The 268,324-nt window shown below is 62.4% G+C and overlaps 7 protein-coding genes across 8 annotated transcripts; 4 read left to right on the plus strand and 3 right to left on the minus strand.

Moving 5' to 3' along the window:
• The first annotated feature begins 79,563 nt into the window (after positions 1 to 79,563).
• On the plus strand, positions 79,564 to 150,357 carry CDH4 (cadherin 4). Its single transcript, XM_090285057.1, has 18 exons — positions 79,564 to 79,638; positions 79,782 to 79,925; positions 80,686 to 81,118; positions 87,374 to 87,520; positions 88,162 to 88,388; positions 101,067 to 101,249; positions 115,896 to 116,051; positions 117,410 to 117,554; positions 125,471 to 125,643; positions 133,287 to 133,424; positions 137,575 to 137,760; positions 141,351 to 141,604; positions 142,119 to 142,261; positions 143,159 to 143,392; positions 144,284 to 144,517; positions 144,972 to 145,111; positions 145,673 to 145,837; positions 146,814 to 150,357. The coding sequence occupies exons 1-18, from the start codon at positions 79,564 to 79,566 to the stop codon at positions 147,015 to 147,017; spliced, it is 3,381 nt and encodes a 1,126-aa protein (XP_090141183.1). The 3' UTR covers positions 147,018 to 150,357.
• Positions 150,358 to 155,579: 5,222 nt separating this feature from the next.
• On the minus strand, positions 155,580 to 198,208 carry TAF4 (TATA-box binding protein associated factor 4). The gene is made up of 16 exons (XM_090286623.1): positions 197,925 to 198,208; positions 196,905 to 197,846; positions 174,332 to 174,498; positions 173,026 to 173,145; positions 171,394 to 171,513; positions 170,649 to 170,771; positions 170,182 to 170,271; positions 169,462 to 169,707; positions 167,482 to 167,629; positions 167,071 to 167,185; positions 165,096 to 165,265; positions 164,728 to 164,858; positions 163,999 to 164,124; positions 163,566 to 163,622; positions 162,932 to 163,051; positions 155,580 to 155,989 (listed from the first exon to the last, which is right to left on the minus strand). Exons 1-16 carry the CDS (start codon positions 198,145 to 198,147, stop codon positions 155,822 to 155,824), a joined length of 3,066 nt encoding a protein of 1,021 aa, XP_090142749.1. The 5' UTR covers positions 198,148 to 198,208; the 3' UTR covers positions 155,580 to 155,821.
• Positions 198,209 to 213,989: 15,781 nt separating this feature from the next.
• Positions 213,990 to 222,410, plus strand: LSM14B (LSM family member 14B). The gene is given in 11 exon segments (XM_090286624.1): positions 213,990 to 214,291; positions 215,570 to 215,733; positions 216,491 to 216,620; positions 217,348 to 217,464; positions 219,168 to 219,229; positions 219,231 to 219,339; positions 219,514 to 219,591; positions 219,743 to 219,904; positions 220,200 to 220,350; positions 221,677 to 221,862; positions 222,184 to 222,410. Coding segments are annotated over 10 exon segments (1,272 nt in total). The 5' UTR covers positions 213,990 to 214,164; the 3' UTR covers positions 221,849 to 221,862; positions 222,184 to 222,410.
• Positions 222,411 to 224,486: 2,076 nt separating this feature from the next.
• PSMA7 (proteasome 20S subunit alpha 7) lies at positions 224,487 to 229,883 on the minus strand. The gene is made up of 7 exons (XM_090286625.1): positions 229,697 to 229,883; positions 227,505 to 227,631; positions 226,887 to 227,011; positions 226,176 to 226,298; positions 225,599 to 225,718; positions 225,051 to 225,113; positions 224,487 to 224,711 (listed from the first exon to the last, which is right to left on the minus strand). Exons 1-7 carry the CDS (start codon positions 229,790 to 229,792, stop codon positions 224,619 to 224,621), a joined length of 747 nt encoding a protein of 248 aa, XP_090142751.1. The 5' UTR covers positions 229,793 to 229,883; the 3' UTR covers positions 224,487 to 224,618.
• Positions 229,884 to 230,103: 220 nt separating this feature from the next.
• SS18L1 (SS18L1 subunit of BAF chromatin remodeling complex) lies at positions 230,104 to 243,086 on the plus strand. The gene is made up of 11 exons (XM_090286626.1): positions 230,104 to 230,330; positions 236,146 to 236,222; positions 236,877 to 236,961; positions 237,223 to 237,367; positions 237,828 to 238,025; positions 238,838 to 239,002; positions 239,301 to 239,405; positions 240,178 to 240,270; positions 240,735 to 240,854; positions 241,567 to 241,694; positions 242,321 to 243,086. The coding sequence occupies exons 1-11, from the start codon at positions 230,262 to 230,264 to the stop codon at positions 242,345 to 242,347; spliced, it is 1,212 nt and encodes a 403-aa protein (XP_090142752.1). The 5' UTR covers positions 230,104 to 230,261; the 3' UTR covers positions 242,348 to 243,086.
• A 3,394-nt stretch (positions 243,087 to 246,480) lies between these two features.
• Positions 246,481 to 253,365, plus strand: MTG2 (mitochondrial ribosome associated GTPase 2). 2 transcript variants are annotated; one of them, XM_090286627.1, is made up of 7 exons: positions 246,481 to 246,506; positions 248,719 to 248,916; positions 249,807 to 249,954; positions 250,533 to 250,648; positions 251,156 to 251,374; positions 251,593 to 251,731; positions 252,339 to 253,365. In XM_090286627.1, exons 2-7 carry the CDS (start codon positions 248,725 to 248,727, stop codon positions 252,731 to 252,733), a joined length of 1,209 nt encoding a protein of 402 aa, XP_090142753.1. In that variant the 5' UTR covers positions 246,481 to 246,506; positions 248,719 to 248,724; the 3' UTR covers positions 252,734 to 253,365. The 2 variants fall into 2 exon arrangements, with proteins under 2 accessions (XP_090142753.1, XP_090142754.1); XM_090286628.1 differs by lacking the exon at positions 251,156 to 251,374.
• Positions 253,366 to 258,766: 5,401 nt separating this feature from the next.
• Positions 258,767 to 262,167, minus strand: HRH3 (histamine receptor H3). Its single transcript, XM_090285343.1, has 3 exons — positions 261,915 to 262,167; positions 260,764 to 260,930; positions 258,767 to 259,717 (listed from the first exon to the last, which is right to left on the minus strand). The coding sequence occupies exons 1-3, from the start codon at positions 262,165 to 262,167 to the stop codon at positions 258,824 to 258,826; spliced, it is 1,314 nt and encodes a 437-aa protein (XP_090141469.1). The 3' UTR covers positions 258,767 to 258,823.
• Positions 262,168 to 268,324: the final 6,157 nt, after the last annotated feature.

Genomic DNA, 268,324 nt, shown 5'->3' on the forward strand with positions numbered 1-268,324 from the left:
TCTGTCCCTGCAGAGAGGCCCAGAGCCCACAGGGGCAGGGCTTGGGGACACGGCTCTGTTTCCTGACAGCTGGCTTTCCGTGGACCTAAGTCCTTTTCCCTGGAACTGCCGAATGTCCGGGGACTCCCAGGATTGGGGGGCGGGGTGGTATTTTGTTCTTCGTAGGAAGAGTGTGTTGCGGACACCATGCACCACTTTTGCTGATCCTGCTGATACGTATCTAAACGCCTTTTCCAGACTCGTTTGCTGGGGCGGGGGTGGGGTGGTGGCATCCTTGAGATAGCATTTAAAGCCTGTCCTTGTCCTGCCTTCCCGCCCCTCAGAAGCCAGGGCCGCCCCTCCCCTCCACCGCCCCCCCTGGCCCAGCGAGGCCCCGCTCACTGTGTCCTTCGAAGCGCCCTGCCACCTCCACGCTGGCCACGCGGGAGACACCCACCTCTCTCGGGCGTTCTAGCAATGACCCACCACACGGCGTCAGGTTAGATGCAGACCCAGGTGCCATCCGTCACCTGAGGGGCCGGAACTCAGCCCCTCTCGTGAACTAAGGAACGAGGAACAGGAGAAGCGCGTGCAGAGTCAGCGGGGCGGGACGCCCTGTGGTCGTGTTACCGACGGGTTAACCCTCCGTCTGCGACCGAAGGGGGACAAAGTCTGAGGCTGGAACACAGGTGTCATCCAGGGCTCTCAACACCCCTGCGGGGTCTCCCCGTGATGAACACCCACACTAAGTCTGGCGACAATAGCGCGGTCACTGTGGAGGAGCTGAACCCCACGCCTCTCTCTGTGGATCATTAGTGTCACTTGTCACCCAAATCCTGGGTTTGCAGCCAATCTTCCAGGTTTTCCTTTGGAGAAAAGACCTTGGACTCTGCTTCCAGGGCTTCACGTCGGGATTCCGGCTCTTCCGATGCCGGGAACACAGAAACTGCGCGTTTTCTGCAGCCGACACCCCGTGCTTGGCGAGGCGAGCAAGGAGCTCCCAGCCCGGCGGCACGCAAGGCCCGATGGAGCCCAGGGTCCGGGGGCAGGAGGCTGGCACCTGCTCTGCGGCCTCTCTTCGCTGTTCCGTTCTGCGTGCCAAGCCTTTGGAGAAGAGTCACTTCTTTGTTGACGGCACCTCTGGCGGTGTGGAGAGCCCGCCCTCGGCACACGTCTGCAGCGTGGAGGCTGTCGGGGATCGGGGGTGCCCAGCCCCTCCCTCGTCCTCAAGGAGCCCCACCCAGAGGCTGCCACGGCAGTGGCCTGCCAGCACCTGGGCTCTTTCAGACGCCTGACTCTTCGGGCTTCTTGACTCCACAGTTGGCAGTTCCAGCAACTGAGCAGCTGGGGAACTGCCGGCGGCTTTGTCAGAAGGAAAGCCCCGTGGACACGTCCAGAACGCGCTCCTTCCGAGGCCCAGTGTGGCGGGCACGGAGGCCGAGGGCGGCTCAGTTCCACCGCTCAGCGTGGAGCCAAGCGGGCGGGGATGCGCCACCAGTGAGCCGTGCCCCTGACCTTGAGCTTGTCCCCCACCCGGTGCCTGCATCACACCCGTCAGGTCAGCACGGAGCCCGCCCAGACTCAGAGGCGCACTGTGACCCTCTCCAAATGCCGTCCACACGGATCAGGCTCCCCTCCTCCTCAAGGGACTAAAATGTGCTCTTCGCAGGTAAGGATGTCAGACCAACCTACTCATCTGGATCAGATGTTGACTTTGTAAAGACACCGATTGCAAATCCAGCATCGAAACGGGCAGGTTGCCTGGGGCCACCGGGAAGGGTCTGGAGACCGTCAGAGCCGGCCGGCGCCATCGGAAGCCAGCCCAGGGCCCGGCCGGCCCGCCCCCGGCCACACGTCGCAGTCCCGGTTCGCTCCGCGGCTTCAGAAGTGCTTCAAAGAGGGAACACGACGTGAACCTCTGTGCATGCCTTCAGCAGGTGAACACCGCTGTGTGGGGCCAGGTATGTCCCAGAAATCCTTCTAGAAAGATCTCGGCAGCGACTGTAGTCCTCAGCGCTGTTCCTTCGCTGGGGCTTGGAAACGTTCTGCGTGTTTTCTAATGTTCCCAGCTGGGAAACTTGGAAAGAGAAACGCTCTGTTGGTGGTTTCCTTCGCTGTGCAGAAGCGGCTCAGTCTGACGTGGTCCCACTTACACGCGTTTGCTTTTGATGCCAAATCTAAAAAATCACGGCCAAGACCAAGGTCAAGGCGTTTACGCCTGGGTTTTCTTACAGGCATCTTCTGATTTCAGGGCTCCCATCTTCAATCCATTCCAAGTGGGCTCTTGTTGATGGTGCCGGACACGGGCTGGATTTCCCGCTCCTGCCCACAGCCGTCCGGCTTCCCAGCACCGGTCATGGAAGAGACGGGCCTCTCCCGCTGGGTGGGCTTGGCTCCTCCGTCATAAATTCATTGGTCGTGTGTGGGGGGTTTATTTCTCAGCTCTCTTTCAATCCATGTGTCTGTTTTTCTGCTGGCCCCATACTGTTTGATCCCTGTTTCCAGTGCAGGTTGAAATCAGGAAGCGATACCTCGGCTTGGTCCCTCTTTTCAGGATCGCTCTGACTCTTCGCGGTCTTTCGTGGTCCCATGCAAATGGGAGGATTGTTTTTTCTATTTCTGTCAAAGATGCCATTGGAGCAGTGATATTGGTCACATTGCGTCTGCCAGTCGCTTTGGGCAGTGTGGATATTTTAACAATAGGATCCTCCTGATCCACGTGCGCGGAGCCTCTCCCCATCTGTCTTCTGCCATCTCTCTCTTCAGTGGCGTGGTTTTCCAGGACAGGTCTTCCGCCTCCTCGGCTGCATTTATCCCCAGGTGATCTGTCCTTTTAGGTGTCGTGGTAAGTGGGATTGTCTTCTTAGTCTCTCTGTCTGCTGACATGCGGTCAGTGTGCAGACACCCACAGACTCCTGTGTGTTGGTTGTGTGTGTCCCACAGCTTCACGGGTTCATTTATTCACTCTGCCAGCTTTTGGAGAGGCGTCTCCAGCGTCCCTACGTATGAGGTCGGTCATCTACAGACAGCGATGATTTTACTTCTTTTCTAGTGTGGGTGGCTTTTGTCCCTCTTCTCGCCTGGGGGCTCTGGCTGGCACCTGCAGTGCCCTGTGCAACAGAGGAGATGACAGCAGGCGGCCCTGTCTTGTCCCTGATCTTAGAGAAAGAGCTTCTAGCTCTTCGCCACTGAGCATGACGTTGGCTGTGGGCTTGTCAGCTGTGGCCTCGATTATGTCCCCAGCTTGTTGAGAGTTTTTATCATTAATGGATGTCAGGTGCCAAGCTTCCCAAGCGTGGTTTCAAGAACCATGGGTTCATCCACTTCAGTAATAGGCTGGCGTTTCTGAGGGGATGAACTCTGAACAATTCTTTCCCTGACGTGTACAGAGACACGGGGGAGGGGGTGCGTCCTGGGGTGGGCCCCGCTGACGCTAGTTCGTGATGCAGCAGGGCTGGCCCAGCCGCCGTCCGTGCTCGGCGGCACCAGATGCGGCCCGCAGAGCCACCTGCGTGGGCCTGGGCGAGCCCTGCTTCTGTGGCCTATTTCCGTCTCCTGGAGAAAAGGCTCCCACGGGAAGCGGGTGATGAGTGTCGTCTGTCAGTCACACACAGGACAGTCACGCGGCTTAGTCCGGCGGCTGCCCCCTCGCTGTGTGAGAGGCTCCTGGGGGAGCTTCGAGGTCTCGGGTTGTCCTCTGCTCTGCGTGTCGGGCCCGGCCCAGAGCTCGGCCCGTCTGCGGACCCTCCCCTTCTGCTTCTCTGCTCTGCATGTGACTCCCGGGGGCGGACCGCAGTGCTGACTGCCACGGAAAGCGCCGGCAACGTTACGCGCACGGGCCCACCTAGACATTCCGCGATCATGGCGCTGCCCCGCTGTCAGAGGTGACCAGGTGGCTGACCACAGCGCAGGAGGCAGAGCGCGTGAGCTGGGCCTTTTCCAGGGGAGCCCGGTGCCCCCTCCGCGTCTTCCGGCCCATTGTCTCGGCAGCTCTGCACCCACGCAGGGGGTCTGGGCTTCAGGCTTTCGGAATGAAGATGTTCTTCTAAATGAAGAGCTAGGTTGTGACCTTTTGTGTAAAACCAGCGTGGAGTCCTGGCTGATTGCTAGTCGTTTTTCTGGTATTGGCCACCGTGTTCCCAGTGGGTGGTGTCTTCCTCTAACAACGCCTGTGTCGTTCACACGCCCCGTGTGGCCGGTAGTGCCTCCGGGTCTAATCAGGGAGAAGAGCTGGCAGCTTCGGGGCAGCAGTTAAGAACAAGCCTGACGCTGACCGCGAAGCTTCCCGCTGCATTCCCAAATTCGGAGATGGAAGCACCATGTCTGTCCGTCCTTCCGGCTCCAAGCTCCCAGCGTGGCCGGGAAGACCTTCCGCTCTGTGTCGTAAGGAACGCTGGTTCTGCGCAGCGGCAGCTGGCCGTCCTGCCCGGCACGGTCTGTCCGCCCGGCTCCACGGGAGCTCCGTGGCCTGCTTCTCTGAGGCCGGGACGGAGCGTGTGTCCCGCACAGACAGATCTGAAGGCCAGAAGTATGGACGGTTCTCCTGCAGGCCTTGGGATCAGAGCCTCGTTTCCCCGAGTCTCCCTCTCCATGGCGGCCAGCCTGCGTTCACGGCCACCGTTCCCCAGCCACGCTGCTTCCGGACCCTTTGCATCTGCAGAGCGGCCCAGCCCCACCCCTCAGCCCTCGCCTCGGCCCCTCCGCGGGCTTTCGCCTCCACGTGACCCGCCTGCTGCTTCCGTGCCTGAGCAGGACCTGCACGGGGAGTCTTGGGTGCGGGTGGGGGCAGCCCCTGCTCAATCTTTTGCCCAGAGACCCAAATCCAGACCAGTTTCCATGGCAGGCAAATGCTCCCCACCCCCCATCCCCCACACCAGGCTGCCACCCATGCGTAGTGACAGGGACTCCAGTTCCCAGACAGCGGAGCAGCCGGTACCAGACTGACCCCAATCCAGGCTGTGTCAGGAGTAAGTGATGATCTTCGTCTGTACCTGTTGGTTCCGCTTTCACAGGGTGACCCTGAGAAGGTGACAATAAAGACAGCTTGTGTTTAACTGCTCAGCTCTCCAGCCAGTGTTCTCCATTTGTTAACTCCTTTCATCTTCGCCCACAGCCCTGGAGGGAGAGGTTGTTATCACCTGCATCTCCCAAACCCGACAAAGCCTCATATCCCACCGGCCCGAAGTCACACAGCGGGTCGGGGGCAGAGGCCCCACCCGAGCCTCATGAGCAGCCTCCCACGCCCACAGGTGCACGCTCTGGCCCTCGGGCTCTCTCGCCTCTCCTGGCAGTGAGGGTGTCCGCTTACTTAATGTCAGCTGTGTGCTGGGTACACAGAGAGCACAGTGGCCAGAGACACCCCTCATTTCTGTGTCTCCAGTGCCAAGCAGGACGTCAGTGCCCAGTGTCGTTTCAGTGGGTAGAGGGATGGGTGATGGATGGATGGGGGGATGGGGGGGGTGGATGGTGGATGGGTGAATGGATGGATGGGGGGATGGGTGATGGATGGATGGGGGGATGGGGGGGTGGATGGTGGATGGGTGAATGGATGGATGGGGGGATGGGTGGGTAAGTGGATGGGTGGATGGATGGATGGATGGATGAATGGGTGGATGGGTGAGTGGATGGATGGGTGAGTGGATGGGTGGGTGGGTGGATGGGTGGATGGATGGGTGGGTGGTGTGGGTGAGATTTTCCCAGTGCTCCCCCTGAAGCCTCCCTCAGAGCTGTCTGGCTTCTGCCTGCTGGTTGGTGACCCCTGAGGAAGCAGCAGAGGCCCAGGCGTGCCGAGAGCTGAGAGTGTGGCTTAGAGCCGTGTTTCCCACCTGAGGTGCCCGTTAAAGCAGGGCCCTGGGCCCACCTGCAGAGAGTCTCCGTCAGCCGGTCCCTGGTGGGGCCCACACGGGAGAGGCCAGGGCGGGGAGCACTCTCCAGGGCCTCTGGCACATTAACGTTCCCCTAAACCCTCTGTTAGCTGGACAAGCGGAGGAAACGAGAGAATGATTGCAGGGCTCGTCTTAGGGGCTGTGCAGAGTGGGTGTGTGCGTGCGGGGAGGGCGGCCCAGGCGCCAGCCGCCTCCCTGGACAGGAGCCTGCCCCCTACTCTGCAGCCGCTCATCAGCGTGCCAGCCGTCTGCCGTGCCAGAGCCCGTGAGGCTGGGGCCGCTTGACGTGTAATTGCGGGAGGAAGTGGGAAGCCTGCTGAGCATGGCAGGGTCTGGCGCCTTATCGCCCTTCCTGCGTGGAGGCTGCTGCTGGAGCTGCCGGCAGGCCCGCGCCCTCGACAGAACGGTGACGTTTTACATGGGCCGCCGTGCCCTGAATCCACACTGCCATGGCAAGATTAGAGCAGGTAGGGAAGGGGACCATCACAGCTTCGCCGGTGACAGGCTGGGCGCAAGCCCTGCCTCCCTCCCAGCACCTGCTGTCTGCTGTGACAGACAGAGCAGCGTCTCCGAAAGACGGAGCTGCATTTGGTGGCCGCACACCATTTACATTAAGCACTCCGCCAGCACACTGCCGCTCGCGTTTAGCTAGACTTGTATTCTGTATGTTCTGCCGGCCGAGAGACAGAGGAAGAAGCCTGAGTGTTCGCATGTGCTCACAGCCCCCAAGGCTCCCCGCAGAACTGGGTCCTAAGCTGCCTGGGTGACAGTCGCCCACGCTCCAAAGGGCCCACGATGCCTCCTTGTAGAGAGGGGCTGCCTTCAGCATCACCGAGTGCTCCGCAGCTGTCATTTCTGCTCAGCAGTAGCATGTGACTTCCATGTACGTAGTGACACTAGACACCCGCTAGGGTGATCCGGGAAGGGAGGGGTGGGCTTTCACTGTAGAGGTCCATTGACATAGTTTGCTTTTCAACAGCCCAACGAAACTGTCCTCCCCACTATGTCACGTCATGAAATATCATACTAACCACTATGCAGGGAACATCTGTTTGACAAATCTTGGCTTTGGAAGTTCCAACGTCAGAGAAAACCTTGCTCGGTTGAAATGACTCCTTCTTTTCTCAATCAAGTTTATCGAGGTAAAATTCACCCATAGGAAACTGTACACCTTCAAAGCGTACAAACCCATGACTTTTGACAGATACATACGCTCGTGCATCACCGCCATGGCCAAGATTTAGAGCATCCCAGCATCCCGGAAGGCTCCCTCTGCCCCTTCACACTCAGCCCTCCTCTCCGCTGGCCCCGGCTGCCCCTCAGCGGCTTCCTGTCCCTATCCGTGCATGGGTGTCTCCAAAGCTCTTACAGAAATGGAATCTTGGGTATATAATGCTCTTCTGTGCCCAGCTTCCCCCACCCCCCTTTAGTGATTCAGAGGTCGTCCCCGTTCTGAATTTATCTGCGTGTATCTATTGTCACTGCCTGTTGTCACTTTGTGGCTGGGTCCGTTGTCTGGAGATACGTTTTGTCATTCCCCTGCTGAGGGACACTTCGGCTACTCTGGAGGCTTTGCTGTTGTGAACTGCGATGCTGAAAACATTTGCACGCACGTCCTTAGTGTGCCTGGCAGTGGCGCGGCTGTCTGGGAGGGGCGTGGGTAACTGTTTAAGAAACTGCCCAGCAGTTTCCGAAGTGGCGGGCGGCTTTCCTTCCCTCCCGGCGTGAGCGCTGCTCATCCTGCCCAGCAGTCCTTCCGCTCACGGCCAGTCGGGACAGTGTCTGGCGGGCTCTCTGGGTTTTACTTTCATTTCCCTGAACGCTGACAACATGGGCCCCTTTTCACGTCCTTGTGGCCCTGTTACGTTTCCACCGAAGGGCCTATTTAAACCCTTTACCCGTTTTTAGATTATGTTGTTTGCATTATTATTTCTGAGTGAGAAATGATCCTGATATATCCTAGAAAGACTTTTTGTCTCTCTCTCTATATATTTTTAAATCTTCTGCCGTTCAGTGGCTTGCCTTGTTTCCCTGAGAGTATGTTTCAAAGAGTAAAAGTTCCACTCTATTTTTAAAGATTTTATTTATTTATTTTTAGAGAGAGGGGAAAGGTAGGGGGGAGAGAGAGGGAGAGAAACATAATTGGTTGCCTCACACGCGCCCCCAGCCGGGGACCGGACCCGCGCCCCAGGAGTGTGCTCCGACCAGCAATCAGTATGACCTGTTCTGGGTTAAACGTCATGTGTGCAGTGAGTGAAGGGCCAGTGTGTCTCTCCCGTGGGCATACCCCGCCGTCCAGCCCCGTCTGTTGACAAGACTTTCTTTGCCCTGCTCAGCTACCTGGGCAGTCTTGTAAACACCCGTCAGCCCCGGTGCGCGGCTCCACCTCTCCGTGTTCTGCTCCCAGCGCGGTTCCAGCTGCTGTCCTTCCGCCAAAGCCCCTGCTGGGCCTGGGCCTAGAGCGAGCCCGGCGGTCCGGCCGTGCAGGCCACGCCTCTGCTGGCCTTGGGCTGGAACTGTCAGAAGTGCTCTTGAAGCCACTCAAGTTGATTCTGACGTGGGACATGCAAGGCTGAGGCCCTGGGATTATTCTCGTGCGTGCGGAGGTAGGAGAACCAGGGGCCTGCACCGGGGGAGATAAGGAGAGATGCTGAAAGCCGGGGCATGTGCGTGCAGGCCCCTGTCCGTCTTCCATCCAGGGTGCAAGCTACTGGGGGGCCCCACCCCAGCGCTGCAGGCGTGAGAGCCTGGGCAGCTCTTACACGCATTGTTCATTGAGGGGCTCCCCTAGAAGAGGGCACCCTGTAGTTAAGTTGCAAATGCTGTGGATTTCAACTCAATCCAGCTCCGCAGACCCGCCCACCTGCCTACCCGTCTAAGAGGGTGTTTCTTGCAGAAGGTTGGCTTTCCTTTGCCCAGGCCATTGGGACCCCGGGGGGTCGTACCTTCTAGGACATACCACCCTTCAGAGACATCTGCATAGGGGCTGGAGCTGCACAGCCAGCTCTGGTGAATCCCGGGGGTCACATCAGCCAGTCGGTGATAGAACTAGCCCGCCGGGGCCCCTGGACAGCCGCCCAGGTGAGTGGCGGCTTGCCGCTGACGCCTCCAGGGCTGCAGAGGCTTTCTGAATAATCCTCGTTAGGTTTTGCATGATTGCGTGTCTCCCGGCCTGTGAAAGCGCCGGGCAAGCCGGTGCCGCTGTCTCTGCCATTGGAGAGAATAATAGACCCGCAGGAGAATTCATCTGTAACTCTGAGCCCCGCGTTCACGGTGTCCCGCGGCGTCAGCGTGGGTGATTTGTGGAATGTGGGAGCGCATTTATGAGAGAGAGTGCGCGCTCGCCGCGTGATGAGACTGGATCCCACCGCATTAGAGGCACCAGACTCTTCCCTGCTAATCCAGCTCCTTCAAGGACAAGGAGCAGCCGCACGGAGGGCTAAGTGTGACGTCGCTGCTGCAGATCCGGTCCTGGGAGAAAGTACCTGCTTCTCGAGCCTTTAAACACATTAGAGGACTGGCAGACACGTACGGGTCTCAGGGGACACGTGCTTCCCAGGCTCCGCCCCCTCCTTCACTGGTCCACAGGGGCCACCAGTGATCTTAAGAGATCACAGGGTTTGTGGGACCACGGGACGGGCTGGTAGAGCCACGTGACAGGGTGTGATAGTGGAGGGGGGCACGCCAGGGACTCTCCCTGGGGGTTGGGAGTTTCAGGGCCCATGGTGCCGCTATGGGGGCTCCCAGGGCTGGGGACTGTCTGTCCTCCAGGACCGTGGGGCCTGCCCTCACTCCCTCCCCTCCGGACACGCTCGCCTTTCCTCAGTCCACCCCACGGCCTGTGCACGTGCCGTTCCTGCTGCCTGGAGTGCCCTTTGTTGGCCTGGTGGGCCCTGCTCAGCCCTCAGGTCCTCAGGGAGGCTGCCCTTGGCCTCTTGGGAGAGCTCAGGCCCTCCTAGCCTCAGCGTGGACTCGGCTGCCCCCTCCTCAGACACCATCACAGCCAAGGTTGCCGTCCACACCGGTCAGAAAGGATGCCATTTCCACTCTGCTGGTCTGACCCCACCGGTGTTTTACCCAGAGGTAGCTCAGGCCCCAGGGGGGCGGGGGGGGCAAATTCCTCCAAAAGGCTGTCACCACATCAGATGCCACTCACCGGTCCTGGAGGCCCCTGGCCACCTGCACGTCTGACCACCTGGTTGCCAAGCTCAGCGTTCCCAGGAGCCCATGGGGAGCTCAGGGAGCAGCACGTGCAGAGGCAGTTTGATGACAAAGGACGCGGGTGCATGAGACGGGGGGACGCACAGAGCTTCCCACCTCCCTGTGGAGTCACCAGGCCCCCTGGCCAGCACACCCGTGTGACCACAGCCAGGGAACCGCATTGCTGCACGGGCAGACGGGGTTTTCAGTGCGGCTTTATGAGGAACCCGGGTTGGTGACATCGCAGACCATGTGACTGTCTGTCCCTCCTCAGGGGCAGGCTGGGCCGGAGAAGCGCCCCACTCTCTGGGCCTGTGGTCATCTTTCTGGTGACCAGCAGTCACGTCCTCATTAACATAACAAAGGCACCCTACCCCTCAGGAAGGCCTGGGATGGGGGGGTTAGAAGCTCTGTGCCAGGGACCAGGGACAAAGACCCCATTCTTGTCCCACAGCAGTGTGGCTGTCTCACTCTCCTCTGCACTCCCTGCAGGAAGCCCGGAGAGCAGGCCCTGGCCCGGCTCATGCCCGCTGTAGCTCAGCACTGAGCACAGGGCACCGGTCACAGTCACGGGGCTGCTCCAGAATGTCACTCTGGGAAGCAGGGGCCCGTCCGCGCGGTGGGACGGGGCCAGCAGCAGACGCGGGAGGACACAGCAGAAACCCCAGTCGCCAAAATGCCTCTGCGCCCTTGAAGAGGCCCTCCCGAGCCCGCGTCCGTCCCTGGCTCTTTCTAACTGCTTTTCCTCCAGAGAAACGGCCCCTCCGGCCAGACCGAGGCAACAGGAGGAATCTGCTTATTTCCTTGGTGTCCGCTTTTCCCCCTTCGGGGGCGTTCTTTTCCTCCGGCAAGCTCCCTGTGTTCTTCGGAACGCTGCGGAAAATGACAGCGTTCAGCTGATGAAATGGCAGCCTTCTCCCGTCTCCCTGCGACACAGGAGCATCTCCGCGACTTGGAAACACGCCTGCCTTCTCCTCGCGGGCACAGCAAGGCCCTGGCCCCGACGCCAAGCGCGGCTTCTGGTCGTAATCAGAGCTTCCAGCCCACGGACCTCGTTGTCCGGGCCGACTCACAGAAATGCGTTTGCGGTGCCTTCCGGTGCCAAGGACGAGAGGAAGGTTCTCTTTTGCTCCCAAGTGTCCCTGCTGGTGGTGTCTGTTGTGTAATTCGGGTCCCTTGTGCTCCATTTAAAAGGAACCAAGTCTCTAGTCCCATCATGGCTGCTGTGATGGAGGGCGTCCCGTCTTGTCAGCACACCCAAGACTGAGGGGACAGTCCCTCAGGCCCACCCATGTCCCCTTGGAACACAGAAGTCACGTGGGTCATTCCAAAGGGATGGGCCGTTTGCACTAGGCCAGGAGTCAGCGGGTGGCTAGACAGAAATGTCTTCAGCATGGCGTCCACCACCCGTCACGGCGTGGAAGCGGACGCACGCACGCGGTCTGGACGTCAGCAGCATGTCCCTCCCACGACCGCGCCGTGTTTATGGGCCGTGTTTTCCCAGTCATGCCGGGAAGGGAAGGCCCCGCCCCTGAGCCGTCTTCTCGTTGTGTTTTAATTTTACGCTCTCATAGAAGTAAACACGCCCCACAGTAGACACGCAGCTTCCACAGGGAATCCGCAGCCCGAGCGCCCCGTGCGTCTCTCCGGGGGGCATCACGAAACCTCGCTGTGGGCTGCAGCTTCACCACGCGTGTCCTGTCTCCTGGGGACCACCTGAATCGACCGCACACATTTTGCCATGAAAGAAATACTTTATGTGTGAAGCACTCTCTCCCCGGTTTTCTCTTTTATCAGGGATTTGTCTGTCTTTGCTAAACGGAGCGCGTTCCCGCGGGTTTAGGTGAGACGCCCCTGAAGGCCTGGGTGCCGGCACGGCGGGCGCCGGTGCAGCCCGGGTGCGCGCGGCTCAGGAGCGGGGCCGCCCTGCCCGGGACAGGCGCACACCTGCCTGAACACGGTTTGCCTCCAGACCGTGGTTGGAAACAAACCTCGTCACGCGTGAGAGTGACAAACCTCTCTGTCTGCTTCCTGCTTCCTGTGCCGCAGGGAAAACGTTTACGGTAAAAAGGAAACTAACAGGCTGAGTGAACTCCGATAAGCTTACTGCAGAACGAAGCCCGTTCGCGGGGACAGTGGCCCTCCGGGTGGCCCACGCAGGCATCTGGGGCTTCGCTTGCAGTCCCACGCGGAACGCCACGCAGGCTCCCAGCAGCTGGGGGCTAAGCGTGTGTCCTGGGCACGAGTACAGAACGCCAGGCGGGAACCCGGCGTCCCTCAGCCCAGGCACCTGTCGATGACCCGACACGGCAGCGAGGGTGCCAGGGAGCTCCTTCCATAAAATCAGGAGCAAAGAAGGTTTTTAACCCTCATTTAGCTGATTTTAAAAACCAGGTACTTGTGGAAACAATTTTTTTATTCCTGGAGTCACAGAGCTGGGTCGCGCCCTGGGCACTGTTGACGTCGGGGCCCAGTGACCCTCTGTCGGGGCGTCCCGGGCCCTGTAGGGTGTTCTGTGCATCCCGGGCGCCACCCAGTCCGTGCTGGGAGCACGCCTCTGCCCCGCCCCTGCCCCCAGCTATGGCAATCAGAAATGTCTCCTGACATCCCCCGATGGCTCCTAGAGACCAAACAGCCCCTGACTGAGACGCGCCGCCTTAAGAAGGTGCTTGTTTTTGACTTCTGGCCACAGCTCCATGGGCAGCACCTCAGTTTCCCTGGAGGGCTCTGAGCACCAACCCCCACTCCGCACGCAGGTGCCTGTGTCCCGCGGGGGGCGCGTGCCCTTTACCTGGACAGGAACTGTTCCGGAGGCTCCCCTCGCTGCCTGTCATTAGAAGTCAGCTCGGAGACGCGGCTGCTGCACTGGGATCGTCTGCCGTCGCCGGTGTTTGGTGTCAAACCCGGCGCGGCTGTTACGAACGCTGATTAGTAAATGGCAGGTTGCCGGTAGCAGCGGCAAAGACACGTCAAGGCACCATTGTTCTTGTCAATTAAAACACTTAAACATTTAAATCGAGGGCTGGTTCTGGTGACTCATTTTAATTATTCCTTTTGTCTCAGAATACCTGTCTTCTCCCGAACACACAGCTGTCACGCCGGCGGGACCCGGGGTCGCGTGCACGGCAGCCGTTATTCTTGTGAGGGGAGCTGGGAGGCGCTGGAGCAGATCTGAGTCCGGGAGAAGACTGCCGGCCGGGTTATTGCGAACGCACGTATCTGACGGCCACAGCGCGTTTCATCCACATGACGGGCTGGGCTTGCGGGATGGGGCTCTGTGTGTGTGTGTGTGTGTTGGGGTGTGTCTGTGTGTATCTGTGTGTGTCTGTGTGTATCTGTGTGTGTCCATGTATGTCAGTGTGTGTCCATGTGTCTGTGTGTATCTGTGTGTGTCTGTGTGTATCTGTCTGTGTGTCCATGTATGTCAGTGTGTATCTGTGTGTATCTGTGTGTGTCTGTGTATCTGTGTGTTTCCATGTGTCTCTGTGTGTCCGTGTGTGTCTCTGTGTCTGTGTGTGGATGTACGTGTGTCTGTGTGTGTCTGTGTGTGCATATGTGTGTCCATGTGTGTCTGTGTGTGTGTGTTTCTGGGTCTTCTGTGTCTGTGTGTATCTGTGTGTCTGTGTGTATCTGTGTGTGTCCATGTATGTCAGTGTGTGTCCACGTGTGTCTGTGTGTGTCTGTGTGTATCTGTGTGTGTCCATGTATGTCAGTGCATGTCCATGTGTGTCTGTGTGTATCTGTGTGTGTCTCTGTGTCTGTGTGTATCTGTATCTGTGTGTGTCCGTGTGTATCTGTGTGTGTCCATGTATGTCAGTGTGTGTCCATGTGTGTCCGTGTGTATCTGTGTGTGTGTCTCTGTGTCTGTGTGTGTCTGTGTATCTGTGTGTGTCTGTGTGTTTCTGTGTGTCCATGTGTGTCTCTGTGTCTGTGTGTGGATGTACGGGTGTCCGTGTGTGTCTGTGTGTGCATGTGTGTCCGTGTGTGCATATGTGTGTCCATGTGTGTCTGTGTGTGTGTGTGTGTTTCTGGGTCTTCTGGGTCTGTGTGTCTGTGTGTGTCTGGTGTGAGGACCCCTGAGAGGTGGGCTGGCATTCCAAGGGGCCAAGCTGATGGACACCCTCACCCCCACCCCCCCAGCTCCTACAAGTCCCAGGGCTGAGGGCCTGACAGGGCTGCTCTGGCTCCAAAGGGTAGGCTCCCGAGCACCTGCCAGCCCACCTGGGGCCTGCGCACCCGGCTGCGCTCCAGTGCTGGCCAGGGGACGCCGCGCCGGGTTAGAAAGCTGTGGGGCACAGGGCAGGTCCCGTGGGCAGCGTGTGCTCCCTGGGTCACAGGTTAAAGCAAGCGACCCCGGGCCCCCGATGCTGTCCCTCATGATGTGGGGGGCCAGCCGCCCTCAGCCCTGATGGGACGTCTGGGCAGCTGCTTCCAGACGCCTCCTACCTGCTGTCCCCCGGCTCCTGGTCATTGGTCCCCATGTAGCAGACAGACCGTGAGGCTGAAGCCAGAGGAAACCTCAGGTGGCTGGTTCAGAAACGGGGAGTCCTAGGCCCACTTTAAAGAAGACTGTTAACACTTTAAACGTGACCAGCTATAGTCCTTTGTTACCCAGTTGTTCCTCAGTTTAAAGATTTTAAATAAAACATAACAAATAATAAAAAGTGAGATCCACAAGTCAAAAATACAATTAAAAAGAGAATAAACAGAAATTTAATAAATCTTTGGCCTGCCACGCTCAGCCGTTGAAAAGAAAAAAGACTGTCACAAAGGAAAGATGACAGACACTCAGATGTTCGTAGGGAAATGGCGGGGTTCATCTCCCCCACTGAACTGATCACAGTGGAAAGGCGTTTCCGCCAGGAAAGTAATTTTCATAGGCAAACAATTAATCAGACATTTTCTTACAGAGCGTAGAAGCTCGTGATACGCAGGCCTCGGAGATCGGGAAGTGTGGGGGGGGGGCGGTTGTACTCGGACTGTCTGAAACGCAGGCGTCTGTCCCCCAGCTGGGGAGAAAGGAGGAAGGTCGCCACCGCTCCGGCGCCCCTCGCCCACGAGGGTCAGTTAAAGTGCATTTCATCCACCAACGGCCAACAGCTGTTTCCCTGCCTTCCTAGGCAGGGACATTCTTTAACTGCGCGGGCAGCCACCTTGCTTAAGTGACCGTTGTGCGTGGTCCCCTGATCTGAGTGGAAGGAACGCTGTCGACAATTTTCATTGCTTTCTACACGTTATTTGTAACAGTCAGGTGTGCGGATGGTCGAAGATGGTGCTAAAAATGGGTGAGAAATTAGGACGTCAGATCGCCGCTCTGGGTAGTCTGAGCTGCGAAGGGCCTTTCCAGCCGCCTTCATCGCTGCTGCCACCGTGGGCCCGTGCCAGGCAAGCGCGGTTGCCCCAGCGGATTCGCATGCGAGGGGGAGTGGAGGGGGGTCCACGGATGTTTGTGTCAGAAATGATGCACTAATGAATCGTGTGAGAGAGTCCGTTTCACGGGCTCACAGCTGGAAACCTACTCCTGCCCACCCTGTGCCGTGGCTGTTTTTCATGGTACGTGTGGTTTTTCACCCCATTTGTAAGAGTCGCCCGGATTCCATGGACATCGTAGCAGCCGACACAGGGGTTTCTGTGACCGCGGCAGAACGAGCCTTGTCTCAGTTTTGCTGTCGTTGACGGGGCTGGGGGGGCGTTCTGCACACACCAACTGCACACAGCAGCCCCTCTCTATGTCGCGGGGCACTTAGCGCAGCCTCGCTGTATCGCAGGATTTTTAAAAATATTATATTTAATTATTCAGCGCGGAGTTTTCGCTCTATTGCGTGATTTTGCAGTGCTGTACACGTATGTTGTTAAAGTGGCGTAGGTTTAAGAGTGTAGAATACATGTAAGGTTCCTACTGCACGGGGGGTCTGGAACGTAACACCCGCGGTAAATGAGGGAACACTGACACCAGCAGTTTGTGACGGCTGATTCCACACCGAGGACCCTTGTTCAGATTGGAAATCGGGGCGTGTTTATTTCTCCAGTGTAGACGATGCTGCTGTTCTGACCAAGACCCTCTGAGTGGGTTCTTGGAAGTCTTCTCGAGTGATCCTGGGTGGGCCATGGCCGGGGATGTCTAACCTCCGTCAGGATCTATCTGTGTGACCTGCGTTTCTGGGGTCACGCCCAGGACGGGGCCTTTTGGGGCCTCAAGCTCGGGCTCCTGGATCATTCAGGGATGGGGCTACGCAAAACCTCAAGACAGGAGGCGCCCACACACGCATGAGCCCTTAAAATCCCCCCTCCTCCCTGGTCACTGGACGAAGGACCAAGGCTGGGTGCCCTGTGCTCACACCGACCTCTGACCTCCAGAAACAGGACACCCCTGCACCCCCACCCCAGCGTTTACTGAGCAGGACAGGCCCAGAGGCTGCTGTGTATTGAAATGGGCTTCAGCCTGACGCCACGCGGCACCGTGAGCGTCCCGGCGAGCGGAGCCGGGCTGCAGGGTCGGGCCGTGAGCCCGGACGCCCACTGCACCCCCACCCCCGCAGACTCTCCGCTGCTCCTTCCACAGGGGCTGTCCCCGGGGTTCAGGGCCTGAGCCCCCCGCCAGCAGCTGGCCAGGGTGCCTGGTGAGGCGGCCACTGCTGTCCCTGTGGCTGTCGGTCACGCTGGCCCCCGGCAGCACCGAGACAGTGGCGTTGCCACCGCAGACAGTGACGGACGCCGGCGGGAGCTGCCCGGGCCCTCCCCCGGAGCCTGCGGTGCCGGCCAGCGAACGGCAGGGACAGAGGGACAGCGAGTGGCCGGGACAGCAAACGACCAGGACCGCGAGCGCCCCGCCGGGCTCGCCGGTGCGCGGTGCCAGCGCTGGTCCCACCGGCGAGACGCCGGGACTCGGAATGCGCCCAGGCCACGCACGTCTGAGGGCGGGCTCGCCCGTCACGCGCTCCTGCCCCTGCCCTCGCGTGCAGAGACACGCGTGCAGCTCCCGTCCCGGGCAGCCAGACGCCCTCACTGATGGGCTCTCCGAGGGCCCGGGCAGAAACTGTCCGAGAATTAATTATCCGGATAAGTACCTAATAACGCCTAACTTCAGTTTATAAGATGCCAACGGGAGTGTCAGGCCGACGCGCACCCACCCTGGGTCCTTGGAAAGGCAGGTGGGCCCAGCCCGCAGGCCGGGCGTGTGTGCGCGTCTCTGCGCTGGTCCCGAGGGTCGGCCGCAGGCCCGGGCCCCCGCGGTGGTGGCTGTGGCGGTTGGTGCTCAGGTGGTGATCAAGTGACGGCTTTTCAGCTTCCCCGCGTGGGCCCGAAAACGGGGCGGCGGGCTCACAGACACGTTCCGGCGTCTCCGGAATTACTCTCGCCTCCGGAGATCGCACAGGATGGTGCCTGGCTGTGGGCCGTGGGAGACCCGCGCCCCTCATTTAAAGATTCCTGCAGGTTCCCTGGGGCAGGAGCAGAGCCGACCGTAAGGAGCCTTCTGGGGGCCCTTTGATTGGGGAAAGGATCGCTAATCCCAGCGGGAGTTTACTAACAGCACTCAGACCCCCACCACGGTCAGGTTTCCCAGGAGTCACGTCATGTGTCCCCTCCTGCGGCTCCGGCGCTCGGCCGGCTTGTGAATCACCTGAGCTGATGAATTTCTGAGGAAAGAGGGCTCCTGAGGCGTCCCATCGGGTGGGCTCGCTGGCGGGGTTTGTTCTTTGCTCGGTTTTTAGACGTCTGTGTTGGTGGCAGAGTTTCCCAGCGTTTTGCACGGTGGTAAGGCGGAGACCTGCAAGAACTAGGTGTGCTTTTCTTCCCTGCAATTAATCCTCGGGACGCACCCTCGGAGGCAGCGGAGACCTCTCCTCCCGCACACGCGTGCCAGCGGGTGCCGGCCTGAGGAAGCCGTCACCGGGGGCAGGGCAGAACGGGAGGACTGATGACACCGGCCTCTCCTCCCCCCCGCACCCTGGGCGCGCGCTGACGCCCCTGCTCTGATGACGCACTTCGGAGAAAGTGCGGCGAGCGTGTCCTTTCATCTTGCACCTTCTTAGAAGTTAGACGCAGGGTGTGTCTCCTCCCAGGCTAGCCGCATAGAGAAGGGTTTTATTAAGAAGAAAATGGAGGAAGGAAAACCAGACTTCCCGGGAAGTAATTACACCAGTTCATAACAAGACATCTGAAAGGAAGAAAAAACAGCCCATGAACAAGCATGCGGAGGTTAGTAGATTAAGTCATTCCAATGTCACCATTTGGTACCTGGGAACAGGAACACCGTGCGGTTCTCGGCCTGTCTGGCTGAAGCCTCCGGGCCTCAGCCGTGGGACATGGGGTTGAGGGGCCGTCCCCGAGTCCCACGCAGAAGCTCTCAGGCCCCCCGCGGCTCTCCTTTATTCGTCACGAGCTAACTGCCCCTGGGAACAAAGCCTTCTCCACGTCGTGCCTAACGAGTCACCGACGGGCCCCCAGGTGGCCTGCATGTGGTCCCATGACATTCGCCGGAACGCAGATGGCCAGGTGCCATCCCTGCGCGGGCCGGTCACCTGTGCAGCAATGTGTTCACCCAGGGCCGGAGACCCCTCCGCAGGCCTGGCCTGGGGCCCGGTGTCCACCCCCAGCTTCCTCTTCTCTTCCTCCGTTCTGCCCCCTGGGGACTCCTGCCTTCCCCAGGGGGTCAGACCCCAGATGGAACTCGGTGGGGACTTCCCTCCCGGGGGCACTTGAATTTAAGCTCCGTCTCTGAGCCCAGCGCCTGCGCTTGTGAGACACAGAGAGAGCCCGCAGCCCCTGGCCACCGCGCCGCCCTCGCTGTAAATGGTCCGTGGCCCAGCGGATGTCCCTGCCTGGCAGTAAGGGCAGTCGCGCTTGTATTTGGGGACATTTATTGTGCAGACGGCGCAGATGCGGGGTGAAGGTTGGCCCGGGGGCATGGGGACCCTGCCATCCCCCTTGTCTCATGCTCTTGGTTCCCTTCCTGCTGCCTCTGTGAAGAATCACAAGTCTTCCCACGTTCCGTCTCTCTCTGAGGCAGGAATGAGGCCCCTGCCTCAGGCACGTGTGTGCATCCAGAGACGGTGGTGCGTGTCGTCAGATGTGACCACCGTGCACCTGACGCGACTGAGTTAAGAAAGGGACACGGAGAACCTCAGCCACCTGCCGGAGGTCCCACCGCCGGGCCAACCTCGCTGGCCCTGGGGCTTGCAGGGACCGCCATCTTGGGCGCACCCCCAGGAAGCGCCTGCAGGGAGCGGAATGCTGGGTGACAATCTCCGTGAGTGGGAGCTCAATGAATGTGCCCAGGTGTGACCCTTGAGGAGCGGTGGGGGGAACTCTTCCCGGGCACGGAGCAGACATGGAATCCCCACGGGCCCTGCCGTGGGGCTGTCATTGGCTACTGGCGCCTCGGCTCTGTTGCCGAAGGAGTGAAACAGGGCAAAGACCCGCCCCCCACCGGCCGGCACTTACTCGTCACCAAGGAAGGCTGTTCAGCCCCTTTAAGTTCGGAGGGCGCCCAGGTGGTAGCAGGTGATTGCAGGTGAGACCTGCTTCCCTCACCTGGGCCCAGGAGCCCGCTGTTCCCCTCACTCCAGGCGTGGTAGGAGAGGCTGGGAGACTCGGCGCCCAGCTTTGCCCTGAAGGGGTGCAGTTGGTGACCCCAGAGCCCTGGACTCACCTGTCCTTGGGAGCCACCTGGTCGCAGGTGGGGCTAGGACTGCCTGGACTGCAGCATCGCCAGGTACGGAACGGCTGGGTGGCCGCTGTCGGAGAGTGGCTGTCCCAGGGGCCCTGGGGGCTGGCGGAGCCGGCTGTGGGCAGGAGGGGCCGTGGGTGCAAGCTTGGCCGCGGGGAGACAGCCCGCTGCTGGGGCTGCAGAGACGGATGAGCAGGCAGTGCGGGTGCCCAGCCGAACGGGCAGCGGCCACTGGGCCCCTGTCCCTGGATACAGGTCACTCCTCAGTGGCCCCTGGAGAGGGACAGCATCCGGACGCAGAGCTGGGCTGAACTGGGAAGATGAACATGGTATTCCCCCCACCCCCCGTCGGCTTTATGCAAAATATTTCAGAAGGGACACTGGCAATCCCAAAGGCAAATTGGGTTAACAGCGCAAAATCCCCAAGTCTGAACTCTCAGGTCCAGCTGCCCCTGTCCTCCCTGCGACTGGAGAGGGTGTGGGGGACCCAGGCTTCCCAGGCCCTGCCCCCTCGCTGTCTGCGCGCCGGGGTAATGAGCCACGCTGGTTCCCCGGACAACAGCACATTGACTGTCAGACCCGACATGTCAGCAGGGCGAGGAGCAGGTGACTCTCCTGCCTCCAGGAGGCTGAGGCTGGAGGCCAGCCGCCAGGCGCTCTTCCCCAGGGGCGTCCGAGAAGCTGCGGACTCTGAAGGCAGGAGGCCGGGGGCGGAGCCGGGGACCGTCGGGGGAGGGCCGGCCAGGCAGGGTGGCAGGGTGAGGCAGGTCGGATTACTTTGTCCTGGAGCCCTGGCTCCCTGGAATTGGTGTCTTTCTTGTCCTCCTGCATCACTGCTGTGATTGGGAGGTTGCTCACTTAACCTGCGCGCTGACCTGGAACGTCCGGCCGGAAGCGCGTGCCGTCTGCCAAGCGACCTTGCTGACCAGGCGCAGGCTGTCCCCACCCGAGTAGCGGGCGACGAGAGGCGCGTTGTTCGGCACTTGGCCGCCCCGGGTCCCCCAAGGCTGGGCAGGGACCCAGGGCAGAGGCGTCAGCGGGAAACCATGAGAAGTTAAGACACCATTAAAAACTGGGTTGACAGAAGGGTCTCCGCTGCCGACGCTCGCAGCCCAGGGCCGGGCGCCGCGCCCGCCTGCACCGGAAACCACTCAGCAGCAGTCTGGCTTTCTGGCGTAAAGTGGTCAAGAGTAAGGCGCTCACTGGGTTAATGAGCAAACCCAGAATTAGTCCCAGGGCAGGGAGGTGCTGGGCTTGGCGGTGGGGGAGGGTATTTGAGCATCCCCACCTCCAGCTTTTCCGAAACCTGGTGACAGATCAGAGCTTGTGTCCTCTGGAAGTTCCACCTTCGTTTCCGCCGGTCCTTGAGAAGACAGTGACGCCCCGGGAGTTGGGTCACCCAGACAGCGCCGCGCCTGAGCGCCAGTGACGCAGCTCAGGATGGCTTTCGCCATGGCAGACAGGCCTGGAGCTTCCTCTGCATCATCCACGGGAGGGCTGGTCGGAGCGCCTCCCGGTCTTCCCAGCCGAGGAGAGTCGTTTCCATGCGAGCAATCCACGCCGCTTGCTGGGGACTCGACTGTGACCAAACTCATTGTCCCCGTGAACGAAGGAGCCGCCTCAGAGCCGGCAGCCCAGCAAGAGGAGCGGCTCTTACGTGCAGGCCATGCATTGTACATCGCCCCCATTTAATAAGCTACAGGTCTGCTTGCACATTTAAAAGACGCGTCTGCACGGCCCCGTGACCTCAGCGGGGGCTTGGAGCAGGCCAGGAGGGGTGGGCGGTGTGTATCCTTCGGTCCCTCTGGGCACGAGGAAGGGTTTGTGGGGAATCTGCCGGGAGTCTGCGTGTTGATTATATGAGCACAGCAAACCTGCCGCTTCCGGTTTTCATCAGAGCTCCAGGAAGAAGGGCTTTCTGTTGGAATTTTTTCATTAAAAAAAACCCTTTCCAAGGAGATATGATAATGGGGTGGGGAGGGGAACGTGGGTGCCCAGCCAGGGGTTTGTGTTGAACTTCCCAGATTCCCTCCCTGCACAAAATGCTAAATATCTCCAAACCAAAGGCCCTCGCCCCGGGGACGTGGTCAACCCTGGTATTTTGTTCAACATCAGGCCACTTGTGCCGTGGGTCTCTCCCCAGCAGAGGGCGCCTCTCCGCGTGTCCACCTGCGGGTCAGTTTTACGTGGAGAAGGCCAAGGGCGCTCAAGGGACCTGCGTCTCCGGAAGCTTTTGGGGAACTGTTTTCAGTCACGAGGGTCCGTGGCCAGGCTTTCGTTCTGAGCGTTTGTCTCCTGGTTTCGGTTCTCACCCATCCTCGCCACGTCTGAGCCCGGTTTTTGTTGTGGGCAAGTCTCATGCTTCTAGAGCGTCCTTCTAGCTGTGACCCGTGGGTAGTCAGCAGGTGCATTCCCCCAGAGGGTATAACATGGCCTCTTCCCTCCGGGGCCGGGGGACAGATTTTGACGTCCCTGTGTTTTTCACAGGCCGGCTTCCAAAGTCCTGTGCGGGCGTGGGCACACCGGTGAAGACAGCGTCTTGCTGGGGACAGGTTCCCGTCTTCCCGGGGGACGGTCTTGCGTGTTCAAAATGCATCACACTGAGCTCAGCATGTGGACCCCATGTAACGGGCTCCCACCCATGGAGGAGGAGCTGGGAATGTCCACTTCCCGCTCCCTGGGGTGCCCCCATGCCCCCACTACAGCCGATGGGAAATGGAGAGGTTTCCTCAATATTTTCTGGCAACCAAACAGAGTCCACATTCCTGGAGGCCCGGACATCAGACACTCTGATTCAAAGGGGCGTTTTAACCTTCTCTCCAGATGTGTGGCAATATGTCAGCACAGCTGGATTGCCTTTGCCAGAGTAGCGGGCTTTGCTGCGGCCCCGCAGATAATGTTTCCCCGGGCTTTTTTTTTTTTTTTCCTTCTAAAACATGGCTAAGAAGGAAAAGTACGAGGCAGAGAGGGTCATGGGACCTGTGACTCAAAGAAGCACCTGTCAGAGGACTGAGTCCCCCCCCCACCCCCCAGCACATTGACCCAGGACCAAAAAGCTCGTTTCGCAAATAAGAGATGGCAGCGTCCCGGTGAGCGAGGGGTCCCTGCTGCGCCCGTAGGTGTGGCCCGGACGGCTCGCTAGACAAACGGTCCTTTCTTCATGGCGGCTGAAAACACGCCTGTGTGTCTGAAAGTCCTATCTGTGCCTGCGTTTCCACCTGGACAGGGACACGCGGTGATGTGAACGCCGTTGGCCGTTCTGTGGCCGCTGGCTGCGCGCCAGCTTCCCCCATCAATACAGCGAACCTGAGTTCAGTCAGTCCCCCCACCTGTGCCGCCCCCAGAGGGTTAGGACGGCATCCGGGTCAGTGGCCAGGACACTGGCCCTCCGGGCGGCAAGGCGCCCGGCCCGAGGTCCCCTGCGTGGTCCGTGCCGCCGACTCCAAGCCACCACGTTTACCTGCATGGAGCCCAAGTCCCACCAGTAAAGCACCACCAGCAGGTCCCACACATTGGGACGCACTAAGCCAACGCTTGGTAAGTGCTAGCGCTGCACTGACGACCGCACCAGGTCCCCCCCACCCCCGAGAGTGGAACGCCTGGTCAGCGGTGCCCAGGGCCACCCTCAGCTGGGTATTTCACTAGGAGGACTCAGCTCACTGACACCTGTTCTGGGGATGGTGACAGTTTCTTATGGCCGAGGACTCAGAACCGTCAGTCAAGGGAGGCGGAGACTCGTGGGCGGGGCCAGGACAGGGCGACTGGGTGTTGTCTGTGGTCCCCGCCCACGCAGGCAGGGGAGCGCGTCCCAGCAGCAGGGCTGCCGGGAGCCGGGAGCCGCGCGTCTCCCTCTCTGATCTCGGCGGCACGTCATTTCTCCAACCTCACGTCTTCCTTCCCAGAAATAACCTATTTCAGGAGCTCACGTGTGAACCGGCAGGCGCCGTCATTTAACTCATGAGCAGGAAGTTGAGTTTCTGGTACATTTACTGTATCAGCGTGGCTTTGTTAAAGCAACTTTCACAAGGCAGTGAGTGCGGATCGGCTGCGCACACACGCGCGCGCGCACGCGCAGGGCCCTTGTTCTGTGTCCCGGCCGCGGGCGCGGGTTTGGGCCGTCGGCGCTGATGCATAACCAGGGTGACTGTTCCCCGCCTCTCGCACTGGGCGTCAGCTCATGTGCTTATGGATTCTGTCGTGGAAAGTGCCACAGACCACGGGCCCCTCTGGTTTTCTAGAAAGATCCAGGCTGCCTCAGGGAGGGGGCGGGGGGGGGGGGGGACAGAATACCGTTACCCTTCCTCCATTTTCTGGATAGTTGCAAAACGTGCACGCAGCGAGGTTTTCCTTGGTGCTTCTTGAAACGAAAGGAGCACAGTGCGTCCGGGCGGGAATATCATCGACCCACACGGGTTGGGAGAGAGGCTGCCGGATCTTTAGATTCTCAGGGAGGCTGTTGTCAAGGGTGGGACAAGAGCTGAGTGTCACAGTCCCTGTGTCCTGGGCGACTTGGGGGAGCAAGCAGACCCTCACTGGAAGGCAATTACGATTGCGTTCAACGTTCCTTTCCTGGAAATATGCTTTTCTTTTTTTTTATTTATGCATTTGGGCACCGCCGGGCATCTCATGTGTCCTATTAAGGCAACTCCTGCTGTGGCCACACTGTCTGTTCCCACCGCGGACGAGACTTCACAGCGTCGCTGAGCCTCCCGGATGCACAGCAGGTGTCCCCGTCACGGGCTCGGTTGTACACTCGGGGTTTGCTGTTGCCATTTTAGAAGCCTGCTTCCTGCTGTAATTTATTTCCAATGCTCTGAAAATAGGGAAGCACCCCGGGCCAGCCGAGCCCACGCGCATGCTGCTGTTGCTGTCGGCTCACACTGACCCTGGACGGACGCAGCTCCGCGGAAGGAACGAGGTCCCTACGGCAGGAGCCCGCGGCACACGCCCTCGCCGCGGACTGCTCAGGGCTGACTGCTCAAACGCTGTCCAGCCACGGCTTCCTCCCCGTCCCACTGAGCAGGAGCAGAAGGCGCCCGTGAGAATGTGCCATGTCTGCGGACTCTCGTCAGCAGAGGAGACGCGGCCGAAACGCAGGGAGGGCGGTTGGAAGGGCCTCTGCCCCCGCCTCAGCCTCTACAGTAGGTCGGTCTCCTTCGAACGCCCAGATCTGGAATTTGGTTTCAGAAAAATAAAAAAACTTGTCCCAGAAACGTGGACGTTCCAAACTGGTGTCCTGGAGCGTGCTGACCACAGCCTGGAGCTCCCGGGCTCTCCCTCCCCTGCTCCACTGCGGGCGCTCCGGCGGCTGGGATGGGAGCTTCTCTGTTCCCGTGGCTGCTGCTTCCCTGTGGATACGAGTGGACGCCCTCGTGAGATAAATGTGCAGTGCGTGGTTTACTCACTTTGCCAAGGATTCTGCCTCTGGCAGTTTGGTTTCGCATCTGCCTGTGGGTGTTGCAGCCAAAGACAGATTGCAGATGATGCCACAGAACAAACGTACGTGGTCTGGACGCGAACACACTTTCACGTGGGGGGAGGGGCCTGCGTCTGTCACCCTAGAACGACGACTCTACCCATCGTAGGGACATCACGGCACCTCAGCTGCGCACTTCGTTTGGGGGATGAGGAAGCAGCGGGGCCCTGAGCTGCAAAACCCTCAGCTGCACATCCCGGGAACGCGCTCTGACCACCGGGAAGGGCCACGCGGTGGAGGTCGGCTTTCTGGCTCTCTCTCGTCGCATCCAATGGAAACCACAGCTCTTTAAACGCCTTCTGCCGCCTGTCCCTTCTGTAGGCGAATTTAGGATCGTGGGCTCTCCAGCCTTCGTTCCAGAAACCCAGAGCAGGAATGGAGTAGACCGACCGTTACATCATCCCGCTGCCCCTCCTGCAGCGGCGTCTCAGGCATGCCGAGCGCACAGGCAGCGTGGAGCGCTAACCTGCTGTCGGCCGGACAGTTCCAAAGAAGTCATAGTTGGTCTCTCGCTCCAGCTCTTGTGCGTCTGTGTATAAAAGACAGCATCAAAGTATACGTTTTTATGTTCCCAGGAACCAAACTGCTGGAACAAATGGTTTTCAAATACAGTGAAAAGCTCATAACTTCTTACCTACGAATGTTCCCATGGAATCTTCTCTCTGGCTTTACACATATTCGTGACGTCCTCTTTCTCTTCTGTGGTGACTGTCCCTCTCCTCCTCCTCAGAGACTCAGCCGGCCGGCCCCGCGCCAAGGGCCTGCGCCTGCGTTCTTCAGGAGAACGTGCCCATGGCCTTGGAGAGTGTGGCCCACGCTCCTGCCTGTTCCAGCTCTGGAATCCTCAGCGCCTGTGCCTTCTCTGCAAAATGCAGATTAGCAGACGAGTGTTCTGCCGGGGCCGCCCACGCCAGGTGCTATCGGAGATCTGGCAGCGGAAGGACGCTGAAACGCACACATGCCAACATTTTCCAAAATATTTGTCTGAGTCTGTCCCCAGTTTGCATTTCTTTGATTCATCAGGAGGTGCTCTCGGGAAACCGTTTGCTCCATCTGAACGGCACAGATCACAGTCTGAGCGGCTTGCGTGCATTCTGGGGACCCACCTCCCAGGACCCTGAGTCCTGGCCATGGCAGGGTTAGTGCTCACCGCTTGATTTTGCTCTGCCCACAGTTCCCTCCCGTCCTGCCGCTAACAGGGCCTGCATGTCACTTGGCTGGCCGCGCCCCGCCACGTGGTTAAATCTGGGGGCGTCTGTGGCTCTGAGCCAGCTCTCTGTGTGGACAGGCCCTGCCGATGGGCGAGCGCCCATGTTGTTGATGTGAGGGGACCGGCAGCAACAGCAGCCACCAAGATGGCCCTACCACGTGCCATGCACCTCCCCGTGGCCGCGCCGGGGTAGGTCCCCATCATCGTCCCCACTTTACAGATGAGGAAGCTGAGGCAGGGCCTTAGGCAGCTGGGGGTGGTGAAGCAAGGACCAGAAACCAACGGTGTGGCCACCCGATCTGAGCTGGCCCGACACCCCTTCACGCTGCCGCCTTCCTTCCTCTGGAGCTCCTGGGCCCTGAGCTGCAGGGGCCAGTGGGTAGCGAGGCTGGGGGCCAAAACTGAGGCGAACTGGTGCCGTCGCTGAGACCCCGGATCCAGCAGGGCCAGCAGACACACGTCCATCCCCCATGTTGCAGCGGGAGCTGGTGTGAACTGCGTCTCTGAGCTCCCCACGGAGCAGTTCTGCCCCAACACGGTCGGGGCCTGAGCTCACACAGCGTGTGGCCTCCCCAGTGCCGTCCGTAACCTCTGCCTCTGGCTGGCCAAATGCTCACGCAGGTGGCTCCAAGAGTCCTCCTGCCCCGTGCGCAGCCAGAGGTGACATCGGCGCCTCTCCCTCCGAAGGATGGGCATGCCAGGTGACCTGCTTTGGCCAGTGGGACATGAGCAAACCTGCTGTGACTTGAGGCCTGGCCCCAGGCTGGCCGCTTTGACCATGGCTGGAGCCTGAGACCAGGATGTGAAGGGACCTGAACTGGGGATGGAGGACAGGCCAGCCTGATGGGCTCCCGTGGCCAAGGAGCCACACAGCTGATCCCAGGTGTCTGGGAGTCATCTGAGCGTCTGGCTGGGCAGCCAAAGCTGCCTGAAGCAAACACCCCTGTCCTGGTTTATCCTGCCACACTTCTTAATTCCTTTCTGGTTCCCTCTGCGTCACTGACCCCGGGCACCTGGTGGCTGGCCACTTTCAGTTCTTCCCTCCCGTGGCCGCCTCCCCATTCCAGATCTGCTCCCAGCTCTTCCTCTGCTGTAGACACGTCTCCCTGAAACCCAGCCTCGCCGCGCCCACCCTGTGGCCAGGTTTCAGCAGATCCTCCCGGCCTCTGGGACACAGGGTCAAACGTCCTCACCGTACCTGCAACCCGGTGTCCAGCTTCCTGCCCCTCCAGGCTTCTCATTCAACGCGACCCCCGAATAAAACAGCCGCCACCTGCCACATGCTTTCCATGTTTCCATCTTTTGCCCTCGTCCTGCCTTCCTGAAATTGCGCGCTTCCTGCTGGGGGAGGAGGAGAAGGCGGTGGGGATGCGCCCGTGGGTCAGGGGTGAAAGAAATGAACCCAGCGGCCCCATGCCCACGGAGAAACAGAGCTTCGTCCCTTTCCCACGGGGCCTCTGTTCCGTGACATGAGCTGGCACGCCGCTCTCCCGCAGATGACTGTGGCATCGGAGGCGGTTCTTCAGGAGGGAAGTCAGCTCCCCGGTTCGTTGTGGGGCGGAACTGGCCGCCACGTGCTTCTCAGGATCCCCCAGATACAGAATTGTGCCCGATCTACTTTTTAAATGTCATTATCGGGGGACAGGGAAACGTGCCCAAGGTTTTCTCCTTCACTCTTCAACGCGTCCCCTCGGGGGCTGGATTCCGGGCTCTGCCCGCCTGGTGCCAGGCCTCTGTATTCCTGGGAGGGAGGCCTGGGAAAGAGGGGACTCCCAGGAGGGGGCGGGGTGCGGGGCAGAGTCTCCGGCCACTTTTCACTGCGTGACTCTTCGCGAACCTGTCCGAGCACGGTTGGAGTGTGTGGGTGTGTTTCCTTGGCCTCCGTCACGGGGCCTCCGCTCCTTCTGCGGGTTCCTCTGGCTTCAGCGTCACATAAACAGGAACAAAGTCCCAGCCACCACGTGCGCATCCCCACACGCCCTCAGAAGAGCTCACGCTGGGCGCTGTCTGATTCTGCGACCCTCTCGGGGCGCGCCTCGGGCAGAGAAGCACGGCGGATGGGCCCTTGCAGCAGGTTCATCGGACCAGCCCCTCCATTTTCCAGCCGGAACTCTAACTGGAGACGCCGCTCTGCAGAGCCCAGCTTGGGGCCGCCCCGCACGGGCCCCCCTCTGCAAGGGCTCCTCATCCCGCTGGCCAGCTTGGTGATGGACCTCCGGCCCCAGGCGGCCGAGGCTGGCCTGCGGACATGATCTGCCTGGGCTTGGAAGTTACGCACTGGGCCCTGGATTTCCAGCAGGAGCATCGGAGCCTCCGCACGTCTCCTGGCCACGTGGCTATGTCTGCTCTTCACGGCCACGACCAAAGGGCAGCGACTCGGCCCGAGTGTCCAGGGGGCAGGGGCTGCTGCTCATTCGGTGGCTTTTCCCTCCAGATGGTGCGGCCGATGGCCGCCTGCCTCAGCCCAGGGTCAGCAAGAGCCTTTCTGAGAAGTGGGCCGACACTCCTTCCCCAAAGGGAGTCTGACCTTCCACGAGGGCGGGGCAGGAGGTGAGCGGCAGGGCAGCCGCCCCGAGATCCAGCTCCGTCAGAGCACAGGGCCGTCCTTCGGTCCTTACGAGCGCGTCCCCGTGGGCACGTCCGTCCGGCAGCCCTGTGCACAGACGTCTGGGGCTCTCAGCGCCCCCACGGAAAGCGCTTCGGCTAACACACAGACGTCCCGCCACGGGGCTGCTTTGTGACGGTTTCGCTCGGGGTGAATTAGGCTCGTGGTAGAATTTACTTTAACTTGTAGGGGAGCTTCTGAAGGACGAGACGCGCGGGCTCTGTAACGAGGGTTGTGGGGGTCAGACGGGCTGCTGGAGATTCAGGGCGGAGATGAGGGAGGTTGGGAGCAGGGTGGTCCCTGCGTGGGGACCCTGCTCCTCAGTGTCCCAAGTCGTGAGACTGAAAGAGGGTGTGATGGCGTGTTTAGGAATCAGGGCCTGTGTTGCTGCTGGCTGCCCTCCGCTCCTGGAGCGTCCTCTAGGGGACGGTGGGATTCATGCACAGAAAACGCTGGCCACAGCCTAACTTTTCACGGGTGTGCTCGGACCGCATGATCCGAGGTGCTGGTCATGTTTAAAGGTGCAAAGATAGGAAGTCGGTGTGTCTTGCTGTCTTATACCTGTCAGGTTTACTTTTTTTACTTCACGATTTCATGTGTTACCCTGAGGTTCATCCGTTGATATCTGTGAGGTGTCAGTGAATCTGAGGACTTCCCAGACCTCTGTTGGGGTTCTGGGCATCGATTTCTCGCCCTCCTCCTAGGCTCCCGCCATGGAGCTCCTCCCCTCCGGGGTCCTGGGAAAAGATTCTGCCCCTTTGTGGGTCTCCAGTGGCTGGTCGGCCATTAGTCCATGGAACCCCCAACACCTCCCGGGGGTGTAGACAGACCCAGCTAAGATCCAGGCTCCTCATTTAATGACGTTGTGACAGAGTAACATTGGATTTGACACCACACTGGACTGCCCCTCCCCATGCGGATGTCAACGAGCCTGCGCTCTGTGCTCCTGGGGTCAGACCCTGAGCGGTGCGTGTGTGAGGCTACTTCATCCTCCCACGGGTCCTTGGAAGTGGCCGCTGCCTGTGCTCTCAGCACGCAGGTGACTTGCTGTTTGAACCCACCCCGGTGGTCTCAGAGCCAGAGTCCAGCTCCAGCTCCAAGGCCCATCCGTGGCCCCCAAACGTGGTCCGTCAGCACCATCATTTAGGGAAACATGAAAATGCAGTCCCCCCCCCGCCCCCAGCACCAACCCCTCTTGGGGAGGTTCTGAGTCAGTGGGCCGAGGACTCGGGAGTCTGGTTTTCTTTTTTAAACCTCTTCACATTGTGATCGTGGACCCAGCTTGGGAACTGCTGTCTTAGCCCCTGAGTTCCTGGTGGGCACAAAAGGAAACCCTCCACCCGCCCCCTGGCTTGCGTTGCCTCTCCCAGGTGTTACCTAACAGGAGCGCAGGCTTGTACCCGCGTGTTCAAAGCGGCTGTATTCTCCACAGGCCAAACCTGACACCTCAAGGTGACCCACAGCACACAGAGTCCCCGGGCAGGGAGCGCCTCTGGGCACCAGCTGGGGCCCACGCAGCCACATGGACAGAACCTGAGGGTGGGGGAGGTGACGGGACTCACAACAGAAAACTTGGGGTGTGAGCCCACTCACGTGACGTTCTAGGACGACCCACACCAATCGGAGGCCTGTCGGCGGTTGCCCGTGGCCGCGGGGGCATCGGCAGGAAGAGGGCAGCCGGCAGCTCAGGACTCCAAGTCCTGTTAGGATCAGCAGTGGGCATAGCTCCCTGGCACCATGGGGACCGTCCCCATTTGCACAAGTCCTGGAGGTGGCGCTCCAGCTTCCGAGGTGTTTATAAAGGGTTGCCTCTGTGCCCCTTGAACTTCAGAGACATTTCGTTTACCTTCCTCGTTTTCTCTCACCTGGATCGTGACATCTCCGCCTCAGCTCTCACAGGCTGTGTGCAAATTGCGCGAATCTATAAACCTTGAATAGATTTAGAAAATCACAGGCTGCTAAGCAAGAACCCCACACACACAAGTGAATCTTTACCTTGGAAGCTTTGTCATTTAACAAACGGATTGTCATTCACTGCCCCATGGGTACTTAACAAACAACCGCTGGTGGAGCCAGAAGGGCCCCGTAGCCGGGCTTTCTCTCCCTGCCTTCCTTTCAAAAACAGCTATTTCCTTGCAGGTAGTAATTTTAAGAAAGGCGATGTTTAGCACCCAGCTTTTCAATAAACTGTGTGAGAGAATAATTCTTCTGAAACATTCTGTATCTGCAAAAATCTATATGTGGGAGAACTTGAATTGCTCTCTAATAGATTTTATTACACAGCGGTTAAGAATTTTTCTAAGAGACATCTAGTCAAAGCACCGCTTTTGGGGGACGCAGCCCGGCAAGGAAAGGCGCTCATTGAAGGTGGGCATAATTCCGCGCGTGGGTTTTATCGTTTCTCCTACAGGGTGCAGCGTGGTTGGCACACACAGCCTTCCGTGTGTGTGGAACGCGGTGAACCGCAAATAATGGGGTTCACACTTACCCTCCTAGCCTCTGTTCTTTGGGTGTGTTCTGTCTGCCAGGCGCAGGTTCGATGTTGGGGAGACTGAGGCACGAGGGGGCTGTCCTCAGGGAGCCCACGTTGAACAGTGGTTGTGGCAAACAGAGACATGAATTCATAAAGCCAGGTGTGGGGCCCACGGGGGGCAAGGGAATCCAGGGCAGGGGCGCACCTGCTGTTTCAACACATCAACATGGGATCCTCTACGGCCCAGCACCAGTGATTTGGGGGTGAGGGACAGGAAGGGAGCGGATTTATTTGTTCATCTCATCTGAGCCTCATGGCGGCCTGGCTTCTGCCCGTCCCGTGTGGTTCTGTCCCCAAGCTTTGACGGGAGGAATGTGGCCCAGGGCCCTGGAGTTCATGCTCCAAAGGGCACACAAAACATGTAAGATGTGAGGACGGGTGCGAGGGAGTCTGAAACCGTGGGCCAGGGAGACCCAGCCTCACCCAGGAGGGCTCCAGACACGGTGCTGGCGACATGGCATTTGACCCGGCAGAGGGTCAGGGATCAGCCGGTGAGACAGACCAAGGAAGGCCATGCCCAGGAGGCAAACACAGCTGGGCGCAGGTCTCAGGTGGGAACGGCCATTAAGAAACTGAGGGAGTCAGAGAGACCCGCAGGGACTCGGGGACAGAGAGCAGGGGACGGAGAGAAGAGGATGTCCCAGGAGTTCTGAGCTGACCGGTGAGCACCCGCCCACCGCAGGAATTCCACACGTGGCGGGCGGCAGTGTTTGCTCCACACCCTCTCCCACCTCTGCACGCCCGCCCGCCCCGCTTCTCCCGCATCGAAGCGTGAGCCCGCCTGGGTGGGGAGCCCGGCTCCCCGGCGCCGCGGCGACCATCTCCGTGGGGCTCAGAATAGAGTGCCAACTTTTGCAGAGAGAAAAACACAGTGTGGTTTGACGGACGCATAGATCTGAGTAACCAAAACTCCTCTTGGGGCACAGGACATCCTCATCATTCCAGAAACTTCTCCTGCCCCCTCCTCCCAGAGGCAGTCTTCTGGATTTCCCACCCCGATTCGCCGTGGTGCGCCCCTGTGAGCGCTCCCTGTCTGGGGTGCTCCCCGTTTGGGTCTGGGTGTGGGTGTTGCCTTTCACCAGCGGGTGCCCATCGGGGCTGTAATGAATAAAGTGGCCGGGAACACTCGTACAAATCCCGTTGTGGGCGGGTCCTTTGTGGTTTTTGGTGTTTTGTTTTGGGGTTCTTTTTGTCCTGGGGTGCATGCCCTTGGCCTCAAAGTCCCTTCTATCTTATGTGATGTTAGCGTAGCTGCCGAGACTCCATCCACGGGCCGTTTCCTGCGTGTAGATTCTTCCGTTTCTTTCCATCGACCTGCCTGCAGTTTGTGTGTCTTCCGAGGCGGCAGGAGCATGGATCCTGGGTTGTTTTCCGACAGATTGCGCCTCGTTATGGGGCTGCTGGCTCCTTGTCCACCCCAGTGTCGGCGGGGACAGAACTGGGTCTGTCGCTTGGTACTTGTCTATTTGTTTCTCTCCCTTTTGTGACTTTTCTTTTTCTCTTTTTCTTCTTTTTATGTTGATGATTTTTTTAGACTTCCAAGCTGTCTATTGGGTTCTGGCCCTGCGTTCTGTTTTGGGGTTGCCCGAGAGCCGACAGGTGCCCCGCAGTCAGCGCCAGGATTCGCGGGAGGAGGGGGCGGGGCGGGGCCTGGAGAGGGGGCGGGGCCACACGGATGGGGCGGGGCCTTGGAGAGTGGGCGGGGCCACTCGGGAGGGAGGAGTCAGCAGCCCGGTGAGGTCGGCCAGTTTGTCACAGTCACAGGCCAGAGGGTCCTCACGAGGCCCCGGCTCAGTGACCACAAACATGTACCCAGACTCCCCACCACATCTGTTTTGGGGGTTTAATAATGAGCGGCAAGCAAACGGGACAGTGTGGCTCCAGCGTGCAGCCACCTTCTGCACGTGGCTCAGCCTGACGCCGTGAAGTTTTGAACGCTCACACTTAACACCAAGAGCAGCGAGTGTTAAGATAAACTCCCCGGACGGCGAGCCTCTCACCTGTCCCACCTGGCAGTAAGTCAAGGACAGTCACGGGGGACCTCCCACTTACCCAATGTGGTTTAAGCGGGATCCACAGGAACCCCCAGTTGTGGGTGGCAGCTCTCTCTGCCCCAGGGTGGGGGGAAGGTTGAGGGGGTCATCCACGTGGAACACTCAGTGGAGCGCCAGGCCCTTCTCCAGCAGTCCCCTAGGCCATTAGAACTAGCATTATTTTATGATGACTCTCGTTGCCATGACGACAGCCGTGTGAGGACAGTCCCTTTCCTGTCTGGAACCACCAGGGTGTCCTCCTCAGCAGGGTGGGGGCGGCCCCCAGCTGAGCAGGGACTCGAGGGCAAGGGGGAGGGGATTGTCAGCAATTATTTTACATTCCTGCCGTTTGTCAGATAATGAACATACTCTAGGCTGCGCTCGGAAGTGGGATTAGATTTTTGGGGGGTCTAAGTGCGAAGGAAGGGGACGGCTCTGCAGATGATTACAGGTCGTGAGGGCATTACCCTCCCTTGCCTTTGGAGCCACAGAGCAATTAAAATGCCGGTTGGGGAGCAGAGCCCACACCCCGTACTTGCTCGTTAAAATTCCACACCGTCCAAGCAGACAGAAAGGGCGGGCCTGGTGCCTAACCTGCTTGCGTCTGCCTGGCCCAGGTTTTGGGGTGACCTCAGGCCACACAGAGCTCCCCTCCTGGGACTCACGTGACCACACATGTGCCTGAAGGCGGGAACAACACAAGACAGAAGTGACTGTGTTGTGCAGCTTCTGTTCCTCCCCTCGGAGGCAGGAGAGGAGGAGACCCGCGGGGACCCCGGTGCCGCGGAGCATGAAACGGCGGGATGGGGTGGCCTTTCCTACAAATGTGAACATCCGGTCATCATAGCCATGTTCTCTGAAGACCATGGGCTGTCATGCTTGCGCTCCGCAGCCTTGTGGCCCAGGATCCCGTGTGGGCCTGGGTTCTGAGCACGCGCTGGGACCACCAGGCCAAACCCTGCACCCCCACGGATCCTCGTGACCTCTCTCGGCCTGGAGACAAGAAATGCAAACTCGTTGTTTTTAAAGTTCTGGAACATTGAACTCTCTTTGAACGGAGCACTGAGCCCGTCTCCCCAGGAGACTGTGTCCTCCCCACGTCCACGGCGGCTGGACCGCACAGCGTGGCCCCGACCTGGCGTGGGAAGGGCTGGGGGCGCGGGGAGAGAGAACATTCTTCTCGGTGGGTGGTGCCTGACCTCCAGCGTCTGCTCTGGTTGCCTCCAGAATCGTACTTCCCTTGAGCCCTAATACCTGCTGATGCATCTCGATTCAGACCACCTCTCCGTATCTGATGCTTAAAACTTCAGTTTCAAGGCTGAAGGTTCCTCTGAGCCTGCAGCTTGAACTAATAGAGAAAATACCTATTATACGTGGCCTCTGTGTTACAAACAGATGCGAAAGCAGTGGCCTCCGTGGGAAATGCCAGTTCAGACCATGAGACTCCAGGTGGGAGCCCTTGTACCGGGGGCGTGGCGGTCCAGCTCAGGCCTCCCTGGGACCCTGGGCACCCAACGGGCTGTGGCGTGGCTGCAGGGACGTGCAGAGCGTGTCCTGGACGTGGGACCCGCCTGTGGTCCTTTGGGGCAAGGGAGACGCCGTCGCAGACCTGGGAGAAGGATGCTGTTCGCAGCTCTGGGCTCTGGCCAGTGGCGGTGGCCAGCGTCTGAATTGGGCGCCACAGGCTGCAGGCTTCGCTGCAGACGTGAAGGGCTTTCTCCCAGAAGGGCAAAGGGAGACGGGAGGGCAGGTCCCACACAAAGAACGGGCTGCTAACGTGCGCTTGGATTTGTGCGCTGGTTGGACCACGGGTGCGGGACGAGGCCAGCGTGTTCTGGCTGCTGCAGGTGGCAGCGGGGCCGCCCGTGCGTCCCGATCTCCCTGCGTGGCATAAGGACATAGGCCAGACCTTACCTCACACCCGAGCACAGCGTTTGGCTTCAGGGTCATTGAATCCAAGGTACAACGAGCCACACTCTGCATGAATCGTGTGCTAGACGACACCCAGCGTGTCACGAGCCTGTGGGTAAAGTGCGCACAACCAAAAATTCCGTTTGCCTCCCGGCATTTCTTTGCACTGTGCAGAGGCATCCTGCCATCTGACATCCGTGTGTCCACGGCTCACCCTGGAGGGAGACACGGGGCGGGGCAGGTTGGGGGCTAGTTTTCTGTGGAATCCACGCCTCTGCTCTGTGCTCGAGCTCTGGTGGGCAGAGCCTCCCCTCCCACGCGTGGGGGCTGCAGCGAGGGGCCTTCCTTGTGTCCTAACCTTGGGCCAGGGGGCTGCTGTCCTTGGAGGGGGACCTCACCATCCACAGACGTCTCCAAGGTCATTCGAGTCCCCGGTCTCAGCGTCCGGTGCCCAGGCCGTGTCCCGTTCCGGTGGGGGGGCTCCGCAGGGGGCAGAGTCTGGGATTCTATCTGGATACTGACATTGTCACTTGGGCCGGCACAGGCGTGGCGTGAACGTCAGTGGCAAACGCACTCGGTTAGATACCGATTTCGGAGGCTGTGGTTTCCCCACTGTCTCCGGAGACGCGTTTCCTGCTGAGGCTGCGAGCTGGTCTTAAACATCGTCTCGGGGGTCCTACACCTGGGGTGTTTGTGGTGACGTGGGCCTGCTCCCCCATTAACCCCGTGCTTCCCGGCCAGGGCAACGGTCCCCCGGGAGGTCCCGGCGGGGGCGGCGTCATGGGGTTGGTTGGGCTTCACATGTTTTCGGGGGAACCACGGGTTTGGCGTCAGGGTAGCTGGCTTCGCAGAACATGTTCGGAAGCATTCCTCCCTCTCGGAGTTTTTGTAATAGTCTGAGAAGGGTGTGGTCCGTCAACCTGCGAGGGATTGCGCGGCGGGGAACGGACAGTCTCCTCCATAAACGCTGCCGGGGAACCTGGGTGATGCGTCCGTGAAATGAGCCTGGACCACTTTCTTTCTTCCTTTTTTTAAAAAGATTTTATTTATTTATTTTTAAAGAGAGGGGAAGGGAGGGAGAACGAGAGGGAGAGAAACTTCCATGTGTGGGTGCCTTTCGTGCGCCCCCTGCTGGGTCCTGGCCCACTACCCACGCCTGTGCCCTGACTGGGAATCGAACCGGCGACCCTTTGGTCCTCAGGCTGACACTCAATCCACTGAGCCACACCAGCCAGGGCGGGACCACTTGCACCATTTACAAAAACAAACTAAAAATGGATTGAAGACATAAATGTAAGACCTGAAGCCATAAAACTCCAAGGAGAACACAGAAGACATCAGCCTGGCGATATTTTTTGGATCTGTCTCCCCGGTCACGGGCAGCAAAAGTAAAAACAAACAACGGGACCACATAGGACCAGAAAGGAACCACGTCTCCGCCGGCCAGGGGCGCAGAAACCCTCAGCGGGTCCGCGCTCAGGCCCGAGGCCGTGAACGCCCTGCGTCACCAGAGGAATGAAGACCATCTGACGTAGCGGCCCTTAACCAACCCGGTTTCCTCGCAACGTGGATTTAGTGAAAAATACCCCATTTTGAGAGTTCGGGGATTTTTGTTTGTTTTCCTAAGCTAGTTTGCAACATATTGCCAGAGTTTTTTTAGTAAAATGTAGTTTCTTGAGTCAGATGCAACAACCGCAAATAAACATCCACAGGCATATCCACAGACATTTAGAGACACACACATTTTCTCCAAAGGTACCGTTTCTAGCAGCCGGAGTAGCTTTTGGTGCCACATCTAATTAGCAGATTGTAGAACAAGACAGAACCATCTTGATTATAATAACTGTCTCCAGATAATGCCGCGCAAAATTAGCGCACTCCACGTCGATGTTGTCAGTGGAGCCGGTTTATTTTTAGCCCTCGTTGGAAGCCAGGAACCCGAGCGCACATGAAGAGCTGCCAGCGAGCACGTGAGGCCGCAGAGACGCAGCTCCTCGGGGACGTTTGCTGGGCTTTGGGGGAGGAAGTTTATGAAAAGGCGGGGTGCCAGCAGGGTTTCTAAGGAAAACAATCAGCCGTGCACGTAAAAATAAGGGTCCGTCCTATACAACACCTGCCCAGGGCCCTCCGCCGGTCAGGTCACCAAAATCCAGGGACACCTCAGGGACCGCCGCAGCCACGCGGAGCCGCAGGAGACGGGAGGACAGCGTCACGTGGGGTCTGGGGCGAGGTCCTGGGACGCAAAAGGGAGACACTAAGCGCATCTGAAAAGGGCATGAACGTCAGTCACTGTCCGCCCGTGAACTGTCACAGATGTGCCCCACGCAGGAGAGAGATCAGCGCAGGGGACGCGGGCGCAGGCCGGACGCGGTGCTCGCGGCCGTCTGCGCGGCTGTTCTGGGACCCTAAACACAACTTTATTTATTTTATCTTATTGTTGTTCAGTTCCAGCTGTCCCAATCCGCCCCCCTGTGGCTCTCCCCTGCGCCTCCCAGCCCCGTTCACTCCCACGGTCTGTCCCCACCCCGCTGCCCGTGTCCGAGGGTCCTTTATACCAGTTCCTTGACTGGACCCTCACCCTCCTTTTCCCCCTCCTCCCTCTCCCGCTGCCCCCGGGTTGCTGCCAATTTGTTCCTCGTTCCCATGCCTCTGGTTCTATTTGGCTGAAAGGCCTCTTCTAAAACGTGAGCGGGAAATTTAGAGCACCCATTATTCCAGCCCTGGGGACGTCCCTGCCGGCATCAGGCACATGGCACTGCCTCCGCCGAGAACGCCGCAGAGCGAGACCACAGTGGGCACGGGACCATGTGGCCCCTCTCCCGCCCCCTCGTGCTGCGGGGACAGAAGCCGCCCTGCCTTGCTGAAAACGATGTGGTCAAACCATCGCTCAATCAGCATATAAACAAACGCCTCTCCGAGAAGCAAGCGGGGGTCGTTTCACGAGCAATCACCTGAAACACGCAGGCTCCACCGGTGACCGAGCAGCCCGGACCACTTCCCCAGACCTGCCCTCGCCTTAATTAGGTCACCGGTGACCTGCAGCAGGCACCCCTGCAGAAGCAGGCGGCTGCAGACCACAGGGACGGGCTGGCCTGTCCCCCTCGTATAGCCACCCCGCTGTAGTTCCGGAAGTTTGAATTCCTGGACGAGACCCCAGTGTCCACGGGGCACGGAGGTTTTGACATCGAGGGTGGGTTTTTGTTTGTTGGTTAGTTTGTTCTGGCAAATTATAAATTCGGTCCATCAGAATCGGATTGCTTTATAATAGGATCAGAAGAGCGGCGTGTTTTCCTTTTCTTCCGTTATTAAAGCCAGCGTGCCCACCCCACCCCCGCCTGCAGCGAAGCCGGGGTGGAAGCTGTGACGTCAGCGTGCACAGCCGCCTTGGGCATCTCAAGGGCATGTGCCCACCTGCACCCGCCCCCAGCGGGAGGACTGTCTCTGCTGAGCCCCAGTTCTGTCCTCCTGGCCCCCATCTTGCCAAGAGCAGTCACTAAAAATAACCGGGCGCCCTGCCCAGGTGGGCGCGCGCAAGTCCAGTGCTCACGCTCAGCTCCTTTTTAGGAACCTGGAGCTACTGCCCACGTGGTGCCTGTCCCCTTGTCCCCGGCACCTCGCCCCAGCCAGGACGCTAGGCAGGGCCACCCACAGCAAGTCATATTTGTTTATAATTTATTGGGATATGGCGCACAGACTGAAGCAAACGTGCCAACAGTGAGCACACAGCTGCGTGAATGTCCCGCACCCAGCTCCCCCCACACACACACCCCCCCGCCTGGGAAGCACCCGCAGGCCCCTCCGCCCGCCGTCCCTCCCACGGGTGCCCAGGTTCCTGACTTCTGATGCTCTGGATTCGGTTGGCCTGACTCCGCACTGTGGGCATCGGAAGCTTTCCTGTGTGGCCTTATTAGCTGGGAGGCCATCCAGGGGCCGTGTGACCCACTGTGCGCTTCCTCGCCCCTGGGAGTGCAGGCCACAGTGGGCTCCTCTGTGACCCGACGCTGGCCCCAGCAAGACCCCCGATCCTGTCGCCTGGGGCCAGAGCTGCTGGCACCCAGCCCAGGTGAGTGCTCCGCTCTGCTGGAAATCTCCCAACAGTTTTGGAGAGCGTGGAGGGGTGGGGGGGGGGGACTTTCAAGTTTAGTCCATTCTTCTGTGGCTCCTGACCTTGGAGCTTGGCAAGCGGCTCAGCTGCTTGGGCTGCAAAATGGAGATAATAGACGTGCCGCCCTCCCGGACTGCGGGGAAAATTAAATGAGATAATGGCAGTCCTCTGCCCAGGACAGGAGATCACAGTCTCTGGTTTTCTCACCATGTCTGCAGCTCCCCGCCCCCTCCACTGGATAACTCGGCTTCGGTCCCCGGGAAGGAGGGAGTTCTTTCAGGACAACCCGTGACCGGGTCCCGTATGGGATCGTAGTGCCAAGCAAGGGCCCGCAGCCCCACGCAAAGAGAAGCCAGTGCTGTGGCCCCACCAGCTTTTGCGAAAAGAAACAGCTTGACGTCCAAGTCAGAGGGCACGGAGATGGGCGGGCTCCACTCTGTCTCCCGGACCCAGGGTTCCGTCGGGGTTTGCGGGCTTTCAGCACCGGGCCTTCCTGGACAGCGCACCTGCGCTTCGGAAAGGTGCGGCTTCGGCTTCTGGGCGCGCCCTGTCCTGCGGTTCTGGGGTTCTGGGGTTCTGGGCAGGGAGCGGCTAAGGCTCACAGGGTCGCTCGTGAGCTGTGGTTCCGGGTCTCGTCGGAAACAGGACGGGACCACGTTGAGCTGGTGCTGCGGTCACATGGCTGCAAAGGTGACACTGAAAATGGTGAATACTGGGGGGGAAATTACTGACGACAGGAGCCAAGAGCGACTGGAGGTCATGTGCCGGGACTGACCAACACCTGTGCCCGGGTTTCCTCACGTAAAGGGAGAAGCTCTCTGATGGTTGCAGCCGCTTCTGCCTGCAGGAGACGGAAGCGAGCTCTGGCCTGAATTTCGGGAGGGGCCGTCTCGGTGGGCCTGCCCGCTGCTGACTGCCCAGGGCGCCCCTCCCTCTAAGGCAGCCGTGTCTGCCTACGTGGCATGCACGTTCTGGGGCATCCACCCAGGCGGGGGCTGCTGTCACCCATGCAAACGTCACAGGATTGAAATGGGGACAGACTGAGCTCCACGGTCTCCACGGTGCAAGGCTTTAACCCCTTTCGGAGCTTTTTTAATACCCATTCTGTCATTGAATCCAACTAATTGAACTTGAACTGGAACGAAGAAGAACACTGATAAATTAATTAAATCCAGGCCTTTCACGGGAGGGGCAGAAGACCCCGCTGAGTCACAGCTGGGGTGTGGAGGCCCCTTAAAAATGGGATTTTACAGGGAAAACAAAAAGCCGTCTGCGCCCCTCCCTCCTGCAGATTATTCAAATGGGGAAAAAAAGGAACAGAAATAAACCATATTCATATTTTAATATGAAATACTTGCGGTGAGAGACTTGCTTCTCCATACTCTCAGCTCCAGAACCGGTCAGACCCCACACTCGTCGCATTTTGGCAAGAAAAAAAAAGCCTCGGCACTCGGCGCTTGCCCGGGAGCCGTCGGTGACGGCACTCATCGCGCGCTCCGGGATGAATTCACGACGCATACGGAGGTACCGCTGTGCGTCTTCCTAGGAGTTTCATAATGAGACGTTCTTGTGCGAACCTGAGATGGTAAGAAGCCTTTGTGTGAGAGGCAAAGAGGGGTTTCTCAGCGCGGTCCCTCTGGGCCCTGCGGCGGGGTCGCTCTGCCGTGGGGAGCCCCTGCATCGTGGGGTGTTCGGCAGCATCCCTGGCCTCCACCCGAGAGCGCCGCCCCAGCTGTGACCAGCAAAATGGCAGCAGACGCTGCGCAGGCCCTGGGGCCGGAGTGGACGGGCCGGCGGCCCTGGCTGAGAAGGGCTCCAGGGGGCCTGAGGGGCTGCGGCGCGTGGGCTCGGTCAGCACAGGGGGCCCCCAGGCCAGACGGGCTCTGCGTTGGGTCTGAGCGCCGGGCGCCGCGGTGCTGCAGGGCTCACTGGGCAGGCTTGTCCCCCGTAAGTGACAGGGCAGGAATCACGTGCTCTCCAGTCCTGGACCATGTGAAGCCCACAAAGGGCAGCAGCAGGGACTTCCGCTGCATCGCAGCCCTGACCCCGGGTGTTCTCGGGTGTGCCCGCTATTAAAGCTCAAAAAGAAAACTAAGCTGAGACTCAGTGGCGCGTTTGGTTTGTGGTTGCCTGTGCCCCTTGTAGTCGCGCTGGTGGAGTCAGAAGCGCATTGTTGCCGTGCCGTGTCCGATGCCTCCCTGGGAAGGAGACTTTCGGAACACGGTCACGTAAATGTGTCTGTTTAAAAAGCAGGAAAACGCAAACAAAGCCCTGGGATGGCCTGGTGTGTACCTGAGTGAATGGTATCGTGGGGACGTCCTCTTCCTGCCCTGATCAGGGACTCAGGTTTGGTGACCCGTCGTCACTGGGGACACCAGGGAGGCTTGGGAACCTCCTGTGCCCACGTGGCAAACTTGTTTGCATTATAAACTATGTTATGATTAAAACTTCTTAAAAGAACACATTCATAGCGTTCAGTTCTCGGCCATTAGGCTAAAGCATTGTAGACGGATTTCTTGGTTTGAACAATCTGTGCTTTAATGAAGAGAAACCAGAGTCACACACATGTGCCACCTGCTCGTGCCTCCCTGCACCCCACGCCCTCCAGGAAACAGCAGCCCCCTTGCTCGCGTGGGAGGTCCGCGCTGGAGCGCAAGCTGCGCTGGCCCCGGCGGCCGCCTTCCCGGACGAACCAGCGCGCGCTCTGCTGTCGCCACAGCCCTGAGCCCCCGCAGCCCGTTTGCTCAGGCGCCCCTGCGCCATGTAGCGCCGTTGGAAGTGTCCGGTGACGGGAGACCGGGCTGGGATAGCAGGGGCTGGGGCGGGAGTCCCGCTGCCGCAGGTGGGGTTTCGGAAGGGCCTTGGTGGGGTTTTCGGGAGTTTCTGGGAGTCAGAGGTGAGAGGACTTCTCCCCTCGCCCCACCTTGGTGTGCAAGGTGCATCCGGTTGGTTTCCGCGCTCCGGGGCCACGTGCTGGCCAGGGGGCGTGGCTCCGGTCCCCTCCGGTGCGCGCCTCTGGGGACGCGGAGAAGGCGTTGGAGGGTGTCTGCAGGCTGTGACCCCAGGAAGCATGTCCTTTGCACCCAGGCCACTCCAGCTAACCCTCCCGCGCCACAGCCAGGGACTTGCTTGGGGCTGAGGACGAGGGAGGGAAACGGTGCTTTGCGGAGACAGGTGCGTGCCCGGCCGTGCGCCGGCCGTGCGGGATCTCGCTTCCTCGGCGCAGTAGCCGCCGCGGCCGGGGTGACTGGCCGCTGTGACCCAGAAGCCGCGTTCCAGGGCTCTCCACGCCCCTCTCTTGCTCAAGTCACAGCCGCCGCAGGGGGCCCCTGCCTGTCCTCATTCGGAGAGAAAGACGCCTCCGCCTGGAGCCTGCAGTCCCCCTGAGTCCTTGGCGTCCTCTCCTCCCCCTGCGGGAGCCGAGAAAGGCGGGGGGACGACACCTCTGTCTGCGTGGCGTGTAGGCGAGGACCCCCTGGGCCTCAGCCCCCAGCCCCCAGCCCCCACCTGTCCTCCATAAGGACCCGGGTGTGGGGGGCCAGCTGCCTCCCACGGGGAACCGGAGGTCCGAGCCTCAGCTCGCTGGCCCCAGAGCACGCGGCTCATACACAGGAGGGGACTGGACGCAGGGCCCCCCCAGGGCCTTTGTGCCCGGGCGCCCCCTCATCTGATGGCTGCCCCCCTGCTGACTCTGTTCTGACTTCTCAGCAGCCCCCGCTGTCAGAGGCAGGGGGATTCTTTTCTCCCCGTTGCAGAAGGAGTGCAACCGCCGTAGCTCTGTATCTGAGAGCGGCCGCCGGGGCTTAGTCCCGGGAGGCTGGAGGCAAAGACCTTTCTAGAAGCCGCGTTAGGTGTGCGAATTCCCGGCCCTCCTGTGCGGCAACACGGGCTCTGGCCTCCTCCGCAGGACCCAATCCCCCGTGACAGACGCGTCTGGTGTTTATTTCTTTTTTTTTATTTCGTTACTTTTAGAGAGAGGGGGCAGGAGGGAGAAGGAGGGGGAGAGAGACACCAACCTGAGAGGGCGCGGACCGGCTGCCTGGCTGCCTCTCACACGTGCCCAACGGGGGCCCGAACGCTCCCCCAGGCCCGTGCCCCGACCAGGAATCAAACCCACGCCCTCCTGCCCTTCGGACGACGCCCACCCCGCGGAGCCACGACGGTCAGGGCCAGACTCAGCTTCTCAAAAGTTTCTGTGGAGACCGCAGCCCTGGCTGTGCTTCTCTCTAAATGTTACGGGAAGATGATTTATTTTGTGATTCTTAGAGAGGAGCGACGGAGCGTGTGGTTCCGATTTCATCAGCGCAGAAGTCCTGTTGCAGAACTCCCTAAATAGGGCGTTATGTTAAAAAAGGAAAAAAAGCCTCCCGCCTTACAGCAAGATAAAAAGGCTTCTGTCAAAATCAAACGACATGTCAGTTTTAATGAGCAACTGAAAAATTAACAAATGTAACGTTCTAATCTAATTACGTTCTTCCAGAACGTGCTTTGAAAATGAACTCGAAGTGCTCTGGCACCCATGCGGTGACGGCTCCGGAGGCGCGAGCGGGGCCTCTGGGGGCGGGGGTGGGGATGGGGGCGGGCGGGGGGCGGGGGGCCCTGCACTGCGCGGTCTCCCCGGAGCTTAGGGACCGCCTGCCGCAGCCTCACGCTCTCCACGGGCTCCGACCCGGGCTGCAACGTGGCCAATCGCACCGCGGCCCTCTGGGTTTTCACCCCAGAGTCCCAGCGCGCAGCCCGCACCCAGCTGCCCGGCGTCTCCCGCGTCCCCGTCTCCCTGGGCTGCGATAAACGCGAGCCACTGTTAAAAGCCCGGGGCCTGTGTGTGCCCCCCCGCTTTCCGGTGTGTTGGCATGTGTACCAAATACCACTCACGGTTACTGCACGCACTTTGCTCCGTTTTGACGTGTGTGTCCGTGTGTGCTACCGTCCCTACACTCCAGGTGATAAGCGCACCCCTCACCTCCAAAGGGCTCCCTGTGTTTCTTTGCTGGTGGTGAGAGCACTTGCCACGAGCTCCCCCTTAACAAGGACTCAGTAGCTGCTGATGACCGGCAGGCCCCAGACCTGCCCCTCCCGTGTCCATGGCAGCCCTGCCCCCCCCCCGGTGGTCTCCATTCATTTTCTCCTATCAGAGGACTCCGTGCTGGGTGGGCCAGGCAGTGCCGACGCCCTCAGAGGACAGGCGGTCATGCGCAGTGAGGGACCAGGGCCTGTGACACCGGAGAGTCACCTGTCCTGCCCGCTGTCCCCTGTGGTTGGGGGGGCGGGGTCGATATGTTGGTCTGTATATTCCTGTGGAAGAGGGGGTGACCCTGCCCCCGTGTCTCCAGCGAGCCAGCACCGTGGCGAGATCCCACTGTGGCTCCCGGATTCTTTCTGACAGAGGCGTCTCGCTCCTTGTCCTGGCCGCCCGCGGGCTGCAGGAGCAGGACAGGGAGCGTTACCAGGCCACCAAGCAGGCAGGAGGGCGTCTGTGAGCTGGAACTGGCTGGCCAAGCCCCTTCTCGCCTGGCCTCGCTCTTGTGTGGCGATCGTTGGCTCCAGACTCGCCGGACCATCGACAGAGCGTGTGTCTAGGGTCTAGGGCCGGCGGAGGCAGGAGCAGGCCCTCGCACTGTACTGGTTAGCCGGGGAACAGGGTGCACCTCCCCAAAAAGAGGAAGAGAGAGGGGCGATGCTCGGGGCCAGGGAGGGAGAGAAGGCCAAAGCTGCAGAACCGAGAGATGAGGCACGTTACTCAGACAATCCAGAAGTTACCTAAAAGCAGAGGTAGAAACACCATCAAGACCTCTGACGGCACAGAAGCCTCCCGCCCTGCCTCTCCTGGCTCTCAGGAAGGGGCCGGCGTCCACCCTGCTTTTGTTGTGGTTGACGGATGTGTGACCTCGACCCTTGATTGCAGATCACATGTGGCCCCCATGTCGTACTGGCGGACACAGGGAGCGGGACGTGTCAGAAAGGTTTCCAACAAAGAACAGAGTGAGAAGTCCCGTGGTGACTTGTTCAGGTTTCAGCTCCCTGGAGGATTCTCTTCCTAATGAAGGTCTAATCCCACAGACTTCAGATTTTATATCCGGGGAAGGAATGGCCGTTTTCACGGTGAGACCTCCACATTTCATTCCGGAGGCCCAAAGCCACGTTTTTAACCTCCTGTTGAGATCCTTTCTGCTGGTATAAACTTGGGCCATCTGGAGAGCTCAGGTATCAGGAAGGTAAATTTACATAGCATGCACTATAATTCTCGTTCCTCATATACTTTATATTGCATCATTTACATCTGCCTTAAATATTCAGTGAATTGTAATAAATGGGAACTCATAATAAAACTGGTAATAAAATGGATTACTCAGGTAATGCTATTTTATTACAGTCTCATTATGATTATATAATCCTTATTAAAATCTGGATCAGAGATGAATTTCTCACTGGAGGCGCCCCACAAGGACTTTAATAAATTCTATTTATTGCCCAATCCCGGGGTGAATATTGGATTTTATACTTCCATTCGGATGCGTTGTGATGCGGGGTGGGACCCATCCGCGGGAAGTCTGTGGCTTGGCGCCCTGAGAACTGGCAGCTACCCTTCAGATCTCCCTCCTCCCGCCCCCAGTCCTTCCAGGAGAAGAATTATTTGCGGGGCAGAATATGGCCACAAACGTCACTTTGCACCTTTAGCTACTGTGAGCGGCCCTTTTGCTCCCAAATGGCCTGTTCTTAGAACCTTTTGCTGACAACAGGAGGTCCTCCGGCATCGATTAAAGCCATGTGTGAGCAGACGTCTCGTGGGGCCAGAGGGGGCCTCCACGCTGCAAAGGGCCTACAGGCTGAGGACGCACCCATGGGGGATGACGCCGGGGCCAGGCCCCGTTACCCCCTGCGTGGGTGGGAAGGGCGGGGCCTCAGGAGGCACTTAGGCCTGCAGGGAGGGAGCCAGGATGCTTCTGGAAAGTTAGCCCCGTGTCTCCTTGAGTGGGGAAGACAAGCGCCACCAGACCCCTCGATTCCCAGGGAGGCACCCGGCTGTGCGATCCTTCCCACTAAAACGCTCTTTGGAGGCGTTTCCACCCGTGCCTTCTGCTTTCCAGACAGGAATGCCCACTCCTTCTGTTTAGGAAGATAAACGGACTGCATGCTAACAAGTTTGTTCTTGTAACATATTACGTGGCAGGCAGGCGTGAGATAACAGAACTCAGGTCCTACCTTAAATCATTGTTTTAATCTCGCCCTTGAATATCATCATTTAATGTGTACATCCAGCTGGAGATACTGATTCTCGGAGGCATTCATTCTGTGCATTAGGTAAATTCTGTTCGCACCTGCTCCAGAAATAGTCCCTTGTGGCTTAAAGTGTGGCTGAGATTGTTCCATTTCTGCTCGTCTCCCCCTGGCTCCGGCGCTGCGTACTGCCGGGGCCCCAGTGGCTTCGCGGGGGATCGGGAGGGGCCCAGGGCGCCGGCCTCCTGCCCTGACGCTGCCGAGGGGGAGACAAGTGGGAAGCCGCTGACCCATCCAGGCTGGGCCACAGCTTCGACTCCCACCTGGTCCTTTCTGCCAAGTGCAAGGATGCCCTTTCAGCCAAGTTTAAATGGATACGGAGGTGCCACCTGCTCTGCTCACGTGCCGGCAACCCAAGGACCTCAGGACGCACAGCTGGCCTCGGTGGAAATGGACCCCCGGGTGCGTGACCTCTTAGGGCCGCGTGAGTGGTCCTCCACCAGGGTGACTCTGCCGCTCCCCCCGGGGGCGGGGGCAGCCCCTGGAGGCATTTTGGGGTTGTCGCCTGCAAGGTGGGTGCTGCTGGCAGCTAGTGGGGAGGAGTCAGGGATGCGCCTCAGCATCCTCCAGCCCCGGAGGCCACGGGCCTGAGCGAGGCAGAGAAACCCTGCGTTGGACAGCGAGCCCAGTGAAGAGCGACTGTGGCTGCTGCGGGGACCTCAGTGCACCTCCCGGGATGTCCTGGGGACCAGAGGGCACCCCAGGGCCTGGGATGGACAGCGGGGGGGGGGGGGGGGCGTGTCCATTAACTGAGCACGTGTGAGGCTGTCACGGGTCGCTCTGGGTTGATGATGGTGGGACCCACGTCGGTGACAGCACACTGTGAGGCTGGACAAGATCCCCTGACCACAAACGGCTGTGCTCTGTCCACCCCCCGCCCCCCTCCCCGCCCCTGGCGGCACTTTGACGTCCTCCCTAGAGGGCCGGGTACCAGTTCAGGATCGTTGTGGAGGAGAAAGCAGAGACCAGCGGAATAAATTAGGTTTGGACCGTGGGCTGAAATCCCGTTCCACTGACAATTTGCTTGTGAGGATTGGCTTGTGCCTCTGCTCCCAGGAAGGAGCGTCTAATAAATTCTAAAACTTGAATTTTACCCTCTGGGAAGGGACATACGATACTACTGGGGTCCTGGAATTTGGCAAATACAGCTGCTGAGTAAGGTCCAATGTATGTCAGGAGGAATTAGGGCCTGGCTGGGTGGCTCAGTTGGTTGGAGCATCATCCCGAACACCAAAAGGCCGCAGGTTCGATCCCTGGTCGGGCGCATTCGGGAGGCAACCGATCAGCGTTTCTCTTGCTCTCCCTCCCTTCCTCTCCCTGAGAAGCATGGACGTGTCCTTGGGTTGAGGATTATTTTTAAAAAGAAGAGGAATTAAATACGCAGATGGATAAGGACGGTTCGTTAGCAGGTGGTCGCTGGGCAGGCTGTCCCCCGACCCTGGGCCGCCTGAGGAGCCAGGAGCACATGGACCCTGGAGGGTCGGACATGGAAGGCCACTCTCATCACCGTGGTGATGCAGCCACAGCAGATGCCACGCCAGGAACGCACTGTGCCGAGCGGCCTCAGGGACAGTGTGGTGGGGAGCACACACAGCTTTTTAAAGGCCGTGGAGTCCAGCACATTAACAGTCACCCTTAAAATGCTACCATCGCGGCCACATCCCAGAGCGTGCATCTGGGAACCGGCGGTAAGTTCCATGAAAGAGCAATTAACATTCCAGAACACGCTGCAGGGCACTCGAACGTGACGGCCCATCCCCGTCGGGCCCCCTTTTCCCTGAGGGTCGCGCCATCGGTCGGTCAAGGACAGGGGCCCCGGGAAGAAACGGGGGGTTTCTGTAAGATGTTAGGATTAAATCTGACTTCTGACAGCTCTAGAATATTTTTAAATTTTATTCTTTTAACTTTCGAGTCCACACGTAAACTTGAATGTGTCCTGACCCGAGCCGTGGCTGAGAACACACGGACCACAGGGCCCCTTACCCGTCCCACGGCTCTGCGGGGATCTGAAATTCACGCTTCCGGTAGCTCCCCTCAAACACGGGCGCCCGCCCTGCAGCCTGCTCGTCAGAGCACCACGGGGCCCAGGGCCCCCTCGCCCTCGGTTAAGGGACACGCTCCTTGGGGGTCTGCCCCTGAGACAGGCAGGTGGCAGCTCCGCTCCTCTCAGCTGATGTCACAGGCGGAGCGATGCTGGGCTGGGAGCCGGGACCACAGGGCAGCCTGTCCTCCGGGCAGTGGCACCGAGAAGACCCAGTAGCCACAGGCCTCGCGCAGCTCCGGCCTCTGCCCCGGTCTGGGACCTGGTCAGTAGAAATGGATTTCCCGTTTTCTCAGAAGGGAAACTCATCCCAGGGTCTGTCCCAGGGGAAGGTCACCCTTTGATGAGTTAGAGAAGATTTTATTTTTAACCTCCCGTGGCGTTTCTGGGTGTTGTGCTCCCCGGGCACCGCCTCCACCCCCAGACACAAGCTAATGCCTCTCAGGCCTGAACTGGCCCCGTGCAGGCCCAGGGCGAGGCGTTGGGCGGCGGAGGGTCCTGACATTGCCCGGCTCCTCTGTCACCAGGCAGCTCCGCCTGGCTTTGAGGGTCGTGTGGTCTGAGACAGGGACATGCTCGCTGTAAAGGGACCGACAGTAGATGCATTAGGTGTCGACCCCATGGAGTTCTGCTACAATGTCAGCTCCACACACAGCACAGAAGCAACTGTGGACAATCGGGGTACAATGGGGGCCCCCGGGGGTGGGCGAGGCCTCCTTCCTGCACAACCACTTACCACGTCGGGCGGCGGGACCCTTCTGCTCAGGGGCCACCGTTGGTTGGCCTTTGGTCTAAGTCGCCCTCTGTCCCGTGGGCCTCGGCCAGGGCAGCACTGGCCGACCTGGAAAAGCGAGGCTGGTGCCAAGGTTGCGCTGGCGTGGAAGGGAGCGGGACGCGCTCCGGGACCCGCGCCTGCTGGGCACAGGCTGAGCTGCCCGTTGCGTTTCTGTGCCCGACAGCTGTGCCCTGAGAGCTCCGAGGAAGGAGGGGAGTTAAGATTCTCGAGCGCAGTTCCCTGCGTCTGCAGAGCACCTCCAGACTCCAGTCTCTGCTGTAACGGAACGGCCACCCTTGGGTGCACTTGGGTTGGCAGGGGGGAGGGGCTACGGGGCTCCTCTGGGCTGGCTGTCAGCTAGCGTCCTGGGTGGGCGGCTCCACCCGCCCCCACCAGGTCTCGTTAACCACGTTCATGGGTAGCGCGCGGCGTTTGCATCACGCAAAGGCAGGCCCGGGCCGTGCCGTGCCGGCGGGGCGTTACTGATTCCAGTCACACGGTGACGGTGCCACGCCACGTCTAAGCAACGAGGCCTCCGAGGCCCATTAGCGGCGGGGTGTGCTGTCACGCGGTGAACGGCTGCGTCATTACCCAGGTAATTCAAAACAGACGCCAAGCTGTGGCGCCGGCGCGGTTCCCGTCGGCGGCGGGGGTTCACACGGAAACTGCCGGTTGGAGTGCGCTCTGTTACGCTCTTAAGCTGGCGTGCTGGCGGGCTCCTCCCACGGACTCGCCTTCATTAACCTCTGAGCAAACGTTTTAGCAACGGGGTGGTAGCGTACTACGGCCAACCACGATTGCTGGTCGATAACGAAGTGGCTCCCTTTCGCCTCGTTTAGCAGGGGGTGGCGTTCGGCACAGGCACATGCTGTTGCCTCTGTGGCCAGGGCTCCGAGGAACGCGCCGCAGTCCACACCAGCGCCCTGTCCCAGAGAAGCGCGTGTCCGAATCTGAGACGGTCCTTTGGGATCTCCCTGCTGTCCCTGGCCCAACCCCAAAGCCCTGCTTCTCTGTCTATGAACAATAGATGCAAACAGGGCCCCAAGACAGATTTGGGGGCAGAAGTGGTTAGATTGCCTCTTAAATTCTTTCCCTTCTTCTAATGCTGAAGGGCCAGGAGGAGAGCCTTTTACAACTCTGCGGTCACGTGACTGTCCCTGACCATGTCCTGGGCTGTGGCCTCTGCATCTGCCTCTGGCCACCTGCAGCGCCTGGCACGGAGCAGCTGGTGCCCACGTGGCTGAGGGCAAGGTCTGTGTAGCGGTCACGTCTGGGAAACCCCAAGGGGTGCGGAGGAGCCACACGAAACCCACTGCCCACCTCTGCCCGACACCAGCGCTCCCTGTCGTCATGGGCACCCCTGGGGACTCAGCTCAAGAGCTGCAGGGAGCGGCATCCCCATGGAGAGGGCTGTCCCCAAGGAGAGGGGCATCCCCTGCAGAGAAGGGCGTCCCCTGCAAATGAGTCCCTTAGCCACCGGCTGGCCCCGGTCTCATCTCCCTGTCACTGAGGAGCCCCCAGCTGTGCTTAGTGGCTTTCAAGACTGGACACTTCCCTTCCCGTTGGGCAGACCTGGGAGAAGCGCGGCAGGAAACCACGGTGTCGTCGCTCGCTAGGTTAGCGACCGTGTGTCCTGAGAGGCGGGGCAGCGTGCCGGGTAGAGGCCACGTGAGGGCAGGGACCTGAGAGTAAACAGGCACCCGGCCAGCAGCGGGACCTGCCCCCCTGCTCCCGAGGTCCTGGGCCGCGCGCCCCTGCAGCTGAGCCGGCCCGGAGAGCACAGCCTGCGGGAGGCGGCGCGGGGCTCAGCCCCTGCTCCGCTCTGCTCTGCTGGAAGCTGGTGTGTCCTGGGCCCCTGAACCCCTTGATTAGCCTTGAACCCCACTGTCGTCCAGGACTACGGTCTCCTGGTCTGCCTGGTCCCCCGCCCCCACCATGTTGCTCTGTGGTCTATTCAGGTAACTGCATCCCCAGCGCCCAGGGCAGGCCCGGCGCATAGTAGGCCCTCACCAGAGGCTCAGGGGGTGGGAGGGCAAACATGAAACCAATGACCAGCTAAGGGACCACTGGGTCCCAGGGACAGCAGGGCGGTCGTGCCTCTGGAGCCTGGAAGGCCCCAGCAGCATCCCGCCCGTGGCCGAGCCTCTGGACTCCCCGTGCCTTGACTTCCACGTGAGCGGCCTGGGCTTCGGGCCCCTTTTACCCCCCAACGGGCCGCAGCGGTTGAATAACAGACGGGAGACGAGCGCAGAGCCAGGGCTCCAGTAACTTCCGTTTGGAAATCATTTCAAACTTAGAAGTTGCAAAAATAGTACCAAAAACTCCTGTTTTCCTGTTCCCGTCGCCGGGTTTCACCGGGACCACTCCCCTCCTGTGGCACACGCTCCGTTATCTGTCACCGGTCTGCCTGTGTCCATCTCCTGTCACCTGTACAGCAGTCCCTGCGGTCCGCGGTTGCGCTTTGATGGTCCCAGTTACCCGCAGGCAAACAGGGCCCGGAAGGAGTAAGTGGCGAATTCCAGACATGAGTGTCCGTCAGCTCAGCGGCACGCCGTTCTGGGGTGTGTGAGGAAGGCCCTAGCGGGGATCGTCCCTTTGTCCCGCGACTCCGCGCCGGGGATGCTCGCTGCCCGTCAGCCCCACGGTGGCCGCCTCGGCTCGGAGGTGGACTGTCGGGGTGCCTCAGTGCTGCACTCACGTCACCCCAACTTTACTTCATAGTAGCCCCCAAGCACAAGAGCAGCGCTGCTGGCAATTCAGATGCACCCGAGAGAAGCCGGAACGTGCTTCCCTCCAGTGAAAAGGTGGGTCTGTCCAGCAGCAGACGGCACGCACGGGGTCGGTGCTATCCGCAGTTCAGGCGCCCGCTGGGGGGCTTGGAATGTATCCCGCTCGGACGAGGCGCAATACTATGTATCAGTCTCTTATCTACTGATCGATCTGTCACCTGTCCTCCAGGCTGCCAGCCACCTAGGTACACACAGTGTCTTTCCTGAGCTGTTTAAGAATGACTTCCAGACAGCCCCCCTGTGGACCCCGGAACCTCTCCGTGTGCGCTCTCTGGGGACAGGGCCACTGTCTCACCTGACCATGGCCCAAGCACGAATTCCAGGGCTCCCCAGGAGCCCCACACCCTAATCTGCAGCCCATGTTCCAACCTGGCCACCTGTCCCATTCAGGATGCCACCCAGACCGCTCCTGCGTTTGGGGCAGTTCCGGGGCTGGCCTTGCACCTTCGGGAGAGCACAGGTGGGTGTTTTATGGAACGACCCAGGTGGGTCTGGCTGGCGTGGCCTGATGAAGCTGGGCTCATTGTCCTTGGATGCGACGGTCTCGTCCCCAAAGGTCAAGGCCAACCTTTCGGGTAAACCAAGCACCCCTGGAGCTGGCACGTCCCCTCACTGCACAGAGCGCTTGGCGCCCAGTCACTTACTCACAGAGGGAGGGGGACACCAGGGTGCTGGCACGCACAGGGAGGTGCTGGGAAAAGCGGCCGTGGGGCTCAGCGCCGTGCGGCGGGGCGCAGAGGAATATCTGGGCCTGTCACGCAGGCACCGTGCCGAGGGCTCCGGAGGAAGCATTACGAGACCTAATTCCACTTTAATGAGCTGGGCTCCACTGATCTGCGGGCCAGCAGAGAGGACACATGTACACACACGTGTGGGGGCGCCTTCATTATAATTCCAGAGGGGCATCTGCAGGTGCAGAACCCCCGGGGTGAAGGGGCAGTGATGCCCGCAGAGCCGTGCCCCAGGCAGGCCTGGCTGTGATGTGGGTCTGAGGGCCCTGCAGCCCAGTGGCTCCTTCAGGCTTGGTCTGCGTTGCTTATTTCCAGAAGCCGGGCTCCTTGGGGGCCAAACTAAGGATAGGCGTGTAAAAGTAGGCGCCAGGCGGTCAGCCCGGGTCGGGGTGTGAGCTCTGTGCTCCCCGGGCCTGGCGCGCCGCCCTGGCTGGTGACAGCGCGCATACGCTGGGACGGGTGCCTGGCTGTTTAATAAGGATGCTCCACTCTTCAGGTGGAACTTGAGTTCTAGGGAAAACGAGGCCACAACCCGGGACGCTCACCTCTCCTGCGCGCTGGTTTACGTGACGCGCTAGCATGAACGCGGTGGCCGACTCCGGCTCCGCCCCCGCGGCGGCTGCGGTGTGCCTCCCTCCTGCTGGGAGACGGTGCCCCTCAGGGCTCCAGTGGGTCTGCATGTCCCTGGGGGTCGCGGGAGGTGCTGCATTTTACGGCTGATGTTTTACTGCATTTGCTCCTGAGGGTGCAAAGTGGGGCGGCCCCACCCCCGACCCCTCGGCCCTGAGCACGGTTGGCTCACACACACGCGTGTCACGGGAGCCACAGCAGCTTGAATAACCCGCCGCTCGTGAGTGCGCCTCTCACCCGGGAACAAGGGCCCGCAGGTGTGTCCGTTGCTTGGTTTCTGTTGCTTTCACGTCACACGGGGTCCGAACAGGAATTTGGGCCCCAGTCCTTCAACGCTCAGACACACAGGTGTGTGGCCTCTGCCTGCCCCTGCCAGGAAATACGTATGAGGCGCTGGAGGACCTGGGGCCAGCACCTGCCCGTGTGACCGTCCCTGAGACGCCCAGGAATCCGCCAGGCGCCCCCAGGGCCTGAGGGAGGGGCTGGGCCCCGCGTGCCGAGGGCCACACGACCAGGCGGCGTCCTCAGGCGTGCGGGCAGGCACCCCGCCAGGCAGGCTGGTCCCTCCCAGCCCACGTGGAGGGAGCTGTAGGGCGGGGTGCACGCAGGTCTCCTGGAGGGCGAGTCTCGGCTGACGCGGAGTCCCGGCCGGTTCCCAGAAGCCCAGGGAGTCCAGGTGCAGCTGAGAAATGTGCTTCAGGAGCAGAAAATAAGCCCCGACCGCCCACGGCCTGGCCCGCCCCCTACACTTCTCCTCCCTGGGCCCCATCCCCCCACCCCACCCCCAAGAAGCTTCCAGAACCACACCAGGTCCCTGGTGCCTGCAGGAGATGTGTCCCCGGTCACACGGCTTTGCTTGTCACCACAGCTCGGGAGGTGGGACCATGTGTCACCCATGCTGCAGAGGAGGAAACTGAGGCACAGGCTGCTGCCACTCCTCCTGGGCCTCACAACTGAGACAGCAAAGCAGGCATGTCGGCAGCCGGTGGGTTCTGAACCCCACGTGGCAGGGGACCCCTCACCCTGCAGGGCTGGTTGTGCCCGTAAACCGCGCACAGACCCTGCCGGCCTGACCCGCACGACCCCAGGACAGACGGGGCGCTGAGTGCAGAACGCAGCCACAGCTGCCAGGCACGCCCTCTGCCCGCCCCTGCGCCCCGCCCTCTGGGAAGCAGCAGGCAGGGGTTAATGGTTGTGGCTCCAGCCTGCGCCCCAGCCTGCGCGGATGGAGCAGGGCGCGCACGCCCACAAAGCCAGCCGGCCGTGGGTGGACAATCCAGCCAATTAGTCCCCGCGCGCCGGGCTGAGCCCCAGGAGCCCGTTTCTCGCCAGCGCGCACCACGGCCTGGTGCCCGCCCGGCCGCTCGGGGGCTGAGCTCTCCTGGCGCTCCCCAGCTGCCTCGCCTCGCCGCCCGGCCCACATGCTCCAGTCACAGGAGGGCGCCTCGCTGTCACCAGCCAAGGCTCAGATTGTCACTGCGGGTTCTGCACCATCCTCAACAAGCCAGCCAAGCGTGGGAGCTTCCCCACGCGGAGTGGACGGAGGAGTTTTCATGTGTGGGGGGGGGGGGGCCGTGGCCCAGTCGGGAATGGCGGCCACAGCCTTTCCACCCACGCTCAGGTCCCCACCAGCCCCCCTCCCTCCCCGCCTTTCTCCCCACAGTGGAGGCCATGGAAGAGTTGTGGATCTCACGAGTCATACATCAAAAATAACTTTCTTTTCTTAATTTATTTAATTTATTTTTAGAGGACGAGGAAGGGAGGGAGAAAGAGAGGGATAGAAACATCAATCAGTTGCTCTTCGCACGCCCCCAACTGGGGACCCGGCCTGCAACCCAGGCCTGTGCCCTGACCGGGAATTGAACCAGCGACCTTTCGGTTCGCAGGCTGGTGCTCCATCCACTGAGCCACACCAGCCAGGGCTAAATAATTATCAGGGGAAAAAATATTTCAGAGCTCCAGCAAGTGACCCCGGTCAGGGGAGCAGTGGGTGCCGTCCGGGGAATGTCCTGATCCCAGAGTTATCACAGAGCCACGTGCCGGCGGCTGAAGCTGGCTCTTCCGCGGAGGGAGCTCACGTCTCTGCTGTGGGGACCGGATCACGAGCCCTGCTCTGTGGGTCCAGCCTCACCCGTGAAGGCTGTGGACTAGGTCCAGGATTCTCCCAGACGTGCCCCCTGCCATGTGCCCGCACTGTAGGCAGCCAGGCACATGGGGCAGCAAGCCAGCGAGGGAAAACCTAAGACGGCCGGGCCCTTGCTGGGACCCGACGCTCCTGGGACCGAGCAGGGGTGCGCACAGGTCAGCTTGCACACTGAGGGTGAGCGTGAGGGGGTTCTGCCCCCGTACAGCGTGGGGCCCTGGGAAGCATCCGACAAGGTCGAAGCTCCGTGTTTTATTAGCCAAGTTCCGCATGTAGGACTCTCTCCATTGTAAGTGGCCACATCGAACCCCAAGGACTGACACACACACAAAAGTGAAGTTACAGAGAAACCCAGGCGGCAGCTTCAGGTGAGGCTTGACCCAGGGTCTGAAGCCATCACCAGGGCCTGGTCTCTCCTCCCCGCCACCTTCTCGCTGGCTCCTGCCAGCCAGGCCCTCCCCTCGTGGAGGCGAGCTGGCCGGGGCGTCCCGGCTGACAGTCCCACGTTGAAGCCGGGGGAGGAGAGAGAGGTTTTCCTGGGAGCGTTAACACAAATCCCAGGATGCACACTTCTGGGTTGCACGTATCCCAGCCCCAGGCTCAGTGCCACTTGTCACAAGCGTCTATCAGATGGGCATCACAGTGGCAGAAAGACAGAAATTTGTGCGAATGGAGTTTAAGTCTTGCGGGGGGAGACAGACATTAATAAAATCTGGGAATGAAGAAAGGGACGTGATTCCACGGAGCAGGGGCCTGCGAACCGTGGCCCTCAGCCTATTTTCCCAAGTAAAGTTTTATTGGACCACAGCCACGCCCTGGCTCACATCCCGTCTGCGGCTGCTTTCACACGACACCAGCAGAGCTGAGTCACTGCACCAGCGACTGTCCCACCCCCCAAGCCGAGGAGTCGCTCTCTGGCCCCTTACAGATGTCCGCTGGCTCCTGCAGAACGTGGGGTGCGGGGCCCGTCCATGGCAGGAGGTTGGGGCGGGCTCCCCTGCCGTCCCAGGGGCTCAGGAGTCAATAGGATTTAAGTCGGTGCAGAGCTGGCCCGGGCGGGGGTGATGGCGTGGGATGGGCCACCGCCCGCGGGGGACTCGCCCTTCTAGGTCAGGGACTTCGGCTGTAAGCCATGGCGCTCCTCTTAGGATCGACGCCTTATGGGTGGCAGGAGAGGGACGGGAAGATGGGGGGCAGGTCCAGAGGGCTTCTTTCCTGTTCGGAAGCGGTTGGGAGTGGCCTCGCAATCAGAGCTGCAGAAAGAACTGGAACACGGCTCCTGGGAGCGTGGCTGCACCGTGTGGGTGTTGTTTTGCCTCTTCATGTGTGTGTGTGTGTGTGTGTGCGTGTGTGTGCGTGTGAGAGAGAGAGAACACATAAGGCATGAATCGCTGCTCCCTGGGCCGCCTGCCAGGGGTGCCGTTAACCCTCTCGGCCCCAGCCTTCCAGCCCAGGGCGTTTGTGGCTGGAGGGCGAGGGTCAGGAGAGAGGAGAGTCCCTTTGGCTGACACTGTGGTGCCTGGAATGAGCTCACAGCCTGCCCTGACCAAGCTCCTAGCCTCCCTGGCTCCTGCGTGGCCCGCTGGGTGGACTGCGGCCTCGTCAGCACCCGGGCAGCTCCCGGGGGGGCTGCTGTGGCAGGAGGGTGGCAGCAGGGCCTGGCTCCCATCACAGCGCCCGAGGCAGGCATCACGCGCCGACCCCGGGCGCCCGGACGGGGCCTCGTGAAACTTCTCAGCTCGGTGCTCTGGCAGCCGCTGCCCCCGCTCAGCACCCTGCAGGACCCCGCCTGCTGCCTGGAGTGCACCCCTTGCCCGGGGGCAGTGAGCACACCCCTGAGCGGCGCGTCTGGAAGACTGAAACGCGAGTCCACAGTTAGCCCATTAAGCCGTGGGACTCGAGGGTCTTGGGAGATGGGGTTGTTTTTAATGCCAGACAAGACTGTCTGCGTCAGCCGGAACGTGCGGGAGGGAAGGAGATGGTGGCGTGGAGAGCTCAGCCGGCGGGCGGAACCCCTCACCTGGGTCAGCTGCACAGACTCCCCCCAACACCTGAGAATGGGGGTGAGGGCCCCCAAGGAGAGGAAAGGTCCCAAACTGTCAGCTGTGCACCACACTCCCTCCTGGGGGACCCTCACACCCATGTCTACAGGACCCCACCCTGCTCCCCTGAGCCAACGCGAGGACCACCCCGAGCCTGGTGGCCCTGGTGGGTGGCATCCAATGGGTGCTTAAAAAGTGGGCTGTGGCCCTCCTGCACCCCAGCTTTGTTCATGTGAACGGTTGATGAACCATAGCAGGTTATTTTAGAACTACTATGTCATTACTTCATGTATGTGTGTGTGCATGTGTGTGCACGCATGTGTGTGTGTGCACGTGTGTGTGCGTGCGCGTGTGTGTGTGTCTGTGTGTGGCCTCCCATAACTCAGTAAGTAAGTTCTCCGGAAAGGCAGGTGGGTGGGAGGCTGAGAGCGTGGCCTGTGGTCAGGGCAGCCTGGATTTGGGGTGCAGCCCTGCCGCTCCTCAGTGGGGAAGCTCTGGAAAACTTACTCCAACTTCTGTGCCTGAGGTTCCCGCTCGCAGAAGGGAATGCTTCCTGAGGCTGTGTGAGCGTCATGAGTTAGTGCACGTGGGGAGCTTAGAGCTGAACCAAGGAAGCCATGAGTGCTGAAGAGTGTAAGCACCGGTCTTCACCACCATCATCACCATCATCACCATCATCACCACCATCATCATCATCACCACCATCATCACCACCATCATCACCATCACCACCATCATCACCACCACCATCATCATCATCACCAGCATCATCACCATCACCATCATCATCATCATCACCAGCATCACCATCACCATCATCACCATCACCATCACCATCACCATCATCACCATCACCATCACCACCACCATCATCATCATCACCACCATCATCATCACCATCACCATCATCACCATCACCATCACCACCACCATCATCATCATCACCACCATCATCATCACCATGTGAGAAACGCTCACAAAAAAAACCGGGACACAGGACTTGAGCAGTAAAACGAGGCCTTTATTCACGAGTCTGCAGAGCCGGGCGCAGCCTCACAGCCAGGAGAACATGCGCCCCAAGTAGACAAAGAAGCCTGGTTTTATAGTCTTAGCTTCCCCCACCCTGAAATTGCCACCCTAAAGTGAGAGCGATTAGCTTCCCCGCCCTAACGCAACTAGCTCCCCGCCCCCTCTCTCCTCCTTCCCGGTTTCTCCATGACCGGATACTCCGGAGTTACAATCTAACGCGTTCATCTAAATGCCCCTGTTGTGATTTGTGAGTATGCTAATGCTGTCAACTTCCTTCTCAGAGATTCTTCATTTACATTTACCATTTGTTACCAATGACTTTTTACTGGTTTGGGAGTCACTATAACCTTGTTTCTAACAACCATCACCACCATCACCACCATCACCACCACCACCTGCCTTTTGGAGAACTCACAGGTTATAGGAGACAAAACACACATGCAGATGAAACAATTAGGTAAGAGTCCTGAACTCCTCTACGGTTCGCTGATTACTCACTGAGCAAACGCCTACTGTGCGCTCGCAGTCCTGGGCGAGCCTTCACGGAGCCTGCGTGCCGGTGAGAGCAGCTGCTCCCAGGCCCGGCCCCCCCACAGCGGAGGAGGGGTGTGGTGAGCAGCAGCGGCAGGATCGGGGGCCCTGGGGTGTCGTCCGCAGGGACTGGAACGGGTGGGCGGGGCTTCTCGGCACCACGGCTCTCCCTCCGGTGACTGACAAGGATGGGAGTCGGAGAGGGTGAGGTGGAGGCCTGGCACGGGGCTCCTGGGAGGCAGGGCTGTGAAGTCCCCGAGGGAGTGAGGCGCCCCTGGCGGCCTGAGGCAGAGGCAGCCCGGTCCCCGAGCACGGGAGCCCCTCGGTGGGGACGCGTCTTCCTTCTCCAACTCTGCGCCTTTATTTCCACGCACGACCCGGGACACTGCCCGCCTGCGCAAAGGGGCGGGCACAGGGCACGGTGGCCCCTCTGCTGGGCTTGACATTGATTTTGATATTGATTTCCAAATCAGCTCAACGGGATGGTGTCAGTGCCAGGACCTGGGAAGGGGACTTGCGTTGTTCTGGCGAGGCCTGGGCCTCGGCTCATCCGAGCAGAAGTGAGTCCTGGGCAGAGAGCGAGGGCGGTGAGGGCCCGAGGAAGAGGCGGCTCCGGATCTGTCCCCTCTGTCCTTCCCCACTGACCCTGGGAGCAGCAGGGCCACCAGCAGGGCCCACCCCCCGTGGGGTCAGCTCCAGGCAGGCAGCCTCTCAGCAGCCCACGCCGTCCTTGGCGCCATTCCTGAAGGAAAACCTGCACACTTGCTCGTGACCGCACGCGTGGCGCCTGAGCGGGCGCCCTCGTGGGAAGTCGCACAGCGCGATTCAAGCAGCCGCCCCCGCCCGGTGCGTCTCCCCCTGCAGTCGCTGTGTGCTTTCCGCTTCGTGTGTTTACTTTCCTGCGCAATTAAAGATCAATGTGCAAGGCTCAGGCTTCCGTCGGGGGCACGTCGATGACGGATTGGCGCTGTCAGGCAGAGCCCGCTGCGGGACGCGGCAGGGGTCCTCCCGGTGCCAGGCCCCGGGAGCCCTGCGCCGGGACGCAGCACGTGCCACCGCTCTGGAAGTGTGACCTCTTCTCAGTCCTTCCAGCAGAATCGGGGACGAGACTGAATGTGGACGTGTAAACGGGGAAGACCCGGGTTTTTCAGCTGGTTTCTGAAATGGGCTGACGCTGAATCTCAACTTGGGAGGAGGAGCTTCGTGTTCTTAAACTGCCTGGGTCTTGGGTCCCAGGTCAGAAGGTGGGGCCGGCTTCCTGCGGCGGCGTCTGGGCAGAGAGCAGGTGGTGAGGGCGGGGAGGAAGGCGGTTCTCTCCCTCCTCTGTCCCGGCCCCACGGAGGGCCAGCCCTGCGCTTGGCGGAGACCCCCTTCTAAGCAGAGGGGCCAGTTCCGGATCCGAGTGGCTCCTTCATAAACCTCTGTGACAGCGCGGCTCCTGGGGGACACGGAGTCATCTGCTTGAACCTGAGGCTCAGGCGGCCCTTTAGCTTTCACGCCTGGGCACCCCGCTTTGGCCCCCGCTCCCCGCTCAGACACCCACCCTTTCCTCCAGCTCTTCTGTGCAGCTTTCCTTCGAAAACTCACGCGTCCACGGCGCCTTCAGTAATTTGTCCCCCCTTCCCGTCCCACCGTCCCCAGACACGCCAGCCCGACCTGGCACCGCATAAATTTACCAGCCTTCCCAGCTGCTGTCACTCAGTCGGAGCGGCGTTGTCTGTCCCTCTTCGGTGGCGCTCCCGCGGGCCCGGGCCGTCCTGCCTCCTCTGCCGGGCAGCTCCCGGCACACGCCCGGCGCCCCGCTCGCAAACCCCAAACACGTGCGTGCAGACATCTGTAACTGTTTCATTCAGGGCCGTTTGACAATACAGCCGGGACGTGTGTGTGCTTAGACATCTGAGGCTTCGGCGTGACTCCTCTGCACGTCTTAATCTGTCCCTTGAGGATTCGTAATTTGCAAAACATGATTGATGGGCTTAGAATTTTTTTCCTCATAAACTTTAAATGTGCGCGTCGTATAAAGGAAAAATTCAATCTCCCGATTTCTGATTAACTTCTGACAAACGGGCTTCCTGGAGTCCTCTGCGCTCACGTGGAGATGCGTAAATAAGACTCAGCGTTTGTTCCTGAGAAACACGGTCTTCCGTCTGCCTGAGCGCTGAGTGGCGTTAAAAACAAAAACCAGTCGGCTTAGATTTAAGGCCGATTCAAATTAATGAAACGTGATTGCTTCCCCATCTGAGCGTTTAAAGGTTGGTGGGAGGGAGATAATTGAACTGGCTTTGGTTTATCCTATTTAGGGTCCTTTGTTTCTCGTGAATAAACCATCAGATTCTGTTTGCCGCCGGAAAACTTGGTGGGTGAATAAAACATTTCCGTAGCTCCTGTGATTCCACCAGGAAGGCACAGAGAGGTGAGCCCGCAAGAACAATCTAGAATGTCCTTCATTCTTTCAGAAGTCGTTTGAGGAGTTCCTGCTGTCCCCAGGAACGTGCTAGGTGACGAGAATTTGGAGTGAAATGCTACTCTGTGACATTAAGACCCAACGGCCTGTCTTACGGTGTGAATGCCTAACTCTGCGCCGCCGTGGACCGTCTTCTCCGTTGCTGTGTCCTGAGTGTGTGTGTCTTCCACTCCACGTGTGTTAAAAATCACAGCTGTTCGTCTGGCCACCGGTCCCACCAGGAAAGCCTGTGATCGTTGGGAAGCTGCCCAACTCCCAGCGCAGCCATGAGGTTTCCAAAACTCTGACTTTGGCTTCAAAGCTCTAATTCGATCACTGGCGCCGTAGACGGCCAGGTGTTTTCCTTGAAGTGACAGACTCAAGCACGTGTGTGCCCAACATTCAGACAGGACTCACCGTGGTCGTTGGTCGGGCGTTCTTTTAAGTGAAAATAACTCTGTGAGGAGGGCGACGACTCCTGCAGCCGCACCGGAGCCTCGCGCCGAGGGGCCCGCCCGGCCCCCGCCTCTCGCCGCACTGAGTGTTACAGGGAACGTGTTCAGGACTGAGACTTACTGACATCAGTTTTACTGCTTCTGTCCCATCGAGGACGCCCTTCGGAGAGCTGACTTGTCCCCACAGTAGAGGCTTGGTGACAAAGAGTACCGACCACCCGCAGCCCTGTAGGGACCATGCCCTGATTCTTGGCAACACGCCCACCGCTGTACATTCATAGAAAAGTCACCACAGTGAAAAAGGCAAATAACCCCTTTTCTATCAGCTTCGTTAATGTGAAATCCACCTGCCACACAATCTAGCCTTGCAAGGGAGAAATGCACCGTTTTTAGTACATCCTCAGGGTTGTGCAGCCTGGCCGTAATGATGTAACTGTAGAGCCTTTCATCACCCAAAATAATCCCTGCTTCTGTAAGCAGTCCCTCCACTTCCTTCTAGCCACCCCCTCACTTCACACGCATGTACACACATGCACACGTGCACCCAGATAGGCACATGTGTGTGCACGCAGACACACACATGCCCTAGACAACCACCAATGTATTTTCGGTCTCTAGATTTCCCTCTTGTGGATGTTTATTATAAATAGAATCGTGTATTCATGACCCTTTCTGATGGGCTTTCAGTGAGCATCCGTGGGCATCAGACCTCCTTGCTGGGGTTCAAGCCCACGGGGTTGCTGACTTACAGACAAATGTTAAGGGCCTGGCGCTTTGAGTGCAGTCCCTGGACCCGCGGCATCAGCCCCCGCCAGGGCCCGGGCGTGCGGAATCGGGCCCTGCACTTTAACGGGTCCCCCCTTGTACCTCAGAGCATAGCTGCTGTGCACCCTGACACGCACGCACACGTGTGGGGTTTACTATCATCGCTGCATGGGCAGGCACGTGACGCCCGCTGCCACCGATGCAGCAGCCGCCGCGATGACCTAGTCCTGACGTGCCGTGGCGTCGCTCAGGAGGGCAGAGAGAGCGAGGGTAGGCAGACGGGGCAGGGAGAGGTCCGGTCCTGCCGCCACCGTCCCCGCCTTTGCGGATGGAGCCGGGCTCGGGCAGGTGCCAGGAAGGACGGCGTGGACCGTGTGGGGGCAGGGCCTGGCGCCCGTCCTCACTTCTCTGTGAAATGCAGCCGCACAGGCTGGCGACGACGTCAGCCCGAGGGCCGGGGTGAGCGTGGGTTGCTGCTCCTGGGAGACATGGGTCCTGGGCACTGCACGGACCCCCAAGAGTCAGCTTTCGCTGAAGGGCCTGGGGCGCAGGGGCGATGGGGGCCCCCATGGAAAGGACACAGAGCTCTAGGGCCAGGTGGGTGGTGTGGGGTGCTGGTAGTTCTCTCTGCCTCTGTCCCCTCATCAGCTATATTACAACGCACACATACACAGTACACGGACACATGTGCGCAGTGGCATGTGTGTGCACACACAAGAACACGTGTGTGCATGTGCACAAGCATGCATGTGAGCTCTGTGTGCATGTACTGCTGAGCCTCGCCCGTCCTCCTTTTCCTCTCCCCTCCTCTGCACCCGAACACCACGCAGAAGCTGCTAGAACCCGTTACCCAGCAGGTGCTGCACACAGGACACAGGGGTTGCCCATGAACAAAGCGTTGATGCTCCATCTTGACGTGACCCTGGGACAGAAGTGAAATCAGCACCTTCCCGCGTGGAAACAAAGGTCCAGAAGCCATCATGAGAGACAAGAAGTAGGGCAGTGGGGGGAGGGGAGCTGGTGATGCCCAGGACTGGGGTGTGGTCGCCCACCAGGGGGACCTGACCGCCACCCGCGAGGGCAGGGCAGTCTGGCCACGGTGGTGCCCCTGGCACTGAGGACAGGCAGTCCACTGAGCATCGTGCCCACCTCTTGGGATACAGGGAGGTCAGAGGAAGTGCATGTGAGGTTGGAACTGCTGTGCCCCCCACCCAGAGCCCAAAAGCCAGACCTGGACAGACAGACCCAGAGAACAGCGGCGACCTGCTGTGCCCCTCTGTGGCTCTAGGTCCTGTCCGCTTGCTGGGTTCTTCAACCCCCGTGTCCAGGCGGGCTGTGTGGGAGGGCCTGCGCTTCCACTTGGCTGAGGAAGGCGACTGAGCAGAGACGAGAGTGCCTGCCACACCCGCCACGTGCCTGGCCTGCTGTCACCCTGTCTACTGCCCCATGAGGGCCAGGCGCTGTTATATCCGCACTTGCAGATGAGGAGACCAAGGCTCAGGGAGGCGGAGTGACTCCCGGAGTCACACGGCAGCCACCGTCGGGGAGGCAGGAATGGAGCTCAGAGCTCCCCAGCTCCAGAGCTCACCCCACAGCCCAGTCCAGCCGCTCTCTCAGTAGCTGAGGGACAGTGCGCCGTGCCTGCCCCGCCCCCCAGGCATGCCTCTGTCTTTGCATTTCTGTGTCTTCTTGACGATTGGGGTGTTTGGTTTTTTTGTATTTTATTTTTTTAAGTATATTTTATTCATTATGTTCTTACAGTAAGCAGTCCTAGTTTTTCTCCCCTTTGCTCCCCTCTGCCCAGCACCCCCCTTCCCTCCAGCAATCCCACCCCCCTTAGTTCATGTCTATGGGTCATGCATATAAGTTCTTTGGCTTCACCCTTTCCTGTATTATTCTTAACTTCCCCCTGTCTGTTTGTACCAACTGATCATGCTTCTTAGTCCCTGCACCATTTCCCCATTTCTCCCCCTCCCCCCTCCCAGCTGGTAACCCTCCAAGTGATCCCCATACCTAGGATCCTGTTCCTGTTCTGGTTGTTTGCTTAGTTTGTTTTTGTTTTTATTTTTTAGATTCAGTTGTTGATAGTTGTGAGTTTGTTGTCATTTTAATGTTCGTAGTCTTGATTTTTTTCTTAAGTAAATCCCTTTGACATTTCATATAATAATGGCTTGGTGATGATGAACTCCTTTAGCTTTACCTTGTCTGGGAAGCACTTCCTCTGCCCTTCCATCTAAATGACAGCTTTGCTGAATAGAGGAATCTTGGTTGTAGGTCCTTGCTTTTCATCACCTTGAATACTGCTTGCCAGTCCCTTCTTGCCTGCAGAGTTTCTTTTGAGAAATCAGCTGATAGTCTCATAGGCACCCCTTTGAAGGTAACTCTCTGCTCTTCTCTTGATGCTTTTAAGAGTCTCTCTTTATCTTTCATCTTTGGCCTTTTCATTATGATGTGTCTTGGTGTGGTCCTCTTTGGGTCTAGCTTGTTTGGGACTCCCTGTGCTTCCTGGACTTGTATGTCTATTTCCTTTGCCAAATTTGGGAAGTTTTTCCTTCATTATTTTTTCACATAAGCTTTCCATTTATTGCTCTTCCTCTTCTCCTTCTGGCACCCCTATGATTCAGATGTTGGCACATTTAAAGTTGTCCTAGAGGTTCCTAAGCCTGTCCTCCTTTGTTTTCAATTCTTGCTTCCTCATTCTGTATGAATTAACTGTTTTTTTCTTCCTTATGTTCCAAATCATTGATTTGAACTCTGGTTTCCTTCCGTTCGCCATTGGTTTTGTGTGGATTTTCCTTCATTTCACTTAGCATAGCCTTCACTTCTTCCCTTATGCGTTTGCCGTACTCAAGCATATCTGTCAAGCCTGTGAGCATCTTTATCACCAGTGTTTTGAACTCTGCATCTGTTAGGTTGGCTATCTCCTCATCACTTAGTTCTCCCACTGAAACCTTGATTTGTTCCCCCTTTTGGGCCATACTTCTCTGTCTCCTCATTCTCACGGGCTCCTGTGTTTGTTTGCCTCCATGTCCCAGGTAGAACTGTTGCATCTGTTATGTTGTAAGGGGTGGGGCCTTAGGGATTCGTCAGTACAGGGCGACCTGTTTCACCACGTTGTGGTGCTGTGTGGGAGGAGAGGGGTCTGAGAGGGAACAATGCTGCCTGCCCAGCACTCTCCCCTTTTCCAGGCATTTCTCCCACTTTCGTATGAGACCGGCGCCTCTCTAGCTGCTGCCCTGGCCGTCGTTCCCAGAGTGGATGGGTCTGCGGACGTTCTAGGACCCTGGGGGCCCTTTAAACAAGCGGACTCTGCTGAGAGACCAGCAGTTTCTGCCTCCGCCCCAACCCCCACTCGTCTGCACAGTCAGAAGCAATGAGGCTTGATTTTCCCCGGCGCTGGGACCGTGAGCTGTGTGGTCTGGTCTGGTGCTGGGATCACTCCACAGGTGTCCCTTCTTACTTTTTAAAACATGTGACTGCTTTCTCCACCGGCCTTTTGCTGCCACCACCACACCGCGGCCTCTCTGCCCCAGCTCCGCCCCTCCTACCTGTCTGGGTGAGTGTTTTCTCTTTATATCTTTGTTTGCTAGACTTCCATGCAGCTTGATTTTCCGGAACTTCTGGTTGTCTCCAGTTTTGAGGTAGTTGTGTTCATTCTTGGTTGTGGAGGGAGACGCAGCGTGTCTGTCTAGGCCTCCGTCTTGGCCGGAAGGCTTCATGACAATTGTTGGCAAGAGACCAGAATGTGTCGGGAAGTTGGGGATTCACTGTTTCCCGGTGTTGCTTCGGAGGTCACGTCATCAGCTCCACGGGCTCCGCCCACCGCTCACACATACACACACACACACACACACACACACACACACACAGTCACTGGTATGTGTTGTTATCTCTGCCCGGAGGGCTGCAGAGGGAGGGAAGATGAGGGCCTCCTTCACCTTGAGTGACCCCTCGTGACCTCACTGAAGAGGCTGTGAGGGGGAGGGGGCCGAGGGGGCCGAGGGGGGTGAAGGGCCAGGCCCTGGCCTGGCTGTGGTCGGTGCCGGTCATTTGTCCGTTTCCTGGTCCATCAGCCTTGACAGTCTTGTCCTCACTGTCGCTGCTTTAATCTGCCTTAGCCACACGGACCCGGCGCTCAGATCCTGAGCTCCACACGCGCATTGTGAGAAAACAGATGCCCCCCCCGCGATGGGGGGCCACATGGGCTCTTAACACACATGGAGGCGGGGGCCTCCTCCTGCCCCCAGGATGCACCCGGCGAGACGCGGTGCTCATCAGTAGCCACTTGCTGCCTTCCTCCCACAGACGTACTGAGTAATGCCACGGCCGTCTGCATGCAGAAGGGTCTTAAAAAGCCCAGGAAGCTTTTTGGTCCCATTTAGGGGGGGAAAGGACTATGTGAAAACACATGTAACGCCCCACACCCACTATTTATGATGGTCTCTTAAATGATTCTTCCTTACAGTCTTTTTTGAGAATGGACTGGAAACCTAACGTGGTAGCGAAACGGGGCGATAACGAACAAGAGGCCAGGGGCCAGGAGGTCGGTGCTGACGCGGTGACATTGGGGGAAAGCCCGTGTGGCTCTTTGAGAGCCCTCTGTTTGCACTTGGGCCAGGCAAGGTTGGCTGAGGGGGGGGTTTAGGAATAAGGAAGGGTTTTCTCTGACAGGAGGCTGGTGCGGTGATTTTGTCTCCTGGACGGTTTGGAGACCTGTCCCTGTCCCCCGTGACACTGTCGGTCCCCACGCCTCTCCCAACCCCCGCTTTCGTGGACACCTGCTTCCCAGCTCATTCATGTTCAGGAACCTCCCTGCACCCCCAGTCCAATCAGCACACAGGATTTGAGTGAGAGGAAGTGCATTCTGAAGCCACACAGGTTGGCAGGGTGGTCTCTTGGTCATGTCTAGAAGGTGCTAGCAATGAACTTACCCAATGGGCAGCTGCTACTGCCTCCCGAGGACACAGCCCACCTCGGGTCCCAGTGGGTCTGCCGTGAACCCCGCTGGGCCGGTGCCGGCGCCCAGCCACGGAGTCCGGAGCCATCAGCACCCTGGACAGAGCTCCTGGGGCTGTTGACCCCAGCCCCTTGGTGCCTTTTCTCTCTCTGCTTCACTCATTCGAGAATTAATTCTGCAGACCTTTCGAGCTGGACCCTCCTCTCTCCTGGTCGCTGGTCTATCCACCTGCACTTAACTGTCTGAACTCACAGCCACCCCACCGTTCAGATGAGAAGCCCAAGGCCGTGAGCCCGCAAAGCTGCCCGGAAAACTCAGGAAAGCTGGGTCAGCCCTCAGTGGCCAGACCCCGGCCTCGAGGCTGTCCCTGTGAGGAGGACAAGAAGAAAGACAAACACAGCGTCCACTTCAGGGGACAGGAGCACTGCCGAGGAAGCGACCAGGGGAAGCCGTGAGGGCTCCTCTCGCAAGAAAGCCAGCAAGCGGGGCAGACAGCCCACCCAGAGCCAGATGTGTTTGGGGGTGAGGGGAAGGCAGTGCCGCATGCTCCAAGGCTGGCCCCGGGAGACAGCAGCCAATCGCTGGGGCGAACACGCCACTCACCCTCCCGGCACGGGTCCAGGATGTCCTAGCGATGACACCTGCCGCCGTGAGGCTGAGAGAGGGTCGACCAGTTGGCCGGACTGCACCATTCACAGGCAGATGACGTGAGCCTGACTACTTGTTATTACAAACAATCTGTGAGGCTCAGAATCCAAGTCAGGGTGCTTTCATTTCTGGGCAACAGGCTGGGAATCTCCATGTGCCCCTTGGGTTGCCTTTTGGGGTAAATGCATCATCAATGGGATAGGAGAGAAGCCTGCCCCAACAAGACACACGAGGGCAGGGCCTGAGGGATGTGCCTCCCCGGAGCAGGGACGGGAGCCTCTGTCAGGATCCTTCTGACGGTGCCAGGTCCCCGGAGGCACCGAAGTCCGGGCCTGCTCGTGTCCTGTTTACTCGTCAGAGGGGAGGAAAGAGCTGCCTCGGACAAGTTTGTTTTTCTTGAGTATTTAATTAGTGTGTTCATTCAACATTCAAATATTTAGTGAGAGCTTTTCCCTCCTCCAGACCTCGGAAATCACTGACATTTGCGGAGCCCACTTGGCACGCTGACGAAGGGCCGTGGATGCGGCGTCCCCGGTTCCGAGCAGTCTGCGCGACCGTGTGTTCCAGAAAGCCGGCACGGGCGTCGGGAGCCAGGAAACACGGGCTGTGTCAGGGGCGCCGATAGCGCCATCCGCTTACCGTGAGCACTCGCCTCCCTGGCCAACAGCAGCAACGGCGCCGCAGGCAGTGAGAACAGCAGCCCTTGGATCAGGAAGGGAGGGCTTCTCGGGGTATTTTAAGGCGCGGCTGCGGAGCAGACACCTCAGGGCTCACCGCCTCGCGTCCTCAGGGCCTGCTGAGCCACGGGCCCAGTGAGCACCCCTCGTCCCTCCTCTAAACCTTGTGCTCAGAGCGGGACGGTTTGGGGATCATCCTCCCATTTTTCCATATGGACACAAAGGCTCAAGGAGACTGTGACCCATGGGGTCCCGGGGCTGAGCTGTGGCTTGACCACAAGTTTTCGGGTCACAGTTTGCAGGGCCTTCCTTGACTCTGTTCCACCTCTTCATCGCCACGAGGGTCACACAGGACAGTGTGCGTCAGAGCGCGCGGCCACCCAGCCTGGTCCTGACCCGGGTGCCCTTCGCGGCTCAGGGACACTCTGTCAAGGGCAGCGTGGCGTCTGGGGCCCGGCACCAGGAGGGACCTCCCTCACTCAGCTTGTGTTGTGAGCCCTTACACGGTGGCAGCAGGGTCCCGAGTACAGGGAGGTAGCTGGGGACAGAAGAGATGGCAGGCCTCGCCCTGGGGACAGTTCATCGCAGAGATGGCCGTGGGGGAGCTGGACCTAAAGCTGCAGGGCCCACCATGTGGTCACCGAGCCCGTGCCAGGGACAACACGTGGGTGGGCTCGGCAGGGCCCCAGTGGTAAACGGAGGGGTCGGGGCAGAGGAAGAGGCCCAGGGCAACTCCCACTCCCTCGAAGGCCACCTGGGGAGGCAGCCGCCGGTCTCTGTGGTGCATTTCCCGCTCACGTGCGCTGTTGTGCCTTCTCCCGTCTGAGAAACGCCGGGCGATTGCTCCGCCGCCCCTGGCTGCCCTGCTGGACTCCAGGGCCATTAGCACTTCCGTGAGTTCGCCCGTGTGCCCACTTAGCGCGGGCTGAGTAAATTCACATTTTATTCGTAGTCATTAAAGGCTTCTGCCGGAAGCCTGGTCACTCTCCCGGGCCCAGGAGGACGCATGTGTGGGCAGCGGGGCCTCCAGCTGCTGCGACCGCGGGTCTGGTGGGTGGGGCCGCACGCACTCTCCCACGGAGGCATGGTCAAGGGTGAGAGGCTCAGATGCAGCTGGGAGTGACCGGGTTGACGATAGGGCCTCACCTTTGCATCCCAGACCCGCCCAGGCTGACCACGTATGTGGCCCCCAGGGACACGTGTGGTGAGTCAGGACCGGACGATGAAGCCCGCGCCCCGGTCCTTAAGGCTGGGGGTGGCCTCGCATGATTTTTTCTACAACATTGTCTCGGGCAGAGCACTGCGTACAGGGGCGCCTGACGGGGATTCGTGTATATTCTGCACGTATTTCGGATATTTGGAAGCATCTTGGTAAATGCTGTTGTTAACCACTTCATCTTAATGTTACCCAGGAAGCTGTATTATTAAATATGTCACCTTTTAAAAAGTACCGATGGCATCTCCTAGCCGGCAGGCGCAGTGGTCAGCAGCGGGACGTAGCCTTGAGTCAGACAGACAAGTTCTCGGCTGCAGGAAGACTGTTTCAGCCTCAGCCTGTGCTCACCCTGTGCTGCGTTTATGCGGGATTTGAAAAGGTTTATTTCCGTCCCGAAAGGTAGCGATAATTGCAGGTCTTGAGCACCGTTAATCCAGAAATAAGTGCGATGTTGCTGGTGTTTCCAAGAGCCAACAATTAGCTCCGTCTCCCTCGCTGGGGTGAGGTTTCCTTCGTTTAGACATTAGCAAGGGCTCTAATCTGCACGCCCGCTCACGGGGAGGCTGTGTAACGGCACCGGTGGACGGCTCTCCCGGTCACGTCTGCCCGGGGCGGCGTCAGGCTCTTCTGAAGGGCGTTCGGCACACACTGGGTGCCACTGTCGGGAGCGGGTCAGCGTGGCGGTTGCTGTGGTAGCGACTTCTGACCGCAGGTCTCAGGCTCCCGGTGGGCATGTCCCCAGCTCACAGGGCCTGAGTCTTGCTTGATTCTCCCAAAGGGGAGGCTCCCAGACCTGGGTGGAGACCGCAGGGCCTCCCAGAACGCAGGGCTGTGTCTGTCCCACCAGGTCCCTGTGACCGGCAACTGATGGGAGGCAGCCCTCCCCTGGGGGCCGTGGGGTGCCCCGATCCATGTAGGGTTTGGATTCGCACCTGGGCAGGAATTCCGGCTTCCCCACTGCAGAGCCTGTGACCTTGGACAGGGTGCCCCACCTCTAGGGTAAATAGAGGGCCAGCTGGTCCACCCCACCAGCCTCCCCTACTCTAAAGGGAAGAAGCTTCCGTCATTCAGTCTACACTCACCCGTCTCCCAGTCACTCGGTGGCTTCTATGACCGTCACAGGCTTTCCTCTGCTTCCCAGCTCCCCAGCTGAAGGGTAAACAGTGGAGTCCCTCTTTTAATCGCCCCCACTTCAGGGTTGCCCAGGGAAGAGGCCTGGCCTCTGGGGCAAGGGGGCCCTGCAGTCGTCCTGCCACCGAGGCCGTCCTCACGGGAGAGGCGGGGCTTCCAGACGCAGGGTGGCGGGTGTGGGGGACGGAACCGGCGAGGGCTGCGCCCCGTGTCTGCGCAGTGGCTGTCCCGGGTGAGGGCTCTCGTCTGCGAGGACCGGAAAGAGCAAGAGCTGACTGCGGACAGGCTAGAGTCGATGTCAACCTGCTGTAACGTCCCCATTTCTTTGGCCTCGTCGAAGTCCCTCGTACACACTCATGGCAGGATGTGGGCAAGTTTCAGAAAAGAGAGGAAACATCATTCTAACCCCAGTATCTATGAAGGTTGCCTTGATGCTGACACGTGGTTCCTTCCACGCACACGCCTGTTACTGTGTGTGCATGCCAGCCAAGGGGAAGGGGGCAAACGCAGGCGTGCGGCTGTTCCTGTGGAAAATAGCGCAATGATTAATGAGCGATAAAACAAGAACAAACTCCATGCGTCACGTACTCACAGCCGTGACCTGCAGTCACCCCGCCCGGTGTGTGGGCTCGTTTATTCTGTGGGACGCTACTCGCCGTACGAACTGGCAGGGCGCTGGGTCGCGCCTAAGCTGTGCACGCCTGTCCACGTTCCAGATTTACATCCTCGTTCTGAAATGACTGGATTCTCTAGGACGGGAAACCGTCACCTAACGGGTCCCTTGTGACTGATGTTGGGGCTCCTTCTAGTTTTTTGATGTTATAAGTAACAGGATGATGAAGACTCTTAATGATTCTCTCGTTTGTCTGCTAGTCCTTAGAATAAATTCTTTTTTTATTGTTGTTCTATTACAGTTGTTCCATTTTCCCCCCATGGCTCTCCCCTGCCCCACCCACCCCCCTCCCGAGAAAAAATTCTTGAAAATAGAATTATCAGGTTATTGAGCATGGACGTTTATAATTCTTTTATTAACTACTACCTGGAGGATGATTGTCTGTGTTTCCACCATTAATGTTTCAGAAAAATCCATTCACATCCGCAGAACCTGAAATGTAATTTTACCCATGTGTCGCCCCTGGGGTGATGCTGGAGACACTAATGCACAGGGTGACTTTTCATTGAGAAAAAGCGTGCGTTTCCTTTTCCCGTAAGTATTCCCAGGAAAGTCCCAGGGCTGACGGAAACGTGGCTGATTGGCTGAGTGTTCACCTCGTCTGAGAAGCGGGGTCTTGGTTAAGAACCGTCGTGTGTAACATCGTTTGATCTTTCCCCCGTTCTCCTGTACTTCGTTACGCCGTCCTATCGCTGTGAGATGTCTGACTCCACTGCTGAGGTTCATCGGGCACCAAATAACACTTAATAAAAGTGTTTACAAAAGAGCGTTAAATGGCATAAAGCAGTTACGGAATTAGGTTAAACAATCCACGCAGCGCGTAAAATTTTGTAGGCGCTGTGGTCTCGCGGGAAAGCCTGGACTAGAAGCACCGAACGGAACCGCAGGCGTCCCAGGCCGGGGAGCAGCCACTCACCCTGGCACAGCCCGCCCGGCCGGGCACCACGCAGCCTCGCTCCCTCCGTGCCACCGCGGACATGGCGACAGGTGCGGGGAGGCGGGCACGGGCACCGGGAGGCGCTTACGGGTCTCTTCTTGTAACTCTCACCCACGAGGGGGTGAGCGCCAGCGGGAGGGAGACATTGATGCAAGAAACGTCACTCAGCAGCCTCCTGGTCGCCCCTTCGACCGGGATCAAACCCACAAACTGTGTGTGTGTGTGTGCACATGTGCGCATGTGTGTGCGTGTGTGTACGTGTGTGTGTGTGTGTGTGTGTGTGTGTGTGTATGGAACGACGCTCCAGCCAACGGAGCCACCCAGCCAGGATGACCCTTTCATTTTTATTCACCTGTCTCAGTTTGCCGGTTCTCTTAACAAGAACGTCACATTTGGAATTGCATGAAAACAGTCCGCCTACATGGATGTGTGTCCTTACGTGCGTGTTAGCATGTAGGGGAGGCCGGACGCACACACGGTTTGTCTGCTTAGAGCTGTGCGCGCCTCCAGCTTGTGAACGGATGTGTTACTTCTGTGAGAGAAGAAGCCTACGTGGGGCCGTTTGGGACGGTTCAGGCACTCACGTGTGCGCACATGTGACTTTCATCTGGGCCCATCAGGGAGGGAAATGGTGAGCAGGACCCCGTGCCAAGGAGTGGCGTGTGGCAGGCCCTGCCTGGCCCCCGGCCCCCGGTGCGCCCACTCTGGGCCCGGCATCCGCAGGAGGTAACGCCCTGGCTGGGCAGATCGCTGCAGTTTTACTGGTGGGTGGTTTCTGCAGCCCACCGGCCTGTCCGTTCAGAGAGGGGGTTGCATGTACTGCCATTCATTCAGGCACCAGGCCCTGTCCTAGGCACGGGCCACAGTGAACAGGCAGCTCCCGTCCCTGCGGCCACGGTGCCCAGCACAGCCCAGGCAAACGCGGCCGGCTGGTGCGGAACAACCAGGCACTGAGGATGGTTTGCCTGGACAAGACAGAGTTGCAATGGCCCTGCTGAGCCAGCGGATGGGAACACGGGCTCTGGGGGCGGGGGGTGGGTTACGCCAGGAGGGAGCCCGCAGGTCAGCCCTGCCTCGGGGCACGGCGGGGTCCGAGAGGCTGGGCTGGGGCACATGGTGAAGGAAGGACTTGCTGGAAACCCGCTCCTGGGGTGAGGTGCCCACAGCGGGTGTGGGGCTGTCAGGGTCCTGCCTGGGGAGGGTGGCAGGCCAGAGCGGCTTCCCTCTCCGACTGTGGCCGGCACCTGGGCGCTGCGGAGTGTCTCAGCCTCAATCACCAAGGGCTTCCGGGGCGCTGCAGCCCCTCTCCGGAGCAGACGGGTGTGGCCGTGGGCGAGTCCCCTGACCACCCTGTGGCTCACCGGGAAGGCCACGGTGCAAGGTGCCGTTGGATACGGCAGCACCGCTGACCTCCACGGAGGCTCGGGCTCCCCGTTGTCACTGTCCAAACACACCCGCAGGGACGTGCCAGGCAGAGATGGCAATGGTCCAGCCCTCCGAGGCGGTCGCAGAGACGTCCCCAGCATCCGGAATGTTCTTGGATCCGCGCGGGGCCTGACAGATGTTTGCGTGAATGGAATTACAGGGCCAGCATTGCCCAAGGGTCGTCCTGCAGGGACCTGCGGTGGCCGTCACGGCGCAAGGCCCGGGACAGGCGCTCCCGCTCTCTTGTCCTCGCGGCTCGGGTCTCCCTTTATCCCGTGCTGTGCGCGGCCGCTGCTGACCCCGGAACACACAGACTCAATCGCTGACAGCACCAGGCCGCCCGGCTCCCGCCCTGACCCTGAAAAAGGGAGTTCGGCTCCCAAAGCCCGTCGCTCGGCGGTAACTTGTGCGCGTGTTTGTGGGAATATTTTTGAGTGATTTCCAGGGTTTAAGGGTTTATAAAGATAAATCCACACGACTCTTCTCAAAGCAGCTTCTAAATGCCTGTCTTATGCGATTAGCTTCCTGCCCTTTTTTCTCGCTTATCAAAAAGCCACTGTGAAGCCCTTCTTCTGGTGAGACAGGTCGGTTGCTCTCCCGTTCCCCAGCCTGGGAAGACGTGGGGCAGAGGTCTCTGTGGCAGGGTCAAGGGCGCAGACGAGGGAACAGAGTAAACCATTCTTGTGGAAATGTTTTGCCGAAGGGACATTGATCGGGGGGGGCCCAAAATGAAGACACTTTGCAGAATGCTTAGTAACAGAAGCAGGGGACGCGCATTTTTCACAGCACACCAAGGGGGTTTTCTCCCTGGCCTGCGGGCTCCCAGCAGGGTGCGTTTGGGTCGCCGGCCTCCCTGGAGACTCAGGGAGACCAGCCGAGAGAAACACTGGGCGTCTGTCGGGGCCACGAGAGCTCCCGGCCGTTAGGCCATTTGCCTAATAAGCGTTTTTTGACTGAACCCAGAAACGTTCTCAGAATCGCGCTGGAGCCAGCGTGTCCCCAGCGCCGCAGAGCGACAGAGCGGCGGGCCCATTTATAACAGCGCTGCCGTGGCCGTCCGCGCGCCACGACTCAATTTGCAGCCACTTACACGTGTTTCCACAGCAATTGATCCGCACAATTGATTTAGATCCCGTTTAAGGCTGTTTTCCACCAGTGAGTGGGCGCCATTCGGCCCCCGCTAGATGGGGCCTCGGAAGGGCCGGGTGGATACTGTCCAACGGGAGCACGTTCTCCTGAAAGCCTTCACGCCGATAGAGGTGGAGCTTTGTGAGAGCAGGATTTTTTTTCCCGGTTATCCAATTAAAATGATTCATGAGGACGGCCGGCCTGGCGGGTCCAGGGAAAGGACTTGCAGCTGTGAAGGGCTGCTGCGGGGCCCCGGAGACCCTCTCACCCCATGTCCAGAGCTACCGGTCACTAGTTAGCCTCCTGTCGTTGCATCGGCCCACCCGGCGTCCAGCTTGCGTCTCTGGAAGTGCGTGCAGCCCAGGGTTTTCTGGGGATTCTCGGCTTTTCCAGCTGGAATGCATGGGCCAATGGCTTCCCCTTGTCACCTAGAGCAGACTGACGTGCCGACGGTGCCCCTAGGCATGCGGACTGAGTGACACTGTCACCCCCACGACCACACCCGAATGGCAGGTGCTGTTTGTAAGAAAACGTTGTCGCTGGCAGCTCGGGGTGAGCTCCGCCGGCCCTCAGCACGCAGCCTCTCCCAACCCTGCAGGACGTCTGGAAGGCGGAGAGGGGCCCGGGCAGAGTCGCTCTGTCGCTGGCTTTGCGTGTTCTAGCGGCCGTGTGCCGTGGTTTGCTCTCCTTTAGCGAGGGCGGCCCATCTCGGGCCAGCGTCCTGCCTCTGGGCGTGTTCACCTTCCCAGCTGACAAGGAGGAGAAGCGAGTCCTCGCCGAGGCCAAGGACAAAATGCAAAGATGACCCTCCCAGGGGCTGTGTGTGCTCTGACCGACTCCTTCATCCCACGTGTAACAGGACGGTCCCCCGTCCTTCTGGAAAGGCCGCCGTGGCTGTACATGCATGCAGGCGACAGAGCCGCGCTGGCACGCAGGCCGGATGAGCCCCTGAGGCCCTGGCACCACCACTGCAGGTGCCCCCGCTGGTGGCAGGGCCGCCCACATGCGCCCATTTGCTCATCGGCCCCTCGCAAGGGTAGCCGTGTGCTGCGTGCAGGCTCAGCAGTGAGCAGACAGGAAGGCCCCACACGCGGGGGGGCGGGGCGGGCGAGCAGACGCACACAGGGGAAGGCCCTGCCATGGAGGTGACAGCAGGGACATGCGGCAGGTGGGGACAGGGAGCAGGGGGCGAAGGTCAGGGGGCCTCCCCAGGCTCAGCGAAAGCAGATAAGGGGGGTGGCCGGCCAGGAGCAGCCCCAGGGAGCGCTCCCAGCAGGACAGGCACGGCAGGGGCATCCCTTCTGCAGGATTTGCGTGTGGCGGTACGAGGGCTCTGATTACCAGGGCCACCGGGTGCCCAGATGCCGCAGAGACCCAGCAAGCGGTCACGGGTGGGTGGAGCCTCTCGAAGAGGTTCGGCGCGGCAGCCTCGGCTCATTCCGGGCCCCCTCCATTCATGTACCTGAGTGCCAACCGCATGCCCAAGGCCGCGCTGTGGGCCACGCTGTGGGCCGGGCTCCCGCTGTCACACTGCGTCCTTCCCGTGAGGCTGTGGCTGATGCCTGAGCACAAGCAGAGGGGCTAGGACGGCGTGGCCAGGACGGAGAGGCGCGGGGTTGCATTCCAGGTGTCTGAGCTGATGGGGGAAGACGTCTCTTGTCCACAGCAGTGAAGTGGTGGGGGGAAGAGGAGTCGCGGCAGGGTGCAGGGCTCAAAGGCTGAGTCCTCTGCCGTGTGCGTCCCCACCCACCTCTTCCCCGCGTCCCGTGTGTGGCCCCAGACCCCGCACATGGCTGCTCTGCGCCCCGAGGGGGGACTCCGGTCTCTCTGCACTCGCCCCAACCCCCGCGTCCTGGCTGGCCTCCCGCCCCTAACCTCGTCCTTCTTGTTTTAATTGTGAGCACTCCGGGCTGGCTGTGGGCGTTAACCGGGCTTCCTCAGAGCGGCTTTGCCCTGTGCTTCCATTTGGAAATATTAACTGTGACCTTTCAGAACTCCCAATTAAACTTTCCAATGCAGCAGAAAGGCTGAGCAAGCAGGAGCCTGGCGGGGGCTCGGCAGCTTCCAAAGTAGCGACAGAGGCAGGTGAGCCGTGTCGGCAGGAGTGGCCGGGCAGCCACGCCCCGGTCTCTGTCTCCTGGAGAGAACACGCCCCCTGGGTGGGAGGCCTGGAGTGCAGGGGCCCCTCCTCCCAGCCCCCTCCAAGGCCAGGGCCCTCCTCGCTCAGCCGTCGGGAACAGACTAGGACTCAGGGGCTGAAGTTCATTTCCACGGGGTCGGAAACGTCCTTGGTGCCCCCAGCCCTTTGAAGTGTCTGGGCATCTGGTCTCCCTGTATGATCACCTTGGTGCCCAGATCTGCACGGTTGCCGGCGGGGCATGAACTCCGCAGAATCCAGTCTCCTTTCTGACTTTAATGCCCAGCGCAGGAGGGGCCAGGCCGCTGAGGTCTTGCCAGGAGGCGGGCACTGGGCACTGGGCGGGGTGGACGGCCGGGCTATTGCTGTCTGAGAAAACCTTCCCAGGCGGGCTGACCCCCGGCTGCTCAGCGTGGCCCAGGGCCCTGCTTCGGAGCTGCAGGCCCGTCCTGGGGGACAAGGATGTCGGGATCAAGGCACAGAAATTGGGACTGAGCCCCTGCCCACAAGCCTTTCCTGCTCATCCATGCCCACCGGGTTTTACAGAAGTGCCCACGAGGGACGGAGACTGGATTAAAGCCACAAAGCGCCGGTCTGTCAGTGGGATGGACTGGGTAGCATCGGGGTGCCTCCCAGGGTCTGACTTCTCCCCGGGAGCAGGCTCCGCTGGACCGTGGCCTGGGCGGCATCGCTCCCGGCTCCGGGCTTGGACTTAGACTGTAGCCGGCACACGTGGAGGAGACGCACAAGTTCACAGACGACTCCGGAGCCTCACTGCCACCTTCTGTCACCCCTGCGCCTGGACAGCTTGGCTGGACGCCCACAGCAGGAGCCCGAGCGCACCTGCTCCCTCCTTCCAGGGCATGGGGAGCCCTGGCCTGACGCTGGGGCGAAGCCGGTCCCTCCCAGGACAGCTGCTGTCTGAGCGTTTAATCAAGGCCACGGGGACCTCGGGCTGACTGCTGATTAATGACAACTTTCATGGCCGGCTAATGACAAGGTAAAACTAGGAAACCGGGAGCTAGTCCCACTGCTTCCCTGGTAAACAAGAGCAGAGGGCGCCGTGCAGAGGACCCTCACGGCCGCGCCCGGCCCACCCTCCCGGAGCCCAGAGTTTCGGGCGGCCGGTGCCACCGCGGGGCGGGCGGAGGGCCTCTGCCCGTTTCCTCCTCCTTTCACAGATGGCACCAGCTAATTATTCTCACTCGCGTGGCACCTTCCACCTCTGTAGGCTTTTCTCAGGATGTTAGAAAACAGATGATCGCGTCTGTTTTTGTAGCTGGGCGAGAGCTTTTTCGTTAACAAGCTCAGGCAGGACCATCTGTGTGTTTCGTGAAAAGTTTGCCACCAGCAGGGAGTTTAAAACTTTGACGCAATGGCGGACCGGGGCGTTGCTCACCTGTCCCTGGAGGGCCTGGGAGGCACAGCGTCTGGGGGCCGCATCGGGAAGGCCCCCCACGGCCCCAGGGCTGTCCCGCTCAGCTGACCGTGACTCGGCAGTTTCCCCACGTAATGATAACCAAGCCAGAGAACTTTCCAGAAAAAAACAGTGGCCAGAAGCCTCTCCACGCCCAGCCGGCTGTGTGTCCTCAGAGAAGGCGGCTCCCCTCTCTGGGCCTCAGCATCCTGGAGGAGTTGCTGCTGATGGTTCTCAAGATGCTGGTCCTCAGAAGTGATGATGAGGACGTGCAGCCTCCGAGGAAGACTCCGGAAGACAGACCGCAGCACAGAAAACCCGTAGCGTCTCCAGGGGCCCCCGAGTCGTCTGTCCCGGAGCAGCACACCCCTCCCCGGGAGCGGCAAGCGTGTCTTTACGCAGTTTATAATCAAAGCCATGCAAACGGGTGGGGGAGACATTGCCAAGTGGGTCCCCCGGCCCCTGACTCTGGGGCCCTCGGGAGGGGCTGCTGGGGCCAGTGTAGCCAGAGCCCCGTTCGCCGGCCTCCTCCACCCCCGGGTGTTTGCACCACACTGCGGACATTCACCAGCCCCGTGCGCAGCCCCGCTCTGGGGAGAAGGGGAGCCCAGGACAGCACCCCTGCCCTCAGGGAGCGTGAACAACAAGGTGTGACTACACTCAGCAGCTTAAAACAACATAAACTCACCGCCTCACCGTTCTGAGGTCAGACGTCCAAACTAAGGCTCACGCCGAGCTGCGGGGGGCTGGTGCCTGCTGGGAGCTCCGGGAGGACCCCCACCTCGCCTCCTCTGGCGTCTGGAGGCACCCGCGTTCCTTGGCCCGGAGCCAGCACATTGCATTGGCGCGTCCGTCGCCCTCCGACCTGTGCTCCCGCCATGACGGGTCCCTCTCCCGCTCTGACCTCCTGTCCTGTGACGGCATTGGGCCCACCCTGAACCCAGGGCCCCCTCGCAGCTCAAGGTCGTTAATGACTCTGTAAAGTCCCTTTTGTCACGTAGTCACATCTTGGCAGGTTCTGGGATCAGGACGAGGACGTCTCTGAGGGGCCGTTGGGCCGTCATTCTCTGACCCATGCAGGGAGACCACCCGCCCACAGGTCTGTGGGATGCAGGCGTGCGCTTGGCCGGGAAACGCAGCAAGCTGCTGCAGGGGTGGGGGGCGAGGACGGGGAGGAGGGAGCCGGCCACGGAGGCGCAGGGAGTGAGAGCCGTCAGCGCAAGTGCACGGAGACCGGGAAGCCCAGAGAGCCCCCCGGGCTGCGTGTCTGCAGGGCCTGGGTCCCGGCACAATGCGGCTGTCAGGGCGGTGAGCACGGAGGGACCTGAAGCTGAGACCCTGCCCAGCAGGACAGCCCAGCTGCGGGTCCACACGCCGCCCGCCGTCTGTCCGCACGCCACACGCCAGCAGAGGGGACACGCGCCGCGGGTGCCCTGCGCCCTGGCCGCAGCTGCCCCTCCCGGGCTTCATAACCTACGTGTCACTGTTCCCGGGTCCCCGGCTCTGATCAGAGGTGCTTTTTTTTTTTCTAATTTTTAGATATTTTTGTCCTCCCGCCCCGGGAGGAATGCCCCGAGGAAAGAGCTCCAGCGCCCTCAGCCTGGGGCGGCCCCCTCCAGGTCCCCGCCAGGCAGGCGGCCGATGAGCTTCCTCGTCCTCGTTCTTCTCTAAAAGCACAAGCTGTTTTCCCCCCCGGAAGAGCCGGCGACCTGCAAAAACACGAGGGATGTTACCAACAGTCGCCTGAAATAACTGGAAATATTTCACCAAAGCATTAACCTCTGTTGGCTTCTCTCCCCTCCCAACCCAGAGAGATAATTTCTCCTCGTCTTTATCTGGCTCCTCCACGTAATTGCTGCTTTAAATCACAAAAGCCCTCAGCGCTGGGGAGGCAGAACACAGGCCTGCGTTTAGACCGCGGTGCTCGCATACAAAGCACCAGCCCAGCCCCCCCGAGGAGGCACAACGGGACGGGAGAGTCCGCGGGTCCTCCCCAAAGCGTTTGTGAACACCCGTTCCCGCGGTAGGACAAGACAGGCCTGTGTCTTTCTCAAAAAGTCCTTTGTTCCTTCCTTTTGAAGAACAGTAATCCCTGGAGTTGGAGTTTCACTCCTCATTGTTCTTTAAATTAAGACACACTCTGCAGCCCTGGCCGTGCAGATAAAGGGGGTTGGGGGGGCATCTTGCTTTTGTTGAAGGAGGAGAGGCAGTAACAATACACTGTGGTTACTTGTAGCTCTTAGAAATCAAGGCTTTGTGTCTGGTTATTGTCAGCTAGTGACTTGGGTCACAGACGTGGAGGCTGGGAGTGGAGGGCGGACCCTGGGCAGGAGCTTGCCCTGAGAGGCCCCCACCGGCTCCCGGAGCCTTCAGGTGTGGGCAGTGTGCTGTGCCCGGGCAGCCTCGGGAGCCGGGCACTATCCAGCTCCTTCTCCGCCCCCCGCCCCCAGGAAGAGGCTGCTTCCACTTGACCATGAGCTCGGCCCTCCTTCCTGGAGAGCAGTGTGGCTTCAGGCACTTCTCGTGGCTGTAGGGTGATTGTGCAGATATGATATTCAGAGAGGTTTAGCAACCTCTCCAAGGCCACACAGCTTGTCCCGCTGGCTCCCGGGTCCTAGCTCTTAACAAGGCAGCACACGGGGTTCACTGTCACCTGTCGAAGGGGATGCACATAGTAGGTGCTGCTCACATAGTGGGACTGGGCAGGATGGATTGAAGCTTCATGCGCAAGTGTTGCTCTTTTCAGCCGCCAGAGTCTAGTCCAAAGGCTGCATTTCTCTGAGAGGTGCCTTTTCTTTCCAAGGGAAGTCAAAACCTTCTTGCACCATCTTCTGATGAGCCTTTGGCAGGAGCAAGGCCCACTGGAGACATGGAATTTGGGCGGGTGGGCCAGCTTGGTGGGCGGAAACCCTCGCGGGGACAGAAGCCCAGGCAGGTGGGGATGCGGCCAGGGCATCTGTCTGCCTCTGGCCCCCTGGTTCTTATGTCCTGAAGTGTCTGAAAAGATCGCTCCCCTGGTTCATTGACCTTTCTGGAAATTTTAATTTATACTGAGGAGTGAAATGTCATATAATTTTTATACATTTGGCTGAGCTTTTCCGCCATTAGATTAGAAAACAATTCTTTATCGTGACTTGATGTCAAACGTGCTCCGGGCGTAATCAGCTCGGGATCAGCGCTTCATCGGCACTGCGTTCCCCACGCAGGCCAGGACAACCCCCTGGGGCCGCGCTGCTCTGGAGGGGCCGTGGCTGAGGTCTGGGGGGTCACGTCGAGGACCACGTGAGCCCAGGACCCATCACCTCCAAAATGACTTGGTTAACTGGCTGTTTTCCCTGCCAGGGGTGAAGCCACCAAAGCACAGCTCGGATGGGCAGGCACCTGCAGACCCGTCCCTGTGAGACCCAGCCCGGCACACGGCTGTGCCCCGGCGCCGGATTTCACGGCCGACACTCGCAGTTGGCTGCCATCAGAGAAGCGGCCGTGGGCTGTCTCCTCTGCTCAGGGACAAAAGGAAGGAACATCACAGACCAGGAAGGCAGAGACCAGGAGCGTCAGCGGGACGCACAGACTTGCGCGCCCCAGGCCAGGGCGGGCCGCTGACAGAGGAGGCGCGCGTTCATGCTGTTCCTCCAGAGGCGGCGGCGCTTCGCACGTACCTTCCTAAGTGCCGTTTTATTTATGGCAGGAAAGCAACCACAGCTTGAATGTGTGTGACACCTCTAAATGCGGCCGGCCTGTGACAAGGTGCGACAGTCACAGGAGCCACCGTGGTATTGCCACCCACACATGTGCCATCTGACTTCCTCACACCTGCACTGCGGGCCGGATGCCCCATCATAGGAACAGAGGCAGGCACCTGCTCCCCGACCTGCCCCTGCCAGGAAGAGGGGTAGCAGAGAGTGATTTCTCTTCCTCAGAGTCACACGTCCCTTGCCCCGGCTGTTGTGGAAGCAGCCCGAGGATTGCACAGCACATAGCCACCCAGCTGGCCGGGGTGGCCCACCACATGATTCGGGGGGCTCTTTGTTACTCAGCGTAACCTGCCACGTGCTGACTGATACACCCTGGGTTCCCAGCATGCATTTCCTCCAGGCCCGCCCACCTGCACAAGACCTCCAGACCCTTTAATGCTCTAGCAGGCACTGGAAATTTTCAGGGAGAGCGATCATAGTTGTCACTTAAGTGATGCTGTTTCTGCCCCTCCCCCACACTAGCCCTCACATTCCCGACAGTGACGTTGTAAACTGCAGTGACTGTTTCCTGCCTGCTCTTTCGAGTCAGGGTTTGAAGTGGGAACAGCCAGCACACAGACAGGGACGTGGCTTCCAGGGGACAGCCCTTGGCTGAGGAAGGGATGCCATCAAAAGACACTTGGAAAGGGGGCCGTGCGTTTCTCTCCAGGGCGGAGCAGGGTGCCCTCCTCACCGCGGAGCACTGCTGGTCCTGGCCGAGTCGGTGCGTCCCCTCGTCCCAGGCCATCACAGAGCCCAGATGTGTATCACGGCGCATCCTGCGAAGGAGCTCAGAGGGCGTGGTGTTGGCCCGTCTCCTCTGAAGAATCCTCGTAACGTCCCCGTGGGGCCACATGGAGCCCCCGACAGGCCTGGGCCGAGGGGGGCCTGGCCACCGTCCTCTTCCTCCTGGGGCTCCCGACACCCTGTGTCCCAGACTCCCCAACAGGCTGGCTGCCTCTTTAATACTTTTGTGTCTGAGAGTCTTCGGTCCCCTCCCCTGTGCCGTGGGGTGACCGAGGGTGTCCACACTCTGCTCAAGGCCGCCTGTTCCCCATGGGCCCCGGGACATGCCTGGTCTACAGGGCCCCCCAGAGTCCGCTCGTTTCAGGAGGGTCCCCAGTATCTCCGAGTGTGCCGTGAGTGCCCCCAGGGGAGACCAGGGAGAGGCTCCGGGTGGTCGGAGTGGCCAGGAGAGCGGGGCCGTGTTTGCGTCTCCTGAATCCTTTCTCTTTGCTTTAGAGAGACGGTCGGCGACTGAGACGAATGTGTTTGCAGAAGGCCCAGCTGGTGAAGTTCAGGGTCGTGTCTGGATTCAGTCCCAGCAGAACTGAGGCTGAAGAGGCGCCAGGAAAGGGGGGCGGCCAGCTGCCAGGGCCCCTGGGCCGGCACCAGAGGGGGTTCCCAGGGCTCCCATCCAGGGCTCTGCGCCACACTGCCTTGGGGCGCCCTTTGTACCCACGGAGTGCGCCCCCACCCCAGAGTGGCAGGTGGCATCGGCTCACAGCCAGGGTGACGTGAGCAGTGGCTTCGGTGCCGCCACACGTGTGCCCACAGAGTGCAGACCCCACGTCCTGCCCGGACTCCGGGAAGGCTGTGTCGGTAACGGTGTCAGATCATGGCTCTGGCTCGGGGCATGGGAACCCACGGGGGACGCTGGTTTTAGGTTCCCCGCCGTACACGGAGCAGCATGAAAGGGCGTTCAGTGTTTCGCTTTAACTCGGGATTTTTAACGTCCCAAGACACCGTGTTTCCTCTGGAGACGGTACGTCTAACGGAGAGCGAATATCCATTTTGAACAGACTTTCGTTTCGGGAGGGGTTTCAGACGCACGGGAAAGTCGGGCAGGAAGTGCCGCGTGCCTGCGCCCCCGCCCCTGCGCGGCTGCCCGCTGTTGCCGTGCGGCCCATGCGGGTGGGCCGTCACCGTGGGCGAGCCAGAGCCGGCACGCTGTTAGCCGGGGGCCGCCATGGCCATGAGGGGGCGCTCCTGCCGCACGGTCTGCGGGTTCGAACACATGTGTAATGACGCGTGTCCACCGTCACAGCACCTTAGAGTCTGTCCCTACCCTGAAGCCCTCTGTGCCCGCCTCTGCCCCTCCTCCCCCAGCCCCGGGCACGCAGGTCTGTCCCTGTCCCCATAGCGTCGCCGTTCCCCGAAGGCCACCCAGGTAGAACCACACAGTGTGTAGCTTTCCAGACCGGCTTCTGTCACTCAGTCACACGCAGCAAAGGCTCCGCCACGTCTCACCATGGACATCGGTTCCCAAAGCGAAGGGAAATAGAGTTTGTGTGTGTATCCAGCTCGCGCTTCTCAGGCGCCTACTGGGTGCCGGATGGCCCCGGCGGCTGGTAGGTGCCGGCAAAGCTTACAGACTGGCCAGTGGCAGCCTTGGGGCCACAAAGGACAGGCCCCAACAATGTGGGGAGGGGTCGGGTGAGGGTGGCAGGGCTCCAGAGCTTGGCGGAGGGAGCGCCAGCGTGCGCAGAGCGGGTGTGAGCGAGGAGGGTGTGTCACGCGAGGCGGGGGGCCAGCGGGCAGCTCGGGCGGCCCTCCGTGGAGACACGTGTCCCACCCAGGACGCCTTGGAGGCTGCACGCCACGTCACCAGGACTTCCTAAGGCCCCCTTTCTCCCGGAAAGTGAGAGACCGCAGGCACCGCCGGGAGGCAGATGCGCGCACGTGTGTGCGTTGACTACAGATATGTGCCTACGGCATGAACCAGCGTAGGTGGTCAGCTCAGCTCCGGGTCCCCCTCACCGCAGCGGGGGTTCAGGAAGGGAGGGAGGGGGCCAGGGAGGACAGAGGAGCGTCTGTGTCACGGCTCCCGAGAGGCGCTGACTCTGGTTCTTGCCGGCACCTCCTGAATACAGCGGTGAGGGGCAGCGGGTGGAGGGGCCGCATGGGACCGGTGGGGACCTGGAACTCCGACCTCTTGGCTGAGCGGGGCCGAGGGCAGGACAAGTCAGACCGGCCAGGTCTCGGCCGCACTGAAGTGGACGTTGGGGCTTCCGGTTGCCACAGACCCCACGCTTTCTCATGACTGGACAGACGCTGACGGGAAAGGCGCTGCAGTTTCAAACCCCAGGCGGATCCCGTGAGCGCCCCGCGTGGGGAAGCCCTTGTTGGACGACGGACAAGAGCTCTGGGAGGTGGCTCGCGGCCACCGTCTCTGGCGGCGTCACCTCCAACCTCCCCGAGTCTCTTGTCCACCCAGGACGCCCATCCTCCGAGAGGCCCCGGTTCCTGTGGACGGCCCCCGAGGCTCCGCTGCGGCAGCTCACACAGCGCTGACATCTGCCTCAGACGCCGCCCCGCTCGGGCCTGTGTGTTCGCCACCACGGCGCCCCGCGTCCTGTCCTGCCTGATTCCAGCAGCGCTGTCAGACACCCACTTTCAGGGAACAAAGGGGCTTCGGGGGCATTTGGGGCCAATCTCTCAGCAACCACACAGCCGTCGATTTCACCTGTGCCGGTGACACCCGGGGTCAGTGCGCTGCTGACTTTCATTTGGTTACCGTGGGGACGAGCAGGACTCTCAGCGCAGTTTGGCATTTTCCTGTCACTTGAAAACACAATAACTGTCCCCTCACCGAGGGGCAGTTCCAGAGCCACCGCCCCTCTGACCCTCGTCAGCGCCATCCACCTGAGGACCCCGTTTGCGTGGCGCTGGAGTCCCCGCCCATGCGCTCTCCCCGGCGAGACGGGACGGAAACCCCTGCTTTCACCCACTGAAAAGCATCGTTATATTCGCTCCACAGTGGGAGGCGCCGGAAGCGGGGGCGCTGTCTGAGGTGGGAACACGCACATTATTTATCATTTCAGCGCCGGCGACAGCAAACGGGGAGCGCAGAGGGAAAACACAGCCCAGCCTAGCCGTGAGGAGCTTCTTTTTGTTGTTTCTAGAATAAATAGTAATTAAATCATGTAAGCGGTGACAGAGAAATTGCTTCAAACACCAGTACGCCCACCACCGTCGCTGAGGTGCCCGCGTTTTTATAAAGATGCGGTAACTTTATCCTTCGCTTTTATCAGCCGAACGGGACGCCGGCTGTCGGCGCCTCGTGGTTCACAGCGGCAGCACGTGGCGGTGGCTGGAGCTCGGGGGCGTGGAGACGCACCTGTGGGCCGAGGGCGCGCGCTCTCGGATGTCCATCCACGGCGGGGTGCCACCTGCCGGCCGTGGGGTCACGGGGGGGCTGGCAGCCGGGGCCTAATTAATGTTTGGGAAGCAAGCGTCGTGCCTACTGGCAGTGAGGGGACACTCGCTGCCTGCGCGCTGCCGTGTCCAGGTCCCCAAGAGAGCACTCAGCTGCCCCGGGGGCACGGGCGGCCGGGCTCTGGCCCCGACGCCCTGGGGGGCCCGTGGAGGCGTCAGGTTGGTGCTAAGGAGTGAAACAGACCCGAGAACACGGTGGACTCCAGCGCCGCTCAGAGCTACTGGTCCCCGCCCCGCGCCTGGCTGTGTCCTGGGTGGAAAACAGCCCGTTAGCGGCTGCACTGCCTGCGGGCGGCAGATGTGTGTGCGGCGGGTGAGGGGGTCTTTTTAGGGGGAGAACGCCCAGCACCCAGACTGCAGAGACGCCCTGGTGGGAGCACAGCACAGCCATGCCTTTGATTTCACACGAATGCATCGCTGGTCTTGGTCTCCTCTTTCTACGGCCTCTGTGCGTCCCCTGGGAGCAGAGGGGACTCCGGTACCTGACCTCAAAACAGGGTTTCCGCCCCCACATTCCTGCTGTTGTCAGAGGCCCCGCGCCTGCGGCCTGTGAGGGGCCCGGCCCTCTGTCTGCGCCCTGACCCTTCTCTCCCTCCTCTTGCAGTCAAGTTCAGCAGCTGTTTGGGGACCGAGGGGACACGCTATGAGACCAACAGTGTGGACTTCAGCGTCGGGGCGGACGGGACAGTCTTCGCCACCCGGGAGCTGTGGATCCCCTCCAGGGAGGTGGCCTTCACTGTGACCGCATGGGACCTCCAGGCGGCGGAGCGATGGCACGCCAGGGTGCTGCTGCTGGTGGCCCCGACCCCGTCTGCGCTCTCGGGGCACAAGGTAAGGCGACCGCACTCGGTGGGCCTGGCACCTGTTCTGCCTCCTCGGGTCTGCAAAGGCGCTGGAGACAGGCGGACGGCGCAGTGGGCTGCACCGGCGGGGGCTCCCCTGTGACTGTCCCCCTTCCTGCGGCAGGGCCGCCTCCCGGACAGTGGCTCAGGGGCCCGCGCTTGCTTTAACACCCTGCTGTCGCCGTCAGGACGGCCTTGGTAACGTTTTAGATGAGGGCCCCGCGTTTCCAGCCGGTGCCGGCACGGCCCCCGCTGCGGCCTCTCCTGCCTGCGGCTGGGCCCCCGAGGCCTGGAGGGGCAGGAGGTGCAGAGGCCACATGGCCAACCATGCAGGACAGCCAGAGCAGCTGGTGTCAAAGCGATTCCGGAGAGAGAGACAGAGACGCAGGAAGACGGGTCGGGTCGGGGGCGGGTGGGAGCGCGGCAGTAGATAAAGGGGTGGGGGTGATGGGCGGGGGCCGAGGGGCTGTGACTGGCTCCCCGTGCACACGCCAGCCCGAGTTCTCCAGCTCCCTGGGCCGACTCTGCCCCTAACTGGCCTGCGGGGCCTGCGTCTGTGGGGCGGCTGGGTGCATTCACCTGCCCCAGCAGCCCACGGGCAACGCCCCAAACCCTCAAATTCAGGTCCCATGTGTCCAAGGGGGACCAGGTCCTCGTCCCCTCCCGCCCGTCCCGTGTTTCAGCAGCGGCAGCAGCCTTAGGCGTGGAGGCTGAGGACCAGCGGACACGTCCCCGCCCAGTCGGGCCGATGCTCGCAGCCGCCTGCCTGCAGGGACAGCCAGTGGCAGGGGGGACGTGTGTGCAGCCCTTCACCACCCACGTGAGGCCCGGGGCTCATCATGTCATTGTGACGCATGCGTGGGACGCGCAGGCAGAGGAGAGCACATGGTCGTCACAGCGCAAGGCGACCTTGGCCTTCCCGGGTCCCGCGGAGAAGGGCCCGTGGGCAGCAGAGGGTTAAACCCAGTCGACCACAACCTTTGCTTTGGGTTTGCCCGGAACCTCACGTGAACATACCGTCTGGACCTCAGCAGGATGGTCCGCAAGCTTCCCCCACCCCCATTGGCAGAGGAACCCTCTTCCTGGGGCTTCTTGCGAGGGAGGTGTTCCGGGGCACCCACTTTGGGAAAGCGGGGATCTCGGTTCAGGTGGCAGAAGAGAAAGTGGGGACTCAGGAGATTACATTTTGGGGAGGAGCTGACCCTGCTGGGACATCATAGCATGCTTCTACCAGCTGTGGCCCCCAAAACGTGGGCCTCACCTTGTGGGTGACAAAACCTGGGACAGATGACTAGTCTTCTCGTCTTTCCTGAGTGATTGTCACAGCTGTGCCTTGAGGGGAAGACAGTGAGCAAGGCGGGCCGGGGACAGCCCTGGGCCCCTGTCCCAGGTGGTGGGCAGGCGCAGGGGCCGAAGGACAGGGGAGCGGCATCCAGGCTGCCATCCCTGCCTTGGGAGCAGGAAGTCCGCGGCCCCTTAAAGCCTCTGCAGGACCTCGGATGAAAGGCACTCACTGAAAATATAATGACACCTTCTGTCAGGCATGTTAATGAAGAGGTTTCTGATGCAATAAATCCCCCTCCCCCGACCAATCCTCCAAGGAAGGTGATTGCAATTAGCGGGTGCCAGCGGGAGGGTCCCAGCGAACTCGCCATGGGGGACCGTGGGCTGTGGAAGGAGACCGTAGCAGACACTGGCAGTCTCTGCCGCTGCCAGCCGGTCCTGCGTGAGTCCTGTCGCCTTCGTGGCTTCCTGCTTCCTAACCTCAAACCCAGAGTTCCCTGCCCTGACCTCCTGGGATGTCACTTAGACCCTGCTCTGAGTGGCACCAATTCCCCTCATCGTCGCGTCTCCGTGGGGTTACAGATGGGGACGCTGAGCCCTGTGGCTGCAGCCCCTTTGCTCCAGGGGAGAATCCACGTTCCAGAAAGGAGTAAAAAGTGGCCTTCGAGGTGCAGCTGAACCCAGCACCCTAAGGTGCCCGGCCCCCCGGGGTTGCCGGTCCGAGTCAGGGCTTCTCCGACAAGGCAGGATGTCGGCGGTCTGAGCGTTCATCTCAGAGACCACAGACAGAACAGGAAGGAAGCGCCGGGGAGAAAGAGGGGAATAGGAAAACCGGGAGGCGAAAATAATGGAGAGAATCAACATCAACAGACGAAAGCTGCCCCTACAAACAACCAAGCCCATCTGCTGGGGAAGGAAAAAAAGAAATTGCAAATAATCCCAATCAGAAATGAAAAGGGGACATCCGTCACGACCAGTGTCACGGATGTTGGAAGATCACCTGAGAGAGTTATGTACAACCTGTACCAATATGTTTGCAAACATACAAGAAACAGATAACATTCCAGAAACGCACAGCTCACCAAAACCAACACAAGAAGAAAATCTGAACTGTCTCATTGTTCCAAACAAAATTTAAGTTAAAGTCCTTCTCACAAAGAAATGCCCACACCATCTTGCCTACGTGGTAAATTCCACCCACGCCTTACGGAGCAGGGGAAGTTAATCTTGTGTAGACCTGTCCACGGTGCTGAACAGGGAGTCACTTCCCCGAGCAAACAGGTGCTACGTCAGCACCAGCCAGAGCTCTGCCCAAAGCTGGCACGAACTGTGTCCAGAACCAACCAAAACCTTGACAAGACAGCAGGAGAGAAGGTCATTGTAAGCCAGCCTCGCTCATAAGTAAATGGAAGAAAAAGAACCTAAGCAAAATGTGAACACACTGGAATCCAGCCACGTATATGCAGGGCAAATCGTGGCCATCCTGCACCGTTCCCGGAAGGCAAGGTTGGTGCCACACGTGGAAGTTAGTCCAGGTCATTGAACACAGCCCAAAAGGTGAAAACCGCAGGACCGGCTGCGCAGTGATTGTAAAATTTAACCTCCAATCAGGATGGACATATTCGGCCAATTAGGAAAAGGAGGGACCGTCCTTAATCCCGTAAAGGGAGCCTGTGGAAAGCTGACAGCAAAGCTCCAGCCTCCTGTGGGAATACCCAAGGCCTTCCTCGGCATCAGAAGCAAGAGATGGCCGTTCCTCCGTTGCAGGCTGGGGCCTCAAGGTTAGGCAGCAAGAGGAAGGCGGGATGAATGGAACTCACACGTTTGCAGCTCATAGGGTTGTGGATGTAGAAAATCTAGAAGAATCTGTGGATAACTTATTGGAATTCATGAGCGAGGATAACAAGGATGGAATACCGCCCAGAGCTCTGTAGGCCGGGAATGAATAATTAGAAAATGAAATTGGAACCAGATATGAATTGCGATAGTATTGAGCGTGATCGTATAACTAGGAAGAAGCCTAAAAAGAAGGTGTCCAGGTGATTCCTGGGAACAACTGGAGAAGCCCTCTGCAGAGGGCAGCTATGTCGTGTTGTGGGGGTGCCAGTTCCCCCCGAAGACTCCTGTAGACGCCACACAGTCCCTGCCTGATTTTGTCTCCTCGTTCGTACGAGGGCGAAGAGCTGACTTCACATTTTTAAATGGAAATGCAGAGGCCAAGAAGGGCTAGCGTGACACAGACCTGGGACTTGGTCTGTCAGATGTCAGGACACACTGCTAAACCGCAGCCTCCCGACTGCGGCGCTGAAGGCGTTCGGGGGTCGTCCTGCACGTAAGGAGTGGCCTCCGGCCCCAGAGGCCAGCAGCTGCCTGCGGCGCGGGCAGAAGCGCCCCCGCGGGAGAACCCCCCAACTAGAAGAGGGAAGATGCTGTGGTTTGGGAGCAGAGATGGTCAGGTGGACAAACAGACCAGAATAGCAAGCCCAGCAAGAAAAAAACCTTTAATGTTTTTTTTAAAATCATCTTCAGAAAGGTATCATTTTTTACAGCAAAATTCACCCACTTCACCTGTATGATGTGACGGGTTTTGTCAAATGCGCATGGCGGGGACCCTCGATTTTTTGGAAGAGTGGCATTCTGTGGCAGCCACGGCCCGCAGGCGAAGCGTGCTGATGGACATCCTCGATTTCGCTGCTTGGCCTGCAAAGCCTAAAATGCTTCACTCTCTGACCCTTTAATAAAACATTTGCCAAGCCCCAAGGAGAGACGGGGTGGGGGGAAGGACTGTCTTCTCAGTACGTGACGCTGGGCCCATGTGGGAGGCCGCGCCCCACGGTCGGGTCCCAGGCAGGTGGCTGGGAACCTCCATGGGCAGGACACGCGAGGCGCAGGCAGAGGCAGCGGGGCCCACCGTGCAGGGTGCCCTCCTTCCCCTCCCGTCTGAGCGCCCCCAAAGGAAGTGCAGGGAGGAGCGGAGGCCGGGAGAGGGTGTTCGTAACACGTGGCACCTGAGGACACCCGCCCGGAGCAGGGAGGGCGTCCAGTCACCAGGTGACGGTGGGCAAGCTGGGCAGACCCGGGCGTGACGGGAGGCGAGGCTGGGCTTGGTCACGGCGGACACGCGTCCCCAGGGTGCCAGGCTGACGGTACCGGACGCTGGTGAGAGCGAGGGCGCGGTCAGAATTCTTCCCGGCGGGGGAGGATGTGGGGGCTCCGTCTACATCTTGAGGCAACAGCTTGACGTGTCCACCTGAAGTGGAACATATGTGTACTTACGGTACTTAGAGGGAAGGCGCTTCCTCTCCTCGCAACACTTCCGACCCCGCAGGAATGGGTTTTCCACGCCCGGTCATCCTCCATGTGTCCGCGGCCCCCGGAGGTCCTGTCACTGACTTCGGCTTCGACACCGACGTCCAGCGTCAGCGCAGACCCCGCAGGTGCGGCTCAGCCCCACAGGCTCCAAGCAGCAGCAGCACCAGCGTCGGTCCACGGGCATCACGGCCGCGACAGAGGCCACCCGGGGGCCGGAGGGGGCAGCCAGGCCGGGTCTCGGGGGCCAGCGTGTATCCTGCGACCATTTAGCGGCTCCTCACGTGTCGAGCCCGTCTCTGCAGGTGGTTCATAATTCACCATTTAACACAATCTTTAAGAATGCACTCAGAGGGCTCTCGGGCTGGGACTGGGCAAGGTGGGGCGTTCAGGTGGGGACACAGGGAGCAAGGTCTCTGTTGGCAGAAAGTTCTAGAAACACAGCCTCCTTCCAAGGAGAGGTTTGCAGCGCTGAAAGTCTGGGGGAGCGCTTATGAAAGGAGCCTTGAAGCAACTCCCTGGGGGGCCATAGCGCGGGGACCCCTAACTTCCTGGTTCTAGAATGCTCCATCCTCGTAGGCGGGGGCTTCTTCCCGTCTGCTGCTGAGCGGCTCTCGGTGCAGCTGGACGAGCTCACAGCCTTACAGTCGGACGGACCCTAAGAATTTGGCAACATCTCTCCTTCCCTTCCTCTCGGCTCCTAGCAACTCCCGAAAGGCGGCGTGCGGAGCCTGGGAAGCTGTGTGCACGCGGTCTTGCAGGAAAGCGGATAGCAATTCAATTAGAAAATGCAAATGAGGTCACAGCTTCCCATGGGAGGGCCAGCGGGCCCTGGGGACTCGGAGCAGTAAATACCGAAGATAAAGGTCCTGCCCCGGCTGTCACCGGCCTGCCCGCCCGGCGCTGGGAAGCGCAGTGGGGCCTGCGGGCACAGTTTGCAAAGGAGACACTGATGTTTATGGAGCTGATACCAGGCCCTAGAGCGCGGCAGCACTTACGGCGGAGGAGCTCTGCCACGCACACCGCGCGCGGCTCCAGGCCGGGCCCCGGGCCCTCCGGCGTCCTCGGCCCGGTCCTGCCTCCCAGGTGTGCGGGTTGAGGCGCGCGCCCCTAAATCTCATAGGTCCAAGTCCTGACGTCCAGGACCTCAGATCGGGACCATGTTTGTAAATAGGGGTTTGCAGCTCCCATTCGTGCGGGTGAGGCCACCGGGGCAGGCCCTCGTCTGACGGGACACAGACCGCCCAGAGGGGGGCTCGGGGTGACAGCGGGCGGTGCATGTACGGGCCAGGGGTCACCCAAGACCACCAGCCACCCCCAGACTCTGGCCTTCGGAACTGCAGCAGTAACGTCTGTGGCCGCAGCCCTGTCTGGGTTGCTTGGGAGCAGCGGCCCCCAGACCCTCATACCAGGGGTGTGACCTGGGTCTTCCTGCCCAGGTGGAGACTCAACCCCAGGGGGTACAGACAGACCCCCTGACACCCCTGAATGCGGGACGGGGGTCCCGACCTGGGATCCCACCCAGACGCCCGCGAGGCCCCTTCACAACAGCCGCTCAGGTCTCTGGCACCATGAGAACAAGGCCCACTGAGACCCTGACTCCATTAAGCTCACCTCCCCGTGGTCCGTGGCCCCCATCCTCAGGGTCCCCTGCCCCCCCCCATAGCCGTCACCCCTCCATTCCTGTCTGTGTGTCCCCGTGGCCTGGGTTTGGGGATGACGGTGGAAGGGAGAGGCCTGATTGAGGACATTCCTGGGTCTCCCGCCACATGCAGGTCCCCAGTGTCCCTGCGTCCCCGTGAGTGCTGGAGGGCTGGTGTGCCCGGCCTGAACTGGGAAAGGAGCCACGTGGGGCTGGCGTGCCAGGTGTCCCCTCGGGGAAGCCCCTGTGGGTCGCTAGGTGGCCCCGCATAACGGACGCGCGTCTGCGAAGGCAGCAAGCTGGCTCGTCTGTCCTTTCCCAGAACACGGCCTCAGCGCGACTGGGACCAGACGTGGTGTCCTCGGCAAGGCGTCGGGTGCTCCTGGGTCCGGGCCGGCGCCGTTTGCTGGAACAAGGGTCCACACCGTCCACACTCGCGCGGGGCCCGCTGCAGGCCCAGGCTTGACCGCTGTGGGCCCAGACATGCGTGTTCACGTGTGTTTCTGTGCACTTCCCCTGGGCAAAGACCCTTGGCAGAGCCTGGCACCCCATCGGCAGCCCCACCCCGGGAGGGGGTGTTCAGGGGATGAGCAGAGCTCCCCATCCTCTCAGCTCTTAACTCTCCGTGGCGTGAGGGTGCGAGGGACTGCTGCAGCCGGGGGAGCGGCGCTGTCACCCCCATGTTTTCTAATTGCCGCCCCAGTGCCCGGGCTGACGCTCCTGCCCTGACCTTTCCCCTCCCGCGGGGCTGCCTGCTGCTCTGGCGCCGGCGAGGCCCCAGGGTGGAGAAGGCCCCACTCAGGTGGCGGTCCAGGCTGTGTGTGGCCTCCTCGGGGCGGGGCCTCTGCAGCGCAACCAGGGTCCTCCGCCTGGCTGAGGGGCCACAGGGAGAAGGGCGTCACTTCTCCTCGTCCCTGTTTCCTGTCTGTCCCCAGGGAGGACACTGCCAGGGGCCCCGTCTCCGTGAGCCGTGAAGGGGACCAGACAAGTGAGCCCCCGGCGGTGGCTGACCGGAGACCCCAGGGCAGTGTGGGGGCGAAGGGGCGAGAAAGGGCCACGCAGGCAGGGAAGCTCCCGGGGATGACGGGGGGTCGGGCGGGACTGCTGCCCGGACCCCGTTTGGACGGGTTGACTGAGGGCCTTGGCAGCGCCTCCCCTCGCCCTGGCCGGGGCCTTCCGGGGTCCCCCGTGCCGACGGAATGGACCGCTTTCCTCACTAATTGACGCCGACGTGAGCAGCTCCATCCGTCTCCACCGCTAACAGCTCTGGGGAAAAGCGAGCTGCTTGGGCTGCGCTTACTCATTTAATGTTTTACGTTGATTGTACTTTCTCTTTCTGTAAACTGAGGGGTCATTTTGTTTCAGAGAATTGTCACTAAACATAATCTTCTCGATTCTCTAGAGCAAGCCCTCCCTCGCGGCCCACCGTGGGGAAGCCTGGAAGCAGCCGGGCTTGTCGCAGAAGGGAGAGAAGAGGTGCCCAGGCGCCGAGGGGTGGGGCCAGGATGCTGCCCAACACCCCCCAGTGCCCAGGACGACCCCCAGACAGTGGTCCGGCCCCAGATGTCGGCCGTGCTGAGGGGGTAACCCTGGTCTGCCGTCAGGTGTGGGGTCGCCTGGGCGCTGGGGGCCTCTGTGTGCTGCGAAGCGAGCGTGGGAGCGCAGCCGGGGCGGGCACGTGGTACACACACACACACACACACACACACACGCCAACTAGAGGTGCCCCAGCATTGGCGTCCCCGTTCCCGCTCCTCTGTGGGGGGGTGGCCGCCGCGTCGCAGCCGGTAACGCTGAGATGTTATTTACAACGGTCCCACGTTGCTCTGTAAAGCGCGAAGGTGTCCTTTGCTGTTTTATTTTGTTTGCTAAATACAGTTGCGTTCCGTCCCTCCTCAGCTGCCATGGAAACCGGCCAGAAGGCTGCATTCAGTTAAATATTTTAAATGCCCGTGTTTGCAGGTGAGCAAAACGTGCCGTTTTCCAAATGCATATTGAAAGGGAAGGAGGAGGTACAGGAATGAACCAGCCATATAGATGTTAGCGCCTTTCTTTTAAAAGAAATCTAATTATCCTGGGCGACAGTCGCAGCAGGTTTGACACTGGGGCACGTTTCCCCCGACACGGTGGGAGCAGAGGAAACAGGAGGATTGCTGGGTGGGAGTCACGGAAGCGTCGTACGTGACACTGGCATCTAGGGGAATAAGTCACCCGCCCTGAGCCGCCATGAGGCTCATTGGGAACCTGAAGCCGACCCTGCCTGTGTCATTGTGACCGAGGAAGGTCACGAGGCAGCTCTGTCACTGACGGGAACAGCAAGGCCGGCACTGGCCAAGCAAAGCCTTGGGTGTTCATTGCTGCTGACCTGCGTGCAGGAGCCTCACACGATGAGGCAGCTGGGACCCGGATCAGGCACGTCCCAGGGGTGTCTGGCCCCAGAGTGCGGCTGGTCCCGATGGGTGTTTCCATTGATGTAGCGCTAAGTTTGGGGGGGCGGGGCGGGCAGTTGTTTCTAGCATCTACCAGGCAGTTGTGCGTGTGTTTAGCTCGCTGCTGTGCCGCTGGTCTGCAAAAGGGAGTGGGGAGGCTTCTCCACCCGTGGAGGGCGACGCTATGCCGGCCAGGGTCCTCAGGGGGCCTTGAGCTCAGCCAAAGGGTGGGGACCCCCCACTGCGGGCCCGACGCCTCCAGCCAGCACTGCCCTCCCCCCCTGGGGCCGTCCTGGTCCAGGTCTGTCTTTGCCGTGCGACCCCTCGTGGGCTCAGGGCCCCGAGACTCAGTGTCAAATGAACCTCCGCCGTGGCCGCTGTGCCAAGGCGGGCCACATGGGCACCTTGAAAATAAACACGGAGGTGACATGCGTTCTGTCATGTGCGCATGACGCTCTGCTGGCTCTTTTCACTCCAGAGAGCCGGCACGCCATACGCCCAGACACACAGAGAGATAAAAGCAAGGAAGAAGAATAGCCGGAACCTACTGCCGACCAGATTAAACCAGAGCAGACGTCTGGATGCAGTTTTGTCCAGTCTGTTCCTGATCTTCAGTAAAAATAAGATTCGCCCTGGCCGGGTGGCTCAGTTGGTTGGAGCATCATAGCGTGCACCAGAAGTTTGCGTGTTTGATTCCAGGTCAGGGCACATGCCTAGGTTTCAGGTTCTCTCTCTCTCCTCCTCTCTCTCTCTTCCTTTCTCCCTAAAATCAATACACTATCCTCACTGAGGAATTAAAAAATAAATAAAAATGAAATAAAATAAATAGGACTCCTGCTACATACATATTAAGGACATTTTTTTATGTCCAAGTTTTCCAGGAGTAACTTTTAGTGACCCTAACATCCCCAGATAAGAGCATAGCGTAATGCGTTTAACTGCTATTTACTATCAGACATTCAGAGATTTTTTTCTGGTATTTTTACTGTTTTATAGATATACAATGTTGTTATAAAAACATCTGCCGTGAGCATCTTAATGAGGAGGGTTTGGTCCATATGTAAGTAGTTGCTGTGAGTTATCCGAAGCTCTTGCCCGATGTGGTGAGCTGGCGGCCGGTGGGCTGTGGTCAGCACCCACAGTGGGGGCCCAGGGACGTCAGCACAGACACGTGCAGTCCTGTGGGCTCACCACCGGACATGGCCCTTCCCAGTTTAATTCCCATGGACCCCTCTGAACTTATTTTATAGAAGAAGGGGCTGCCTTCCAGCCAAGATGGAGCCCTAGACAGACGCGCTGCATCTCTCTCCACAACTAAGAAGGAACACAACTACCTCAGAACTAGAGACAACCAGAAAACTGAGATGCATGGAAGTCCAACAAACAAAGATATAAAGAAGAAATACTCATCCAGGCAGGTAGGAGGGGCAGAGCCAGGGCAGAGAGGATGTGGTGTGCTGGTGGCAGCAGCGGCAACAGCAGCAGGCCGGCAGAAAGCGCAGTCACATGTTTTAAAAAGTCAGGAGGGACACCTGGGGAGCGCTCCCAGCACCAGACCAGACCACACAGCTCACGGTCCCAGCGCCAGGGAAAATAAAGCCTCATTGCTTTGACTGTGCAGACCAGTGGGACCTGGGGCAGAGGGAAAAAATGCCAATCTCTCAGCAGAGTCTCCTTGTTTAAAGGGCCCCTAGAACGTTCTAGAACATCCACAGACCCACCCACTCTGGGAACGACGGCCAGGGCAACAGCTAGAGAGGCACCAGTCCCATATGGAAGTGGGAGAGGTGCCTGGAAAAGGGGCAAGTGCCAAGCAAGTGGCATTGTTTCCTCTCAGACCCCTCCCCTGCATACAGTGCCACAACATGGTGAAACAGGTCGCCTGTACTGATGAATACCTAAGGCTCCACCCCTTACAGTGTAACAGGTGTGATAGCTCTACCTGGGACATGGAGGCAAACACACACAGGAATCTGTCAGAATGAGGAGACAGAGAAGTATGGCCCAAAAGGGGGAACAGATCAAGGTTCCAATGGGAGAACTAAGTGACGAGGAGATAGCCAACCTAATAGATGAGGAGATAGACAACCTAACAGATGAAGAGTTCAAAACATTGGTGATAAAGATGCTCACAGGCTTGACAGATATGCTTAACTGTGGCAAACGCATAAGGGAAGAAGTGAAGGCTATGCTAAGTGAAACGAAGGAAAATCCACACAAAACCAGTGGTGAAGGGAAGGAGACCAGGGTACAGATCAATGATTTGGAACATAAGGAAGAAAAAAACAGAATAAGGAAACAAGAGTTGAAAAAAGTGAGGAGAGGCTTAGGAACCTCTGGGACAACTTTAAATGTGCCAACATCTCAATCATAGGGGTGTCAGAAGGAGAAGAGGAAGAGCAATAAATGGAAAGTTTATGTGAAAAAATAATGAAGGAAATCTTCCCAAATTTGGCGAAGAAAAAAGACATACAAGTCCAGGAAGCACAGAGAGTCCCAAACAAGCTAGACCCAAAGAGGACCACACCAAGACACATCATCATTAAAATGCCAAAGGTTAAAGATAAAGAGAGAATCTTAAAAGCAGCAAGAGAAAAGCAGAGAGTTACCTACAAAAGGGGTGCCTATGAGACTATCAGCTGATTTCTCAAAAGACACTTTGCAGGCAAGAAGGGACTGGCAAGCAGTATTCAATGTGATGAAAAGCAAGGACCTACAACCAAGATTACTCTATCCAGCAAAGCTATCGTTTAGAATGGAAGGGCAGATGAAGTGCTTCCCAGACAAGGTGAAGCTAAAGGAGTTCATCATCACCAAGCCATTTTTATATGAAATGTCAAAGGGACTTAATTAAGAAAAGAAGATTAAAACTATGAACATTAAAATGACAACAAACTCACAACCATCAACAACTGAATCTAAAAAACAAAAACAAACTAAGCAAACCAGAGCAGGAACAGAATCATAGGTGTGGGGATCATTGGGAGGGTTATCAGCTGGGAGGGGAAGGGGGAGAAATGGGGAAATGGTGCAGGGACTAAGAAGCATAATCGGTTGGTACAAAATAGACAGGGGAGGTTAAGAATAATGTAGGAAAGGGTGAAGCAAAAGGGCTTATATGCACGACCCATGGACATGAACTAAGGGGGATGGGATTGCTGGAGGGAAGGGGGGTGCTGGGCAGAGTGGAGCAAAGGGAAAAAAACAGGAACTACTGTAACAGCATAATCAATAAAATATACTTAAAAATGAAAAAAAAAAAAAAAAAGGAAGTGGTTGGAGTTTGGCAAGATTAAGGCCTTGGCGCGTGTCCCATGAATCCTCACGGGCCCCTGGACGTAAGACTCGGGCTGGCTTCCTCCAAGCCCCACACACTCGGCTGCCACCCCTGCGGACTAACCCGGCGCCCGCTCCCGGGGCCGAGCGTTTGGCTTGGTTAATCTTGTCAAGGTGGCAAGTGAAGAGGACACGCTGCTTTGATTTGCGTTGTTTGATTGCTGGAAGACAGGAGCATTTATAGAAGTTTATTGATCCTTTATATTCATTTTGCTGTTCGTGACTTTTTCCAGTTCTAAAAAAGAGTCTAAGTGTTTATTGATTGATCAGAACTCTTTATATAGGGAGGTTGTTGACCCTTGGTCAGATTGATCGTAAATCAAGGGTTCCAAACTCATCGCTTGCTTGTAGGATGTGTTCAGACTCTTGTTAAAACAAGAGGTCTAGGTTGAAACGTATTCGTCTTCCCCTCTGTGGGAGGCTTGCAAAGCTCGGATCCACTCTGCTGGGGAAGCAGGCAACTACATCTTCTTGGTTGTGACTCCTTCCCCCATTCGGTCCTGTAACCTCTCTCTCTGTGTAGCTCCTGCTTGACGTCCTCCCTGACACACAGCCCCGCATCCCAACGCCGTCTGCTCTTCCTTGGCCAGATTCTCAGAAGCGACGCCTTTCCCGCCGCGCAGAACCTGACCAGCCGTGTCTGTCTCTTCTCTCCCCCTTCCGACAGATGCCGCAGAAAGGCAGGCAGCCTCCAGCCCTGGGCCCGGCTCAGCCCCTGGGCGACACGCTGCACCCGTGGCCCCAGCGCCAGCACGCCCGCGGGCTGCGGAGACAGAAGCGGGACTGGGTCATCCCACCCATCAACGTGCCGGAGAACTCGCGCGGGCCCTTCCCACAGCAGCTGGTGCGGGTAAGCACGGGCCCCTCGGATCTCGCCAACCAGGCCTGGCGGGCTTGTTCCCCGGACCACGGGTGGGTTTGCTTTGGCATCTAAGGTCAAGGTTTTGCCTTTTCAGTTCAGAGTGTAACAGAGCAGGGCGCCCAGATGAGCAATCAAGTCGTCCAGTGCAGGCAGGCTGTGTGAATGGGGTCCCCTCCTCAGTCCCTGGCAAGTGACAGCGCTGGAGAGTAGGAGGAAGTGAGGTGGGGTTTCGGTTCTGGCCTTTGACCTCTGACGCCTGTCTTTGATCTGACTGTTCACACGTCTTTCCACTTATGACGAAGTTCCCGGATGGTGGGCATGTCTGTGGCAGTGATCTTGGTGAAAAGTCACAGGTCTGGAGACTGAGACTGTGTAGTGAAACCTCCCTAAAAACCCAAAGGACGCAGTTTGGGGCACTTCCAGGGTGGTGACCTTGTGGACGTGGGGGCACGGGACCGTCACACACTCCGCCACCCCAGCCCTGCGTGTCTCTGCCACCTGCCTGCTCCTGAGCTGCCTCTCTCCTAGTCAGCTCCAGGATGTCGCTTCTTGTCACCACAGAGGGGGCCACATTCGCTGTCATCGAGCTTCTCCCCTGGGGGGTGGGATGGAGCTCTTTGCCCTGGAGGGGAGGGCAGGGGAGCACCGGTGAGGGTCAGCACGACCTTCCCCGCCCCCGACCTCCAGCTCTGGGGCCAACGTGGGTGCCAAGCGCCGTGCGGGGGCTGGAGAGTCAGCAGGAGGCGGACGTGGGGTCCTGTCGTGGCCTCGATCAAACCCAGGCTGTGGGCGTTCTGCTTATCACTCAGAACCCGGTGTCTTCCCGTCACCAGGATTTCTTCCCGTGCCGACAAACGCAGCTTTGAAAATCCACAGGCTCGGTCGCGGGTGGATTAGGCTTGGCTTCTGGCAAGATTCAGAGTCAAGGATAAAGGAGGATAGAGGATAGAATCAAGCTTTTAAAGAGGAGGGAGCCTTTCTTAGCTCTCGTCTCATAAAAATTCAGACTTCGTTGACTTGAGAGGTTGTCTGGGGCAACGGTGGGAACTGGTTCCAGACGGAGGGGAAGAAGGCAGGGCTGCCAGGAGCCGGGCCTTTCATTCCGGGAGCTGGTATCTGACAGACGACAAGTCCTGCAACCCCCGCCTCGGGGGCTGCCAGACAGCGAGGCCGGAAACGGCGCCGGCGGGGAGACCCGAGGCCGCCCTTACGCGGCCCGCAACGCAAAAGTGGCCACGTAGGGGAAACACGCTGGGGGGTTCGGGGGACCATCAAAATCAGCCCCTCACACCTAACGCTGCGGATGAGCCGAAACTGATTGAAACCCAGGGTTTAATTTCTGGGGCACAAATGAAGGTGGGGTCTCCCTCCTTCCAGAGGCAGCTGTGCGGGGTGCCCACCGTCAGGGACACGCGTGTGCTCGGCGCCCCATGAGGCCAGGTGAGGCGGGCAGTGACCCTTGGCCCCAGGATGAGGTTTAGCGCCTTGTGCTCCAGGGGACCCCAGTGCTGGGCATGGAGAGGCCGTGGGCTCCCAAACCCGGAACCGTACTTTTGGGAGCCTTTTTGTCACTACCGAGAAGCCCTCTTACAACGGGATTGCCTAGGAACCGCCACAGGAGATGAGGTGGAATCGCCTCGTTTGCTTCTGACATACGGGCTCCAGGGCCGTGAAAACACCCCCGCCCGCCCCCACCGAAGCGCTGCCGGGAGGGGGGCACCTGGTGGGATCGGCCAGGCTGGGAAGTAGCTTGTGCAGGGAAGCCGCCGTGGGGAAGAGTCGGGGAGAAAGAGTGGGCACTGCCAAGTTCACGGTCTCCATATTCCAGACCCACAGAAAGGGCCAGCCTGGCCATGCGCAGCCGGGGTCTGGGGGGGACTCACCGTCGGAGCTGCGGGCTTGCTCCTAGCAGCTGGTACCGGGGCGTCCAGACAAACAGGGTGACTGAGTCTGAGGCTGTTCCAGCCCAATCCCCTGTGCCCAGAAAGCTCCCTTCCCCGTCTGCTCCTCTGCTCCTGGCCAGGGAGGCCACAGTCCCTCGTCCCCCGTGAGGTGTGGCAGTTCCTGCCGTCTGGGAGCCCAGCAGCCATGGGCCATGGAGCAATGACAAAGTAGCCTCGGGGAAAATAAACAGGAGGACAGACAAGCTGAGGAATTGCGACTCTTCGAGTTCAAAGGGCACAGTGGGACAAACCGGCTGGAAGATGTCTCGTGTTGAGAGGGGGGCCAGAGAGCTGGGAGTGGAGGGGCCCACGGGCCTGGCTGGGATCCGTGCTGGGGGCACCGAGCTGGGCCGGCGCTGCCTCGGGCGAGCGTGCCAAGGAGGTGGGGATCCTGGCCTGGGCGCATCTCCAGCGGGGAGCTGGCTGGTCCACACGGAAGTGCGCCGGGCAGGGGCGGGGGCGGCAGGCAAGGACGGAGAGAGGCCCCACACCACGATACAGCCACTTGGATATCCTGGACCGAATGTTGGGTCTGCGTGTCACTGTAGGCGGCAGTGGGTTAGAAAGCACGCCCGGGCCAGGTGACACGTGGCCCGGCAAGGCCACAGCTGCCAGGGAGGGCGGTCACCCCGCAGAGCTCTGGGTCTGGGGATACCGCGTCTCAGACCTTTGTTCATCCCAGAAGCGGGCCCTGCGGCCGGCCCGCCAGCCCTGCTTTCCCGTTGAGAGGCGTCTGCCTCGTGGCAAGAACCCCCTGCTCCTCTCTGCCCCCCTGGGGCTGCTTTCCTTACAAGGAACAGAGCGTCCAGCCTGCAGTGGCCTCGGGCACTCGGTCTTTATTTCGTGTTATGAGAAGTGAAGAAGCCGCTGGTGACGGCTCACTAGCTCAGGGACGCCCTCAAGGACTCCACCCCGTTATTTCCTGGCTTCGTCACCTTAGCTGTTGGCCGTGTGTCCTCTTGGTTGCAAGAGGGCTGCCAGGCCGCCTGCCTTCTTGTCCGCTGCTTCCCACACCTGTTGTCGGGAAACCTAAACTACCCAGGATCCCCCACAGCCTCTCCCGATGGCTCGGCCTTTAGAGCCTGGTCCCAGGTCACCACAAGGCGCCAGGGAGGCTGGGACAGCAAACGACTGACATTGGGACGCAGGGGAGGAGGCGGGACTACAGGAGGGGCCGTGCCCCCGCGCCCATGCGCACGCAGGGAGACTCCGCGGCAGGTCCCTTCCTTGGGCTCCGAGAGTGGCTAGATATTTTATTTCTTCCTTCGGGGACAAAGGTGGGGCTCTGCGGTTTTAATTTTAGACACCCTCTCATTAATAATTTACTTCTTTGCAGCGGCTGTGCCTTCAAACGCTCAGGACGGCACTCTAATGCGCCGGTGAATTATGTGTGTCTTACGCGGGAACAGCATAAAAAGCATCTTGATGCCTAGAAAAATCACTCATGTAGTAAAAGCCTTTGTCACCCCCTCATCTCGGCACAATAACCACCGCGTCTCGTGGTGTGAGCGTCGCCGCTGAGCCTCAGATGACGGCAATAACGGGAGAAGACCGTCGTTTTTATAGCGCGGAGTTACCGCCGTGTTTAGCTTATCAGAATTTTTATTATGGTGCTAAAGTAAAACCTGATACAGGAGGGAAAGCTCCCTGACACACCTGTAGTCCCCAGGGCCTCTGAGGCGGAGGAATACGGCGCTGGTGGGGTCCAGCCCTCAGTCGCCCAGGTAGGCAGAGGGGAGAGCCAGTGGGTGGAAGCATCTCTAGGAGGGACCAGAGGGCGTGTCCCCTCCCAGGACATCACTGTGAAGTGCCCGGGCTTCATGGAGTTCATGGCGGGGAAGTTCTGCCTCCGTCAAGCATGGCTGGCCAAAGGCCCCTGGGCTTGTCAGAGGGGCCAGCTGCCCCTCCTCCCTGTCCCCGACTGATGAGGGCCGCCTGCCCCCGTCAGACCCCAGACACGTCAGGAAACGCACACCCCCACCCCGTGATCTTTGAACAGAAGACTTCCGGGCAGCAGGTTGAAGATCACGTGTAGCCCACCCGGCAGGCGGCAGCACTGGGCGACCCGCCTGTCCATGGTGGGCAGGGGGCATGTTAGCCAGACTTCTCCAGAGAAACAGACCGATGGGACGTGTGACGCAGAGAAAGAGATTTATTATAAGGACTTGGCTCCCATAGTCATGGAGGCTGGCCCGTCCAAACTCTGTGGTGCGGGCTGGCGGGCTGGGGACACGGGGAGGCAGTGGCAGGCGTGCAGGCCAGAGGCAGTGTGCTGGAGCGTCCCCCCGTGCTCGGGGGAGGCTGGCCTCTTTGTTCCAGTCAGTCTTCAGCTGATCACGCGAGGCCCACCACTTCCGGAGAGCAGTCTGCTCTGCTCAGCCCACCGATTGAAATGTCGGCCCTTCAAAACACCCAGAACAACGTTGGAGCAGACTCCCAGGCTCCCTGTGGCCCAGACAAGCTGACACATAAAGTAACCATTCCAGGGGGGGCCAGAGTCCCCGGCCCTGGACGCTGGCTGCAGTGGCTGCCCCACGTCCCTCTTCGCTGCCTCACTCCGGAGGGCCGGGTCACCCTAACTATGTCTCACTGGTTTGGTGGCACCTGGGGTGAGCACCCATGAGATTTCAGGGGAAGCCCTGAAGTTTCTCCAAACTTTGCCTTGAGTTTGGACCCGGATTCAAGGGTTGCAGAGAGAGCAGAGCGAAAATGGTGGCAGGTTTGTGATCGCCAGGAAACGGTGACAGTTCTAGCCACCCCAGGCTGGCGCCGGGACAGTCTGACCAGATCTTGCAGCACCCCTCCCATCAACCGCCACCCATCTGGGGCTAAACTGTGAGAACTGAACCTGAGTGGATAACTGGGAGCCGAGGAGTGGGGCTTCCTGGTGCAACGGCACGTGCCCGGGGCCAGGCCAGGTGTGAGGCAATAGGGCAGGGTGGGGAGTGCAGTGGACACAAAAGCAGGTACCCCAGAAAAAGATGCACTTCTCTCCCAGAGAGCCACTTTCTCAAGAGGAGCCAAAAAATCTACATTCTTATGAAGACGGTGGGGCAAACAGAGCCTGGGGGGGGGGGGGGTACCATTCATGGGACCACCGGGTCGTCCGCCGCTGCTGTAGGGAAGCAGGCGGCCCCGTCAGAACCAAGCCCCATCTGTCAGCTTCATCCCGCTCAACCCCTCCCAGAGCCACAGCCACTGCATCCGCGTGGTCTCCCGCGTCGGCACAACGCCCTGCGCAGAGGCTGAGAGGCCAGGCGGGGGTCCCTGGCACGGATCCAAGCTCAATGCAGCTGCACCCCAAGACCTCCCAACCCAAGGTCTGCTGGACCGTCACATCTCTGCCCTCCTTGAGGCAGGAGGCGGGCACGCAGAGTCAGGGAGACCTGGACGCGCCCCAACTCAGAAGCCCAGCCCCCGGCCTCCCTGCCCGGCTGCGACCCTGCCTGCTGGCCCCTCCCCCCCGGGAGTCTTCTCCAGGACGCAGGATGGGCTACAGCAGGACCGGCCAAGTTAAAGCCCAGGCGCACCGTGTGAACACTGCCCCGAATGACACTGTCACTTGGACAACGGGAGAAAGAGAGCAGACGTTACACTTCCTGCCTCAGAAACATGCACCTGCCGCTGAGATGCATCCAGTTCTTTTTCCCTGAATTTGCCTTTTCTATCATAAGCACAGGAGATTATTCAGTCCAAACCTCACTGTACGAAGGAGCTCAAAGCCCAGCAAGGCGAGGGGGCTTACCCCAGTCGCCTGGCAGGTGTCCCTGGATGAGCAGCCCACCCTGGATCCCCACCCCCATGGCCCCCTCCACCAGGGACACTTTCCCGTAGCTCTTTGTCCCTCGGGTGAGACTCTCATCAAAGTGGGCAGGCCACGTGCGCATCTGTTCATCACCCCCGTCCATCTGGCCGAGCTCACCACCGCGCCCCTGGGGAGGCCCTCCTCTGGACCCGCGGGCTCCCCCAGATGCAAACACGCTGGCCTCAAGGTACCAAAGAAAGAAAGTCCCAATTCGCCCCAGGGCAGTTACACAGCTGCCACCTGTGACATCAGGCACAGCGTCTGGGATCCTTCTTAAGAAATGCAAAGTCTCAAGCTGTGGAAATAGTCAGATGCCCTTTTCTGTTGTCCCACAAAGATTCTCACGTGTGTCCCCCTTTGGGGTTCATTAATGTCTTCAGCACAGTCAGGTGACACATTTACTGTGTGTCTTGATCTCCAGTTTTTGGAGATGAGCCCCTCATACCATGACAATGGCAGTGCTGATGGCAGTGATAATGGTGATGAGGGTGATGGTGATGATGAGGAGGGTGATGATGAGGGTGATGATGGTGGTGTGACAGTGATAATGACAATGACAGTAGAGCAGGAGGGATTTGCAGCCACCGTACCGCTTTCTTCTCTGAGCCTTCTAAATTAGAAATGCCTTTGTCTTCATCCTCTCGTCAAGTCTGACGCAGTAGGTACCGTCATCCGCTTCAGACGAGGCGTCTGGGAGGGAAGCCCAGCATGTCGAGAGGTACGCTGCCGAGCGGCAGGACGGGGGTCCGACCCAGAACTGTCGGCACCTCGAGCCCAAGTCTGCCCCTGTCGACACAGTGTCTTCAGCGTGAGTGCGTGTGCTTCGTACCCGGCCGAGCTGCTAAATCGTGGTGTCTGCTTCGATACCTGGCAGCGTAAGATTGAATGCACGCAACACACCGATGTTGCCTGTCCACGTAAAGCCTTCAGAAAACAAGACACGCTACTCTCTGCTCAGTAGATTTTGGGCCAAAGCATGGCTCAGTCGATAAATACTCTGCAGTAAAGCCATAGGGGGGGCAGCTTTCTGAACTGTAAAAGGGGTGTGTTTTCTTGGAAGATTGGAAAAGATGGTGTCTTTAGGGTAGAAAAGAAATTGGTGGAGGCGTGCAAACCTCTGAGGACCATTATTTTGTTTGCCACAGTTAAACACGCTGGCTTGTTTTCTGTTTTCATTATAATTTCCCACCGGATGTCTGCAGCAGCAGGTCCCGGTGGGGGGAGAAAGCCCTGGGGTCCTCCAGAGCCTGAGATGGCAGCTCTGTCCCATGCAGCTTCCGCAGGGATCTGAGGCCCAAGAGGGAGACACGCAGAAGCCTTGGGACAAATGACGTCCCCCAATTTTGGGGCCCCACTCCCAAGCTACCAGCGTGTTGGCCTCTGCTCCTTAAGAATGTGTGCGAACACGGGGTGACTTTGCTTTTGGATGGAGATGTCAGTGCTCAAGGGATGGCACCAAGGAGACTCCTCCCCACTCAGCTCTGCCTCCTCCAGGAAGCCCTCTTGTATTCCCCAGACCAGGCCTTGGTGCTTCCCAATCTTTGAGACCATTCTCGAGCGCAGACTGAGCAGAGAGAGGGTTGTAGCTGCTGGTTCTGTATTTGCACCTGGGCTCCGCCTCCCTGAGCCTCAGGCTCTTCGTGGGAAGTGGGCTTACACCCCTCTCTTGGGTTGTTGAAGTGCTCAGGGCCTAGGGCAGAGCAGGCAGCCCCTAAGTGCCGGGAGGAAGGAGGGGAAGGGCATCAAGGCTCCTGCTTCTGTTCCACACAGTGGGGCCCCAGGGGACTGGCAGCGCCGGGGAGCTCTCCATGGTGCTGGGGCCCACGCAGGGCTAGGCAGGCAGTGGAGGGGAAGCAGCGATAAACAGCCACACACCCTCCAGGCTGCAAGGAGTGTTTCAAGATGACTTTAAGAGATGCAACTGGGCAGAGGCCCTCCGAGGCAGGCAGGCGGGGGTGGGGGGCGCGCTTGAGGAGGCAGCTGTGAGCTGAGACCTGAAGGCCCCAAGGCCGGGCGGGAAGACCCCTTGGGAAGAGCGTCTCACACTTGCTAGAGACCAGCTCCTCTCAGCTCCTGTGGGACGTGTCTGTGGGTGGAGTTTGCCTAAAATCCACCTTCCCGAGTCCCTGCGATGGCCGCGCGCTGTCCCCTGTGTGAGTGACTGCTGACCGCTCCCTTCCTGCGTGTGGGGAACACACCCCCCAACCCTCGGAGCCCCAGCTCAGGACTCGGCCCCCAGCTCCCACAGGCCTCGGCTCCCGTGTACCGGGCGAGGTCGGCCCTCGGCCCTCAGCGCTGGGCCCCAGCCGGACGCCACACAGGGCAGCAGCGGCGTCTCTGTCCCGACGACAACCCTGCCGGGTCAGCAAGGACCCCGTGTCAGACAAGGACAATCAAACAAGGGAAGGTGATCGAGAGCTGGAGAGCCAGTGAGCACCCTGGCCTGTGTCCCTGGGGGCCCTCCCTTCCCAGGGCGAGCCGCTGACCGGACCGCGGAGGAAGCGGGCCCTGGCCCGGCCTCTCCCCGAGCCCCGGGGGTCCGGCTGCCGCAGCCTCCATCGCCCACCTGCCCTGTGCTCCCTGTGCTCCCCAAGGGCTGGACCCTGGCTGGGCGACCCTTATCCCCAGCCAGCGGGCACGGCAGCCAGAGCCGGGGCGGGCAGCGCCTTCGGAGACAGGCAGGGGACACCCATTCATCTTAACGGAGCCGGACTTCTGACGGGACTGGCGACTCTTCGTCTGGAGGCCCAGGGCTGACAACCACAGGCCCGCCCGGACGGTGCGCGCTCTGCCCACAGCTGTCCTGTCCTGTCCCCCGTCCCTCCGACGCCGTGGCCTCGGCTCTGTCGGGGGCTCCCTGACAGACAGGCAGCGTCCTCGCCGCGCCTGCGGAAGGAACAGCTGCCCCGCTTGGGGGCTGCGCCGCCCAAGCCCATGTTCACTGTCAAGTGCAAGCAGCTCCCTGGGAGCGGCGGCCCCGCCCAGGCCATGCGTGCCCCATCGCTCTGTCCCGAGGAGACCATCACGCTCCGCGGCCCCCTAGGGGCTGGGTCCGCTGGGGCCGCCCTCCTGAGCACGCTGTCCGCGGGGGGACAGAAGGAGGGCCGTCAGCAAACAAAGAGCAGGGAAAAGCTGCCAATGAAAAGGCCGTGAAGACCGTTATTGGGGGGCCAGCCCACCGTCCTCTGCAGCTCGGTCCCGCCCCTCACTCCCAGCTGGGCAGAAGGTGCCCTCGCCCGAGTGGGAGGGGCTGGGAGCACCCCTGGGTGGGCCCCCGGGAGCCGGCTTCCTCACCCGCAGGCTCTCCCCTCTCCGGGGCACGTCACACACCTGGTCCCCCTTCCCGGGAGGAGGCTTCAGCCACTGCCTCCTGCCTCCGGCCCCGTCCCCAGGGGCCCTGCCCAGTGAGCCCCTCGCACGAGGAGCCCCATCTGGAGTGTGGCTTGTAGGAAACCGCCCGCCCCACCCTGGGACCGAGAGGTCAGCTGGGCCTCCGTCGGGGAGGCTGCGGCAGAAAGCTGGGCCTACGTGACATCGCACCCCAGGACCTGCCTGGAGCATGTTAAGGGCTCCTCACGAGACCCCCGGGTCGGGCGGAGGCGTGACGCACTGGGACGGGAGACCAGTCCAGCCACTCTGAGCGGACAGGGCTACCAGGACCCTCAGGCTGCTCACGGGCTGGAGGCGAAGGCTGGCCCGCTGGTGTCCCCGGGGCTCGGGACGCGGCTGGCAGGGAGACGGCCGGCACTGGAGGGGACAGCCTGACTGTCCCCTGATTCACTCTTGACTCAAGATCCACATCTGAAAGAGAGAAGCCGATGGTCCCCGCGTGACCACGGGCCTGCCCGCTGGCTGGGGGGGGGTGCGCAAGGTGTCTATTGCCCGCCTGTGTCCCCAAGACCACTCACAACAGGGGAACGATGATCCGCCACCCAGAGGAGTCACCGGGAGAGCCAGCAACAGCCCCTGCAGCGCCTTCGGCCGTCCCCACGGCCAGAGTGACGTCTTCTGTGTCCCGCACCCACAATCCAGGAGCTGCCTGTCCTCATTTGCTTGGCACAACCTGAAGGGCGTTCCCAAGAAGCACCTGATCCCCTCTCGGCCCCACCCCCACCCACCCCCGGCCCGGTTCACAAGAACAGATCACAGCCTCATTAGCATTCATGTGACTCGGAGGACTTTCCCATGATTTATAAAACTCACAGAACTGCAGATGATAGCGTGTCCTAGCGCCCGTGTGATACAACAGATGCCTCTGCCTTTCACCTTCCGGGGTTTTCTGCTCATTACAGGAACCCGACTGAAAGTGACCGAAGGCTGAGCATCACCGTGGAGGGAACGGGTTTCATAAAACCCCAGACGGACAAGCGTCTTCAGGCCCCGTAAAGAGACGCTCAAGAGCCAAGGGAGAGCTGGGGATAGAAGTATGCGAGTCCTTAGCCTCCCTCCCTTCCCCGCTCCATAGAAATAATAAATACACAAAAATCTTTTAAAAAGTAGAAATGAAATGCTAGCACGGGGGTCAAGGAAGACCTCAGCGATGGTGGGGAGACCCGTCCAGCTGCAGAGCGACCGTCTCGTCTCCTTCTGAGGCAGCCAGTCATGTGCATGTGTGCACACATATGTGCGTGTGTGTGCCTGTGTGTATGAGCATGTCCAGGAACCGTGCACAGCAGTGGACAGAACCACACACTCCGCTGGACCCTGACTTTCTCGATGGGACCCCTACATCCTTCCCTGGGGTCTCTCTCTGACCCTGTCCCTTCCCCTACACCCCTCACCCCGCTCTGCGATCATGCAGGCACCACTGCTGTAGACCCCTCTGATTCTGGCCTGCGGGCCGCGGGGGCAGGGCTGTGTCCCCGCAGCTGGGGGCCAGCACACAGCCGCACATGCATGCGGGGCGGGCTGAGGAAGGCGAGGCTGCAGTGCCCGGGGAGCCAGGGCAGGCGCACGGCCTCCCGCCGCCCGTCCTCTCGGTCGGCTGGGTCTGGACAGCGCAGTCCCCCCATCACTGTCCCCATCAGAGCCTGGGGATAAATCTCTAAGACGTCTGCGATGCAAAAGCTCACACAGTGACTTTTCTCCAGTTTCAAGTTCATTGGAAATTGGGCAAACACTCCTCCTCGGGGGGATTCTGCTGGAATCCTTCAGTTCACCCCACAGCTGCAAGGACGAGGGCGGCCTTGCGCGCCGACGTCCCCGGTGACCGGCGCCGCCGCCAGCATCAGTCACTTTAATGTAGACGTCCCTCTAAACTAACCTTTCACCATCTGCCGCGTCCTTTCATAACAAATGCGGAGCATGATTCTCGGCGGCGGCGTGAACGGGAGGCGGACGACAGAAACGCCCGTCTGCCCCCTTTATTCACGGCCTGCGGTTTGCCGCCGGGGGCTGGCCTCGGTCCCCGGACGCGGCTGCGGGGGACGCGGCCCGGCCCTGGTCTGGGGAATTCATCTGCACGGCGTGTACCTCTTCCTAACGGGGAGTGCTGGGGGGAGAGCGGCGAGCGGGGGGCCCGCCGGGTCTCAGGAGGGGTCGCTGATGAAGCCAATGCAGCCGGGTGGGCAGGACGTACTGAGATTTCTCTGCGAAAAATAAAATCTCTTTAATATGTGGTGGGCTCTTTTCAGCAGGATTATAATTAAATTTCCCTGTGAAAGACGGGCCGTCTGGCCCAGAGAATGGAGGGGAAGCTGCTCCGGGAGTCGTCTGTCTGCTGCCGGGCGGGGGACCCAGGCCCCCGGCTCACATGCCCCCTCCTTCCAGCTCAAGCTGGCCGGCGGCGTCTGAGGGCCGGCTCTGCTCCGAGTGTCCTGCTCGTGATCCCCGGGCCAAGGAACCCCCAAACTCGCTGGGCTTTCTAGACCCTCTGCACCCCCGGAAGGCAGCCTGGCCTCCCATGAGCAGTGAGCTGTGACTGGCGATTGTAATTAATCGCTCAATTCCCTCCTCCCCTCACGGGGTTTGGTGTCTAATTTTAAGCCACTCTCCAGGCGGCGAGGGTCACTCCCGGTCCAGGCGGCGAGGAGCGGCCCCTCCCTCTGATCCAGACGGGCCGGCCCTCGCCCCATCGCCCTGGAGGGCACATCTGGCTGTGAACTCTCCCCGGGGGGACAGGAGAAGGACCCCGGCCACGGAGGGCCACCGTTCTGTGCACTGGGCCCGCCCCGGCTCCGGGAACACGGCCAGGTCCCGGGCAACCACGTGTGCTTGGTGGTCCTTGGCCTGCGTCCCCCCCACCGGGCCGCCTGGCCGGGGCTGGTCCGGGCGGCTGTTCTGCCTGAAGGACGCTACCTGCGGGGCAGCAGAGGGCGTGGGAGGAAAAGCAGGCCAGAGCCTTGTCCTGGGACGCCTGGCGCTGTCAGTGAGACAGCGGACACCGGCTGTGGTCACTTTCTACCAAAACATATCGCTTCTCTCTCGATCGTCCTCGTTTCGGCCAAAGGTAACCATGGTGACACTGGTCTGTTTGCAAAAAGGAGGTCTGGCCTCACTGACTTGGGCAGTTATTTGCACACGGGCAGCAAGAGCAGAGATGACCACCCAGGCTCCTTTGCAGCTGCCCTGCCGGCGCCCCTAGTCAGGACTCTCGGGCGGCCACGGCGCCTGTGACGAGGGTCCGAGGGTCCGAGGGTCTCATGGTCGACTGCTGAGCCCCACCTGCTGCATCCGTGTTGGCCGCCGCGCCCACGTCCACACGGGGGGCTGGCTCGCACGTGTCTGACCTTGCGTCTCGGCGTCTGGGAGGACACGGGAGACCAGGTGGGTGCCTCCCTCCCCAGCGCTCTGCTCCCGAAAACTTTCAGGCGACTTAGGGACGCCCCGGAGCCCGGAGCGCCCCTCAGAGGGATCCCCTGAAGCCACAGTGGTCTCGGCAAGGTTGCTGCTTCTTCAAGTTCAAAATTCTGTATTTTCTCAAAAAAATCAGTTTTATTAAGAGTCCCAGCTGAGTTACCAACAGGTAGAAAGAATAACGTGGTAACAGAACTCCTGCCCTGGTCAGCGGGCTCATGTGCTTGGAGGCCGCAGGGCCCACCCCGAGTCTGGGCGGGAGCAAGGGCAGCCGATCAGCCTCTCTCTCTCACATCGGTGTCTCTCTCCCTCTCTCCCAAATCCATAAACGTATCCTTGGGTCAGGATTTTTTAAAAAGAAGAAGAAAAGAAAACTCTTCATTTTTTTCTCCTAAGTTTGCAAAGGCACGTCTGTTTTCTTGAGGATCTTCTCCCCCCGAGTGCAGCTCTTGAATCTGTTTCTATTCCTCCACTTCCTGTTCCCAGATGCGGGCATCTCGGCACCGGCCCTTGTGGGTGGCCGTGCTCTCTGCGTGCGGCTTGATGACACCTGTCCTTCCCTGGCACGGCGCTCCAGGCACTCGCTGTAATTCCCTTGTAATGGTCGGACGTCTGAAGGGGCGGGTTCACCGGGACTCAGCCTCTGGCCGGATTCCTCGGGTGTCCCCACGGGACAGGCTCATTGTCGTTACCGTTTTTAATAGCCTCTAAGTGCCATTTTGATTTCTACTTAACCCCACGGTTGTTTCAGAATGTTTTCAAGTCTTCTTAACGTCTTTAAGTGGGAGCATTAAGTTTGAGTTACAATATTCCAATAAGAGGTCCTGCTTGATTTCGCTTTGTGGAATTTTTCTGAGGTTTTCATTGTGGTCTGTTTTATTCTAAAAGGTGATCATGGTCCCCTGGGCTTTGATTTAAAGTTGTATTTTCTTCCCCCCACCCCCATCCTCACCGAGGATATACTTACTGGTTCTGTAGAGAGAGGGAGAGAGAGAGAAACATCAGTTGGTTGCCTCCCATAAACACCCCGACCAGGGATCAAACCCGAAACCCCTTGGTGCGCAGACAGCGCTCAACCAACCAAGCCGCCGGCCAGGACTGACGTTATATTTTCTGAAGGCATCTCCCAGTCAGTGCCGGGGGTGCCTTCCAAATCTCTGCAGCTTCCTGGTGTCCCCACTCACAGCGTCCATGACGCGGCTCCCTCTAAACCAAAGACGTGCATCTTCTTCCTCCCACGGGGGTCCTTTGTGTTCCCCAAAGACTCCTGCTCACCTGAGCACCTGGTCAGCAGGGGCGTGCTGCGTGGGCATCACCCACCCCACCCCTGAGTGCGCCCCTTTCTGCTCCTGACGTTTCCCTGACAGTCCTCAGCCTTTGCCCCCTCTCCTGGTGTCTGGGACCCAGATCACTGTTACTAAATCGTTTTTTCCAACAAGATACGGTTCCTGTAAAAATGATACGGATGTTGGTGTTTAGCTCGGTAACCACGGTGACCATCTCAGAGTCAAATGTCTGTGTCTAAACGCTGGCCCCGCGTCACTTCCGTCAGGGCCCATTCCTGGGGCCGCCAAGCGGGCCACCTCTCAGGGGCTGGCTCCTCACACCTTCCGGGGCCTCTGTCCCGGGAGCAAGAAGACAGGACGCTTTCGTAGTCTTCGCACGTCCAAATTCGTCCACTGCCTTCCTGCGCGGAGGAAAGCTCAGGGGCATAAGTGTGTGGGGTCCCGACCGTTTTTCCCCTCAGGACTCTGCAGAGGCTGCGGTTTTCTGTCCATCGTCTTCCCTGAGGTTCGAGGGGTGTTAGGAGCCTCACGTCACTTCCACTCTCTGCCCAGGAGTCGCCTGTCCCTGCTGCGTGTCCTGCTCCCTGCAGAGCCTTTCACCTGGGCATGGTGTCCTGTCTCTCCCTGCTGCCTGGGCGGCTCCCAGCAAAGCCCGAGCCCTGGCTGCCCCTCTGGGGGCAGGCACCGTGGGTGAAGCGCTGGCTGAAGCCCCAGGTGTGCAGGAAAGAAGGACCGGTACCTGTGACAGGACGCGTGGCCCCGCCCCGCTGCTGGCTGACTTCCTCTCCCCTCTCCCCTCCTCCAGATTCGGTCAGACAAAGACAACGACATCCCCATCCGGTACAGCGTCACGGGCGTGGGCGCTGACCAGCCCCCCATGGAGGTCTTCAGCATCGACTCCATGTCCGGCCGGATGTACGTCACCCGGCCCATGGACCGCGAGGAGCGGGCCTCCTACCACGTGAGTGCCTCCACCCGGTCCTCACTGTGCGGGGGACACACAGCTGAGCTCGGGCCGAGTCGCTGGAAAGAAGGCCGCTTAGCGCCCACGGTGCTGGTTCCGCACCCAGGTTCCTCACTCGGGGCCAGGTGGACCCGTGATCTTGCACTTGACCCCATTCCGTGGCAGCACCACGTGCACACGGCCCGGGACACAGCAGGTCTCACCCGTGTGGAGCTGCCACTCAGCCTGTTCAGGGACGGCTCAGCCCCTGCGCCTGCTGACTGCAAGGCAGTTCCTGAGAGAACCCACACTGAAGGAAAAGGCCTCCTTCTTGATTTTATTTTAAATACTTTATGGAAACCTTGAGCCCGAGACTTACTTTCAGAGTTTCTGGCTAACCTTCTCCTCAGACATTCACACCAAAGTCAATGCTGCACTTCCCAGCGACTCCCTGAAAAGGGGCCCTGGGCTCAGCCCACCTGCTGGCCGCCCCTTCATCAGGTTTCAAATGCCACCTCCTCCAAGAAGCCTGCCTGGCCTGGCCCCAACTTCCTGCCCCCACCCTGTACCCAGGTTACATCTGGCTTCTCCTCCTCTGAAGTGTCCGTCTTCCTCTTGGGGAGGAACCCCCTCCTCCCAGGTCCAGGCACGTTTGTGTCTCTGAGCAGTAATGACACGTAGGACCTGGATGAAAAGGAATCGAGTGAATGAATGAATGAGGAATGAGAGAGGGAATAAATTAATTAAAAAGTGCAAAATCAAGGGGCAAGCAGCCCACCCAGGCCCCGCCAGCTCAAGTTCAGGACATCTTTGCTTTATACCTTGAAGATGGTCCCATGTGAGTTCTGTGGAGCCTCTTCCCCACAAAGTGGGGGACTGCCACTCCGTGTTCCTCACGGTGCTACAAGAACAAATAAGCCCGGGCGTGAAAGACTAACAGGGTGGACTCATGGGGGACCCCGAGGTAACCTCAGCCCCGTCCAAGTTCAGGAACCCCAGGGTCTGGGTCTGCCCCGGCCCAGCCTCTGGGGAACAGGAGTGAAGCCCAGGTTGGCCCCAATGGCTTTCCTGTGGCCGCCGCAGGTGGACGTGACCTTGGGTGTCAGTGGCGCAGGGACTGGTCTGAGCAGGCCCGGGGGTCCCGGTGGGTACTGGCGTCAGGCACGTTACGACCTCCCCCATGTGCACAGGGCAGAGAACGGAGGCTCCGAGAAGCTCCATGACGCGTCCCAAGCCCACGCACTCCCCCCATCATGTCCCTGGGGGCCCAGAGCTGTTCCATCCACGAGAGCTCGCTGTCACTGCTCCCCGAGGCGGGCAATCAGGCGGGTCCCCGGAGGGGGCGCTGGCCCTGACCCCCGCGCATCCCCTTGCAGCTCCGCGCCCACGCCGTGGACATGAACGGCAACAAGGTGGAGAACCCCATCGACCTGTACATCTATGTCATCGACATGAACGACAACCGGCCCGAGTTCCTCAACCAGGTCTACAACGGCTCCGTGGATGAGGGATCCCGGCCAGGTGAGGCGCCGGGGACCCCGGGCCGGCGGGCCGCGCACATCCACTGAGCGGGCGTTCACAAGCGCCCACTGCGTGCAGGCGCTGTGCTGGGCAGCGGGTCCCACGGCCCCGACGGGGACACGGACGGGACACGAGCCGAATCCAGTGCCCAGAGGCGCCGCGATGAGGGTGCGGCTCAGGCGGGAACCCTGTGGGTCAGGGTCCCCTCGCAGAGGGGACATGTAGGCCGGGCGACGTGTTGAAGGATCAGGATGCAGAGCAGGGCCGGGGCCAGAGCGTGAGCTGGGAGGGGGGCTGGGGCAGGGCAGGCCCTTCCCGCTCCCCTAAGCAAAGAGGAGACCACAGAGGTGACGTGAGCACCCCAGACCCCGCGGTGCGGATGGGGGTCGGCACCCCCAGCCGATGCGGGAACCGGGGCCCCGGGACCGGCTGCATCACCTGGGGGCAGGTGACAAATGCAGGATCTGGCCCCCCAGACCCGCTGATGCAGACTCTCTGCAGGTGGGGCCCGGGATTTCTGCAGGCAGCACAGCCCTGCACTGCTGCCTCCTGGTGGGGAGGGGTGGACTGTCCTTGGGACAAATGTCCGGCTTGGGTTGGACGAGGGAGCTGGGCCAAGTGTCACGGGTGAGGCCTCTGTGGCTCTGCCAGAAGCAGCCCCTGCCGTAAAGGACCCCGGGTTTCATTTGAAGTTCAAACCACACGCCATTTTCTCATGTACATGGGCCCCGTGTGGCACCTGGGACATAATCACAGTAAACCTGTGTCCCCCGCTGATCGGGACTTTGCTGTCCAGGGAGCGCCGGTCCCAGGAGGGGTCAGGGCTCCAGCCTGCGGGGCTGGGCAGGCTGAGGCGGGAGCCAGCAGAGCAGGGGGCCCAGGCCGGCCTCCCCGCCCGCCTTCCAGCGCCCGCAGCGGGGGCAGCAAGGACGGCCGTGGGCCATCACTCTGCTGCTGGGGGCGGTTGTCATAGCTCTGTCTCCGGGGCCGTCATCTCAACAAGGTGAGTTGTGTCTGGTTGGTTGTCTCAGGACTGAGTGGGGAGGGCCAGCCCAGTGTCAGCGAAGGGAACAGGATGTGACATTATTTCTGCCAGAACTTGGATGGCCGGTCCCCGCAGTCCCTGCAGGGGCAGGGGCGGGCGGTTGGCGGGAAAATTAGCTGCAAACAGTCAAAGAAACGGCCGAGGCTGCAGGCAGCCCCTCTTCAGGGAGCTGGGGGTGGGCGGGTGTTGGGCTGGGGGGGGGTCCTGTGAGCAGGCGTGGCACGGCCTCTCTCCTCGAGACCCAGGACACCCCAGAAGGGTGCCTGGATTTTTTATCAGAAATCAAAGCCCCCTTGTCTTACTTTAAAACAAACCGACAGAGCGAGGCTTCCCCACAGTGTTTCTGGCTTCACTGATTAGAGTAACAGGGGCAGCAAATTGCTGTGTCTGTGTGTCTGTCCCCAGAAATCGGAGAAGCCGGGAGCCTGGACAGGGGGTGGACCCTGTCACTGGGCCCCCCGGTGCCCTTTGCAGGGCCGGCCGCAGCCTGGCTGGGCCGGGGGCTGGTGTCCCTCCCAGGAGGCGCTCTCTTCTCCCGCTCACCCCTGTGCCCTTCCGGGACGGTGTTGGGACTAAATGTGACTGATATTCGGAGCCCGTGGGGGACCCCAGAGTCTGTCTCCGGTCCCAGACTTGCCCTCAGAGGGGAACGTGATGCCCCCTCTTTGCACAGTGCTGCCTTGGCCCCAGCCTGACGTCCTCACTCACGCCGCCAGGGGACAGGGGGACGCCATCCAAACAGAGCACGCGTGGCCTCTGGAGGCAGGAAGCTCCAGGACCTGGAAACAGTGTCCCCGTCTCTTCCCTCTCCATGTAAATGACAGTCACGGGCTTGCCCCGGCCAGCCTCGGAAGAAACAGCAGAAACTGTCAAGGGACCACGCAGACACAGGGCAGGGACCCCACTCTGAGGTGTCACCGCGGGTCAAGCTGGCTTCTCCCCCTCAGACGCCCGGAGCCCACTGGCCCCCGGCTGGTCCTGCGCTGGCCTGTCATCAGGGTGGACCCTGAGCCCCGCGAGGCCAGCGCTGAGGCCCAGCGGGCGGCACCGCGCCCAGGGCCAGTGTCTTTGCCAGGGGCAGCCGCCCCACCCCCGCCCTCTGGGCCTGCCTCTCTGCGGCCCACGCGGCCTCCGGTGTGCGGCCCATCTTTAAAGGGCCCCCTGAGGCTCCTTTGAACACGCTCTCTTGGATAAGAGCGGAGACAGATTAAAACTAGCTGCTGAGGCCCTGAGCTGAAGCTTGGGGGCACAAGGGCCCTGTCTGCTCGCCCTCCTGAGCGCCAGACTCCGGCTGGAGGGGGGTCCCGCCCCCTCGAGAAGGTGTCCCCCGGCTCTGCGCCAAGGGCCGGGCCCGCAGCACCTTCCGCTGAAGTCGTCACCGCGCATCATCGCAGACAGAACCGCTGGCACCTGCCGGGCGGTGCAGGGGCCCGGCGCCGTTCCGAGGCCTCCCTGCGTCTTCCCTGCTACTCCTGCACCCCGTGCGCTCAGAGAACCGAGGGGCGGGGCAGGTGAGCGCAGACGCACGGCTCATCGCCGGTAGAGACAAGGTTTTAGCCCAGACAACCCGGCTCCCGAGTCACGGCTCTAACCGTGGGGCTGACGAGCCTCGTGCCCCGTCTGTGTCAGGACTGCACTGCCCACGAGTCCCAGAGAAGCCAGCTTGTGCGGTGGGGGCGGGCGGACAGCTCGCCGCAGGGTGTTTGCGTGCCCTCGTGTCTCGCCACGTGGTCACAGGCCGGCTGCTGCACCCCCGAGCATCACCCCTCACCCCCACCCCCCCAGGCAGGAAGAGGCGGAGAGAAGGGCAGGATGCAGCCCGGGCCGTCTCCCCAGGAAAAGCACGTGCTGCGTGCGAGAGCGCTTTTCTCCGGGAAGAAAGAGGACGAACCTCACCTCCAGGAGCCCGTCGTCCGCTTCGGGAACCAAGGAATCTGTGTGCCCGGGTGAACACGTTATAAATGGGCCCCTTGAAAGTGGAGCCGGAGCTGCCGTCCCAGATGCAGCGCCGCGCACAGCTCAGGCCTCACACCTGTGGGTGTTGAAACGGCAGAACACCCTTGAACGGAGCCGGGGCAACACTGTATCCCAAACACCTTTGCAAAGATAACAAGAAAACGCATACTGAGTGGACGGGCTGAAAATTGAAAGCATGGTTTCTAATCAGCATCACCGGGTTCCCTTTCCTGCGCGCACAGCCACGCCTTCTGCTCTGGACGGACCGGTCGCCCGCTTCCTCCTCACTGCCCCGGCCTCAGCCTCCGCAGCAGAACGCTGTTTGGGCTTCCGCCTGACTCAGTGGCTCCTGAAGAGCGGTTCTCACTGAGCTCCATCACCGCTTCAAAAGGCTTTACTGTCAGGTGAACACTAAGCCCGTGCTCACGACTGGCACCTGGGGGGCTCCTGGCAGAGACGGAGAAGCCACGGTCCCTGGCCACTGGGAGGGGTAGCCCGCAGCCCGCCTGCTCCCACGTCTCTGCGCCGCCCACTCCGATTCCTCCGGCAGCTCACCCTGGGCTCCGGCAGAGGCATCCGCCTGCCGCTCTCCCCAGCAGGACCCCGCCCTTGAAGTCCTTTGTCAGTGCGTCACTCCGTCCTTTCTCAGTCACTGTGCTGTCAAAGCTGCCACCGCCCCCCCACCCAGCCAGGCAGAGAGAGCACACGGGACACGGGCTCCTGACCCTGAGAGGCACCTGGCGCACGCCTGGTGCTGCTCCGCCATCAGCTCCGAGAGGCCTCCAGGAGGGTCCGCTCCTGTGCGGAGGGAGGCAGGCGTCTGCCAGGCCCGCAGCGGAACTGCAGCACCGGCACCGGGCAGGCTGCGTCCGCCGTGTCCCTGAGTCACGCCCTCCCCGCCACGCTGCCCAGAAAGTGAGCTCCCGGGGCTAGGACGGGCCTCAGGGCTGGTCCTCATGACCCGGCCAGCGGGGCCAGCCCTGCTCCCCTGGGAACCCGGATCGCTGTCTCCCCCACCCCCACCCGGCAGCCCAAACTGGTCTCTCCAGCTTCCCAAGAACAGACGTCTCCAGTCTTTCTTAAAAGGCTCTAAGTGGAATTCCTGCTCCCCTCGTCCCTCATCATTGTGTGAGGGCCTGTATTAGAAATTCTGAAATTAATGTCACTTTGAAATACTAAATAGCGGAGAAACCCACAGCAGCGAGTGAAGTCAAAGGACCTTCCTCTACAGAACCCGGGGCTCGGGCTTAAGTCGATCATTCCATTAGCGGCCCGTTCCTTTATTTCGTTCCACACCGGCCGCGCACTCGCGAGAGGAACGCTGCGGGCCGGCGCGCAGATGGCCGATACTTGAAAGTCATCTGAATATTAAGAATTTACATCTTTAGCCTCAGTGATTTGATCCGAAAGCCAATTATGGAGCTGAATTCGTTTTCAAATTAAATTGCAATTCGAGGCTGGTGAAATGAGTCCTTTAAGGCGCCTGGCCATGCACACGTGAACCCCTCCAGGGGCCCACCCAGCCCCCGCCCCCTCCTGTCCGCGTGGTTAGTAGAGCGACACCCAGCAGCAGCGTCCCTCCTCCGCTGAGGAGACACCAGGAGTGGCCAGGCGCTGGGGGTGACAGAGCCTGGATCCTGCGCGGACCCTGCACCCAGGCCCCCTCCAGAGTCCCCCGAGACCACGGAGCTGCTGTTGGTGGGACAGGTCTGAGCCCAGATGTTCTGGTTCACTGCCCACCCCAGCCTCAGCCTCACCACTGGTGGGGGCGGAATGGAGGCCCCAAATCACGTGCGCCCGGACCCTCAGAATGGGGCCTTGTTTGGAAACTGAGTCTTTGCAGATGGAAGGGGTTAAGATGAGGCCACGATGGGCGGGGAGACGGGGGGGTGGGGCACTTGTGCACTGTGACTGGGTCTTTCCTTGTACGAAGGGGGGTGGGGCCCAGACACTGGGGGCGCCCTGTGAGGACGGCGGTGACAGCGGGGGCGATGCAGCCACCAGATGAGCGCAGGGATCAGAGCGCCACCAGAGCTGGAGCAGGTGCATAGACCCTGCCCGGCCACACCGGGGCCTGTCCGGCACGGGGTTTGGGCACATTCAGGTCAGCGCATGGTAGCTGTTCGGTAAATCCGTGGTGAGACATCAGCCTTTGCCAGCAGGAGCCACATCCGCGTGGGCACCGCCGGGGCATGACTTGGTCTTTCTACGGAATTCCTGGGCATGGGTTTGCCCAGTGGAAAGCGTCTTCCCTTTATTTTATTGGTCGATAAGGAAGTTGGTTTTCCACAGCGGGAAAGGCAGAGGCCTCTGGGTGGAAAGACGGGAGACCAGGCGCCGCCCAGAGGCGTGTCGGGGGCAGGGTCATCGGTGGCTGAGGACCCATAGGTTTCCAGGGAGCACGCCCTGGTTACCAGGAGTATGTTTTAGTTTTGCAACCAGAGGATTATCAAAAAGTATGTCATTCGGTTTTAAAAACCTAGTTTCTGAGTTTAGTCAAGAAGGTGGAAGCCCAGAGCGAACACGATTTTGTGATGAGCCCGAAACTGAAGGGCGGGTCTTGTTGCCCCACGGGAGTTGAGTCCTCCACCCCGAGGAGGGGCCGCAGGCGGCGCACCGACCCGCGGGCTGGGCCAGAGAGCAGGAGACGCCCACGCACCACCCACCCTGGGCGAGAGGCCGAGCCACGGGGACCCACGCACACTCTCTCCAGAACTTGCTCTCAGCAGCCACGGAATCTGACTCAGGGCCCCGGATTTCACAGCTCTGGGGGTGCCTCCTCGCAGGAACCCTGATCTGGTTTGCCACCCACGGGCCTGTGTTGGAAACAGGAATTTCTTGTCAAGCAGCTCGTGACGCAGCTGAGGCCCAGAGAACTGGGGTCTCCACGTGCTCAGAACCCCTCCCCCCCACTCTCCTCCCCGCCCCCATCCATCGCCTGGCAGAGGGCGAGCTGGAGGAGCTCTGTGTGGCACTAGTTCAAAGTCATTACCATCTCGGCGTAATGAGGAACCAACGTGAGCAGACTCGGGCCTCTGCTGTGGGGGAGGGACTGCAGGGGGCCAGGCCTGAGAGGGGGCCGCACGCACCCGGCAGGAAGCGCTGAATGAGGGTATTGTTACTTCCAATCTCACGGACTCAATTATTTTTAACCAAAAAGCCAGCAGAGACTCAGACCCCTGATCAGTATTTGATGAGTGCTTCGTTAATAAGCAATAACCCCAGAATGGAAGGTCCGCCCCTCACGTCCAACATGCAAGTTTTCGGCAGGAGGAATAACAGCTCAGAAGATTGGGGTCCCGCCCACCGGGCCACCCCTCCCAGCGCCACCAGGGCCTCCCAAAGCAGGAAGAGAGGACACCAAAGGGCCTGCAGGGACTCTCAGACAGCAGTGTGCCCTGGCCCCCTGCACACCGCGGTCCTAGTGCGTGCACGGGGAAGCCGAGGCGCTGACTAGGGGGGCGTGGGCTGCTCACTCGCCCCGTGTGTACCCCAAATTCACCCCCCGACTCTCTGCATCCCACATGCACAGCATCCCCTCTAAAGTCTCTTTTAAGTCTGTTCCCCATCTGCCTTCCTCAGAGCTTATTACACATCATCTGCATAGCAGACTGGGATGTGCAGTAATACACACACGCCGTCTGCACGCCCGGGCTAGGATGTGCATTAGTGCACATGCCATCTGCACGCCTGAGCTAGGATGTGCATCAGTGCACACGCCCTCTGCACGCCCGAGCTAGGATGTGCATCAGTGCACACGCCCTCTGCATGCCCGAGCTAGGATGTGCATTAGTGCACACGCCCTCTGCACGCCCGGGCTAGGATGTGCATCAGTGCACATGCTGTCTGCACGCCTGAGCTAGGATGTGCATCAGTGCACACGCCGTCTGCACGCCCGGGCTAGGATGTGCATTAGTGCACATGCCATCTGCACGCCCGGGCTAGGATGTGCAGTAATACACACATGCCATCTGCACGCCCGGGCTAGGATGTGCAGTAATACACACACGCCATCTGCATGCCTGGGCTAGGATGTGCATTAGTGCACACACTGTCCGCACGCCCGGGCTAGGATGTGCATCAGTGCACACACTGTCCGCACGCCCGGGCTAGGATGTGCATCAGTGCACACGCCCTCTGCACACCCGGGCTAGGATGTGCATCAGTGCACATGCCGTCTGCACGCCCGGGCTAGGATGTGCAGTAACACACACATGCCATCTGCACGCCCGGGCTAGGATGTGCAGTAATACACACACGCCCTCTGCACGCCCGGGCTAGGATGTGCAGTAACACACACACGCCGTCTGCACGCCCGGGCTAGGATGTGCAGTAATACACACACGCCGTCTGCACGCCCGGGCTAGGATGTGCATCAGTGCACACACTGTCCGCACGCCCGGGCTAGGATGTGCAGTAACACACACACGCCGTCTGCATGCCCAGCCTGGGCCTGGGCCTGACCCTACTTTCACTGTGTGCCCTTGAGTTCCCGCCACTCTGCCCTCACGTGGGACCCGCTGAGCCTCAGCAAACGCCGGGGGGGGGGGGGGTGCTGGGGGCCCGGTGGAGGGAGGGAGCTGGCTCGGCCTGGACCCGCTGCCCGCCCCCCACCCTTTGTGCCTCTCTCCCGAGCTGGTCCTCCCCAGCTGGGAACGAAGGGCATCAGGGCAGCTGGCCTCCAAGGACCCCGAGCTCTGGAAGGACCCTCCGGTGGTTCCCTGCGGGCAGTGGGGCAGGTGTGCGCTCCGGCGCCCTCTGACAACTGGCCGGCAGCAGCACTGGGTGCAAGGAAGGGTGCTCCTGGCACCCAGGCTCCGGAGGGATCTGCGGTCAGCCGGCGATGTCTGCCGTGGGCGAGCGGGTGCGGGCAGCGGGCACGTGGTTTCCACCTGAGCGGCTCTCTCCGCTCCAGGCACCTACGTGATGACCGTCACGGCCAACGACGCCGATGACAGCACCACGGCCAACGGGATGGTGCGGTACCGGATCCTGACCCAGAGCCCACAGAGCCCGTCCCAGAACATGTTCACCATCAACAGCGAGACGGGGGACATCGTGACGGTGGCGGCCGGCCTGGACCGAGAGGTGAGCTGGGCGCCTGGGGCCGGGGCGCGGCTGGTCCACGAGGGACATCAGAGCCGCACAGCGAGCCCTCCAGGGGGGCCGGTCACAGAGGGGACCGGGGCACCAGCCCGGGACATCCATGTCCTGTTGTCCCTGGGGGAAGACGTCTCAGCAAAGCAGATGCCAAGGTCACCCCCAGCCAGATCCTGCGCTGGCCCTGTGCGAGGTGTCCTGCTGGTGTGCGCAGCTGGGGTGGCAGCAGGGACCCCCGGTGCCTTGAGCCTGGGTCTCAGACCCGGCTCCCTGCCATGTTCCCACGTCCTGTGCCTTCCAGGCCAATAAATGCCTGGTTGTGGGCGGCGCACCCCGCCCCGTCCTGGGAAGTACTGGGGTGGCGCACCCCAGTGATGCGGGCAGGTGGCCACATGGAAGGCGACTCATGTGGCCTCACAGCTCAGCGGGAGGCAGGTGGCCCCGGGGGCAGCACCGGCTCGGGACTCAGCCGGCCAAGCAGGGTCCCCACCAGCTTGCGGCTGTGGGCACTTCAGAGGGTGTCCCCGAGCTCCGGACGCCGCACCACCCACCGGTGACGTGGGCTCGCAGGGCTGGAGAGGCAGGCCTGCCCCCTGGCTCGGACGGGCAAAGACGGCGTGGGGCGGAGCTGGGCCCACACGGGCCTCGGCCGGGCCGGGCTCCTTCGTCTCGTGCGCGGAGGCCTGTGTGTGTGCGTCCTGCTCCCACACCCTCCTGCAGACGCCACTGGGAGCCCTGCGGGGCAGGGCGGCGGGGGCGACGGGGCGATGCCTCCTCCGCTGGTGACTCTACTGCCCCCTGTGCCCCCCAGCAGGGCCCTGCATTGCACACACTCCTGTGCGATGAGCGTGCGCTCGGGGTGCAGGAGCAGGTGGCGGGCGGGGCCCCCTCAGCTCTCACCCGTCCCTTGGGAGATGACCTGCAGCCGGCACCAGCCCGGCGGGAGCCCAGGGGGGCAGCGGAGCCTTCGAGACTGAAAGGCGGGTCCAGAGCCTCTGTGCAGAGCAGAAAGGACCGGCAGATGGCAGGGGCGCTCCCAGACCCCGCAACCTCGGAGGGCCTGCCGGCTACCAGCATGGAGCCCGCGCTGCACACAGTCTCCCCGAGCACGCGTCGCTGTCGGGGGCCTGGATGGGGCTATTCCTGGCTTTTATTTATTGGTGAACGACAGGGCAGTTGTTGGAGCGACGGAAGACAGAGCACAGACCGGCGGGGCCCACTGGGCAGGGCGAGGGGAGGCCTCCCTGCCCCCCCACCGTGCAGACACCGGCCCGCGCCCGCTCTGCGCCAGACACCGTGGGCTGAGCGGCCGTGTGCTAACCATCCAGGCAGCCCTGCAGGAGGAGCCTAGAGACAGTGGTGCTCTCCAGACGGAAGGGGGCACCCCTGAAAATGTGTGGGTCCCAGGATGCCCGCCCACCCAGCCCGGCTCCTCAACCCTCCCCAGGCCCCGCGGGGTCTGAGCTCCAGACAGACAGCGAGTCCCTTTCAGTATAAGGACGTTCCGTGCAAACTGGCCGATCCCTGTTTCATTGGCTGAAGCAGGTGGCTGTCCCCCAGGAGCCCCTGTCTGGGCCTGGGACAGGGACACGGGGACCGAGCAGGCGGCCTTGGCCACCCACCAAGGCCCCTGTCTGAGAAGCCCGGCTTGCTCCTGCGCCTCCCTCCCCCACGCGCCGCGGTGACACCTGACAGAGGTGAAACTAGACTGGAGCTGACGGGCGACCAAGTCCCCGAGAGCCGGGCTCTGCTGATCAGGCAGACAGGACAGCGGGGGACGAGACACGACGGGCCCCGCCCCGCCCGACGCGCCATCAGGCCTGATCAGTGTGACTGGCACCGAGCCCGCCGGCTGTCACCGCGACATGACACGGGCCCTCAAGCAGAGCTGCTCGCCGGCCGCTATCAAAGGGGCTCCTCCCCGAGGACGAGCCGAGCGGGCGCCAGCTCCGCAGCTGCAGAGACGCCTGCCTTTGTGGGCTCGGCTGGCACCTGGGCTCTGCAGCTGCCGGGGGGACAGGAGCGCCCGTCACCGGTCACTGTCAGCGAGCACCGCGAGAGTCAGTCCTGCCGCAAACGTCTCTCGGTCCTCGGCTGCCAGGCCAGCACGGTCCCCCACGCCCCACAGCCAGCCCCACGGGTCCCCATCCTGCGCGCCCCGAGGCCCCCCAGCTCCCCACGCTGCCCTTGCACCGGGCACACAAGGTTCCCGTGACGGCGGGAGTCTCCTCCCCAACGAGAGCAGTGACAGGACTCGGGCCGGTCTGGAGGCCCCATGGTGAAGCCCCGCACGAGACGGTCTGAGCCAGACGCAGGGGCAGCTCCTCGTCCAGGATCCCGGGGCAGCAGGGCCTGGGGGAGCGGCGCCCTCCACCACTCACAGGCGACAGCGCGGGGGGGCGGGCGGACAATGACCCTTTGACCCCCCGTGACCCTCCGCCCTGACTACCCCGACTGCCCCAGGTCCCTCCCCACCAAGTCTCCACCTCCTGCCCAGCCGGGGCGTCCACCCCTGCCCCGGCCACCGGTGCCATCTCTGCCCTCAGGCCCGCCGGGGACAGGACCCAGAGGAAGACGCACGTGAATGGTGTCTCCCCAGGACCCGCTGGCCCAGCTCTGGCGGGATGGCCACACACCCGAATTCAGGAAGGGCTCGTGGGCAAGGACACGGAACTCACGCCCGGTGGGCCGCAGCGTCTTTGGGGGGAGGCTCCGCAGACGAGCCAGCTTCCCGCGCGACAGAGGAAGTCCTCTCTGGGAAGGGCAAAATCAACACACGTAATTGCCACCGTGTCTAATTAGGCAGAGCTATGTAAATTGAGCGCTTCTACATGATTAAAATGTCAGGAGAGACTTGGAAGAGACGCGCGCAGTTCAAGTGTCTCTTGTGTGTGGAGGTGCGGATGCCACTCCTGGAGCTCCTGCGCCCGCACGGCTTCCTAACGAGGAGGCGCACGGCCGGCACGATGGGACAGACGCGGCTCCGCTTCCAGTCCCGCGGAGCAATACCAGGCGCTCAGGGCCCCCCGCCGCCCGGCCGCGCCCCGCTTCTCAGTGGAGTCCATCCCGCTCTGAGGACCTCGTGCTGCCGGCCGTCACCGACCTGAAGTGTCCTCCGTCCCGGACAAGGATGGGCTGAAAGAGTCTCTCACGGGCCCCTGGATTTCCAGGGAAGCAAAACCAGCACCTTCCGGATGTTTTCCAAGACCGTCCACCCTGCGTTTCCGTCAGAGGAAGAGATCTCAGGGAGGAATGAACACAGCTGTGACCGGGGCTGGCGGGTGTCACCAGCCGACATCAGACTCAGGAAAACGTTATTTGGGGACAAGACCACCTTGGGAGCAGCGTCGGGAGGGCCACGTGGGAAATCGTCAACTGCGTTTTGTTCATGCGCCCTGGGAGGACGCGGCCACGTTCCCGGTGGAGGCGGGTTCGGCGTTTCTAGCCACACTGTGCGCTGTGGCCACACTGTGCGCTGTGGCCACACTGTGCAGGGAGCCCAGGGGGAGCGCAGCTTCCTTCCACCATCACAGCCACTGATGTGCCTCTTATCACAGAAGCAGCACGTTTGTGGCAGAAAACAGCACCGAGGAGCAGATGAGAGGCCCCCCTCCGCACAGCGGAGGGTGAGCAGGGCCGCCCCAGGTGTCCCTCGCGGGGGGCGTCCTGTGTCCTGTGCAGAAGGGCCTCCTGCTGGCCGCACGGCGCACTCAGCCCCCCTCACAAACGAGGCGGCAGAAAGGCCCCTCCCATGTCCCTGTAGTGGCTGCCAGCTTCTTGGCTCTGCCGTCCCTGTGCTGGGCCCCGCCCCTCCCCCATCTCTGTACCCCCTAAGTCTCCTGAGCCCCCTCCCAGAGCTGGAACGTGGGCTCGAGGGGCAGGTGCTGACAGGAAATGCAGGGGACCTTTCTGCCGGCGAGAGAGCGTTCCCCTCGCTGGGAGTGTGCGGTCTGGCATCCTGGGCAGTCGGCAGGAAACAGGGCGGGGGGGCAGGTGCGTCTCCCAGGCTGTGCGGGGGACTGCGCCCCAGCGGGTGCCTCCGGAGCACACAGGGACGCTGGCTCTGGGAGTCGTAAAACACGCCGGTCCCCAGCACCTCGGGGCTGCCAGAGGCCGTCCCCTGCCGGCCTACACACAGCGTCTCCCAGGAAGAAAGACGCCTGGGAGAAAGCAGCAGACGCCACGTTGCCCCTGAAATGGAAGAAAAAACACCATAAAAGCTCCTGTCTGTGCTCCCTGTTCCCAGCGTGACCCTGCACTCGGGGACGGAGACTCGTCGGCCCAGGGCGCCGCAGGCCGTCCACCCTGGTCCCCGGGCCCCCCCGGCACTGCAGCTGCCCAGGACGCGCTCCCAGCCAGACCTGCTCTCAGGCCAGCGCCCACCAGGGGGCGGGGCCCGGGGCGGGGGCACCGGCGCTGCCCCTGGGGCTCAGATTCCTCGTGTGGCCGAATCGTCCTGCCTCGTGGGTGGACCTCGTTCAGGTCACTCACTCCTCTGTCGGAGACCTTGGGTCATTGCCACCGGTGGCCGCTGTGACCGTAGCCGCTGGCACCCGGACACAGCATGCGTCTGCCCTCCAGTGTCCAAGCCTCTGGGGCACGTGCCCAGCAGAGAAATTGCTGGTCAGAGGGTGACTGCGTGACTTCGGGGACCACAGCGTCTCCAGCCCCAAGTGAACAAGGTGGCGCCTGTGACTCCTCATCCTCAGTGACCGTCCTGTGACCCCAGGCGTGTCCCTGGGTGCTGAGCAGAGCGAGAAGCAGGCCCGGGCCGGGCCCAGCCCCGGGGCCCGTCTCCCAGCGTCTGGGGACCGAGGCTCCAGCAGGGCCACCGGCACCCACCTGGGAGAGAAGCACAGCCTTTGGGGGGGCCGCCAGGAGAGGCTGCAGGTGGCAGTGCAGACCGCGGCCTCCCAGCCTCCCGACGCCCGCTGGTCGCGGGCCAGGCGGGGGACTGCAGCCCCGCGCGCTTTCCTAGGGTTGCGGCTGCATTGCTGATGGCTGTTCTGCAAAATGTAAATGCTGAGCTGGGGGAGGCCACGAAGCCCCAGGGACAGCCTCCTCTGGTTTCTTCCCTCCTCTTGAACTTGAAAGTGGCCAAGTTCTATTTTAATGAATTCACTGCGGCTCCGCTGGGCGGCGGGCAGCCTGCGGAGGACAAGGCTGCACCCTCAGCCGCGCGGTCCACTCCCCCGGCCTGACTCACCCGGCCCCCGGGGAAGTGATGCCGGGCACGTGGGGCCGGGAAGCCAGGCCCTGAGCAAGGTGTTTAATAGAGACCATGCCCGGCCCACCCCCTCGGGACGAGCGTGGACGGGGCGTCTGTGCCCAGAGGCGCCAGGGAACGCCCGCCCTCCCGGGGGACCCGCACAGGCCTTGCCGGACCCTGCGCTCTGCTGGGGTCCCCGCGGCACAGCCCCCTGCTCTCGGATCTGCTTCCCACCCCCACCCAGGACAGGCCAGATCCCGACGCGGCCCCCAAAGCCAAGGGCAGCGCGCCCCCTGGTGGCGGCAGGCTGCACCCACAGGCATGCCCTTCGGTGCATGCAATGGACACGCATGAAAACATACATATGTGGCTGCTTATACATGTATGCATGCACCAATGCGTGTGCACACACACAAGCATGCACACAGGTGTGTCCCTCTTCTCTGCGATGATGTGCTTCTCTGCGGCGTCCTCTGGGCAGCGGCTGGGGACGGTCCCCGGTGAAGGAAGCGATTCAGTGATTTGCAGGACACATTCTGGGGTACCACCCTCCCCCCCTCCTCTGGGCTAACCTCTCCCTTGTTGCCGGCCTCTGTCCTCTGGCTTCACGCGCTGTGGCCCCTCGCAGTGAGTGAGGGGAAGGGCGTGGCTATGCAGATAAGACCTGATTTACACAGATCGGCAGTGGCGGGCCCCTCGTACACACTGTGGCATCGGGGACCCCCCCACAGTGCCCCCTGTGTCTCCCAACTGCCCACAGATGTCCAGAGGCCTTAATGGGCGCCCGGGGACCCCAGTGGCCACCTGCTGTTCCACAGTCACTTGGGAACGTACGTTCAGGACGTGTTCACTGAGCACCTGCCACGTGCTGGGCACCGCATGTGACCCCGGGGTCAGTAAGGCAGCTGTGGCCCCCAGGGCTCAGCGTGAGGAGGGACGCGGCAGCGAGCATGACAGCTGTGAATCAGACTGTGACACGCGCCGTGGAGGCAGCCAGGCAGTGGGGCCTCGCTGGTCTGCTGCATCGGGCGAGTTCCGTAACAAAGGGACGTTTGAGCAAAGACCTGAGCAAAGCCGGAGAAGCCGCGTTCCACACGGGACAGCTTGTGCAAGGGCCAGTGGCGGGAGGCAGCGTCCGGAACCGACGGAGGCTGTACAGAGGGCGTGGGCAGCCCAGTCCAAGACGAGGCTGCAGAGGGGTCTGCAGCCTGGCCCGCCGCTGGGGGGCCGCTGGGGGGCCGCGGGGAGGCTCCGGGTGTGCACCGTTTAGCTCCGCGGCACAAGGGAGATCTCAAAACTCAGCAGCCTGAGACTCATCCCTTTAATGCGGTTTATGTAGCTCAGTCCCTCGGATGGTCGGTTCGGGCTGGGCTCAGCGGGAGACTCCTCTGGCCTCGGCCGGGCTCGTCCATGCCTGTCACCTGCTGCCAGGGTGGCTGCGGTGGGAGGGAGAGACAGGGCGATATCAAGGATGGGGGGACACATGACAGGTGGAGTGGGTGGATGGATGGAGAGACAGTGTGGTGAGTGTCTGCTCTTGTAATTAACTCTCTCTGGAGTCCGAGTCTGGAGCCTGAGTGCATGTCACTGCGTCGCATGGCTGGGAGCTGGCTTCTCCCTTCACCTCGTGGAGCAGTAGGGCTCGGGGTAGTTCGTCACTTGGAAGGCATGTCAGAGGTCCCTTTCTGCCTTGGGCCCCCGATGGTGCCAGGGAGAGGTGGGCTGTGGTCCCAGCAGAGAACCCCCTCCTGGCTTGTCCCCATCTGTCCCACCGGAAGCACCTGTGATTTCTGGCTCAGAGCAGGGCTGTGGAAAAGGCCACCTCCGCTGCCTCAGGGACCTCTGCCCTGGGGACTCCTGTGAGGGCCAGGTGGCTGATGTTGGAGCTCCCACCTCCCTCTGAGGGCCGAGTGCTCCTTCCGTGCTTCGTTCCAACGCAGCGCGGGCTCGCACCTGTGCACCTGCAAATAGGGGAGAAGTGCGTGCCTCCCATTGGAACATCCAGCCCGCCGCTGAGCTGGACACCGAAAACCCTCAGGAATGAGGCCCTTCCAGACACGCGTCCGTGGGATGTCACCCTGTCTCCAAACTGTCCATCCCTGGCCTTCCAAACCGAATGCGGCCCCCAGCTCCCCAGCCCCGGGTGCCCCGCTGTGTTGGCACCCACTTCGATCTACACTTACAACAACCAGAACCACCGAGGAGGAAACACGGCCACTCCCAGGGCTGCGCGGTTCCCCACAGCAGACGGTCTTCCGCCAGGTCTCACCCTGAGAGCTCACGGGAGCCCGGTGGCCGGCCACCTCCCAGAGGGCAGGGACCCAGTCACGGCCAACTCGTGCCCCTTGGATGAAAAGTGTCACCAGCCTCTGAACTAAACCCCAGGCTGACGCCCCATTCTCCCCCAACTTGTTCCTTCTAGAAAGTTCCGCAGTACACAGTCATCATCCAGGCCACCGACATGGAGGGGAACCTTAACTACGGCCTCTCGAACACGGCCACGGCCATCATCACAGTGACAGACGTGAACGACAACCCACCAGAGTTCACCACGAGCACGGTGAGTCCCGGCCACCCGCAGGGCGTGGCCACGCACGCCAGCTCACTGACGCTGGGCGATGCTTCTGGCCTCGCTGGTGGCCAATAGGAGGAGCCGGACAGATGGGGGGACAGAGGCCCGGGCAGGGGGGCTGATGTTGGTAGCACTTCTGGGACCTCCGCCCCGGGCTGGCCTGCAGTCCTCTCTCTCGAGACAGAACAGAGGACAGGTGGCGTCTGGGCCCTGGCGAGGGGCCGCTGTCCTAGCCACTCCTGGTTACACGTGTGTGGGCGCAGGGGCCGTGGGCCCACTGGGGGTGCCAGATGGGTCCTTGGCCGGGGACAGGCAGGTCCCTGCAGGAGGAACTCAGCTGGCCCCCCAAGGCCTCTGTGAGCAGAGAGGGAAACGGGGGCCAGGGAGGCAGTGAGGACAAACAGGGCCTTCTTCCCTGTCAGGCTGGCCAGCAGGTGGCGACCACGCCCCACGTGAGGCCGGGCCTAAGTGACCCAGGCCCCTGGGGGACAGCCATTCATCCGCTCACCCCCAGAAGGTTACTGGACGGCCACCCCTGGTCTAGAGCCCACGCGTTACAGAGACAAAGTGCCCGCGTGCAGGCAACGTCCCAGGGTGGAGCTCTGGGGTCACAAAGCTGCTGTCCCCAGGTGGCCCCTTCGCATGAAACCCTGGAGGCTCGCTCAGTGCCCAGCATGTTGGAGGAGCCCGCTCTGTGCTGCGTGGCGGTCTCTGGGGCCCTGTCTCTGCTCCGTCCCCTGCTCTGTCCCCTCTCCCTCATGACTCCCAGGTCCTTGGCGAGAAGCACTGCATCCACAAGCTGTCTTTCAGGGCCCCCAAGTGGGGAGCTGGCGCAGTGGGGGCACACACTGCCCCCTCGGGCACCCGTCCAGCAGCACAGCAGGGCCGGGGGCTAGGACAGCCGAGGGGAGGGTCACAGCGGGGCTGGAGGTTGAGGCTGCCCGAGACCACACGTCACCTCGGAGCTGCCTCTCCCGGGGCCACAGCAGGGCGGAGCGGGCGCATAGTGAGGGGGGTGACAACTGCAGCCCCCGCCCGCTGTGTGGCCGTCCTGCCAGGCACTGCCAGGTCTGCCCGACCCCCACCCACCGTGGGGTCAGGGCCGGTTAGGGGACGATGCCGAGGCTGCGAGACGCTGTCACTTGCCCAGACTCACACAGACTGGACGCAGGCAGCAGGACGGACCCCAGAAGCTGTGCTTTAACTGAACAGCTAAGGGAGGGGCAGGGAAGTGGTGGGGGACGGAGAGGAGACCCCTTCTTCTTCGGGTGGGCCAGTCAGCTTGCCATGAAGGCATCTCATGGGCCAGAGCCCCCCAGACGAGCCACAGCACAGCCCCGAGCATCCCCGCATCTGCCCCTAACCGCGCCCCCGCGCGCCCTTCCCCAGTCAGAGTCCCCGAGCCCCACATCCCTGCATCCGCGGTCCCGGGCTCTGCGCGGCGGCCGTGGCCGTGAGCGCACAGCGCCGCCTGGTGGTCATGGCGCAGATCGCCGGCAGGGCAGGCAGCGGCGACGGCGGGACAGGCCCAGAGCGAGCGTCCCGGGGAGTCGGGCGTGCGCTGAGCAGCTCCCTCGAAGCCCTGGGAGAATAAGGGTGCCCGGGCCCCAGGTCCCAGCGCGGCCTCGCCCACACCTGGCCGCCTTCTGTGTCGGTGACAGGCTCTCTAGGCCGGGCCCGGGCCAGCGCAGCCCCCCCCGCAGGTGGACGCCACTCACCCGCTCCGCAGAGCAGGGCCGTAGCGTCATGGGGTGCGGGCGGGCAGCCCACGGCGCCCCAGACCCATCTTCCGAGTCAGGGGTCTCAGGCGGTCCAGGGGGGGTGCCTGCGTGCGAGCGAGGACACTTCCTAGGGACACCGCTGTCCTGGTGCCTGCCCGAGGAACTCCAGTGTCGGGGTGTGACAGCCCCCTACCCCCAGGGCCCCCCAGGAATCAGCCTCAGGACCACTGCGGTCGCCATGGAAACCAGGGCAGAAGGCAGCCAGCCGGTGGTCCCTGATGGGAGTGAAGGACGGGCTTCCAGCAGGAGGCACCCTGGCGACCTGGGCAGCTCGGGGCTCAGCCGCACCCGCTGGTCACCACGAGTGCCCCCTGGGCTTGGCGCCAAGCACCCCGGGGTGTGCTGAGGGAGGCACCCCAGGGATTCGGGGTCTGGCAGGGTTCCTCAGAACACACCGCTCCTCAGAGTGTGGGTCTCCCGTCCCAGCAGCAGGTGCTCTGGGCCACATGGGATCACTGGGCATCTTTAAATTCTTGGGATCGGGGTGGCCAGTGTCATGTCCCCTCGGGACAGGTGACAGGCGGGAAGCCTAGGACACTGTCTGCTGGGCACAGCGGAGAGCGGGGCAGAGGGTTGGCCACGCCCCCTCGCCCAGCGGGCGGTCCTTAACGAGCCTAATCAGGAGCAATCAGCAGAAGCTGGGATGGGGGTGTTGTGCCATCTGACTCCTGTTAAATGTTAATTGAACCTCATCCTGGCCTCCCCTGCTCTGCAGGCTGACCCAGCCGCTGCTCTCACTCAGGGCTCTCTCAGGGAGAGCCCGGGGGCTGCTGAGGGCCAGGGGCCCCAGGACACAGCCCGCAGGCCTGTCCCAAGCACCTCTGGTTAGCCTCATGCCCAGGAGACTCAGCGTCCGGCCCCTGGCGTTGGGGCCGGCTCATCCGGCCATTCCTGCCCCTCCTGGGGTCTGAGGGCACCGGCCCCAGGCGTCCGCAGCCCCTCCCTGGAACACATCCTGGCCGAACAGGGGCTTCCGGGCCAGTGGCCATGGCTCTGGGCTTCATGGGGCCGGAGCCCTGAGTTCCAGGCCGGGAAAACCAGGTAGATGGCAGCACCAGGGGCGGGAGGTCAGGGGAGAAGCCAGTGTCTTGTGCCCTGAGGGGCAGCTGGGACCAGCGATGGTTCCAAGAACTCGGAGCACAAACAAAGCACCATCTTGGGGCAGCGGCTTTCATGTGGCGTGAACACTGGAGGGTCCAGGGTCTTGTGTGTGTGGCAGGCGGCCAGTGTGGGACCTCTCGCTCGGCCGAGGGGGTGTCCTTGCACGTGGCCCTTCCTGTTCTCACCCAAACCCTCCTCTACGCTGACCGTCCCCAGGGAGCCGCGTGGGTTTCTGCCACAAGTGCTGGGACCTGAAATTCACCTGCCTCTGGGGACAGGAGTGCATCTGAATTCTGGATTCACCCTCTAGGCGAGAGAGTCCGGGCCAACCCTTAAAATTCTCTCCTCCCCCAAGCGCTGCCTTCGCATCCCATGGGGCAGGGGAGAGGCGTCCCTGTGCCCGAAAACCTGGGAAATTAAATTGAGAACGCGTTTCGGCTGGGGAGAGGCTCATATGAAAATCCTACTCTGGATTTATCAGCTTAGGCCTTTCTCCGTGAGCCTTTATTAAACTTGCATGAATTAAAACACTCTTCAAATAAACTTCTCCCCCAAGTCCGGAAGGAATCAGACTCAGGCACATGCAGCTCTGCCCAAGACACGCAATGACAGGCCCGTGACTCCCAGGGATAGAAACCCACTTGGGGGGACAGGAGGCTCCATGGGGCCTCACTGGGCCTGGTGTTCCCTCAAAGCCGGGCTGAGGCGGGGGCTCTCCAGCAACACCGCTGGAGCCGAAGCGGAGTGGGAAGCTGCCAGAGCACATGAGGGGCACATGCAGCAGGTGTGGGAGCGCCACCGGGGGCCACCAGGTGCATGGACCTCCGCCCCAGGCCTGTGTCAGGGCCACCAGGGGACAGGAGCCCAGAGTGACACTGCTCAGGAGTGGCCACTTGCCTGCTCTGCATCCGCATCCTGCAAGGACACCTCGCGGGCTCCCGTGTGTCCGCAGGGTTTGCAGGGGTCCTTTGTTGACACGGGAAAGGCCTGAGGGGACCTCAGGAGAGAGGCCTGAGGTGGGGGCGGGGGGGGTGAGCACACGCATGCACAGACAAGGCTTAGTTTGGCTGTGACCGGTGCAGACAGGAGCCTCAGGCCTTGCCAAGCACCCCCAAAGGAGCCAGAGCCCCAAAGATGCCGCCACCAGGAGCATGGGGTGGGGGGGACCCAGTCTGGGAGCAGCTGGTGGAGAATCTCTCCCGACCTCTTCCGGCTCCTAAAGGGTCCATGGCGTCCCCTTCTGTCACCCTCCACAGTATGCAGGGGAAGTCCCCGAGAACCGGGTGGAGACCGTGGTCGCAAACCTCACCGTGATGGACCGGGATCAGCCCCACTCCCCAAACTGGAACGCTGTCTACCGCATCATCAGCGGGGACCCCTCAGGGCACTTCAGCATCCGCACGGACCCCGTCACCAACGAGGGCCTGGTCACCGTGGTGAAGGTGGGTGCTCTCCTTGCCTCCTGCCAGCGTCCCTGGCCTGTCCCCAGGGCAGATTCAACAGAAGTGGCACTTGGGGAAGTGCATGCCACCCCTCACTCCAAGGACAAAGGACAGTACCCAACCCGCTAGTGGCAGAGGCGGCCTTCATCAGGACCCGGTCCGGTGGCCGGCAGGGTCTCGGTGGCCTGACGGGCCAACCACCGCTGAGGAGGCTACCTCCCAGCCCCTCCCTGCAGGACGCGGCCCATTCACAGGCTGTCAGGTGTTAACCCGTCCTTGCACTCCTGGGGCAAGGCCACCGTAGTCCTGGAGGGTTATTCCTTCGTTTTTTGTGTTTAATTGTGTTTTCTCCATCACCATTTAACCCCTCATACCCCCCGGCCATCCCCATACCGTTGTCCGTGTCTGTGAGCCCTTTTTCCTTTTCTCTCTGTCCCTCCGCCCCCAACTGCCCCCACCCACCCCAGAGCTGTCACCTGCTCTCCGTCTGCGAGTCTGTCTGCACTTTGCTTGTCAGTTCAGTTTGTTCATTCGATTCCACGTACAAGTGACATCATATGGTGTTCGTCTTCCTCTGACCGGCTTACTGCACTCAATGCTCTCCAGGTCCATCCAGGCTGCCCCGGAGGGTGAACGTTTCTTCTTCACGGCCAAGTAGAATCTCATTGTGTAAATGTCCCACAGCTGTTCCATCCACTCTTCTCCTGGGAGGCGTAGTTTTGCAATGAAACGCCAGGGCATGTCCTGCTAATGCCTGAAGCTCCTTCTGTGTTTTCTGAGCGACTTAGGCCCGTGCGTCTCCGCTCCCAAACCGTCTCCCTGGTCGGGTCTCCAGAAGTGTGTTGGGGGTGGGGATGGTGTGTGGCCGCACACGGGCAGCAGGAGGGACCCTGGGGGTGACGCCGCATCCTGGTCATGACTCTGTTCAAATTCACGAGTGAATCTCAGGGCGGCGTGCAAATTCAAAAACTGGTTTCGGAACGCTTTGAGCCAAGAGTGGCACTGCCCAACGGCCCCCACGGCCATGGTCACCATGTTGCAGGTGGAACTGAGCAGGTGACACCACGCTTTCCCCGCTTTTCTTCCCTTTCCACTTTCACTCCTTGCAGGGCACATCTCTCAGATGTCTGCCTGCAGTCTGTCAGGAGGGACGTCTCCTCCGCATTTTCAAATCTGGGCTTTGGTGGGGACACCGGAGTTCCAGACACGCTCCTCCGGGCAGCCGGGAGGGTGGGCATGTGCAGGGTGCAGGGCTGAAGGGGCAGGGAGGGGACCCAGCCCCCAGGGGAGGTTGCAGCCTTGGGGACATTGGTTCTTGGATCCCACGCTGGCTCTTTGCTCTCTGACCCCTGCCGTGGGCCAGCCACCCACTCTGTGCCTCCGTTTCCTCCTCCATAAAATGAGGCTGTCGGGGAGCTATGCCCGGGTTCATCGCTCACATTAGAATAGATCCTGGATAGAGAGGATCTGGCTCAGTGCAGGTGAAGCTCCCTTTAATTTCATGCACGGTCCCTGGGCCCCTAGGAGCATCAGGCTCTGTGCCATGTACACACACCGCAAACCCAGCCCGTCACCGTCAGCCACGGGGGTGCACACCCACAGAGGGGACACGGGGCGGGGAGTCCCAGGTGTCTCCAAGGCAGAGCACCTCTCCTTCCGGCAATGACCCAGCTTCCAGTTCTAGTGCCACGTCCCCAGTGGAGGGGACGCCTCCCTGATATCTGCATGTTTGGGGGGCAGGGCCCTGGGCAGAGGGTCAGGTGAACAGGCCCCCAGCTGCCTGCAGCACCCCCTGCGGCCTCATCCCTCCTCGGAGCTGCGGTCCAGCTGGCTCACTGGCAAAGGAAGCCCACGGGCACCTCGGCGGGTCCTCCCGGTCCCGGCCCTGCCCACCATGCCCCCTGGCACCTCTCGGGCTCTGCCCGGCTTGGGCGCACTGCTCGTTGGCTCTCAGGGCCCCCACCGGGACATCTGTCACCGTCCCCACCCTTCCCAGGAGCTGTTGTCCCCTCTGCCCTTCCACGCCGCCTCTCTCCCTCCTCCAGCCATGAAGTCACAGCCTCCTCCAGGGAGAGCCCCCCAGGGCTGACCACAGGTGCTCCTGCCCTCACCAGGACCTCCCAGAGACAAGGCTGGCCTGAGGCCAGAGGGGGCCACGAGGAGGGGCAGGCAGCAGGAGTACCGGGAAGGGGATCAGCTCGGGGGTCGGCTGCCCTGGCCCCTCCTTCCCACCAGCCCCGACGCCCGGAGTGGAGTGAGCACCCTGGGGGCCCCGCCCACACCACCCACATCCTCACCTTCACGCACGGTCACGGCCGTGTCCAGAAGGCAGCCCCGCAACACGCTTGGAAAGTGTTGGAGCAAATTACCTATCGATTCCTCCGTTACAAACCTGCTTTATTTTACCCTCCTGTTGGCTTGACTGGCCATAACGATCTTTCTGGAAGGTGTCCTTGCTCAGGCTGGTGACGGTTTTAACGCCTGACATGCAGCCTTTCTCCGTGTCCTCCGGAGACACAGACCCCTGGACACGGTGGGAGAGATCGGCCTCGAGGGGGCTGTTCGCAGACAGAGATGCGGCGGGTGTGCCTGACAGTGAATTTAAATGCAGCAGGAGCCTGGGGGAGGGGCTCACGCCTTGGCTGCCCTTCGGTCCCGGGGGCGGGGTTGAGCCTGACACCACTTGAGGGCAGGTGGGCTTGGAGGTGTGTGACGTCCAGGGAGAGAGGGCGGGGCGAGGGGGTGGTCATGGTCTCCGGATGGAAGACCCCGGCGGAATCTTCCAGGCAAGGGGGACAGATGATTGGTTCTGCATTGCATGCCTCAGGAGGCGGGCAGCCAGCCTGGGCCACCAAGGGTCCTGCCAGGGTGACGCCTCTGGGTGCAAGGCCCCCCGTAGCCACAGACTTACCCCTAGCACACACAGCGTCATGCGGGGAAGCGGGACAGACAAGGGAGGTGTCGGACCACCCCCCACATGCTCCAGGCCCTGTGCTGGGCTGTGAGGGGGCATGTCAGCGTGAGGACACGTGTGCCCCGGGGGGAGGTGGCGTCTCACTGCGTCCCGGGAGGCCGCAGGAAGCACCCCTTCCGTCAGCAGGCAAGGAGGCCATGCCTGGAGAGGATGAGGGCGTCCCAAGGTCACCCGGGGCAGCGGAGGGCGGGGGGCACCCTGCAGACCTCAGCTCCAGAACCCCGACCTCTGCCGCAGCCGCTGCTCCCCCGCACAGCAGCGTCAGGCTGTGACCCCGTCTCGGCTCTGCGCCCAGGCTGCTCGAGCTCTGACGCACCTTGATTTTTAAATCCCTTCTCTCTGCACCTCATTCCTTAGTGAGCAGACCGGAGACCCGGCCCAGCACTTATCGGGGGTCCTGTACCCTAACTCTCTCCTCCTAGTGGCCAAACCCAGCAGGAAGCTGAAGACGGGGGGCCTGGGGACAGCGTCCCTGGGGACCAGCCTCCTGGGCACAGAGCAGGGTGGGAAGCGCACTGGCAGATGGGGCGGGGGTGCTGACCACCCAGCCCTGTGGGCACCCGCCGTCCAGCCCCGCGGGCACCCCCGCAGCTCACCGCGGCCTCTCCCATTGCAGGCAGTGGACTACGAGCTGAACAGGGCGTTCATGCTCACTGTGATGGTGTCCAACCAGGCGCCCCTGGCCAGCGGGATCCAGATGTCCTTCCAGTCCACCGCAGGGGTGACCATCTCAGTCACGGACGTCAACGAGGCCCCCTACTTCCCCTCCAACCACAAGCTCATCCGCCTGGAGGAGGGCGCGCCCCCCGGCACAGCTCTCACCACCTTCTCGGCGGTGGACCCCGACCGCTTCATGCAGCAGGCGGTGAGGTGGGTCCGCGCACCCCCGTTCCTAGGGAGAGGAGCCCCAAGGCCCGGTGGAACCTGCAACCACGAGGTCCCCTCAGGGCTGCAGGCAGCCCCACCTGCAGCGTCTTTCCCGGCGGGACCCAGTCCTGCCGACAGCGGGGGTCACGGCCTGCCTGATGCAGGCAGGCAAACCAGGGGCTGGATGCCACAGCTCGGGCAGTGTCCTGACCCACAAACGACCTCAGGGATCAGGCGGGTCCCACTCTGGCCTCTCTGTGCCTCAGTGTCCCCACCTGTGAATGGGAGCAATGAGAGCATCTGCCCCCTGGGGTCCTGGTGGGGACACGCAGCCATTCACCTCAGTGACCATGAGTCCCGGTTGCCACCTTCCCGTCGTGGGAGGACGCTGTGCGGGGCTGCAGGGGAAGCCTCCCACGGACTCAGCGCGCAGGCCGGTGCCCCAGAGCACTCCTGCCCGGCCTGTGCCCCGCCCCCCGCCCCCCTTGCGCCTCACCTCCCACGCCGACCTCTGCAGGTACTCAAAGCTGTCGGACCCTGCGAGCTGGCTGCACATGAACGCCACCAACGGGCAGGTCACCACGGCGGCTGTCCTCGACCGCGAGTCCCTCTACATCAGAAACAACGTCTACGAGGCCACCTTCCTGGCGGCCGACAACGGTACGCCCGCTCTGGGTGACTGTGGGTGCTTCCCGCAGCCATGGGCACTGGCAGGGAGGCCGAGGGAGGCCCACCAGCACCCAGAGGGGATGCCAGGGTGGGGGGCCGGGTGCCAGGTGCCCCACGCAGAGCCGGGACCAGGGCCTCACCGCCCTTCCGGGACCCCAGGCAGTCACCGTCCCTGAGTTCATTCAAAGCATCATCACTCTGCCCGGCCACCAGCTTTCTGGTGCCTGTCCAGTCATTCCCACGGCCACTCACCTGTCCCCGCCCTGCCGTGGCTGAACTGCTTCTCAGCCTCTCCACCTGTAAACTGAGGCAGCTGAGCCGCACGAGCGTTTTGGCAGAGCAGCCCTTGCCAAGGGGACAGGGCCCGCGCCAGGCAGCACCGTCACTGCCGCGGTGATGACTCCCTGGGCCCCTGCTCTGTGCCGGGCGCCGTCCCAGCGACAGGCCAGACGAAGGCCCCTCCCTCGCACCGCTGATATTCCGGGGGCCAGTGTGTGTCTGTTAGAACCAGGGTCAGCTGCGTGGTCGTGACAGTAATTTCAACACAAGTAGGTTTATTTTCTCCCACGTAGAAGAGGGCTGGAGGGAGGCAGCCCACGGCCAGGGCTGAGGCGCCAGGCTCACTCTGGCCACTCCCGTGTCTCCCTGGCGAGCTGCGGTCAGTGTGAAGCTGTGTGCGTGGACGTGTGCACATGTGTGTGCACGTGTGTGCTCCGTGGCCCTGCTCTGCTGCTGTCTGTTCACGTGCCGTGTGCCGTGGAGTGGGTGTCGGGGCGGGTTCGGGGCTATGGTCCAGGCCGTGGGACCGTCCTGGGGGCGCTGAGGTCTGTCCGGTGGCCATGGAGTGTCAGGCGTGACCCCGCGTGGCCCCCTGTGTCTGTCCCGCAGGGATCCCCCCGGCCAGCGGCACCGGGACCCTGCAGATCTACCTCATCGACATCAATGACAACGCCCCCGAGCTGACGCCCAAGGAAGCGCAGGTCTGCGAGAGGCCCCGCCTCGGCGCCATCAACATCACCGCGGCCGACGCGGACATGGACCCCAACGTCGGCCCCTACGTCTTCGAGCTGCCCTTCGTGCCGGCCGCCGTGCGCAGGAACTGGACCGTCACCCGCCTGAACGGTGAGCCCCGCCCCGGGCCTGGCCCGCAAGCAGGCAGCTGCGTGCGGGACGCCTCTGAAAGGCCCCGCCCATCCCCAGCTGCGGGGGCCGGGCCGGAGCCGCACCCGCACGGGACACTGGTTTTAGGGCGTCTCCCGAGTTCTCAGCCCAAACCGTGGTGGCCCCCTGTGCCCTCACTGCTGGGGACGCTCTTCCCTACGGGGGTCGCCCCCGTCGTGGTTCTTCTGTGACTGCCTGCTCAGTGCTCCTGCCCGCTTGTCTTCGAGGTTTTTCGTTTTAGAACTGATTTGGTAAAACTCTTCATGTAATAAGGAAATAATTCCTTCATCCTACGTGTTGGAAAGTCGTTTCTTAGATTGCCAATGTATTTTACCTTCATGGTGAGATGTAGTGTTTGTGTACATGTGTGTGCGTGTGTGCTTGGACATGAGCATATCTGTGTGCACGCGTGTGCTTGGACATGGGTATACATGTGTGCACGTGTGTGCTTGTACATGAGTATGCCTGTGTGCGCATGTGCTTGTACATGGGTATACCTGTGTGTGCATGTGCTTGTACATGAGTATACCTATGTGTGCATTGCATGTGTGTACACAAGTATACGTGTGTATGTGTGCACCTGTACATGAGTATACCTGTGTATGTTTGTGCGCCTGTACATGGGTATACCTGTGTATGTGAGTGTGCTTATGAGTAAACCTGTGTGCATGTGTGCCTGCGCTGTGTGCATGTGCCTGTCATGAAGTACACCAATGTGTGCACGTGTGTACGTGTGTGTCGACCAGGCAGACGCAGACTCTCGTGCGCGCGGGCTCGGTCCGCCCCCCAGAGCCGCGCTGCGGAAGGGGGCCGGCCGTTGACTGACACGGCCTCCGCTGTCGCCTGTGCCAGGTGACTACGCCCAGCTCAGCCTGCGCACCCTGTACCTGGAGGCCGGGGTGTACGACGTCCCCATCATCGTCACAGACTCCGGGAACCCGCCCCTCTCCAACACGTCCATCATCAAGGTCAAGGTGTGCCCGTGCGACGAGAACGGCGACTGCACTGCCGTGGGCGCGGTGGCGGCGGCCGGCCTGGGCACGGGGGCCATCGCTGCCATCCTCCTCTGCGTTGTCCTCCTGCTGAGTGAGTGGGCGGGGGCGGGGCCGGGCGGGCGCGGGCGGGTCCGGGGCGGGCGGGGGGCGGGTCCGGGGCGGGGCCGGGCGGACGGGGGCGGGGCCGGGCCAAGCGGGGGCGGGGCCGGGGCCGGGCCGGGCGGGCGGGGGCGGGGCCAGGCGGGCCCTGGCGCCGCGTCTCCCAGCCTCAGCCACCTCTAGGGGCCGTCGGAGACCCGGTTGAACTGGTCCCTGTGCTCACGGACACACACTCGTGGGTGTGCGAGCACCCAGGCCCGCTCGCAGGAACTGTCCTCACGCACAAGTGTGTACGTGCTTCATGCACACACACACACACACACAAACACACACACAGCTGTGCACATGCGCGCACACGTTCTCACGGGCGCGCAGCCCACTCCTATCCGTGCTCGGGAGCACGCGTGCCCACGCAGAGTCTGCTCACACGCCCCCCCACCCCGCAGCCATGGTCCTGCTGTTTGTCGTGTGGATGAAGCGGCGGGAGAAGGAGCGCCACACGAAGCAGCTGCTCATCGACCCGGAGGACGACGTGCGTGACAACATCCTCAAGTACGACGAGGAGGGCGGCGGCGAGGAGGACCAGGTGAGGCCACCCCACCGCCCGGAAGGCGTGTCCTCTGCCGTGGGGGAGGGGGCACCCCCAGCCAGGACAGCCCTCTGCCCCCACGCAGCCCCCTGCCGGCGTTTCCGGGCACCACCTCCTCCCTGCAGAACCTGCCTCCACTCCAGACCCCGTCCCCCTGCTCCCTGTGCCCCAAGGGCTGGGGGGACAGGCCTGCTGCCAGGGCTGTCGGGTGACCAGGAGGCAGTGCACCCGGGAGGGGGACTTTGGGGAGCTCCTGGGTCGGATGCCAGATCCACCAGGGCCACTGTGGGACTCGGGGCCAACCCTTCCCCAGCTAAAGCTTAGTGCCGCCCCGCACACACCGACAAGGGCGACAGCCGCCCTGGCTGCCGGCTGCTCTGAGGAGTGTGCGAGGGAGCGGAGCGGCGTGGGCAGTGGGGTCCCCCGGGGGCCACCGGGCCGCGAGGGCAGCGCGGGGGCACTGACGGAAGGGAGGAGGCAGGCATTGCGGGCAGGCAGACCCGGGGACAGAATGGGACCGTGGGCTCTTGGGCGCACTGACCCCGCACGCGCGTCCAGGACTACGACCTCAGCCAGCTGCAGCAGCCGGAGGCCGTGGAGCACGTGCTGAGCAAGGCGGCCGGCGTGCGGCGCGTGGACGAGCGGCCCGTGTGCGCCGAGCCCCAGTACCCGGTCAGGCCTGTGGTGCCCCGCCCCGGGGACATCGGCGACTTCATCAGCGAGGTGGGTGCTCAGGCAGAGCGAGCCCCCAGCAGGGGCCTCCCCTGAAAGTAAAACCCTGTGAACACACACGGGCCAGGCTGGGGGTGTGGAGGGGACGCAGATGCCCTTGTGGGCGCAGCCAGGCCTCGGACAAGCCCCTCCCTGTGCTCCCGGGGGTGCCTCTGAGGGGGCTGGCCACACTCATGTCCCCACCCACGTATGATTATGGAAACAGACACCCCGGGGAGGACTCGGCAGAGAGGCGGGGATCCCTCAGCGCGGCCCCCGCACGGACGTGCCCTACGCCCCGAGTGAGGTTCCCGCAACTGCCCGTTCGGCACGCGCTCACGGTCTCCGATGTCACACGGTTTTTAAAACCCCCGAAAGTACCCCCTCCCAACCCATCATGGGAAAACCCACCTCTGAATGATTCTTCGAGGAAGTAAAAACATGGTCCTGAATGATCGGGACGGGTGGGCAGCGAGGTGCGTCAGCCGGCCAGTGACCGCGGTGGGGACCTCTGAGAGCCAGCGCAGACCCCAGCCCGCAGAGCTCTCCCACCCGCAGGCGCGGAGCGGGGTGTGTATCCCTTCCCCAGGCTTGGCATTCGGGCCATGCTCCAGGACAGAGGTTGTCACCTGGGCAGGGCCCCAGCCACGCCGGCCGCATCGCCAGGTTTTGTTGGTGGGGAGAGTTGACAACTTCCGAACTCCGACCCCCGGCCACCTCAGGCCCACACTCCATGGGACAGTGACCAAGGAAACACGACCCCCCGCCCCACCCCATGCTCCCGCCTCAGGCTGGCATTGAACTTGGGACCTCCAGCCACTGCCGCAACACCCTCCCCTACTCGGTCCTCTGAGGGGCGCTTTGCCGGCACGCAGGGAGCGCCTATTGAGCACCTACAGTGTGCAGGGCCCATCGCGTGGCCTCCCCAGGGCTCCCCCTTCCTGGTCCTCAGGCCCCCTCCCGCCTAACCGAGTCTCACGGCCCCCAGGGACTGCGGGCGGCCGACAACGACCCCACGGCGCCCCCCTACGACTCCCTGCTGGTCTTTGACTATGAGGGCAGCGGCTCCACCGCAGGCTCCGTCAGCTCCCTGAACTCGTCCAGCTCCGGGGACCAGGACTACCACTACCTGAACGACTGGGGGCCCCGGTTCAAGAAGCTGGCGGACATGTACGGAGGCGGCGAGGACTGACCGGCCTCTGCTCCCCAGACCAAAGCGGGACCAGCGCTCGGAGGACGGACGGACGGACGGACGCCGGAGGAGCAGGACCGGGGGTGGCCGCCGGTCCACCCCCCGGACTCCCTGCGGTCCTGTCACTTAGTGGTGTGCTAGGGGGTCCCCCCGCCCCCACCCCCCCACATTGAGCTGTCTGGCATGAACACTTCTCGCCCCGCCGCCCGTCACAGTAGCTGACTTACATCTGAAAGACAGGAAGAGGCGCTCTGTCTTCACTTGAATTTCGTAGAACAGAAGCACTGTTAAAAGAAATGAAAGTGCCTTTCGGTACGTGTATCAGTTTTCCTCAAACTCAGGAGTGACTAAAGCAGACAGACCAAGTCCCCCCGACCCCCGGCTCCTAGCTCTGAAGGCACCAATTTAGGAACCGGGGAGAATGTGTCTCTTTTTTTTATTTTTTATTTATTGGCCTTTTTTATGAAGGAAAAAAGTGGGTACCTCACTTGACAAAATTTACAAAGAAAAAATAGTTTGGGGTCAAAATCGCAACAGCCCTTCTGCGCCCTCGTGATGTGCTGTCCACAGGGTCCCCTGGGTGCCTTGGGGGTTCCCGAGACCGGGCAGCGGGGAGGCCCAGCCTCAGCTCTAGCAGCCACGTGTCCCCTGGGGCTGGCCATACCCGTGACCAGAGGCCCCACCACGTGCATCTGGCTTTCACTGAGTTTCTGGCTGACCGCCCCCCACCCCCAGATGCTTAAATAGCTGGAGCGGGTGGGGTTCCCAGGGACTGTCTCTGTCCTTGACTATATCCTGGGTGCCCCGAGTCAACCATTAGGCCTGCCCAGGGACAGCTATCATCCCGAACATCACCCATGTCCCCACTGCTGTTGGTCTGGGACAGTATGGTGTCCTGAGAAGCCACAGCCTAAACCAGCCAGTGTCCCCCCAGACCCTGGCCTGAGCCCTCCTCCTCTCCAGACCGAACCCATCAGAGACCCAGTGGCCACAGGTCAGCCCAGCCCCCAGGCTGCTCCCAGCGCCACCAGCCGCCAGGGCCGGGCACAATCTGAGGCCTGGGCAGACCAGAGCTTCCGACACTCGGAACCATGTGCATGCCACGACTGCTGGGAACGCGCCTGAGAGCCCCGTCCTGCTGTCCGTCCACGCACGGGAGGCCTGGGCGGCACCAGCTGGAGACAGCAGCCTCGGAACCACGTCAGCACTGAGCAGCTGTGGAGGGTTCGCGGCCCGGTGCCCGGAGCGGGACCTGCCCTGTGGACGGCCAGTCGGACTCCCTCCAGGACCGCGGCGGTCAGTTCAACAGCAGGGACAGCGACAGGGGCTGTATCCCAGGGGCCCCCGGGAGACCCCTGTGGTGATCCGGATCCTGCGCTGGGTGAGAAGCGGCAGCTGGGGCATCCCTGGGCATGAAGGCGCCTCTGGCCTGCAGGACACAGGAAGAGGGCTCCCTCAAGGGGGAACCCTTGCCCCTGCTCCATCGTGGGCTCCCTGAGGAAGGGGGACATGGCCGCTGGCCCAGGGAAGGACTTGGCCGCAGAGTCCCCTGGGGGAGGGGAGTTCTAGGTGACAAAGGACAAGGAAGCTGGTCTCCATCTGGGGGTCCTGGGGCCGCTCCTCCTCCCACGGCCTGTCGCCGTTCCATGGTCATCCTCTTCCTAAACAGCTTTGGCCTTGAAGGTGAACTTGAGTGGGCGCATGGGTGTGCAGTGCACATGGGTGTGTCCACACTGGACGTCAGGGTCCTTCCCCAAACCAGACTCACCACCAGCTCCGTCCATTCTCCCAGAGCCGAGTGGGGCCGCAAGCCACGGCATGTGTCTGGTAGAGGGTCTGCGGCGGGCTCTGTCCACTCTGACCCCCCGTGCATGGCTGCCTGCGCCGGGAGGAGGAGGTCACTGTGTCACGTGTTGCATGTCGGGGTGACCTGAGAAGGGGAGGGGACCAGGACCCCCCCAGTCCTAAGCTGTGCTATGCAAATCGCCCGGGTCGGGTGGAGAATGGTCCCGTGCCTGGGGCGTGGCCAGGGCTGGTGGGAAGTGAGCTGTGCTGTTCTGTGTTTGCCTGTTTGGGGCAAGTTCATCCTCCAGGTGCAGAGCTAAGCATGAATGTGGCTCAGGAGCTGAGGCAGCTATGAACCCCTCTCTCTGAAATCCTGAGGCCTCCTGGGCCCCCGGGGCTCACCTCAGGGACAACTGTGCCCCACCGGCCAGGATGCAGCAGCCCGCGCACCATCCCCGCTGAGCCCTTGCTGACCCCTCCGCTGCCCCTCTGCCCCCGTCCACAGGGAGCGGGGACGTGGACATCCACGTCCGTCTCACGAGCCTCCCTTCGCTCCTTCCCCTCCCCCGCCTCTCGTCACTGCCAGGAGCCTGGTTCGTTTAGGCTGAGGGCACAGCAGCCCGCCGGGGGACACCGACAGGCCTTCCCGTGCCCGTCCTGCTCCCAGACGGCGGGACACCTGCGCCCTCTCCCTCCCAGCCCAGCAGCCCCCGGGGGCAGAGGAAGGTGGGTGCCCTCTCAGATCCACGCCAGAACTCTGTTCCAAGGCCAACAAGTTAGCGTTAGCTAGTGTACAATCAGTGTCAAACGTCTCTTACGTAGCTTGTAGATTCGTGTCCCCGGCCAGGGGACCCACCGGGCAGCGGAGGCCATGCGCACAGCCAGCACACGGCCGAGTGTCCTTAGGGAGCTGGTTCTGTGAGCGCGACGGGCGCGCGGCGGGGCGCAGTGTCGGGAGGCCCTGGCCTTGGTTGTGGCGCCCCCGCCAGGGCCTCTGTGTGTGCCAAGAGGCCTCCTCTTTCTCGTGTCCCTCAGCACGTCCGAAGTGTCAGGGCAACGGCCAGTCACCAGGCCCAGAGACGCCTTCGCGTCCCCCGTAGGAGCACCAGCCAGCACTGGGTCCCTGGGGAGCACAACTCTATTCTCTCCAAGGTCAGAAGCTGGGGGAGGGGGTCCCAACTGTTGTCAATGCTCAAGGGAGTTACACCAAAACCATGACAAAATCAGGGGCGCACAGGCGTCCGGCGACGTAGCGCACGCACGCGAGGCACTCGAGGCGGCTGCCGGCGCCCCCTGCGTAACCGGAATGCGTCCTGCTGTTCCTTCTGCTCCCCCTCCACGCGGGTTTCCGTTCTTGCATGTTTCTTTTGGAAATGGACACCGTGCGCGGCAGCCCGCATGCCTGTGGCTGCTCCGGAGAGGGTTCCGACGGGGACCGTTCACGCTGCAGGTCCGAGCATCGCGCCGTCAGACAGACGTCCCGACTTCTTTTGTAATCGTCAACAGCACAACTATTTTGTATTGTTGTTTGTATCATTTTGTACCAAAAAAAAAAAAAAAAAAGGGAAGGAAGAAAAAAAATGAAAAAAAAAAGGGAAGCGCGTCGATGTTTTCCATGTGTCTTTAGTGCCTGGCGGTCGTTCTTGGTCCCAGGGAGGAGGGCCCCGCGCAGCGTCGCGGCCTGGCGCGGGCGGCCCCAGCACGTTGCTCTGAGGAGTCAATAAAGTCCCCCTGGAAACAGTCGGCCTCGCCTGCCTTGTTTTTGTCCCCGTGTTCAGAAGCCGGTGGCGCTCAGGGACGCCGGGCGGGTGAGCACGGTGGGGTTTGGTGTGGATGGTGAGACCGTCCACTCAGCGGAGGGTCTGAGAGCACCTGCTCGGGGCTCTGGGCTCGGGGAGCACAAACGGGGGGCTCTGGGACTGGCGCGCTGGGGTCAGGTGGCTGCCAAATGCACGTGAGAGCCCCCCGGGACACAGGGACGCGGCCACAGGGCAGAGTCCCTGCCCGTCTCCTGGCAGGAAGTCCCAGCCGGCCTTGCCCGGGCCCCGCAGGACAGCAGCGCTGAGCAGGTCTCTGGAGTCGATGAGGAGGAGCCCGGCCTTGGAGGGTGGGCAGCAGAGCCGGGGTGCAGGGAGGATGAGGCAGTTGGGTGGGGGGCCTGGGGGCCGCCACCCAGTGGGATGCGGGGGAAAATGGGGGTCGGCCGGCGAGGACAGACCCCTCCGGCCCGGCCCAGGCCTCGGGAGGCCCTGCCGATGGCCCCCTTGTGCACACGCCCACGGGACGGCAGCAGGTGGTTGGAGGTCATGGACGCGGGTGTGACCAGGGTGAGGTCAGGAGGGGACGCTGTTGGGGGGTGGGGGGCTGAGCTATCCCAGGAGGCTGTAACAAGGGAGACCTTGCAAGACTCGGGGCCAGGCGGGAAGCTCCCAGTGACGCTGGTGCTATTGCTGACAGGTGGACCCTTCCCCCACGACCTGGGGAGCCCACCTGGGAGCTGTTTTAGTTAAGAGAGAAATGAGCTTCTGCTCAGACCTTAATTTTAATGAGGGACACAGCGTGGCCCCTTGCTTCTCACGGCTCCTGGCAGGTGCCCCACCTCCCGTCCCCTCCCCCTGCCCCCGGCCCTGGGAAGCCGCTCTCGCACACACGCACATCCCCCCTCCATCTGCCCACCAGCATGCTGCCCAGCCCCCGACAACCCAAGGCCAGGCAGGAGCCAGGTGTGGGAAATGTCCCTGAGAGGAGACACCGCGGGCGTGGGTGAGGGTGCAGTGATCACGCATCTGCCAGCGCAGGAAGCCTGGGCCCAGCGTCTCACAGCGGGACTGCAACACACGCTCTGACTCCCCTCCGACCTGCGGGGCCCCGTCCCCTGGAACGTGCCACGCGTGGACCCCCAGCTCACGGGGCCCTCAGGACAGCCCTGAGGGAGGGCACACGGGCAGACACCCAGGCCCCTGCCGTAGCTGCTGCTTGCCCGGGCCTGGCCCCACGCACCCAGGGCGGTGCAGGACGCACGCGGGGTCCCCCTCGACCCTCCAGTCTGCAGTTTTAAGCAGCCTCATGGGGAAGGGAAGGGGCCTTGGTTGGTCCTTTGGTCTGAGGGTGGGGGCCAGGGTGAGTGGTCCTGCCCTGCCAGGCCCTCTGTAAGTGGGACCCAAGCCCAGAGGCTCCTAGAAAAGTCCCGTCCTGCGACACCAGACAAGGGCCCCACTCCCATCGCCCCGGCCGCCCCAGCGGCCCAGCCCATGGCCACCTGGGGCCTGGGAGGCAGGACCTCGCGCCTTTCAGCCCTTGGAGTCGTATCCAACTGAGGGGCACTTTGGGGGCTGGTGGGCTCAGAAGCATGAAGTCGTCTGGTCAGCACTGGGCCTGGCCCACGGAGCGGGGTGTGGCCCAGCGACCAGTCACACACACGGCCGCCTTCAGGCCGGCTTCTCCCTCCACCCTCCCTCCCAATCCACGCGCTTCGTCACCCCCCGCCCCCAGGTGCCCCACACCCCGCCCACAGCCAGGGCCCCAGCGCACGTTCCCAACAAACACACACTCCCAACACGGGCTCCCGGCTCAGGGCGGCTGCAGGGCGCTGTCCGCGGTGCTGACCCTCCAGCCCACGGCCCCACAGCTGTGGGCCTTCAGAAAGTGCCCGCGGGAACTTCTGCCTGTTGAGGAATAAGTTGTCTCAAACATGAGAGCGGGGACAGAATCGGGCAAGGTCCGTCCCTGCTGAGCGGGCCGTCCGGAGGTGTCCCAGCAGCCCGGCCCTGCAGCCGCTCCTGGGCTCCGGGCTCCGTCTGGGCGGCCTTCCCTTGCAAGGCTTCAGGCCCTTGGGGTTCCGAGTCCTGAGACTTCTCTGGGGTAAACGTTTTCCCACCCGGGACCCTCCTGTGCCCCTCACAGACTCCCCTTCAAACAACTTCACTATTTGAGAGTCACGTGTTTAACTTGAGCATTTCCTCTGGTCCGTCTCCACCTCTCAGCGGGGCCTGGCCAGGCTCCTGACCACGGCCCCTTAGTTCCCACGACCCTGGGAAGGGGTGGGAGCCCCAGGAGAGCCAGGGGGCTCAGTCCCCATGGAGGAACTCTGCCCGTGCTGAAGGGAGAACAGAAGCTTCCAGAAGCGCGCTGACCAGGGACCGGCAGGCGAGCTCGCTGCGCCGGAGCCCAGGGCGGCCTCTGCTTCCCGCCACCCTGCCTCTTCCTTGTACATTTAGGGAGTGGTTGCCATGGAAACTGAGGCCGTGGTCAGGAGCTGCTGTAGACGTTGTAGTGCACGGGGTCAGCCGGGCCTGCTGGGACGGCCAGGCCTGCCTCCGGGCCGTGACCAGCCTCGAAAAGCCCCGAAAAGCCCTGCTCCTGGGCCACCAGGGTGGGGGCGCCGTGTCAGAGAGAAGGGCACGTGGGGGCAGCACCGGGCACAGCGGACTCTCCTGTGACAGCCCCAGGTGGCCCGCTCAGCCGCGATTTGACCTCTGCAGCTCGCCCTGAACGCTGAACCAGCTGCTGGCGGGTCTCCTGGGTCCGAGACAAGGTCATGCTGGGGGCGGACACCCATGGATTCGCTTCTGGATCTGGAGGCCAGAAGCCTGAGACCAATGTCGCAGGAAGGGCCGGACTCCCGCAGAGGGACCCAGGGGGTTCCCTCCCGCTGCCCCAGGCCTGGGCCCCACCCTCAGCAAACCAGCTCTCCTCCCTGCATGCCCCCCGCACCCTGCCCGCCCGCCCAGGCCAGCCGTCCCGGGGGGCCCGCACTGCCAGCTGGGGGCCTCAGGAAGCGGCACCTCTGCTGCTCCTGCTGAGGCTCTGGGAACGCGGGCCGGTGTCCCCCTCCGCCCACCACTGCCGGCGCAGGTCTGACCGGGGTCCCTACCCCCAGAGAGACACACTGGAATCCTGCTCCCAGGACCCCAGCGTGACCTTATGTGGAGAGGGTCTGTACACAGGCCACTGGTGACTGGTGGGACTGACAGACACACGTGTACCACCTGGAGGGGAGGGGTGATGCTCCCAAGCCGAGGGATGTCCCAGCTGCCGGCAAGCCAGGAGTGGGGGGGCCTGGGACGCCTGGCCTCCCGAACTGGGACAATACGGGCCTATTGCCTGAGCCCGTCTGCAGTGCTGAGCAGGCGGCGCAGCCTGGGGACACGGGGACAGCAGGCCCCACGCTGAGAGTGGTGTTTCCCAGCGTAACTTGTAAATAAACCCACACTTTGCTGGAGACCCATCACACTAGTTCAGCTACTGAGAAAACTAACCCACTCCACCTGCGCTGACAACCGGCCCTCTACAGCGCTCAGGAGACAGCTGAGCCTCGGACGGGGGCCGCTGGGAGCTGCGGTCCATCCCGGACAGACAGGCAGCAGGGTGGCCCAGAGACCCCACCACCCTCGGTCAGCGCGGGCCCGTACGGGGGCAGGACCACCAGGCCCCACCCCCGCGCCTTCCCTGGCCTCTCCCAGCTGTGCCCCAGCTCACTGCTCAGGCGGGAACCCGGCGTCCACACAGCACAGGTGCGTGTGTGCCGCAGGTGGCCCAGATGGGAGCACAGCAGGCCTTCCGTGGCCACCGCCGCCCTGCCCCGCCCTGGAGGGGAGAGGTTATTGCTACCAGAGCCGCCGCGGTTCAGATCCCAACTCCAAGTCAACACCTCAGCAGGACCCAAGCCGGCTCCGGCAGCAGAGTCTAAAACTGGAAAACTGAGAAAAATAGGCAAAGCAAATACAGATAAATTTGTTTTTAATAAAGGAGTTAATTTTCTTTCAATCCTATATAAAACAATAGCAATTAAAAACTTCATTTTCTGAAAGTAAAATATTTACATATGAACAAGTAACTGTGCAAAATTTACATGAAAAAATGGAAAGACGGGGATTTCCTAAAAGACAAAATAAAAGGCGTAACAGTTCTCAGGTGTCGGTAAAAAATACTGATCGTTCCGCTCACACGCGCGCAAATTAGTCCACCGCGGGGGCTCGCCCGGAGAAAGCCCGAGGATTTACAGTCATAAAAGTACTATCAATAGACAATTTAATACAATAACCTCTGAAAATATAAAGAACCAATTAGTATATTTGTAATAAAAAAATAGGTACAAAGAGGGGCTTTGCTCTGGACGTCTGTAAAGTGGGCCCACAGCTCACACACAGTCTCTTAGCAAAATAATTATAGTTTACAAGCCATTGTATGTCATGTGCCAAAGGTATGTACAATCACCGACAAAATACACCGGCCGTGTTTCAACACTTGGGTCACACTGAGAAACAGTCTTCTGATGGTTCTCCTCAACTTTGATTTTATTTCATCTAAGTTTTCACTTGTAGCTAAAAAACACAGTGCAAGTAAAATATATTTATGCTGAAAAGGTTTTCATTTCTTTTAACTTTACAGCTTTACAAACTATAGCAAATAAAATGCGTTTGTACAGATGCCAACCACACATTCAGGAGCCGCGGGGCGAGCTCCGCCCAGCAGGCAGGTGGCCGCCCTGGCGGCCGCGCTGGACTGTGTCCCTCGAGATCTCTGAACAAAGGGGCGGGAGGGGAAGATAAATAGTCTAAAAAATCAGTTTGCTTTGCCAACTGACTAATACAAAATAAAATAAGTGAAATGAGGTCATGGGCTTGCAGACACACACCTACGCGGGAGGTGGGGACGAACGAAAACCAAATGCACAAACAATGGAGAAACCGCTAGGAGCTGACAGAGGGCAGCTAATTATTTGCTCAACGATCCGTCAGTTTTATATATGGCTTGTTTGGCAAGAAGGCCACTCAATCAAGGATGAGTTAAGATTTAATTGTCCTCAGTTCAGAGCGCCCGCGGGCCTCTGGGTTCTGTTACAGAAACGTGTGTTCTTCCCGCTGGAGAGCTGACTTAGAAACACGAATATAAAACGGTTCCCCTGCAAAGAGGTGGCTGTTTTTAAACAAGATCCCGTTTGCTGGTTACAAAAGGCGCCATCTGCAAACATATAAAAACGTCCCCGGCGTCCCCGGCGAGGCGCCGCGCGTCCTGCGCTACTTGAGGAGCGCTTTGTAGAGCAGCAGAGAATGGCTCGTCTCGCGCTCACTTTCTAGACAGAAGATGAGGTCCCTGAGGTTGACCCGTGTGATCCTTTGTCGCGTGAACTGCCTGGGCGCTCCCACGCCGGAGCTGCCAGGGACCACCGTGCCGGGGCCTGAGCCCTGCGGACGAGAGAGAAGACGGCTGAGTTAGTGACGGACAGAGGCGGGCAGGGCCCGGCGAGAGCCCCAGATGGCACACGGACGAGCTGGGGGCAGCGCGTCCCCTCCAGTGTCCCCAGGAACCCTGAAGTGCTTCACAAGGTCGCACGGGGAGGGCGAGGCAGACGACACCACGCCGACCTGCAGGACACACGCCCCAGAGCTCAGACGCCGGCCCCTGCGGCCCAAGGAGGGAAGAGGTGGCTGCTGCTGGCCTGGAGCCAGTGTCCCCGACCTCCACGTCACAGGCGCAGGCGAGGCCGGAGCCTGGGGCCAGCCGGGTCGCCCCTCCCCTTCAATGACAAAGCGTGTTCCCAATGCCACAAGGTCTAAATCCCAGGGCCAGACAGGCTGGCGGTCGGCTGGCTGGGCCACAGCACTCCGTGGTCCCCACGGTTCCCCATGGACCAGAGGGGCTGCCTGCGGGCCTGAGGGGGCTCAGGGTCGGCAGTCAGGCTCCGGCGCGGCGCCGACCCCACTGGACACTCGGGGCACACGCCGCCCCGCTGCTGACTGCGCAGCTCTCCCTTTCTCGACTGGAGCGAAAGCTCAGCGCCTGGGTCTGAGGGTTCAAGCTGCTCGTGTGAATTCAAGTGCAAAGCCCCAGAGGCACTCTCACCGCCTTCTCTCAGCTGGAAGTCGGGACACAGGGACGAGCTGCAGCGCCACGAGTGCCCAGCAGGTGGCGGGCGAGGCCGGCCCCCCCCACAGCCCCCCGACCAGCGCGTAGTTCCCGGGGGGCCTGGGGCCTGTGTATCTCAGGTGCGCCTTTCACCAGGGACTGACTCTCTGTGGACCCCTTGGACCCCAACAACCCCCCGAGCCTGGGGTCCCTGGTGATGGCGTTTCCTCGCCGGAAGGAGCTCTCCAGGCGTCCTGGCGGTCCCTGAGTCCCTGCGCAGCCTTCCGGGGGCGGGGCGTGTCCGGGTGAACAGACTCGGGCGCCCCTGCAAAGGCTGCGGCCCAGGCAGGCAGCTCAGAGAAGGGCCGCCAGCCCCGCAGGCAGCCGGCAGCCAGAGCCGAGGCCAGTCTCAGGCAGCAGCACCGGGGAGGCCCTGGGCCGGGGTCCCTGCCCCCCTGCAGTGCAGATGGGCCCGGAGCTGACGGAGCAGGAGTGTGTCCCGCAGCAGAGCCGGGCACGGCCTCCAACAGGGGCCCCGCGCCTCTGCCACCGTCAGCCTGGGCCGCGTCTGCTGTCCCCACTTTGAGAACAGGGCTCAGCGGCTGCGGCCTGGACGAGGGTGGCGGCTCGTGCTGCGGGCCTGACGTTTAAAGGCATAAAAGTCAGAAACCAAGACAAACAATGTTTCCTAAAAAACGTAACAGATGGACAAGTAACAGGGAAACAGAGTCACAGAGAACAAAGTGGTGGCGGCCCAGGGAAGGGGGACAGGAGACATCGGCCCGGGCGGGCACCAGGTGCCACTTTGTCACAAAGTCCAAGGAAGAGGCCAACAGCACAGAGACAGCGTCAGGGCTGACGCACTGTCCCTGCAGGCGACAGACGGTAAGACTGGACGGCCTTATCGCGGGGACCCCTTATCATGCACATTGAGAGCACATCACTATGTTGTACGCCTAAAATTAATATAAAAAACAAATGTTTCAATGTGGTTATTTTTTAAAAATCAAAGCTGTTGCCAAACTTTCCAATGGGCCAGTGCCCACAGGGCCGGGCAGGCGCCTGAGGCCAGCCCCGCCCAGCCGGGGCCCTGGAGGGCAGCGAGCGCGGGAGGCCGGCGCTCCTCCCGTTCCCACAGACGTGGACAAACCCACGGTGCTCAGAGAGGTCCTGCTTGATGCTCAAACTTCTCCTGATGCTACGGAGGCCGCTATTTTCCCATTTCTCCCCAGACCGGAGGACAGACAGTCCATTACCCCGTGGCACTCTGGCTCCAGAGGTGGGTCCAGCCTGCGGGGTGGGGACACCGGAAGGAGAGACCCCAGGCCAGGGTGCAGGACAGCTCCGCCCGCAGCAGCCCCGGCAGGGACCCGAGACAGCAGAGACCGGAGAGAAGGCGGTGCAGCTCGCCCTGCCCTGCCCGCAGCCCTGACGGGGTGGATGTGGGAGCCTGGACCTGCCACGCTCACTGTCCCCGAGCACGGACGCCTGCTCTGAGGGGCGCCGGCACACCCTGCCCCCAGCAGGGCGGGGAACGACTGACAGGAGGTGGCTTTTGAGGACAGACTTTCCAGGGTCGAGCCACCAGGCAACCTGATGGGCGGGGGGGGCAAGCACTCGATGGGAAGCGGGGAGCCCAGAGTGGGGCACAGCAGGAGTCCGCAGCAGGTCTTCGGGGCAGAGGGGGGCCCACGTCAAACTGGCCGAGACCGTCCCTCCCCTGCCTGGGCCCCAGGACCTACCCCCATGCTGAGAGTGAGTGCCACCTGCTCCAGCACCCCGGGCTGGCCGCCCACGGCGGTGTGCTCCCCGACTTGCCTGCACCCCACCTCTACATCCTCACCCCAGGACAGGCAGTCCAGGACCCTCTGAAGAACAACAGCTGTGACACAAGCGGACACCCCGGGACTCGGCCGAGAGAACGGTCATCGCAGGTGGGAGGTGAAGACACTGTGGCTGCCAAGCTGCCCCAGGACCCCCCACTGTCTCCCCAAAACCAAGGCAGAACAGAGGAGAATCACCAACTGCACGGACACTGCTCAGAGGGCAGCGGTGCCCATGCTTCACAGAAAAAGTGACAGAAGCCACGTTCCCCAGCGGGGCCTGCTGCGCCCCTGGCTGTGGGGCAGAGGAGGGACGGGGGGTGGGGGCGACGGTCCAGAGGCACCACTAGAAAGTGTGCCCCCCGTCTGCGCACCCTAAGCCGGCCCGGCACCCAAACACAGATGAGGGGAGGGGTCGCCAGTGTGCACGAGCGAAGGGGAACCCTCAGAACCTGGGGGTGACGGGGCAGGTTAGGGTCCTGCAGGCCGAGAACGTCACCTCCAGAGGCCACGAGACACCCCCCCACAGCCTGACCCAACAGCAAACATGCCAAGCGCCCCGACTTAGCAGCGCTGTCACAAGAGGGCGCCCACAAACCGTGAATCTTGTGAAAGAATCACCCAGAACAAGAGGGGCTGAGCCAGGCCCTAGAGAACCTCAGCAGAGACCAGAACACCCGACCCGAGCGGGAGACAGGCTCAGCCGGAACAACACGGGGACTGTGGGATGGCGCTTTCCACAGTAAAATTACACACGTGAGCAGTGAGAACGGGACAATGACCTCGAATCAGAAACTCAAAAATTAGGAAAGAAATAAGTTTAAAAACGGAAGGAAACGACGAGCGTTGATTTAACACAAGAAATGAACGGAAAGGAGACACAGAAGTGATCTCAGGAACGGATCCACCGGCTGCCAGGCGCCCCGGGGAGAGCAGACGCAGCACAGCGGGGCGCGGGCCGGCGGCCGGGACGGGCGACGGGCTCAGAGCTCACAGGGCCCTGCGGAGACCCGTGCCGGGAACAGCCCAAAGCCAGCTCCGCCGCAGCGAGAAGGGCCCCGGAGAGCGTGGCCCGCAACCTCGTCCCGCGCCCCCACAACACTTCGCTCTCAAAGGCAGAGCTCAGTCCCCCGGAGAAAGGAGAACGCCACCCACCGAGACCAGCGGGCGGGCGTCAGGCGGCGCCGGAGCCCAGGGCAGCAGGAGCCGCGCGCTGCCCCCCAGCGCGCCTGCCCTCCTGCAGCTCTTCTGTAGGTTTGAAATTATTTTAAATTAAAAGAAAAACATATTGAAAGAAGTTCATCAACATATCCTGGGGAGACCCAAAGACCCATGTAAAACACAGAGCAACCAGGTAGCGAAACCAAAACCAGCGGACAGACTTGAGACCAAAGCCCATGAACATGAACCACAAGCAGCCACACGCTGGGATGACATCCCAGTACTGTGCGGGACAAGTCCGAGGCGGGCGGCTGGGCCCCGCGGGCCTTCGCTGCAAGAGTGGGCTCATTCAAGAGCAGGAGCTACACCCGGAAGGCTCCGTCCGCTCCCACAGCAGCCACGCGGGGAGCCCTCCCAGGACCAGCCACGGCTCCTGGGCAGGGAACCCAGCTGAGCAGGAGGGGGCCGCGGGGACAGAGGGAGGCGCAGGGCGGTCCGGGCAGGGAGCCGTGTCGCGGGTTCCCAGGCTGAGAGCACCCACCCTGTGTCGCGTGGAGCCCAACGACCCACAAAGCTCCCTCAGACCACACTGCCCCTTACAACCTCCAGAAAACAAACCCGCAGTGAGCAGCAGAGAAGCGTTAGGATCGAGTCCCACGCGAGATGCCACGGGAAGAGCGGATACGGAGAACAGCCGCCCCACAGAAAACGCAACGACCGAGGACAGCTGAAAACTGTCGTTTGCTCGTTCAAAACAAGCTGGAGGCACCAAGGGAGTAACCGCCGGCGTGCGAGAGTCGGCGGGCTGGGGAGTGAGGCGGCAGGGCCAGCGACCCAGATCAGAATGCAGCCTCACCTGGGGAACGAAGGCGGAAAGCAACAGAAGAGCCACGGAGCACAAGGAAGGAGGAGTCAGGAAGGCGCAGAGGACGGGAAGCACGAACTTCCTCTGAAGGAGACAGGCTGGGGTGCGGGCAGAGCAGCGACAACACAGAGCAGCGGGGACCCCCACCCCGGGGCGGGAACCGAGAGCAGGAAAACGCGCGGAGAGAAGCACGCGGCCCACTGCGCGCCGCGGGGCCCACACGGGCAACCCCAAGTGCGGCTGACGGCCTGACGGGAAGGGCTCTGGGGCAGGAAGAACGCACAGCGGAGACACAGCCTCGGGAGACGCGCAGCAACGCCCCACCCAGCGACCGGCGCCGGCAGCGACACACGCGGGCTCCAAGGGAGAGAAACGGGGCCCGAGGGGGTCTCGGCCGTCACGACAGACCTTCAAGCAGAAAAGGGCAGTTCTCAACACGCGAGTGTCTGGGGAGTGGTGTCCCCACGACCTGTCCTGGAGGTCTGGCAGAGTGGGATTCAGAGGAACAGGATGACAGCAGGTGTGAACACACAGACTGGTCACCAGCATCAAACACAGTTACTCCCTGATCTGGAGGCGGGAGGAGACCCACGGGAGAAAGCTGACCGCAGAGAGCCGGGAGCCAGCGTGTGGGCCCCTGCGGTCCGGCCTCCCTGAGGGGCCTCCACCACGCTCCCGGCTCCCAGGAGTAAGGGTCCCCCCCGAGCGTGAGACCCACCCAAAGAGCACCTGACACCAGCCTGCACAGGAAGGCAGAGTCTGCGGGCGAGTCCGCTTGGTCAGAGGGGCCCCGGCGACGCTGGGAGCCTGGCGCAGACCCCCCACACGCCGGGGCGGGAACCACAGCCGACCTGCCCGCTGAAACACTCGTCAGAAGGAGACAGGCCCCAGAGCTGCTCGGCACGTCACACACGCTCCCCGGCACTTGAACAGCAATCGCCAGACAGGCGGGGACGGCCCTGCGGCCCACGGTCGCGGGCACGTGACCAAGACACGGAGCAGCTTTCATACACGGCCTTACAGAGTAACAGGAAAATGGGCAGACGGGGAATCTCAGCAAAGAACTGGAAACCATAAAAAGGCCTAAGTGACCGTCCAGGCTACAGGCTCCTCAGCAGACCCCGCCTCCACCGACGGGGCGGGACGGCGGACTGAGGTCAGGGAACTCGGGGACCAGCCATGCGAGTTACTCAGTCGGCAAAAGGGGGGTACATGTGGAACTGGGGGTCCCAGCAGAAGAAAACAGGGCTGGACACACCAGAATTTTGAAGAAATAAAGGCTAAAACATTCCAAATTGGAGGGAAATGCTGTCCTACGGACCTAAGAACCCCAAGCAGGTTACACAGCAAGAGAACCAAGTCTAAACACAGCACAAGTTTGTACAAACTAAAATGACAGACCCTCTTTAAAAAAACACAAAGGGCAGAGGAGGGAGACAGGCGGGTACAGGGTGGGAACTGTCGCCCGCGCTCTTCCGCTGGGGCCGGAAGGCGGCTACGCGCCCGAGGTGGCTGGTCAGGGCCAAGGCCGCGAGCCTGCGTCCCGCGCAGCACACTAGCCGGCCTCCCTGTGCGGGGACGGGGACAGAAAAGCGCTCGAACCAGGAATTTCCTCTGAAACGGAAGGAGCCCAGGGGCCAAACAGACGGAGGTCAAGGAACAGAGGGAAACCGCCAAGGACGGCTGCTGCCTGGATCCCCTCCCCTTTTTACAGCCTGTTGCTCTGGGAAACTCAGTGATGACAGACCTGGCTTTGGCTGGCTTCTTCAAGTGCACAAGAGAATTTAAGTCATACACTTAAAGAGCTGAAAGAGAAAAGCAGACTGTCAGCCCAGGACGTCCCCTCAGGGAGAGCACCACTCAGAACCGAGGGGGAAACGCGGCTGCTCCCAGGGATCAAAGCAAGGACCACGGTGCTGCAGCGAGCGGGGACGCGCCGAGGGCCCCGGGCCTCCAGGAGGCACAGAGGCGGGGCCGTGTCAGTGGCCAGGTTGCTTCGTCCTGTAATTGAGCTCAAATCAACTGGCAGTCCAAGGCAAAAACCAATGTCCTTAAAGGGTGGGTTTCAAACTGTGTATAAAAATACGCCACCAAACAAAGCAGGACGCTGATGAGCCTGGACGGACACACCCTCCTGAGCATGACCAGCCCTCACCCAGTAAGAGCAGCCGCCCCTTGAAGGCCCTTCTCCCGAGAACCACAACCTCCCACGTTCTTCTCAGTCGGTCTGACTCTCACCGCCCTCCATGGCGACCACCTTCTCACGGGGAGAACTCAGCTCACGGGACGCTCACACGTTAGGCCGGTCTGCACGGAGCATGCCGCCCACACACACGAGGACAGCCGCTCTCCTGCGGGGCTCTGACTGCCGAGAGGGCAAGCTGCCAGGTGCCCTGCGGTCCCCCCATCCTCCACCCCACATGCTGCCGTACCTCTGTCCCCGAGCCCGGGCCTGGAGAGTCCACTTTCCGCTTCTTGCGGGGCCCGATGGCGGCCAGCGCGGTGAGGTTGGCGTCCCGCTGCCTCATCTGCGCCAGCTCTTGCTGCTGCATCTGTGTGACAAGGGATGAGAGCGGTCATCGCACTGCAAAGCGGCACACGGACGTCAAAAGACTGGCACGAGTTTTCCAAATTACAATTCCTTTAAAACAGGGAGCGCCCTCTACAACCAGGAAAACAACACAGCGAGACACGCCCATTGTGAAGGCTCAGCACTAGGCCCAGGCTGACGGAGCACGAAGGCCAAGCACACCCAGCGAGCAGCCGCCCCTGAGCCTGGAGGAGGAAAACATCTGTGCAGACACTTAGTTTTTAACCTGCACCCACGGGTGCGTATTGATTTTAGAGTGGAAGAGAAACACCAACGTGGGAGCTGCCAGGAGGATCGAACCCGCGACCTTCTGGTGCACAGGACGACGCGTCAACAGAGCTGCCGGCCTCAGCAAACAAATTCAGTAGCTACTGAGACGCGCCACCACCGTGACCCCTCCCTTCTGCCGGACGGGGGGTGGACACGCACATGTCTCCAGTGGCAGAGAAGGCTCCTGACCCCAAAAGCCCGCTCACCTCCTTCGCCTTCTGTTTCAGCCTTAATTGTTCCGGATCTTCTTGTCTGGACCGAGACTATTTCAGAGAGATAAAGAAGAAACGTGAGTGATGCCCTAGATGTTCACCACCTGAAAAACACATTCTCTCATTCATGACGTAACAAAACCTAGGTCACAACAGAAGACATACTAAATTGTTTAAATGCTTAAAGCCAAAGGTGAAAATCTGTGCTGTGCACCACGGGGAGTAAGAACAGAGTCTTCAGTGAGCAACACCATCTGGACAGAAAAACTAAGGGAGGGTCTGCGCCCTGCCTGCCTGCTGGCCTGGATGGGGCGGGAGCACCGGCACCAGCAGGGGCCCCGCCCCAGCGACCCAGCCCCCCAGGAGCCCCGAGGCAACGGGGACCATGGTGCGCAGGGCACCCCCCCGAGCCAGCGGCGGCACTCGCCTTGGCCGCTCGCATCAAGATCTCTCTCTCCTGCTCGTCTTTCCTCTGCTTCTCAATCTGATCGAGCTGCTCAAAAAACCGGAGCTGGGCCCGGACGTCGCTTGCCTGCTCGTACCTGTCGTCATCCTACGAAGGTAAAAGTGGGGCTCGTCATGAATTGGAGACCCGGCCGGACAGCCTGTGTCCCCCTCCCTGGGTCCAGTCCCCACGGCGCCGCCTCCCAGACCCAAACCCCGTCCCGCCCACGCGCTGCTGCCCCTGACGGGCGCGGCCAGCCAACGCGTGCGCATCCCACTGCGTGTGCTTTGCTGTTTGGGGGTCAGTAACTGTTAGACAGCTTTACAGTAACCCAAACCCCTGAAAGCAAACGGCCGCTCTGCGGGCGCGGGCTCCCAGGCCCATCCTGCCCCGCGGGGCCCGCGGACAGTGCTCACAGCTGCAGGGCACGGAGACGCCCCGACGGCCGCCATGCAGGCCGGGCCTCTGGTGCAGGTGACCCTCCACAGGACACAAGGGGCCAGAGCCCTGGTCTGCAGGGTCAGCCAGGAACCCCAGGCTGAAGGTCACCTCCACCTCTGCACGGCCGCCCCTCCCCTCCGTCCCCCGCCCGGGGCAGCGCGCCTGATAGGACTGCGCGGCCACAGAGTGGGTCCGACCCCAGCGGGATGGGCGGCAAAGTCCCACGCGCCAGCGCGGGCCGCCTGCCTGGGCCGGACGGCAGCACATTACCTTGTAAGAGAAGTTCTTCTGCTGGGCCGTCTCTGATACCTTTTCCACGAGGTTCTGTAGCCTCTGCTGCGTGGCGTGGGACACATAGCTCAGCACGTCGGGGTGCAGCTCCGTGATCCCGTGCTTCTTACCTGCGGTCAGGCAACGGTGCAGGCACTTCAGCAGGTCCCTCTCCCTGCGCCACGGCCCTGTGCGGCCTCGGAGGCCCGCGGGCTGCACATGCCACCACCCACGTGGATGGCACGGCGTGGGCACATCGGGTGGCGGGAGCAGCCGGCGGGGTCACCTGACCCTGAGCACGGGGCCCGTGGTGCCCACACGCCTGCACGGACGCGGACGCCGGCAATAGTCACGAGGCGGGAACGTACCTATTTCCAGTATCCTTCTCTGCAATGGCGCCGGGAGGAGGAAGGTCTCGTCCTTGCAGGACCGCGTGAGCGTGCCCACCAGCTCGGAGTTCGTGGCCAAGATCCGCGCGCTTTCCTCCGACAGGTTGACCCCGGCCATGGACGCCACGTCGTTGATGTCATCGTCATCCCTTCAGACAAGAGGACAAGGTGACCCCACCGACCTGGGGCCGCAGGGCCCAGGACAGGGGCCGCTTGCAGGAAGCACAGCACGTGGCTCCGCCCGGCCCGCGTCCCGCCAGCTGCCTCACGTACCAAGCCATCACCTGACAAGATGGCCCGGAGTCGTCTCTGACAATAAACCTGGTGTCTTAAAGAAACCCCCACTCAGGGTCAAGGTGGAGGTGAGTCTCTGCACACAGACGAACAGACCTGGGCACAGGGCTCCCCCAAAGTCAATGCCAAGCTGGGAGAGCAAAGCCAAGCGCTCTCCTCACCACTCAAGGGGCGCCCCAAGCGGGACACTTCTGCAAAATCCCTGACCTCCAGCTTGTAGCCCAGCCGCCGGCTCTCAGGAAAGCTGAGGCAGAGCACGAAGGCCCCTTACTGAGCCCCGCGAGGGGACGCTGCCGACCCGGCACCACAGACAGAACCAGGTGCCCCGGAAAGCAGGCCCCACTGCGCCTGCGGACCCCCAACCACGTCAGGCCCGCCCCGTCTGGCCAACCCTCCCAGGGCATCGTCCACAGCAGACGGGCCCGTTCGGGGTCATGCACTGCCTCTGTCTCTCTCCAGCCTCCTCAGCCCTGGGACGGTCAGCCCTCCCTGGACTCTCCCGCCCGTCACGCTTGGGAGGTCCCAGGCCACCTGTTTGTAGGTGTGTCCGCGTTTCCCATCTGACTGATGGCCCCTCGTGACCAGATGCGGGGATGCACCTTTGGCAGGAATCTCACACAAGTCACAGAGCCCCGTCCACCGCCTCGGCCTCCGCAGGGACTGGGTCTCCCCGGTCCCTCACTCGGGTGTCCTCCAAGCCCCTGCCCTGTGGTCACTGCCTGGCTTCGCCACGGTCAGGGCGCTCCGCCCCCCGCACGGCTGGTCAGTGACGACCTGGCTGTGTGTGCGTGTGCACACGTGAGTGCACACATAAGCAATGAAACTGCGTGCATGTCCCGCTCCTCGTATGCTGCCAGTTTTCCCACTTATGGGCTCGCGGCCTCCTGCCTTAGCCATGGGAACAGTCTGTCCCTACACACGTGGCCAGCAGGACGGAGGCCACTCCGGCAACCTCCATGAGCTCGGACCCATGTGCTCCGCCCCAGCTCTGCACTCCGACCCGAGAAGCGGCAGGCCGCCTCGCCCTCTCCTGATCCCAGCCCGTCGGCTGGCCTCTCCCAGGCGCCCTGCTCACTGCAGGAGAGCAGTTGTCAGAAGAAGGGACCCGAGCACCAGGGTGCTCACCCCTGGGCTCCTTCGGTGGATGGAGCAAGCACTCTCCATCGGCGGCGTCTTCAGACCTGTCTACGCTGCGCGGCAAGCCGAGGTCATGTGTCCCACCCCAACCCACAACACTGCAGGGGCCACGCAGCTCCCTCTGCTCTGCATTGCAGCCCAGGGACAAGCTGAGGCTTCCGTGGCCTCCGGCCGCTCGCGGTCCTCATCTGCAGGGGACCCTACCTCCTGGCTCCAGCACCAGCCTCCCCCCCAACCGTGGCGCTGTCCCCGAGCAGGGCTGCCTGGGCACAGAGCCGCCTGATGGGAAGGGGCAGTCCCATGAAAGCCTCCTGACACTCAACACTTCCTGCAGCCTCGTCATAATGACAGGCATCGCCGCAGCCCTTCTCCAGCCACGCTCGACACCCAGACTCCTGACCCCGGGCACGCTCCCCTGGTGCGGAGGTTGGGGGCGAAAGGCATCGCAGTGTGACTATGGTGCTCTCAGGGCCCAGAGACCATATCAACGGCCATTCTATGACCTCGCGCAGAAAATCCTTACCGAAACGAGCCGCCCCCGGGCTCCTTGAGTTTATTTTTCTGAGCAGCAGCTGCCTGAGCCGAGACAGCAGAAAGAGCTTTGGTTCCAGGTAACACAGCAGGTTTCACCACCGGGACTGCAAAACAAGGGACACGGGAAGACTGCCGACATAGGCACACATGCGTCCTGCCCCGTGTGGCAGACACCGAGGATCGCAGCTCTGGTGCCTGACGCTCCTGGGCAGGACGGTCCCCTGCCCACGGCATGCAGGTGCTCGTAGGGGACATGCAGGTGGCGGCTCCTAAGCCTGTCTACTCCTGCGTCCCACTGAGGGGATCTAAACGCCACCAAAGGGCACACCAAAGTGGCTCCAACGGTCGCTTCTGCCCCGTGCGCCCAGGAGAGGGCGGGCCCCGGAGGGCAGGGCCTCACCTGGCTGCAGCGGGTTCAGCTGGAGCTGCTGGGGCGTGGTCAGCACGATGCGGCTGTGGGGCTGCCGGAGGGCCACCATGGGCGTCTGCGTCAGCGTCACCTGCGGGGGCCGGATCAGGGCTCCGGGCTTGGGCTGCTGCTGGATCACCTGCGGCAGAGCCAGAGCCTCGTGAGCGCTGACGGCGGCCGACGCCCCGTCCCTGCCGTCCCCCTGCCGTCGCCCAGCTGGGGACAAGGTCAGACACTGGCAACACGTCAGCACTTCAGAGCCCATTTGCCACCTGGACACAGCACACGGCCCAGCCGGGCAGAGGCCACTTCTGCGCGCATGTCGGGAGGGTGACGTGGCCACTAGGGGCCACAGGGCACGTCCGTTCTCCCTCATCTTCTCTAGGAGGCGAGACAGCGCTGACGCTGGGGACGGCTCACCTCCTGCGCCCTGTCAAGGACGGGCCCCTCCTGCTGCCCGCGGACGTGGCCTGAGCCGCCCCCGCCCCCGGGCCGCACAGCATCCTGAGGCCCAGAGCCCCGAAAACCCCTTCTAAAGCCACGCAGCTACAGCCCCCGCGGCCACATCCCAAACCTCTGGGCCAGGGCGGTTCAGAGGGTAACCTGGTGGGTACGTCACGGGCGCGCACAGAGGGGCGGAGCAGTGCCCTGGGGTCAAACTGTTTCTGGAGCCTGGGCTGGTGTGGCTCAGTGGGTTGGGATCAGCCTGCAAACTGCAGGGTCGCCGGTTCGATTCCCAGTCAGGACACATGCCTGTGTTGTGGGTTCAGTCAGGGCACCATTGAAAGGAAACTAATCGACATGTCTCTCTCATATCAGTGTTTCTCTGTCTCTCTCTCTTTCCCTTCCCTCCTCTCTAAAGATAAAACGAAGTAAAATAAAGGAAACTATTTCTGCAACAAAACCTGTGAAAGCCTGCACTGCGTGGGTGAGGAAAACCACGCTGCCTCAGACGCAGCAGGTCAGGCTGCGCCGTGCACCCAGGGAGAAGCCGGCGGTTCCGCGTCTGCAGGCCCCAGGGGAAGCAGAGGGCCGGTCGGACTCATGCCTGGCTGCCCCTGCTGACGGCGCACACGCAGCCACACAGCACCCTGCGGCTCAATGCAGCCTCTAAAGCCAGGGCGCACCGGTGACGTCACTCACGCACCGCACCCCGAAGGCCAGATTCCAGCAAAAAGGGCCTCCCGTCGGGTCTCTCCACAAGAACCAGCCATGGCGTAAACCAGCCTGTGGCAGCCAAACAGGAAGACTCTGCAGCTACGTCACCCGAGAGCAAAGGCCAGAGTACCTCTGCCCTTGGGGTGAACGGGCACACGGAGCTGCCGCCAGGGCACCTCCAGCCCTGACCGCTCACAGCCCCACTGCTACCCAGTCACCTGCTTCCTCTCCCCCGAGACAGCCGCACCCCCGCAGGAGACTGCCCTGCGCGACTGGATCACCCCCGGGGCGACCCCGCGGGGCTGTCACAAACACGCCCTGCTGCAGCCCACTGCTACGCCAGGGCACCCGCACCGCGTTTCCTGCAACTGGCTTTGGAGGAACCAGAGCTCTCTGGGGTTTTTCTAAGGGCCTTCAACCTGCCTGCAGGAGACAGCCCTTCTCCAGCGCAGAAGCCGGGCCCGAACCGTCCATAAACGAATGCAGGACCTGCCACGTCCACTGCTGCAACCCCCGGGGCCCAGCCACCGAGCGCCAGCCTGCACCGCGGCCCGACAGCACAGGCTCTCGCAGCTGGGCCGCTGCTCCTAACCACAGGTGCGTCCAGGTAACAATCGCTACAAACACGCCATGTCCCTTTAAACCAGGGACACCCCCAGCGACGCAGGGGATGGACTGGCCATATGTTTGCTTCACGGCACGGAGGACCGGGTCCCTACACTGCGGGGCCTGGCCACTGCCAGGCTAACCCGAGGCTGCCGCCCAGAGCCGAGGCGGACAGACGGGCAGGGATGGGGGCTGTCGCCTGCATACCAGCGGCGTGGGCGGCCCCTGCTTGCCAACGCCAACCTGTGTGGGCTGCGTGAGGCTGATGACAGGGGGCTGGAGAGCGCTGGTCACAGCGGCCGCCGTCTTCCCGGCCGTGCGCTGGACGGAGCTGCTGAGCACCACGGCCGTGAGCGCGGTGGTGGCCTGCGGCGCGGGCGGCGGCTGCTGCTGGCTCTGCTGGATGAAGGCCGCGGAGTCAGGCGTCAGCTGTCTCAAGGCGGGCAAGCTCCTCTGGGCGGAAACAGACGCAGGGTGAGCGGGAAGCCAGCACCGCGTCCCCTCCCCCAGGCTCAGCAGCGCCTGCTGAGGTGCCCGCAGGAGACGCCTCCCGGACCCGCCAACCCCGAGACCCCGAGCAGGATCGCTCTCAGGTGACAGCGCCGCACTTCTGAGACGCCCCTGAGAATACTGTGGCGCCAAGACCCCCTCTAAGGGACGGCGGATGCTGCCAAGAGCCTGGGTTCTCACTTGGGGGGGTCCCCCATCAGCTCGCACGGACCACCCAGTGTGCCGGCCAGCACTGAGAACGCGACACCCGAGCACGCCCATGGCGCTGAGGCCTCAGGCGCCCAGGAACGCTCCACAGAGGACAGCCGACACTCGGCCACAGGGCGCCGTGAGCTTCCAACGCGCAGGTGCCAGCGGGGCAGCGCCCCCCCCACCCCTGGGACAGGCACGGTGACGGACGACGGTCTTCGCCATTACCTTCAGGAAAGGCACAAGGTAAGGTTGAGGTGAAGAATTAAGTTCTCGGTAGAGCCGACTGGTGAAATCTTCTGCTTCGATTTTTCCATCCTGAGAAAGAAAGCTGACATGAGACCCCTGCCGGGGGGGAGCGGCGCCCCCTCTCCCGACACAGCGCTGCTCCGGCCTCCTGGCCTCCCTGCCAGGCCTGGGCTGCCGCGGTGCAACAGGCGCGTCTGCGTGCCGCGGGCCCTGGCCGACACGGGGTCCTGGGCGTGTGCTGGCCGGAGGCTGGCTGGCCCTCCGCTGGGCTCCCTCACCCCGCTGTCACTCAACGTGCTGCCAGGAGCCAGACCCGCCTGAAGGGACCTCACTGTCATAGTCAAAGCCCCGCACAGGAGCAGGGGGCCCGGGGCGCCTTTCCTTGGAGACCGCGCCTCTGGGAGGAAGCCCGGCCCGGCCCGCCCGGGGCCCGGGAGAGGGCTCACCAGCAGGTGCTGCACCAGCTCCTTCACGTTCGCTGCCGTCTCCGTGGACTGCTTCCCGGAGGAGGCCAGCTTTATCAGCGTGGACAGGAAGTTCTTACACTTCTTCACGTTTTCCATCGTCTCCTGAATTCAAGGGAGAAAAACATCGCTGAGAGAGTCTTAGGGGCAGACTTTCACCGCTGCCCTTGTTTAACTACAACATGGACATGCGAAACGTGCGTTCCTTCTCTGCGCTCCGTCAAGAACCTGCGGTAACTCTCCTGGCCGGCTGACGGGTATCAACCTGACATGTACCCATGGACCCCTGGCCACATGAGCAGAAGGGACCTCAGTTCACACGCCACTCAGCTGGCAAGTCCCTTCTGGGGATGTAACCAAGTCAGACTGTAGCGTAAGATGAATCCCTAAGACAGGCGCCATAACGCTGCTTCTCAGGAAGAAAAGCCAGCACCTGCCCAAATCCACAACAACAGGGCTTAGCGTGCGCTGCGCTGCAGCCCCGGGCGCTGACGACAGGCACTCGGAAAGGCAGTGGGGACGCCACGAGTGGGCTGTGCTCCCGGCTGCGGGCCACGCGCGTGTGGGGGCGAGCGAGGTGCAGCAGGTGGGCAGCTGGGCTGCTCTGCGGACCACGGCCTCACAGCCCACGTGCGCCCCCTCCAGCGCCGCTGTCTGGGCCTCTGTTGCCGCAGGGAGCCCTCCGCACATGCCGTCTGGCCTGAGGGGCTCGAGCAGTGGCACTCACCGTGGCTGCTGTGGACGTGGTGGTGGCCCCCGGGACAGTCCGCTGAGCTGTCCCCGTCTGCACAGCCGTCGCCGTCCCGAGTGAGGCTGTCTGGGCAGTGCCCCCCAGAACCAGCTGAGGCTACAAGAATCCAGAACACCAGGTAAACAGAGGCTGCACACAGCGGCCGCACGTCCAAGAAGAGAGCTCCCTGACGCGGGGGGCCACGCACCCTGGGGGCCACGGCCAGGGCGACAGGCCGTGCTCAGCGCCCGAGAGGCAGGGCCCTGCACCTGCAGCAGGAACTGGCGGAAACAGCCAGTCGCTGGGAAGAACCTGGTTCTCAGAGGTCGACCCTGGAAGTCCCGTGGCGACCAGTACGACTTGTCTTTTAACACGCAAACCAGATCCACCTCAGGGCACAAAGCCGAACAGAGGCGCCCCGTCTGGTCTGTACAAAGCCTGGTGACAAGTCAGCCCTCCCACGGGGGGCTCCAGGGCGGGTCAGGCTGGGGTCTGGGCTCCTCTGCCACCAGACCAGCCCTCCCCTGCTCTCAGGAGCAAGTCACACCAGGAAGCAGCAAACAAGAGGTTTGGGAGCAACAGAGTCACGAGTGGGAGGGCACCTCAGGGAGGACTGGGAGCAGATCACACTGTCGCTGCCACCAGGCAGCAGGGGGCAGCGGAGAGCGGGGCGGGGGCTGCCCCTCACCCAGGGGTGTCCTTCACACCGAGCCCTCTCTGCACACTTGACACTTAGACTCTGTACGGAAGTGAGAACAAAGCTGACAGCTTCCCTGCCTTCTAGAAACGCCTCTCACGACAGCAGGAATTCAGATGCGCCTGTCACACTGATCTGGAGGCTGAAGCCTACATGCAGGACCGTTCCCAACACCTGGGCACACCTTCCCGTGTTTTAAATGACACCGGCACCCACTGAAGCCACCAGAGGGGAAGGGAGATGCGACCTGGTGGGAGGGGACCAGGTCCGGCTGCCCCAGGCCCGCGACCCACCACTGGCCCTGCCACCTCCGGGCTGCAGCGTCCTCATCTAGGAGAGGGGACAGGGCCGACGGCACAGCGCTGCCGTGGGAATCCCACAGCCCAGGCCCACGCAGACGCCTGGCGACGCCTGGCCGCCGCTGCAAATCTACCCTCACGACACACACTCCCAAGCACCTCCACCGAGCAGGAGCCACTCTGCTTCCAGCCACAGCAGCCTGGGCCGGGCCTCCTCCGCAGGGACAGGAGGGGCCCTCTAGTCGGACACGGGCCCCTCCTGGGCTTTGCAGAGCAGAGGCGGAGCCGTCGGCAGCATCACACGCCACCGCGGTGAGAACGGCACCCGCAGGGAGACCTGGGGCTCCCGGGCACCGGGTGCACATGCCTCTCCACACGGGCCGCCCCAGCTCCAAGGACACCACGCAATCAAACGCTAACGAGTCGGCACAGTCCCGCTCCGGCACAGCGGGGAGCTTCAAAAAGCGCTCTGGCGTTCACCTCTGTGCGGCATTAGAGGAAGGGGACGCTGACCCAGCCTGCGCTGGCCGTCAGAGAAAAGCCCTTTCCCAGGACAGACTTCCTCCCGAAGCGCGGCCTCCCGCCCAGGCCAGCTCGCGCCGCGCCACGCCGCGCCCAGGACGCCACACTCACCTGCACTCCGGACGAGCGCTGCAGCGCACCAGCGGGCTGTACCGTCGTCTGGGCCTGAGACACCTGCTTAATTATGGTCGTTGGGGTCACCTGCCGGGCGATAATCGGGGTCCCAGGCGCCTGGAAGACAAGCAAGACTCATCTAAGCAGAGCGACCACCTATGTGGCTCCCCACCACCCTGTGCCCCCAAGTCAGCCCTGACCACAGAACCGAAACTCAGGTGCATCTACGCTGTATCCCCAGGTTTCCACAGAGCCGCCCTAGTACTAAATGTCATCACCAAAGGAGAAGTGGCGGCTCGCCAGCTGCGCACACTGAAACAGAAATGCCTAGCTCCTTTACCAAATCTGTCACCACGGTCCTTAAAGGACACGTGGATCTGGAAAACCGGTCCCCATGTGGACTTCCTGTGACCTCGTTCACAAGCACTGAAAGGAGTGGCGAAGGCAATAAGCAGCATGAGTCCCCTGGGTCTCAAGAGCAGTCACACCGAAGGCCTGATGGGAAGGCAGCTCGAGCCCTGGGCAAGGTGGCGAGGACCCTGATGGGCAGATGCTGGCACACACACCCAGATCTGGAGGGGCCCCACGGCCGCCTGACGCCGCCTCACACTGAACAGAGCAGACCCGGGGACCGTCTGAGCTGCTCAGACCCTCAGCATGGGGGCGCGACTGAGCCCCCAGCACGTGTGGGCCGGCCCGTCACCTCCGTGCAGGGCGCCGGCCCAGAGGGAGTCACGGAGAAAGGGTTTTCGAGAGCCTTCCGGCCTCCACGTCAGCCACCAACCAGCCCGCTAGCTCAGAACAGCAGGAAGACGCCATCGCAGACGGCAGGGCTGACCATGCCGGCCACGCCTCCATGAGGACCCAGACACGCGGCCGGCCCAGCACGCTCTTCTGCCTCGGAACCCGTCCTCCCGCCCCAGCCCCGCCCCCGCGTGCAGAGAGAGGGTCTGTTCGCCCAGCCTCGTCCAGTCCGGTGCGCCTCCGTGGTGAGCGGAGTTAGCGCCCTCCCGGGCTCTGCTCTGTCCCCCAGGCCCAGCACCTGAGCCTCGGCTGTCCCTGGGCCAGCCGGTGCCGTGGGCACTGGCACCCTGTCCGCGCCGCCGAGGACGCTGAGGTACGGCAGGTAGAGTCACGGAGGGGAGGGCAGGGCCGGGACGCATGTCCCTGCGTGGGGACTTGGACCCAACTCCTCCGAGCAGGGCCCTCCTGATGCCAGCAACAGCCGCCCGGAGCGGGCGCAGGACGCCCTCCCGATGGCCTGGAGCAGGCGCGGGGCGCACGCACGCACGCACGCACTCACCTGGACGGTGGAGATCTGCACAGGTGGGGCACTTGTGGGGGTTGCAGGGCGGGGCGCCATGGCGGTCTGAGGCTGGGCCTGGGCGTGCGCCTGCGCCTGCATCTGGGCCAAGGCCTGCTGAGGGATCATTAACAACTGCCCGTTCTCGCTGCGCACGAGGACCATACCTGGGGACAAAGGACACCTGGCGTCAGAGCCCAGGAAGCAGCGGCTCCGCGGGGAGGCCTGGCAGCGCTGAGGAAGAACGGGGACCACGGTGAGGCCATCACTGGACTAGGGCACTCCTGCCAAAGACGGCGCATGGGACAAGGGGACGGACAGGGCTTGCTTCACGGCGCTCACAGCAGCCGCGCCTTCCTGTCACACTGTCATCCCACGGCCCCCCACCTGGGCCTCAGGGCAGGCACCCCCCACAGGACAAAGCCAGGCGCAGCGACACCGAGGGCCTGGCCGAGCCCCACAGGCCCGCTCTCCCCCACGCAGGCTGCCAAGCGCTGCTGGCAGGGCCTCAGACCCCACACTGCCCGGGGCAGCCCCTCAGCCCTGCCCCCACCCCTGCTGCGACCTGAGAGATACCCACACCCTGCAGCCCCCCAGCCAGCTGTCCTGTGAAGCCCCGAAAACCCCTTCCTTCCAGCAGCTGGAGCCCGTGGGGCCCGGCACCTCACCCTCTGGGCGTGGGGTGCCCACGGCTGACCGGGGAGAGGCCCCACCACACAGACAGACAGGGGAGCCCCTCACACCGCACGTGCCAGAGCCGCGCCGCTGCCAAGCAAACCCAATCACACAGGCTTGGCATCAGTTTCAGCTTCAAAGCCCAGCAAGCAATCGTGGCCCAGACGCCACTAGAAGCAGTAACGTGAGTGTCTAACTGCACAGGTAACTTCCGGGAGTCGGTGATGGAGCCGCGGAAGGGGACCCACACTCTTCCTCGGGCCGGGTGGGCACCGCACTGCCATGGGGCCAGGCCCCGTCCTCCCTGCGGCCTGGCCGGAAACCACGCTCAACCTCCTACCAGCACCCCCCACCCTACCCCCGTGAGCCAGACAGGCCAGAGTCTGAGGGGTCCCGGCGCCTCGGGCCCCCATCAGGATAACATCAAGAAACAACAGGCCCCGCCCAGGGCTCGCACCTGCAAAGTCTGGGTCCAAAAGGACCACCCTTATGCCCACAGACAGCCTTTTACAATAAACCATGCGGAAACCACAAAACCAGACCAAACCAAGGAGCAGGCTGCTGAGCTCCCCCGCGCCAGGGGCCTGTGAGCAGGCATGGGTGTCGGGTGTTGGGGGACTGCCCAGCCGGGGCCACGCTTGGGCTGGAGACCACACTGGAAGCCTGGAAACCCCCCGATGCCTCCCTCAGACCCATGTCACACCACCCGGCCACACGGGGCCCCTGCTCCTTGCTCTTGAGGACTCTGGACACCAGGGGTCCGCACTGGCAGGACGGACGGGGCCCGGCGGCTCCCGGGCTTAGACGTCGCCCTCGCTGGCACGGGGTCAGCCAACGGCCGGGCGCCCCGTGGACTAAAAAGCCCCACCTACAGGACGTCACAGGCTCACCTGAGCAGCGGGCGCCCGTGAAAGCGCAGGGCAGTTCAAATGCCAAGGGAGCAGCAGCGAGAAGGCGGGCGCAGGATGGCCCGCGTGGAAGGGGGGCGCCACAGGAGAGCGGGCGCCAAGCAGGGGCGCTTCCCGCTGGCTGCCGGGTTACAGGGTCCCAGTCGCGGCAAAGGCCCGGAGCGGCCAGCGCGACAGCCACACCACACAGCCCTGGCTCTTGTAAACTGGTTCTGACCCCACCGCAGACACAGCAGCACACCTTTGCCTCAAAACGTAAGTGAAGAATTTCAGGTGGAAGCCTGTGCAGCAGCAGCCTGAGCTCACAAACGCCCTGGGCCTGGGGACACCCGCCGTCCTGACCCCGGCAGGGAGGGGACGGGCAGGAGAGCGCCTTCTCGCAGGGCGCCCAGAAGCAGCGGCCCCCACAGCGCCGTCCTGCACCGCACACGCCTCTGGCGCTTCGTGTCGGCAGGAGCCTAGGAAGGCCGCAGCCCGGGGCCTTGTCCCCCAACCCTCCCGTCGGGAAGGAGCACCCAGCGGCCCCTTCCAGACGCCTTTCGGATTCACCGGCCCACCAGGGAGATCGATTCCGGCCCAGAGGTCAGCCCCCAAGGCCGTTAACAGGGATGGCCGGAGCCGCGGGCTGGGGCTCTGCCTCCTGATCAAGCCCCGGCACCCCCTCGGGCCCGGGACCCCAGGGCCAGCCAGTCGGCAGGAGGGGTAATCATGATGCACCCAGTGAAGCAGAGACGACCCACGTTCCTGTTCCGTTCGTGACAGGAACCGAAGGACGAGGAAACGCACAAGCAGGGACCCTCGGGACACCCCAGCCCACGCCCGCCGCTGGGCTGCACAGGCCGAGGCTCAGCTGCACCTGCTCAGGTACCCGCGAGGACATCCTGGGGCACCCGCGACGCTCAGCTTCCCAGCCTCTCCTTCCCCCCAACATCGTAAGAATGTCCTGTCACTCAGCGCCACTGTCGGCGGCCACGTGCTAGTGCGTCCGCAGTGAACCTGTAACGTCCGCACCGGCGCGCACTCGGGCAAGTTTCTCTGTTTCTCGTCAGCAAAGCTCAGGCTTTAAGGTCACACGGGCGGCACGGAGCCCCTCCCCAGCGCCACAGAAGCCTCGCTGCCGGGCCATGACCGACCGCGCCTCGGGTGCTCGCTGCTCCCAGGAGCCCTGACGGCGCCTGCCTGGGAGGCCAGGACACCCCACCCGGGTCCCGGGTGGCGCGAGCAGTGGGCAGCCCAAGGTCACCTGGCAGACCACGTCCCCATGTCTGTCCAAGCACGACCGCCAGATCCAAGGGCTGAATGAGCCCGCCCCGCCCCTCCCCTGCCGCGCCAGAGTTCAAGGTGAAGCCAAGTGCTCCCACCCAGTCACGCTTTGTCTGAGGCCTCTCGTGCCAACGTTCTTTACTACATCCGGAACGGAAATGTAGGTCAGCCCCGGTGGCACGACACACGACCAGGCATTTCTGTTCTCACCTGGGACCTCCCCTGGAGGAGCCCCTGCTGGGGCCGCGCCTCAGCACAAGCAGATCCACCACGAACCTGCGCACGCGGCCCAGGGGCTCCCTGGCCCTGGGAGGGCACGTCACCCAGGAGAACGACCCAGGCCATAATGGCAGGAGCAGGGACCAGACCCCTGTGCTACCCTCTGCCCCGCAAGCATCCCTAGCACTGTGACTGGCAGAGGGCAGCCTGCCAAGCTGAGGGACAGCGGGTAAAACCCAGCACAGGAAATGCGCAGACGGACACTGTCCCTGACACTGACGCTCACGACCCAGGGGAGAGAGCAGACACACGAGGCACTGCCTGACACGCGGCAGAGGATTCATCCCGAGGCCACCTGGGCTGGGTCCCCAGAGGGGCGGGAGGAGAAGGAGCCTGGACAGAGCCCAGAGTCCAGGAAGAGAGGACCCCAGCCCCAAGTCCTTCCCACAGGGACGGTCCTCTGCAGCTCTGCGCCTTCGGGACAGGAGTGTGTCCTTGGCAGACGCGTCTCTGCATCCGTTCACGACGTCCCCACCAACTCCATCTTCACGCACATCGAGGGGGTGGACCGTGACAACTCATCACACGGCGGTGGCACACACTGCCTGCTGCCACGTAAGAGACGCGCCCAGCTCCCCACACAGTGGCTATGGGGCCCCTCACCATTTCAACGGCCCCGCCGGGTTTGTGACCAGTCTGCTCGGGTACAAACCATGGCGTTCTCCAACCCTCAAGTCAGGCAGCTGGTGACTGAGTGTCCGTGCGGTCACTGCCACAGCCTTACTGACGTTGGCACAGGCCCCTCCCCAGGTACGTGGCTCAGGGCCGCCACTCCTGCAGCTGTGGCTCCCAGGTGCTGGAGAGCAGTGGCCCCGGGCCCTGAGGACAGGCCTGCTCTGGCCTCCGCCCCTGCTCAGGATGCAGCAGACAGCCACAGGGGCTCCCACAGCGGAGCGCGGGGTGGGGGACCCCAGCCCTGGCCCCTCCAGCGCTGCTCTGTGCCCGGCACACCCCCCCCACGGTAGCTCCTCACAGCCGCTGTAAGGGCTAACATGCTTCGGCCAGGTGATAAGGTTACAACGCACAAACACACCTACGTGTAGTGTACAACTTAGGCCCAGCATGTGAGCGTGGTGGGCGCATGTGTGCACGTGAGGAGCCCGTCAGCCCGCCCGTGCCGGGGGCAGAGCTGCTGTGGATGCCCCCTGACGCTCCCAGCACTCGTCAGAGACCCTTCCCCACAGCGCACTGGACACTGAAGACGTAGAAGCCACCAGTCTGGGGGCCATAGGACCCCAACGACACCTAAAGGCACAGGCTGGCGTCCACCAACACCAGCCCCATGGGAGCTGCGGTCGGCACGGCTGTGACACGGTCAGGACAGCTGGGATGGGGGCGGAAATCCGTCCAAATGAAAGCTGGAGCCAGGACATGCTTGGCTCTCCCAAGATGCAAACTCAGGTGGCATGGCTGCGGTTGGGGGAGGGGACAAAGGACAGCTGGCCCCGGTACCCTAACCTCCCCGGGAACTCAGTGATGAGCCCCCGGGCCCAGGGCCTCCCCCCCAGACACACGTTCTCACCCAGTGACCAGCATGGCCCTGGCCTCCGGGCCCCGACAGCCCAGGAGAGGCCACTCACACCAACCAGGGGCTGCAGGGGACCCGGAGGCCAGGGAGCGGTGAGCGCCACAGGGCGCGTGAGGCAGGACAGCGGGGTGGGGGATGACAGGACAGCGAGCAGTGCTGTGGTGGAGGAGCCACGGGACGTGTCCACGCCTCCCAGAGCCCGGGGGCCGCGGCCCGTGTGCCCCTCGGTGCGTCCACTGAACAGACGCAGGAAATGGCATTAAGGCTGCAGATGTCACGTCACCAGACCCTTCCCGGCCCAGCTTCTCGACGCCAAGTCTACTGCTAACAACGCGAGTGGACACGTAACGTAAAACAGCCCCAGACACTGAAAGCCCTTTCCGGCCCGTGAGAACACGAGGCACACCCTTCAGGGGCCCTGGGTGTCTGTCTTCGCAGGAAAGCACCCAGGTCCGTCCATAGCATAACGAGCTTTCTAGCTGATGCTCAGAGAAGAGAAAATTATTTCAAAGCACGCGCGTCAGGCCAGCTGCAGGCACGGCCCACCAGGCGAGGCAAGCGGCCAAGGAAACTGAGAGACGAGGCCAGGGCCCAGCTGGCGGCGCGCGCGCCGAGGTCTCCCCTCTGTCCTGGCGGGGCTTCCCGCACTGACGCCCGGAGAAGACGTGGGAAAGGCCGAGGGAAGCAAACGAGCAAACAAAAGCTCCGCGGCGAGCAGAGGCCTCCCGTCTCCCTCTGGCCTCCAGGTGGGGTCTGCGGCCCACCCCCTCGACCTTCTGCGCCAACCCCAGGGCAGGGGTCACAGAGGAGGCCAGCCCCAACCCCTTCCTCCTCCACCCCTTCCCTGCACGGACGACCTCCAGTCTCGGGGGAACTTAGGGCCACAGCAGCACGTCCCCTAGAGGTTCTCAGACCCAGCGCTCCTCACACACACGTGGGCACCTGCGGGAGGGCAGGGAGGCGGGAGGGGGGCCCAGAGTACAGCCTCTGGACCCTCACCAGGTGAGACCCAAAGACAAAGCCGCCTGCGCGCCGGCACAGGGAGAGCGGCACTGGACGAGGTCGGACGTCGTGCGTGATGGACACCCTCACCTCCTCAACCCCACCAAGGGCGTCTCGGAAAACCCAGGGCTCACAGGCCACCGGAACGGAGCGGGGCGGGGGCAGCCCTGGGACGGGAAGTGCGGCCCCCGTGGCCCCGCAGCCCCTGCTCCACGCGCACGGAGGGCCCGGCCGGCGTGGCCGGGAAGGGCGCGGCACTGTGGCCACAGTGCCCGACCCCGCAGACGCTCCCGGAGCCCCACGGACCCGCTGAAGAACCAGTGCGAGGGTCAGGCGAGGCCACGGGGCCTCAGATCAATCCCTAAAGCGCGATTATTTCTAAATGTTGCCAACAAGTAACTGAAATTACCCCCCTTAAAAATACCATTTGTGCCCTGGCTGGGGGTGCTCGGTGGACTAAGCACCAGCCTGCAAACCAAAGGGCAGCCGGTTCGATTCCCAGGCAGGGCACATGCAAGGGCTGCAGGCCAGGCCCCTGGTTGGGGGCGTGGAAGAGGCAACCACACATAGTTTCTCTCTCTCTCTTAAAAAATAAAATAAAGTAAGACAGCGAAGTATTTTTTCTAAAAAGTACCATCTATGTAACAAATATGTGACCACTCCAGAACCCCTTCACAGCCCACGGCAAGGACATGAAAAGTACAAAACGACTCGCCAAGAAACTCAAAAGCATGAACCGGTGGCGACACTGACCACGCCCACGGGTCGGGGGTCGGAGCTGCTGAGACGTCCGCCCCGCAGGCCTGCCGTGCAGTTCAGCTCAGTCCCACGCAAGGCGTGGAAGACTTTCTGTGGCAACTGACGAGCTGACTCTACAACTTACACGGAAACACAGCCCAGACACCTCTGCGAAGGGCAGTGGGGAGCAGGTTCCGTCCGCGCCCAGGCCCTCCCCCAGGGGCTACCCTGGCCAAGTGCCGTTCTGCCGCCTGGGACAGACGTGCCCGTGACGGGACCACAGTCCAGGCACAGCCCCCACACACGGGGCCAGAGAATCCAACAGCCCCAGGACGACCTTCGCAACCCCCAGGGCAGGAGTAATGGGACATCCTGTAGGAAAATAAGTGAATCTCAGCCCCTACCTGACAACTCTCCGAAAATTAACCCAACTCGGACCAAGGGAGAGCTAAAACCATAACAACCGTAGAAGACACATGGGCAACTCCTTGTGCTCAGGGTTAGCCAGAAATGTCTTTGGTGACACGCCAGCTCTCCAAGGAAGAAAGGGGTGCCCCAGGCCCGCTGAAAACAGAAGGCTGCTCCCTGAGACACGCCGGAGGTGTGTGAAAAGGCGACAGACTAAAATACTGATAAAACAACTCAGTCTGATAGGGGACTTGCATGAAAATATGTTTTTAAAGTTCTTACCGAATCAGCAATAATACAACAAGCAACCCAGTTAAAAGCAGAGGCAGAGGTTTGAATAGACCCTTCACAAAAGACATGCAATTGACAAATAGGCCTGTGAGAAGACGCGCCTCGTAATCACCGAGGAAACACAAATGAAAACCTCGATGCGCTGGCGTCGCCCTCGCACTGAGGGGCTGACAGAGGCGGCGCTGGGCAGGGAGGGTCCCACCGCTGGCGGGCGGGGGTGCGGCCGCTCTGGACAGCCTGCCGTGCACACAGCGGCTGCGGTCCCTTCCCAGGCCCACAACGCACGCCTGGTGCCTGACTGAGAGAAATAGAACCTCGGGTCCCCGCGAGACTCCCGCCAGCCTGTTTCTGAGACACACACTCCCTAACCTTCCCGTCGGGGTGCAGAGAGCCCGGTCAGTGCACCGGCCCAGAGCTCCCACGGAGAGAGCGCAGGACCTCCCGGCACCTGCAGCAGCAGCATGACGCTCACCAGTCCCGGCTCCGGGCAAGAACCACGCAGCGAGGGCTGCGGTTGGGTCATTTCAGACATAAAAGACTACGAAGAGCAAAGGCACCCTGACCGGGCAGCCGGCAGGTGTGCTCCCCAGGGGCGAGCTTCGGCCTCGTGCGGTGGGGACAGCGCACGTTTACGTGCCTGCTGACCTCGCGGAACTGCGCACTGAGAGCAAACGCTGCTGGCTGGGCCCCACGCCATTCGAGCGAGGAGCGCGCACGTGCCGGCAGACAGGGCAGCAGGGCCCGCGGCCCAGCCGGGCCACCAGGAGGAGGGCAGGCTGCCCCCCAGCTCAACGATCCATCCCGTGGCCCCGAGAGCAGAGCTTCATCACTACTGCCAGACAGGAACCCTGTCCACCGCTGGCAAGGGAGTGGCACACGTGTCCAAACACGGGATGCTCCCAGCATGAACATGTCACTGCCACGTGTGGCCCACTGAGGCAGACAGACACACCACAGCATACGAGCCATTGACATGAGATTCTGGAAAGACCAAACCAAACCACCATGCAGAGGCAAAAGGTCCACCGGCCCAGAGTGCTGGCACCTGGGGCCTCCCGAGTGAGGGGCGTCCATGCCTGACAGTGACCGTGTAAGGACAGGTGAGCACACTTCTCTACACACAGCCAGATACTTGCAGTGGGTGCATGCCACTGTGCGTGGATCATGCCTACAAAAGGCACATGTGTGCAGCACGCAGGCACACCTCGGACCCTACAGGCCTGGTTCCACGTCACCGGGAAGGTGACTAGATGGGACGCACACCTGTCTCGTGGACACAGGAGAGGCGTGTGCACCAACACCAGGCACAGCACCCAGTGTGGCTGTCACCACGGCAGAGTCTGACGTCTCCGGCCCAGTCCCTCCCGGACTTTCTGAGCTCCCGCACGGGGCAGCACAGGAAAGTGTCAGGGTGCAACGAGATGTCTCCTCTGCGGGCACAGACAAGAAACGCTAACTTTCTCCGTGAAAGTGCCGCCAGCAGAGGACCTGCACACTGTGTAAGGGACACTCAGAGGTGCAGGCGGGCATCTCTGCCTCTCCTGGTGTGAAGACCCACGCACGTCTGTACCTGGGGCCCAGACGGCGATAAACATGCTTGCCACATGTCAATAGTGAGGAGTGACTCTGTCAAGGGAGCCGGAGATGTGCCATCACGGCCCGCACCTCGAACCCCACACCAGGACATTCCAACCTGCCGCTGCTGACCCTCGTCCCACCGCCACCCTTCTGCCAGGCCTGACCCCACCCCCGCGGCCACCCAGGCAGGCAGGGCCACCAACACTGTCCGCCGCCGCGCCAACAGCGGAGGGCAGTGAGCGGTGGCACCTGGCTTCCTTAGGAACCCTCTCGACCTTGGCCCAGAGGACAGGGACAGGAGGACCACCTGCAGAGCAGGACCTAGACCGTCCCCTCCCTCTAGCCTCTAGCGCTCCTCCCCGCACCCCCCGAGGGGCAGCCCCTCTCCTGCCCGGCAGAGCCTGGAACTCGGAGGCGGCACAGCAAGGCTGCAGGACACACTGTTAATATACAAGAGTCAACCACGTCCCCTGTGCCGGCAAGGAACAAGTGGGGTCTGAAATCAGAAACGCAATCCCATTCACGTTAGCACCCCAAAACTGAGCTACTGAGGTACAAATGCAACAGGACACACACAAGCTCTATGTGAAGCCAACTACAAAATGCTATGAGTTACGGAAAGAAAAAGCAAATAAAGGGAGAACATTCCACGTTCACGGACAGGAAGAACCAACACTGTCAAGAGGTCAATTCTTCCCAACATGACCTGTAGATTCAACGCAGTCCCCACCAGGAGCCCAGCACGTCACCTCGTGGTCACGGACCGACTGATTCTAAAGTCCACACGGAGGCGAGAGACCCAGGACAGCCGACGGAGCCACGAAGGAGAAGCACGGAGTCGGAGTGAGGCCCCCGACCTCGACCAACCGTAAAGCTACAGTGACCGCGACAGCGTGGTTCCTGCTGCAGGACCGGACACACAGAGCACCGGGACGCTGCGGAGAGCCCGGCCCAGACCCCGTCCACAGGGCCGTGGCCTCGGACGGAGGAGCAAAGGCCACTCAACGGAGAGAGGACAGCGTCTCCTGTCACTGCTGCTGGGACCGCCGGACATCTCCGTGCGGGACAGCGAGTCGACACACAGACCCGCGCCCTGCACGGAACCCACTGAAGCGATCGCACACCTGCCTGTAAACCGCAAAACCGTGACGCTCCTGGGAGAACACGCGGGAGAGCCCCTGGACGACCCCGGGGTCGGCGGTGACGTTTCAGAGGCACCACTGGCGACAGGACCCGGGAGAGAGAAAACTGATGGGCTGAACTTGGGTAACGTTCGGGGCTTCTGCTCGACGGAAGCCGACATCGAGAGAACGAGACCGGCCACAGGGCGCGGAGGGGTTTGCAAAGGCGCCTCTGATACAGGGCTGCTTCCCAAAATACACAAAGAATTCTTAAAACCGGAAAGAAAGCGAACAGCTGATGGAGAATGGGCTGGACCCCCTCCCAGAACCTCACCGGAGAGGCCACGCAGGTGGCAACGCAGCAAATGGAAAGACGCTGCCACCCCGTGTCATCGGGGACACGCAGGGGACACGCAGACGACACGCCACGGGACACCACCGCACCCCCGTCAGCACGGCCAGAACCCAGAGGCGGACACCACCAAGCGCTGGGGGACATGGAGCCGCGGGATGCTCGGTCCCCGCGGCCGGGGATGCAGATGCCGCAGCCACTTTGGAAGGCAGTTGGGCGGCTTCTTACAGAACTGAACGGACCCCCACGGCCCAGCACCGCGCCCCCCGGTATTCACCAAAGGAGCTGAGAGCTGCGTCCACACAGACACCTGCACGCGGACGTTCCCAGCGGCTTTGCTCATAACTGGCAGCACCGGAAGCCACAGACGCCCCTCGGCAGGTGGGCGAATAAATCAACTGTGAAACTGAAACTGCTCTAAACAAACTGTCTTTACATTAAAAGAAAAAAGAAAAAGAAGAAAAAAGGAAAGAAAAACCATGGTACCTGCCCTGGCTACTACTGGAGCCTCCAGGGGGTCGGCCCCAAACCCCAGAGGAGCAGCAGCCGTGGTGGCTGATGGCAGAATCACCCTGTCTCTCCAGACCCCACGGAACAAAGAGCAGAGGAATTTAAACGGTCCCAACCCCTCAACAGGGGAGACAGGGAAAGGACCAGAGAAGTCTCGACAGATGCATGAAACAGGGAAGGAGACCCCAGAAGAGGAGCGGGGGGGTGGGGGGGGTGCCTGCTGTAGACAGTGACAGTGGACAGGGACCAGGCACATGTGGACGGGGACCTGGGGTCACATGCGCAGGGCCAGGGGTTGTGGGCAGCACCCAACAGCTATGTGTCCAGGTCACGGCAGAGAACTGAGGGCATGAGGCCCTTTCCTAAGAAACAGACGGCAGCCTGGCACCCAGGCCCCACTGGCCACCTGCCCCACGGGTGCCTGGCCCCGCCATGGCTCTCCGCCCCGCGTCCCTTCCATGCTCAGACAAGCCAGCACTGCCAGGCACTTCAAGAAAGGCCTGGACGAGTCGGGGACCTGAGGGCCGGCCACGCACCGAGTGCTGTCCGGGCGCTGGGGGCCCGCGGGGCTCCTCTCCCATGGAGCAACTTGGGGGTTCTGGGGAGGTCAGGGAGCTGAACCGACGGGACACCCGGAACAGGGAGGCCATGTGGACACGCATCCAGACGCCAGTTAAAGGAGTTCCAGAAGGAGCAGACAGACAGCAGTTGTTCAGGGAAGGAAATCCCCACAGAAGTAAGAGAAACATCAGGCTCAACCCGGAGACCTGGGCTGTCCAGCCCTGGTACGACGGCAACACCGTGGGGTACGCCCAGCAGCTGCGTGCACCCCGGGGACACGGGACAGCACGCGGGACACGGGCCTCAGCAGGCGGGGCTCCCCACAGGCGCCTGCTCACACGCAGCCTCCCCTGGCAGTGACTTGGGGACGGGCACCAGCAGGATGCCAGCACCGGGCCTACCTGGTGGGGACAGGTCAAGGACATCTTCTGCCCCGGCTCTGTCCCCAACAGCCTTGTCCCTGTCCTCTCCACAGCGCCACCACGGCACCGTGACGAAGAGCACACCTGACCCCTGGCCACCTCTGTCAGCTCCGTGCTGGTCAGACAGACCACAGGCCACCCTGGCATGACGACCCGCTCTCTGGCCCGAGCGCCTCCGCGGAGGGAACTCTGTGTCACTGGGGACTGCTCCTGAAGCCGGATTTCTCATGGGACACAGGTCACGGTGCACACCGCCCCCCACAGAGCCTGGGGACAGCCACTCTCCCTGCCCCTCCGAAAGAAGGAGGCAGGAGCGCCCACAGCCTCTTGTCCCCACGTCCCTCCCTGCCGTTCAGCCCAGAGTCGCCCAGCTGCCTCCCGCACGACTCGCCGCCCGCCTGCGCCCATCCAGAGCCCTCACACCCACTGCCCTCGCCAGGGCAGGCTCTCCCTCTCCACCACTCAGCTGCCCACCTCCCTCGTACAAGGGACAACTCCAGGAAGACCACGTTGCCCTCAGCCACGTGACCGTGTTCCTCCGCCCCAGCTCCAGCTCCTGCCCTCTCACCAGGCGCCCTCCTCTGAGGGGCGTGACCACACCTCTACCCCCGAAGGTGGCCAGGACCACCCTCCTGCTGCAGCCTGCTGGCTGCCCTGTCCTGGGACCCTGGGGGCCTCTAGGCGCTGACCCCCCCCCACTCTACTCCCTCAGCACTAACTCGTCCCACGGGGACACGTCAGTGACCCATCACGTGCCACAGTGGTCAGCGAGCACCTGCCCCTGCTGTGCTGAGGGTGCAGACACACGGGCACAGCACAGAGCGAGGGATGCCCGCGGCTCAGGGAGACCCGACCCTGGGTGACGGGCGACGTGGGAGCGCCCTGGGTGTTGGGGGTTAAAATGAACATCACTGCCCGGGCCAGATGGCTCAGGTGGTTAGAGCGCTGTCCCGATACAACAGGCTGTGGGTTCAAACCCCGACAAAAGCACATACAGAAGTGAACCAATGACGCATCCGTAAGGAAAGCTGACATCGCTCTTTCATGCCCGTGTGTGTCCTGCACTTTCTAACAGGGAACCAGGAACTTCAATCGCAGGTGACGGCCCTGCTCTGGAGTCTCCGACCTCTTAAGGAACGAACCCAGAAACAACGGGAGGAATGTGCTTGGACACCATTCTCACGTCTCGTCCCCCTTCTGAAACCAGGGTCCCCAATCGTCTGAGCGCCCAGGAAGCTGCCTCACCTGCCACTCAGGACCGGCCCGTCCAGCCTGCAGGGGACAAACCCAAAGGTAGCTCTGTCCTCGCCTCCCCGACTGGCACCAATGCGCGACAGGGGAGGGCATCTCCGTGACTCTCCTGCCCCGCAATCAGGCTCCCCCCGCGAACTCCCCCTGGGCCCACCTGTGAGCTCCCCTGTGTTCTCCCCGAAGGGCTCCAGCAAAGGTGCTGAGGAGGGCGAGCGAGGCAGGGGGCCGCAGGGAGCACCCCTGTGGCCGCAGAGCTAAGCTCAGGCACCAGCAGGTGGGAGAGGGGCGGGGCCGGCAGCCGCGGGGGGCGGGGCCGGCAGCCGCAGGGGACGCTGCTGCAGGCGCTTGTTAAACTGTTTAAATGACACATGAATGAGGCCGCCAGGCTGGGACCTAAGGCTGTGACTAACCCAGGGCCGCGCACCTGGCCGCACACAGGGGCCCTGTCCTCACCTGGCGTCCCCTCTCCATCACAGGCCTGCCCGCGTCCCGGCCTGTCTGCCCGGCGGACAGACCTCCAACGCCTGGGGACGACTCCTGACTCAGGCCACAGGCGCGCCCACCACGCAGCGCCACGCGGACGCCGAGGTGCCGGGATGCGGGCGGCCAGCCCTGCCCTGCGCCCTCAGGGGAGCCCACACAGACTCACCTGCACGGCTCAGGGCCGCCCGCCCTCCACCGAAGCCTGCCGGGCTCAGTGCCACGCCGCGGCCCGAGGAAGCGCCGGCATGCGGCAGGCTCGTGCGCCCGGGGCGAGCGATAAGAGAGGCCAGTCTGGGCAGAGGGGCCTGCAGCTGCTACGGGCCCCCACGACCCGGGTGCGGACCGGCAGGTGAGGGAGGCGGCGGGCTGTGCTGGCGCGGGGACAGACTGCAACAGCCCCAGGGTCAGGCCGCCACCGCAGGACAGCAGCCCTGAGGCCCCAGGGGGAGCAGCCCAGAGCCAGCGCAGGGCCCCAGGCACAAGACCACCCCCCGAGTCGGGCCAGCAGCTGCCCACCAACCTGCAAACACACATGATCACAAGAATAGCCGCTTCAGGGCTCGCTCGGCGGGACGGGCGCTGCTGGGTCACGCCCGCTGCTCAGACCGCTTTCAGAGAAACAAACTCTCAGGGAACAAGGCAAACATCCCATCCACGGGCACAGGCCGGCACCCAGACCCCCGGGGCAGCCACCTGCAGGGAGTCCTTGGACCCACACACCCCCGACACACAGGTGAGCAGACGCCACCAGCTTGTGGCCCTGCACAGACGCCGGGACGGACGCACGGGCACCGTGCCAGCCTGCGCACAGGCCTCCTGTCGCCCCGCCTGCAGCGACAAGAGCCGAGTGGGGCAACCGCGCAGGTCTGGGCTTTCACAGGTCAGCCCCGCCTGAGCGCGCCTTCCAGGACAGGCCACTGCCCGTGTCTCCCAGGCAAGGCCTCGGCTCTCTGGGCTGGGGACCATGTTCCCTAGAGCAGCGGGTCCCAGGCAGGTGGGCAGCCCCGCGGTGAGTGAGCCGGCACTGCCAGGGGTGCAGAGTCAGGGACTCACATGGGGGTGGGTCTGAACCCGAAGCCCCAGTGCTGGGCAAGGGCCGCCTCCACCTGAGGTGGCCCCCAGTCAGTGGTTTCCAAACTTCGTCGTGTGACGAGAGCCAGGGTCGGCTGCAGAGCGCCAGGAATGCGCCTGGACTCAGGGCTCCGTCTGCGCCGCCCCAGCCACCATGACCTGAGGACCGTCAGTGGCCGCCGTGAATTCATTCCTCCGGGGCTTCCGAAGCAGGCGTTCTGAACTGAGCTGCTTAACTGCTGAGGCCCTAACGGCAGGGCCCGACCTGTTATCTCATCAGCCCAGAGCAGCCGAGGAACCCCGCCGAGCCCACAACGCGCGCAGAGGGCCGGCCTGCGGCCCTGCCCCGGAGCACAGGGTGGCTGCCGACTCCTCGTCAGAAACGACAGTGCAAGCTGGACGCCCACCCTCCAGACGCTCCACTGTGGTCCCCGCACACGCCCGTCGGAGGACGGGACACAGGGCCAGACCTGAGCTGGTGCTGAGCCTGTGTTTGCTGATGGACGGACGGAGCAGGTGCTGAGCCTGTGTTTGCTGATGGACGGACGGAGCAAGCTCACACCCCAGCGCTGGCCACGAGGACACGAGGCCAAGCAGAGCGGCTGGCCGTCCGCCAAGGCAGCACCCCCGCCCCCCGGGCCAGCTCCTGGTGACAGCCAGCCTCTCACAGCGCAGAGCACACAGACCCTTCGCCCTGCGGACGCTCCCTAAAGCCCTGGCCCCTCCTCTGCATGCAGCACTGGGGACACAACCCCAGAAGGGGCCACAGTACCCAGTGCCACCAGCTCCTCCGCTCAGTGGCCGCCTGCCTCCACTGGCCTCGGTGTCCTCACGCAGGAAGGTGCCCTCCATGGGCCCGTGGGCCCCAGGAACCTACCGCCTCATGGAAGCCTGGTCAGCACAACGCAGGACGTTGGGGACACACACACCAAGACTGTTGAACCACCCGAGTTACCAATTCCAGTGTCCGTCAGAAGTTGGAACACCCACGCTAAGCCACTGTCATCAATACAAAGGCAAAAAAGCCAGGAGACACTTGCTACCTTAATGACAAACGCTCCCACATCATAAAAAGCTCTTAGAACTACAAGGGCCCCACATCTCCTTCCCCGAAGACCTGGCAGCACTCAGGACGGCTCTGCCCAGCCCAGCCGCCAACCTTGCCTGGCGGTCGCCTTCCCTGCCACCTCCGAGCCCAGGGGAGCACACACCCCTGACGCTCCTCTCAGAAATGGATCTCAAATGTAACCGGTCTGAACAGGGACACATGTCCTCCTCCCCTCCCCCACCGCCCACCCCAATCTCGGAAGCCCCAATCTCGGTCACCCTGGGAGGCCTGGGAATGTGTGCACAGCGCTCTGTACCCACAGCAGCCCCGGGCCCAGGCACCTGCGCTCGCCTGGACGCTGTCCCCTCCCACCGCCACCGACACAGCTGAGGGTCCCCCGCTGCCACCTAAAGCCTCCCACGGCTTCCCAGACCCAGAGACAGACTCGGCCCGCGGCACACCTGGATATAACGGCCCCGTGCCCTGGCCAACCGCCCCCTGCCTCCCAGGGCCCCTCACTCACCCGCCGCGGCCAGGACCTGCTCTCTGACCCCCTGGGGCCCTCTGCCTGGAGCCCAGGCCCCGGGCTGCCATCCACGGCTGTCTGCCAATGACAGCTGTCAGGAGGACCTCCCACCCTGCCCAGGCCCCCGCGTCTCCCTGCCTGGCTCGCTGCTCTCTCCCTCTGCTTCTTGCAGACGCCCGACCTGACCACAGGGGCGACCTGTACCCCGCACCCCTGCATCCCTGCAGCTATACCCTGGAAGGAACGAATGGACCGCAGTCCCTGCCAGCACCCGTGGGGACAGGCGGAGCAGACTCCATCACAGAAACCAAATGCGCACTTGACCAAGCTTTCCGGGGACGTGCCCAGAACGCACTTCTACAGCGCAGTCCTTGGGCTGTGGCTCCGAAACCCTGGAAGCGAACGTGTCAGTGGCCAGGCCCCTGGCAGGCAACTGCTACCCAAGCCAGGGAAACAGCCCATCAGACGCACACCGCGCTGCACACAGCCATGTGCTCTGGGTCACGCGTCACGGACAAGGGGCTTCGCCTTGGCAGCATCACAGGGCCTGCGGCGGTGGAGAGCCAGGCTGGACAGGGAGCTGCAAGACCACCAAGGGGCGGGATGCACCCATACACGGCAGGCTCAGGTGGGCTGCGGGGGGCGCGCAGGGGGCACGGTGACCACGCCGCAGGGCGGAGCACAGTGGCCCTGCATGCGGGCTGAGGGCGTGCACTGAAGGGCCTCAGTCTGGGTGCGGCGGGGAGCCCAGTGGCTTCATTTTCTCCAGGTTCCCATCCTTCCCCAACTTCCTAGAGTAAGTGAACTAACTTTACAACCTAGAAAACATTTCCAAATGGCTAATAATTTTTGACAGCACAGTCCAGAAACCTTCCGCTTTCGCTCTTCCAGTAACACTACACTTCAGGCACCCCTGCCTGTCCCGTGGCCCCCACGCGACACCAGCGTGCGGGTTCTGCTGACGCCACCAGGACGAAGGTCCTCTAGGAGAGGCCGGTGGGCACCTTCAAAGACTTCCCTCCAGAGCTCCCGTCCAACGGGCTTTAGCAAAAATGTGACGGCGGAAAGAGCGTCTTCCTTCCCCTCTCACCACAAAGATGTGACGCCCACAGGGCATGACCAGGCCCCCACCAGCAGCTCCTTTCCCCAAAGCGCTCAGTGTCACCGCTGCCGCCCAGGCTGCTGCGCTGACCATCCACCGGGATGTGCGCACACAGCCCTGGGAGGAGGGCTTCGCTGCCCTGGCTCCTAGCGCCCTGGTCTGTCCACTCGGACCCCGGGCCTCCCAAACAAGTCACTTGAAGCGAGAGATCCCTCTCCCGCTCGCCCCTCAGGCCCCCAGGACCGACACCCCTCTGACGCCATCGTAAAGAACTGCCTTGGTCTCTCTCCACCTCCGGAGCCAGGAACCCTCTGGATGCAGGCCCTCTGGGGTGAGAGCTCCCCAAGGGCGGAGGGGACCCCACCCCCCTCCCTGCTCCTGGGCAGGAGCTCAGGGGTCCAGGAAGCATGTGCATCCCCTCCTCCCAGGGCCACGTGGAAAAGGCTCTAACTTCAGGATGGAAGAGCGAAGACCACAGAGTCACAGAGCTGCAGAGGGCTGCGCTCACAACACCCACAGCAGCAGGGCAGGAGCTCCAGGCCTCCGTCCCCGTCCTCCATCCCCCGTCCCCATCCCCGGCCTCAGTCTCCTCACACACAGCAGTGCGCAGCCAGGCAGCCAGAGAAGGAAGCCAGAACATCCATGCACTTTTCAAGTTTGGGCAATTTCTATATGCTTCCTGAGTGTTTTAATTACTTGGAATAGATACTTAAGGACATGAAAATCCATGGTCCTACCCCAGAGATCCCACGTCCCCAGCCCCGAACACAACGTGACAGCCCTCATCTTCTTCACGGGGTAGAGGGCGACGACCCTAAGGCGCGCTGAAGCTTGGGACTCACCAGCCACCACGGGAAGGGACAGTCCTGCCACTCTGCAGCGTGGGCGCCCCAGGCACACAGCCCAGGGGCAGAGGGCCCTGCTGTCAAAGCCCCGTGCCTCGAGCCTCGTGGGGCGACGCCTCCACGCTGAGAGCCCCGAGCAGCCATGGTCCCCAGGATCGCAGGGAAAGCCGGGTCCCTGGCTTCACGTCACCACAAAAATGCTGCTGAGAACTGTACACACCCCCCGATCGGAGGTCACACGCTCCAGAACCCTGTCCCATGCCTGCCTCAGGGACTGCAGAGCCACCGTGAGGTCCTGATCAGCCCACTAGAACCCGCTCTTCACAGGCTCGCGTTTCGTCACTGACCCAGTCTCAGGCGGCGTGTCCACAGCACCTGCCACGTGCCACCCTGCAGCTCGGTCCCTGTGGGGCACGGTCTGATCGGTCTCCATCCCCTTCGATCAAATACCACCGCCGGAGGGGGCGCAGCGCCCCCCGCCAGGAACTCAGGGCAGCTGGTGTGGCTGCTCCCGCAGTGCACCTGAGAGCCAGGCACCAGCCTTCCCAGGGGTGACAGACAACCCTGGGGCCGGCCCTCTGGCCTCTCGGGGTCACCGACCACCCACCTAGCCAGACAGACTCTCCTGAACACTTTCTCACGGGGCTGAACAAACACGGGCCTTCCCTCCACGTGGCGAACCATAAAGGGCTGGGGAGCCACCCCCTTGGCAGCCTCTGATAGTTCTGCCCGGCCCTCGGCACAGCACACAGAAAAGCACGCCCAGGAGGGTCGCAGGGCCCCTCTCTTGTTTGTCACTAAAATGTGGGGACCCTCGGCTGCAAAAGACACCCACATACGCGTGAGACATCGTCCCAACCCCAGCCCCCAGACGGTTCTGTCCACCCTAAAGACGAAGGGGACAGCCAGGAGCGTAACCTGGGTAGAGGGCGAGGGACCAGCGGCTCACTCCCGGGGCAGCCCCACAGGCCGTGTGGAAGGTTCTAGGCTAAGGGAAGTGGTCCAGCACAGCCAAGGGCAGCTCCCAAGAAGTCAGTCTCCTTTTCCCTTTGCAAACATCACTGCTATCGAAGTATAGAGAGAGGAAAATTTGCTCAAGGGCCTTGGCCTGGAGGGAGACCCACGGCAGCTCCACCCTCTCTGCAGGTGGCTGCACCCTTGCCCCCCCACGCGGCCCATCTGCAGGACAGGCCCCCTGTAACGTGCCGCAGGCTCCGGGGTCCTGGACAGTCTGCACAGGAACGAGCATCGGCAGCCTCTGCCGCTCCTACCACCGTGCGATGTCTGGAAGCCAGCGGGATGCGAGGGCCCGGGCAGCGTGTACACACGACGGGCTCCTGGCACCGACGCGGCCTCGCAGTCTTCACGGGCGCCGGCCGTCCCAGGTGGAAAAGCCAAAGGCCCGGCCCAGCATCACACGTGCCCTCGAGTAACAAAGTCTCGACTCTAAGAGTGTCCCTCAGGCCCAAGCCCTCGCTGCCCAAGTCCTGCGGGGGCAGAGCCAGCCCAGCCGGGGGTGATGCTCCAGCCCCCGCGGGCCCCCGGCAGCACCTCTGTCAGGCGCCGGAGGCTCTTCTGCTCCCCCAGCAAGTGCCGCAACTGCCCGGCGGGGAAGCCCACCTGGACCTGGAGCCTTCGCTCTAAGCCACACGCAGGCGTCCCCGAGGCCAAGGGACCTGGGCCACTGGGCGATGGCGCTGCCCTACGACGAGCGCCTGCACGCTGGCCAAGCCTGAGAGCCACCGGGGAGCGCATCCTCCGCGCAGGCCGGACTGGACGGACAGGCGGACAGACAGGCGTGGACGGGGAGAGGGGCAGGTGCACCGCCCCTCGGGAAGCCCTGGCCCTGCATGCGTCTGGGCCAGCCCACGGCGGCTCCTGCTGAGTTTGGTTCCAGCGAACGCTGTCTCCGCAGCCCCCCCCCCCACCCAGACAGACCCCGGAAGGGAGGGCTGCGGAGGGCCTGCCGCCTTCACACACCCCAACGTGACACCCAGGGGTGGCTCCAACAGCCCTGAGACCCCGCCCCCTCACACGTGTGCATCGCAGCTGTGACAAGCAGCCCGACAGCCAAGCAAGGGGCCTCGCCATAAGTCCCTCCCACCTGCACTTCAGACCTGGTTATGACGAAGTCTCCAGCAGAGAGGGCACAGCAAACAGGAGAACTCAGCACTTCCGATCGTGCAACTAGAACATCCACACCTGTCACTTCAACTGACAGGACTTACCTACACTTCTAAACAATCCTTTTTCTAAAGAGTTCACTTATCTACTGTTTTTAGGAAAAGAAGAAAGGAGGGAGAAAGAGGAAGAGAAACATCCACGTCCAAGAAACACGTCTATCAGCTGCCTCTCGCACGCCCCCAACCAGGGGCCCGGCCCGCATCCCAGGCAGGTGCCCTGTCCGGGAACCGAACCGGTGACCTTTCAGTTCGCAGGCTGGCACTCAGCCCACTGAGCCACAGCAGCCAGGGCCAAACTGCACTTTTTAAAAAGAAAACACTCTTTCGAGACACTGGGAGTAGTTTCAAGTGCATTTTTCTTGCTCCCAGTGTTATGAAAACGAGGTACCATAACTGGAGCCCCAATCGGAAGGTCGATCGTGGTGGGGGGGGGTGAAGCGGAGACACAACCCGCTTATTTTCTAGAAAGCACTTGGCCCCTTTAAAGCACAGCTCTCAGAATCTGTCACCAAATGTCAACACGAGCTGTTCCCTGCTCTCACACCAGGGACAACGCAAAGGCGTGCACGGCCTCAGGCCACGCGTCAGCGTTCTCACAGTTTTTACCAAGTTGTCTGTCCACCTGTCACTGGAAGGCGTCCCCGACACGGACGTTAGAACAGAAGGTGTGAGCGAGTCCGGGGTCGCTCAGGACAAGGACGGGTCACCCCGTCCGAACCACGGCTTCCTCCCCCAGAACGAATAAGGCAGGGGCTGCCCCTACATTAGGGCTCAGACCAAAGGGGTCCCGTGAACCCCAAATACCACCCCTCTCACGGCCCCGGCAAGCAGGCTGGTGGCCACCCCACAGAGGTCACAGATAAGCTCACACCAGGTTTAACTAACAAACGTGCAGCGTGGGAACCGTCCTTGCTGGAGCAAGACAAGACGTTTTCGCTCAGGGACAAGTGACCAGCCTCCTGACCGTGTCCATCACGTGCCACCACCACACCCTCCCTTCTGTGAGCGACACTAACAATCAGCCACACTTTCCACTAAAAGGTCAAAATACACATAACGAGCCGAACAGAGCCGTCAATAACACACCCCGACACACTCAGAGAGAAACACGCCGCGCTCAGGTGGCTCTCTCACGTGGCCTCCCCTCCCCTCCAGGGCACACAGCCCCGCCCCCCCGCCCCCCTGAACCTGCCAGCAAAGCAGACCCCACACTCTGTCCCCAGGACCAGCGCACCTGCTGCGACAGGAAGCCTCTCCTGCCTCACCCGCTGGAACGCTTCCCCAGGGTGACCCAGGGCTCTTTCCCGCCAGCGTGAGGGGACGCGGGGACACGGGAAGTGCTGTTTCTACTACTCCTGCCACCGCGGCAGCTGCTACAGCAGCACATGTTACTACACAGCCAGGGAGGAGCTCTGCAGGAGCTCGGAGCTCCGTCCACGCAGGCGAGGCGGAGCAGGCGGAGCAGAAAGCAGGCGCCGCAAGTGCAAAGTTTCTCTCTGCCTCAGAATCCCCACACGAAGCAGCGTGACAGTCAGGCTGTGGGGATCTGCACTGTCACACCCGGAGAGCCCGAGAGGACGGCGAGATGACAGGGAGCTGAGCGGGGAGAACACAGAGGCTGTCTGTCCGTCCACACCGCCAAGAGACCCACTGACCCGAGGGCACCCGACCACCACTGATGTCACTGGACTGGATAGTCAACCCCAAGGACCCAGAGCCCTTTCAGGGACCACACCGTGCTCACCGTCACCATGGCAACAAGAAGAACTAAAATACTATTGCAGCCCAGGAAGGGTGTGTGCCCAGGAGTCCCCCAAGGTGCCCCAGGATCTCGGTCCTCCCCGTGTCAGCAGGGAGGCAGAACCGCCCAGCCTGAAGGAGGGGTGTCACTCTGCCTGACCAGCCACCGGGGGACTGACTCCATCGCAGCCCAGGCACTACAGGAGCAGGACGGCTCAGTGAGAACACAGGCCCCGGGCCTCATCCCAGGAACAGGGGGTGGGAGTGGGGGGCTGGGGGAGATCGCCCGAGCATGGGAACACCATGGACCCCCATCCCCAAGCCCTGCACACCTGTAAGGTGCCCCCAGGAGCCCCTGCTGCCACTGCTCTGCACAGAGAGGACACGGGTAGGGACCCACCGGGCCAGCAGAGGGACTGTGAGCCCCAGCACAGAAACTTTGCAACTGAGGACCTGCCATGAAGCCAGCCCGTGCACAAGGTGACAGACCCCAGCGGCCCCACCGTGCGGGGTGTGCGCAAACCCGCTCTCACACACTCACGCCGGGCTCCTCTCCCACACCCGGGCAGCGCTGCCCCTTGGCCTGCTGCAGGCCCTGCGAGACCCGTGACCCCAGCTCCTCCGGTCCCGCAACTTCCTGAAGTCCCGGCGGGGGCAGCACAGCCCTGCCCAGCCGTCTCTCACTCACCTGGGGGCAGCTGGAAGTTCTGGATGTTCGTTGGGGTCTGGGGCGGCTGTGGCAGGCGAGGAGCCAGGACCGTGGGCGTCAGCGTGGCCCGTATGCCGCTGGTGGTGGCCGAAGGAGTCCTGGGCAGGCTCTGGGCGACCGCGCCGGCCGAGCCCTTGGGCAGCCCGGTGGGAGTGCCGGGGGCGGGCGGAGGGAGGCCCGTGGCGGCGGGCAGCGCCCCTTGCATAGTTGGCCCGAGGATCATGCCGGCTCCCGCGCCGGCCGGGCAGCTGGCCGCCAGGGTCTGCGGCGGTGGGGGCGCCGGCTGCACCGCGGTCTTGGGCGAGTCGGCCTTGGCCACCTGCGCGGGCGGGGCGGCGGGCCCGGGCTGACTGTTGGCGGCCGGCGCAGGGGCGGGCGCGGGCGCGGGGGAGGGCGCGGGGCCCGGGGCGGGCGCGGGCGCGGGGACCGGGGACTGGGCCGGGGCGGGCGCGGGGGCCGGCGCGGGCGCGGCGCTGCCCCCATTCTGCGCGGCCGCCGGGGGTCCCGCCGGGTGGCCGGACGGCCGGGCCAGGCTAGCGGCGGCGGCGGGCGGCGCCGTGGGGACAGCGGGCGCGGGGGGCGCGGCGGGCGCGGCGGGGGGCGAGGGGGCGCGGGGCGCGGGCGCGGCGGGGCCGCCGCGGAAGGGCGGCGTCTGGATGACAGTGGCGGCGGCGGGCTTGGGCGGGGGCGCGGGCGGGGGCCCGTTGTGCAGGAGGCTGACAGCAGGTGCGGCGGCGGCGGCGCGGAGCGAGTTCCCCAGCGCGGCGCTCCCATTCAAAGTTTGCGCGGTGCCGGGGCCGCCGGGCGGGCCGTTGCGGGCGGCGGGCTTGGCGGCGGGTGCGGCCCCCGGCCCCGCGCAGGCCCCGGTCCCGGGCCCCGGCGGCGCGCCGGCCTCGAGCGCGCTCAGCTTGGCGGCGGGCCCTGCGGGGACAGGCGGCGGTGCGGTGAGGACGCGGGGCCCGGCGGCTTCCGCCCGCCCCAGGCCGCGCCGCGCTGTACCTGCGGGGGGCGGCTCCGGCGCCGCGGCGGGCGCGCCCTCGGCCGCTCCGGCTCCGGCGTGGTTCCCGAGCGCGGCCGCGGGCGCGCGGGGCGCGAGGTGGTGGTGGTGGGCCGCGCTGGCCGCCAGCTGCGACTCGAGCGAGCCCACCAGGTCGCTCACCACTTTCTCGTCCACCTCGCTGTTAAAGAAGACCTCGTCCAGCAGATCCGAGCCCGCCGCCATCTTTCCTCCTCGGCCCGCCGCCGCCGCCGCTCGGCCGGCGCTGGGCGGGGAGGCGGCTCCGCGCGGGCGGGCGGGCGGGCAGGCGGGCAGCCGGCGGGGGCGGGCGGGGGGCGGCGCGCGCCTGGCGGGGCGGGGGCGGCGGCCGGGCGGGGGGCGCGGGCGGCCGGCGCGGGGGGAGGGGGGAGGAGGGCCGCGGCAGTGCAGTGCGCAGGCGCGGCGGCGCGCCCGCCCCCGCCCGCCGCCAGGCGCCTCCCTATTGGCCGCGGCGCCCCCCCGCCTGGCGGCCGGGCGGCTTGCGATTGGCCGCGGTGCGTGCTTAAAAGGTGCGGCCAATGGCTGCGAGCGGCAGAGGCCGGGGTGCGGGCGGGCGGCCGGGCGTGGCGGCCTGGCGGCGGGCGGTGGGCGCCCGGCAGCTCCGGAGTGTAGGGGTGCGGGACACCGGGCGGGCCGGGGCAGGCAGCGTGCTTGGCTGCGGCGGGGGTCTGGCGAGGGCGGTGGCGGCGCTCGCCCTTTGTCTGCGCTTGCTCCAAAATGGCTGCGGCCGGAGACGCCGGGAGCGGACGGGAGCGGACGGGGCGCCGGGCGGGCGAGGGAGCGGCGAGGCCGTGCTCCGCGGCCGCGAAGACCTCCCCACCGCCGCCCGCGGGGACCGTGCGCTTGCGCTCGGGAACGGTGCGGGCCGGACGCGGAGGCTGCGGGTCCATGGCTCCGGGCGGGGTGGCGGCGGCGATGCAAGAGCCGGCACATCGGGCAGGGGGAGCGCGGGCCTGACCTGTCCCCGCGGTGTGTCCGCGACCCGGCCTCGCGAAGCGCGTTGCGGTGCGCAGCGGGAGGATAGTGCCCCGAGCCGGGCCCGGTCTAGGGCTTCTTTGTGTGGTCGTCCCGCCATCCGGCCGCTCGGTCCCCAGACGCGTGTGGCAGGTCCTTAGGGAGCTGACCGCGCCGGGCGCGGGGGCAGCGGTGCCAGCCCGAGACCCTTCTCCGTCCCTCGCTTCCTGTAAGTCGTCAGGAATCGTGTATAAAACGTTTCGGATAAAGTTCTCTGCGTTTGTTTCTCTTGGGGCGGGGGCTACTTTTTCACCAAAAGATGCTGTTCCGGGACATTTCCAGCGTTTTATTTTCTGCCGGCTTTTGGAAAAGCCCAGAGAGAAGAGCCTCCTGGCGATGGAAGACACAGGCTCGCACTTGTGCTGAAGGGACAGTGGCCACCGTGACACCGACCGCAGCACAGGGAATGCGGTGGCCGGGGAGCGGGCGGCTGGCGCAGCCTTTGGAAACCACGTGCTGCCGCCCGGGTCCTGGAGCCCCTGTTCCCCGGCCCTGCGCGGCTTCCGGGTGGGGGGCGGGGGGCGAGGGCGGCGGGAGGCCAACGGGCTGGAGCCCGGGGAGTGTCGGGGGCCAGTGCGACTGACGCGGAGTCGGAATTCTGCCCCTGAACTGGGCGCCCAGCGGGCAGGAAAGGAAGGAAGCGCCTGGGTCGGGTGGGGACGGACCCCGGGCCACGTTCACTCAGCACCGCGCGGGCCCGTCTGCTTCTGAGACGGCCAGAAACGCACGCTCGTGTGTGAGAGCTTCAGTGTGGGCAGCTAATCGGTGTTTGAGGGCAAGCCAAACAGGGGCGTCCGCAGGAGGCCCCCAGCCCCGTGTGCGACACCTGTCGTGGGAAACAGTGGGTCTCCACACGCTCTTCCGACACGCAGTCGGGAGTCACGGCAGGAATGCAGCCAGGGGCTGCAAGGCGACACCCAGACGCCGGCCCCGACGCGGGGCCGCTCCCACAGCCGCTGCTGCTCCTTTCCCCGCGGGGCGGTGGCCTCCCGGGTCCTCCGAAGGCCGCCAGGCCCCTCCCACGTAGTGTGGTCCGCGGCCTCCGCAGGCCGGACTCTGCGTCCCTGGGTTCCTGCCACGCTACACACACACGCGCACACGCCTCTCCCCGCACTGGTGTGACGTCACCCCCCAGAGTCCTCCGGTGCACCTTCCAGTCCAGCAGGAAGTGTGCGAGGTTAAGAGGGGTGCCCTGCCCCCACCGTCCCAGCTGGGGGCCCCCGGGAAGAGGCGGCAGCTGCTCGTGCTCTCGGGGGAGTGAGCCACGTGACGCGGAAGCCGCTCGGCCCCTCCCCTGGCCCGTGGGGTCGGGGAGACCTGCCAGCCTGTCAACGGGTGGCCCTGGGACTTGGGGAATTTTCTCTGACTATCTCCGCGTGGTTTCACTTGCGGCCATGAGCAGTTACGACTTCCGCAGCCTGAACTACAATCACAACGAACATGGAAAGGAAGGGAGGGGAGTGAAAACGAGTGTAAACATAAACACCAGGTTTAAACATGGGAAAGTGTTCGCTGCGAGAGCGGCAGAGCCCCAAACAGCGGGCAGGGCCCTGGGCGAGAGGCAGCCGCCCGGCCCGCGGCGACACACACCCTTGACGTTATTAAATTTATTGTCTCTCCAGTAACGTGCTCACAAACAGAAGAAACATGACCAGGAGTCGATTGTTTCAGCCTTGCTGTGTGAAAGGCATGCAGTGTTTGCCCTCTGCCTGAAATACTACCGAACAAAACAAGCTTTTTTTAAAAAAGTCATGCAGCTAGACGGCAGCGAGAGGCCCTGGCCCAGCGAGCTACTCGCCTGGATGGCTTCCTGCCCAGCCAGCGGTGCTTGGTCACGCACAGATCCACACCCCAGGGAGGAGGTCGTGAAGACAACTCTTCTGTGAACAACCACACGTTCGTTTCTGGTTAGGGCCTTCGGAACATCACAGACTGGGGGACTTAACGGGCATTTATTCCGGTCACACGACTTCTCTCTTTGTGTCCTCTCGTTTTTTAAGGACACCACTCATTAGATTTAGGGCCCACCAGACATCCAAAATTATTTCAGTCCTGGCCAGGTTCTCAGTGGGTTGGAGGGTCATCCCACACACTAAAAGTTTGCAGGTTCAATCCCTGGTTGGGTGCACGTATAGGAGGCAGTAGATCAATGTTTCTCTCTCGATCAATGTCTCTCTCTCTCTCTCACCCCCCTTCCTCTCTAAAATCAATAAACATATCCTCGTCTCCAACTCCTTAACTAATTGCATGTGTAAAGACCTTATCTCCAAATAATGTCACATGTGAGGCTCTGGGGTGGACATGAGTTCAGGGGGCAGTTTTCAACCCAATATACCAGATGGCCAGTTTGCCCACTTGTGGAGAAAAGCCCTATCAGGTAGAGTAGAAGGGCACCTCAGCCTCACCAGCCCCTTTGCCCCAGGACACGGCCAGGAGAGGCTGGAGGGGACAGGAGTCTGGAGTCGATCCACCCGTCAAGGCCACCCTCTCTGTTCTGCCCTGCCACGAAAGTGATGATGCTCCGACCTGTTCAGGCGGCCACTGTAATAACCAGGCTGACGCAATGAGCTCTGCCCTCACACCAAGCCCAGCCTGTGTAGGAGAAGAGGGAACTGAAGCTTGCCAGTCAAGTCAATGGCCCACGGTCTCTCTTCTGGGGGGGGGGGGGGGGGGGGAACAAACCCAGGACTCAGACCTTAAAGCTGACCGACACCACGCTGCCACAGCTGACCGACACTCTGCCCACACCGCCTCTCGAACAGCAAGCCCGGGCTGCCTCCATGGCGCTCCTATGTTACAGGCAGAGGCAGGCCTGCAGCGCTCAAGGCTGACCCAGAGCTCCCGGCGGGGGGCTGGCCATCTGCAGCTCTCCAGGGACTCACAACAGCCCCTCTGCCGACTCCCACGCAGGGCCGACTGTAGCCATTGTGCAGGGGCTTGACTAGCTTAGCTCGGGCAGGTGCGTACTTCCAGGCTCAGGTGGGAGCATCCCTCTCCTGACATTGCCCCGATGGGCCAGCTTTCTCCTAGTGTCTCCTCGACCACCCGAGGGCAGGCCGGGGACAGCCTTGCTATTAAGTGAGTTCTCTCTCGGCCTAGTGGCACCTCGAGGCCCCACCAGGCTGCAGGACCTCGACCCATGCTCGTTCAGTGGTTAATGCCTGCTGCCCCATACAGCTACGCTGCTCAGGTTACAGAGCCCAAGCTGGGTCCCTGAAAACCTTTAGCTTCCTTGCAGGTGCCCCGGGAAATGGACCGAGCCAGAGGTTACTCTTGGTCAAGTTCAGGTAGCCACCATCCGTTGTTTGGACAGGATGTCTATTCAATAAATCTATAGTGTTAGGTACCGACCATTTAACAGCAATTCAGATGTAAAAAATTAAACTTTTAAAATTACATCATTTACAATAGCACCAAAAACAAAAACAAAAAAACCACCAATAACCTCTGTATAAAACTCATCAAACAGAGCACAAGATCTATAGACACAAAATCATAAAACATGATGGACACAAATTATAGAACAAATAAATACAGGGAAGGACAGACCAAGTTCAAGAATCAGAAGTCTCAGCATTATCAACATGTCATTTCTCCCTGACATAATCTACAAATTCAGTCCCAAGGGATTTTAAGATCCCAGCAGGGTTGCTCCACAGAAGTTGACGAGGTGGGCTTCGCTTTCTAGTGTGGTGACAGAACGACCCTCGCACAAGACAGACTGAACTCTGGACAGAATACAGTCCTCGCCTGCGGCTGCTGGGGTGCACAGGGGCAGGCAGGTGACGGGCAGAGTCAGCACCCGGAAGGAGGGAACACGGGGCAGCTGCCTGTTTCCACAGCTTCCAGCCCCAAGTCAGGCTACGGTTCCCTCCACGCAGGGCAGATACTGCACCAAGCAAACACCCGCTGTCCACTTACCCTGCGAGCCAGAGACACGGTAGGGGCAATGACACGCTCTGGGAACCCAGGGTCGCTCCAGAGGGGACCAGTGGGAGAGGGGAGCCCCACATTCTGTTTGTAAACAGGGCCTACATCTCCAGGGGAACACTGCAGGGCAGGTGCGGGGCTGAGAACGAAAGGACTCGGGTGAGATCAGAGCGCCTGTACAAGGGATGTCCTTTGCAGCCTGTGCTGACATGAACACAAAAACAATAAAGTCAACTGTCTCTGAGTAAACCTAAGAGAATCCAACATTAACACACAATAATACAATGTCCAGGGCACCATCCAAGGTTACTCAGTATACAAAGACATGGAGAACGTTAGCCATTCTCAAAATAACAAATAAGTAAATAAAGCCCTGGCCAGGCAGCTCAGTCGCTTAGAGTGTCATCCCAATACACCAAGGTTGTGGGTTCGATCCCCGGTGAGGCCACCTACAAAAATTAAAGAATCAACCAATGAATGCATAAGTAAATGGAACAACAAATCAGTGTTTCTCTCTCTGTCTCTCTCTAAAATCAATAAATAAAAATAAAAAAGGAAGCACCACCAGTCTTTTTTTTTTTCTTTTTTTAATTGACAGAATTAAACAGAGAAACAAATAACTCAACAGCTCTTGCCAGGGATTTTAACACCCATCTCCCATCAGTGGGAAAAAGCTCAGGATACAAATGATGTGAATGACACCCCAAACCATTTGACCTCGCACCCATCAAACACAACACCCGGGACATTCTCTGCTGTTGCATGTGAACATTCAGCACCACACGCCAAATGCTGGGCCATAAAACGAATTCTCAGTAAATGTGAAAGAACTGAAATCTCACAAAACATTTTTTGGTAATGTTGCAATTAAATTAAAACCAACACCAAGGTAGCTACGAAAACCCCAGTTATTTGGAGATATCGAAATAACCCATGAGTCAAAAAAAATCAAAGGGGAATTCAAAAATATTTGGAACTGCATCTTATTGAAAATACAACATCAGCCCTGGCTGGTGAGGCTCTGTGGATTGAGCGCCGGCCTGCGAACCAAAGGGTCGCTGGTTCGATTCCCAGTCAGGGCACAGGCCTGGGTTGTGGTTGCCTCTCACAAGCCCCCAACTGGGGACCTAGCCCACAACCCAGCACGTGCCCTGACTGGGAATTGAACCAGCGACCCTTCAGTTCGCAGGCCGGCATTCAGTCCACTGAGCCACAGCAGCCAGGGTGGAGTTTCAGTTTTAATGCTGATGTGAGATATAGATCTGCTAATTCTAAAATTCATGTGGAAATGCAAAGAATCCAATACAGCTGAGGTCATCTTGAAAAACAAGCGAACTGAGGACTTGCCCTACCAGCTCTCTGGGCCATCATAGTGCTAAAGAGAGTGGGTCGTTGCTGCAAGAATAATAAGAGAGAATCCAGAAAGACACATATAGTTGGTCAACCTATTTACGACAGAGGAGAGAGTGCCTTGCGGAGGGAAACGACCTTTTTTCCCAATGACTTGTGCAGGGTCAGCTGGCTACCCATCCGGCTGACACACGGACCCTGAGTCACACCTCACGCCACACAGAAAAACCAGCCCCCACCAAATCCAAGATCTAAACAGGAACGGTAAAACAACAAAGCTATTAGAAGGAACCGTGTTCATGATCCTGGAGTAGGTGAAGATTTTTTAATATCTCCAAAAGTGCTAAATCCTAGAAAGAAAACACTGGTCGATTGGATTACCTAAAGGACGCCTCTGCAAGAAAGCCATAGAAAGAACAGAAAGGCGACCTGCCGAGTAAGACTTGGGCGACATCGGAAAACACACCAAAGACTGGAACAGTCGGTCACATCCAGTGGACAGGGGAGGCCTGGTCACCAGGGAAAGGCAGAGGAAACCGCTACGGACCCACCACCAAGACCATCCTGGAAGGACCCAGGCTACCTAGCTGGCGAGGAGGAGGAGGAGCCCCTGCTGATGAGAGTGGGAACTGGAAACTGGCCATTCATACCAGGGCCACATCCCTGCTCAGCCTGGGCCCCAGCCATTGTCCCCACCTGACAGCGCCGAAGCGCGTCCTCTGTGCCCCGGGGAAAGGGTTGGGATGGCCGGAGCAGCACTGCCCGTGACCACCCCAAAAGGGAAAGTCCCTCAGCAGTGAAATGGATAAACAGGGGGTGCTCTGTAGAGAAGGCAGCCAGAGCCCAGAGGAGGTAGTGACCTAAGGCCCCCAGGAAGTGGAAGCGCGTGGGCCAGACCCAAGTGTCCCGCCTTCTCAGCCAGGACTCCCCTCGGCAACAGCTTTTTTCTAGTTGTGGTAAAAACGGAAGTGATATAACATTGACCATGGTAGCCATGTTAAGTGGACAGTGCCGTCCTTAAGGATATTTTGAAGTGTCGTGCAACGAATCTCCAGAAGTTTTCATCTTTTCGAACTGACACTCCGTCCCCATTAAGCAATAACCCCCAGCTCCCAGCCCCCCCATTCCGCTCTCTGTCTCCACGAACACGGCAAGCCCAGGTGCCTCTGGAGTGCCTCTGGGAAGCGGAACTCTGCAGTACTTGTCCTGTCGTGACTGGCTTACATCCCTGAGCGCACGGTCCTCAAGGTGAACCCATGTTGTGACAGTTCCTTCCTCCTTTTAAAATTCTTTTTTCTTTAACTTACTGAGGGGGGGGGGGGGGAAGGGGCCGAGAGAGAGAGACATCGATTTGTTGTTCCACTTATTTACATTCACTGGTTGGTTGTTGCACGTGCGCTGACTGGGGATCAAACCCACAACCTTGGCGTGTCAGGACGACGCTCTAACCAACTGAGCTACCCAGCCGGGGCCAGTTTTCAAGGCTGAATAGCATCCCAAGGCATGGATGGACCGCGTTTTGTTTATCCGCCCCTCATCGGTGAATGCTCGGGTCCAACGCCACGTCCTAAGTGTTGTTGATCTCGCCGCTGTGAACACGGTGTGCAGACATCTCTCCAAGCTCCAGAAGCGGTCTCATGGACATACTGACTTTATACTTGTAGGTTTCACCACCTCAGCTAACCTGTGAGTGCAGGGTCCTAGAGGTCCCGGCTAACCCAGCCAGTCAGGCGTTAGAGAGTTAAAAATGACCTTCCGCAGGGTATGTGTGGGCGGCAGGCGGGGTGCTGGTTTGTAGCATCTCCTTGGTGTGCGGGCCTGGAAAACCGGGCCCTGCCTGAACGTGGCCAAACCAGCTGGACCTCGGGTTGCCACCCCTGCCCCACAGCTGACCAACACTCCCCGTACCCCTGGGGAACCAAAGCCAGAGACACCCCAGACTCAGGGGCAGGAGCCCCACCAGGCGGGGTGGGGCTGGACTGAGCACAGCTCTCTCCACTGGACACCCTCGAGGAAGGGTCCTGTGACCAGGGATGCTGGTGCTTCTTGGGGAGGAGGGGGTCAGGTGGGTGCACAGGTGTTCGCTATTGTCAGTGAAAAGGTGCAGCGTGACATGCACCCTTTTACCTGTGAGGGGCATTCTGAATAAAACAGAAACACTGCACACACAGGCTCGCACGGTGCCACACCTGCCCAGGTGCGCCTCAGCTGCGCCCCGCCTCTCTGGGAGCTCTATTGCAAGTTTATGGGGGGCGGTTGCCTGCTTTCTGAAAAGCCCGTTCAAGTGACTCCCCCGCCCACTGAGGTTAAGACCTTGCTGCCCTAAAACAAAGATGCCTGTGCTCCAGCCTTCCCCCAGGATTCCCAGCATGAGGGATGCTTAAAACGAGTGTTTCGCTCTTTTCTTGGGAAGCCAGGAGAGTGTAGTCTGAGGGTAGAAGTCACACACAAGCCAGCGGCCCTCTTCTCTGGGGTAAGAAGGCAGGTCCTCTCCCACCTGGGAAGCTGCCCAGACTCATGTCTGTGAGGCCATTAAAGTGGGCCGGAGGACTCAGGACAGTTTACAAATGAACGTCCTGCCCGAGTGTTGACATGCTGCTTGTTTTTTTTTTTTTAATTTATTTAACATTGTATTTATTTATTTTTAGAGAGAGGGGAAGGGAGGGAGAAAGAGAGGGGGAGAAACATCCATGTGTGGTTGCCTCTTGCGTGCCCCTAACTGGGGACCTGGCCCACAACCCAGGCCTGTGCCCCGATGGGGAATCGAACCCTTCATCCTTTGGTTCACAGGCTGGTGCGCAGTCCACTGAGCCACACCAGCCGGGTCCCACGTGCTGTTTTTAAAAGCTTACAGAGCACAAAGATAGGCCGGCTCTGGCGTGGTTGGGGTCCAGTCTTCTCACAAGGAGCCAGGTGTCCTGCTGGCCCTCTGCGGTCACCTGAACGGCATTGAATGGCATGAGAAAGAACCAAGGCACACACTTGAAACACGAACTGATGACAGGCTCCAGCTCCCAGGTCTCCAGAACCAAGTGGACTCTGTGGGCCGGGCAGCCCCGGTTCCCACCAGCCGCAGACCTCAGCGCCGGCCCTGCCCTGGGACCTGCAGGCAGAGGCTGGCGCTGAGGAGCCAGGACGGGCGCTGGCAGGGGCTTCCAAAGGGCTCTCTGCGATTTCCATGTTTTCTTTGACGCGCCTGCTCTCCTCTTGTAACTGGAAAAGAGAAGCATTGCTCTGTTTTTCATCCTTCAACTCAAAAGTAAAACCCACACACTGAAAAGAGCACAGCTCGGGGACTGTTCACAAGTGACACCCGCCCGGGGCCCCCACGTTGCCAGCCCCGGATCCAGACGCAGAGGGGCCCAAGGCGCACTGCTGGCCGCTGCCTAATGTGGTTTCTGCAGCCAGGTCGGACCTGGGTGGCAGTGGGATTACACAGGGTTCTATTTTTTTGTGGGAGGTTAGCGTTTTATTGGGGTAAACTTCACGTAACACAAAAGTCACCATTAAACCACGTCCAAGTGTACCAGCCATTCCGCGCGTTCACGACGGCATGCAAGCGTCACCGCGGTCTAGTTCCAAAACGTGCTCATCCCCCCGAAAAGAACCCTTTGAACATTCGCTCCTGCCCCCTCCCCCCGCCGATTTTGTGTCTCTGGATTTACCTGTTCTGGACGCTGCATAGAACTGGGACCGCAACCACGCCGGCTCCTGTGACTGGCTTCTCTCGCCCAGCCTCACGCCTCTGAGGCTCATCCTGCTGTCGCCGGTGTTGGTGCCGCTCCCTCCGCACAGCTGAGCGATGTGCCACCGTGTGGCGGGACAGTGTTTGCCCGACGGTCCAGGGAAGGGCACGCGGGCTGCTCTCTGGGTGGGCGCTGCTGTGACATCTGCGTACGGAGAGAGCTTGGCGTGGATGCTCGTCTTCATTTCCCGCAGGCCCGTCCCTCCGAGTGGGGCTGCTGGGTCAGACCGTGAATGTGGGGCTCACTGAGGGAGGAACTGATCCTCTTTAGTGCCTGGATCCCTCCTCCTCAGCGGGAGGTGAGGCCCGTCTGTTCCGGAGAGTCTGCGTGTGGTCAAGGCCAGCCTCCCTCCACAGGGTGGGCCTGGGGACAATGCCAGGACAGTCCCCCGAATGGGTGGCTTCCCCAAGTACTGACGGCCCCTTGGGCAGGGGCAGGGGCAGGGGGGCTGCTCCGCTGCCCTCCACAGAAGGACGCCCACCACACTGCACAGAGCGGGGTGGACTGGCAGGTTCCAGCTGTTGGCTTCAAGCCCAGGGCATGCTCTTGGCAGGTGACCCCAGTCACTGAGGAGCAAGGAGGTGGGACAAGGGCGGCTGCTTCTGCCAGCAGGGGACCCCTGCCATGGGCGGTGCACTCTGGAGCCACCCACTGGGCCGGCACACCAGCCCTGCTCCCTCCTTTTCTCCTCTAGAAGACCTGATGTCTCCAGACACCTTTTGCATTCCCAACTCCACCTCGTACCTCCTTCCTGGAGGCCGGAGGAGTGGAGCCCAGGAGTAGGGGGTAAAGGGTTTGGTGCCAGTCAGTGGGGGGGCCCTGTCCCTGGTGCAGAGAGGGGGTGTGCACAGAGCCTGGCTGGCCCCATCTCAGGCCGCTCTCTCCTGGGGACTGGGAAGATGCAGGTGCAGGGGTGATGGGAAAGGCAGCACCCCTCAGCACGGGCCCAGGTCCTGATACAAACGGATTCACTTGTTGGAAATGGGCCTGGAGGGCTGTTCCCTAAGCTGCCAAGTGGAGGGCGATTAACAAACAATTGAAAACTCCCGAGGCGAGTCCCGAGGCTCATTAGCAGCTTCGAGGGGCCCTCATCTCAGGCAGAAGGGCAGTAAACCTCAAGTTCAAGTCCAGATGCAAGAGCCACAGTGGCTGACGTCAAAGGCAGCTGAATGCCCGGCTGAGCTTGACAGGCCAAGGTCAGGGCCCTGGTTGGGAGCTGGGACCCCTCGTGGGTGGGGACCTGAAGATGTGCCTGCAGCCTGACCCCTCAGACGCTGCCTCAGAACCATGGAGTCTGCAGACGGGGCCACCCCTTCCTGTCACAAAGGTACCTCCCTGCAGCGGCCCCCACACCCTGGCCAGGCCACCAGGCTTGTAACTAATTCAGTCACCGCATAGCTGGGTCCATATTGGAGGAGAGGGGCTGTACCGCCCCCGCCCCCCGCCCCTGTGACGCCCCAGGGCTCAGCCGGTATACACCGCCAAGACGGATCACACTGCCCAGTGAGGACAGGCTTGGGAAGCCTGGACCGTCTCTTCGGGCCTCTGCCACCACCGCTGTACATATAGGACTTCACTCGGGGCTGCGGATGGGCCCGGCTGGCGCTCGCGCTCACGAATCACCAGGCGGGCGCCCAGCCTGGGAGTTCACACCCTGTATTCTTCGCGTGGGGCTGAGGATGCAGGGAGGGAGCCTGTCACCCCCCTGCCTCCCCACCGGCCCCAGTGCCCAGCTCCAGCCGCAGGACCAGCCGCCTCCGGGGCAGACACCCTGCTGTGCTGTCCCCCAGGCTGAGTGCTACTCTGGAGTGCCAGCCCTGCCACTCGTGGTGGTGTGGCCCTGGCCGAGCACCAGCCCAGGCCAGCTTCCTGGCCTCTGACGTGCAGCACTCGCCTCCCAGGGCTGGGTGGGGGCTGGGCGGGGGCTGGGCGCTGCCGGGCCAGAGCGGGCTCAGCACACACGGCCCTCGTGGCCACTTAGTGAGAGCGGGAAGAACTGGCTGCGAGGTGACACACACGTGCCAACAAGTGCCCGCTCCCGTTTGGATTTTCACAAACGGAACGTGTGCCCCTGAGAAACCAGCACCCAGGCCCCTCCCAGCCATTGGGCCCCCGTGACCGCCCGGCATGGACCAGGCCCTCCGAGCCCCAGGGCTCTCTCGCCACCCTCTGCACTGCCGAGGTCCGCGCCCGCGCAGGGCCCCAGCCCCCCACCAGGGCGCCGCTGCCGTGAGGCGTCGGAATCGCCCTTCGGTCTCCAGAGCCCTCTCTTAAATGCAAACAAGCCCAGGTGGGCGGGGGCCGTGCGCGGGCACTTCCTCCCCGGGCCTCGGCCGTGGCCTTGGCGGCTTCTGTCACCCTGCGCGCTCTCCCCTGGGAACCACAGGGGCAAGGCCCAGAGGCGGCTCTGCGCTGGAAGCCCCGCCGGGGGCGGGGGTGGGGGCGCGCTCCCGCATCCCTGCTGCGCGCCGCACCAGCTCAGGAGCAGCCAGGCCAGCGCACGCACCTGCCGGGGCGGCGGCGGAGGAACGGGGAGGGAGAGGAGAGGGCGCGGGGTGCAGGAAGCTGCAGGCTCCGCGAGGGTTTCAGCGGGGTTCCTTCCGGGAGCACGTCCGACCCAGGCGCAATGCCCGCCCCCGCAGGACCGGCTCCACCCTCCTTCCCGTCTTTGCTCTGGGCCACAGCTCGGGTCCGGGGCCCTGCCCCCTCTCCCCAGGCCTCCCACGCATTTCCCTGCCCAGTGACCTCCTAGTGACACGTTCCAAGCCCTCCCGGACCTCCCCGCCCAGCCCACTGGAACCCCTCAGCTCCCTCCCCGCTGGGCAGGGCAGGGCAGGGCAGACACCTGTCCGTCCCCGTGCCCGGTCCTGAAGGAGAGGCGGGGACAGACCAGGTCCCGCCCCGCTGGCTCAGCCCTACACGTCACCCCTCCGCCTTGACTTCTGCTGTGTCTGTGGACCACCTGTTGTGCGAAACGCTCACAATAAAAAAAACTGGGACACAGGACTTGAGCAGTAAAGCGAGGCCTTTATTCACGAGTCTGCAGAGCCGGGCGCACCCTCACAGCCAGGAGAATGTGCGCCCCAAGTAGACAAAGATGGCTGGTTTTATAGTCTTGGCTTCCCTACCCTGAAACTGCCACCCTAAAGTGAAATTGACCAGCCTCCTCGCCCCAAAGTGAGAGCATCAGCTCCCCCTCCCCTCTCCTCCTTCCCCGTTTCTCCATGACCGGATACTCCAGAGTTACAAGCTAACGCGTTCATCTAAATGCCCCTATTGTGATTTGTAAACATGCCAATGCTGTCAGCTCCCTTCTCAGAGACCCTTTAATTACATTTGCCCTTTGTTACTAATGACTTTCTACTGGTTTGGGAGTCACTATTTACTTGTTTCCTACACTTCGATTAACGTTCTGTGAATCAACTCACCTGTTCTGTTATGCTCCAGCTAAGCAAAGATACCTGTGAAATCAACGGGCCTGCGTTCTTAAGTTGCATATTAGTTACAGGAGAGTCTTCTGTGATGTGACCCTCACCTGCTGCAGGACGCTGGTCGTGACCCCAGCTGGACTGGTGACGGCACCCAGGGGAGGGTCCCGTGTCCACGCAGTCACAGCTGTAATTAGGGACTGCTTCACCTGCCCCCCCCCACACACAGTAGGTGCTTAGTGACTCCAGGTTGCAATGGGGACCTCCAGCTGCCCTGGGGTCCTCTGCACACCAGGTGTCTTGAGCCCTTCACGGGACGCCTTACAGGATCCTCTCATCCACCAAGGAGACAGGCAGAGAAGCTTTCGTCTCCATTTGGTAAATGGGGACACTAAGGCCGGGAGCCTGGCCCACCCAGGTTTTCCAGCTTCTCAGCTCGTCTCTATACCCCTCTCTCTGCTCAGGAGTCTAAGGCTGAGTGATCACGAGTGGGTGGGCACCGCAAACAGCTGTTTAAGGTAGAGATGCTGGGCAGCTGTGCCCCCCACCCCCGCCTGGAACACAGGCCACATCAATCAGCTCCTGGGTCGAGTTTAGGTCCCAGCACAGCTGATCCCCTCTTCCGACCTTTCTCGAGCACCCTCCACTCTAGGCTGGAGACCGCGGAATGAATGGCAGGGCACCGTGTGTATTTTTGGCCTCTGCCCTGTCTAGTTATTTGCCCTGTGGCCGGTGTCCCCACAAGGCTACCCAGCGCGCGCACACCCAGGAGGCGGAGGAGCACCCCACCCCGGTCCTGGGGCTCTGCACCCACCTCCCTTTTCCAAGACAGCATCAGGTCCTGCCAGTGAAGAATGCAACCCCACCCCCGACGCGCGCGCGCGCGCGCACACACACAGAGCCTGTGGCTCAGACACGGACTCCGGGACCTCGGGCAAGTCGTGTCCTGGACCCGCACCAGGGGGCAAGGACGACCAGGTGCCCCAGAAGCCTGGGGAAGCACCTACTCCAGACGCGGGCACTCTGGGGGAGGGAGGGTCCCTTCTGCCCGGTCTGTTTACGGGGCTGGGCTGCCCTGCTTCACACCGGCAGAACTTCCCAGGAGCCAGGAAGCAGCTCTGGAGCGTACTTGTACACTTTGGCAGATAACTTCTGAACATGTTTCCATTTTCTCTTGTAATTCTCCCTTTTCTCCAACCATTACTGTTCTTTTACGGGATGCGGCCGGGGGCGGGTGGGACCAGCGGTCCACAGAAGGCAGAAGCCTGCTCCCCGGGACCGTCCTGGAAAAGGGGAGTCAGAGCGCCTGGTTGCTCGGGAGGTGAGCTGTCCGACGCGGCTTCCCCTCTCCCGTCCGGCACCCACGGAAAGTACCCACCCAAATGCTCTGCCTGAGAGAAGTGACTGCTTCCCAAAGCAATGCGCTCCACAGGAGGCTCCCTGGCGCTTTCTTTCCCTGCTCTATTTTTATAAAACACTGGCCACCAACAAGTTTTCTCCGGGACTCCGCAGTGGTCCCCGACCGGTTGCGCACGCTCCGAAGGGGGTGGACGGAAAGCAGCCGCCGGCGCACCCACAGTCACTAATGGGGCCGAGCGCCGGCGGAAGGAAGGGGCTGCGCCCACGACGGCGGCCGTTCCTCCGCTTTGCGGTCACCGGCCCGGCCAGGCCTCGGAAGAGCCGGGCGAGGCGACCAGCACGCCAGGTCAGGCGGGGCTTTAAGGCCCTGGGGGCGCTGGCAGAGGTTTTAATTAAGGACGGAGAACGCCTCCGCAGGTTTGGGGGAAGGACAGGGACAAAGGCAAGAAGCGCTCAGTCCGTTTTATTGCCGGAAGCGCTCGTCACCCACAGCCTGGAGAGTGTCCCCGGCTGCACCTTGGGTGGAGGGACCCGGCCCCCGCCTTCACCCCCAGAACAGGAGCCTCGGCCTTCGCCCCGCAGGGCAGGGACACCCCACCCGCACCCCGGCCGCCAGTGCTGCGGAAGGGGCGGGTCGGGAATCACCGCAGCTGGTCAACCCTCCGGCGTGGGGAGGATAAAAGGGTGCGGCGCACTCGCTTCTGCAGAAGAAACGCTGAGGTCAAAGGAGCGCAGCCCGCACGCTCCGGCGCCCGGATTCGAGAGGCAGCCGGCACGTGCGGAGGGCAGGGCCTAGCGCTCCGTCCCCGCCCAGCGCACGCGCGCTCCGCCCCGCCTCCTGTTTGCCCAACTCCGCCCACCTGCCAGGCCCCTCCGTCCCCGCCCCGCCCCTCCGTCCCCGCCCTGCCCGCGCACGCGCGTTCCGCGACGCCCGATTCCCACCCCTCCCCCCTGCCCCGCCCGCCTGGTCTCGTGCTCCCACCCAGCGCGGGGCCCGCCGGGAGCCGACCTAAGAAGGAGGGGGAGAGTGGAGGGGAAACCTGCTTCGGCGTGCGGAGCTCGCTACGCAGGCGCGGGGCGTAGGCCCGCCCCGGGGCAGGCGGCGCGGCCATATTTAAAGAGCGGCCAGCGCAGCGCGCCAATAGGCGGCGAGCGTGCGGGGCGGGGCGGGGCGTGGCGACGCGAGGTCCCGGATGTGGTTGCTGCGGCCCCTCCTCCCCCGCGCTCCCCTCGGAGACCCCGGTCGCGCGCCGCCGCTCGCTAGCTGGTCCCCGCGCGGGCCCGTCGGGCAGCGGTGTGGAAGCGCGCAGGCGGAGCGGACGGCGGGGCGAGCGCGCGAAGGCGAGCGGGCCGGGCCCGGCCGGGCGGCCGTCGCCATGAGCGGCTCGTCAGGCACCCCGTACCTCGGCAGCAAGATCAGCCTCATCTCGAAGGCGCAGATCCGCTACGAGGGCATCCTCTACACCATCGACACGGACAACTCCACCGTGGCGCTCGCCAAAGGTAGCGGCCCGCGCCGCGCCAACCGCCCGGCCCCACCCCCACCCCCGCCGCCGGGCCCCGCGCGGGCCCCCGGCCGCCGCTCCCGCGGGCCCTCGCCCTCTGCGCGCCCCCGCCCCTCGGGCGCCCCCGCCGGGCCCGGCTCCGGGGCCCCGTTGCCCCTGCCCCCCGGCCTCCACCCCGCCCCCCGGGGCTCGGCCGGGACAATGGTCTCCGCGGCCCGGCGTTATTGTGGTTATTGTGTGCGGCGGCCCGCCCAGCCCGCGCCGGGGCGGGGAGGCGGGGCGGTCCAGCCTCCGCGGCGCCGCCCCCTCGGCCGCAGCCTGGCCCGCCGCTGCAGGTGGGGGTCGGTGGCTGCGGTGCTTGCTCCCCGCCCGCCCGGTCCCTGTGGGGGCGGCGCGGGGTCCGGAGTCGGCCGGGTCCTCCCCCGAAGGCGGGGGCGAGGGGCCCCGGCTCCCGCGGGCCCTTCTGGAATTGAGTAAGCGGCCGGAGTCGGAGCCGGTGCGCGGCTGAGGGAGTCCCCTGCGGGCGGGGCGTGGGCAGCGGGGCGCCCCAGTTACCGCGCGGCTGGCGCCGTGCCGCGGGCCGTCCCCGGGGCTGCCCTTCGGGGGCGAGGCGTCCCTCGCGCCCCCGGAACCGCGGCGGGCCTGGGGCTCTCGGGGGCTGGGCGGCGGGAGGCGGCCTCGGAGCCCTTTGTCTGCCGCCGCCAGGGAAGATGGCGAGCGTCCCTTCTTGCTCCCTCCCGGGAGTGGGGCGCAGCCGGGCCCGGGCGGCGGGCGCTGCCCAGGGGTCGTTCGGGGTCCGGCCTGCACTTGGCGTGCCCGGCGCCCCAGGCGGGGGGCGTTGTGTGCAGATGAGATAGAGGCGCCCTGAGGCTGTGAGGCCGCGGCGGGGCCCTGAGCCCCCCGAGTCCGCAGGCGCGGCGGCGGTTCCTGTCGTTCCCGTGGCCCAGCGCTTCCATTACCTTTCAGAAGGATTTATCTGTTTTTGGAGAGAAGGGAGGGAGAAAGGAGGGGAGAGATCAGTGTGTGGTTGCGTCTTGCGCGCCCCTAACTGGGGACCCGGCCCCCAACCCAGGCCTGGGCCCTGATTGCGAATCAAACCGGTGACCCTTTGGTTCGCAGGCCGGCGCTCGGTCCACTGCGCCACCCAGCCAGGGCGGGACCGGCACTTTTTGGGGTTTTGCCAACGGGGGTCGTGCAGGTCTTGGGCGGTCCCCGAGCGGTGGGTGCAGTGCCCCTGGCCGAGGGCGGCCGCCAGCAGCTGCTCTCTGCCCCTCAGTGAGGTCCTTCGGCACAGAGGACCGGCCCACGGACCGGCCCGCGCCTCCGAGAGAAGAGATCTACGAGTACATCATCTTCCGGGGGAGTGACATCAAAGACATCACAGTGTGCGAGCCTCCGAAGGCGCCGCACACGCTGCCTCAGGACCCTGCCATCGTCCAGGTGAGGGTGCGGCCCCAGGAGTGTGGCTGTCCGCGTGCAGCCGCTGTGTCTGTCCGGCCAGCGCGCCCGCTCGGAGCCGGCTGTTAGTGAGAAGTTGTTGAGTCTGTCCAGGCTGTTGGTGTCGCTGTGGGAGGTTTTGGGTCCCGCAGCACGCAGTGGCACGTGTGTCAGTGTCAAGTGGGGGTGGAGGGGCGTGTTCAGGGAACTGCGTTTTTCCATCGGTTCAGGTGGGGTCAGTCTAGAGCGCTGGTGGCCCGGCACGAGGGGCGTCCGGCCCAGGCCGGGACAGCAGGCTTGCTGTCTTGACCGCCCAGTGCTGAGTCGCAGTGCTGTGGGCCCTGCTTTTGCCTGCTGGGTTAGGCTGTGTTTTGCCCAGGATGACCCGGGAGCCCCGGTTAGTATTTCCTTAACTTACAAGTGAAGTGTGACCGGCTTCTCTAGGCGGCTCGGGGGGCACATGCGGAGGAGCCCCCAGTTGCGCCAGAGGGGCTGTAAGTCATTCCACGGCCACGGCCACGCCCTTTTGTAGGGGTCTGGCAGAGCCTAGACCCCGTGATGGCAGACAGCGGGGAGCCTGAGCTCGAGTCAGGAGAGACTTGAGTGAGGATCCCCTGGACAGGCAGAGCTGGGGGTGAAATCCTCTTAGACCACTCGGGAGCTCAGCCCCCCCCAGCTCCCCGAGCCCCCAGGACGCAGGCTGGCAGACGGGGCCCCGGAGAGCCTGGCTCCGCGCTCACGGCTGTGTCCCCTCGCCCAGTCTTCCTTGGGCTCAGGCTCCTCCTTCCAGCCGCACGTGCCTTACAGCCCCTTCAGAGGGATGCCGCCCTACAGCCAGCTGGCCGCCAGCTCCCTGCTCAGCCAGCAGTACGCCGCCTCCTTGGGTCTCGGTGAGTAAGCCGTTCACCTGCGGAGCCGCCATGCTGTGACCCGTGGGGCGCGGCCTCAGCTCCCGGCAGGGGCCACTTCCTAGGGACCCAGTATCGCTGCAAGTGCTGGAAGGCCCAGCACCCAGGCCCTGAGAGGGGGGGGGGCAGCAGGCTGGGCTCTGGAACAGAGGAGCCAGGCCACGGCCACGTGGGTGTCCGGCTCGTGTTGGGGAGGCTGCAGTACTTCTGCTTCAAGGACCTGATTGACAGCCTGGTGTGACACTGCGGGCCGACTCCTGGCCCTGGGAGCCGCGGGCGCAGCACCGCCCCTCTGTCCCACGCTCCCACACACACCCCCTACTCTCTCGCCCGCGCCTCGCTCAGAAGCTGCGTTTCCTCCAGGTTGGACAACCCTGGAGCAAAACTGTCCCACAGACGTAGAGCGAGGGTCCGCCAGGTCCTGACCGAAGCTTGGTGACGCTGGCAGCCTCAGCGCCTTGTGCTGCCCTGGCGCTCGCTGTGGCGGGGCCCACGCGGCTCTGTGGGCCCCTTGCTTCTAGGCGTCCTGTCGTCCTCACGGCAGCCGCAGGGGCGGCGGTGCCCTCTCGGCGGCTCCCTGTGGCCGGGCTGGGTCCGTGCGCGCGGCGCGTCCTAGGACGGACACCCGGCTCTCCCCAGCCCGTGGGCACGGGGCGAGTCACCTGCTTACCTGTGCCCTGTCTGCTCTTCTCTCCTCTCTCTTCTGTAGAGAAGCTGGTAAGCCCTCCAGCCTCAGCCGCGGCCTCCAGCCCTAGCTCCTCTCCGTCTCCACAGCCCGTGTCAGAGCCTGACACGTCCTCCGAGCCACACCAGCTCACTTCCAAGGGTACGGCAGTTTGGGAGAACTGCACGCTGTTGCTGTCCTGAGGGCGAGGGGGAGCGTGCACCAGGGCGACAGTGACACTGAGCACACGGCTCAGCATGTGGTCCGGACACAGGAGCTCCCAGGGCGCAGCAGGGTCACAGCCAGGGAGCACTTGGCTCGCTCTCGCGGGCCCAGGGTCTCTGACCCGCCCGGGGCTTGCTGCGGAGCCTGCAGGGCAGTGCGTGTGCTGCTCCGGGACCTGCGGCGCAGGCCTTGCCCAGCCAAATGAGGGCTCGGGAGGCTTCGTGTGACGCAACCGCTTTTGTGTTGGGCGACTGGCCCGGGCTGTTGGAAGGCCGGCAGCACAGGCCTGGAGACCGGCGCCTCAGAGCTGGGGTGCACTCCCTGTCGCCATGGCGGCCCCCGCGGGGGCCCTGGCCTTGCCCGGCGTGGTTCTTCCCGTTTTACGTGAGGTCTGGAGGTCACACGTGTGGCCAGAGGCAGAGCTCCACCATGCCATGGCGGAGATGTGGTCCAGGACAGTGCCCGCCAGTCTGCGCTTTGTATGTGTGCTGCAGTTACCAAGGACTAGTGCTGCTCCCCCGTTCCAAGTCACCCTCGACACGCCCTTGTCCCTGGACCCGGGAAGCGGCTCCTGGGCAAGATGATCTAACTGCTCCAGCCTGTGTCACAAAAGGCTGACGGCCCCAGCTTCTGGCCCTTGCTGTTCGGGAGTGAGGAAGCGACCAGGAGCTGTGTTGCTCAGGGATGGCTGTGCTGGGCGAGGTGACGGGCCTGAGGAGGCGCTTTGGGGCAGTGCCCGTGATAGGGACACTGCGGGTGCCAGTCACCCTGGGAGTACTTTGATCTGGTTACAAGGAATTTGTCAACAGGCATTTCTTGGGTTTCTGTCCCATGAGGTAAAAAAGAGGTGAAATTCTCAATCTTCCCCTCTCCTGGCTGCTCCCCTCATTGGGTGCCCGAGGTTAGGGCTGATCTTTCCTGTCTCAGATCTCTGTGTACTGCCGCCCACAACCAAGACCGGGTGGAGGGGTACGTCCCTTTGTGCTCTTGTGGCTTCAAAGGACCCTCTTGGGAGGCTCTGTTTCTGAGCTTTGTGTTTTGCGCTGGGGCTGGAAGCACCTCCCACTGCCACGGGCAGCCTGGGAAGCGCGCCTGGGCTCTCGAGAGCCCTGCAGGCCATCCTCGGTCATCAGTTCTCGTTGCTTCGTCCTTTCTGCTTTTGTCACACCTTACACAAACACAACAGTGCTCTGCGTCCTAACTCCAGTGGCTGACCACTGCATTTTCCGGACAGTCCTAGGCTGGGTGGCTCTTGTTCAGTGTGGACCATGAAACACTCAGATTGAGAATACACAGTATTTTGGGACTCCCAAGCCCCCTTGGGGACAGAGCTTGTGTGGTTTCTGGGAAGCCATTTCTAGGCCGCCTGGGGGGTGCTGGCTGTGGCCAGGTGGTTTTCCCACCTCTGGTTTCCTGACAGAGAGCTGGGGGCTCAGGGCTCCCCAACGAAGCCAGCCTTGCTGTGGGGGCCAGCGTAGAGGAGGTGTCCTGCTTAGGAGCTTTGCCTGGGTTGGGTGGACCCTCTCTGGGTGGTTGCCTCGCCCCCGCCTGACCTGCCGGCCTGAACACAAATATCTGCCTGCGGGTGGGGAGCTTTCTCCTTTTCTCGTTTTTCAACCTGCCTTTTCTCCCCAACTCAGGAGCTGGTTTCCCGTCCATCACGGTCGGCAAGAGCCCCATGGTGGAGCAGGCTGTCCAGACCGGGGTCTCTCGATAACCTGAACGCCAAAAAGCTGCTCCCCAGCGGCAAGGGTGCTGTGGGGGTGCAGCTCAACGGGCGCCCAGCCCCACCGAGCGGCAAGAGCGCCAGCGGTACTGAAGCCCTGGCTCCCCGGGGTGTGCTCCGTCTCCACCATGCATGCTGCTGCCGAGGGGGCTTTGTTAAAGGGACCGCGCCCCCCCTAAACACGGGCCTCTGCCGCATGTCCCTTGGGGTGGGGCCGCCCACTCCTGTCCCCAGCCTCACTGTCCCCTTCTGTGTCGTAGATGCAGCCCAGCCGGCCGCTGCGCAGACCCCGGGGCACGTGAATGACGAGAACAGGAGGCCCCAGAGGAGGAGATCAGGTGACGGCCGCTGCCTGACTCTGCCGGCCCGCCTGGGCGGCTGGGGCTGGGGGAGGGTGGCCTCTGTGCTCTGTCCCCTTTCTGTTGCCTGTCTCGTACTCAGTGATGTCAGGCCCGTGGCTCTAGCCACGATTGTCGCTTTCCCTCACAGGGAACAGACGAACCAGGAATCGCTCCCGAGGGCAAAGTCGCCCGGCTAACGTCAAGGAGAACACAATCAAGTTCGAGGGCGACTTCGATTTTGAGAGTGCAAATGCCCAGTTCAACCGCGAGGAGCTGGATAAGGAGTTTAAGAAGAAACTGAATTTCAGAGGTCTGAGCCCTCATGCAAATATTGCTCCGTTCCCCAAGGAGTGTCCACAACACAGGTCCAGCGACGGCCGGCGCCGGGGCGGGCGGAGGGTCAGGAGCGGTGCCGTCCGAGGGTTACTGAGCGTGCCCTGTGGGGTGCCTGGCCCAGCTCTGGCGGGCAAGGCCAGCGGGGACAGGCCGCAGCAGGAGGGGCCCTCAGCACAGAGCAGCCGGCCGCGGGGTGGCCGGGAGGGCCTGCCTGGGACAGAGGGGCTTCGTCCACTCCCGCAGCTCAGGGTGCCCGCTTCTCTGTGCAGATGACAGAGCTGAGAAGGGGGAGGAGAAGGACCCCGCAGTGGAGACCCCAAGTGACGAGGCCCCTGCTGAGGAGGACCACCTGGGGCCTACCTGCTACTACGACAAGTCCAAGTCCTTCTTTGACAACATCTCCTCTGAGCTCAAGACCAGGTGGGGCAGGCGGGCGCAGCCCTGGGCTCACCCTCGGCGACCACACTCAGCTCTCAGTTCAGGGCACGTGTCTCGGGGTTCTGCTCACGTCTGTCCCAGTGGGTGCACGGTCACGGCAGCGGCGCGGGCAGCCCTGGCAGGCAGGGCAGAGGGGCCCGCTGGAGGTCTGTGCTGCCTCCCTCCTGGTTCTCTGCCCTCCTCGTCCCCCGCTCCTTCCCCCTCCCCAAGTGACTAGGGCCTTGCATCCTGGCCCCCAGCTGAGCCTGGACGCCCGAGCCCTGGCTCCCTGAGGCAGTCTGTCCCAGGTGTCCCACCTGATTGCTGGGGTGGGGCCCGGCCGTGTTTCACGCCCGACCGCGGGGGCCCAGGTGTTGCCCGAGGAGCGAGCCAGACTCACGAAGCGTGGGGGGCGGGCACACTAGGGAAGCTCAGACCCCTCCACTCTGCGCGGGGCGCCAGGCTCACTGAGCGCAGGCCTCACGCAGCTCCGGGCTGTCCCTGCCTCCCGCACGCGGGCTTCCCGGGGGGCTGGGGGGGGAGGGCGACACACACAAGGTACAGGAGCGCTGGGGAGAACGGGGAAGCCGGGTGGGCCGGGCTCCCGGGCCTGTCGCAAGCAGCGGCGCAGGTGGGCTGCGGCATTGATTGGCTTGTGCGCAGCGCGGCGGGGAGCTCTCGCCGGTCTGGTCGGGAGCCCTGGATCCACGGCAGCTGCCTTCTCGGCGCGTGGGTCTTCAGTGCGAATGGCTGCAGGCGGCCACCTCCCCGTGGTCTCAGCAGGGGCGGCCCGTGGGGGTGGGGAGAACTTGGTTTCTGAGCTGCTCTGAAGGTGGAGCTGGCAGGTCTGCTGCCTGGCTGGGGGGGGAGCAGGCTGTTGGCCCTCAGGGCAGCTGCTGCTGGTTTAAGTGACACTGGGAACAGACCCGGGTCCTCGCCAGAGATGCCTGGGAGCACAGAGGGCGCGGGGCGGCGCTGCGCTGCTCCCCACTGCCCCAGAGTGGCAGCACGTTTGGGGACCCCGCCCGTCTAGCCCAGCCCCTCGTCCAGTGAACACTTGGCTGGAAGGGGCCGTGAGCTGCTGTCGATCCTGGGGGGCGCCTGGGCCCAAGCCCTAGTGTCCTGGGCTTGCCTCGGGTGACCGAGGGGGGAGTTGTGTCCCCAGCAGCCAGGCCGCTAGGAACAGGCCCGGGAGCGCCTAAGGTGTTGGGGGTGGCTGGTCGCCCTTCGAAGGGCTCCAGGAGCACAGTGACCGTCTGTCCCTCCTCCTGGGTTTGGAAGGTGGGAGTGGGGGCCCCTGCAGCCAGCTTCACGCCCTGTCTGGTTCAGTTCCAGGCGCACCACGTGGGCCGAGGAGAGGAAGCTCAACACAGAGACCTTCGGGGTGTCGGGGAGGTTTCTTCGCGGCCGTGGGTTCCGAGGCGGGCTGCGAGGGGGCAGGGGCAGCAGCACCGCCCGGCGCAACCCCACGTCCCACAGAGCTGGGACTGGCCGGGTGTAGGGGAGCAGGCAGAGGTGAGTGGCGGCGCTTCGGGGTCCTCCGAGGGCGGGCGTGGGTTCCCGTGTGGGAGGGCTGGGTGCTCGTTACTCGAGTGGGTCAGCCTGGAGGCCCTGCCTCTTTAACGGGGTCCCTGGGGTCTTGTGTGCCCTTAGGTCTGGGCAGTGAGCAGATCCCGGGGCTGGGTGGTGGCCTGTCCTAGCCAGTGCTGTGTGTACAAAGGGACCTGCAGTGGGTTGACAGATCTGGGAAGCCCTGGCCTGACCTGGAGGGCGGTGCAGGGGGCAGGTGCGGCTCAGTGCGACAGGCGGCATCATGGCTCCTCCCCCCTCCCACAGGCTCTGACGACGGCAGTGGCGTCAGGACACTGCACTTGCGGCCAACAGACGTTGGGTTACCAGTCACTACTATTATTTTTTCAGCGCGGAACTTGGATACGGTCTGAGTTGGAGCCGCCCATTTTCGGGGAGTTTTTAGGGAGATCTCTGAGGTCTCTGGACCCTCTTCTTCAGTTTTGCAGTCTCATCTAAAGTTGTGGTATTTTGAAAAAAGTTTCTAGAGCGAACGCTTGACCCTCACTTTGACTTTTTTTGGGACTTTTGACTTTAAAAGTGGAACCAAATCTCATGTGGCTGCATGGCAGCCGGGCACAGTGCTTGTCAGCCAGCTGGCCCTGGTGCTGCTGGCCTGTCACCACCACCACCACTGGTGGGTTTCAGGGGCCAAGCAGGGCCAGCCAGGGGGGTGTGGGGTCGGGGGGGCCTGAGCAGGGAAGGGGGGGTCCCACAGATCGTGTGAGAGCAAGCAGACTGCTGCCCGACACCTAGAGGGCTGGCAGGTGCAGGTGCCCCTGCAGTCACAACAGGGCACTGACCCAAGCTGGGGGCTGTTCGTTGCTCAGAGCCTGGCTTCCACAGGAATCGGGGTGTGGGTTTTGTCCCCGTCTGTCCTGCCAGCCAGTTCGGGCTGGACTCCGGCCACGGTCAGCATCTCATCCACTTGGAAGCAAGCCAGTCTTTTTTGTAAGCCCGGCTGACCGAGAGCATATTCCTGAGCTGTAAATAGTTGTGTTTCTTTTATAGGCGGGTGGAGGGAGGTGGGCTATAAATTGTCGCATGAGTAAGTGGGTCGGTCGCCTTAGGACGAGCATGCGCCCCCCCCCCCCGGTGCAGGGCATTGCGGCGAACCCAGGCACCTTGGTCCCTGAGCCCCCCGAATAGCTCGGAAGGTTTTGGTTTGGAATTGAGTTACTGTAAGAGCTGGGTTTATTTTTGTAGGACTCAACGGCTGTGGTTAGGGTGTAGCAGTGGGGCCGCTCTGTTGGCGTGATGTAAATTGTAATGAAAATAAACACCTTCTCTGCTCTGAAAGTAAACGGTCCTGTCGGCTCTGCCTGAATCCCATCATGCCTGGCGCTCAGACCCGGCCTGTCTGGGCAGAGTCCGTGCACTGTGCCCCCCACTGTGAGTGGCTCTGCTTCTCGTCACATAAACCTGCTTCAGGAGTGGTCTCTAGGCTGCCCCTCCCATAACCTCCAGGCCTCTGGAGCCCGCATTCCCTGCCTCAGATTCTGTCCCAGGGTTGGGTCCCCGGGACCACACAGGAAAGCTGATTACAGACATGCAGGTGTCCCCTCCACTGGAACACGTTTGGGTGACTTGAGAAGCAGCCTCAGGGCTGAGGCCCATCAATCAGCTGTCTCCTCCCCGTGGTACCTGTCTGTGATCCGGTCAGGCCCAGAGCAGAGCTGGGCAGCAGGCCTCTTAATATCTAGGCCTGGCCATTGCAAATGTGACATTCTTGGCGACCTCCCCCTTTTTATAGGTCAGTAGCATCCTTGACCAATAAAGACGCCTCATAGTGCACATGCCGGGTTAAGGTAGCCAGGCCTGAACTTGACACTCACCAGGTGACTCAACAAACTCCAGGCATTTTCTCTGCTAGGCACTGAGTATAATCAAGTCATTGTCACCACCTGAGAGTGACCCGTTTGATGCTGAACTAACGGATCTGAGGCTCTGGGCCTCGAGGGGAAACATGGGGTCAAAGAAGCTGCAGGCCAGGCAGACAGCAGGCCCCAAGTCCTGAAAGCAGAACTGTATGGGGCAGCCAGTCAGGGACCCCAAGGTCACCAGCGCAGGCAGCAGGCCCTGTGCAGAGAGCCTCTTCCTCAGCGGGGATTTTCTGTAAGACGTTCGGGAGGCGCGCACGCAGCTGGCCCGGGGGCTGGAGGGGCCAGTTTCTGACTGAACAGTGAGAGGGCGGAACAGCGAGCACCAAGCCCCGCGAGACGGCAAGGCCGAGCCACTAGCCCGGAACCACCAGGCTAATTCTGAACAGAGCTGCCCTCCGTTTTGGGCTAAATGCTTAACGGTGTGCTCGCTCTCTGCTCCTGCCCTGAACCTTACAGGAGTCAGGAGCTTGAACAAGGTCAAAGAAACAGAGCCACCTGTTTGGAAGCTCTAAAGGAGGGAAACGAGCTTCTGCCCCTGCCAAGGGCCACGTGCCCTGCGTAAAAGGCTGCGCAACCCTTCCCCAGCGGCGGCCTGCTGCCCTGCAGCCTGGCAGCGAGGGCCGGAGCCGTGCACCCTCGGGAGCGCCGAACCCGGCGCCCGCTGTCCCAGTGAAAATGACAGTTAAATAAAAAACACGGAAGTTTATTGTGGACGCACAGACGGCACAGACCAATGAAATGGGAGTGTCGCCATGTCATGGTTGAGAATCACCTGTGATTGGAATTTAAAAACAGCTCCCAGCACGATAATTTTATCCATCATGAGGCTTTCTTTTGTTTCTTCTTCTCGTTTTCCTCCTTTTCTTTTTCAATTTCAGCAACATATTTCTCAATTTCTTCAGGATTTAAAATCTACCAAAGAGAATCTTTGGTGAGCCCGAGGCCACGAGGGGCCCCGGGACTTCCCGGGGCTGCGTCTGCGGGAAACAATCCGGCCTCGGGGCTCCGGGCGGCAATTAGTGAGAAGCCTGCACAGCTGCCTGTCGATTGTCCCTGTGCCAGGAGACCATGCGGGGACCATCTGGGACCGCAGGGGTCAGGCCTGGAGTGCTCACTTTCCACCGGTTTGTGGGGAGCCTCGCACCGACCCTGGCCCAGTGCCAACACAGCAGCAGGGACTGGAGCTGGCCCTGCCCCCGCCCGACCCTGGGAGCCCCCCACTGTAAACATGGCCACAGACTTGGCCTTTACCTTGAGGGGCTGGTCACGCCTCATGACAGCAAGTTCGATGTTTTTGCCGCCTGACTGAACCACCTTGGGGGAGGCGGGGGGGGGGGGTGGAGAGAAAAGCATCAGGCAGCCTTGCCCACCTCAGGACGTGTCAGCTGACAAGTCCCTTTAATGGCCACCTGTGCACCCAAGCCCAGCACTGCCACACCTGGGGACAGGTGTGGACACACCCACAGGGTCTGCACTCCCTCCGACGCTGGCACAGCAGTCCTGCTGTCTGGGCCCCTGCCAGGCCCTCCGACAAGTCCCGCTGCCTCTGGCTTCTCCCCGCAGGGTCTCCAACGTCCCCACGAAGCCCAGGCCCTCCGCTCCCAGCCAGCATTCCCAATCCCCCCGATACCTGCTCCCGCGGTAGCTGGAGCCTCAGGGAGGCCACTCGCTGGCTGTGAGCAGAACCAGGACCGCGCCAGCTGTGCCCAGGAGCTGATCATACAGGGCACCCCCCGCGGCCTCCATCCCTGCCGCCCAAGCCCACCACCACAGCACCCCGACTTCCAAAGCAAACTCACTTCCAGAAGGGCCTTGAGAACCAGCTTGATGGTCAGGTCGTCCGTCTCGATGGCCTCCTCAGTATAATTCTTCTCCAGAAATTCACGCACAGACTTGGCACCCCGGCCTATTGCATTGGCCTGCAAGAAAGGAGCGTCCTGGGGCACAGGATGCGACAATCCAGGGCCAACCCAGTACCGCAGCCACCCCGTGGGCCTACCGCCTCCCTGCGTCCTGTCCCGAGCTGGGCTGAGCAGCAGTCTGGGCCCCAGGCCCTGCCCCAAGCCTGCCCCGGGCCAGGACGTACTTGGAGCGAGCCAGCCGTTTCTCACTAGAAGCAGCTGCTGCTTCCCCACTGGCAGACGCGAGGCTGCTGCACTCACTGGGAGCCGTGCGCCCTTACAGCTTGCCGCCCCCTTCTCCCCGCGGGCCGCTGCACGACTTCCTTGCGCCCACAAGTACAGTGTCTGGACAAGCGGCTGTGTGTGCGCACGCCCCGTAGCACGAGGCTACTCCCATAAACTGCGGGAGGTGCACCCCCAGCGCCCTGCCCAGCCCCTTCACTGCGGCCACGCAGCCCGCTCTGCCGGGCCCCACCTTCCAGGCGTGGTACGTGCCCGACGGGTCCGTCTGGTAGAGCCTGGGGGTGCCGTCGAAGTCGAAACCCACGATCAGGGCGGAGATGCCGAATGGCCTGCGCCCGTTGCTCTGCGTGTAGCGCTGGTGGGAAAAGGCACAGGTCACCGCGTCGTCCCAGCAAGACAGGCCCAGAGCCCAGCAACGTCCCAGCCGTGTTCAGCGAGGGACAAGAATAACCCCAGGCCCCTCTTCAGTTTGCTCCAGTTCAAGTGACGCGCGAGATCAGCGATCACAATCAGCATCCCTGCCATTTTCCACGTTCCACGAGACGGCCACGCTGCGCCCAGGACCGCCCCTTGGAGCGCAGCCCAGACTGCGCGGAAGCATGACAGCACTTAGGCTGAGAGACGGCCAGCGTCCCGCCGCAGGCCGGGGTGGCTTCTGGCCCCCTCCCGAGTCCTCAGGGACCACCACTGAGGACAAGGTAACCGTCTCCTCCCTCCAGAAACAGGCACCTGGACCGCCCGGTGCCCGTTAGCGAGGACGCTGCCAGCAGCACGGGCGAGTGACAGCAAGCCTGGACGTGAGGCCAGAGCAGGGCTGGGCACGGGACCAGTGCAGGCTCGCCTCCCACAAGTGACGTGCACCGTCACCCACACGGTGCGGAGCGGGGCACCCTCCAGGAAAGGCAGCAACTGCCTGTGACCAGAGCTGAGCTGCAGGGCCCACCTGCTTCAGGCTGGCGATGTAGCGGGTGATGTACTCCACAGTGACCGGGTCCTCCACCGTCAGCCGGTGGCTCTGGCACTCCACCCGGGCCCTGTTGATGACGATCCTTGCGTCGGCGGTGAGGCCTGTGGTGACAGCAGACAGCATCACCACGCAGGCCATGTCTGCTCGAAGACACAGGTCACACGAGCAGACAGGACGGGTCCCCTAGAGCCCAGCACTGGGCCCCCCTGAGGCACCAACCCCAGACAGGCTGGGTGGACCTCCCTGGGAGCGCCAAGTGAGTCAGGCCACACGGAACTGGGCAGGTCAGCCCCAGGTGAGTGCAGGAGCATCAGACGGCCCCAAACTGGACCCTGAGAGAGGACCCCGTGCTGCAGCCCCCACGTCACAGAATCGGCAGGCGTGGAAACCCTGACCTCTCTCTCGACTGTAGTGAGGATCGGGGATGTGTGACGGCACTGGAGGTGACAGCAACGCCCACATCCCGGGGCCGTGACTGCCGTAGCCTCCCTACCAGGAGACCATGGTCACCCCTTTCACCCAAAGGCCCAAACCCACTGCTGTAAAAGCTCTGCCCAGTTACGCGGGCCCCAAAGGCCCCGGGCCACAGCGCACCTGCGAACGCCATGCAGACATTGTCGTCCAAGGCGCAGATCTTCCGCACGGTCCTCTCATCCTGCAGCTTGGCCACCGACTTCTTCTCCACCCCAAGGACAACTATGTCCTTTCCTCGGACGCCAACCTTTAAGACACGCCAGCACCGCTCGTCAGGGCCCTCCACAGGCACGCAGCCGAGTGCGGGCAGGGGTTCGGGGCCCGGGGCCACGGCTGAGGACACCACACCCGGCCAGCCACGGGCCCAGCCGGCTTGTGGCCAAGCCGCCCGGGGGTGCTGACACGCAACTGCAGTGACAACACCACGAATAAGTAGCTGCTGTGTCCTCAGTATGTGCCGTGTCCCTCCAACCCCCGGCGTCAGAGCCACACACAGGGCCTGGCAGCTCGAGACCCTCGCATTCTAACCAGGCGTTCAGAAAGCCCCAAGTGGTTCGGTGGCGCGGGACCTATACCGCCACCCGCCCACCATCGTGCGCAGCCGTGGGGGAAGGACCCTGCATCAGCCACCCCTGGGAGGGCGGCACCCTATGGTGGCCAACACTGGATGGGGAGAAGGGGGCATTACAAACGGGGAGCACCAGTGCGGCCAGGCAGGCGCAGGCCGAGGTGGTCAAGCCCCCAGAAAAGCAGGGCTCCTCGGCAGGCGCTGTGGGTCCTGGGCTGGCTCATCTGTGAGGTGGGGGCCTCCCGGGTTTGCCCCACGTGCCAGGACCCCTCCAGTCCTGGACAAGGAGCACCATCTGCACAATTTGGCAAATGCCCCTGGGCACAGAGTGCACAGCGCAGAAGCTCCGTCCAGCAGCGTCTGACTTCCAGGCGCTGTCTCACGTCCGGTTCCCCATCCAATCTCCACGGTTCCCGGGGGGGAAGGAGCCCAGAGGGGCGAGGGGGTTGGGCAAAGCCGCCACCCTGGTGGCCCGAGGCCGCATGGGGAAGGGGAAGGGCGCGTGGACTCCTCACCAGTGCTAAGCTGTTAGGCACAAGATGGAATTTGGACGTTAGTTTCAGAAAAGATTCAAGAAATGAAAACACCAAAATTCATAGAATTGTGTGTCCTTTCTTTTCCTGCTCAAAACTCTGAAATATCAGGTGATAGGAAATCTAACCCACAAGCAAGCTGACAGGTGCCTCGAGACGCCATGATTTCCATTTCTAGTGGTGGTTAAAACAAGGGGTGCGCTCTTACAGCACAGGACAGCCCGTGGGCGCACTGCCCACCTCGGGGGTGCTCCTCGTGCAGGGCGGTCAGGCCCGGGGGGGCCGGTCAGTGGAGCCGCACATCTCACAGGAAGGACGCTCCACTTTGTTCTGAAAGCACCTCCAGGGCAACTGCGCTCCCCAGGGAGGTAGGCCCCCAACTGGGACCTGTCTGGGTGCACTTCACCGACGTCACCTGCCTGCTTCACATTCCCGGCGCGGCGCCTCAGCACAGCCACAGCGCAGCCGCACGGGCTCTCAAAGGTGGCCGCCAAGATGGCCGTCCCCAGCCACGCCGCCCGCCGGCTCCGCGCCGCTAACGGGGGAGAGGGAGGTGGCCCCTGGAAGCGCACCGCTCACACCCAACTCGCTGGGCTGCACAGCACCCGTCGGTCCCCAGCCAACACCCACCTCCACTGCCCTTGCCGACAACGCGACACCGGGAGCGCAGGCCCATCAGCCTGGGCTGTCCTGCCGGCTCCCCAGCCCGGGGCCCCCGGCGCACAACGTGCCCCTTCCCGTTCGTCAGCAGCACCAACGCCGCGCCGCTGCTAATCCCGAAGGGCGAGCGGATAAGACCCCTCGGACTACGAAGAGGAGGGCGTCAGCACCGCCGCCCGGCTGAAGCTCAGGGCAGGGGGCGCTCCCCGGCCGCCCCCTAACGCACCCGGCCGGCTGCAGACGCCGCGCTCCCGGCGTTCGGGGCCGAGAGGGACGCCCCCCTGCTGTCCAGGGCCGCGCCGGGGCCACGACCGCTCGGGCCGCCCCCATCCACCCGCGGTCGCCCCACCCCCATCCCGGGGCCTCTCATCGCCCCGACTGCGCGACCAGGCCGGGCCTCGCAGAGTCCTAGGCGCCCCCCTCGACACGTCGTGGGGCCTCCCCCGCTGCCAGCGCCAAGCGGAGCCGGACGCCCGCGCCCCAGCTGCGCCCCTAGGCCCACCCGCTTCCGGCTGCCCCGGCCCGGCCCGGGCGCACGGCCCGCCGCTCACCGCGGTCGAGCCCTTCTTCACGGCCTCCTGCGCGTACTCCACTTGGAAGAGGTGGCCGTCGGGCGAGAAGACGGTGATAGCGCGGTCGTAGCTCATGCCGGCGAGGGCGCGGTCGGGCCGGGGAAAAGCGCACACTCACCGCCGCACGGCCCCGACGCCCGCCCGGCCGTGCCCGCCCCCCGCACCGCCCCCCGCGCTGCTGGCGTCAGGCGGCGTCGGGTAGCGTCGGCGGCGGCGGGCGGACGTGCGCGCGCCGGGGCGGGGCCGGGGCGGACCACCGGCAGCCAGGCGCGGGGGACGACGAGGCGGCGGCGGGCCCGGCGTGGGGCGCGGGGCGGCTGCCGGGGGTCCACGCGCGGAGCTGGGCCTCGGCATCGGGCGGCGCGCGTGGCGCCATGGCGGCGGGCACGGAGGCGCCGCGGCGGCAGCGTTGGGGCGGACGAGCCCAAGGCGGAACCCCCCGCGCCCCCGCCCCCCAGTGACTGCGGAGAATGAACACCTCGGGCGGCGGAGCGCAGCGGGAGAAGAAACCCTGATGCTCTCGGGCTGAGCCCGCACCTTGACCATGTCGGTGGCTTTCGCGTCCGCCCGGCCGAGAGGCAAAGGGGAGGTCACTCAGCAGACTATCCAGAAGGTGGGCGGGGGCCCACGGGCCGGGGGCGGCGGGGGGTGCGGGCGGGCGCGCGCGGGGCCGGGGCGCAGGCAGCCGGCGGGCGCGGGGCGCGAACAAAGCCGGGGCGCAGCCGACGACCGTGACCCCGCGGGGCCCCGCGAGCGCAGTGCCGCCAGCCTGCGCCAAGTTCGGCGGGGGCTGCGGGCAGGGGTGCCGGTGCCGGGCGCCCTCGGAATGGTGTCCGAGGGGTCGTGTCCGCCGGCTGAGCCGGGCGCAGTCGGGACGCGCCGCCTTCGGGTACCCTGCGCCCAGGGCGCAGGGCGGCGTGACTCGGCGCCCTCGAGACGGTGCCCTTGGGGTGGTGTCTGCGGGGTGGGTGCCTTGGCCCAACCAGGAACAACCGGGCCGCGCCAGGCGCAGCGGCGACCCGCCTGGGTGGGTAAATGAGTGGCGCAACTCGGTTGGCGGCCCCTGGCCTCAGCGCACAGCTTGGCGAGTGGCAGGGAAGCTGGGGGCGACGGGGACGCGGCCCAGCCGCCGGCCGCGCTCACTCTCAGCGAGGTGTGGGCGCTCTGAGGCACAAAGGGGCGCGTCCCGAGTGTGCGGCGCCGTGCGGCTTATCCGAGGCCCGTTGGGGAGCGCGCTGCGCCTTGGGGTCGACCTCCTGGCCAGGCTTCGCCGCCCTCACGCGCCTGTCATGTTGTTTTCCAACGTGACACCCGGCCAGCCTCCGCACCCAACAGAAACTTTACGGGTTCGCCTCGCAGCCTTTCCCCGCGTCTCCGCGTCTGGCCTTGGGGTTTTCTAGAGGGAGCGTTTCCCGGGAGCTCGGAGCACCTTCAACAAAGCCCTTCCGTTTGGAAGTTGTGATTTAAAATGTTCTGCTGCTTTGTCTTTAGAAGACAGGTTGAGAACGAAAGAACGGTGTTAGTTTTCCCGATTGAATTTTCTCAGCGTGTTTGGTGGCTTTGTTGATTTCTAAGCTCGGAATTCGTGGCGTTAACAGCAGTCAGTATTCCTTGGTGCCCAAGAGCCTCTTATTTCCCTGCGACGGTGCCCCTGGTCCTCGATGGTGCCCGGACCCTGAGGACCTCGTCTGTTTAGAGACTGCCTTTGCCCAGGCTGGTTTTGACAAACGAGGAGCCTCAGTAAACTCTAAACAGCAACGAGGCCAGTTGAGAAGCAGCAGAAACACAGACTTCAAAGCAGGGCGTTTTTGTTTGTTTAAGCACTTATGTGGTGCTTACTGAGTACCGGGCACTGTTCTGAGGGCTCTGCAGGTATTAACTCGTTTAATTCCTCGTGGTAGGTACTGTCGTCCTCCTTGTACAGACAGGGAAGCTGAGGCAGGGGGAGGCTCGGTGCCTGCTGGCTGTGGTGGAGCCAGGAGTGGAACCCAGGCCGTGGCTGCAGGGCGTGCCCCAACGGTGGCTCTCGAAGTGGGGACGCTCGGTGTGGGGTCACTTGGCGAGGCAGAGGGTGGCGCGCTTGTCCCAAGGGTGTGGCTCTTGGAGCTTAGGTGTGATGAGCGGAGTTGCCGTTCCTGAAGTCACTGTTGCCTTCCGCGTTCATCTGGTTATTTGCACTTTGCACTCCCCTTAGTACAGCTCCCCAAGTTTTCCAGGCAAAAGCTCCGCTCCCCAAAATCAGATCAGAAAGGAGGGCCCCTGCTGGCTGCGTCCGCGGGGCAGCACATCAGCCTGCCGACTGTGGAAAACGGGTCTTCAGCTCCAACGGTCACCTGCTTTGAGCTGGTTGAGCTAGCGACCTGTGTACTCACCTTGGTGTTTTGACAGTGAACTTGTGTACCTGAGGCTCTTTCAATGGACGTCTGAGCACGCCGTGTGAGCTTCGTGTCCCACACTCACGTGGGCTGTGTCCACAGCGTGTGCTCATGCTCAGAGTGTTGAGTAGAGCCAGGGTTAGTCAGAGGCTGCTTGGTAGTGAGGGAGCAGGGTGTATAAGGTTTCCCGTGGAGTATATCTGGGTAGGAGTCTGCCAGGTGAACTCCTACTCAGCCTTCAATGCCCGGCCCTCATGGCCCCTCCCTCACATTCCCTTGGCACTCGTGTGCTGGGTGTGGCATTTGGACACGCTGCTCGGGCTCCCGACTTTGCACGTCAGGGGCTTTCCTGCTGTGGCCCAGCCTGGCCCGGTCTGCGCCCCGTACACGCTGGAGTGTCTGCCGCGCCGGGTGAGCCAGTGGGAGCGTTGGGGATACGGAGGCGCAGGCCCGTGACGGCTGCCACGGGCCAGGCGGTTTAAAGCAGAGGGACTTAAAGGGCTCGTTTCTGCAGATGAGAAGTCCAACGTCAAGTTGTCCTCAGGGTTGGTTCCTTTCTGGCGCTCCGAGGGAGGGTCTGCTCCAGGGTTTCCTCCGAGCTCCCGGTGGGTCCTGGCCGTCCTCCGCGCTCCGTGGCTTGCAGACGCAGCGCCCCCGCCCCCCGCTCTGGGTCCAGGTCTCCCTCTTATAAGGACACCAGTCGTAGGGTTGAGGGGCCGCCTTACTCTGGCCCGACCTCATCTTCGCTTTACCGCGTTTGCAAAGACCCTGTCTCCAAATAAGGTCCCATTCACAGGAACCAGGGGTTAGGGTTGAACATAGGCGGAAGGACATAATTCAACGCCTAACAGAGAACGTGTGGGGGAGGGGTGCTCCGAACCAGGAGAACCGAGGAGCAGGGCTAGGAAGGGTCTGGAAGATCCAGGGAGTTGCACGTGGTCCCGCGCGTGGTCTACAAGGAGCAGACGTGAGGTGCAAAACGCAGGGGGTGCCAGCCAGTCTGGGGAGCCTGGGCTGGGGCCAGGGTGGCGCCTGCAGGGTCAAGTGCTGGCAAACTGCACGTTGGTGAGAACTACAAGGGGACCCCGGGGTGGAGATGGCCATGTCCCAGCAAAGTCCTGTGGCCCTCAGACCGTGGTCACGGGCCTGCAGGCCAGCACCTGCCCCCTGTGGCTCTCCACTGGTTTGGGACCAGGGAGCCCCCGCTGTCCAGCCCTGTGCTGCTGGCACCGTGGTGGCCGGGGCTGCGGTCATCTCCCTGGGCTGCAGGCTGGGTCCTGGCTCTGTGGCGGGGCCCCTGGGTGCCCGACCTTGGCTGGCACGTAGGTGCCTCCTTGCTGCTTGGCACATTGTTACTATCTGTGTTGGGGTTCTTGCTCGGTTTTCTCTGCAGGAGGGTGGGAGTGGCCTCTTGTCCTTCTGAACCAGCACCTCGTGCGGGAAGAGAAACTCCACAGGAACAGGACAGAGCTGATAGGTCGGCAGGGGGCATCTGGGTGTCTGCCACGTGGGTCTGGGATAGGAGAGTGAGGCCAGCCAGGACAGCTGCCATGCCCGGGGTCTGAGAGCCCTGCCCCGCCGTCCATGTCCAGGGGCGAGGCAGGCGGCGCAGGGGTAGAGGACGGCCACCCGGGGGTGAGGGGGCACCCCGTGCTATCTCCGATCTGGAACTCGTCGTCTTCAAGAATGTGGGCTAATTTGGTAAGGAAGGTACCTTGGCCATTTTCAAAAACTAGGGCTGCTGCCGACTGAAAATGGCTTGGGGACGCTGAGCCTCCCTCAGCTTGGCTAACAGATCCTTTCAGGCAGTTGTTACCGAAAACACATTCTCCCCCGGGGGGACAGAGGGCGTGCCGTCTCCTCGCCCCAGTCCGTGGGGCTGGGTCCCTCGCTGGGTGGTGGCCGGAGACAGCCAGGTTCCCTGCTGTCATGTCTCTCATTTCTGGGTTAGATGCTCCGCTCACCCAAACCATACGCACTCACCCACAGTCAGTGCCGCGGGGGGTGGCGAGGAGCCGGGAGTGACGCTTCTGCCCGCGCACTGTTCCCTCTCGTGGGCTCACCACGCGCTGCCTTGTGGACGTTTCTAGTGCTGGGCATTGCCTGCTCTCCGTGGACTCCTGCTGCTGCAGGCGGGCACTTACGTGGCAGGCGTTTCTTTCCCACAGTTCTTGGGGCAGGAGGCCTGCGGTCGCCACGCGGCAGGCTTGGTCCTGTGGTGGCCCCTTTCCCCACTGTCCCCGCGCAGAGCTCCAGAGGGCCTGGGCTCTCCTGCCCCGTGTGTCCTCATCTCTTTCCTCCCAGACTCCTCTTCTCCGTGGAGACGCCTTCCCCACTCCCGAGCCCGCCCGCCCTGTTCCCTCCCAGGTGAGCAGCGGGAGAGGTCCAGGGACGCCCATGTCCTCCAGCCTGGTGGCTTCCCCAGAGTCCTGCCCAGTGCCCTGGGCTCTTCTGATCCCCTTATCGCGTGTCCACTCGGCTCCTTCACCCCCGTGTCCTGGCCTTGGTTCCGGAGGGTTTTCACCTTGGCTGGGACAGCGCTCTGTGCCTGTCTTTCTTTCTTGGTCACATTTGGGGACAGTTTGTTATGCTGACAGATTTCGTAACATGGTCTCATGCTGATAAATTTTGTAACCTTTTCTCGTGCTCATATGTATTGTAACGTTTTCTTATGCTGATAAGGTTTGTAACACTTTCTCCTGCTGATACAGACAACAGGGACGCTGATAATGCTGCTTAATGTCACCGGGTCTGCCGCGCCTCAGGGAGGCCTCCCCGCGCGGCTCATTTAGCTCCCCGCGCCCCAAAGTGAACCTCCGGTGCAGGACGTGGTTGAGTGCGTCCTGTGTGTCCCTGGAGAGTGTTTGCCTGGATTACGAGTCAAGGGAGCGGGAGCCACGGGCCTTGAGGGTCAGCTCTCCAGGAGCGGCAGCTCTGCCAGTTGCCCTCCTGGGCTGGCTAACCTGGAGGGAAGAGTCGTCACGGGTGACACCTGTCCCCAGGTGAGCGCGGCGGGCAGCTCTGGCTCACGGCGCCCCCTGGCGGCACCCTCTGGGCCGGCTCCTGGGCCCTGGCGGCAGCGCTTCCGCAGCGGGGACAGGGGCGAATCGTGAGGAGGCGGAAGTTGTAATGTAAATAAAATCAGAGCAGGAGGAGCCCTGGGGACTGGGAGGCAAGGGCGGAGGGGCCAGCTGACCTCAGCCCCCGCGGTGCAGTGGGGCCAGGCCTTACGCATCCCCCCTGCCCGTCTCTCCTCCGTGGGCAAGTTCAGGCCCAGGGCTCTGTAGGGGCCGGACCTGCCATCAGAGCCCAGCCAGGCAGCCGAGAGGCACAGGGAGGCGGTGGCCCTGGCGCAGCGTTTTGGGGCGCCAGCACAGTGGCGGGTGGATGCGCCCCACTGCCCCCCTAACTGCCGGGGCCTCACCCACTCAGGGGCCATCGGAACTGAGCCTGCCCTTGGGGCCGGGTGACCAGGCTCAACCTGGTGGAGACAGAAGGCACAGGCTTTTCCTTTGGCGACAGTTTCTGGGCAAAAGCCTTTTTACGGAAGTGGCGCCTGCTGGGGGCTCGGGTCTGCTGCTCCCAGTGGGGAGGCTGGCCGCACAGAGAGGCTGTGAATACGCCACGTGCCGCCCCCCCTCTTCACATCGAGGTGGGGAGCGGTTCCCCTGGCCCACCGGCCAGCCATCCCACGAGCAGCACCCCCGCCCCATCTGTGGCCGTCCTGAAGGGCTGACTCCTCTAGGTCTTCATGCTGGCGTTCGCGGACCTCACACCCTCCAGACGGGGTTTCGGGTCCCGGATCCAGGCTGTGGATTCCTCACCCCCTAACCGGACAGATGCACTGTGCTCAGGGGTCCTGGGGGCTGTGGGAGAACTTGGGCCCTGCCCCTGGTGGGGGGGGGTGGGGCTGTGGAAAGGGCTCAGTCCCGCTGGCCGAGGTGCTATGTAAGAGTGACGTGTCACACGGGGGGCAGGGATTGTCGTGCCCAGTGAGGGGCTGGGCCCCGTGGACGCACCCGCATCCCGCGCTCATGGCCGCTTCTCCCGCAGATGCTGGATGAGAACCACCACCTGATACAGTGCATTCTGGACCATCAGAGCAAGGGCAAGACAGCCGAGTGTGCCCAGTGAGTGCCCCCGCCTGGCCTCGGGCTGCCCTCACCTACGCCACTGAGCCTTGCCCCTTGGAGCGGCGGCCGCCCTGCCCCGGGTCGCTCTCCAGGGAGGAGCGGGAAATGGGAGTGTGGGGGTGGGGGGTGCCGCTGCGAGGCCCAGGCTGCACGCTGCAGCGGGCCTGTGGGCAGCAGGCGGACGCGCCAGGGACAGCGAGCTCCATCCGGGTAGGGCCTCCAGGGCGGGACACGGAGGAGGTGCAGGAGCCGGGCGTCAGAGCCACCTGCAGGGTGAGCAGCCGTCTTCCCCCCTGAGCTGTTCTCATGTCGAGCTTCCTCCCAGCACCTCTGCGGGGGGCGGGGGGGCAAGTTAGCTGGGATCACCTGGAGGACAGCTTGTCTGCACCCCCCTCCCCCCGAAGAGACCAGGTGGCCCTCCCCTTCAGCCATCACCTTAGGGTCTTGGCAGCATTCTGTCATTGGAGCCCCCTCCCCTCCTGGCCCATCTCAGACTGCAGAGCACACTGCTGCCTGCCCTGTCCCCTGGTGTCCTCCGGGGTCAGCGTCCCGGCGCTGGCAGCAGGGCAAGGCTGTCCCGGGTGAACTTGGCTTTCGCCCAGAGGACCGGCCTGTAGCCTCCCTGGCTCACCACGCGCCCCTCGCCTGCAGGTACCAGCAGATCCTGCACCGGAACCTGGTCTACCTGGCCACGATCGCGGACTCCAACCAGAACATGCAGTCCCTGCTCCCCGCCGTGAGTGCCCGGTGCGGGGGGAGGGGGCAGGGTCCCAGGTGGGGTCGCACCCTTGCCCAGAGCAGTGAGGCACTGCCTCAGACGGCCAGCGAGGGAGCAGAGGTTCGAGGTCTTACCTGGCATAGCCAAGGTTACCACCTGGGCCTGAGATGGGGCCGGGCCTCCCATCTCAAGGGAAGTCAGTTGGACATGCCCTGGGGCAGCTGCTGGTTGGTGGTGGTTCTGAGATGACCGTTCTCCGTAACTTCCTGTTGCCTGCAGCCGCCCACGCAGAACATGAGCCTGGGTCCCGGAGCGCTGTCCCAGAGCGGCTCCAGCCAGGGCCTGCACTCCCAGGGCGGCCTCAGCGACGCCGTGGGCAGCGGCCTGCCCCCGACCTCCCTTATGCAGGGCCAGATTGGCAATGGTGAGCACCCGGGGGTGGGCTTCGGGTCTGCGGTGGGTTCCTGCAACAGCAGCATCAGCACAGGCTCCTGGGTGGTCCCACAGGGCTGAGCGCAGCAGCCCCCTCTGCTCCCAGAGGGCCTGGCTGCAGGTGGGCCGCGGTCAGGAACACATGGGTCCCAGTCAGGCGCACGGGGCCGCGGTCAGGCGCAGGCTCGCGGGAGCAGTGCATCTCCGGCTGTGATCAGGCACTCAGAGCTGGGCCACTTGGCGTCCAAGCAGAGGGTTCCACGGGGACTTTCTAACGGGAACGAGAGCGTTCCTGCCGCACGTCGAGAATCACCGAAAGCCTTCGGGGCCTGTTAACGACGGCGTAACGGTGCACACCCGACCCGGGTGTCTGCAGGGAGGCCAGGCTGCTCTCAGAGGCGGCTGCCGTGGGCGGAAGGCACCCGCCCTCACACGTCCCTCGCCCCTGGCAGGTCCGAACCACGTGTCCATGCAGCAGACGGCGCAGAGCACGCTGCCCACGACCTCCATGAGCATGTCGGCCAGCGGCCATGGCTCGGGGCCCGGCTACAGCCACTCGGGGCCCGGCTCGCAGACCGTGCCCCTGCAGGGCCAGGGCGCCCTCAGCAACTACGTGTCGCGGGCCAACATCAGCATGCCGTCCAACCCAGGTAACGCGCCCTGCCCAGGCCCATTGGCACACCTGTCCCTGGGACCCCCGCCCCCCCTCCAAAGGCACAGCTCACGTGCAGGCTGCCTCCTTCTGAGCACTGGGCGGGTGCTGGAGGGGAGCAGAGGACCAGGATGAGTCCCGAGGGCGCCCTCCTCCAGGCTGGCAGTTGGTGGGTACAGGTCAGGCAGGGTCCAGCTTGGGGGGGGGTCAAGGTTGCTCCCCATGGCAGCTCAGGACAGACTTGGGGTCACTCAAGTTGGGAGATGGCACAGTGGAGCAGAGAAGTGGGAGGTGTAGGGTGGCTGAGGGGCCTGGGCTGAGCCCTTGGGGGCATCAAGCCCAAACTGGTGGCCCATGAGTGACAGACACTGGGGTCCAGAGGCTCCGCACTGGAAGAGGGGGTGAGGCATTCTCCCACCTCCTAGTATTGATCACGTGTTGAAAACGACCGTGCTCTAGATACATGAAGTCACATAAATGGTCTCACGACAACAGGTTTCTCCTGTTTCTCTTGCCCCTTTGACGCGGCTCCCGTCCCGCTGCGTGGGGCCTGGCTGAGCCGGAGGGCCCTGAGCAGGGGGACGGGAGCAGGCAGCCCAGGTGGCAGGGGTGTCGGGGCAGCTGCGCACTGTGAGAGTCAGCACAGAGGTTCACTGGCAGGCGTGACCAGGACGGGAGGGGACTGTCCCAGCGGTGGGGAGCTGCGAGACCACAGGGGAGGCTCTCCTGGGAGCAGGGGTCGACGCGGGTCTGGGCAAGGACGCGCCCCGGGGGCCTCGCGGGGTTACGCAGGTCTGTCCTGTCGCCCAGTGTCCATGATGCACCAGCAGGCCGCTTCATCCCACTACACCTCGGCGCAGGGCGGGAACCAGCACTACCAGGGCCAGCCGGCCATCGCCATGATGGGCCAGGGCGGGCAGGGGAGCAGCATGATGGGGCAGCGGCCCATGGCGCCCTACCGCCCCTCCCAGCAAGGTACCGCGGGGTGCGGGTGACACTGCGCGCTCGTTGTCACTGCGCAAGGACGCCGGGGGCTGGAGCCGCGCGGGGCTAGTGCCTGCCCGGGGGTGGGCGAGGCTGGAGCCCGCCAGGGGCAGGTGCGTGGCTGCAGTGGGGGTGCGCAGCTGTGTCTAAGTGGGCAGTCCAGGGTGTTGAAGGCTGGGCGTGGGGACAGTGCCCTGGTGTCCCCGGGGTGGCACGCGGGCCCGTCGGGGAGGGGTCCGTGGGGCAGAGGCCCCGCGCCCTCGGCCACCCACCCGCTGCCCGCCCGCAGGCTCGTCGCAGCAGTACCTGGGCCAGGAGGAGTACTACGGGGCCGAGCAGTATGGGCCCGGCCAGGCCGCCGCGGAGCCGCTCGGCCAGCAGTACTACGCCGACGGTGAGGCCCGGACGCCAGTGCCTGCCCCCCGCTCCCGCCCCCAGCACAGCCGCATCGGGGTCCCCGGGCCTGTGTGTCACGGGGGCTGGGGCCCGGTCTCTGCCCAGAGACGCTGCCGGCACCAGCCGTGGCCACGCCCCTCCTTGGCCGCTCGTGTTTCTTCCCGAGAGGCTGTGGGGTCCCGGGCCAGGGCTGGGCCGTGCTCTGAACAGGTGTCTGGGGACACTTCAAGGGAGGGACATGGCGGCCTCATGAAATGTCTTCGGGACAGTGACACACCTGGTCTGGCTGCTCGTGTCTTGTCACATGCAGTTCCCAGCTGCCTGGCGTGATTTCTGCCGAGGATTTTCCTCTTCATTGTCACCTTTCAGTCATCAGGAGCAGGCCCAGGGTTTCTGGAGGTGGCTTTTACAGTGAGGAGGGAAGGGGTCCCAGACGGACCCAGCATGATCGGGTGTGGGGTGGTTGAGACCAGCAGGGCCTCTGAGGGGACACGTGCCAGAGCTGACGGCAGGGTGGGAATCAAGCAGCAACGGTGACAGCCAGTGTCCACCAGCATGTGTCACGTTGTCAGGCACTGAATGTAGTCTGTCCCCACGGACACTGTGTTTACCTAAGGGGACTGGCAGCTGGCGGGCTCCCTCTGTGGGCAGCTGCCCCGCGCCTGGCCCTGGCCACCGCCCCGCCCCACGGAGCTGCCGCCTGGCTCAGGACGGTGGCCCCGCCGGGTCTGGTGGCCGGGCCCCTGACACCGGCCGCCGTCTGCCTGCAGGGCACAGCGACTACGCCTATCAGCAGTCGTCCTACTCGGAGCAGAGCTACGACCGGTCCTTCGAGGAGCCCACGCAGCACTACTATGAGGGCGGTGAGGGCGCCGCGGCAGGCGGTCACCCGGGCCCCAGCTCCGGGGCTCACAGTGGGGGTCGAGCGTCAGCGGCCACGTTGACTTCTGGAAGCGGGAGGTTGGACTGGGCCCCGGGCCTGCGGTGCGCCCGGTTCTCTGTTTACGTTTCCGAATCCCATGGAGGTAAAGCGGGAAGTGTTGACTACACTGGCTGTCCCTGAGGATCGCCCGCGCCGCCCAGCCCATCCCCACACCCGAGTCCCGTGGCTGCAGAGCCTGCGTTGCGGGCTCTTTTCGGGGTTTTGCCTGCCGGTGGGGGTGCGCGGGGGGAGGCAGGGACGGCTCCCTCTGGGCAGAGCCCCCACGGGGACCCTGACAGAGGCTCTGTGGAATGCGTCTGTCAGTGAGTCGGATGCTCGTCTGGTCCCCGCGGCGGGTTGGCAGCCTCTTTGCCTGACAGCGTCCCCCCCCCACGTCCCCCGCAGGGAGCTCGCAGTACAGCCAGCAGCAGGCGGGGTACCAGCAGGGGGCGGCCCAGCAGCAGGCGGGGTACCAGCAGCAATACCCCAACCAGCAGAGCTACCCGGGCCAGCAGCCGGGCTACGGTAAGAGGGCTCGGTCGCTCAGGGACACTTTCAGGTTTGCACAAAAGCTGCAAGGGCAGCAGGGCTCTGTCGTTGGCCTCGTCCGACGGGTGGGACCCGAAGGGGTAAGGGATGAGCTCGTGCAAAGAGTGGGTTCAGGCAGTGCCCCTCAGACCCGCCCATCTGGACCGGACGCGTCTCACTTTAGCTTAAATTTGCACCTACACGGCTCACCCGGCCAGAGCCGGGCCGCGGCCTCCCGTCCCGCGTCGCCTCGGAGGGAACTCACTGAGGCCACGGGGACCCTGCCTCCCCCGCCGCGGATGCCGCCTGGGACGCCCTGAGCGGTCGGGTGTCCTGGCAGCGCCGCGTGGGAGGGCTCTTGCGAAGCCCGCGTGGCGGGGCGGCAAAGACAGGTACCGGGGTTGGCTCAGCCTTTCACAGCCGAGTCTGAACGCTCGCTCCGCCTTCCCGGGTTCCTCCCAGAGCCTGCAGCTTAGTTCCCCCCGGCGTGACCACTGTCTGGTCCTCACACGTGTGTGCACTGGTTGCTGCGAAGTCACGTGGCCACAGTGACCACGGGAGTGACGGGAAGCACTCCGAGCACAGGCGGGTGCGGGCAGCAGCTGGTCCAGGCGGGGTGTGAGCGCTCTGGCTGGGTGGACTCTCCCAGGGAGGTGCGGGTCCTCTCCCCAGAGCCTCCCAGGTGGCCTCACAGCTGCTGTGTCCCCAGGCCCGGCCCAGGGAGCCCCATCCCAGTACCCCAGCTACCAACAAGGCCAAGGCCAACAGTACGGGAGCTACCGGGCGTCGCAGACCGGCCCGACCGCGCAGCAGCAGCGGCCGTACGGCTACGAACAGGCAAGCTTCCTGGGGGTTGCCCCACACGTGGGTCCGCGGCGCTGTCAGCGCATCCCCAAGGCTCCTCTGTGGTCACAAGGAATAGGGAGCTGAGCTGGCTGGCTTCCAGGGTCCCTTCCAGAGTGTTCCTCTCTGGCCCCATAAGGTTTTTAAAAATTACCTCCACATGCAGCTCACCCTGGTCAGACAGCTGGCTTTTTCTACCCTCACCCCACTTAAGAGTCTGGCATCCTCTCTGGCCGTGGAGGGTCGCCTGTGCCCTCTGCTACATGTTGGGGACACACGGTGACGAGACTCAGGTAGCCACACTTTTTGAGACTAGGTCTCGTCTGACAGAGCCAGACACTGCCTGGGGGCCAGGATGGAGCCAGGCAGATCGATTTGGGAAGAGGACCTAGAGGGGACAAGGGACAGAGCAATGGGTGACCAGGCTGGCTCAGGCTGGCATGGGGTCCCTTTCTGCTGAGAAAGCCAGCGACTGCCCCGTTGGTAGGACTGCACAGGAAGCCGCCCGCTTGGTCGCCTGTTACGCCTCCTTCCTCGTCTCACCTGCATGTTGGCGGGGTGGGGGTGGGGAGTCCTTAAACTTGTCCCTGGGGTGTAACTTCTGTCCTGGTCTCCTGCAGGGCCAATATGGAAATTACCAGCAGTAAGGGACAAGCGTTCTGGTGGAGCCTGGCAGTGGTGTGTCCGTCCGGCACGGATGGGCCTGTGGCAGTTCTGACGAACTGTGGCCTGTCGCTTGCCCCTTCGCCCAACGCGTGTCGCATGTGAAGCGTGCACATTTCATGCTGGGTATGACGCCGAGCGTGCCCCGAGGCACAGGACCGCGCGCTGGTGGTGTGACGTACCTGGTGCTGTGTATAGTGTCATATGTCCATACGGTCATGGAGAGGCCGTCCCTTCTCGTCCCCCTCAGTGTTCCTAGCTAGCTTTAGGGGTCCTCTCGTCATCCGAGTATTTCACACCCAGCGATGGGACATCTACGAGATGCCATAGTTGGTGTTTCCATGTAAACAGACCTGGGGTCCAGACCGCCTCCCGCAGCTGCAGCGTGGGTCGCAGGCTCGCCCTGGCGACCCCGCAGCCGGGCCCGCACAGGCCTGGGGGCGCCTCTTCCCGCCCGGCGCAGGGCGGGGGCATCCTCTGTGTTTTGGGTCTGCTTCTGTTCAAAGCTAAATCTGCTTCGCCTGGGAGGCCACGTGCTGCCCTGCGGTGTCCGGAGTTCGCTCATTACCTGTGTCTGCAGCCAATTCCATTTATCTAGGAGGTTACGTGTTCTCGTGCTAAAAGTAAAAAGGGATCAATGAGTACGTTGCCAGTACGCATCCATGAAGGCCGCGATCCAGCCTGACGGAGCCGTGGGGCAGACAGGCAGGTGGGGAGTGGCTTCTCGGAGGCCGCCTGGGCTCCGGCCCTTGTTGATCTGATGGTCATTATTGGGATTTGAATGTTGACTGTGCCCCATTCTAAATTTATCACTTAACATAGTGACACCAGATTTTCCACACAGTTGGCATTTGCAAGGGTTTGGTTTTGTTTTGTTTGTTTTTAGGGATATCTGAAATTTACATCTTTTTTAAAAAGAGCCCCACTATGTTTACTGTGTTTTTCCTAGTGAAAAGGAAAGGTTTTATATAGAGAAATTTGAGTAATTTTTACATTCCCAGGACATTAAATCCCATTTAAATTATGTGCAAACATTAAAGACAGCTCACTGGGAAGTCTGGTCAGAGGAAAGGTCCTCCATTTCACTCAGTAATACTGACATTTTATCCATATTTACTTGGATAATAATTCCCACTTTTACTGGAGCTCCTTTAAAAAAGCACCTTTGGTTAAATGCTGACCTATTTCTGAGAACGGCCAAGAAGATACAAACAACAGCCAACCCTTATGCATCGGGGTACCGGGATGGAAGCGTTTGTTCCGTAGGCGTGTGGGTTTGGAAACCCTTAGCATCGGCAAGGGCTTCAAAGTACCTGCCTGGGTCAGACCGCCACGGCGGGGGCTCCTGACTGCGCAGGGACAGCGGCACTAGGGTGTCCCCGCGCTCGATGTCGCTGTTCCCTCCCGACAGCCTTCATGGAACTCATTTGCAAGCCCAGTCGGGGACTACAATTTCCCACCGAAAATGTTCATTTTAGGTAACTGTGAAACTGGTTTACTTTTATTCCTTGCCTTCCTGGGAGTCCGCCGTGTGTGCGCGTGTGCGTGCGCGTGTGTTCTGTTTCTTGTTATTTTTAAGTGTTGTATGAGTACTTTTTTGAAAAGGACACTTAAAAGTTATCCCAAAACTTCAATCTGAAATGTCTTACATTAAGAATTCCTTGAATGTTGTGTATATATTTTAAAAAGCACTTTGTGAAATAGTTTGTACATTTACTTCCTAATTTATACATGATTTTTGGTGTTAATATATTTAAGGATTAATAACAGAATGCTTATTTAACGTGTCGTCCGTGTTTAAGTAAAGCCGCGGGGGCCGCGATGGCTGCAGTCCTCCGCCACGCCTGTCACGCGCGCTCTTCTGTGGTCTGGGCGTCGCGGAAGCGCGGGCCGCGGGGTGGGGGCGCCCCGTTTCCCCCGACGCCGGCGGAAGCCCTTCTACCGTCTCCGAGGACGCCCGGCGGGTCCCAGGTTTGCGGCACGGCCGCTCTCCCAAGTGCCGACGCCGCGGCCCGTCGGGAAGGACGCGCCACGGGCCCCCGCGGGACGGCGCCCGCTCCCGTCGGACACGCGGACTGGCCCCGGCGGAAGGCCGCTGCTGTCCCGGTCCCAGTGCTTCGGCCGTGACTTCGTTTCTGGTTTCTGAGCACGGCTTCCTGCCGAAGGCCGTCCCCTGCTGGTTCCCGTCGCTCCCCCGCCGGCGCCCGGCGGACAGTTGTTTGCGCGTTTGCTGTCGTAATAAACTGGTTCTTCTCGCTCCCCTGAGCAGTGAGTTTTCGGGGCATCAAGTGGGTGCGCCGGGGACCTTCCGGGGGACCTGTCGTCGGGCGCGGGGCAGTGTCCGGCGGGCCCCGGCACGCTGTCGCCGCGTCCCCTGCGCCCCGCACCCCCTCCCCGGGAGCTGCGTGCCCGGCGGACGTGACTGGAGGGCACAGGGAGGGAAGCCGCGAGCACACCGGGCCTGGGGCGGGGACGCAGCTGGGGGACCCGAGAGCGGACGGAGGCCGGAGGGGCCCGCGCCGGGCGGCTGGCCGGGTCTCCCTCTGTCTCCGTCCGGCCCCCGGCCCCGCGCCCGGGGAGACGCCGTGTAGCCCGGGCTGGGGTCAGTCCCCAGGCCCTGGGCCCGAGACCCCGAGAGCCCGCGGGCGCAGAGTGCGCGCCGCCATTCCGCACTGCGCAGGCGCGGCCCGGGCCTCCGGAAGTGACGGCAGCGGCCGCCGCCGCGACCCGGAAGTAACTGCCTTCCGGGTGGGTGAGTGCGGACGGGGGTCGCGGCCCCCGGGAGCTCGGGCGGGGGCGCGGGGAGGCGGGAGGGGCTGGGCGGCCACTACTCCTGTCCTGCGCGCGGCGGGACGGTCGCCGCGGGCGTGAGCGCGGGTGGCCGGCTTCGGCCTTCCGGCGGGGCGCGCGCGCACGAGCCACCGCCCGCCCCGCGCCCCGCCCCGGGGGCGCGCCCCGAGCTTGAGACGCGCGGGCGCTTGTCCTGACCCGCGGCCCTGCGTGCGAACCCTTGCCTTCCGGGTGTCGCCGGAGAGTCCTCAGAGGCCGCGAGCGCCGGAAGCGCGCGCCGGGCCGTGATAAGCATTTCGTTCGGCAGAGGGACGTTTCCGGCCAGTGCGGCGCTGCGCGGACCGACGTCCCCGGGTGAGCGCGCGGGGAGCGCGGCGTGGTGCTCGGCGGCCGCGGCCTGGCGTCCACGCCGCTCAGCCCGCCCGGGCCGTAGAACGGGCGGGGACAAACGCAGGGGCCGCGAGTCGTGAGCCGGCCCCCACGGGAGGCGAAGGAGCGGTTCTCACGGGAGAGTGTAGGGAGGCGGGGAGGGGCGGCTGCTGCCACCGCGGACCCCAGCGCCGGAGGGGAGGCCCGGGGACCGGACCGCAGCGCAGAGCCTCCGGGCCCTCGCTCCAGTGTGCCCAGCGGCGAGGGGGCCCTGCGGGCAGGCCCTGGGAGCAGCAGGGTCCCAGGGGGCCTGGAAAAGCAGACCAGACACCCACGTGCACTGCCGCCCCCACGCACAGTTGTCCGCGGGTAAACTTAGAAGTCCCCGCGCGGGGTTCAGCGGGGGTTCCTGGCGTGGATGGAACCGGGCGTTGCTGCGTGGGCCTTCCCGAGGCCCCTCCCGGGACCCACGTGCGTCCGCTCCGGCCAGCGCTCCCGCACCGTCCCGCCTCCAGTGCTCTGCGGCCCCAGCGCGACACGGCCGCCACCGAGGGGCTGCGGTCGCCGCGCTGAGTTCGCGCTGCGCGGGGCGGGCCGGCGCGGCCCCGTTCCCATCCGGGCTGGCTGGTCGGTGCCCCCCGGCCCCACGCGCGCTGAGCGCCCGAAGCGAGGGACTGAGTGTTTGCGTTTTTTACGTTTTTAATTGACTTAAATGTATTAGCCACGTGTGGGCCGCGGGTGCCTCGTGCACAGCATACGTACAGCTGAGTGTGCTCGGCCGCGGGGGCCGCACCCGGCAGGCGCCCGCGTGCGTGCGGAGATGGGGAAGGGGAGGGGACGGACTCCAGGTCGGCTCTCTGGGTGGCTCTGCCGCGGGTCACCTGCTCACCCGCTCTGCTTTCCGTCGCAGGCCTCGCGTCACCAGGCGGGAGAGGTGGTCCCGACCCTGTAGCGGCCATGGCTTAGCTGCGGCGCTGCTGACCGGTGAGTGGGCTTTCTTCCCTTTAAGGACCTGTGTTTACACTCGGCCCCTGCCCGGCCCATTGGCCGGGTCCGTGGCCTTGGGTGGGTCGCGGTCCCTCTCCCCTCATCTTCTTCACAGAGCCGCTGTGAGGACTGAATGAGTTAGTCCCTGAAAGCTGCCACGGGGTTTGACGTTTGACAGTGAACTCCCTGTCCCTGGCGTTACTGCCCGCGCAGTTGTTTTCCGCTCACGTCTAAGGATACGCTTGGTTTCTGTGTGTTGATCGTGCGACCTGCAGCCTTGCTCGGTTCGTGGGTTCTAATCAAGGCGTAAAGGTTTCTGTGGAGACAACCAGACCTCCTGCGGCTCGGCTCCCTCGTAACAATAAACGAGTGTGCGCAGAAGTGCCGGGCGCTGGGCTGTCAGCGCGGTGTTGGCTGAGCCTTGGTCACGCTGACGATGTCCCCTTCCGTTCCCAGTCAGATGTCACTTCTCTGCCTGTGAGTGGGTGCGACCTTTGTCAGGCGTGTGTGATGGCGGGAGTGGGGTCCGACTGCTGACGACACCTTGCGTCCCAGGGGCCGTCGCGCTTGTTCCTGGGTTGCATCTGCCGGACGCGTCTGGACACACCGGTGTCAGGATTGTGTGCGTCAGTGTTCGTGAGGGTCGCTGGGCTGTCACTGCTTCTCCGTGCTGTCAGACTTGGGTCCTGGGCCCCTCTGGCCCGGTGACCTGGGTCGGGGGTGGTCTCCCCCACTCTTGTTTCCTGAAAAGCTTCACAGGAGATTGCTGTCCCCTCTCCCTTGAGTGTTTGATAGACTTGACCAGTAAAGCAGCCTCGTCTGGAGTTTTCTTTTGGGGACCGTTACTTTGTGACCAGCCCAACTCCTTTACTAGTTAGGGGCGACAGAGACACTGTCCCTTCACAGGTCTGTGTGGCAGGATGCCCCTCTCAGGACTGTCCTGCAGCACTTGCGGAGTTAGCAGGCTCAGGTCCTTCCTGGGGCCCTTTTGCCCTTCGATGTGCACAGGGCTCGTGCCGGGGACTTTTCACGTCCCTGGCGTGGTCCTTTGTGTCCTCGATCCCTCCTGTGGGGGGTTCGTCTGCTCTGCTTGTGTTTTCAAGGGGCTGTTTGGGGCTACTGAACATGTGCCCTCCCCCCTTTACTCTGTCCGCGGTCTTGACTGGAAACCTCATGCCACTGGTTTCAGGTCTTTCTTCTTAAGGAACAGGAGCACTCGGGGCGACAGCTGTTGCTTCCTCACCCACTTTCACTTTCCAGGATTCAGTTACCCACGGTCCGCTGACATTCAGAAATGTGAACGGAAAGTTCCAGAAATGGACAACTCATGAGTTTTAAACTGCGTGCTGTTCTGAGCAGCGTGAGGAAACCTCTTGCCGTCCCTTTCCTGCCAGGGATGTGAATTGTCCCTTGGCCCAGTGTCTCCACGCTCCCCGACCATTAGTTGCTTAGTAGCTGCCTTGGTTAATGCAGAGAGAGAGAGAGAGAGCCATCATGTAACTTCTATGCACGTTGTAACTATGGTGGTTTTATTGTTGCTCATCATCATTAACTCCTCGCTGTGTCTGTTTGTAAACTGAACCGGATGGTAGGTATAAGAAGAAACACAGTATCTGTAGGATTCAGGCACCACTAGGGGGTCTTGGCAAGTGTGCCCCATGGGTAAGGGGGGGACGATTGTGTAGGTGCCCCTCTGAGGACTGCGTTAGCCACATCCCATAAACTCCAGCATGTTCTATGTTCATGATCACGCAGGTCAAAATATTTTCTATTTTCTCTTTGGATTTCTTGTTTTGCCTTTTGGGTTATTTAGAAGAGTTGCTTCGTCTCCGGTTTGACAAACTGCACAAAATAGCAGCAGAGCATTTGAGTAAATGGGTGCTTTTAAAGAACGTTGACTTGAGGCTCAGGATTTCTTTGTGATGTTTTCGTTAAGCTGAGACCAGATATTCCATGGGGAGGGTTTCTAGTGGCGGGAGGTCTGATGACAAACCCTTTGTGTCAGTGCCCAGGTCTTGCCCCCCAGGAGCATGTAGGCTGATAGGGGCGCGAGACTCTTCCGTGGCTCAGGGTCCGGGGTGGTGAGTGACGGGCGAAGGTCATAGTCCTCAGTTTGCTTATTTGTTTCAAGAACGCACAGCAAGGCTGTAGTCTGTTCAGGGTTCATGTTTAATCCAGGCCCTTATTTTGCCAATTTGACTTTTGTCAGGGAGCCATGAGGCCTTCGAGGCTGTTCTCCGCGGGATGGTGGGGCGCACTGGAGGGCCTGGGGCGCTGGACTCTGTCCCCACGGGCAGCCCTCCGCCGGCTGCTCCCGCTGCATGTGGCCCCCCGGGGGCTCTTGCTCGGCTGTGCCCACCACACCAAGGTGGCCCCCGGGAAGAAACTGCTCTCCGAGAAAAAACTGGTGAGACTTCCGGCCGGGAGGGAACCCGTCTGCCTCTCCCCTAACAGGACAGCGTTTGAGTCCTCGTCGTCACGTCATCATTTATTCTGATGACGTTACTGAAGGGACACAGGTAGGTCTTGAAAATGATGAAACAGGAGAAAGGCCTGAGCTCCCATGGAATGTGCTGGGGTGCCGGGAAGGTGCCCGAAGTCGTGGCAAGGCTCCCCCTCGGGCCTGGAGGCCTCCTGCTGGTCACAGGTGCTGGCGACTGTGCATGGGGCCTTCCTGACTCACGCATAATGTGAACGGGCTCCCGTGGCATTCAGGAGGAGCCGCTTCCCCTCGGCGGGGCTCCGGTCCGCAGTGCTTCCAGTGTGGGGTCGCTGGGAGCAGTCTCGGGGCGCTGTCTCTTCCCAGCACGTGGAGTCAGGCCTGGCTTACCCTCCCCGGGCCGTCAGCAAGCTTTCCCCGTCAGGCTGATTTCAGTGACAGTGGCAGATGGAGAAATTAGACACCGAGGTTTTTAAACAGGACTTCATGGTTTCTCCGTACAGTGGTGCTAAAGAATCGTTGAATATTTGTGTTTTCTTTAAAAAAAGAAAAGACAAAGGTCTGCGTGTGGAATAGCGGGTGGAGGGGCTGGGGCCCGGGGCCTGGGGCGGGGCCGGGTGGGGGCCCGTCCATCTGGTACGCAGGGCCACAGGCAGCTGGGCTCCCAGGGCGGGCGGGCAGCTTGCGGCTGGCACCTCGACGCCACGCCCTGGCTTCTCGGGGAGCCGAGCGGGTGGTAATCCTATAGCCCGACTGTGCCGCCCCTGGGGACCCGGGAGCCACTTCCCACTGGGCAGGCCCCGTAGGTAGGGAGGGGACGGCGGCACCCGTACCGACGCGGCACTGTGTCTCTGCAGAAAAGGCACTTCGTGGACCGGCGCCGGGTGCTCGTCCGAGGGGGCCGCGGCGGGGACGGCGTGAGCTGCTTCCACAGCGAGCCCCGGAAGGAGTTCGGGGGCCCCGACGGCGGCGACGGGGGCCCTGGTGGCCACATCATCCTGAGAGGCAGGTGCCGGGCGGGCCGCTGCGTCTGCGCGCCGTGAGGCGGCCGGTGCCCACCTTATCCCGACGGGAGTTTGAGTGGAAAAACTGGTGTCTGGATGTCAGTTTTGTTCAGTGACGTGGTGGTTCACGTTTAAATAGGGCGCCCAAACCCAGCTTTGACAGTGGTTGCGTCTCGTTTCGTTTTTTGTTTTCAGGTCTGCAGAGATCCCTCAGTACCGGGAAACCCAAGCTACAGTAAGACAGAGGGTTCCCGGTACGGTCCGGGGGCCGGGATCGCGCTCCTGCCTCGGCACGTTAGGAGCACAGATGCTCAGGAAGCTGGAAGCTTAGTAAATGTCACAATAAAATGTAGCCACTTTTACATTGGAAGCAGTCACGCCATTGTCAGGTGTAGCCATTTTTAAACTGATGGATAATTTTGAATTTTTCAGAAATTGTATTTTTTGAAAGAAGATAAGAACTTAGCTTAAAGGGCGCGTTGCTACCCTGATAGCTTCTGCTACAGCCTCGCCCGGTCTGCACGTGCAGCCACCTTGTTTCCGACACAAAGGAACACGAGCGTCTTCCTCTACTTTCAGTTGATCGGCAGGTGAAGTCACTGTCCTCAGTCCTGTCCCAGTACCGGGGCTTTGACGGAGAAGCCGGTGGCAGGAAGAACTGCTTTGGGCGCGGCGGGGCCATCCTCTACGTGCGGGTGAGCCCGGCCCCAGTCCAGCCTCGGGGCTCCTCGGGTCTGGGCTGTGGTCCCCAGGAGCCCAGGGCCAGAGCCACGCCCCCCCAACCCCCCAGAACAAACCCGGCCTGCACGTCATACTGACTTTATGTCTTGTGCACGTGGGCCCTGTTCGGAGAATCACGAAGCCGCTGCATTTACAGAGAGGAGGCCCACAGGGTCCCCGTGCCTCTCGCTGTGGCCCAGGAGCTGCCCTCAGACCTCTGAGTGAGGAGGCCCCTGGTCTCGGGTAGCCCGAAGTCAGCTCCCGCCATGTGTTAGGCACACTGCCCGAGAAGCCACCTGTGCAGTTCGCAGGGAGGCTGTCACCAGACCCATGACATCTCGGGGCCAGGACCAGTTCCCTGGAACTCCGCGGCTCCGAGGAGGGCGCCTTGCTGTGCCCCGCCATCCCCATGCAATCTCCCCACCCCCAAAACCGGGAAAACACAGCCACTCCCGTCTGACAGGTGCTGCCTTACTTTCCAGGTGCCCATGGGCACTTTGGTGAAGGAAGGACAGGAAGTTGTGGCCGACCTGTCACGCCCAGGGGATGAGTATGTCGCCGCTCTGGGCGGGGCAGGAGGGAAGGGCAACCGCTTCTTCCTGGCCAACGACAACCGCGCACCCGTCACCTGCACGCCCGGGGAGCCGGGGCAGGAACGAGTCCTCATCCTGGAGCTGAAGACCATGGCCCACGCTGGCATGGTGGGTGTCACCAAAAGCCCAGCTGCGGGGGGGTGGCACGTGTCACACTGAGCCGTGGAAAATGGGTTTCCAGTGGCGGGCCACGCCGCCGGCCCACAGGAGGGAGCAGCTCACCTTCCTCCGTCAGCGGCCTCGCCATGCGGTTCCGAGTCCCGGCTCAGCCTGCCCTTGGTCTGCCACAGACAGAGGACGAGGCCGCACGGGCCCCTGTCTTGCAGGTCGGATTCCCCAACGCAGGCAAATCCTCGCTGCTCCGGGCCATTTCCAACGCGAAGCCCGCCGTGGCCGCGTACCCGTTCACGACCTTAAACCCCCACGTGGGCATCGTGCACTATGAGGAGCACCAGCAGGTCGCGGGTAGGCAGCAGGGCCCCTCTCAGGGCGGGGCTGGGGGGGCTTGCCGCTGGCTCTGGAGCGCGGAGTGCGTTTTTTCTAACGACAGGTGCGGTTCTGCAGCCGCGTTAGGGAGCCTGTTTCCTTCCCACCCGTCCGCGGAGTCCGCGGTCCGAACGGGGGGAGGTGGCTGCCGCTCGCTGCCTCTCCTGTGTCTCGGGGGCTCGGCAGCAGAGGGCGTGGAGGCCGCGTGTGAGTTCGCAGCTCTCCCGGTCCCGTTCTGAGAGAAGGAGACTTCTCCCAGAAGACGCCGTCCCAGGGGACCAGGAGGCCCGCGGGGAGGCACTGCTGTTCGCCCAGTGCCTCCCGCGAACGTCCGTCAGTAGCCGGGTTACTAACGGCCACAGGAAGCCGGGCCCCCCTTCTAAAGTCACGTTTAACCTTCTGTGCCTGTCCCCCAAACTTTTCTTTGCATTTTGTGAAACTCAGAGCTGAACTGCCTCGGTGGCAGCTGGCCTGATGAGTCACCGAGGCAGGAAGTCAGACGACTTGGGTTTAAGGGGTTCCTCAGAGGAACGTCTCAGACCCGGGGACGGCCCGGAGGTGCCGGGCCCCGCCCTGTCCCCCGCAGTGGCGGACGTGCCGGGAATCATCCGCGGTGCGCACCGGAACCGGGGCCTAGGGCTGGCCTTCCTCCGGCACATCGAGCGCTGTGGCTTCCTTCTGTTCGTGGTGGACCTGGCAGCGCCGGAGCCCTGGACGCAGGTGGAGGACCTGAAGTACGAGCTGGAGAAGTACCAGCGAGGCCTGTCGGAGCGCCCGCACCTTGTCGTCGCCAACAAGATCGACCTGCCTGCGGCGCGAGCCAACCTGCCGGCACTGCAGGCCCGCCTGGGCGGGACGGCCATCGCCCTGTCGGCCGTCACCGGGGAAAACCTGGAGGAGCTGCTGCTGCGCCTGAAGGCCCTACATGATGAGCACGTGGCCGCGGAGCTGGCACGGGGCCGCCAGCCACTGCAGTGGTAGCACAGGCGCGGCCACTCCCTGCTCCGCGGGGCCCGTCTGCTCTGACTCGCCTGTGCCTGTGATTGGCACCCAAAGTAGCAGGGACCATGCTGCCGCGGTGCCGGGGCTCAGCACTGTCCCCAAGCAGCTGTCGCAGGTGGACCTGCCGGTCCTCGGCTGTCCCCATGGCCCCTAGAGCAGCCTGGGGCAGGCACCGTGCCACGCCTCGCTCGGTGGCCACGTCTGGGGAAGCAGCGAGGCGCCACCCCGTTGTCCCCAGTCAGCGCCGAGCTCTAGGAGCTGGGCCTGGCGCCGGCGTCACAACTGAATGCACCCAATATCCGGCCAGGGGACGCAGTCCCTGACGACCGTCTGTGCCAGTTATCAGCTGGGCCCTGGGCTGCGGGGACACAGCTGGGTCCCCACTGCACTGTTACCGCGGGGATGGAGAGGCTGCTGGGCCCACACCGGCCAGGAAACCCTGGGGGACAGGCCAGCGAGGCCAGGGCGGGCTCTGTCTGCTGGAGAGGCCGAGCTGAGAGGCTGAGGACTCCGAGAGCGCCCCCGCCCCGCCACTGCCGCTGGCGCCCGGTGAGGACAGCACACTGATGCCCCTCGCTTGTCCAGTGAAATGCAACCAGTTTCCCAGATAACGTCTCAGGCTTCTGACTGGTCCCTGGGGGCCCTGCAGGGGCCATGGGGGGCGGACGGTGATCAGGATGGGGGACCTGGGCCCTCTCTGTCCTACACGTAGCGGTCGGCACACCGTGAACGGGCTTCCAGGGGTTCACACCCGCTCCCCAGTCAGGCCTGCAGCGGAACACGAGCCCTTCCCGCACGCACGGCCCTGCAGCGGCAGGTCATGTGTCCCAGGCCAGAGCGGCTCCTCCATCCACTCGCTCACTCGGGCCCTCGGAGGCTCTCGCAGGAAGCCAGGCGTGGGGCCCACGCGTTGCCCGAGGCCTTTCCTCTTAGTGGCTGCACCCCACGCAGGAGCGCCCTGAGGCCGGGCCTCTGTCCCGTGGCGACTGTGGCACCGCAGCTCAGGCCCCGCCCCAGAGGAGGCGCCACCGATGTCTGTGGAACGAGGGAGGAACGGGGGCTGGGTTAGATCTGGCTGGGTTTCCTTTACTTTGAAGATATTTGTAGAAGGCAAGTGGGTGCCGCGTGGCCAAAAACACCGGCTGTTGCCACTAACGCTCCTGTGCCCGCTGCCACCCTTCAGCCATTTCCTCGAGAGCCATCTGCCCTGTAGTCTTCAGCCACTGCTGCCTTGTGCCTGGCCCACCTGTCCACACCTCACGCGTGGACATGGACTCGGCTCTCTCAGGTCCCTCTGTCCCTCTGGGTGGCCTGGATCTGTACGGAAGGCTGGCCACGCATGCACAGTGGGGCCAGCGCAGCTCCGTCCCTGGGGCCCACACCCGCCTGTGTTCTCTCTGCCTCTGAGTACTGGTTCTGTCCCAGCGCCTGCCCCTCCCTGTCGGTCCCGTCCCCGCCGCAGCAGCAGGCCAGTACCTGCAGGTGTCTCCCCTGCTGTCCTTGTCCCGTTGCCGCCTGGACTCCACTGCGCTCCCTGCAGGCAGCCCTGTGGCCGCCCCGCCTCCTTCGCCCTCTCCTGTGAGTGGCACCCGCACAGTGGCCGTCACCCACAGCAGCTCTGACTGGGGGGTCCTGAGCCTCCGGATGCAGGGCTTCCTCAATTCCCCAGTTTTCAGCCCTCAGGCCAGAGTCCTATGTGTGCACCTGCTGGGCTCCCCACGGGGCCTGGGGTTGCAGCAGGTGTCCCCCCTTGAAGTCCCCGCCCCGCCAGCCTCTGGAAGCCTCTCCTGATCCTCCCTTGCTCTCTGCAGAGGCTCATTGCTTCCTCATTCCTGTCATCACGGGGCCTCGGGTAGCAAGTGGTCATGCACCTGTTGCCAGTGTAGGGAGGGCCTGGGAAAACCGGGGAGACTGGCAGGCTCCCCCTGACCCAGAGCTCTCCCTTGGGAAGCACCTCTTACTCCTTCAGCAGATAGGGTGCCTGCAACCGACCGCTGCGTGATCAGATGGCCCACCTCTGCCCGCCCTCCTGCAGGGAGCAGGGTCTGCCCCTGCCCTGCCCGGGCTTCCCCGTCCCCGCCGAAGCCTCTGGGCCTTGCCGCTTCCCTCTGCCCCTCTCCGGTGCCAGGCCTGGCCTGCTGAGGCCAGGACGGTTTGTTGACACTATCCAGAGGAAGCCCAGGGACCCTGCGGGGCACCAGGGAGGGATCTGTGAGGAACCACAGCCTCTGCCTGCCCTCCTGGCATCTCGGGAATCGGGTTCTGCCACACTGGGAGGACGCCGGGCTGGGGCGCAGGCTGGAGGGCAGAGAGCTCCCCATCACTTGTTCCCACAGCTCAGCTTTGAACCAGGTTTCCTGGATGCTTAAAGATCGTCCACCATTGAGCCCTGGCTGGTGTGGTTCAGTGGACTGAGCACCAGCCTACAAACCAAAGGGTCGTCAGTTCGGTTCCCAGTCAGGGCACATACCTGGGTTGAGGGCCAGGTCCCCAGTTGGAGGTGCGCAAGAGGCAACCACACATGGATGTTTCTCTCCCTCTTCTCCCTCCCTTCCCCTCTCTAAAAATAAATAAGGTCTTTAAAAATTAATAAAATAAAAAGGATCATCCAGCATTTCAAGTGTGAGCATTGAAGATCGCCAGGTCGGCCTGTTTGGCTTGGAAGCAGGTGTGACATTGGGTGTCACAGGTGCATTTTTAGCCCAGTGCAGTTCCCCGCGTCCCCACCTCCCTCGCTCCATCCAAAGCCATCTCTCTCTCCTCGCTTTCCTCTCTTCTCTCCTTTGAAGGGTAGTTTCGTGCCCTCTGAGGTTTGTCTGGCAAACTTCAAACCGAAGCGCCAGCTGGGACGAGCACCGCTTCTGGGGGCGGCGGCCTCTTGTGAGACCCGTGGAGCCCAGCTTGGTGCCCAGGTGCCTGGGACACCCCACCCCCCTGGGGTGCGCCTCCAGGGTGCGGGTCCCCACTCTGCTCCCATCCTGGGGGACACCGCGGTGGCCGTGAGGACTGGCTCACGTGGTGCTGGGCCCCAGGGAGAACCCAGGAGAGTGGCAGGTGGCCTCCTGGCCCTAATGGCTGCCGAGTGTGGGGCCCCAGCGCATCTGCACCCCCGGAACCCAGTTCTCACAACTGCAGAGGAACATGTAAGCACCCGTGTGGGGTGCCCCAGTGAATGTTGGTGGAAAGTCTGCACCCCCAAGCCCAGTCATGAAGGTTAGGCTGGGATCGGGGTACAGGGCGGTAGGGTCTGGACAGCCACGTGGACACCCCCCCCCCAGGGCTCTGGAAGCCCTGCCGCGGCAATCCCTGGACCCCAGAAAAGCATTGGTTAACTGGGCCTTTTGGGTTGCCTGATCTTCGTCCCAGCATATGCCCAGAGCTGCTCCTGGGGGCCCTGCGGAGTCCCCAGCCTGTGCGTCCCAGGGAGCCAACCTCCCCGGGCAGGCGTGAATTGTCACCCCTCAGAAAGGCTCTGGGGCGTGAGCTGGGCGGCTCCTCTGGGTGCCCGCCCTGGTGCCAGCCCCGCAGCCCTGCCCCTGGCCCCGTCTGCCCGGCACACAGTAGGTGCTCTGCAAACACTCTCAGCTTGGCCGGGCCGGGCGCGTGAAGCTTTGTCTCCTGCCAGGGCGGGATTGGAGCAGGAGGCCACCTGGCGTGTGTGTTTGCGGCGGGACCTGGTGCAGTCGGGCTCGGTGGCTTTCTCCTCTCCTTCCCGGCACAGGAGCCGGAGCGGCACTTCCCAGAGACGGAAGCGAAATTGCTTGGAAGCCTGGGCTTTTACCCTCCAATCTGTAGCCATTTAGCAGGGCTGGGGGGAGGGGCCGGGAGGGCCCTGGCCGTGCTGCTGGCGAGGAGCGCCTGTCCTTTGTCCTTGCCCGGTGCGCTGGGCTGCCGACTGACACCGGGCGGCGGGGTTGGGGGGGGCTCAAGCTGGGTTGTGGGGGCCAGCAGGCTGGCCAACGGCGAGTCCGCGGCAGCACTGGGGGTCCCCAGAGCTGCCTGCAGGGGCACCCCTGGGCTCTGGGCCCCGGAGATGGCAGTGTCCACTGTCCCTGCGCCACCTCCCCTGCTCTCGCTGCCACCGCGGCTCCTGACAGCACCCAGCCTCTGGCGGAGCCGCCGGGTCTTCGGGGAGGGGACTGCAGGGACCAGAGAGGGTCCCTGTGGTACCGGAGAGGCAGCGAGGGGCGGCGGGAGCCGGCTGAGGAATCTGGGGAAAGTTTCCCGGGCGGGGATCTTGGGAAATATTGCACAGTGCAGTACATCAGGGGCACCAGGATGTCCTGAAGGAGGGGCTGCCGGCTCCCACTTGGTTAGGAGGCCCCGCCCCCCAGGGGGCTCAGCATCTCTGCTGATGTGTCTCGCCTTGGGCCAGGCTGCAGACTGAGTCTGCTCGGGAACAGTGAGGTCAGAGCAGTGGGAGGCAGGCCAGCCTTGCAGGGACACAGGGGAGGGGCTGTCGGGGAGGCCAGGGATGGGGGGCCCTCGTGGCTGCAGAGGGAGGTGGCTCCCTGGAGGGTGCAGCGCCCCACCCACTGAGGTCTGGCTCTCCCTTGAGTAGGCTGGTGTTGCCCCCTTTCCTGGGGTGAGGCCAGGGCCTGCCCCTCTGCGGAGTCCACTGGGCCCCTGCCAGGGGCTTCTCTCCACCCGGCACCCTTAGTCCTGCCTCTGGGCCTTTGCACGGGATGGCTCCTCTACTGGAGAGGCCTCTCCTCCCTCCACTCACCCCTCCCCACCCCTTGGGCTCAGCTCCAGCCCCCACACCCCTTGGGAGCTGCCCAGACGGAAGGCCACGGCCAAGGGAGATGAGAACCTCTAGGGGCACGCGGCCACTCCAGGTGAGGCCGCAGGGCCTGTCCTCAGGGCTGGAGTGAGCCCCCTGAGCAGGCGACGAGCTGGGGCTGGGGGGTGGGGCCCCACTGGGCACCCGGCTGTCACTGGGATGAGACCCTGGTGCGCAGGCCAGGCTGCTCTCTCCCCCACGGCAGCCCCCCCCCCCCCCGCAACTTGGAAGAGGCCGGGGGAGGGGTGGGCCTGTGCCTCCCGTGAGCCTGCTCGTGTCCCTAGGGCCCCACTGAAGCCCAACCCCCACAAAGCCCTCAGGAATGAGCACCAATAAAAAAAAAATACACTTTACTGTGGACCTCAGGGTCTGCAGGGCCAGTGCAGCAGGTGCAGGGGTGCGGGGCATGCAGGGGCCACGGGTGCAGGAGACGCGGCGACGCAGCCCTTCCACTAGGCACCCCAGCTTGGTCCCCTCTGAGTGCCCCACAAGACCCTCGGGGCAGGGCTGGGGCCCTTGGGCCGTCAACCCCAGGGCACGCCGGTGAGCTGGCCGAGCAGGCATCGGCCACGGCCGCCCCCCGCGCCGCCGGACGGGAGCAGAGCGGGTAGGAGCAGCTGGCGCCGCTCCACCGGAAACGAGCCGGAGGCTGAGGGCGTGGGAGCCCACACCTGCCAATCCTGCCCCGAGCTGCTCTGCAATCTTGTCTGTCTTGATTAAACATCTAAGGAACATCGAGTTCACAGATGTGTTCTCTTCTTCTTTGTCTTCCTGAAACACCCAGAATGGAAAAGCAGAAAACAGCAGCGAGGTTCCGGGGGGGCTGTGAGCTCTCTGGGGCAGAGAGTTGGAGGAAAGGACTGAAGGAGCTGGGCCGGACTTAAGCAGGGGACAGCCGGCAGCAGAGCTGGTGGCCCAGGCCCATCTGGAGCAGGCAAGGTGGGCGCTCAGGTGCGCACAGGTGAGCACAGGGGCAGACAGGCCTCTGGGTCAGGAAGCTGGAGCGCACACCAAGCGTTTGCTTTGGGAAGGACACCGAGCAACAGCTGTGCAAAGGGTGGACGTCACTGGTTGTCACACGGTCTGTGGGGGTGGACATCGTGGCTGAGACCTCGGACTTGGGTGGCAGGGCCAGCCACCCACATTCCGGTTCAGGCAGCAAGGGCCCCTGGGCAAGCCCGCCAAGCTGCCCGCACTTCAGGCAGGTGGTCTGAGCGGGGCCGAGACGAGGAGGCGCGGCTCAGACCCCGGAGGCCGGGGCGCGGGCCGGCGGCCCTGGGAGCCGCTCACCTCCAGCAGTGTTCCGGTGAGCTGTGCGGCTGCGCCTTGAGCCTGTTGGGGCACAGCAGCTTGGTGAAGGCGCGGCGGAAGCTGTGGTGGCACAGCGGGTAGAGGACCGGGTTCACGGCCGAGTTGGCCCACAGCAGCCAGAAGGACGTCTCGTACCAGTAGTCAGGGACACAGCGGCCATGGCAGGCGGCGCGGATGATCATCAGCAGCGTGTACGGCGCCCAGCAGAGCCCGAAGATGCTCACGATCACTGCCAGCGACTTGGCCACCTTCTTGTCACGCGACAGCCGGAAGCGCTGGGTGATGCTCTGGGACACCATCTTCATGCGCTTCTCCAGGGACGCCGAGGACGCGGACGGCCTGGAGCCCCTCTTGAGTGAGCGGGGCCGCTCGGTGCCCCGCGAGGAGCTGCCCGAGCTGGAGGTGGGTGAGCCTGTGGCACCGCCGCCACTGCCCCCCAGGGCCGCCTCCCGGGCCTCGGTGCCGGGAGCCGCCTCGCCACCCCCGCACCGGTGCAGCGGCACGGCCTCCCCACGCGCCTTCCGCCGGCAGCCCCAGCAGCCGGGTGCAGCGGGCGGAGACGGCTGGGCCCCCTCGCGCGCCCCCTCCAGCCGGTCCCGGGTGCGCCTCTGGATGTTCAGGTAGATGCTGAGGTTGAAGAAGGTGACGCTGAGGAAGGGCGTGAAGAACTCCAGAGTGGAGGCCGTGATGAGGAAGTACCAGTTGTAGAAGAACTCCGCGTAGCACTGGCCCTCGGGGATGGCGCTGCGGCCCGACAGGTGCTCCCAGCTCAGGATGGCCGGCCCGTAGAGCAGGAAGGCCAGCACCCACACCAGCACCATCTTCCACACCGCCCGCCACGTGTCGCCCTGCTGGGCCCGGTAGGACACCTGCCGTGGGACACGCTGGGTCAGGAGGGGAGAGGGCCGAGCCCGGCCGCAGCCGGACTCCAGGACTCCCGTCCCCCCTCCTCCCTGCCCCGAGGAATCCTGGGCTGGCTGGGGCCCAGCCCCACTGCCCTACAGCCAGGCTGCGTGCTTACCACCTCCATCCCCCGACTGCAAGCTCCCCAAGGATGCTTGTCACTGTCCCTGTCTCCTGAGTGCCCATCTTTTCTATATCATCTCCTTCGATCATCACAGCAATCCCATTATTCTCCCCACTTTCTTTCTTGAAGGCTCAGGGAGGGAGGGACAGGCCAGACGGACTGGCTAAGGGGGCAAAGCTGGGGTCTGACCCAGGCCTACTGACCCGACCCCATGCCCTTTGCATTCTCTCCCCACCTCTCTAGACGGGACACATGTGGCCCCAAGCACAAGGCCCTTGAGGTGCCAGATAAAACCATCAAAGAGAAGACGAGAGGGCAAGGAAAGACCGCTGCTGCAGCGCTGCCAGCTGCACGCCCGCCTGGTACAGGGAGCCCAGGAGCCCAGGGCCCCAACTCACAGCAAAGGACACCTGCGGAGCCAGGAGCTAATGCTTGTCTCCCTGGGAGCACACAGACACACACAGACACACAGACACACTCAGAGGACTCACAGACGCACATATAGACAACAGAGACACAGCCATGCACAGAGACATGTACAGTCAGACACACATACAGAGACATACTCAGAGAAACACACACACACACAGACACACATACACACACAGGGCCTCTGGCCCACATTGTCCCTCAGCTCCAAGACCTTGGACCTGCCCGGAGAGAACATCTGACTCCAGGTCCAGACGCTGCCTCCCGCCTGTCCCAGGGACAGCCCCCAGCAGCAGGTGGCTGCTAAGTGGGCAGCTACCTGTACCGAATGCCTGGAATGGCGGGTGTGAGGCAGTGCCCACCACTCAGAGCAGAGTGGCCATCCCCTGCTGGGGGCCTCCTGGGGCCACCCCTGACCACCCCCAGGCGTGAGCATGGGCCGCTGCACCCCAGACTCACAGCGCGGGTGACGGACAGGAAGCGGTCGTAGCTGATGAGCACAATGTTGAAGACGGAGGACGTGCAGAGCAGGTAGTCCATGACCAGCCACAGCTTGCAGAGGCCCCGGCTGAAAGGCCAGCGGCCGGTCAGCACGTAGGGCACGTACAGAGGGATGCAGAAGGCTCCTGGAGGGGAGGGGCCGTGCTGGGCCGTGCTGGACTGGCCTAGGCCAGACCCCCCCAGAGACAGGCGGGACCAGGCCGTTGCCACCTTGCGTGGCAGCAGCCCCGCCTTACCCACGCGCTCCGCCAGGTCCCTGCCCAGCCCGTGGCCCCACTAGCGCCCCCTGGACTTGGCGGGACGGAAGACCCTGCTGGGGGCTGGGGTGGGGCTCTGGGTACAGTGAGCCTCTGATCCTGGATTCCGTATTTCCCAGGCTTCCTTCTGTCCAGCCCTCCCGTCCCCAAAGGGAGGAAAAAGGAAAATTTCCTCCCTCTCCTCTGGCCCGCTGGACTCAGGACCCTATCCTGGCTTCGGACAGCCTTTCCTCTTCAGCTCAGACACCAGGAAAGCCTTTCCCCTGACGCACAGGGCACTGGGCCACCGCCAAGCCCCGCTCGGAGCGCCTAGCAGACGCTCCTCCTACTCGCTTCCCAGCCCCAACAGGTGTCTGGCGCTAGGGCCCCTCCGCGCGCCCCGCCTCCCAGCCCGCAGCAGCTCACGGACACGTGAGAGCCTGCTCCTGAGACTCTCCCCCACCCTCATCCCTGCCTCTCCCACGGCCTTCTCCCCCAACACGGCTCTAAAAGCCCCTATTCCACGTCCCCTCCCCCAAACCTCCCCCCAGCGCCCTCTGCGCGTTCTGCGTCCACCGCAGCCTTTGTTTGGCTATTGCAGGAGCCAGCGCTGCATCCGAGGCCGCTGCGCCTTGAGCCCCTCCGGGCGCCCGCCTGCTCCGGACCCTTGCCCAGGGACATCACTCCCCAGCGTCCTTACCGCGGTGGGGAGGCAAGGCACTTCGCCCGCGCCCACCGCCCCACGAGTCCCAGACGCTCCCTCCCTAGGCCGGGGCCCCCGCAAGGGCGTGTGCCCGAGCAAAAGGCGCTCCAGTTCCTGCTGCCCGGGCCGGCCCAGAGCTCCAGGACTCGGGCGGGGGCTGGGGACTTTACCCACGAGGAAGTCGGAGATGGCGAGGTTGAGCAGAAAGAAGTTGTTCTGGGTGCGGAGGCTCGAGTCGGCCACGAAGGCGAGCATGACCAGTGCGTTGCCCAGCACCGTGGCCACAATGAGCAGCGCCATGAGCGCGGCCAGCACCGCGGTCCAAGCGGCGGAGAAGCTGCGCGCCCCGCCCGCCGCCGCCGCCGCCTCTTCAGCCAGCGTCCTCGACGCGTTCAGCGGCCCGTCGGGCGGCTCGCGCTCCATGGCCCGGCCGGCTCACGCGGCGCCAGAGCGCGGGGCAGGGCGCGGGCCGCCGGCTGGGTGGCCGGGAGGGGCACCGGCCCAGGAGCCTAGTGTTCGCGGGCTTTCCGCTCGGCCCGGTTCCCCGGGGGATGCCCAGCGCATGGTCCGCGGGCGCCTAGGCCTGGGCGGTCAGCGACGAGGGAGAGGCTGGATTCCAAGCCGAATGGGCCAGCGGCACGACCGCTGCAGCCGAAGTGGAGCAGGGGCAGAGCCGGAGCCCGAGCCGCTGCCGGAGCGACTGTGCGCCCCGAATGCAGCGCGCTTCCAAGTGCGCCCAGCGCCCAGCCCGCCTCCCGCTCCGGCCCCCCGCGCCCCGCGCAGCGCCCCCGCCATTGGCTGCAACCCTAGCCCCGCCCCCGTCCCGCCCCCGCCCCTCCCGGCGCCGGCAGCACCACGGACAGCGCCGCGTGCCCACCGGCCGCCGGAGCCCAGCCTGGGCGCGCACGGCTGCAGACTGCGAGCCGGGCCCCGGGCGCGGCTGGGGCAGGGCTGGGGGCGCTCCTGCTGCCAGCCCACCCGTGTGCACAGGAGCCGGTCTCGTGGCCGCTCGGCGTGCCCCGCGCCCTCTCGGCTCCCGGGGATCCCTGTGGGAAGCTGGAGTGGAGGTGGGGAAAACCTGCACCCGCGCTCAGTGGAACTTCCCCGCCGGGACCCTCCTCTTTCATTCTCGGGGCGAAGGGGTGTGAGAAAGGAACGTCTTAAAGAGAAAGGTTGGGTGGGGTCTCCGAGAGCTTGTGCCCGGGCCAGGGGTCCGCTCCCCCCCTGCATCTGCGCGGGGCTCTGGGTCTCAGTCTTCCCGTGGGCAGGGCCCAGCACAGAGTCCAGGGTGACCTGCAAGGCGCAGACATATGTGGAGTTACATAAGGAAAGATGAAGAGCCATCAGACCCCGCCAGGAGGGGACCGTGCCCACCCGGGGCTCAGGCCGGGGGGCCCAGGTTGAGGGGAGAGCGGCCAGGAGCTCGGAAACCAGCTATGGCCCCCCCGCGGACAGCGCGGTGGAGCGGTCACGGCTGCATGGGCAGACGAGGTCACTGCGCTAGGGCGCAGCCAAGGCGGCGGCTGTCGCTGCGTTAGCGCCTGCCGGAAGGGCTGGGGGAGGAGAGGCTAAGAAAGGGAGGGCCCCTCCCCCCAGGCACGTTCAGACAAACAGGGTCAAGGACAGATTCAGCTGCAGACATAGCCAGACAGACAGACACGCCCACACACACACACACACACACATAGAACCACATACCAGGGAAACAGTCACTCAGCGTCAGTCTGGGGCTTCAAAACAGCAGTTAGACACGTAACAGGCAGGGACAGCGGAGGAAGCAGGGGGGCGGGGCGGGGAGCAGGGACTCTCCACGCTCGTGCCAGCCGCAGCTCTGCGGGGGCCTCGGAGAGGGCCGTGGTGCGCGAGTCTGCGTGGGGGCAGGGGCGGGAAACCCGGGCCGAGGCTGCCACACCGCACACCCGCACTCCTGTGCTTTCCGGCTCCTGCAGAACCATCCCTCCTACTGTCCCCAAGACATGCTTCGGAAACTTGGGGGGGCGGCTGGTTGCAGGGAGGAGCCCCCAGCAGCCCGTGCTGGGGCACAGCCGAGAGGCCACGGCCCACCCTCCTGGGAGCCAGCTCCAAGTACCCCGCTGCAGCCCTCCCGTCCACCAGCAGAGCCTCCCCCGGCTGCCAGCCCACCGCACCCCAACGTGACGGTGGGCAGCGCTGCGCCGGGACCGGGCACCTATTTAAACCACGGTGAAGCGTTCCTAGAGTGGCCCGTGAGGGCGGCTGGACCAGGGACTCCCATCTCCCAAGCCCCCCTGTGCCTCTGGGACTGGCTCCGCTCACTGTCGCCTGCTCCCTGCAGGATGAGCGCCACTAGACCCTGCTTCCCCCAGCCACTCTGAGGCGGGCTCTGGCAAGACAGGGCTGCGTGCGTGCCCCCGTCCTGGCCTTGGGAGATGGCTCTGAATGGGGACTTAGAGGGGGCTCTGGCTCTCGCACTCGCTGGCTGGGACCCCCTCCCTGGGCTCAGTGTCCCACCTTGGGGAGTGTGTGTGGCTGGCCATCGGGGGGAGCGCTGGATACAGGGGCGTCTGTCTTGTGGTGGTTCATTTAAAGTCCCAGTGACCCTTGCGGCTGTCAGTGTTCTGGAGCTCTCCCTGGTGGTCTCTTGCCCCACAGCAGCTGGAGTGGGGCCCGGGGCCCCCAGCTGGGAGACCCGGGAGCTCTTTGCCTGGGGATGGAAGCCTTAGGAACGGGCTAGGGCTGGCCCAGGGGTTCGAGGGTGGCCCTGGGTGAGCGCCCCTCTCACGTGACCTCATTAGCCCTCTGACTGCCCTGGGGGGTGGGCAGGACCAGTGCCCCGTACAGAGCTGGACGCTACTGCCCAAGGCCACACAAGGCCAGCACCCCTCTCTTAATGGCCATGCTCCTGGCCAAGCACTAAGGTCCCTGCGCCTGAGGCCAGCAGGTACACCAACCCTGGGGACCTAGTGCCCTCTAGGTGAGACCCAGCCCAGCCAGGGCATTTCTGGGTGAATAAGGCAGGTTCCAGTGTGGCCGTCCAGAGAACAGCCCTGGGTGGGGTCTGTCCCAAAGCGAAGGTCTCCAGGCCCCAGGATGGCGGGAAACCCTGAGAAAGGCTGGCTGAGGGCGGGGACCGACGACGGGACCCTACTGGTGGCTTATCCAGACCCCCCCACGGAGGGAGCGGCTGGGATGCCAGCTTCTCCACCCTTGAAACAGCCAGCATTCTGGGTGTAGTGTGTCCGGTCCAACAAGGAGGCTGGTGGGCAAACGCCCCATTCACACCAGCCCTGGCCAGTGAGCAAAGCCAGAGCCTGCAGCCCTCACCCAGGAGAGAGCCTGCCACCGATGGAGTGACCGCGCGCCTGTCCATCCGCGGGTCTTACTGAGCACCTGCCAACCTCCAGGCACCTGCCGTCGCCGTGACGGAGCGGGGTGCACGTGCACCCCTAGGTAACGCGTGTCCAGGCTCCTGGCGCTGTCGCGCAGGAAGGCAGCGAGGGTGGGCACGGGACTGGGTGTGCCGCCTGGCCCGCCCTTCAGGAGAGCCTGCCTGGGTGAGGGTCGCTGACAGCCCCCGAGCCGGTGCCTTTGGGCTCTGCTGCTGAGCTGCAGCAGAGGTGAGTGACACCCCTCCCAGCTGGCGGGACTGCAGGCTCCGGGCCTGCACCTTGTGTGGGCAGGAAAGTGACCCAGGTGAGAATCTCTCCGGGGTCAGGGGCAGTGTCCAATGTCCTGAAGGGCTGGTCGGGGCCTGGAGGGAAAAGAACCTGGTGGGCAGGAGGGGCTGGGATGCAGCCATGTGGACAGACGTGTGACTGCGGGTGCCAGCGTGAGGAGCCTTGTGTCACGCCCGAACACCCACCAGGAAGCCCCTCCCCGGGAGCAGGGCGCTGGGGGAGCCCCTGGCACTGGTCCCCCAGAACTGCATGAGGCGGTCGTGCCCGAGGCCGTGCCAGGACCAGAAGCGTGAGCTCCCACCTGCCCAGGCTGATCCGGCTGCTGCCACCTCTGCATGTCCAGCCTGCCAGCCACCCAGACCACCCTGAACCCCCAGTAAGGGACGTTGGCCAGGAGGAGCAGGCGCCACCTGGTGGCGAGGTGACCACATTGGGCCCTTCGGTACTGGACAGCCCTGGCATACCTGCTCAGGTGTGGGCTTGCTCCGCCCCCTGCCGCCCACCTCCGGGCCGCAGCAGCTGCTGCTCCTCCCACCATTGGGGGCTCACAGCGGCCTGATCTACAGGTGTGGAGTCCCAAGCCGCCCGGGGCCCACTTCCCAGACAAGGACGCACTGGTTGTATGGCCTGCCACCTCGTCCTGGGGCCGTTCACTTTACGGGACACAGAGGGGCCTCCCGAGGGCACACTGACCACGGTGGGCACCGCCCTGCAGGCTCCAGTCTAGGGCACAGCGCCGTGTCTCCAGCAAGAGCCTGGCCTTCCGGGCAGTGGAGGCTGGCCGGGCCCCTCAGGCCCTCTGCCAGGGTCCCTGTGGGCTCTGCAGGGTTAGAGGTCCCCTCCCCAAGGGCCCACGGGCCCACGGCTGTTGCTGCCCCTGGGCGTTCTGAGCGCCTCTGGCCCAGGGAGCTGCAGGCAGGAGGCGCGGTTCTCGCAGGGCTGACTGGCCCTGCCAGCAGGAGGAAGCGGGGTCAGGGCACACGTGTGGAATGCAGGGCCCCTCGACACCATGGTACCCCCTGAGCTACAGACACCATGACAGGACTGTTTGGCCTAAGAAGGAACAGCGACCAGGGATCGGACCTCAAGGAATGAGGTTGTGGGTCATGACTAGGTCAACCCCTGGGCACCAGCAGAGGTGACAGCTGAGGTGGGGGGGTCCGCTGGAGAGTGGAGGAGTATGGGGGTGAGCACTATCCGTGTGCCCCCCTCTTCTGTGTCTCCCCCCAGGAGAGAGGCTGGGGCACCCCCGCAGGAGCCCCCAGGGGCTGGGGACAGAACCCATGGCCCACGAGCTGCGCTGTGCAGAGGTCCCTTCCGGCGACGGGGCACCGGAGGCTGGGCACCGGGAGGGCAGCTGCGCTCCTCTGGCCGTGGAAAGGGTGCTGAGAGGTGCTGGGGGCTTGGTGGGGTCCCCAGCTTCAGGGCACAGCCGGCCCTGAGGGCGAGGGCCGCTGCCAGGGCGATGGAGGCTGGGCCGAGAGCCACCTGGCCTGATCCTGGCTCTCTCTCTCTCTCAACATTGATCCAACTGGGGATCGAATCCACAACCTTCTGGTGTAGGGACAACACTCCTACCAAATGGGCCACCCGCCTGCGTGCGAGAGGGAGACAGGGCTCAAGGCCGCCCCCCGGGATTCGGGGCGGGGGGCCTGCGGGAGAAGCCAGGCGGGGGTGGGGGGGCGCTGGGGGGGGCTGTGGTTGGAGAGCATCCTGCCTGGTGCCAAGTGGACTCTCCGGAGAGGAGGATGTCAGGCCCCGGCCCTGGGGTTGGAGCCTGGCCCAGCGGCGGCCTGCCCACCTCCTTCCGGGCCCGGGGCCAGCGGTGCTCTGGGCTGCAGCCGGGGTCGCCAGCGTCGGGCCGGCAGGAAACTGTCGCGGGGCAGTAGAGTCTGCCACCGCCCGCTCTGGGGACTGGGAAAACCCTTGTCCTCCCCCAACAGCAGGCCCAGCACTGCGTTCGCAGAGCTCTGCCCCCATGCGTGGGGACACGGCCCGCTAATGAGAAGTGATAAGGCGCCCGGCCGCCGAGGCCAGCTGCCGGGGATCGTCCCGCCGGGTGACGGACAAGGCCCGCGCTGGGGCCCTCTGGAGGAGCCAATGCTTGCTTTCTCCCGCAGGAGCTCATTTCAATATGGAAATGCAGATTTTTATCTTGTTTGCTTCTTGTCTTATTTTTTTGCTGGTGACATTCTGAGCCAGCTTCAGTGTGTGCTGAGGAGCTCAGCCACCAGGGCTGAGCCACACGGTTCCCAAGGCCACTGCTTTGGAATAAAAGTACGATGTCCCTACCGTTAGGGACAGGGTTGAATTGGGCCCAAGGTCCAGGTGGCAGCCGGGAGAGAGAGGACAGGAGGACCAGGGCTACAGTGGCCGTGGGGAGGCTACGGGAAGGAGCGTTTATTGTCCGCCATGGCTGGAAGCTCCAGGGTGGGCTTCAGACACGGCTGCATCCAGGCGCTCGGAGAACAGCCGCGCCTTCCCCTCCGTCTTCGCTGTGTCCTCATTCCTGGCGGAATGGCTCCCGGAGAGGAGCGTCTCAGAAGCCCTCAGGGCCACCCAGGCTCCACAGTCTTGCCTGCGCTGTTCCGTGCTGGGGTCCCGACAGCAGGTGTGTGCACATGTGTCCTGCGTGTGCGGTCCCATCCCTTGGGCAAACGGCTCCCCGGGGCACCCTGGGCCCCACTTCCTCCAGAGGTAGCTCTGGGGAGAACGCAGGGGCTGAAAGGGGGCCCATGCGGCGGGGGGGGGGGGGGCAGCCTAGCCCTGGAGCACCTCTGTTTATGCCTCCAGCCCTGGGGAGCCCGTGCCTCGGGGAAGTAACAAGTGAGCCGCATGGGCCCAATTACGGAAGGCGTCCCCTGAGGCCTGGCGGGAGGAAGGAGGGGCTGGGGCCGTGCCTGGGAGCCGGGCGATCTGTGTGT

The sequence above is a fragment of the Furipterus horrens genome, unplaced genomic scaffold, assembly GCF_987537825.1.
Source record: "Furipterus horrens unplaced genomic scaffold, mFurHor1.1.pri manual_scaffold_8, whole genome shotgun sequence".
NCBI lineage: Eukaryota > Metazoa > Chordata > Mammalia > Chiroptera > Furipteridae > Furipterus > Furipterus horrens.

Coding starts and splice junctions, on each gene's coding strand:
- CDH4 (XM_090285057.1), top strand. CDS start 79,564: ATGGCGGACCGGGGCGTTGCTCACCTGTCCCTGGAGGGCCTGGGAGGC. Junction 145,112..145,672: donor GCGGCGGCGAGGAGGACCAG/GTGAGGCCACCC, acceptor ACGCGCGTCCAG/GACTACGACCTCAGCCAGCT. Junction 145,838..146,813: donor TCGGCGACTTCATCAGCGAG/GTGGGTGCTCAG, acceptor CACGGCCCCCAG/GGACTGCGGGCGGCCGACAA.
- TAF4 (XM_090286623.1), bottom strand. CDS start 198,147: ATGGCGGCGGGCTCGGATCTGCTGGACGAGGTCTTCTTTAACAGCGAG. Junction 169,708..170,181: donor ACCTTGTGCCTTTCCTGAAG/GTAATGGCGAAG, acceptor GTTTCCGCCCAG/AGGAGCTTGCCCGCCTTGAG. Junction 163,623..163,998: donor TCTTGATGCGAGCGGCCAAG/GCGAGTGCCGCC, acceptor TCTCTGAAATAG/TCTCGGTCCAGACAAGAAGA.
- PSMA7 (XM_090286625.1), bottom strand. CDS start 229,792: ATGAGCTACGACCGCGCTATCACCGTCTTCTCGCCCGACGGCCACCTC. Junction 225,114..225,598: donor TTCTCAAGGCCCTTCTGGAA/GTGAGTTTGCTT, acceptor GCCTCCCCCAAG/GTGGTTCAGTCAGGCGGCAA. Junction 224,712..225,050: donor GGCGTGACCAGCCCCTCAAG/GTAAAGGCCAAG, acceptor TCTCTTTGGTAG/ATTTTAAATCCTGAAGAAAT.
- MTG2 (XM_090286627.1), top strand. CDS start 248,725: ATGAGGCCTTCGAGGCTGTTCTCCGCGGGATGGTGGGGCGCACTGGAG. Junction 249,955..250,532: donor TGGCCACATCATCCTGAGAG/GCAGGTGCCGGG, acceptor CTCTACTTTCAG/TTGATCGGCAGGTGAAGTCA. Junction 251,375..251,592: donor CCATGGCCCACGCTGGCATG/GTGGGTGTCACC, acceptor CCTGTCTTGCAG/GTCGGATTCCCCAACGCAGG.
- SS18L1 (XM_090286626.1), top strand. CDS start 230,262: ATGTCGGTGGCTTTCGCGTCCGCCCGGCCGAGAGGCAAAGGGGAGGTC. Junction 239,003..239,300: donor CTACCGCCCCTCCCAGCAAG/GTACCGCGGGGT, acceptor GCCCGCCCGCAG/GCTCGTCGCAGCAGTACCTG. Junction 239,406..240,177: donor CCAGCAGTACTACGCCGACG/GTGAGGCCCGGA, acceptor GTCTGCCTGCAG/GGCACAGCGACTACGCCTAT.
- HRH3 (XM_090285343.1), bottom strand. CDS start 262,167: ATGGAGCGCGAGCCGCCCGACGGGCCGCTGAACGCGTCGAGGACGCTG. Junction 260,931..261,914: donor CATCTCCGACTTCCTCGTGG/GTAAAGTCCCCA, acceptor CCTCCCCTCCAG/GAGCCTTCTGCATCCCTCTG. Junction 259,718..260,763: donor TCCTGTCCGTCACCCGCGCT/GTGAGTCTGGGG, acceptor GTCCCACGGCAG/GTGTCCTACCGGGCCCAGCA.